Here is a 273,281-nt window from a genome sequence, read left to right as displayed (position 1 = left end):
ATTAAACCAATTGGAATTCAATTCATTGTAATCATAATTATTTATAAAAGAATCCAATTCGTTTATATAGAGCCAATTCAAAAACAATTTCCTAGCTAAGGAAACCAACAGATTGCACCGAAACCCGTCTTCAGTCCAATCTCCAAAAGATGTGATATTTGGGACTTTTGAGATAAAAGTAATCTTGAAATTAGCTTAAAAACCTCTTCAAATGTCAAAAAAAGCTTGTTTCATATGAAAAATAATAAACAATTTGTTTTCAAGACTTTTTCATTAAAAAAGATATTCCAGATGTATCGTCTTCAAACAAGTCCCTATATCTGTCTGAAATAGTACTTGTTAGGCAGTTGTGTCTTATATTAAGTGTAATGAGATATTTTGACTAGAAATGAGACAAATATACTTGGTAAGACTTTGATTTTTTCCAGTGCAGCAAGTTTCAGACCGGGTAAACACTTTACTTTTTCTTTTTTTTACTGCAACATCGAGTTTTTTTTACATTATCTCCATTTATGTGATGGATCCAACAACTTGTTTGATTTTAAATCACACTTTACGGCAAACTGGAGTCCAACAAGTGAATCTGGCCTGGCCCATACATCCATTCATCTAGCTGAATTGCAATATCAGTGTATTTTGGAGCAAAAATGCCAAAGCTCTGATCTTCTTCTGATCTTGATTTTCAAAGAGCAGAAGTTCAAATCTTAAATTTGGACTGTAGTATTACGGTCAGTCAGACTTCCAGTCAGGTTTTAGACAGCACCACAGCACTGAGACTGCTCTGACCAAAGTGTTTAATGACATATGTCTGAATACAGACGGTGGAAAAATGTCAGTCTTAGTTTTACTAGATCTCAGTGCTGCATTTGATACAATTGACCACAATATACTAAAAATTACTAAAATACTGGAGAACTGGGTGGGTCTTTCCGGAACTGTACTAAACTGGTTCAAAACGTACTTGGAGAACAGGAAGTACTTTGTGTCAATAGGTAACTTTATCTGAGCACACAAGAATCACATGTGGAGTTCCCCAAGGTTCCATCTTGGGACCTCTTCTGTTTAACATCTACATGCTCCCTCTGGCACAGATTATGAAAAAATAAACTACCATAGCTATGCAGATGACACGCAGGTATACATAACAATGTCACCAGGAGACCAAGTCCAGCTCTGAGGTCTTTACACTGGCTGCCTGTCCATCAGAGGATAGACTTTAAAGTTCTGATGCTGCTCTATAAACCTCCTGACCCAGTATGAACCTTCCAGACCCCTCAGGTCATCTGGATCCGGTCTTTTATCAGTTCCCAGAGTCAGAACCAGACATGGAGAAGCTGCATTCAGCTTCTATGCTCCACATGTCTGGAACAAACTCCCAGAAAGCCTCAGATCAGTTGAAATACTCAGTGTGTTTAAGTCCAGGTTGAAGACACACCTATTTTCAGCTGCGTTTGAATAAAGCTCCAAATCTGAAGCTTGAGTTTCAAAACTTAATCACATTTTAACTCCTGATTTTATTTGATTTTATCGATTGTTCTTATCTCTTTCTTTTTGTTTAAAATTTAAAGCGTGCTTTTTATTTCTACTGTTTTAATGTCTCTGTAAAGCACTTTGAATCACCTTGTTGTTGAATTGTGCTATACAGATAAACTTGCCTTACAAATAAACATAGATAATCTGATGAATTACCAACCATTAAGACGATGCTACAGAAAAATGCAGTCGGTGCTGTGAAACCTTACCATGTGCCGTAGAAGTGCCTGGACTGGCTGTGAGGTAAAGAAAGGCCAGCCCTAACAGTTGGGCCACCATGGTATCATGATGATCCCGAGTCCGGCAGCCTCTTCGCTCCAAATGAAAATATGGTGGTGATGAAAAGGTAAAAATCTGTTATCACCTTTTCTCCCTTAACGGGGCTGTGTCTGTCCGTTGCTCCGAGTTCAGTTGGAGGCACTGACTTCATTAGACTGAGAGCAGGAAAAGGACGGAGGGTCACTAAACTGATTTAGGTTCAATTATTCATGCGTCCTCTCGGGCTCTCTTTCCCTCTTTCTGTGAGGTTAGAATAACACAGTGATACTGAGCTCATCCATTATACAACACAGGCACACGGGTTAGCCTTGTGCACACACCTGCACGTTCGCTTAAACCAGCCACGGCTGCATTAGACCAGATGAAGATGACGTTCCTCCTTTAGAGTTGAACAAAAGCAGCAAACAAACATGTTATAGTTCCTAAAAGCTGGATGTTTTGAAGCCAAAGTGGGATTTTTCCTCATGAAACACAGCATTTGGTTGATGAACTGAGCCTTAGACCAAACTAAGAAGTTTGGAAAACGGTACAATTTAAAGGCTTCTGCAGATTTCAACAGTCATCTTTGCAGCCGGCGTCACAGAGAATGCAGTCAAACCAGATGTAGTTAAACTTGGATTATCTTGCTATTTTAAGGTACGCGATAAACAAGACTCAGAATAAGCATGTTTATTTTGACTTTCAACCGAGTTATCTCGGGGTCTTAATCCGATCGCGAGTAACTCGATTCGACCCAATTTCTTGTCAGATTAAGGTGTCTACATGCACTTAATAACTCAATCTTATTGTAATTTAGCCAATTATCTGATCCTTTCTGTGCCATGTGACCCCACTGTTTCGACAGGCAGTTAGCTCAGCAAAGGACTCATTTGTATATTCATAGTAAAATGAGACAATGTCTTTAAGACTCTGGCTCTTTGGTTAAGAATTGAAACAGACTTAGAAATCTGGCATCTCACAATGATTCTGTGTTTCCTCAAGATGTTGCTTTGACCTCAGAACTCTGTGTGCCACCACGAAGAGACGTAAAGCTGCAGTTTCACTTAAGTTCTGTGTTTTGAATATTCCACACAGGAGTGATGAGTTTGTATGTTTAAGTGGGAGAAAGAGGAGGAGGCACTGTTAAGTGGATCCATGAGAATGTAACGTGAGATGTTTTTCATGAATGAATGAATGCAGGACGGAGATCAGTTTTCCTCGTGTGGCAAAGACGAATACGACCAATCCCGAGCAGAACCTAATATTCGTGTTGGAAAAAAGTCGAGAACTTTGATATATGAAATCAAATATTTAGGGCTGGGCGAGTTAGCTCATTATTATCGCGTTAACTCTGTAATTATTTAACGCCAATAAATATTTTATCCCGAATTAACGCAGTTTTTTAGAATTTTTATTCATTTATTTTTATTTTCTGGGTGGGCTTTTGTGCCTTTAATGGGTAGGAAAGTTCAGAGAGACAGGAAGCAGGGGGCAGAGAGAGGAGAAACGACATGCAGCACAGGGCCGTATGATGCGGCACTCGAACCATGGCCGACTGCAGCGAGGACTATAGCCTCTTGTACATGGGGCGCCTACTCAACTACGCCACAAACCACCCGTTTTATTATTTATTTTATAAATGTAAAAGTCTGTTGCTCACAGGCTTTTATTTTGTAAAAGTCTCTCTGAATGTTTTAAACTATAACCACCAAAACTCAGATTATCTTTCTTATTCTTCATTTATAATAAAGTTGTAATAAAGATGAGGAATTAAAACAAAATGACCCGCAGAGAACCTGCATATTATTCTAAAATGATGATGACTGACCTGCAGAACGAGCAGGTCAAGATGAACCCTAACCCAACGTCTACATCCCATCAAAGCAGCGGGAGTCCGGTGCACAGCCCAAGACAGAGCCAGCTCTCCCAACCAGCGTATTCAGAGTCTTCTTGTCCCCGTCTGTATTTCACCTAAAGATACACTGGATATGCTGAACCTGTTTTATTTGACTTCTTCTTTTCTATACCCTGTGAAAGCAAAATGTTTATTGTTACTTAAACTCTGCATCCAACCCCTTCCACAGCTTAACTTGACAAACAGTCATAAATTGTGACTATATTGTCTCAAACCAGAGGTGGAAAGAGTGCTGAAAATTTGTACTCAAGTACAAGTGGAAGTACTAGTGTTAAAAAAATACTTAAGTCAAAGTACAAAGTACTCTAGTACTTCAGTAGTACAGTCTCGATGTCAGTCGCAGTCGAATTATTGGCGGAAGGGAACATTTCCGCTATCGCGAAAAAGGACCGGAAATGCCGGGTTAAGCTAACTAAAATTTAACGTTTTAACGCAAAATTAGCTTTTTAGGAAAGATTAATGTGTTCTATAAATGTTCTAAATATTCTATAAACATGTCAAAGACAGTGAAGATGCCTTGTTGATGTGAGAGGTCAGAGGAGAATGGGCAGACTGGTTCCAGATGTTAGGAAGCAGAGGTGGAAACCTTTGGTGAAATAATTGGTGAGTAATCTTTGAAAATGAGGAAGGAACACTGTTTGATTCTGAGAGCATTTGTGCGTTAGTGGTCACCTTTGCTTCCATCATCGAGCCGTAAGGCAGCACAAGTCAGATTAAAGTTTATCTGGAGCACATTTAATGCACAGAACAATTCAAAGTGCTTTACAGAAAATAAAAGCATTTCAGCAGGGAGTGGAAGAAGCATTAAAAATACGTAAAAGAATATAAAGAGAAACAAATAAAATAATTTAAATTAATTTAAAAACAAGCAACAGTCCAGATAAGTTCAAAGATATCGTGCAGATTTCATGCATAGACACATGAGAAAAGAAATGTTTTTAACCTGGATTTAAAAATGTCTCCATTTGGTGAAAGTTTAATCTCCACTGGCAGTTTGTTCCACTTGTTTGCAGCATAACAGCTAAATGCTGCTTCTCCATGTTTAGTCTGGACTCTGGACTGGACCAGCTGACCTGAGTCCTTGGATCTAAGAGCTCTGCTGGGTTTATATTCTCTGAACAGATCACAGATTGTAAACTATCAGCAGGCTTTTAAAATCTATTCTGTGATAAAGATTTTAAAGCTGCTGTGATGTGTTCAGATCTCTTAGTCCGGGTTAAAGCTCCAGCAGCAGCGTTCTGGATGAGCTGCAGATGTTTAATGCTCTTTTTGGGAAGTCCAGTTAAAAGAGAGTAAAAAGCTGCCTTGGTGACAGCTTTGATGTGGCTGCTGAAAGTCAGATCTGAGTCTATCAACACTCCGAGGTTACCAACTTGGTCAGTGATTATAAGGTCCCGAGTCTCAAGATATTTACCAACGCTGACCCTCTTCTCTTTGCTACCAAACAGAATGATCTCAGTCTTGTCTTCATTTAATTGTAGAAAATTCTCTCTCATCCAGGTGTTTACTTCCTCCAGACACTGACACAGTACGTCTGCTGGGCTGCAGTCGTCATGGTGACAGAGACACATAAAGTTGTGTATCGTCTGCATAACTGTGATAATTGATGTTAAAGTTCTGCAATATCTGACCCAAAGGGAGCATATACAAGTTAAACCGAAGAGGTCCAAGAATTGACCCCTGGGGGACTCCACAAGTCATGGCCACTCGCTCAGATTCATAGCGGCCAATTGTAACAAAATAACTCCGGCCTTCTAAGTAGGACCTGAACCAGTTAAGGACCGCTCCAGAAAGTCCAACCCAGTTTTCCAGCCTGTGGAACAGGATTCTGTGATCTACAGTATCAAACGCAGCGCTGAGGTCCAACAGAACCAGGACTGAAACATTACCAGAATCAGTATTCAACCAAGATCATCATTCGCTTTTTTCAAACTCACCCGCATCACAATCCAAGTGTAAATCACTATAAATATCTCTGCTCTGTAACGAATGATAATGCACACATGAGAATAACCCGTAAAGCCTCTTAGTTCAGACAATAATCTTATTTAAGAAAAAAAAACAATAAAACAACATTTTCAGCAAATAGTTTAATGCATAAATCCATAGGTTCCTTATACTAATGCCTCAAATGACTATAATGACGAGAGGTTTCAGTGGAAAATACTTAATTAGAGCTTATAGATATACTATATGTTTCACTCAGGCAGATTTCAACCATTTAGATACTTTTCAAGCATTATGTCTTCCTGCTTTTTCTGTTGCTTAAAATAGAGAAAGTAAACTTTTCCAGAGTCATTGTCGCCACTTTCCAAAGAAATCCTGTTTAATTTCAAACTGCAATAACGATCACACCCTTCAAACATCCTACACCCCCCCCATCAAGCTTCATCACAAGACGTCTACTCTCCATAGAAACAAGGTGTTTGCCTTCTGGTCCACTGGCGCTTCGCAGAGATGATGGTGCTCATTCATCAGTGGGCGGAGCTTGGCTGTTAGAAATAGGGCTGGGGGTGATGGGGGTGATGGGGGCGGCACTCGGTGATGATGATGCCTGGGGTTCAGCCACAGTTGGACCTGAAAAAGGTTCAGAATCAAGTAAATGAGCAGTTAATAATTTCAGATCTGCTGTTGGTTGAAGTAGAAGACTCTTGTGTATGAGCAACAGATGGCTGAAACATCGGGGCAACATGCAGAGCCCTTTCTTTGGTTTGTAGGAATATATTTTTAAGATGTGATTTCATCTTGCCTGGACCGATCGATCCGCCGGCACCTTCTGTTCCCCCCTCTGACCGGCCGACCCCCTCATCCTCTGCAAAGTTGATGTTTTCCCTGGACTGGCTGTGCGGCCTGAAAGCACCGAAAAGGGATGGATCGTATGGATGATTAGTTGGTGCTTAACTAGGGCTGGGCAACGATTAAAATATTTAATCTAATTAATCACATGATTTCCCTGATTAATCACGATTAATCTCATTTGTACGCAAAATCCAAAAGTAGTGTATAGCTTTTAGCATTTAGTTTTATTTTAAATGTGCTGCCATATGAATGAAAGTGCCATAACATTTGTTGTGCAAACACACTTTTAACATCAGCATCTTTCTGTAGTTTTTATGTAGAAGCCTCGCTCCACTGTCTGTTTCCTTGAATGACTTGCTGCTATCAGTTGTGTGTTTTGCCTTTAAGTGATATTTTAGACTGGAACTACTACGCTGAGAAGACAAATGCAGTAGTTTTTTCAATTTAATTTTGAAATACGTGCTTTTATGTTGAAACAAGTAAAACTGGAAGTAGCGCCGGTTAGCTCCGTGAGCTTCACACCTGTAACGGTGATGTTACCTGCAAGTTTATTTTTATTTTATTACTCCATGCTTCGTGGTGTTTGCTGTAACTGTGTGAATGTGATGCATTCAACAGACTTTTACAATAATAATACCTGCGTTAACACGCGATAAAATATTTATCGGCGTTAAATAATTAACAAGTTAACGCGATAATAACGAGTTAACTCGCCCAGCCCTATTTCAACCAGAAAGTTTTCCAATTCTTACACTGGTTCAGCTGCTTGTTAGAGCTAACACCCAATCAGCTGGTCATGTGGTCGGAAACCCAATGCATTCAGAAGCATAGACTGTCATGAACATGGGGTTTGGTGCCATGTCTTTAGTTTTGTGTTTTAGTTTCTCATGCTTTGGTGGTCTTCAGTTTTCTAGTCCATGTTTAGTTAAGTTTTGCCATTTGCTTTGCCCTCACTTCCCCTGCCAGGTCATTAGTTTCATTCACGTCACCTGCACTCATTTTCATCAGCTGCACTCATCAGTCCCCACAGTACTTAGGTTCCCTGTTTCCTTTCAGTCATTGTGAGATCCTTCCGCCATGCACCTTCACGCCACGTCTTGTCTTGGCTTTCTGAGTTAAGTATTTATCCATGCCATGCTTAGTTGTTTGTTTAGCTCATCGTCCTGTTAATGTTTTAATTTATTCCACAGTTTAGGTTTCTTTGTTATCCGGCTCAGCCGCGCCTTTTGTTTAACATTTTGTTTTTGTGAATAAATCCCTGTTTGCTTTCATCCTCAAAGTCTGCATCTGCGTCCACCCCCCCCCCCCCCCCCCCCTAACATAGACATTAATATGAGGATTTTCTCAATATCACAAATTAGGAAGAAGGATCGTGAGTATTTAGTAATTCAGATTAACCATCCTGGTTGAATGACGACAACATTCCTAACATCAAAACTGATTTTCAGGTCAAATAATTCTGTGTAATTCTCAAAAAACCTCCAGTCAGCAGTCCAAAGAGTGCCTTTGGGATGTGGTGGAGTGAAAGAAATGCTCGCAAATCTATTGCAACTATGTGATGCTGAAATAGACCTGAAGAGTCCTGAGGAATGTTTCCAGAACTTTTTACAAACATCTGACTTGAAGAAACAGCAAAGTTCTGAGAGTAAAACGGGGTCAGATACTCACGAGCCAAACAGCATGTCGTGCAGTCCTGGAGGAAGAAACGCAAACATTAGCACATCATTTTTCAGTCGGTTTATTCACTTCTGTGTGGGACTCACGAGGATTGTTGTTGCGGTTGCGGATTATGTAGACGAACAGCAGCAATGTGGAAATGACAGCAAAGAGCATCCCACCTACAGCTGCTCCGATCACAGCAGGGTAGGCGTTTTTACGTAGTTCCACTGCAAAAAAAAGAGCCATCATAGTTAGACGTAGGAGAAAACCCCTAAACCTCTGACAGAACACGGCTGCTCCACGCAGTAGGTGCCTGAAGTTGTTCTGAGCTCATGTCAGTGCCAGGCCGGCCCGGAGTGGCTAATCGGGAGGACCGGGACAATTCCCTGTGGGCCGGTGTGATGTTGGGGCCGGTGTTCAGGCATGCTAGTGGGTTGATTACGTGGTGCTACCACCGTCCCTGGGCCGCCTCCACTGGCAGCTCTCGTGTTTTTGTTTTTGTTTGTTTAGCCGCTTTCGGACAGAGCAGTTCTAAGAATGGTCCTCCTCAAATTCCGTTCTAATAGCTGCCCTTCCCCAGGGGAACTGTTTCAGTTTGCATTCCCACATGAGTCGGGACCTGATAGGGACTGATGCGACGCAACCGTCTGCGACAGCGACGAGTTACTTTAGCGCCACATTCAACAACAAATCAAAACCCGCAAAAAGTAAGGAGAGAAGGAAAAAAAACACCACCAAGAAGCTAACATGGAGAGCAGGGAGGCCACCGTGTTCATGGTCTGCATGATGGTGATATGGTGCGTTCAGACCGGACGCGGTGTGAATTTTTCGCGCAACTTCATTACATACAAAGTCAATGCAAAGATGCGAATAGATGCAAATTCGAGCCGGCGGCGCGAATGATGCAAATTCCGCAGAGCGAATGACAAGACGCGAATTCGCGCGAGTTCAGAAAATCCAACAGCGAAATATTCACGTCACGACAGCCTATCAGCGTTGAGATTCTGGACGACAGGGACGTCATGCGTCCCGGGATCTTTTTAATTGATTTATCTGCCACTCACCGGAGACAGATGGACAGGCGCTCCGCAGCTGAAATGGAGTCGTGTCTGGGTCAGTGACATCATCCGGAGGTGCACTCAGCTCGAATGAATTTCACCGCCTTCTCCAGGAGTTGCGTCTGGATGACGGCCGCTTCCAGCGGTATTTCAGGCTCACCAGGACCCAGTTTGATGACCTGCTCAGGAGGATCGGTGCCGTGATCTCTCGGCAGGACACCAACCACAGGCGCTCCGCAGCTGAAATGGAGCGCCTGTAGTCGGACGAATCTCGGACTGCCACAGCAGGTAGAAGGACGCGATGGTACTTATATCAGCTATGGTTGATGAGAGAATGAAATGGATAGCCCCCTTGAGCGAAAATTCGCTCGTTGTTTACTCGCGCGAGTAAATTCAACTACACCCGCGGCAAAACTCGCGCGAGTGACGCGAAAATTCGCTCGGTGTATGGTCTGAACGCACCGATATTAATCATGGACGATCACATCAGGCGTCTAGCATGGAGGCTGGAAGAGCTCACAGAGAGAGTCAGGAGACGGAGGATGGAGCGCAGGCCATACTTTTTCATTTCATGAAGGAAGAAAGGAGAGCAGAGCGCCGCAGACAAAGGAGACCACGTGTCAGTTTAACTTATTAAACACGCGCAGGTTGTGTCTGTGTCGTTTGAGGAAACATTTCACCCGTGACAACATGACAAGGGGCGGAGCTACCAACCACCAAACACCTCCGTCAGATGTGTTCTATAGAACCATGAAAAGACCCGACCTCGGAGAAGGAGCTAAAATCGTTCCAGGAACTGAGGGCCGTGGTCCCGAGTTCCTGTATGTCCGAATGAGGGAAAAAACGGCCCTGTGGATTAAAAGGTTAAAGGAACTGCCAAAGGTTCCAACAGTCCGAATGCGGCTTTTGTTTGTTTTGTTTGGTTGTTTTTTTTGCAGACGCACCCTGGCGTAACACGTCAGTTCACTCAGTCAGTGGTGTTTGAAAGATGGAAAGTAGAAAGAGTCAGGGTGGTGCGGAGAAAGCCAGAATTAAAAAGAGGAAAGCTCTGGAAACAGACGCAGCTAAATATGCAAATATTGTCAACTTTTCCACTAAAACAAGCGGTTTGTAATGTCAAATGAGGTTCATTAATTATCAAATCAATGAATTGCGTGACGTTATATCATTTAAATAATAGTATGATGCGACACCACATTACTGGGAAACTTTGTCTTGTAGCCCATCAGAGTCAGAAGATGCAGCACCGAGCACCAGCCATGAGCCCACAGGTCCAGAGTGGGCAGGTGGGATTGAGTGAATATTATTAGAATAAATATAATGAAAAGTATGGTGTAGACCTGCTCTATGAAAAGTGCCCTGAGATGCTCGATGGTTCTACATTAATGAAACTGACCTGAATTGATCAGAAGGCTTTGTAAAAAAAAAGGGGAGATTTGTGCTGAGAATTATGACCATTTTTAATATTTTAGAAAAATACTCTAAATCACAAGGCTTTACAGAACAGTTCGCTATTGTAGGCTTAACATGTAAGGTGATAATTACGTGATTTTAATAACAAGTCGTGATCTAAAGTGGGCCGGCCTGAGGCATGGAACTCCAGGGCTGGAAATGAGTCCCACTCCGGCCCTGATGCCAGGCTTTGCAGTTTGACACGTATTAAAGAAACGTGACCTGACCTGTTCCATTATCCTGAAATGGAAAAGTTCCAGAGAGTCGGTGTGTCTCTTAACTTATAAATCTATAAGTTAAGACCCCCCCCCCACCTACAAGCTACACCACTCCCCCAGAAAATGAACGAGCTCCATGAATGTATTCCAGTCCTGAACAAAAAGGTCAATGAAGATTTTTTTAAGACCTACACAAGGTCATTTAGAGAAGGACGAATAAAGGAAGAGTTTGTGTCATTGTGTGTGTTTTTCCATCCACACGAATAGCAAAGCAAACCAAAAATAAAAGGCATACACTGACTTATCCCACCGTCAGTTTGATTAGACATTTGTGTAAAAGAAGGTCTTCAGGAGAAGCTCTCTCATGTGACCACAGCTTCCTCGGCTCACTGACTGTACCTGGAGACTCGGCTGCAGAGGCGTGTCCCAATGTGCGGTGGTTAACGGACGTGATGCGGAACTGGTAGGTGATGGTGGGTGTCAGCCCCCGCACTGTGTGGCTCCTGGCATCTGGATCCTGGATCAGGGCACGGTACCAGTCTTGGGAACCAGATCTTTCCTCTGTTCTTTCCTTTGAAGCATTGCTGCCTCCCCGCCTTCCCGGTCGTTCCGACACCCATCGGTGCTCCAGAAGGAAGCCTGTCCAACCTCCATCCTCCTCGCTCTCCACCTGCCACTCCAGCTCCACCTCGTTACGATGTTGGCTGATGTACGCGACTCTGACCAGGGTTGCATTGGGCGGCATGGGGTGCTCTGATTCAGGGACAAAACAAGCAGATTTTCAGATAACTTTTCCTCCGGATCAGCTGAGAGAAATGTACTGACAGCTATGGATCAGATTGCATTGAATCTGACCTAAGTTGTGAATTTTATTCTCTTATCAGAAACATGCAAACTATGACATTCCCAGCAGTCTCCTATGTGTTTTTTTTTGTTTTTTTTAAAGCACCGTTAGCATTTTAAGACACTGACCTATAGTAAATAGGGCTGGGCGAGTTAACTCGTTATTATTGCGCTAATTATTTAATGCCAATAAATATTTTATCGCGCATTAAAGCAGGGCTCAGTAATATGGGGTTTGTTTACCATGCAATACACACCCCAAAGTTGTAGGGGGAGCTCCGTAGAAAATAGGCGACAGTCTAGCCAGACTGTCGTAAACCCACCAGAGGCAATTTACGGTTTATTTTTCAAGACACTGGCAGAGAGTTGGAGAACTAGAGATGCTTAACTCGAATCTTTTGGGCAATCTGGGCTGATTTAATCATTTCGAGGAGGGGATTTGAGTTATAGGGACCACTTGAATCACTTGAGTCACTTATTTAAAAAAAACAAACAAAAAACTTTCTGCCATTTAGTGGCTATGCGCCTCGCCTTTTTTTTTGTCCCATTTATCAATTCATTTTGATAAATCAAAGAGCAGCCTACGGCTACAAGTTCATTAATTTATTTTTGTCAAGTAATAATTCAATGCCATTTTATCTGAAAGCCAGACACAACAGCTAGTGTGTGCATTTACACAGCGACAAATGTGGTAGCATTAGGTGAGGCAATGCTGAGTTTAGACCTACAAGTAAACAACATGGAATGATCTTGCCCTCCCTATATCACTAAATGATTATTTTTCAACAACTGTACAAGATGCATGAAGCCACGCTAACCGAGCCTGTAGCTGCCTGTTTTTAATTTATTTTATTATTGTAAAAGTCTGTAGCTGTCTGCTGTGGAACCGGAAAAGAAAGAAATCGGCGGATCCACCAAACATGGAGAAGGGTACGGAACTTTTACTCGGCCATTTTCATTTTAAAGTTCTTCCAGACGGCGGAGTCGACAGAACCAAAGTCATCTGTAAACACTGCCAAGTTGAATTGTCTTCTCATCGTAGTAGTTCCAGTCTAAAATATCACTTAAAGGCAAAACACACAACTGATAGCAGCAAGTCATTCAAGGAAACAGACAGTGGAGCGAGGCTTCTACATAAAAACTACAGAAAGATGCTGATGTTAAAAGTGTGTTTGCACAACAAATGTTATGGCACTTTCATTCATATGGCAGCACATTTAAAATGAAACTAAATGCTAAAGGCTATACACTACTTTTGGATTCATTTTTGGATTTTCCGTACAAATGCGATTAATCGTGATTAATCAGGGAAATCATGCGATTAATTAGATTAAACATTTGAATCGTTGCCCAGCCCTAATAGTAATGAATGCTTGGTATAGTATTTCTTAATGATGCTAATCTTATTAGCTTCCGACATCAGTTACAGATTAAAAAAAAGAAGGCTTCTTACTCTTGACCACCAAAGTGACGTTGATCTCAGCTCCTCCCACTGCGTTGGAGGTGGAGCACCTGTACTCGCCGCTGTCTTGCGTCTCACGTGCGTCCCTCACAGTCAGGTTGGCCCAGGCGGATGTGCTCAGCAGCAGGTACTTGGAGGTGTCTCGGACGTCGGCCCCCTGATTGTTGAACCAGGTGATGTCGTTGGTGGGGAGGAAGTTGGCTCTCAGGTTGCAGGTGAGCTGCACATCACTCCCCTCGTACACGGACACGACTCTGCGCTGCGTCAGCAACACGGGGGCCTCTGTGCGTGGGAATGTACATGTTAATGTTAATTAACCAACCAATCACACGTCCCGTTTGCTGCGCTGCGCGGTGAGAATGAGCACTGACCCAGCGTGAGTCTGCAGGTCTTAGTTTGGACCAGAGGGTGCTTAGCGTAGCAGGTGTAGGGCTTCCCACTGCGGGCGGAGCCGTAGCGGAGGACCAGGATGTTGGAGTTTTCCTCTCCACCTTTACTCAGGCCTCCGGGGCCCTCCCACCACACCAAGGCTTTCGGGGCCCCTCCATCCCAGGAGCAGGACAGCATCAGATACTCTTTGTTGTTCGTCACGTATGCGAAACACGCCGGCTCTGCGGGGGGAACATCTGGGGGAAGAGGAGCGAATGTGAGAGGCTGGTGAAGCGGTGAAAACAGAAAATGTCCTTTTGTTTTCTGATCTGCGTTCTGATCTGTGGGCTCACGTGTGCGCACGCTGCACTCTGCCTGCTGTCTCAGGGCAGGATGGGAGCCCTGGCATGTGAACAAGCTGCTGTTGGGAAACAGGCCTCCAGCAGGCAGCAGCATCTCTGCGCCTGTGAGGGGATGAGTTGGTTCTCCTGCCAGAACCGGGTCTCCGGTGCTCCAGTGGAGCAAAGGGGAGGGGAACCCACCAGGCCAGGAGCAGAGCAGCCTCAGAGAGGTGTGATTCAGAGCCGGCTCCACAGAGCAGGAGGGGGAGCCATCAGGGGGGTCTGTGGGAATATGATATGAGGCAGTGATGGGCAAAGCATTGGGGAACGACCTACCTGGTCTTCCTACTGCAGGCGTTTCTTCAAATTCACCTTCATTTTGATGTGCAGTACACTTGTAAAGTATGAAGTATCCTACATTCAATTATCAGAGATGTCCATTATAGGTCAATTATAGCCAGGCACAACCTTTCTTTCCACCGTTATGCAGACGATTTACAAATTTATCTACCATTGAAGCCAAATAGTAACAGTGATCAATGTTCTTTGTTTAATTGTATCACTGATATTAGGCAGCGGTTGGCCCAAAATTTTCTTCATTTAAATCAGAGATACTCATTATTCGCTGTATGTTATTTGAAAAAAATGTATAGTTATTGTTACCATATTGTTATAAGCTACTATGCGAGTGCGAGCCACCAATTGCTTGAGGAGCCGCATGTGGCTCGCACTCGCATAATAGCTTATAACAATATGGTAACAATAACAATACATTTTTTTCAAATAATGTACAGTGAATACTGCACAGTATTAAGTATTTTTATTAAGTATTAATTAAGGCTTAATGGTGTTTCCCTAAAGGGGGCTTTGTTAAACCTGGCAACGCAGCCCGCTTAAACCACCTGCACGCTAGCTCCTTTAGCCAGCGCGAGATGCAGGCACAATGGATCGGTTTTTAATTAAAAAAGGGCAAAAACCAGCACAAAAACCATGCTCATCTTGAATGTTGTTGTAATCATAGTGAGACAAACTACAAATACAACATGAAGAAAGTCAAGGACATGCATGCCAGCTTCCGCTCATCCCAGTATTAAGGTAGATGTGGTCTTAATTGAAAATGTATTGGCTGTGTTGTTTCTTTTTTTGTGGGATGTTTTATCTGTAGAAATGCAAAAGGGGACTCTAGTATGTTGTGATAAAAGTGGCTCTTCCCTTGATTTTGCTCTGCCAATGTGGCTCTTGTGAAAACAATAGTGAGTATCACTGCTTTAAACGATGACAGAACTGAATGCATGGTGTTTGGGGATACTGTGACGGCTGGCTTTGACACCTTGTCTTCAAAGCTTAGTTTAACTGTCAGAAATCTGGGAGTGACCTTTGACCTTTGATCTGAGGTCGGACAAACAAATGAACAATGTCGTCAGGACTAGTTTTTTCCAGTTGCGTCTCCTGGCCAAAGTTAAAATGTTTTTAAGTCGTCATGACCTTGAGAAAGCCATCCATGCCCTAATAAGTTCAAGATCAGACTATTGCAATGCACTTCATGTCGGCGTCTCCCAGTCTTCTCTCAGCCGCCTTCAGCTGGTGCAGAACGCTGCTGCCCGTCTTTTAACCAACACCAACAGACGTGTGCACATCACTCCTGTTCTTAACTCCCTCCATTGGCTTCCTGTCCTTTATAGAACTGATTTTAAACTTTTAATGTTTGTTTTTAAAGCTCTTAATGGCCTCGCCCCATCATATTTATCTGAGCTTTTAACAGTCCTGGTAGAGCTCTGAGGTCAACAGCTCAGTTTCTGCTGGAAGTGCCCAGGTCAGAATACAAACCCTGGGGTGAGCGAGCCTTTTCCCAAAGCTGCCCCCAGGCTCTGGAATAAGCCCCCCGTCCAGCTGCGTCTTATTTCTGACCTGGGCCTCTTCAGATCTAGGCTAAAAACCTACTTATTTAGGATGGCTTTTAATACCCAGTAGTATGACGACACTTTTATCTTATTTGATTTTGTTGTATTTTATTGCTTTCACTGTTCTTTTATTGTTTTTATTTGTTTTTACTTATTCTTCTCTTTATTTATTACCTGCTGTAAAGCACTTTGGTACACCGAAAGGATTGTCTGTAAAGGCCTGTATAAATGAAGTACATTTACATTTACATATATGTAACACTACCTCATGGACAAAGTCTCATCAACACCAGCAAAAGAATCACGAATCAGTTCCTTCCTCCAGGGCCACATTTTTGCCACATTTTGCCCCATTTTTCCACGCATTCACATGTTTGCCTCTCCGTGAAAGTTTTGAGCAACGACGAACATGAACACAAACAGTCGCTTTAATTGGAAGCAATAAAAGAGGAACAAACACACACAGAATCAGAGAAGCTGAAGCTTGTTCAGGATTGGTTCCTGGAGTCATTGGGACTCCTGAAAGCGCCTTTGCTGCTCTTTAATTGTCCTAAACCAGAGCACTGATGGCTGATTTTGCTCATGGTGCATCTGGTGACAAACCGAAAAGCACAGGGACAGAGGAGCAGGAGAGCCTAAAAGTCAGAGGTCACACTCACAGTAAACAGTCAGGCTGATGGTCTTTCTGGAGCGGGTGTTCAGGTAGGAGTTCTGTGCCAGGCAGGCGTAGTCGCCAGCGTGCACTCGCAGGATCTTTGTGATGCTGAAGTGTGGCCCAGTGTACACCTGGGAGTTGTTGTAGAACCAGACGTACTGGCTGGCTGGACTGGACTGAGCTTGGCACGACAAAGAGACGGTCTCCGTCTCCAGAGCGGAGTATCCTCGCTCTGTCAAACTGTACGGAGTCACATCCACCTGAGGAGCATCTGGACCGACTGAGGAGAAAGGACACAATCCAGATGTGAAGGTCAGAAACATGCTCACATCAGCCAAAGGGTTTAAATCTGGGTGCATCCTGCTCTGTGCTGACGCATTCTCACATCATCCAGACAGTGTGTTACAGCAGATCACATATTCAATTTCATAGAGCTGACTGTTCCTTGGGAGGAATTAGTAGCTGAAGCATATAAAGGGAAAAGGTTAGATATGTGGAGTTGAGGGCAGAAGCAGAGCAGCGAGGATGGAAAGTTAGGATCTGTCCAGTGAAAGTAGGATGTAGAGGATTTGTTGCAAAGTCTGTTGTCTCATTGTTGAGGGAGCTGGGTGTAAGTGGACAGAGTGTGAGGAAAATAGTGAAGGAAGTATCAGATGAGGCAGTAAAGTCCAGTCAGTGGATTTGGATTAGAAGAAGCAATAGCAGCTGGGGGCCAGCAGGGGGAGCACTTAGGGTAAACATTTGGAAGAAGCAAGGAAGAAATTTCAGGATATTTAAGTGGAGAGTGTGGCCCATGTGAGCCTTTTGAAACCAGGTGGCCATTTTGGGTGAGTTGGCCTGTATGGCCTTTTTAGTGATTTTTTAGGGACTGTTTAGATGAGTTTGTCTGCTGAATCTGCTAGTGTGTCTTGTCCTGCCTCCACCTCTGGCACCGTCTATACTTTCATTACCCCCTACCCGAACCAGGGTTTGTATCCCCACCCCGATGTGACTGGTGTGCAGTTGGTGAGAGGCTGGGGGAGCTGGTGGTTATGTAAAGAAAAGATGGTTGTTGTGGTGTGAGGAGCAGTGCTGCCTGGCATTAGGGGGGTAACTCTGGGACCCCAGTGTTCACTCTCTAGCCTCCTGGAGGTGTCATGGGCCCAACTAGACGAAACACTGATGAAAGGAGGTTCCCACCTGATTACCCCAATGACATGTTGGTCAGCACTGCTCACTGATCTGACATGATCAGTGATGTGTTCAGGGTCCCTGCTATAGAAGTCCGATTACTGACAACTGTTCTGAGAACAAGCTGGGACCCAATAGGATTCCTGTATTAATTAGTAAAAGAAGGAATCGAAAACAGTCAACATGCTGGGTGAATCTATCTAATCTGTTAACGGTATCACGTACAACTCAGAATACAACAGAGACCAGTGTAAACTCCACAAAGCTAGCCTTACTTGATATTAGATCTCTGTCCAATAAGTCACTGTTAGTTAATGACTTCATAATTTCACACAATTTAGATTTTCTTTTTCTGACAGAAACATGGTTAACAGAGAGCACAAGTGCTACTGTTCTTAATGAAGCAGCCCCCCCAAACTTTAGTTTTATGGATAAATGCCGAAATGGGAGGAAAGGTGGGAGAGAAGCTGCCTTATTTAAAGATACATTCCAGTGTAAAGAGATCTCATTTGGTGAATTCACTTCTTTTGAATATCTTACTTTTATTTTAAAGGGTGTTCCTAAGGTGCCATTTATACTAATCTGTTTCTATATCGTTTCTATCGCGGATGCACTGTCCATTTACATTAAAATACTCGAATACGACTTCATAGGTGGAAGGATTCAAAGACGCCGGAGCCCACGTAAGCATTCGCATACGATGCTGATTTTAGCAGTTGTAAACGGTGAGAAACGGGGATCCGCAATGCTGAGCTCTCGCTACTGCGGACGTACTCCTCCCTGATTTGCTAGGCTGGTATCGTTGGTCATGTGACTTGAGTGCTGGGAAACTAAAAACAAACAGGCGTGCTTCACTTCAGTTACACACTTCCTTTCTATTCGTGTCATCGAGAAGAATATGGAAATTATGGACAACCACGATCAGCATGGGAGCCTGCTCCATGTCCTACTGCTGGTAGTACGCTGTGCACAACAATACGTGGCAAGGAGGCGCCAGATTCAACAAGCTTTTATGATGAGAACCCAGCCACTGCAGCAACGCAAGCCGTACATGGAGCGCCGCTTTTGGGTTAGACCGGGAAGAAGCAGCGCATGGTGGGACAATTTCGTAAACCAAGTTGTTGTCGCCGAAGAATAAATAATAAAGTATAATAAATAATAAAGCAAGGGCGATCATGTGATGTGATGGCTGATTAGTCATGTGACTAGCGAATCAGCCGATCCCCGTTTCAGCAACTTTGTGTGTAAATGTAAATAGTTTGTAAGACGCCGACACGAAGAAATGGTGAAATGAATTAATGTAAACAGAGCCTCAAATCCTGTTCTTAATCATTTACAGATCTCCAGGATACTGTGCAAGTTTTGTGGATGATTTTTCTGAATTATTGTCTGTTATTTCGACTGATTTTAACCATTTTATCTTGACCGGGGATTTTAACGTTCACATAGATAATATGACGGATGGTAATGCCAAAGAATTTTCTTCTGTGCTGGACATGTTTGTTTTGTGGCAACATGTAACAGAACCAACCCACCTTCGAGGTCACATTCTGGACCTGGTCATTTCTAAAGGTGTTGATATTTCTTCTGTTGTGGTTATTGATTTGGCCTTGTCTGACCATTTTTGGATTTTATTTGATTTACATATAACTCAGAATGTTCAAACAACCAGCTTCTCAGTTAAGAAGAGGTACATCAATGAGAACACAAGTGCTCAGTTTAGGGAGGCCACAGCTATGTTACCAACAATGAGCGCAGAGTCGGTTGAAGGACAGCTGGATCATTTTAACTTGAAAATGTTGAATGTAATGGAAGCTGTTGCACCGATAAGAATCAAGAGCACCTTGATCAAACAGAAAACCCCATGGAGAAACACCACTACGGTCAAAAACCTGAAAAGAGAATGCAGGAAAGCTGAACGTAAATGGAGGAAAACAAAGCTTCAGATTCACTATAAGCTGTACAAACAAAGCCTGCGTAGTTATAACAATGAGCTGTGCAAGGCCAGACAGCTGCATTTATCTGAAATGATTAATAAGAATGTCAACAATTCTCGAACTCTGTTTGCTATGGTTGAAAAACTCACAAATCCTCCTAAACAGTCAAACCCAGACCTCCTCTCCACTGAGAAATGCAACGAATTTGCCAACTTTTTTAGCCAAAAAATCAAAACGATTAGACACAACATTCACGCAACACAGACAAACAAGAAACCTAATCTGTGTCTAAAACCCAGGAATAACTCTGACGTTATGTCACAATTTAATATTGTTGATTTAAAAATCCTAGAGGAAGGGGCGGTCCGTGGCGTAGTGGGTTAAGCAGCCGCCCCATGTACAGAGGCTACAGTCCTCGCTGCGGCTGGCCCGGGTTTGAGTCCCGCACCGAGCGGCCCTTTGCTGCATGTCTTCCCCCTCTCTCTGCCCCCTGCTTCCTGTCTCTCTCTCCAACTGTCTATTGATTAAAGGCATAAAAAGCCCTAAAAAAAAATCCTAGAGGAAACAGTTCGGCATCTGAAATCAACAACTTGTTCTCTGGACATAATACCATCCGACTTTTTAAAAACTGTTTTTACCTCAGTAGAAAGTGATCTCCTACGAATAGTTAACAGCTCACTGGCATCAGGCATTTTTCCCAAATCACTAAAGACAGCTGCCATTAAGCCACTCCTAAAGAAGAGAACTCTAGATGCCTCTATGATGAACAACTACAGACCTGTCTCTAATCTCTCTTTTATATCCAAGATTATTGAGAAAGTTGTACAGTATTTAACCAGCTCAACAACTTTCTGAATGAAAGTGGAAGTCTTGATAACTTTCAATCAGGCTTCAGACGTCATCACAGCACTGAAACAGCTCTGGTCAAAGTGTTAAACGACATCAGGTTGAATACTGATTCTGGTAATGTTTCAGTCCTGGTTCTGTTGGACCTCAGCGCTGCGTTTGATACTGTAGATCACAGAATCCTGTTGCACAGGCTGGAAAACTGGGTTGGACTTTCTGGAGCGGTCCTTAACTGGTTCAGGTCCTACTTAGAAGGCCGGAGTTATTTTGTTACAATTGGCAGCTATGAATCTGAGCGAGTGGCCATGACTTGTGGAGTCCCCCAGGGGTCAATTCTTGGACCTCTTCTGTTTAACTTGTATATGCTCCCTTTGGGTCAGATATTGCAGAATTTTAACATCAATTATCACAGTTATGCAGACGATACACAACTTTATGTGTCTCTGTCACCATGGCGACTGCAGCCCAGCAGACGTACTGTGTCAGTGTCTGGAGGAAGTAAACACCTGGATGAGAGATAATTTTCTACAATTAAATGAAGACAAAACTGAGATCATTCTGTTTGGGAGCAAAGAGAAGAGGGTCAGCGTTGGTAAATATGTTGAGACTCGGGACCTTACAATCACTGACCAAGTTCGTAACCTCGGAGTGTTGATAGACTCAGATCTGACTTTCAGCAGCCACATCAAAGCTGTCACCAAGGCAGCTTTTTACCATCTCAGAAACATCAACAGAATTAAAGGTTTCCTCTCCCAAAAAGACCAGGAGAAACTCATCCATGCATTCATCTCCAGTAGACTCCATCACTGTAACGCTCTTTTAACTGGACTTCCCAAAAAGAGCATTAAACATCTGCAGCTCATCCAGAACGCTGCTGCTGGAGTTTTAACCCGGACTAAGAGATCTGAACACATCACAGCAGCTTTAAAATCTTTACTCTGGCTTCCAGTCAGTCACAGAATAGATTTTAAAAGCCTGCTGATGGTTTACATCTGTGATCTGTTCAGAGAATATAAAGCCAGCAGAGCTCTTAGATCCAAGGACTCAGGTCAGCTGGTCCAGTCCAGAGTCCAGACTAAACATGGAGAAGCAGCATTTAGCTGTTATGCTGCAAACAAGTGGAACAAACTGCCAGTGGAGATTAAACTTTCACCAAATGTAGACATTTTTAAATCCAGGTTAAAAACATTTCTTTTCTCATGTGTCTATGCATTAAATCTGCACGATATCTTTGAACTTATCTGGACTGTTGCTTGTTTTTAAATTCATTTAAATTATTTTATTTGTTTCTCTTTATATTCTTTTATGTATTTTTAATGCTTCTTACACTCCCTGCTGCAATGCTTTTATTTTATGTAAAGTACTTTGAATTGTTTTGCACATGAAACGTGCTATGCAAATAAATTTGATTTGATTTGATTTGACTGATCTATATTATAGGGAATTATTCACTGAGTCTGGTCCATTTTTTCTTTAGCACGTTTCTTGTGTTTACCTTAAATCACACGCAAATAACCTCCAACATGTTATTATCAAAGCTGTCTATTATCAAATCCTGTTTGAGCTTTCTGTGGTATCCAAACAGAAGCTTCCAGTTTGTGACTTTGTTTGTCTGTTGTTACACAAACAAACACAGCATAAAAAAAGTAATGCAGTTTGTTCTTCGGACCTTTGGAGCGCAGGGCCGTCCACAGAAACTGGAATTATAATAAAAAGACAAATCAATATAACTCCAATAATCTAACAAAGACATCCCAGCGTTACGTTGCTGTCAAATCATTAAACTCCTGGATCGACCACAGAAAAGCCCGGTGATATATGACTGCTTACAGATGACGTCCAGCCGCAGCTGCTCGGAGCTCTCGCTGTTGATGGCGTTCCCGGCCACACAGCGGTACCGGCCCGCATGCTTTCGGTCCACGCTGGTGATGGTGATGACGGTGCTGTTGCCCCGTGAAAGAGTTGTGACGGTGCCACTGCGAGCTTCATGCTGCCACACGTACTGGATGGGCTCAGTCCCATTTTCCACTCTGCAGTGCATCCGCAGGGTGGATCCTTCCACTGGAGACGCATCACTCAGCAGGAGGTCCGGCTTACTGACGGGAACTGCACCAGAGACACACATGCAGGGGTGTTTAATGCAGCTGGGGGTCTGCTGGATACAACATGGCTGACAGATACACGGGAGTTGTTAGGAGTTAGCTTCTGTAATATTCTCATCTGAAGATAAGGGAATCAGCCATTAGGATTTGTAGTTGAAATGAATATTTCATTTAACAGAGCCATGCTTCTGGCTGCTCCCTTATCTTTAGTGGACAGATGAGAGATATCTATAGGTTGGGGTTGAATAATCTAAAAAAGATCTTTATATTTATGCAGGTTTTTCTTGTTTTAGGTACAGAAGCCCAGAGCCCATAAACTTTTTTTCTGATGGTTTTCTCGAGATAACGAGTTAATTTACCGATGGTTTTCGAGGCCACTTTTTCTCCCCAGTCTGCCCCTTTTTATATGTGTTTTATGTGTTTGCAATTTGTTTGTCTTGTTGAGATAACTTTCATATCAGCCCGCCTCATTTAAAGACATGGCCGGCTCGACTGCAGCTCAACAGGCATTTACACCTCAGTGATCCTGCTGATGTAGTCGACTTCATCAGTGACCAGCTGAGGGGACCAGGTCGTCTCCATGGTTACCCAATGATGCACGAGAGGTGCCGTTATCGTTTTCTCGAGATAACGAGATAAATAACTCTTTATCTCGAGAAAACTAAATGCTTGTCACACCAGCGGGATTTGCTTTGTGCTTTTTCACAGCAGAATTGTTACACAAACGCTCCACATTCCATGTTTGATTCATAAGCTACTTTAATCAGTTTTCAATGAAAGGGGGTACTCCTTTGCCAGAAATACATATAAACACATGTAAACAGGGGCGGACTGGGGAGAGAAAGTGGCCTCGAAAACTATCTGTAAATTAATTCGTTATCTCGAGAAAACGATCAGAAAAAAGTTTATAACCACGTCCGCTCTGGGCTTCCATATTCATGTTTGTTTCACATTTTAAAATGCGTTGCATGTTTATCGCTGTATGATGATTCTTTCCAATGGAGGATACTATTGACCTTTCAGAATCACTTTTCAGCAGCTACATTTAAAGGATCTTCATCAAAGGCAATGTTCCCCGTACATGTAGAAAAATAAAATGTATGCTTCCTGCTTGGATTTGAACAACAGAGCGATGGTTCACCTGACTGCAGGTAAGCTCCACATCACCACCCTCACCCTTTAGGTGCATCTGGATCTGATGATTTATAGATTCTAAATGCATGAAATTCCCGAGTTATTTCCTTTATTGTATCTTTTGCTTGTTGGACTGCATGGTGAGAATGAGCACTGACCCAGAGTGAGTCTGCAGCTCTTCGTTTGGACCAGAAGTGGGTGTCTCGCGTAGCAGACGTAAGGCTTCCCAAAGTGGAAAGTGCCATAGCTGAGGCTCAGGATGCTGGTTTGTTCCTCCCCATCTTTAGTTTGGCCATTGGGGCCCTCCCACCACACCACAGCCTTCGGGGCCCCTCCATCCCAGGAGCAGGACAGCCTCAGATACTGTTTGTCCTCTGTCACATTAGCAAAACAGACCAGCTGTGCAGGGGGAACATCTGGTGTAGAAATAAAGCACGACAGGCTCAGAAAACAAAGTCTCCATCCTTTTCTTATTTTCACAGTTTGTTGTGGTGTATTCACTCACATGTGCGCGTGCTGCACTCTGCCTGCTGTCTCAGGGCAGGATGGGAGCCCTGGCATGTAAACAAGCTGCTGTTGGGAACCAGGCCTCCAGAGGGCAGCAAGATATTTGTGCTGGTGAGCAGATTTGTTTGCTGTCCTGTGTTGACCTGTTCTTGCCCTGCATGTATCATGTTGCCGGTCCAGTGGAGCGAAGGGGAGGGGAACCCACCAGGCCAGGAGCAGAGCAGCCTCAGAGAGGTGTGATTCAGAGCCGGCTCCACAGAGCAGGAGGGGGAGCCATCAGGGGGGTCTGCAGAGAGAAGGCATGGAGCAGCTGAAAAAGGGCCCGGAGGAAAAGTCCTGGGTGCATACTCACTGTTGCAGCCTACGCTGCTCATTTTGAATGCATGAATTACTAAAATCTGTTTTACTCAAAGGATAAAAAGCACTTAAAGGGATAGTTCGCCTCTTTTGACATGAAGCTGTATGACATCCCATATTAGCAATATCATTTATGAACATTTTCTTACCCCCTGCTGCGTCCTGTGAGCAGAGTTCCAGCCTCGTTTTGGTGTTGATGAAGGTAGTCCGGCTAGTTGGCTGGGGTTTAAAAAATAAAGCGTTTTGCTTCTCAAAACAATATCCGTTCAAAAGAGTAATACATTTGCATCACAAAATCGTTGTCCAGGAAAAAGTCACACCTCACATGGCTTGGCCCTATTTTCTCTCCCTTTGTATCACTGCCTGCTGTGTAGACCGTGCAGACCGAAGTGAAGACTGTGCAGTCCCCTGCTTCCGAGCAGTAAACACCGTAACAGGCGCGGCTGTCGGTCTGACTTTTTCCTGGAGAACGATTTTGTGATGCAAATGTATTACTCTTGAACGCATATTGTTTTGAGAAGCAAAACGCTTTATTTTTTAAACCCCAGACAACTAGCCGGACTACCTTCATCAACACCAAAACGAGGCTGGATCTTGGCTCACAGGACGCAGCAGGGGGTAAGAAAATGTTCATAAATGATTTTACTGATATTGGGATGTCATACAGCTTCATGTCAAAAGAGGCGAACTATCCCTTTAAACTTCAGTCAATGTGTAATGAGGATTGTTCTGGCTACAATAAGAAAAATAATAATAATAAAATGGTAAAACTCATCTGAATATCCTGGCAACTGATGGAGGACAGCACTCAACCTGAGGGCAGCTGCTGTGTAACAGCTGATCTAATTGTCCCGTAACACACGTTTGTGGACAAACTTTGTCTTCTGGACTTCTTGGACTCTGGTTTAATCTCTTTAGTTCTAGTTTAATTTTGAAATAGCTGAGCAATCTGCAGCAGATTTAGTGAATAAAATCTTAAAAAGTGTCTGTGACTTCACAACAAAAATCTGCAGAGATGGCATTGTGTGCCTGCTGATGGAACACGCTGCTGATGCTCTCCTGCATGGCTGTGATGAACTCTTCTCACTGTAATCTGTGTGTTACCGCAGTACGAATGTACGTTCATCAGCTTTGAACTCAGAGAAATTCAGAGAGAGATTTGAGTCCCACTCACAGTAAACAGTCAGGCTGATGGTCTTTCTGGAGCTGGTGTTCAGGTAGGAGTTCTGGGCCAGGCAGGCGTAGTCTCCAGTGTGCACGCGCAGGATCTTTGTGATGCTGAAGTGCGGCCCGGTGTGCACCTGGGAGTCGTTGTAGAACCAGACGTACCGGCTGGCTGGACTGGACTGAGCTTGGCACGACAAAGAGACGTTCTCTGTCTCCAGAGCGGAGTATCCTCGCTCTGTCAAACTGTACGGAGTCACATCCACCTGAGGAGCATCTGGACCGACTGAGGAGAAAGGACACAATCCAGATGTGTTACGCACACAGCAAACAACGCTCAGCATAGTGGGTTCCGAACCAGGATTCAGCGCAAACAGGAAACAGGAAAAGGAGGCAGAGAGTATTCTTATATGGTCCGAGCAGCTTCTTTTAGTTTCCTTTGAGCTCGACCGCCTCCTGATTGAAATGTCTGGTTCCTTAGTTTCTGAGTGACCAACAGCTGGGCCTCTCTGCAGGCATCCTCAGTGGTACCTGCAGTTATGTGTCTGTGATTCCCCCTCAGACGGCTGGATCTCATCTGTTAGGAAGCCAAGCTGGGAATATCACAGGAAATCTTCAAATGCTAACAGAAGAGAGAGGTTGGAGGAGGAAATCCATCCACTCTGCACTCCCGCTTTATCTGGTTCAGGCTTGAGCCCAAATTAAAGTCTCACTCCAGAATCCTGTCATTCATGAAACATGAAACATCTGTCAATATGACAATATAGTCTCAAAACTGTGAAGTATTAACATTTTATCGTGCATATTCGTGCCACTGTTTACCTTTTTATACCTAATCCCAACCATGTGACCCTAATTATTATTTAAAACTCTCTCAGTACCTCCAGCTGTGTCCTGTATCCTGCTCGGGGAGGACTGCAACCTTAAGTAGTTGGAGGGTGTTTGATGGTTTATGGTTTTAAATTTCATCAATTTAAAAAAAGCACTCTGTAATCTTTTAATGCTTACATGTGACGCGCAGCCACGAACGGTCGGAGCTCGCGCTGCTGCCCGCGTTGCTGGCAGCGCAGCGGTACCAGCCCGTGTGGTTGCGCTCGGTGTCGCTCACGTTGATGCTGCTGCTGCTGCCCTGTGCAAAGGTTGTGAAGTTTTCTCCGTGGAGCGCGTGCTGCCACACATAGTGGATGGGCTCGGTGCCATTTTCCACGCTGCAGCGCATCCACATGGTGGATCCTTCCGCTGGAGACGCATCACTCATCAGGAGGCTTGGCTTACTGACAGGGACTGCATTAAAGACAGAGTCACATACAGGGATGAGTTACGGGATTTTAACACCACCCACTGCGCATGTCATGATGATGTCATGTGTTTCTCATCATGAGCCTTCTCTGCATGGCAAGTTTAGCAAAATCTGTACTAAGAAAGCTGCTTCAGAACGATATAAATCCTTTTATTCTGGATTTATTCATGCTTTGCAGCACTTTGTATGTATGAACTAATATTTCTGCCTCATGGAGGCTGTTCTGCATTTGGCTCGGTTCTGTTCAGATGTTACTTCTGACAGCGGAAAGTTTACTGTGATCATCCATCACTGCTGCTTCTCAGAATGTACCAGACTCTTCATGTGGCCCCTCCACACTGGAAAAAATCAAAGTCTTACCAAGTATATTTGTCTCATTTCTAGTCAAAATATCTCATTACACTTAATATAAGACAAAACTGCCTAACAAGTACTATTTCAGCCAGATATAGGGACTTGTTTGAAGACAATACATCTTGAATATCTTGTTAAATGAAAAACTCTGGAAAACAAATTGTTTTGAGTCACATATCAACTGAAACAAGCTTTTTTTGACATTTGAAGAGGTTTTTAAGCTAATTTCAAGATCACTTTTATCTCAAAAGTCCTAAATATCACATCTTATTTCAAGAAGTCTTGACAAGCTGATTTTCACTAGTTCCATTTGCAGATTTTATTGCTTATTTCAAGCAAAAACGTCTTGTATTTGTTGTTTTTCTTACTTATTTTTGGAGGGGCATTTTTTCCAGTGCAGATGCTCTCCACTTTCCTGATGGATTTTAGTTTTGATCGTTTCTCAGAGAGCTCCTTTATCTTTATGTTTTGGGTTCACAGCAACAGCTTTAAATGTGAACACTTGCTTCAGTGATCTTCTTCTTTTTCTTTCGGCCTCTCCCTTTATCAGGGGATCTCGCATCGCTGATCTGGCACATGTTTTACTGGATGCCTTTCCTCACCATTTATCCGGGCTCAGGAGAAAAACTCTGGATATTTCTGTGCATGCTTTTTTGGGGGGCACGAGGAAGCTGGAGTACCCACTGATGAATAAGCTAAGCTAAACAAATATCCAAATACTTTCTGACCTAATCATATACGCTTCAATAACTCACATTAAAATGATATTCAGTAAAATGCTCTTTTATCCCCAAGATGGAAAATGGCGACGCCCAGCTTTGTATGTATTTTTGTCCTAATTCTTTAGTGTTTTAAATTGAAAAGGGCTGGGCGAGTTAACTCGTTATTATCGCGTTAACGCATTAATTACTTAACGGCGATAAATATTTTAGCGCGCATTATCGCAGGTTTTATTTATTTATGTATTTTTATATAAATTTTTGTGGGGCTTTTGTGCCTGTAATGGATAGGAAAGTTCAGAGAGACAGGAAGCAGGGGGCAGAGAGAGGGGGAACAACACGCAGTACAGGGCCGTCTGATGCGGGACTTGAACCGGGGCCAGCTGCAGCGAGGACTATAGCCTCTTGTACATGGGGCGCCTGCTCAACCCACTACGCCACAAACCACCTCTGTTTTATTATTTATTTTATTATTGTAAAAGTCTGTTGCTCACAGGCTTTTATTTTGTAAAAGTCTGTTGCTGTCTGCTGCGGAACCGGAAAAGAAAGTAATCGGCGGATCCACCAAACATGGAGAAGGGTACGGAACTTTTACTCGGCCATTTTCATTTTAAAGTTCTTCCAGACGGCGCAGTCGACAGAACCAAAGTCATCTGTAAACACTGCCAAGTTGAATTGTCTTCTCAGCGTAGTAGTTCCAGTCTAAAATATCACTTAAAGGCAAAACACACAACTGATAGCAGCAAGTCATTCAAGGAAACAGACAGTGGAGTGAGGCTTCTACATAAAAACTACAGAAAGATGCTGATGTTAAAAGTGTGTTTGCACAACAAATGTTATGGCACTTTCATTCATATGGCAGCACATTTAAAATAAAACTAAATGCTAAAAGCTATACACTACTTTTGGATTCATTTTTGGATTTTGCGTACAAATGCAATTAATCAGGGAAATCATGTGATTAATTAGATTAAAGGGATAGTTCGCCTCTTTTGACATGAAGCTGTTTGACATCCCATATTAGCAATATCATTTATGAACATTTTCTTACCCCCTGCTGCGTCCTGTGAGCAGAGTTCCAGCATTGTTTTGGTGTTGATGAAGGTAGTCCGGCTAGTTGGCTGGGGTTTAAAAAATAAAGCGTTTTGCTTCTCAAAACAATATCCGTTCAAAAGAGTAATACATTTGCATCACTAAATCGTTCTCCAGGAAAAAGTCAGACCTCACATCGCTTGGCGCTATTTTTGCCTCCCTTGATATCAATGATATTGCTAATATGGCATGTCATACAGCTTCATGTCAAAAGAGGCGAACTATCCCTTTAAACATTTTAATCGTTGCCCAGCCCTAAGTTGAAATATTTACATCCACAGATATTGAGTATGTTACGTGTTCATCCTGAAAAAGAAAGAATCGGTTATCACATGAGAGCTCGCTCTGAGCCTGCAGGTGAGCTGTATTCTGCGACCAAAATTAACACCTGTGGCGCGGTGAGAATGAGCACTGACCCAGCGTGAGTCTGCAGGTCTTAGTTTGGACCAGAGGGTGCTTAGCGTAGCAGGTGTAGGGCTTCCCACTGTGGGCGGAGCCGTAGCGGAGGACCAGGATGTTGGAGTTTTCCTCTCCACCTTTACTCAGGCCTCCGGGGCCCTCCCACCACACCAAGGCTTTCGGGGCCCCTCCATCCCAGGAGCAGGACAGCATCAGATGCTGTAAGTCACGGCTCACATTGGAATAACATTGTGGCTCTGCAGGGGGAACATCTGGTGAAAGAGGAGTAAAAATGTTAAAGATTCATAAAACAGTGCTTCATCTCAGGGTTTTGTGGTTTCTGTTCTCACGTGTGCGCACGCTGCACTCTGCCTGCTGTCTCAGGGCAGGATGGGAGCCCAGGCATGTGAACAAGCTGCTGTTGGGAGTCAGACTCTCGGAGGGCAGCGAGATGAGGGCCCTGCTGAGGGGATGTGTTAGTTCTCCTGCCAGAACCGGGTCTCCGGTCCAGTGGAGCGAAGGGGAGGGGAACCCACCAGGCCAGGAGCAGAGCAGCCTCAGAGAGGTGTGATTCAGAGCCGGCTCCACAGAGCAGGAGGGGGAGCCATCAGGGGGGTCTGCAGAGAGAAGGCATGGAGGCACAGACAGTAAAGTCATAGGAAAGTTATTAAACCTGAGAACCGTCAACACAGATGATTGGGCCGCAGCACTTCCTTTGTCTGCTATGTGCTTTGCTACATGAACATGAGCTTTCATATGTAGTTTTAAGTCTTACTTAAAGGGGCACTAGGTAGCATTTTCACCTAAAATTATAGCCTTCAGGAGTTTAACAAAGGTTAAACAAGTTAATAGTAAGCGAATGAAGCCTGTCTCGCTCCCAACAGGGGTCTGTATGCTGAAAATCCCATATGTAACTTCGGCAGGAGCGACCCGCTTCTGAAGTGTCGTGATGCGCGAGAAGAGTCGTTTGTGTTTACGGCACTTAGCTAGGTACTGTATGCTAGCTGTAGTTGTAGCTATGTGTTCGCTTGCGTTGAAGAGCCAACACCAAGCGTTTCCTATTCTGCCTTTCACAGACTGAATATGAAACGTTCGATGTTGGCACTTCCCATCTTTGTGAAATTTCTCCAAGCGTGATCTTGTTCATCTACCATAGTGACCTGCGTTTTAGATCGTAAAGAGACAGGTGATGACGGTGCTCTAATTCCCCCCTGAGTTCGAGACGTAGCCTAGCTTCAGAAATACACGGACTGACCTGATTAGAATAAGAATAGCGTTTTGATCCGAACAAGAATTGTTATCTACAAATGAAAATTGATTAATTTGTGATTCTAATCGGAATAGTGTAGAGCTAGTCTGCGTTTATTGCGGCATGTGTTGGTAGTGCCTGCGCGCATCTGTCTAAGATGTAACTTTTGTAAGTGTCTGCTAATACAAAGGAATCACTCCACGAATACACCATGATGAGGGAAGAATCCCATTCAAGATCAGCAACAGTCCATCCATACATCCATTATCTGCCGCTTGTCCGGGGATCGGGTCGCGGGGACAGCAGCCTGAGCAGAGAAACCCAGACATCCCTGTCCCCGGCCACTTCCTCCAGCAACAGGATTATAGCATATTATCTTGAGTTCTCTCTACAGAAAATCTCTGATTATAGTATCTTACGTGGGCAGTCTACACTTGTGAATCAGATGACCTAACTGCACTGACTAAATAACACAACGGCAGCATTCGCCACGATGTTTAGTTAGTGGATGTGTACAGGTGGGCATTTTTACGACAGTGTAGAATTTCAGTTTGACCAATAGAGATCGCTATACTGCCGCTAAACTACCTTGTATCCCTTTAAACAGAGGACTGTTGCACTGAGGGAGTATTTAACACTGGAACCTTACAGAAGTTTGAATTACAGTGTAATTTTACTGCATTGTGACACAAGGGCCGTTTCTCAATATGCGTCTGTACTTGCGTACCTGTGTACTTCTGAAACGTCATCACCGAAGGACCAAGTACTGTTCCGATTCAAAGTACGCATCCAGACAAGTACGCTCCTTCTCAACTTTGGTCTTCGATACTTTGGTCTTTAGTCTTGTCATGTCCCCAGGGGTCCGTTTCACAAAGCAGGTTCAACCAACTCTGAGTCTAATCCTGATCTCTGAGTTGATCTACTCTGAGATAGAAAACTCTGAGTTATCGGTTCCAGAAACGCTGATTTGAGTGAGTTTAACCAACTCTGAGTAGGTTCACCTTGAGTTTAGCGCGTGCACCACAACTTTAAAAAGCCTGCATCAATGGAGCCCTGATTCGACGAGTCACCATGGCAACGGGGAAGAGGAGGGGCTACGTTTTTCACCAACCTCGAATTGGAAATCTTAATGCGCTCATACGGCGAGTTTCAACACGTTTTTAGAAAGAAGTGCAACACCGCTCCAGCTGCAGAAGCGTAAGTTTAAATGTAGTCCTTTGCAATCACAATAATATTACAGGGAAACTGCTTGAATGGTAGCTCATTCATTTATTTCATTTAGGTGCAATCTCGCGGGGGAGAAGCGCTCTTGGCAGCAGTTTAAGGTGAGACCTTGGTATGGAGGTACCTCATTTTGATCATGTTTTATACTGTGAAATAAATATTAAGTGACTATTTGACTGTGCAGTTATTTTATCCCCAACATAATGCTGTTTTCACACACATAAACTATGTCTTCTCATCTATATCATGTTCTGTTAAATAATTAAGCCTATTTAAACTAACACAGACTTCTACTCAGCCAACAGAAAGAAGGCAGATGCCCGTAAAACGGGTGGTGCCCAGCACCACCACCTCTTATGGAAGGCCAGTGGCTGAGGGAGTTCATCCCCAAGAGACAAGTGTCTTTATAAAATATAATAGGCCTATATATATCTTTTTTAAGCCTAGTCATACACATATTTATTTGTCTTTTATGTCTTTTTTTTCTTTTGTCCCAACAAAAATCTGATGGTGCCGCTCAAAAAGATAATTGTCTGTAAATGCTAAAACATCTATCATCTAGCTGTCTGATAACCATCTCCGACGAATATTTAATTCTCTGCGCAGTAATGCTGCGCCTTCATCCACGGGATCGTTGTCAAAAGGACATGTTTGTGAAAAAAGTCGCCTCCTACTGTGCCTAAAGGACTTATAGAAGTAGAAGAACTCGCTCTGCTGACTGAATGAATGAGGAAATCAAATGGCGTGAGTGGCTGAAAGAGGGCGGAGACTTTATTCAGTGAACTCCAGGTTCACTGAATAAAACCTGGTCCCGACCAGGTTAGGTTCAGAGAGTCTGTTACTCCGGTAACTGACCGAGAGGTTAAGTTACCTCTCTTTGTGAAACAGGCTAGAGTTACCCCTCTTTCTCGGGGTTGAGTTATCTCCCTTTGTGAAACGGAAAACTCAGGGTTTCCCTCATTTCAGGGTTAATAAACTCAGAGTTTTCACTAAACCTGCTTCGTGAAACGGACCTCTGGTCTGTTATTTCTAGTCCGCCTTCCTCGTCTGTCCTTTTGGTAGTGTTTTGTTGTTTTCTAGTTTCATGTCCAGTTTAGTTTTTGATATTCCAGCTTTGCTGCGCTTTTGGTTTATTTTCCTTTGTCAAATAAACCCTTTAACTTTATTTTGCCTCCCGTCGTGTCTGCACCTGGGTCCTCCCCGAAACACATCATGACAATCACTTAAAGGCAAAACACACAACTGATAGCAGCAAGTCATTCAAGGAAACAGACAGTGGAGCGAGGCTTCTACATAAAAACTACAGAAAGATGCTGATGTTAAAAGTGTGTTTGCACAACAAATGTTATGGCACTTTCATTCATATGGCAGCACATTTAAAATAAAACTAAATGCTAAAAGCTATACACTACTTTTGAATTTATTTTTGGATTTTGCGTATAAATGCGATTAATCGTGATTAATCAGGGAAATCATGTGATTAATTAGATTAGATTAGATTAAAAATTTTAATCGTTGCCCAGCCCAAAATTTTACTGAATACAAGGGAGGCTAAAGGAGAAGATCCAGCATCAGAGGTCCCACTCACAGTAAACGGTCAGGCTGATGGTCTTTCTGGAGCGGGTGTTCAGGTAGGAGTTCTGTGCCAGGCAGGCGTAGTCTCCAGTGTGCACGCGCAGGATCTTTGTGATGCTGAAGTGCGGCCCGGTGTGCACCTGGGAGTCGTTGTAGAACCAGACGTACTGGCTGGCTGGACTGGACTGAGCTTGGCACGACAAAGAGACGTTCTCCGTCTCCAGAGCGGAGTATCCTCGCTCTGTCAAACTGTACGGAGTCACATCCACCTGAGGAGCATCTGGACCGACTGAGGAGAAAGGACACAATTCAGATGTGAAGGCCGCAGATCCGTACGTACAGAATCATCCATCATATAGTCTGTTATAACGAGCAGAAAAAGAATCCACCTCGCTGTTTTTTTAGCAGCTGCAGCGTGTTATTGATCTAAAGTTTCCTCTGGCTTGTACTGACTCACTCCTCATAGAAACCTGACTCTGCAGCTGCTCCATTGACCACCAGCTTGTTTCTAATCGACATTTTTTAATAAGTGTTTTTTGGAGGTTATTATTATTTTCTGCACATCAAATGTCAAAGACAACAAAAACTCCAATTTAATCAGAAATCATCAAAGTGTTGAAAGCTACTAAGTAATTATTGTCGGGTTGGACCTACTTCACCCTGTACGGGTTTATTTTACGTACAGTGTTTTCTTTTTCTTTCTTCTATCATAATTCAGTTTAGTTGCTTTATAGGCCAAGACTTTCATATATTTTTCAGAATAAGGCAGTCGGTTGGTAGTGTTTGAATGACAGCCACCCATGCAGATAACTTGAGGGGGCCCCGCGACTCAGCGGCTGAAATATCCCCCTATATAAGAGGTTCAGGAAATACCTCTTCTATGGAAGACCATCCTTTTTTTACTGTCACGTTTTTGTTGCTGTGACTGTTCTGCTTTTGCTGTCCACGGTTCTTATTTGTTGTTTACAGGGGAGGCGAGTGAGGGTCTGGGAGAATACTTGTCTGTAGTTGAGTAACAAAGAATTTAAGGTTATCACCCTGAACGTCACTGGCTTATCAACTCCTGTCAAGAGAAGTAAAGTGATATCAAAAATAAAAAGGGAAAAGGCACAAATAATATTCTGTCAAGAAACCCATCTAACAGATCCAGAGCACGAAAAGATAAAGAAAATGGGTTTTAGACATACTTTTTATTCATCCTTTAAAACAGGACGCAAGAGGGGCGAGGCAATCTTGATGCCAAATGGGGTCCATTTTGAACTCCAGTCGGAGATTAAAGACAGGGAGGGCAGGTTTATTATGGTAAGGGGCAAATTAGATTGCAAGGATGTGACCCTGTTGAATGTGTATGCGCCTCCAGGCAGCAACAAGATATTTTACAAGAAGATATTTGACTTAATAGCATTCCAATCTGCTGGAGTGTCGATCTGTGCGGGTGACTTTAACATAGTTTTGAATCCAAAGTTGGACACGACTAATCAAAGGAGGAAAATTACCCCCACTGAAAGATGGATTAAAAGTAGGATTCAGGATCTTGGTCTGATGGATGTCTGGAGGGATTTCCACCATCAAGATAGACAGTTTACCTTCTACTCAAACCGTCACAATGCATATTCAAGAATTGACTATCTATTTGTGCATAATTCAGAGAGGCACAGGCTAAAGGAATGTGAGATAAACCACAGAGATATATCAGATCACTCTAGTGTCCACTTGAAACTCCATCTAGATATTAGGCCTAAAATGACAACGTGGAGATTAAATGTGAGTATGTTAAATAGCCCCGAGAGTAAGCATGAACCTCGGCGCATAACCTACGTCCTTTCTAAACATTACTGATTGGTTAAGGGAACTCCAATGAATTTAAGTTGCTGAGTAAGGTCCCACCCTCCATGGAAACAGATTCCTATTGGGTTTTTCGGACGGAGTCAACAGTCGGCTTTCGCCCAGGCTAGAGAAAAACCTCCGGTTCTCAAAACAGAGATACTATGAGGCGGGCTCCAAAGCATCCAAGTTGCTGGCCTGGAGGCTGCGGAAACAGCAATCGGAAAATACAGTCTACAAGATTAGGGATCCGACCACTAAAACAGTTACACATAAACTGGAGGGTATACAAAAAGCATTTGAGAAATTTTATCAGACCCTGTATACCCAACCCACACCGTTTGATTCCGCTAAAGTGGAAGAGTTCCTGTACCAATTGGACCTGCCCTCCCTGGGGAAATTGCATTACAAAAAATTAATAAAAGAAATATCAGCTGAAGAAATTGATAGGGCGATTTCCTCCCTGAAGTCCTCTAAGTCCCCAGGGTCGGATGGATTTCAGGGAGAATGGTATAAATCGCTGAGGGAGCCGTTAATACCAATACTGCATAAAAGCTTCAATTATATCCTGAGGGAGGGAGTACTCCCCCCATCTTGGAGGGAGGCTATGATTTCGGTGATTCCAAAAGGGGGCAAGGACCCAATGGAATGTGGATCTTATAATAATAATAATAATAATAATAATAATAATGCATAAGTTTTATATAGCGCTTTTCCAAATGCTCAAAGACGCTTTACATACGGAACAAACAGAAAGCAGACAAAAACAATACATTATAAACAAAAAGACAAGAGAAAAACACTGTTACAGACTTTAGAAACATTTTATCAGGTGTTATAGGTGATTTTGAACAGGTGGGTTTTGAGCTGGCTTTTGAATGAGGGGAGTGTATAGATCTATTATTGTTTTAAACCAAGATTATAAATTGTATGCAGCCATCTTGACCAAAAGAATGGAGGAAGTGTTGCCTCTTCTGATTGATGAAGATCAAACTGGGTTTATTAAAGGTAGACAAACTCAGGATAATATAAGGTGTCAGGATTTCCTGTGTTTCCTGACTGGAGGTTGGTTTGGAGCTGGAACCAATTATCTACACACACCTGCAATCAATGGAGCCTCATCTACATCTACTCTCTTCACCCATAAAGCCCTGGTTCAGTCCTCCACTCGCCACCAGATCGTCTGCTTATCCTCAGTGGTATTGAGCCTTGACGCTGGTCTTTTCTATAGTATTGTCTTTGCATATTACTGAACCTCTATTTCCCTGTCAGCTCCTGGTCTCAGCTACTCACCAGCCTCCCTCACAGAAGATCAGTCCCTGTTTTCCCCTGGATTCCCCACCTTCTGGTTACTGCTCCCATCTCCATTATCCTGCGCCTCTGTTTCCACCTGTTACCCGTGTCTTGGCAATAAACCGTTTTATCACCACCACCTCTGATCCTTTTGGGTTTGTGTCTGAACTAGTGTGTCCAGTTAAAGACTGCCGTGACATAAGGAGGACCCTCCACACTATTGAACATATAAAAAATGAGAAAATTGGAGCTATTTTACTTAGTATGGAAGCTGGAAAAAGCATTTGATTTGGTGGGGTGGGAATTTCTCTATAGACTTAGACTTAGACTTTCTTTTATTGTCATTGCACAAAAATCACACGTGAGTTTTGACAATGAAATGTCGTTCCTCGACTTCCGGTCAACATTGCTAGATAAACTCTACAGATATAAAGCTATACAGACTGTACAATATAAAAACGGTATGGAAGTGTTATGTGCCAGCACGCGGAATAAGAATATAAAAATAAATAGAATGCACTTAGTGCAAAAGTGTTGCTAGGATATTGCACTCAACCTGAGGGAAATTGCACAGACGGAAGTGTGTAAAGTAAAGTGCGAGTAATTGTCCATGTCAATGAGGGGGGGGGGGGGGGGTGGTTGTTGTTATGTGGGGGAGATGGATGGGTGTGCGTTAAGCAGTCTTATGGCCAGGGGGAAGAAACTGTTCCTCAATCTTGTTGTCCTGCAGAAGATGCTTCGGAACCTTCTGCCGGACGCCAGCAGGGGGAATAGGTTGGGATGGGTGGGGTCTGTAAGGATCTGGTGGGCTCTGGACAAGCAGCGCCTGTCTGCTATGTCTCTGATAGGTGTGAGCTGAATCCCGATGATCTTCCCCCCTGTCCTCACCACCCTCTGCAGAGACTTCCAGTCTGAGGCCTTACAGCTCCCAGACCAGAGGGAGATGCAGCTGGTCAGCAGGCTCTCAATTGTTCCTCTGTAGAAGGTCTGGAGGATGGGAGGAGGGAAGGAAGCTCTTCTCATCCTACGCAGGAAGTGCAGGCGCTGTTGTCCCTTCCTCACCAGTGATGTGATGTGGGGTGGCCAGCTGAGGTTGTCTGTGATGTGCATCCCCAGAAACTTGGTACTGCTGACGACCTCCACAGCTGAGTTGTTGATGAGGAGTGGTGAGTGGCTGGGTCTGGATCTCCTGAAGTCAACGATGATCTCCTTGGTCTTGTTGACGTTCAGGATCAGGTTGTTCTTTCTCCACCAGTCCACCAGATGACGCTGTTGTCCCGGATGAGGCCCACTACTGTAGTGTCGTCCGCGTACTTCAGGATGCGATTGGATCTGAAGCGTGGAAGACAGTCGTGGGTCATCAGGATGAACAGCAGGGGGCTCAGCACGCAGCCCTGGGGGGTTCCAGTGATGACACTGGAGGTGTTGTTCCCCACTCTGACAGACTGGGTTCTGTCAGTGAGGAAGTCCAGCAGCCAGTTGCAAAGGGGTGTTTTCAGTCCAAAGGGGCCCAATTTGCATACCAGGTCCTGGGGGATTATCGTATTGAATGCTGAGCTGAAGTCCAGAAACAGCATCCGCACGTGGGTGTTCTTTTCCTCCAGGTGCTCCAGGCTCAGGTGAAGAGCAGTGGAGACTGCATCCTCAGTGCAGCGCTTGGGCTGATAAGCAAACTGGAACGGGTCGAGTGATGGGGGGAGTGTGGAAATGATGTGGTCCTTAACTAGCCTTTCGAAGCACTTCATGACAGAAGATGTGAGTGCAACGGGTCGGTAGTCGTTAAGGCACGTGACTGTGGACGTTTTCGGGACCGGGACGATGGTGGCGGACTTGAAGCACCGGGGGACGACGGCCTGGTTCAGGGACGTGTTAAAGATGTCTGTGAGCACGTGGGCCAGCTGGTCTGAGCATTCCTTCATCAGCCGACCTGGAATGTTGTCAGGGCTCGTTGAGGAAGTCGGTATCGTTCTGACAGGATGGGGGTGTGGGTTTATAATCCGTGACGGACTGGATGCCCTGCCACAGTTGTCTTGTGTTGCTGGAATCTTGGAAGAGACCTTGGATTTTCCGACTGTGGGCTCGCTTGGCATCTCTGATGGCACGGTTCAGATTGGCTCTCGCCGATCTGAGAGCCACCGCATCACCAGATTTGAACGAAGCATTGCGTTCTTTCAGCTTCGCTCGCACCACTTTGGTCATCCAGGGTTTCTGGTTGGCCCGTGTGACTATTGTTTTTGTTACTGTCTCTTTCTCCATACACCAGCTGATATAGTCGGATACAGATGCAGCATACTCCTCCACGTTGGTGAGCTGGTTGTCTGTTGCAGCCTCTTTGAATATGCTCCATTCAGTGCACTCAAAACAGTCCTGCAGTGCAGACATCGCTCCCTCAGGCCACACTCTCACCTTCTTCACTGCAGGTTTTTCTCTGGTGAGCCTGGGCTGGTATGCAGGAATTAGCATCACAGAGAGATGGTCTGAGGAGCCCAGGAGGGGGCGGGGTGCTGCTCTGTAGGCCTTCTTTATGTTGGTGTAAACAAGGTCCAAAGTGTTCTCCCCTCTGGTAGCAAAGTCGGGATATAAAGTCATGGACAAATTTGTTTTCGATGAGAAGTTCATTAAAGGCATCAGGGCACTATACACGTCCCCTATAGCCAGAGGTGGAATGTAACAAAGTATTTTTACTTCGTTACTGTACTTAAGTAGTTTTTTCTGGAATTTGTACTTACTTAAGTAAAAATAAAAATGCAGACTTTTACTTTTACTCTGTTACATTTTGGGACAACTATCTGTACTTTCTACTTCTTACATTTCTGGAACTGACGTCGTTACTCGTTACATTTAGTCAGTGCTTAATTTGTAAATCATAAGGTGCCGGAACGCAAAGTACATATGACAGCTCAGGGATGACGAGACGCGTACAGGTCCCGGAACGTATACAGAAAAGGTGCTGAAAACAACATGAAAATGTCCACTTGAAACGCTGTGGGACTTACAAGCCTCAATTTCAAATAATATCCATGGTATAAATGTTATGACGATAATTTATAATTATTTTAGGCTAGTACGCAAAACATAGGCAAATGCCCACATCACCACAGGTGGGACTTCAGTATACAGCCAGCAATTAATTTCTCAACATGTCTAACGTGTAAAAAAAAAAAATTATTATTCAAAGCTTGGCACGGCGGCCTATTAATAGACAGTATGTTTGCTCACCATATTTAGTTGTTTAAAACACCCCACATCACGAGCATGTCCGGATTGTCCTCTACCTCTTTTTTTTCTGCTTTTACTGCGTGTGTCTGTGGCAGTTCTGTGTCCTTTGGCCACCCAGGACCTCACGTACGGGACTGGACTGGATTTAGCCAGGGGGGTCCAACAAGATTTAAGAAGAGTAAAAATGACATGGTGGATGTGAGCAAAGAGCTACGGTTGGGAGTGCAAATCAAGTTCATTTGAGAACTAGCGACCGCAAATTGAATTTGCTCCGGGGCTAGTCTAGTCACTTGTGGTCGTTTTGCGAGGCTGCAAATCGAAACTTAATCAGGCCAATCAAATCGTGAGGAGCGGGGTCGGAGGCCGGGCTACCTAGTGACGACAGAGGTGCTACGTTTCAGTGTGTAGTTCCAGAGAGAGGTAAACAATGGCTGCGCCCAGCAAACAGTCTTTCGAGTTGGCTTTGGCAGCGGCTCTAGAAAATTTAGATATACAGTTTTCTTTGCACGACGAACAGATAACTGCACTTAAGTTTTTTTAAAAGGACGTTTTCGGAGTTTTGCCCACCGGGTACGGTAAAAGTTTAATTTACCAGCTTGCTCCGTTGGTCCGTCGCACTGACTACGTAATCCTTCTTCATCGCTCTGATTGGTTGTTGCGCCATCCTATTGCGTGGCGTTGAGTGCAGAGGCAACTTGACAGACAACCGTTTATCCCGCCCACACTGCTATCCAGCGTCACGGGTCTGGCTTGCTAGGCTAACGTTGCTTCACTCCTAGGTCAGAGACATTTTTTTAACTCTTTTCAGATGGTTTTCATGTTGGTTTGGTGAATGGTGTTCCTTTCCAATACAGATTTTGATAATTCAGCATGTGTCTTTTTTTAATCTTATTTACTTCTCTTACTCTTGCACCACGTAGACACCAACATAGACAGAGATAGTTTCTCTACTTCAACATGTTTGTTGTACATGCTGCTGGATGTGGTAACAGAATGTTGTTGATAAAAAAAAAATTAAGTCCTAGCACCTTTTATAAGTTGTTGTTTTCCTTTTACTGCTCTCAACAGAGCAGTGTTGGAGAATATGTTGGCAAGGAAATTACTTAATCCGTTAGTGGTAAACTAGTAAATGCGTTGTCATTCACAGAATTAGAAGTAGAACTATGCACTGTATTGCCAATCGCACACAATATCGACACCAATCTTTCAGTACACATACTGTTTATTGCTGTGAGCATTTAGAAGTGACATTGGCAGGTCTGCGGTTATGTAATTAAGAACTATAATGGCACAGCCATGACATGGAGAAAGACAGCCCATTGCTGCTCAATACCCAGTACTTTTACTTTTGTACTCAAAAGTACATTTAAAAGTTAGTACTTATTACTTTTACTTAAGTACATTTTTGGTGTACTACTTTTACTTTTACTTGAGTAAATATTTCGCAGGGTACTTCTACTTTTACTTAAGTACAAGACTTCAGTACTTCTTCCACCTCTGCCTATAGCTAGAATTAAGGTAAACGGAGGCCTGTCAGGAACTATTCACCTGCAACGTGGCTGTCGTCAGGGCTGCCCAGCCAGCCCAGTGCTCTTTAATCTTTTTATTGAACCTCTTGCTCAAGCCGTAAGACAGAATCCTGACCTGGAGGGCATCACAATAAAAGGAAGGGAATACAAAATTTGTCTTTATGCGGACGACGTTCTGGTCAGTCTAAAGAATCCAGAGTCAGGAATACCAAGATTAATGGACTTCCTGAGGAGGTATGGAACCCTGTCAGGCTTCTCCCTTAATGTCGATAAAACACAAGCCCTGACATTCAATTTCATGGCATCATTAGATCTTAAAAATAAGTACAAATTCAACTGGGACTCTTCCTCTATTAAATACGTGGGTGTGAAATTAACAAAGGACATATCACAGCAGGGCTGGACTGACAGTCAGGCATACCATTTTCCCGGTGGGCCGACGCCCCTCAAGGGCCGGTGATGTTGGTTTATTTCTTTTTCTTTTTTTTTGATTAATGTAAAAGAAAAAAAGAAAAAGTGACCGGCGGGCGGCCCACGATTTCATGTTGACGTAGACTATGAGTAGATTTACTTTATTTGAAGGTGTAAAAGTGGCATGCGCCTGTCATTAGCATTACAGTACTTAAACCATCATTAATGTAGGCAAGGCTATAACGTATCTAGTGCCATTCCATTTTGTAGGCTTATGTAAAGTTGACTGGTGTGCAGATATTGCAAATACCCAATGACATCAGTCATAGATATCAAGTGTGTCATTAATGTTTATGACACTCTCATGTAGACACCAATGTGTTCAGTGTTATTTTAGCTTGTGATAACTATATTTTTTGCAGGTGTTACAGGTTAAAGTTGCCCATGTAATATAAGTGAAACATTGCTTTGCTGAAATGGATTGGTAGGTAACCGGAGAAATACGAAATTAATATTCCTGCCTCGGTCATTTTCGGTCATTTTCAACCCTCCGCTACATCAAACACAGACTGAGGAGTTGCCTTTCTGCCAGCAAACTGGAAGTCTTTATGTTGATGGCCACTGTGAAAGATGTTCTTGTGTCCCTTGATACTGACACAGTGATTGACAGAGTGGCAGAGAAGAGCGATTTAATGAAAAAACTGCTTTTGTAAGGTGAGGTGATTTATTTAAATGAATACATTTGTGTTAGGATTTAATTGCATTTTTCACAAAAAGTGATGAGATTAGCCTACTTGTGTGATCGTATAAATATTCATGGTGGGCCGCCATGGCTAAAAAATGCCCGGGCCATTTTTTGGTCCCAGTCCAGCCCTGTATCACAGTTATTCTTGGAAAATTATACAAGTATTAATTCCCAGATAAAGGAGGAACTAGACAGATGGGCTTCCCTGTCCCTGGATCTAGTGTAGCCCAGGCTTCATAAGCTGTCAAAAAGCTGAAAGAAAAAAAGAGTAAAAGTCCATTTTTAAGTTTATGAATGTGTATGAAAGGGAGCTGGCATTTACAGTGTTAACTGCAGCGCACAGAGCAGAGGGAGACGTGCGTCATGACGTCAGGGCACAGCTTCGGCAAGTTGCGCACAGCACTTGGGAGATAGTTAGAGCGGGAGGAGAAGTTACACCATCCAGCTGCTTGAAGGACGCTCTGACCAAAAGATACCCAGAAGTGTGAAAAACCGAGTGAAAACGTCGGAATTCACCGCGAGCTGACTCCACTGAGTGCTCGGTTGAAGTTTCCTGCTCGGCGGTGAGTTAAATGTGCAGTTTGAGGACGAGAGTGTCGAGTGAACGTTGTTAGCGTCAGTGCTAATTCAGCCGCTGAATGCTAATTTGTTACCTCGTGCATTAGCCGCTAGTGCCGCAGCTCGTGTGAATTACATTGCAAACCGCTAACTGACGAGCTAATTGCTAAAACTGCAGGGTAATTCGGTTAAATGCTAAGCTATCGTGTGTGTGTGTGTGTGTGAATGTCGGGTAAACTTTTTTATTTTCTTTTATTTAAGCGCGCAGTTTGTTATTTTTCATATTGAGCATTATAATTGTCATATTGTTCTGTTGTTTGACAATACAATTTTTTCGAAAGCTAAATCTTGTGTGAGTAGTGTTGATGTTTACCCCTGGGCTCCATGAGCGGTATCTTAGTCTTCTGATAACCGGTCCAAATTGTGAAACTGAAACCTAAAAAATTATACCAGTAGCTTCATCAGGTAAAGAGGAGTTACACTTGGTAATAGGATTTTGACTATAAAGACAAATATTTTACCCAGATTACTTTACCTGTTCCAGTCTTTACCCATTAGATTCTCTATGGAAATCTGGTCTGGCCTGGCGAAACAACTCAACATTCAGAACGAAATTAGAATTTTAATGTGGCCAACCCACGATCCAGATTTCAAATCAGGTATGGGTGATGGAGGTTTCATTCAATGGGCGAGGAAAGGACTCTCCACATTATACCTACTAAGTAAAAACCAGGATTTCATAGACTTCTAAACCAGATGCGACCAGACAGATACGGCCTTGCTCGGCAGGATTTCTATTGGTACCTCCAACTTCGGCATTACTTTCATAAGAACATTAAAGGACTTATACAGGAAAATTTATCAAGTATTACAGAAATGTTTATCAACGCATATAATACAAAACTGTGCAGAAAGATCATTGGAGAACTATACAGATATATAGCTGAATTAAGAGGCCACTCAACAAACTATATTAAGGTGAAATGGGAAAAAGAACTGGGAACTGTAATCACTTCTGAAGACTGGACAAATATGATTGACACACAAATCACCACTACATATAAAGCTATAATGTGTAATATTTCACGGACAATGAATGTCTCCATGTCGCTCCGCCATTTTAAAACTACGGGATTTGTCGAAGGACATGTCATCAGCTTCGCCCTTTCCGTTTCCAATGTGGAAACGATCTCATAAGATATTTTCGTAACAGAGCACTTCGTTCCCAAACTGCAGGTTTACTTGAGGTTCCCAGAGTTTCTAAAAGTAGAATGGGGGGGCAGAGCCTTCAGTTATCAGGCCCCTCTCTCGTGGAATAAGCTGCCAGTAAATGTCCGGGAAGCAGACACCCATTCCACCAGGCTTAAAACTTTCCTTTTTGATAAAGCTTATAGTTAGGGATGGCTCAGGTGATCCTGAAACATCCCATAGTTAAGCTGCTATAGGCCCAGCCTGCTGGGGGGCCTCATCTGTCACACCTTTCCTCACTTTACTCTCTTTATGTATATGTGATATTATTGTGGTCATTAACTCGTGTTTCCCTGTTCCAACAGGTATACTTTGAATGGTGTTACAGTGGGTTTTTCCTTTCTTTTCTGTCCTCTCAGCCCCCAGCTGGTCGAGGCGGATGACCACCCTTCCTGAGTCTGGTTCTGCCAGAGGTTTCTTCCTGTTAAAGGAGAGTCGTTTCTCTCCACAGTCGCCTCAGGCACACTCAGGCCGGGAGATTGGACCGAAAAACAAAAAGTTTTCAGTGCAATCTGTTGGTTTCCTTAGCTAGGAAATTGTTTTTGAATTGGCTCTATATGAACAAATTGGATTATTTTATGAATAATTATGATTACAATGAATTGAATTCCAATTGGCTTGAATTGGACTTTATTATCTAAGTGCCTTGAGATGACATTTGTTGTATTTGGCGCTATATAAATAAAACTGAATTGAATTGAATTGAATTGAACCACTACGACCTCACACCTGTGGAGAGATTTTTCCTGGAAAAATTGTATCAGATTTTTCATAACACCTAAGCAAAAGTCTAAGCAGACAGGACTACAACCTACTTGCTGGAGAGGATGTGGACATGGTATGGCAGATCATACACATGTATTCTGGAGCTGTCCCACTCTTAAATTCTTTTGGGAAGGAGTTCAAAACATAATTAGAGAAGTCCTGCAGTATAATTTTGATTTTACCTGTTTATCATTTTACCTGGGTAAAGACAAAGAAAGACAAATACCTCCTGAAAATCTTTATGGCCGCAAGTAAAAAAGCCATAACAAGAAGATGGCTCAACACAGAACCTCCCACCGTTAACAGTGGAAAGTCATAATTAAAGACATCCAAACTATGGAACTATTGACTTTTAGCCTCAGGTTACAAAGGGGCAAAGGTGATGCCCTCTGGGAAAAATGGGACACCTACATCGCAGGAGGGGGTGATGACCTATCTTGATGCCTTGTGTACTCTGGTAATGAAAAGCAATGACCATGATGTTATAGTTTGTGGCGATCAACTCACAACCCCGCGGTTACCCTGATGTTTTGTTTTTGTGAATATGCGCATGTATGTTTATATGACTAGGTTTTGCAATCATTTGGATGTGTGCATGTCTATTTTTTGTTTTTCTTATTTTTGTTGTTTCTCTTTTGTTTTTGAGGTCGCATAGCTGATATTTGAATTGTTTTGCCACATCTAATTGTGACCATATCTTGTTTTGTTTCTTTTTGTTTTTTTTGTATTGATGTTGTAACCTGAAAAGATCGAAAAATAAAGTTTAAAAAAAAAGTGTTGAAAGCTACAAACACAGAACAGTTGCTTACAGGTGATATTCAGCCACAGTTCCTCGGAGCTCGCTCTGTTGACAGCGTTGCTGGCCACACAGCGGTACCAGCCCGTGTGCTCCCGGGTGAGGTCGGTCACATTGATGCTGCTGCTGTTCTGTGGGAAGTTTGTGATGCTTCCACTGTGGCTTTCATGCTGCCACACATAGTGGATGGGCTCAGTCCCATTTTCCACTCTGCAGTGCATCCACATGGTGGATCCTTCCTCTGGTGATGCATCACTCAGCAGGAGGTTCGGTTTACTGACGGGAACTGCATAACAGATAAAGCCACACATGCAGGTATATTTCAAGTCAACAAATAATCAATTTCCCTCTGACAGCTTCTACTATAGCCTGATCCCCCTTAAAGGGATAGTTCGCCTCTTTTGACATGAATCTGTATGACATCCCATATTAGCAATATCATTTATGAACATTTTCTTACTCCCTGCTGCGTATTCTCTATGATTCTTTCCCCCCCCCATGTCTTAAGAGTAACCTGGCCAAGTTTGAAGTCTGTAGCATTAAATCTGTAGGATGAGTTCGATCATATGCAAGGCGCGGAATCGGGCAAAAATGGCACGAAAACACACCTTCCATCCAAAATGGCCGCCTTCCTGTGGACGTGGGACCATGGCGGCATGAGACTTTTTGTGCGTGATGAATGAGTACCGAATTTCGTTGTCCACGCAAAACTAACCCCAATGGGGGAACCATTTTTTTAAGTATCGTAGGAGGTGCTACAGAGTCAATGAGGGACTCCAGATATTTTTCATGTCGTCGACTGGCAGGTGGTGCTTGCAAAATTTCCTGAGTTTTCGAGCACCTTTTGCAAAGACTAATAATAACTCCTTCAGGTACAATAGTGTCCTTGCAGTTTCACTGCTCGGTCCCTAAATATGTGTATGCAGGCAGGATGAAGGACTCAAAAGCAAATCCAAGCTGGACAGGCAGCTGTAGAAATAAAATACTTCAACAAAAGTTACTATTATAGAGAAGTTACTTCAGAAACTTCCCCCTAAAGAATGATAATGAACAGCATGGTTGGTGAACAGAGGCAACACAGACAAACAGAAACATGCACAGTAAGTCTTACCTTGAACCGTTAGGTGCACATAGTAGTAGTAGACTAGGGGTTCCTGCTCTGTGTCATAGAAGGCCTGGCAGGTGAACAAGCCGTGAGCAGCCAGGGGCAGATTCTCAATCCTCATAGCTGCACTGTCAGAGATGACTGTCGGCCGTCCCAGGGTCTCAGCCAGCTTCTGGATCCTCGGTCCTTTCCCCAAATCATACACCACAGCTTTTATAGCTTCAGTGCCAGGCTTGGTGAAGCTCCATATGTAGATGTCAGGTACGTCAGTGCCACATTCCAGGATCACAGCTTGGTCCACCACCCCATAAACACTGGCGTCACGGTACTCAACCTCCCCGGTGTGATTTATATGCAGGGCTGGAGGAGAGAGATAACACACTGACATCCCTGCAGATGTGTGCGTGAGAAGTAGGGCTGTAGCGATTAACTAATCTCACGATACGATTCGATACACGATATTCAGCTAATGATACGATTCGATTTGATACGATACACGATATTCAGCCGATACGATTTGATTCGATACGATACGATTCAATATGATACGATGCGATACGATTTGATACGATACACGATATTCAGCCAATGATACGATACGATGCGATTCGATATGATTCTATTTGATACGATACACGATATTCAGCCAACGATACGATTCGATTTGATACGATGAGATGCGGTGCGGTTCGATACACTTACATAATTTTCTGGGGTAAAAAAAGGGGACAGTATGATTTGACATGAATCGTCGCTGATTGGACCAGTGGTCCGACCTTTGAACCGGAAGGATGACACCGCCAGACAAACGGAAACAAACAAACATGTCACAAACGTGAGAGCTGTGCACTTTATACAATATTTTTATGAACTAATTTATCACTGTTTTTTATAATGTGACCCCCTGGCATTGTATTGTATTACCTTAATGTTCTGTGTTTTCACTGATTGTAACGTCTGACTTTTCAATACTCGCGGCTGAAAAATCGATACTTTATCGGAACACAAAATATCGATATATATCCCAGTATCGATAAAATTGCTCAGCCCTCATGAGAAGCAGATGTTGGAGTTGTGTTCAGCCGAAGGTTTGACGACACTGTAAAATGTTTTGTTGCTGCATTATTACATCCAATAAAGTACTTTGGCAGAAGTGGACAACGAAATAAGGGTTTTCTGAGGATTTCCTAAACAAATGCATCTAACTCTGCATCCAGTTCTTCATCTTTTACAGTTTTGCTTTTACAGCATTTTACACGTTACATAAGAGATACAACATGTTATTTTTCTATAGATAGATAGATAGATAGATAGATAGATAATGAATGAATTAATTAATTAATTGATGAATGAGCTTACCATGTGCAATAAAAGTGACCAGGCTGGCTATAAAATATAGAGAGGCCAGCCCTAGCAGTTTGGCCACCATGTTATCATGATGATCCTGACTCCAACAACCTCTTTACTCCAAAAGATGAGGTAGAGATCCAAAGCTACAGCTTCTCAGTCTGTTGTTTCCCTCCGGACGCTCAGGGCAGTGTTGGCTCGTCTCTCCGATCCACAAGAGCGTCGATGAATCCGGTGGAAGGCCGGAGCACGAAGGGACGGTGGGTCAGGAAACTGATTTAGGTGCAGCTCGTGTGTTTTATCCTTTTCTCTGTCCCTTTATCCCTCCTTCTTTTTCCTGCAGGGTTAGAGTGACACGGTGATACTGAGCTCATCTATTATCCAAGACATTTGCATGGGTGAATGGTTTAGCTTTCCACACACATGCACGTCACCTGACCCGTCCAGGGTTGTTGCAGGCTGACATTCACCGTGATGACCTGCACGTTCCTCCATCCAGGACTGTCACACTATGAATGAGCCTTTACAAATGTTCAACACTGCTGTAAATAAGTGTCAGTTAGGTTATTTTTAGGGCTGGGCGAGTAAACTCGTTATTATCGCGTTAACTCTGTAATTATTTAACACCGATAAATATTTTATCGTGCAGTAAAGCAGTTTTTATTTTTTTTTTATTTTTGGGGGGGGCTTTTGTGCCTTTAATGGATAGGAAAGTTCAGAGAGACAGGAAGCAGGGGGCAGAGAGAGGGGGAACGACACGCAGCACAGGGCCGTCTGATGCGGGACTCGAACAGGGGCCAGCTGCAGCGAGGACCATAGCCTCTTGAACATGGGGCGCCTGCTCAACCCACTACACCATGGACCACCCATGTTTTATTATTGTAAAAGTCTGTTGCTGTCTGCTGCTGAACCAGAAAAGAAAGTAATCGGCGGATCCACCAAACATGGAGAAGGGTACAGAACTTTTACTCGGCCATTTTCATTTTAAAGTTCTTCCAGACGGCGGAGTCGACATAACCAAAGTCATCTGTAAACACTGCCAAGTTGAATTGTCTTCTCAGCGTAGTAGTTCCAGTCTAAAATATCACTTAAAGGCAAAACACACAACTGATAGCAGCAAGTCATTCAAGGAAACAGACAGTGGAGCGAGGCTTCTACATAAAAACTGTAACGCCATGTCACAAGTTTTAGGTCATGTTTTGGTTTATAGTTCATGTCTTAGTTTAGTTTTTTTTCTCATGTTTTAGGTTCAGGTCTTGTTTAGTTTTCATGTCACGCCACCCTCTCCTTCCCTGCAATCAGCCTCACGTCCCTCACCTGTGTTTTCCCCATCAGCTGCACTCCATCCTTAATCACCATCCACAGTATTTAGTTTCCAGGTTTCTTTTCAGTTCTTGTGAGATCCTTCCCCGTCACCATCCATGCTACGCCACGCCACGCCACAGATAAGTTTCCATGCTTTTGTTTTGTTTCGTCATAGATATTTCCACAGTTTAGGTTTTTGTATCCGGCTCAGCCGCGCTTTCCTTTTGATACTTTGTTTTTGTTAAATAAATCTATTTTACTTTTGGGAAATCCGCATCCGTGTCCTCCTTAAAAACCCTCACCTGACAGAAGGATCTCACCACCATGGACGCGGCGGATTACTCAGCCTTATGGGAGCTGGTCGGGGACTTCTGGTGCCGCTCAGGACCGAACAGCACCACCTGGGAGAAACTAAACTCCTCTAATGACGTTTTGGATTTCTTTGTGCAAAAACGGGTCCTCCAGCACTTACCCACGGTGTCAGCTATCTGGGAGGAGGTCAGGACTGTACAGCGCACTGCCTCACTGGAAATTTTCGGCTTGGAGCCAGAAGAGGTAGCTGCGCTGTACAGCTCCTCCTCCTTACCTGCACCGCAGCCCCAGGACCCAGCCGTTCCAGAGCTGGCCCCGGCCCCAGCCGTTCCAGAGCTGGCCCGGCCCCAGCCGTTCCAGAGCTGGCCCCGGCCCCAGCCGTTCCAGAGCTGGCCCCCGGCCCCAGCCGTTCCAGAGCTGGCCCCCGGCCCCAGCCGTTCCAGAGCTGGCCCCCGGCCCCAGCCGTTCCAGAGCTGGCCCCCGGCCCCAGCCGTTCCAGAGCTGGCCCCGGCCCCAGCCGTTCCAGAGCTGGCCACAGAGGCTGCGGGGCCTGAGCTCTCCACAGAGGCCGCGGGGCCTGAGCTCTCCACAGAGGCCGCGGGGCCAGACCAAGAGGCCACAGGGCCAGACCAAGAGGCCACAGGGCCAGAGCAAGCCACAGCCACAGAGGCCACAGGGCCAGACCAAGAGGCCACAGGGCCAGACCAAGAGGCCACAGGGCCAGACCAAGAGGCCACAGGGCCAGACCAAGAGGCCACAGGGCCAGACCAAGAGGCCACAGCCACAGAGGCCGCGGGGCCAGACCAAGAGGCCGCGGGGCCAGACCAAGAGGCCACAGGGCCAGACCAAGAGGCCACAGGGCCAGACCAAGCCACAGCCACAGAGGCCGCGGGGCCCGACCAAGCCACAGCCACAGAGGCCACAGGGCCAGACCAAGAGGCCACAGGGCCAGACCAAGAGGCCACAGGGCCAGACCAAGAGGCCACAGGGCCAGACCAAGCCACAGCCACAGAGGCCGCGGGGCCCGACCAAGCCACAGCCACAGAGGCCACAGGGCCAGACCAAGAGGCCACAGGGCCAGACCAAGCCACAGCCACAGAGGCCATTTTCATTTTAAAGTTCTTCCAGACGGCGGAGTCGACATAACCAAAGTCATCTGTAAACACTGCCAAGTTGAATTGTCTTCTCAGCGTAGTAGTTCCAGTCTAAAATATCACTTAAAGGCAAAACACACAACTGATAGCAGCAAGTCATTCAAGGAAACAGACAGTGGAGCGAGGCTTCTACATAAAAACTGTAACGCCATGTCACGAGTTTTAGGTCATGTTTTGGTTTATAGTTCATGTCTTAGTTTAGTTTTTTTTCTCATGTTTTAGGTTCAGGTCTTGTTTAGTTTTCATGTCACGCCACCCTCTCCTTCCCTGCAATCAGCCTCACGTCCCTCACCTGTGTTTTCCCCATCAGCTGCACTCCATCCTTAATCACCATCCACAGTATTTAGTTTCCAGGTTTCTTTTCAGTTCTTGTGAGATCCTTCCCCGTCACCATCCATGCTACGCCACGCCACGCCACAGATAAGTTTCCATGCTTTTGTTTTGTTTCGTCATAGATATTTCCACAGTTTAGGTTTTTGTATCCGGCTCAGCCGCGCTTTCCTTTTGATACTTTGTTTTTGTTAAATAAATCTATTTTACTTTTGGGAAATCCGCATCCGTGTCCTCCTTAAAAACCCTCACCTGACAAAAACTGCAGAAAGATGCTGATGTTAAAAGTGTGTTTGCACAACAAATGTTATGGCACTTTCATTCATATGGCAGCACATTTAAAATAAAACTAAATGCTTAAAGCTATACACTACTTTTGCATTCATTTTTGGATTCTGCGTACAAATGCGATTAATCATGGTTAATCAGGGAAATAATGCGATTAATTCGATTAAAAATTGTAATCGTTGCCCAGCCCTAATTAAAAGCTAAAATGCAGGATAAGCTACAGAAACATCTTCCACCAACCACAAAGTCAAACCAAGTGACTGTAAACCCAGTAGGAACACCAAATGGGAACTGATCAAAATCAGGATAACAATTTTGAGCTTATTTCCATTTAACTTCAGAATGCTTCACAGTAAACAACATGTGAACCCAAACAAATCACTGCTGACTTCAACACTCCACCCTGTCCTGCCAGTACAGCCTTAAAGGGTCAGAACTGAGATGGAGGGTTCCCGTTGGTTATGGAACCAGCCACAGCATAGAGAAGTGTGTCAGGACCTTTCTAATCATGCCATCAGAGATAAATGAACAGTTTTACTGCCTGGTTAATATCAAGTTTTCACCCACAAGATATCTGAAACGACGAAAACTTTGACCATGTAGAACTTTAAAGGATTAAAAAGGTTTTCTATGTACTTAGATCTTCTTTTCTTTGTTTCAGCATCAGTTCAGGAACAAATAAGTCTTACACTATCTAACTCTATACGGGGAGCTTATTATAAAAGCATCACGTATATAGTTACAGTGAAATGAGACAATATTTCACTGACTCTGGTTGTTCTGGTGTGCGGTGAAATGAAAGGCTTCGTATTCCATTTTCAAAGGTCATGGCAGGCCTGAGGAGGCAGATCAGTTCTTCTGACGGAGTCGGGAACAGAATAGACTCAGAAATCTGGCACCTCGTGGTGATTATCTGGGTTTCCTCTGATGTAAAGCTGCAATTTCACTGCACCAGGTCTGGATCCTGCAAGTAAGCACCACCTCTGCTGGGCTAATTTTCAACACGAGCAAAGAGATTCTGTTTTAGGGGAAAGACTGTTGAACGTAACGTGAGACGTTCGTGGTGAATGAATGCAGGACGCAGATCAGTTTTCTTCACTTGGCAGGGAAGAACACAGCACATAAAAAGGAGATGCAAAGGTTCTTTGTGCAGGAAGATTTCAGTTTAACTTCCACATGAAAAAACTTCAAGTATTCGAGAATTAATATTGAAAGAATATTCATAATGAGTTTGATTTATCTTGGAGGAGTGTATTGTTTGGGCTCCCTGACTTTAACAAAACCAAAGAAAAGGCCAACATAACTTTTATTATCAACCTCATCATTTTAATGGCAAAATTTCATATCCATAAATGTAAATTCATGCGAAAAAAAAATTATTTTCTTGCCTTTCTCGGTGAGCTCAGGCAGTACATGACCTCCATTAAATTCTCAAACAACCAGAAAGCGATTAAGACTGTTGACATCTGTGAACACTTGAATATTTTAATGTGACCTCTTTTATCCCCTGGCGTATAATATAGAAATGTTTCATGTGTAATGTAAAAAAAAATTAAAATCAAAAAAAAAAAAGAGAGAGAAATACATGCAGAAACGTCCCGTTTCCTCGTTAATAGCTAAGCTTTAATATAACAAAGTAAATAACAATACCCTGTCTGTATCTTGCTTAGAATGAGGTCAGTCGTGGGGATATTCCTGTGCAACGTAGCCGCTGCTGAACCCGTAATGAAGTCCACTCGCAGCAGCACCGATCCCCTGATAGTGCTTCAGTACTCCCCCATGTTTTGGCTTTTAATTCTCACAGGACAACAGAAAGAAGCAGCTCTAACAGAGGCTTTGGCAGAGCTGGCTGCTGAAGCTGCAGCTAAACTTCAAGCTTTTGGGCTCAGTGACCTCACACAGGAGTTTGTGGAGGATTTATAGAGACGAGTTTGTGTTTGGGGAGTTTGGATTTCATCAGCATACAAAGGCAGCTTTACACACAAATGGTATCTGGGGTCATGTACTATAGTTGCAGATGTTTTAGAGCTAAAACCCTGTTACAAACCATTTGATATGCATTCAGAATTCAAGCATTAGACTGACCTAATAAAACCTTTCACAGTTCTTTATCTGTTGAACTCCATTAACTACATGTGACATTTTTCCACTTCAACAGCTTCTAATTTGTAAAAAGAAGAGTTTCAGTCTGGTTTGATTGCACATCCAGTCGGTTATATTGAGTAAATATTAGGGCTGGGCGAGTTAACTCATTATTATCGCGTTAAAGGGGAACTGCGGTATTTTCAACATTAGGCCTCTTTTCTGAGTCGTCTGCAATGTTTTAGAACCCCCCTCACCGCTTTTTTGATGTTTACTGCTGTCTCTGGTATTTGCCTAATTTTGATTCATCTCAACCTGCTTCAGAATGGCAAGTCATGGCATGTCTAGAAAGGTCCGTAAAAGCACCATAAACGTCCGTTTTCAAAATAATCAACTCACCGGAGTGGTTACTGGTGTGCACTGGTAATCCATATCAAATTTTGTGGCGAAAAGTTGCTTCTGTCGTGTTTTATTTGACATTTTGTCCTGGATGTTCGTTGATATTACTCCGCCACCGCTAAGAAAATAGTGCGAGCATGAACGAGCTGCCAAATAAAACACGACAGAAGCAACTTTTCGCCACGAAATTTGATATGGATTACCAGTGCACACCAGTAACCACTCCGGTGAGTTGATTATTTTGAAAACGGACGTTTATGGTGCTTTTACGGACCTTTCTAGACATGCCATGACTTGCCGTTCTGAAGCAGGTTGAGATGAATCAAAATTAGGCAAATACCGGAGACAGCAGTAAACATCAAAAAAGCGGTGGGGGGGTTCTAAAACATTGCAGACGACTCAGAAAAGAGGCTTAATGTTGAAAATACCGCAGTTCCCCTTTAACGTTTTAATTATTTAACGCCGATAAATATTTTATCGCCCGTTAACGCAGGTTTTATTATCGTAAAAGTCTGTTGAATGCATCACATTCACATAGTTACAGCAAACACCACGAAGCATGGAGTAATAAAATAAAGATAAACTAGCAGGTAACATCACCGTTACAGGTGCTCCTCGGTCTCTGTGTGAAGCTCACGGAGCTAACCGGCACTACTTCCTGTTTAACTTGTTTCAGCATAAAAGCACGTATTTCAAAATAAATTGAAAAAAAAATTCCTGCATTTACAGCCAAGTTGAATTGTCTTCTCAGCGTGGTAGTTCCAGTCTAAAATATCACTTAAAGGCAAAACACACAACTGAGAGCAGCAAGTCATTCAAGGAAACAGACAGTGGAGCGAGGCTTCTACATAAAAACTACAGAAATATGTTGATGTTAAAAGTGTGTTTGCACAACAAATGTTATGGCACTTTCATTCATATGGCAGCACATTTAAAATAAAACTAAATGCTAAAAGCTATACACCACTTTTGGATTCATTTTTGGATTTTGCGTACAAATGCGATTAATCGTGATTAATCAGGGAAATCATGTGATTAATGAGATTAAACATTTTAATCGTTTCCCAGCCCTAGTATATATTATTAAAAGCCTCCTCGATGGAAAGCTGCAGTTTGATTCTTTGTTTCTTCACAACGCGGCGTAACCTCAGAGTTTCAGGTAATGAGGTCCTCATCCTGCAAATATGCACAATCTCTTAGACTTACGTGTGTTTTCCAAGGTTCTTACCGTGAGGAGTTTCTTCACTGATTGCTCTTACAGCTCCTCTCATGCAGCAGCCATGTTCAGCTTGATAACTGGCTTCACAATAACTGGCAAAAGCTTTGCAGATTTAGGCCAATGAGCGGGTGCACGGTGGTCTAAATGTTGCTGTCTGTTTTATGTTGCAGACAATACCTTGCATATTAAAAGTGAGTGGGAATTAGAACTCAACACAATTATAGAAGATGAAGCTTGGGAAAATATACGTTTAGCAAGTCATAAAGGGATTGGGAGCCAAATGTGGAAAGAATTTGACTGGAAATTGAAATTGAGATTCTTCAGAACACCTCTCAAGGTGTCAAAGTTTTCAAGTAATACCCCCAACACTTGCTGGAGGAACTGTGGCATGGTTTAGGACCATGCCCACATATTCTGGGACTGTCCAGTGATACAAACTTTTTGGAAACAAATTAAAGAAGAATTGGACACTGTCTTCAAAGTTGACATACCTCTGGACCCTTTAATTTTCTTACTGGAGAAGATACCAGAGAACTTGCTCTCTAAGGACCAATGCTACATGTTACATATTCTTTTAATGATTGCGAAGAAAATGATTACAGTTAATTGGATGCAGCCATATACACCCACAAAAGCTCAATGGATACAAAAGATTGAGCAGATACATACCATGGAAAACATGACTGCTGTTTTACAGTTTAAAATACCACTATTCATAAGAAGATGGGCCCCAGTCATTCTGGGACTGAAATCAGGCTAAAACCTTAAATGTAATGTTGCTATTTTATATCATGAATGTACTTTGACCCTGTATAATCAAGTGATGCATAACATTTAATGACAAGGTAACCTTTTTGTTTGTTTGTTTTGTTTTGTTATCTCAGTTTTTGTAATTGGTTTTGTTTTTATTTGTCTTCTTATTTGTCTTCCTGTGTATTTTTTAATTGAATGTGTGTCTGTGTTTGTATTGCCTGCAAGTTTGATAAAGGCAATAAAGTTGAAAATTAAATAAAATGTTGCTGTCTTGTGGTTGATAACCAGGCTTTTAAAGACTTCTGCATGAAAGGTTAAACAGTCAAACGCGTTGTTCAAGTGATCGTTTTTATTGAAATGCTAAAAATTCCAGCGTTCGTCCAACAGCCACCGATAGCACCAACAAACACGTCGGTTTCATCAATCTCCAGCAGATATAAAGATTTTCAAACATAAACATGATACAAAAAAACAAAAACCCACAGAAGTATTACATTAAACCAAGAGGCAAAACCAAACTGTAACATCTGCTGACATCAAAGGTTCGTCACTGCGGATAAGGAGGATAATAGCTTTTTGTATTTTTTATTCTTATGGTACAAAATGATGCCACATAGGATAAATGAAGTCAACCACATCAAGAGGTAATCCCATCCTTTCAGTTTGATGAAATCAAACATAATACATCCAACCTGTACACAACTGCTGCTTGACAATCCAGGAGAGTTTTTCCAACCTTCCCTTGGGAAATGTTCAGATTTGAATCTTGTTGTGAGCTCCCAACAGAGGTTTGAATGTGTGACATTTTTGGAATCAGACATACTGCTCTTTGGGAAAAGTGTACGCCGCTCCTCCTGGAGGGGGAGGAGCCAGACCCGGTACAGAGGGGTATTTGAAGATGGGCGTGGCGTGTGAAGGCGTGGCGAAGGTGTTTTTGGACAGGTTGCTGGTGGAGCCAGTGCCCGCTGTGGTGGGCATCGACTGTGAGGAGTGGTAGGGGTGCTGAGGCAGAAACGTGAGAGGAGGGGAGTAGGGCTCTGGGTAGTCGTCCTTATTACAGGCCAGTCTGTAGCTCACATAATCTGCTGTGTTTGGAAGCTCCTCATAAAACCGTCCCGAATGCTGAGGGAGAAAAACTTCCATTAAAATGTTAAATAAAGCAGAAAAAAGACTCTGGGCATGAGTATGTTTTAGCTACGGAAGCCCAGAGCGGACATGGTACGTATAAACTTTTTTTTTATGGTTTTCTCGAGATAATGAGTTAATTTACCGATGGTTTTCGAGGCCACTTTTTCTCCCCAGTCCGCCCCTGTTTATATGTGTTTTATGTGTTCGCAATTTGTTTGTCTTGTAGAGTTAACTTTCATATCAGCCCGCGTCATTTGAGGAGACGGCTGGCTCGACTGCAGCTTAATAGGAGTTTACACCTCAGTGATCCTGCTGATATAGTCGACTTCATCAGTGACCAGCTGAGGGGGCCAGGCCGTCTCCATGGTTACCCAATGATGCACGAGAGGTGCCGTTATCGTTTTCTCGAGATAACGAGATAAATAACTCTTTATCTCGAGAAAACTAAATGCTCGTCACACCAGCGGGATTTGCTTTGTGCATTTTCACAAACGCTCCACATTCCATGTTTAATTCATAGGCTACTTTATTCAGTTTTCAATGAACGGGGGGTAAAAAGTGGCCTCGAAAACCATCGGTAAATTAACTCGTTATCTTGAGAAAACGATAAAAAAAAGTTTATATGTACCACGTCCTCTCTGGGCTTCCGTATTTACCTGCCACTTGCACTATGAAACATTGGGCCTCATGCAAGAACATTTTCGTATTTTTATTCTAAATATCTCTCCCTTTTTTCGTACGAAGGTTTCGTTCGAACACGCCACGTCAGATTCAACAAACGCTCTTAACTTCGGAAAAAGTGTGTAAACGACCTGCGTAAATGATGAATGCCACCCGTGCGTATTTAAGTGCACGAGGATAGTAGATTTGCATACTCCGCGCCCAAATTAATTAGCCTGACTATTTCATACTCACGATTCTAGTCAGAATGTGAGTCTGATACCGCTCAATAGAGTTTTGGGTATGGGGCGTGTTTCAACCGAACCAGGAGAAAAAATTCCTCTTCGCTCAATTGGATAGACCTACAACCAATCAGAGCAACGTAGTATGTGACGTAGATTAAGCAACACACACTTGTTGTAGGAAGGATGGCAAAAACATCTTTTCTATCGATAAAAGCCTTTATCGCTTTCCTCTGTTCGTCTTTCAAAATGAATGCAATGTGGAGATCCTGTAGAACAGACTCGATGGTAGAATCTACACACCCTAGCTCTCCAGCGGCAGCCATGTTTGTTTCAAATGAAGTCAAACCACAGCCATTATAACGAACAGCCTTGCCACTCTCTATTAAGCCCCATTGTACCGGCTTTTTGGCTGCAATTCCACCAGAATTCCACTGGGGGCGTCGGTGGAGACCAGAATGAATGGGGCCCAATGGAGCTAGATGCTACAAATGGTCAGTTTCACATAAGTCTCCTCAAGAGCGCTCAGATTTGAATGTAGTTTCTGAGAGCTCAACATGGGTTTCAAGTCAAAAATCTACTGAACGAGTACATATATCCCTTTGATTTCTTACAGGTTGGCTTCTTGTTGTCCACAACGCGCTAGCATTGTGCTAATGACAGCTGGTCGACCAGCTATGTATGACGTCATATACACTTCAAATCCTTTTTTTAAGCAAATGAGTGGCTCTAAAAATCTAAAACTCAGCCATGGGTATTTTCTAAACACCCTCTTTCGAAAACAACATTCGAATTACTAGAGAAAAAATTATATCTTGAGATAAGGGCACGATAGGGCGTATAGCTCCATAGGTCTCCATTCATTCTGGTCTCCAAAATTGAGCGCCCCACGTGGAAAGAGGGTGGAACTGCAACCAAAATCGCCTCGTTGGAAACCGGAAATGCACCGTGAGTGGCGTATCTGTCCTATTATAGAATCTGTGGTCAAACCAAGCGCTCTTTAGTGACGTAGTCGATAATGTCCCTGTTGATCATCTGTCCATCATCGTATAAAGCCCGCCCTGGCAATCTGATTGGGTCGACCGATTCTTGGTCGGGCATAATGATTTCCCAACTGAGCAGAGCCAGACCGAACTTCCCGACCAAAACTTTTATGGGCGGGGCTAAGTTCGGCTGGCACCCAGGCTACAAATTAATACCATATTAGGAGCTGTGCTTCCTCTCTCCTGTGCCAGGAAGTGCTGAGTGTTGAGTTATGAGAATGGCATCAAGGTGCATAAAGAACAACTTTAGGGGCTCTGAGATTGAAGTTCTGCTTTCAGAGATCCAGAAAGGAAAATCTGTTATTTTTAGCAGCGTCAGCAGTGGAATTACGGGACCTGCTAAAGCGAAGAAATGGGAAGCAATTAGGAGTGCTGTTAATTCTGTGTCACCCATAGTTCGTAGTGTCACCTGTAGTTCGTAATGTCAGCTGTAGTTCGTAATGTCAGCTGTAGTTCGTAATGTCAACTATAGTTCATAATGTCCCCTGTAGTTCGTAATGTCAACTATAGTTCGTAATGTCTGCTGTAGTTCATAATGTCAGCTATAGTTCGTAATGTCAGCTGTAGTTCGTAATGTCAGCTGTAGTTCGTAATGTCAACTATAGTTCGTAATGTCAGCTGTAGTTCGTAATGTCAGCTGTAGTTCGTAATGTCACCTGTAGTTCGTAATGTCAGCTGTAGGTCGTAATGTCAGCTGTAGTTCGTAATGTCAGCTGTAGTTCGTAATGTCAACTATAGTTCGTAATGTCACCTGTAGTTCGTAATGTCAACTATAGTTTGTAATGTCAGCTGTAGTTCATAATGTCAGCTGTAGTTCGTAATGTCAGCTATAGTTCGTAATGTCAGCTGTAGTTTGTAATGTCAGCTGTAGTTCGTAATGTCAGCTGTAGTTCGTAATGTCAACTATAGTTCGTAATGTCACCGAAATAGAAAAGAAATGGTTTGATGTGAAAATGGCTTTAAAAAAAAATGTCTCGCCATGGCCAGGCGCTTCAATTAGTGCACAATTTAAGTCAAACAGAATGATGTCAGCATCATTATGGGGTATAATGTATATATTTATTTATGTTTGCTTCAAAGTAATTAAATATACAAACTTGATTCGAATAACAGCGGACTATTTTACGTGACTCCTACGACAGGTCTGGATCACTCGTAAATTCTGTTCGTACCTGAAAGAAAACGTAAAATACGAAAAGATTGGTGAATGCGCCAATTCTCTTAAATCACTCGTACGCACGACTTAAGAACAAATCTGTGCGTACGAATGGTTGTTGCATGAGGCCCACTGGTTTTTCTAGGGATTCACCAGTAGTGAAATTGTGGAAGAACAAATAAATATGCATCATAAAAAGTCTTCAACACACAGTCTTTGAAGGAGCACTAAACGTTTAAACAGACATATTGGTGTTTCGACCTATGATGTCCTTAAATGCACCGCAGGCAGCGTTGCTGCTCGGATATTCTGAACGGGAGGAAGTGTAACCAGCTGTTTGAAGCAGAAGCAAACATCCACAATGTAGCTGTGGCATCTTTCAGTTTGAGGTTATTTTAGATGCACCAGATTCTTCTCTGAGTAGATTTTAGCTTTCCCGTGAGGAGAGTACCACGAGTGCTCTGACCGCTGTCCACCGCAGGCTCGTTGTCCTGCGCTAATTAAAAACAACCACACAAAAATCCCTTTGACGGGGGGGAATTTAGGTTGAAAACTAAACTGAAACCACAACATCATAAACTCACGACTTTGCAGAAGTAAATGCATTTTTTCTCTAATGATAAATTTACTCGTTACAACTCTTCAAACCCTTTCTCAGAATAACCACAGCTTGTTGTTTGCAATCAGATCAAATTAGAAGCAAGAAAATACTTTTGATTTTAGCCCAGAAGAAGAATCTGGACTTTTAGGAGAAACTGCTTCTGATTGGGCCGTTTAGAAGAAAGATGCAGCTGTATGATTGACTATTGTAGCTCCTGATAAAAGTGTGTTTGCTGACCCATACAGGCTCAAATAATCAAACAAAACTCAACTTTTTATCTAGAAAATGTGGGATTTCAATCTCAAACTCTCTGAGACTTCCTTAAACATTTATCACTCAGTCATTTTTCTCTTTATTTTCAAATAATATCAAATTACACCTCCTGATTTAGCACATGTAGCAACAACATTAAAGTATTATATAAAGCACGATCTATTAATGCTTGAAATTGTACTTTCTTTGCTTCAAAGCAGACAAATGCTGATCAAAATGAAGTAAAAAACACTAAACATGTTATCTGTAACATCTGCACAGCTATTACCTGGATGTCGTCACCTGGCCTCTTTCTGATTGGCTGAGACATTTTTCCGGATGGAGAGCCACTTCTGATCGAAGAGAAGAAAAAAAACAAATGAGCTAAAAGCTGTCAGGGAGGATAAACTAATACAGTAAACCAAGAGGGAACATTTACGTACGAGGGTTTGGCTTTTCTGCTTCTTATTTTGAGCACCAGCACTGTGACGGTAATGCCCATCAGTACCCCAGCAGCCAATAACAGGGCGATTACACTGATGACATCACCGGTTGCGATCTGTGGTAGCGCCTTTTCTGTAGACAACAAAAACTCAGAGTTGAACGGTTTCATTCCAATATATGCCAGGTCTTATTTCCAATGTATGTATGAAAAATGATCATTTTAGTGCATTTAATGGGGGATTTAAATAACCTCACCTATAACGCTGACCTCCACAGAGGCTGATCTGGTGCCGATGCTGTTGGTTGCATCACACACGTATGTTCCCTGCAGGTCATACGTCACTGGCCCTTTAAACATGAGGACACTGTCCCGGATCTCAGCGTTGCTGGGGATGGAGCCGTTGATCCTGCAAAAACAAAAAAAGCCCATGTTAAGAAACCAATGATCACTTTTAAGCTAATTTACATAATCAATGAGAGAAATGATCTTTAAGCACCCCTCATGAAAATGCATTTAAGTACACAGGCCACAAAATGTAGTAACAGCAAAAGTCAAAGTTAGACGGAGATGCAGAAGGAGGAGGCTGGATGAGCTCGTTGAGTTATGTAGGTTTCCTGCTCGTCCGAACGTTTCATTGAATGACACATTATGGGGCCCAAAATAAAATGCCACGGTTGGGACTGCAGGCACCCAAATATCTGCCCTCAAGCATCTCACCGTGTGTTCTCAAAGTAAGAAAGAGAGTATGGCTGTGTTCGAAACCGCATACTACATACTCATCGATCAGACAGTATGCAGACCGTTTACCCACAATGCATTTCGCTCCTGCCCGAGCCAAAATCAGCCGGCCTGAAGCTGATTTCACTTAAGCTCTAAACTCTGTAAACTTTAGCAACGAGAAAGTAGTCGTTTAGATCCGCAACGTGTTGAAAACCTGAAACACTGGCTATTTATAATTTTGTTCCGATGAATTCGGCGCTACTTCAGTTTTATCAATAAGTGTCGAAGTGGTAAGAAGGGCGGGGGAGTTGCCGCCATTTTTAAATCAGTCTTTCAGTGCAAAGAAATTTTACTTGGTGATTTTAGCTCTTTTGAATATCTCTTTTTTTTAGTAAAGTGGGATCCAAAAGTTATCTTCCTAATCATTTATAGACCACCAAGATACCCAGGAACTTTCTTTGATGAGTTTGCTGAACTGCTGTCAGTTATCTGCACTGACTATAACTTTTTTATCATAACTGGGGATTTTAACATTCACATGGACAATAACATGGACACTAATGCCAAAGAACTCTGCTCTCTACTTGACACTTTTGGCCTCCTTCAACATGTGAATGGACCCACACATACTCGAGGCCACACACTGGATCTGGTTATCTCTAAAGGTGTTGACATTTCTTCTGTTGATATCAAGGACTTGGCGCTCTCTGATCATTTCTGTGTGTTCTCTGACTTACAGTTAACTCCAAACCTTCAGTTAACCCGTGTGTCTGTTAGAAAAAGGTACATAAATGAGAATACCAGTGCTAAGTTTATGGAAGTTATAGCTATGTCATCAACTGCGAGTGCAGAGACAGTTGATGAACTCTTAGATAACTTTAACTTGAAAATCTCAAATGTCATGGATACTGTTGCACCTGTTAAAAATAAGATGATCCTGAGCAGAAAGCGAACACCATGGAGGAACACTATGATGGTAAAGGCCTTGAAAACAGAATGCAGGAAAGCAGAGCGTAAATGGAGAAAAACTAAACTTCAAATTCACCATGACCTCTACAAACAAAGTCTTTGTAATTTTAACCACGGGTTACTCCGGGCTAGACAGCAACACTTATCTGAAATGATTAATAAGAACATCAACAACACTCGTGCTCTGTTTGCTATGGTTAATAAGCTGACAACCCCCCCAAAACAGATAGTTTCAGAACTCTGTTCCACAGAAAAATGCAATGAATTTGCTTGTTTTTTCAATGAAAAAATCGAATCTATAAGGCTAAATATCAATATAAATGAGCAAAATAATAAAATGATGCAATCCTTAAAACCACCTAGGAATCAATCGACTATGATGTCAGAATTCAATACAGTTGACCAAAAAACCATAGAAGAAACAGTCCAGCATCTTAAACCATCGACATCCTGTCTTGACACAATGCCATCTGACTTCTTTAAAACTATTGTAAGCTCTGTCCAAACAGATTTGCAGCAAATAATAAACTGCTCACTTCAATCAGGCACGTTTCCTAAAAAGTAGCTGCCATCAAGCCACTCCTAAAAAAGAGAACATTGGATGCTTCCATTTTAACCAACTACAGACCCATCTCAAATCTTCCTTTTATAGCCAAGATTGTTGAGAAAGTGGTTTTTAATCAACTCAGTAACTTCTTGAACTCCAGTGGACTCCTTGACAAATTTCAGTCAGGCTTCCGACCTCACCACAGTACAGAAACGGCTCTTATTAAAGTGTTAAATGACATAAGGTTGAACACTGACTCAGGCAAGGTGTCAGTTCTGGTATTGTTGGATCTCAGTGCTGCATTTGACACTGTGGATCACAGTATACTGCTGAACAGGTTGGAAACCTGGGCAGGACTCAGCGGGACAGTCCTAGAATGGTTCAGGTCCTACTTGGAGGAGCAGAGTTATTTTGTGACTATTGGAAGTAATCAATCTGATTAAGTGGCTATGACATGTGGAGTTCCACAGGGGTCAGTTCTTAGACCTCTTCTGTTCACCCTATACATGCTGCCTCTGGGTCAAATTCTGAAGAACTCTAAAGTCAACTACCACAGCTATGCAGATGACACACAGATATCTACTCGCACTGTCTCCAGATGACTGCAGTCCTATAGAGTCATTGTGCGACTGCTTAAGCCTGATTCTTACTCGGCGCAACCGCGCAACTGTTCTGGCTCGAGAACCATTAATGACGTCATCGAAAGCGCCAGCCCCTTCACAGTTCCTTCAGCTCATAAGCGCAGTTTGCGCCGAGTATGCGTCACATTTGCAGTTCTCTCCAGACCGTTGTGTTGTCACTGTTGAGGGAACAAGCTGAAGAACCGGAGGAAGAAAAGCATACACAATGCCACCTGTGGTGTCACGTCAGCAGAGGCTGGCACATCTGATGGAATGAATTTACTCTGGGTGTAGAACTGTATATGTATCTCAGAGCTAAGCGCCTGCGGCAAAAACAGAAAAGAAGGTGGAATGTTCTTCCTTTGCAACAAGACAAACTTTGTCAAACGTTGTCCTTTGGGACAACGTTGTCCCAGTGTAACTTCATAGACGTGTCATACAGATGTTTGTAGAGGCGCACCCTCTCGGTCACCGCGGTCTCTGCAGTGTTCATGTTTCCTTTCTCTTGGTCAGCTGTTTCCGGTTGAGCTCGCGCGAAGTCAGAAAAAAAGTTGTGTGCGCGCCCTTGCGACGCGCGAGGATTTTTTAGCTTGCGACGGGGGGCGTGGCGGAATTTGGGTCACATGACCGTTTGCGCCATTTGCGACCAGCTAGTAAGAATGGGTCAAAGCGAGGTTGCGCCGAGTAAGAATCAAGCTTTAGAGCAAGTCAAAAAGGGGATGAACCAAAATTTCCTTCAGTTAAATCAAGAAAAAACTGAGGTCATTGTGTTTGGCAACAAAGAGAAGAGGTTTGCTTTCAGTAAACACCCCAGAAGCTTGGCAGGAAGCTAAACTAGAGCCAGCTTGGCTAGCACCTAGCATTATTAAACGTGTAGTTAGCATTATACTAAATACTAAATACGGCAGCGATCGATGCTTGCTGTCAGAACAGCGCTCGTGCACCTTCGTGCTTGTGCGCGTTCATGTACTCTAGAGGCGTGCCTTCGGGGGGAAAGTGAAGAAAAGGGTTGGGACTTTTTACCTGTGTATTTTCAAAATGCACCTTCGCTGGACTCAAAATCCAGGATCTCCTACCCTACCTTTAAAGGTTTCATGTCCTAAACAGATCAGGAGAAGCTGATTCATGCTTTTATCTCCAACAGACTTGACTACTGTAACGGTCTTCTGACTGGACTCCCCCAAAAGAGTCTCAAACAGCTGCAGCTCCTTCAGAACGCTGCAGCCCGAGTTTTAACCAGAACAAAGAGATCAGATCACATCACCCCAGTTCTCAAGTCTTTACATTGGCTCCCGGTCAGATACAGAATAGATTTTAAAGTTCTGCTACTCGTCTACAAATCACGGAATCGTTTAGGTCCAGAATACATGAATGACATGCTAGCTGAGTATAAACCCAGTAGAGCTCTGAGATCTGCTGACTCAGGTCAGATAGTGGAGCCCAGAGTTCAAACTAGACACGGTGAAGCAGCTTTTAGCAGAAATGACGATCGGCGACGTCACGTTACGTTGCATCTTGGGTAGTTTGAGTATGAGTAGTAACCTCATGATGCATACCCAACATTTCGGCGAATCGAGTATGCATCCGGGAACTTCTCGCTTACTCAAACTCGCATACTAACCCTAAAAGTTAGTAGGAGTAGTAGGAGAAGTATGCGGTTTCGAACACAGCCTATGTGTGTGTAAAACTCACAGCTTCCACTGATACAGAGAGACGGCTGGGTTGGCATCAGCTTGGCAGTTCAACTGGACGTTCTCTCGGTTTAGATACCAGTTCCCATCAAACCCATCCACTGTTACATCCGGCTCATCTGGCGTATAAAGGACAAAATAATGGTGTTTCCGCATCAAATCTCAGTGCTTTCATTTACCTGTGTTCTTGTAGTCTTCTTGGGTTTGACAGAAACTTACACTGAATATCGAGGGTGACGCTGTCCGTGTAGACCTCCTCATTGTAAGTGGTGACACAGGTGAGCGTCTCCTTGTGGGTTTCTTTACTGGGCACCAAAATGTAGTCGCTCTGAACGGTAACGGTCCCGTCGAAGTTTCTGTACTCTCGGGTAGTCACTTCTCCAGGTACCCTGGTCTCCCACCTGCTCACATCAATAAGGATCTTAGCGTTGACACGGAAACACATACGTCTTTGTGTATTAACTGAAGCTTATCTCAGATCTCTCTCTTACACACCTGATGGTGCCAGGTGGCTTTCCATTGGCAGAGATGCAGGTAGCCACCGGGGTTTTCAGTTTGGAGGAACGAGCCACAAGCGTCGGTGTGGAAAGAGTCATCTGAGTTGTTGGGCGGACTGAAGGAATACAAAAGCATACATTTGTTAATAATGTATAACATTTTACACATTTAAGTCAGTTCAGTTCGAATAAAATCTAACATTAAATCTGATGAGCCTGTCATTGGCTCAATCTCAATGTATTACATGTGTGCTAAAATTGTACATTTAAATATGCAAATGAGCCACAATTTGAATGTAGTTTGGGAGGCAGAGCCTTCAGTTATCAGTCCCCTCTCTGTGGAACCAGCTGCCAGTTTGGGAGGCAGAGCCTTCAGTTATCAGGCCCCTCTCTGTGGGACCAGCTGCCAGTTTGGGAGGCAGAGCCTTCAGTTATCAGTCCCCTCTCTGTGGAACCAGCTGCCAGTTTGGGAGGCAGAGCCTTCAGTTATCAGGCCCCTCTCTGTGGGACCAGCTGCCAGTTTGGGAGGCAGAGCCTTCAGTTATCAGGCCCCTCTCTTGTAGAACCAGTTGCCAGTTTGGGAGGCAGAGCCTTCAGTTATCAGGCCCCTCTCTTGTAGAACCAGCTGCCAGTTTGGGAGGCAGAGTCTTCAGTTATCAGGCCCCTCTCTGTGGAACCAGCTGCCAGTTTGGGAGGCAGAGCCTTCAGTTATCAGGCCCCTCTCTGTGGAACCAGCTGCCAGTTTGGGAGGCAGTGCCTTCAGTTATCAGGCCCCTCTCTGTGGAACTAGCTGCCAGCTTGGCTTCAGGAAGCAGACACCGTCTCTACCTTTAAGATCAGGCTTAAAACTTTCCTTTCTGATAAAGCTTATAGTTAGGGATGGCGACAGATTATCAGTTATCAGGCCCCTCTCTTGTAGAACCAGTTGCCAGTTTGGGAGGCAGAGCCTTCAGTTATCAGGCCCCTCTCTTGTAGAACCAGCTGCCAGTTTGGGAGGCAGAGCCTTCAGTTATCAGGCCCCTCTCTGTGGGACCAGCTGCCAGTTTGGGAGGCAGAGCCTTCAGTTATCAGGCCCCTCTCTTGTAGAACCAGTTGCCAGTTTGGGAGGCAGAGCCTTCAGTTATCAGGCCCCTCTCTTGTAGAACCAGCTGCCAGTTTGGGAGGCAGAGTCTTCAGTTATCAGTCCCCTCTCTGTGGAACCAGCTGCCAGTTTGGGAGGCAGAGCCTTCAGTTATCAGGCCCCTCTCTGTGGGACCAGCTGCCAGTTTGGGAGGCAGAGCCTTCAGTTATCAGGCCCCTCTCTTGTAGAACCAGTTGCCAGTTTGGGAGGCAGAGCCTTCAGTTATCAGGCCCCTCTCTTGTAGAACCAGCTGCCAGTTTGGGAGGCAGAGTCTTCAGTTATCAGGCCCCTCTCTGTGGAACCAGCTGCCAGTTTGGGAGGCAGAGCCTTCAGTTGTCAGCCCCCTCTCTTGTGGAACCAGCTGCCAGTTTGGGAGGCAGAGCCTTCAGTTATCAGGCCCCTCTCTGTGGAACCAGCTGCCAGTTTGGGAGGCAGAGCCTTCAGTTATCAGGCCCCTCTCTGTGGGACCAGCTGCCAGTTTGGGAGGCAGAGCCTTCAGTTATCAGGCCCCTCTCTTGTGGAACAAGCTGCCAGTTTGGGAGGCAGAGCCTTCAGTTATCAGGCCCCTCTATGTGGAACCAGCTGCCAGTTTGGGAGGCAGAGCCTTCAGTTATCAGGCCCCTCTCTGTGGAACCAGCTGCCAGTTTGGGAGGCAGTGCCTTCAGTTATCAGGCCCCTCTCTGTGGAACTAGCTGCCAGCTTGGCTTCAGGAAGCAGACACCGTCTCTACCTTTACGATCAGGCTTAAAACTTTCCTTTCTGATAAAGCTTATAGTTAGGGATGGCGACAGATTTTATTGGATTATGATAACAATGAATTGGGCCCTAATTGGGTTGGATTGGACTGTATAATTGAAGTGCCCTGAGATGACAATTTGTTGGGATTTGGCGCTTTATGAATAAACTAAATTAAAATGACGGGGAAACAGCTAGATTGACTTAGTCCAGCTAACACCACTGAAGCTCCCTAATCGACATTGAATATCTGCCACCAATAGCATCATAATTATTTCCAAGTTAGTTTCTTTTTAAAACCTCAGTTTCTACGGGCAATAACTAAATATTTAAGCTAAAAAAAACTATAGAGATTCTGAACATCATTCCTCTGTATGTTTCCATTTAATCTGTAGGCTGAGAGAAACCATCCACCGGTTACATGTCCCACCACTGCCTGTTCTTACCGTAGACCGTGAGGTTTACAGTGTTCTCTCGGTTCCCTGCAGGAAACGTGGTGTATTCACAGATGTAGGTGGCCTCATCAGAGATCCGGAGTGAGGAGAAGCTGATGGTTGTGTCTTCAAGAGTTGGAGTTCTTCGCCTCACTGCTGCATTCTTAAAGGAGACGCGGTCCCTGTAGGGCGGGGCCACGGACACGCCCAAAGACGGGTTGGCTATCGCCACGTTCTGCTTGGTGCCATTCACCAGTTTCTGCCATGTTACCTTAACGATGGACGAAATGGAAAATAAGGTGTGAGATTAAGGAAACACGATTAATTCAGACTGCAGCTCTTTAAAATTGGATGCAGTTGAAACATTATAAAGCACTTGGTTTTATTTGGTATGCTCCCTTTGGGTCAGATATTGCAGAATTTTAACATCAATTATCACAGTTATGCAGACGATACACAACTTTATGTGTCTCTGTCACCGGACGACTGCAGCCCAGCAGACGTACTGTGTCAGTGTCTGGAGGAAGTAAACACCTGGATGAGAGAGAATTTTCTACAATTAAATGAAGACAAAACTGAGATCATTCTGTTTGGTAGCAAAGAGAAGAGGGTCAGCGTTGGTAAATATCTTGAGACTCGGGACCTTATACTCACTGACCAAGTTCGTAACCTCGGAGTGTTGATAGACTCAGATCTGACTTTCAGCAGCCACATCAAAGCTGTCACCAAGGCAGCTTTTTACCACCTCAGAAACATCAACAGAATTAAAGGTTTCCTCTCCCAAAAAGACCAGGAGAAACTCATCCATGCATTCATCTCCAGTAGACTTGATTACGTAACGCTCTTTTAACTGGACTTCCCAAAAAGAGCATTAAACATCTGCAGCTCATCCAGAACGCTGCTGCTAGAGTTTTAACCTGGACTAAGAGATCTGAACACATCACAGCAGCTTTAACATCTTTACACTGGCTTCCAGTCAGTCACAGAATAGATTTTAAAAGCCTGCTGATGGTTTACAAATCCCAGAATGGTTTAGGCCCAAAATACATCTGTGATATGTTCAGAGAATATAAACCCAGCAGAGCTCTTAGATCCAAGGACTCAGGTCAGCTGGTCCAGTCCAGAGTCCAGACTAAACATGGAGAAGCAGCATTTAGCTGTTACGCTGCAAACAATTGGAACAAACTGCCAGTGGAGATTAAACTTTCACCAAATGTAGACATTTTTAAATCCAGGTTAAAAACATTTCTTTTCTCATGTGTCTATGCATGAAATATCTTTTAACTTATCTAGACTGTTGCCTGATTTTAAATTCATTTAAATGATTTTATTTGTTTCTCTTTATATTATTTGATGTATTTTTAATGCTTCTTGCACTCCCTGCTGCAATGCTTTTATTTTATGTAAAGCACTTTGAACTGTTTGTACATGAAATGTGCTATATAAATAAATTTGATTTGATAATTCCTCAGCAAAGCAAACAAAAGTTGTTTTTTTTTGGCTTTTAGTTTTACATGGAACTCATACCCAACATATGATACTCACGTACTAATGTAAAGCAGCTTAAAAAGATTAGCAGATTATTTTAATGCATTCTCTCACTATAATTCAACGGGAAACTCCCGCAGACCTGTTTGCTCAGCTGTATCTTCTTTAATAGCATTACACAACATATTGTCCTTAATCTCACTAATGAATAGGAAAACCTCTGTATGTTTTTTAGAGAGCACTTTGCTCTTCTATAAATGGTTCATCTGTTCTACTTAGAAGTGGCAGATTGTTTCCAGTGTGTTTTATATCTCAGATCTAACCATTTATAATTTCCAAAAAAAAACATTAAAGGTCAAAGAAAGTGGAAGTATTATAGACAGAAACCCAAAAATATGGCGCTCAGTACCACGTTACACTAGCATGAGCACGTAATGTGCACATGCATAACATGCCATTTTCATTTGCAGCATAACTTTAGGTGATTCTTTTCTCAATCTGCAGACATGTGTTGAACATCTATCTGATCCAGTGTGTTTAACAGCAAAACTCTGAAGTATGGAAATGTAATAATGCCATTCAGAAAAAGAAAGACCAGTCAGGGAAGTCTGTGTTATATATTGCAAAACTATTTGTAGTAGCGGACAGATTATTATTATTTAATATTATTCATTAATAATATTAATTAATATTAAAGAATATTGTGGTTACATCTCCAGACTCTTAAAACTGGATTAGCGTTGCAGCAGGACGTGATGTGACACCTCCTCACTGATGTGTGTTTGTAGCTGTGTAGCTGTATAGCCGTGTAGCTGTGTAACTGTGTAGCTTTGTAACTGTGTAGCCATGTAGCTGTGTAGCTTTGTAACTGTGTAGCTTTGTAACTGTGTAGCTTTGTAACTGTGTAGCTGTGTAGCTTTGTAACTGTGTAGCTGTGTAGCTTTGTAACTGTGTAGCTTTGTAACTGTGTAGTTGTGTAGCTTTGTAACCGTGTAGCTTTGTAACTGTGTAGCTGTGTAGCTTTGTAACCGTGTAGCTTTGTAACTGTGTAGCTTTGTAACTGTGTAGCCGTGTAGCTGTGTAGCTGTGTAGCTTTGTAGCTCTGTAGCTTTGTAACTGTTTAGCTGTGTAGCTTTGTAACTGTGTAGCTTTGTAACTGTGTAGCTGTGTAACTGTGTAGCTTTGTAACTGTGTAGCTGTGTAGCTTTGTAACTGTGTAGCTGTGTAGCTTTGTAACTGTATAGCTTTGTAACTGTGTAGCTGTTTAACTGTGTAGCTTTGTAACTGTGTAGCTGTGTAGCTGTGTAGCTTTGTAGCTTTGTAACTGTGTAGTCGTGTAACTGTGTAGCCGTGTAACTGTGTAGCTTTGTAACTGTGTAGCTTTGTAACTCTGTAGCCGTGTAACTGTGTAACTTTGTAACTGTGTAGCTTTGTAACTGTGTAGCTGTGTAGCTTTGTAACTGTGTAGCTTTGTAACTGTGTAGCTGTGTAGCCGTGTAACTGTTTAATTGTGTAGCTTTGTAACTGTGTAGCTTTGTAACTGTGTAGCCGTGTAGCTGTGTAGCTGTGTAGCTTTGTAGCTGTGTAGCTTTGTAACTGTTTAGCTGTGTAGATTTGTAACTGTGTAGCTTTGTAACTGTGTAGCTGTGTAACTGTGTAGCTTTGTAACTGTGTAGCCGTGTAGCTGTGTAGCTGTGTAGCTTTGTAGCTGTGTAGCTTTGTAACTGTTTAGCTGTGTAGCTTTGTAACTGTGTAGCTTTGTAACTGTGTAGCTGTGTAGCTTTGTAACTGTGTAGCTGTGTAGCTGTGTAGTTGTGTAGCTTTGTAGCTTTGTAACTGTGTGGTCGTGTAACTGTGTAGCTTTTTAACTGTGTAGCCGTGTAACTGTGTAGCTTTGTAACTGTGTAGCTTTGTAACTGTGTAACTGTGTAACTTTGTAACTGTGTAGCTTTGTAACTGTGTAGCCGTGTAGCTGTGTAGCTTTGTAACTGTGTAGCTTTGTAGCTGTGTAGCTGTGTAGCTTTGTAACTGTGTAGCTTTGTAACTGTGTAGCTGTGTAGCTGTGTAGCTGTGTAACTGTGTAGCCGTATAGCCGACACGCCGTGTAACTGCGTAGCTTTGTAACTGTGTAACTGTGTAACTGTGTAGCCGTGTAGCTTTGTAACTGTTTAGCTTTGTAACTGTGCAGCCGTGTAACTGTGCAGCTTTGTAACTGTGTAGCTTTGTAACTGTGTAGCCGTGTAGCTGTGTAGCTTTGTAACTGTGTAGTTTTGTAACTGTGTAGCTTTGTAACTGTGTAGCTGTGTAGCTTTGTAACTGTGTAGCTTTGTAACTGTGTAGCTGTGTAGCTTTGTAGCTGTGTAGCTGTGTAACTGTGTAACTGTGTAGCCGTATAGCCGACACGCCGTGTAGCTGTGTAGCTTTGTAACTGTGTAGCCGTGTAGCTGTGTATCTTTGTAACTGTGTAGCTTTGTAACTGTGTAGCCGTGTAGCTGTGTATCTTTGTAACTGTGTAGCCGTGTAGCTGTGTAGCTGTATAGCTTTGTAGCTTTGTAACTGTGTAGCTTTGTAGCTGTGTAGCTTTGTAACTGTGTAGCTTAGTAACTGTGTAACTGTGTAGCTTTGTAACTGTGTAGCTGTGTAGCTTTGTAACTGTGTAGCTTTGTAACTGTGTAGCCATGTAGCTTTGTAACTGTATAGCTTTGTAACTGTGTAGCTATGTAGCTTTGTAACTGTGTAGCTTTGTAACTGTGTAGCCGTGTAACTGTGTAGCTTTGTAACTGTGTAGCCGTGTAGCTTTGTAACTGTGTAGCTTTGTAACTTTGTAACTGTGTAGCTTTGTAACTGTGTAGCCGTGTAGCTGTGTAACTGTGTAGCTTTGTAACTGTGTAGCTTTGTAGCTTTGTAGCTGTGTAGCTGTGTAACTGTGTAGCTGTGTAGCCGACACGCGGTGTAGCTGTGTAGCTTTGTAACTGTGTAGCCGTGTAGCTGTGTATCTTTGTAACTGTGTAGCTTTGTAACTGTGTAGCCGTGTAACTGTGTAGCTTTGTAACTGTGTAGCCATGTAGCTGTGTAGCTGTGTAGCTTTGTAACTGTGTAGCTTTGTAACTGTGTAGCTGTGTAACTGTGTAGCTTTGTAACTGTGTAGCTTTGTAACTGTGTAGCTGTGTAGCTTTGTAACTGTGTAGCTTTGTAACTGTGTAGCTGTGTAACTGTGTAGCTTTGTAACTGTGTAGCTGTGTAGCTTTGTAACTGTGTAGCTTTGTAACTATGTAGTCGTGTAACTGTGTAGCTTTTTAACTGTGTAGCCGTGTAACTGTGTAGCTTTGTAACTGTGTAGCTTTGTAACTCTGTAGCCGTGTAACTGTGTAACTTTGTAACTGTGTAGCTTTGTAACTGTGTAGCCGTGTAGCTGTGTAGCTTTGTAACTGTGTAGCTTTGTAACTGTGTAGCTGTGTAGCTTTGTAACTGTGTAGCTTTGTAACTGTGTAGCTGTGTAGCTGTGTAACTGTGTAGCCGTATAGCCGACACGCCGTTTAACTGCGTAGCTTTGTAACTGTGTAACTGTGTAACTGTGTAGCCGTGTAGCTTTGTAACTGTTTAGCTTTGTAACTGTGCAGCCGTGTAACTGTGTAGCTTTGTAACTGTGTAGCCGTGTAGCTGTGTAGCTTTGTAACTGTGTAGTTTTGTAACTGTGTAGCTTTGTAACTGTGTAGCTGTGTAGCTTTGTAACTGTGTAGCTTTGTAACTGTGTAGCTGTGTAGCTTTGTAGCTGTGTAGCTGTGTAACTGTGTAACTGTGTAGCCGTGTAGCCGACACGCAGTGTAGCTGTGTAGCTTTGTAACTGTGTAGCCGTGTAGCTGTGTATCTTTGTAACTGTGTAGCTTTGTAACTGTGTAGCCGTGTAGCTGTGTATCTTTGTAACTGTGTAGCTGTGTAACTGTGTAGCTGTGTAGCCGACACGCGGTGTAGCTGTGTAGCTTTGTAACTGTGTAGCCGTGTAGCTGTGTATCTTTGTAACTGTGTAGCTTTGTAACTGTGTAGCCGTGTAACTGTGTAGCTTTGTAACTGTGTAGCCATGTATCTTTGTAACTGTGTAGCTTTGTAACTGTGTAGCCGTGTAGCTGTGTATCTTTGTAACTGTGTAGCCGTGTAGCTGTGTAGCTGTGTAGCTTTGTAGCTGTGTAGCTTTGTAACTGTGTAGCTTTGTAACTGTGTAGCTTTGTAACTGTGTAGCTTAGTAGCTGTGTAACTGTGTAGCTTTGTAACTGTGTAGCTGTGTAGCTTTGTAACTGTGTAGCTTTGTAACTGTGTAGCCATGTAGCTTTGTAACTGTATAGCTTTGTAACTGTGTAGCTATGTAGCTTTGTAACTGTATAGCTTTGTAACTGTGTAGCCGTGTAACTGTGTAGCTTTGTAACTGTGTAGCCGTGTAGCTTTGTAACTGTGTAGCTTTGTAACTGTGTAGCTGTGTAACTGTGTAGCTTTGTAACTGTGTAGCTTTGTAACTGTGTAGCTGTGTAGCTTTGTAACTGTGTAGCTTTGTAACTGTGTAGCTGTGTAACTGTGTAGCTTTGTAACTGTGTAGCTGTGTAGCTTTTTAACTGTGTAGCTTTGTAACTATGTAGTCGTGTAACTGTGTAGCTTTTTAACTGTGTAGCCGTGTAACTGTGTAGCTTTGTAACTGTGTAGCTTTGTAACTCTGTAGCTGTGTAACTGTGTAACTTTGTAACTGTGTAGCTTTGTAACTGTGTAGCCGTGTAGCTGTGTAGCTTTGTAACTGTGTAGCTTTGTAACTGTGTAGCTGTGTAGCTTTGTAACTGTGTAGCTTTGTAACTGTGTAGCTGTGTAGCTGTGTAACTGTGTAGCCGTATAGCCGACACGCCGTGTAACTGCGTAGCTTTGTAACTGTGTAACTGTGTAACTGTGTAACTGTGTAGCCGTGTAGCTTTGTAACTGTTTAGCTTTGTAACTGTGCAGCCGTGTAACTGTGTAGCTTTGTAACTGTGTAGCCGTGTAGCTGTGTAGCTTTGTAACTGTGTAGTTTTGTAACTGTGTAGCTTTGTAACTGTGTAGCTGTGTAGCTTTGTAACTGTGTAGCTTTGTAACTGTGTAGCTGTGTAGCTTTGTAGCTGTGTAGCTGTGTAACTGTGTAACTGTGTAGCCGTGTAGCCGACACGCAGTGTAGCTGTGTAGCTTTGTAACTGTGTAGCCGTGTAGCTGTGTATCTTTGTAACTGTGTAGCTTTGTAACTGTGTAGCCGTGTAGCTGTGTATCTTTGTAACTGTGTAGCTGTGTAACTGTGTAGCTGTGTAGCCGACACGCGGTGTAGCTGTGTAGCTTTGTAACTGTGTAGCCGTGTAGCTGTGTATCTTTGTAACTGTGTAGCCGTGTAACTGTGTAGCTTTGTAACTGTGTAGCCATGTATCTTTGTAACTGTGTAGCTTTGTAACTGTGTAGCCGTGTAGCTGTGTATCTTTGTAACTGTGTAGCCGTGTAGCTGTGTAGCTGTGTAGCTTTGTAGCTGTGTAGCTTTGTAACTGTGTAGCTTTGTAACTGTGTAGCTTTGTAACTGTGTAGCTTAGTAGCTGTGTAACTGTGTAGCTTTGTAACTGTGTAGCTGTGTAGCTTTGTAACTGTGTAGCTTTGTAACTGTGTAGCCATGTAGCTTTGTAACTGTATAGCTTTGTAACTGTGTAGCTATGTAGCTTTGTAACTGTGTAGCTTTGTAACTGTGTAGCCGTGTAACTGTGTAGCTTTGTAACTTTGTAACTGTGTAGCTTTGTAACTGTGTAGCTTTGTAACTGTGTAGCCGTGTAACTGTGTAGCTTTGTAACTGTGTAGCCGTGTAGCTTTGTAACTGTGTAGCCGTGTAGCTGTGTAGCTTTGTAACTGTGTAGCTTTGTAACTGTGTAGCTGTGTAGCTTTGTAACTGTGTAGCTTTGTAACTGTGTAGCTGTGTAGCTGTGTAACTCTGTAGCCGTATAGCCGACACGCCGTGTAACTGCGTAGCTTTGTAACTGTGTAACTGTGTAGCCGTGTAGCTTTGTAACTGTTTAGCTTTGTAACTGTGCAGCCGTGTAACTGTGTAGCTTTGTAACTGTGTAGCTTTGTAACTGTGTAGCCGTGTAGCTGTGTAGCTTTGTAACTGTGTAGTTTTGTAACTGTGTAGCTTTGTAACTGTGTAGCTGTGTAGCTTTGTAACTGTGTAGCTGTGTAACTGTGTAACTGTGTAGCCGTGTAGCCGACACGCCGTGTAGCTGTGTAGCTTTGTAACTGTGTAGCCGTGTAGCTGTGTATCTTTGTAACTGTGTAGCTTTGTAACTGTGTAGCCGTGTAGCTGTGTATCTTTGTAACTGTGTAGCCGTGTAGCTGTGTAGCTGTGTAGCTGTGTAGCTTTGTAACTGTGTAGCTTTGTAGCTGTGTAGCTTTGTAACTGTGTAGCTTAGTAACTGTGTAACTGTGTAGCTTTGTACCTGTGTAGCTGTGTAGCTTTGTAAGTGTGTAGCTTTGTAACTGTGTAGCTGTGTAGCTTTGTAACTGTACAGCTTTGTAACTGTGTAGCTATGTAGCTTTGTAACTGTGTAGCTTTGTAACTGTGTAGCCGTGTAACTGTGTAGCTTTGTAACTGTGTAGCCGTGTAGCTTTGTAACTGTGTAGCTTTGTAACTGTGTAGCTTTGTAACTGTGTAGCCGTGTAGCTGTGTAACTGTGTAGCTTTGTAACTGTGTAGCTGTGTAGCTTTGTAGCTGTGTAGCTGTGTAACGGTGTAGCTGTGTAGCCGACACGCGGTGTAGCTGTGTAGCTTTGTAACTGTGTAGCCGTGTAGCTGTGTATCTTTGTAACTGTGTAGCTTTGTAACTGTGTAGCCGTGTAACTGTGTAGCTTTGTAACTGTGTAGCCGTGTAGCTGTGTAGCTGTGTAGCTTTGTAACTGTGTAGCTTTGTAACTGTGTAGCTGTGTAACTGTGTAGCTTTGTAACTGTGTAGCTGTGTAGCTTTGTAACTCTGTAGCTTTGTAACTGTGTAGCTGTGTAACTGTGTAGCTTTGTAACTGTGTAGCTTTGTAACTGTGTAGCTTTGTAACTATGTAGTCGTGTAACTGTGTAGCTTTTTAACTGTGTAGCCGTGTAACTGTGTAGCTTTGTAACTCTGTAGCCGTGTAACTTTGTAGCTGTGTAGCTTTGTAACTGTGTAGCTGTGTAACTGTGTAGCTGTGTAGCTTTGTAACTGTGTAGCTGTGTAACTGTGTAGCTTTTTAACTGTGTAGCCGTGTAACTGTGTAGCTTTGTAACTCTGTAGCCGTGTAACTTTGTAGCTGTGTAGCTTTGTAACTGTGTAGCTGTGTAACTGTGTAGCTGTGTAGCTTTGTAACTGTGTAGCTGTGTAACTGTGTAGCTGTGTAGCTTTGTAACTGTGTAGCTTTGTAACTGTGTAGCCGTGTAGCTGTTATGATGTGATTCAGCCAATCCTGAAGAGTGAAGCAACAGGTTTTCTTATTCAAATTTAAAACTAAAGGAAGTTTTGGTTCGTTCAGGACTTCTAATCCCTATCACACTAAGGAAGGGTTTATAAATCTGACAAAAGTTATTTTCAATCATACCAGACCTTGCCACACCTTCTACTTCAGTGCAGCACCTGTCACCTAGCAGACACTACCAGGAAGTTCTATAACTCCACCTTCAGGCCTGCACAGCCCTTTCTTCCCTCCAAACAGAAAGGAAACCACGTGAGCTGAGAAACTCGCAGTATAATCTTAATTTCCTTTCTCCTTTCATGAATATTTCATGGTGTTGTTGCATGTTTCTTTCCCCTGAAGACAACGGGAACAGCAGGACAGTATTAATTATGTATTACTTATAAAGGTTGACAACTGAATTATTCATTTTCCACTGGCTAATGCTAACATTTCGCTGGTGTTTTATGGTGTCTTTCTATATCATGCTATTCCTTTTCATGTACAGATAAGAGATCCAGGATCCTGTGTTTAAACGTGCACACCAGCCTTAAATGCTCAGCAGTTTTTCCACCTTCATTAGAGGCAGTTTCAGCATTGCAGGTGTTAACCATCACATGTATTACTGGACTGTTGCAACTTGTTGCACTCTGCGTTTTGGCTGTGAATTGTTTTATTTGCTGTAGTGATCGACTGTATGTTTTGTATTTTAATCATGAATATACATGTAATCCATAGGCTGAGATAAAGGCAGGTGGTTACCTGGGAGATTTTGACAGGTGGGGAGCTGTTGATGAACCGACAACGAAGGTCCACCTTTGAGCCGACATAACCCGACTTCCCATCGTCCATTTCCACCGTCTGTCCACTTATTTCTGGAGGAGAGACAGAAAACATGAAGACACAAAAACACTTCCTCCTATGTGAGACACACAATCGCTCATAAATCCGGACATCAGATCAGCACGCTTTAAGTTCTTCACAGTCAGCCCTGCATGCTGAGCCTTTAAACTGAGCCGAGCCGTCAAAGGTGGGGCTCTTCAGCAGAGTTGACGGTAAACTAAGGTGGAAGGTCGAGGATTAGGGTGAGATATAAATAAGCAGGATTTGTTTAGTTACTGCTCCCATTGACTTACTGATCTCTTTTAAGAAATCCACAACAGAGCCAGACCCACTTACTGAGCATGTGCATGAGTCACGTGCGTTTATTTGTGTCTGTAAGAAACAGTTAAAGAGTCTTAGTCTTTAGTGGAGTTCATGAAGAATACAGTTACTGCTGTTCGTGATGTGGGATGGAGAGCAAAGAGAGACAATAGCTGCTTTCATTGCTCATTGTCATGCAACTGTACACACACGAGCTGTCCAGTTAGCCTCATTAGGACCTCAGTCCGAACCATAACCAGGATGTCAGAGATGATGGTCCCAGTAAAGACAAAGGGTCCCAACCAGGTCACAAACATTTTCAGATCAGGTTCCCTGTACATATTATGGGAAGCCATCACTCGTGCTTCCTCCTGTCCGCTATGTTTCCATCTTATTACTGGATAACTGACTGGTCCATCAGTGTTGTAGTTTGTTCTAGCAAGGGAACTTTACATAAATCAAATCAAGGCAGCTTTTTACCAACTCAGAAACATCAACAGAATTAAAGGTTTCCGCTCCCAAAAAGACCAGGAGAAACTTCCCAAAAAGAGCATTAAACATCTGCAGCTCCTCCAGAACGCTGCTGCTGGAGTTTTAACCCGGACTAAGAGATCTGAACACATCACAGCAGCTTTAAAATCTTTACTCTGGCTTCCAGTCAGTCACAGAATAGATTTTAAAAGCCTGGTGATGGTTTACAATCTGTGATCTGTTCAGAGAATATAAAGCCAGCAGAGCTCTTAGATCCAAGGACTCAGGTCAGCTGGTCCAGTCCAGAGTCCAGACTAAACATGGAGAAGCAGCATTTAGCTGTTATGCTGCAAACAAGTGGAACAAACTGCCAGTGGAGATTAAACTTTCACCAAATGGAGACATTTTTAAATCCAGGTTAAAAACATTTCTTTTCTCATGTGTCTATGCATGAAATCTGCACGATATCTTTGAACTTATCTGGACTGTTGCTTGTTTTTAAATTAATTTAAATTCTTTTTTATTTCTTTCTCTTTATGTTCTTTTATGTATTTTTAATGCTTCTTCCACTCCCTGCTGCAATGCTTTTATTTTATGTGAAGCACTTTGAATTGTTTTGTACATGAAATGTGCTACAAATAAATTTGATTTGTTTCTATGACAGGAGCAACCAGTGAGGGACACCTCAGCCTGACACCAAAACTAAAGATGTCCATCATTCTGGCCTTTAATGAAGCATGCTCTAACGTGTAAATGCTGTTCGTGCATCATAAAGTCAGGGCGTAATACTCTGAGACATTTAGTGTTTCATCACAGGGAATCTCAGGTGGTACAGAACTAGTAGATGAACAGGTGATGGAACAAAGACATCACCATCATTAGGCCTTTGGTTGCTACTCCAGCAGTGGAACAGCATGCGCTGCAGCATAGATAGATAGATAGATAGATAGATAGATAGATAGATATATAGATAGATAGATACTTTATTGATCCTGAAGGAAATTCAAGCATCCAGTAGCAGACATAATAAAGCAATAAAAATGTTTATACAATTATAAACACTTTAAAAACAATCTAAGAATTTAAAAAACAATACAAAAAATAAAAAAACAGTTTAAAAATATAAAGTGACCAGTGAAGTAAGATAGAAGGAAAACATGTAATATAATACATGTGATAGGACTCACCTGACTTACATTTAAACCAGTAGTTGAATACATGGGGGGTAATTTCAGGTCTATTAATGAGGGTCCAATTCCACTTGAAAGAGAGAACGTCTCTCAGTACATTAATTAATGTTAATTAATTAGCGTTAATGCACCCGGGCCAGGATGGGGTTCAGCATTTTGCTCAAAAACATGCAAACTTAATGAGCTTTGCTCCAGCAAATGGCCTGTTTATATATCTGAGCCACAGTTGCTTCATGTGCAAACACATCCGTTGTTCTTGGGTCAAAACACACATTATCTGAACAAATAAAACTCTTTTTTTTTAAATAAAACAAACCATGTCCCGGTTTAACGGATGATCCAAATCTAACCTGTCAAACATCAAGGCACCAATCACACACATTGCATTAGTTATTTATGTATATCTCTTAGTATTTGACTGTTTTTAGATTTTTATCCCACTTTTTAAGACGGTAAACATCACCTCCCTCTAGAGTAAAACTTCTTCCGGCCAGGAGAGCTCAAACACAGACTTTAACACCACACTTTCCAGTCACATCAGTGTATTTCAGCAGTTTTAGTTCCGTTCTTGTAGAATACCATAGATCAGGGGTTCTGTGGGCCTCTCCTAAGATAAACCTGGGAATAAGATGGCCTCCTTGATTCAGCTCAGTCCTTAGATGCTTATGGGATGCTAAGAATTGTACATTTGATCTCACAGGCACCCACCGGGACAACAAAGCCAATTATAGCTGTTTGACTTGTGTTCAGAACACAATAAACACACTTTTTATCTGTGACTTTGCTTTTATTTTGCATTTTAATTGTAATTTTTCATTTCTCTGTAGCCGTTTAGCAGTCTATCTGTGGTTGTTTTGCCTCTCCCTGTGGGCGTCTGTCTATTTTAAAAAAAGGGGGCTCCAAACAAATGTATCTATGAACCTTCACTAACCAAATATCACACATTAGGGCAATTCTACTCGATTCACTTAAATAATCAACAACTTTCCTTTACTGAGCCTCCCCTGAAACTGTTTGGAGCCACATTGTGGAGCACAGCTTCCACTTTAAAACCTATGCTACACTGTAAAGAATTTCCCTGTAAAATAACAGTAAAATACTGGCAGCAGGGACGCCAGTATTTTACTGTTATTTTACAGTGCAACTACTGTTATTTATTTTAACATTATAAAACCGTTTTTTTTTGGATTACAGTACATGACGGTAGGATAACTGTATTTTAGTAATTTTACAGCCCATCTACCGTAATTTATTTAACAGTATAGTAACGTATTTTGGATTTGGACATCAATTCATTACAAATACTGTTTTATGCTGTTAAATTACAGTTATCTACTGGTAATGTTAAATGACTGATTTAACTGTTAATTTACATGTGAGGGATGAATATTCAACAGTATTTTACAATTATTGTAAAATACAGTCGGATACTGTTGTAAATCCACCGTAAATATACAGCAATTCGTTACAGTGTACATATACGCCGACTTTATTTGCTGTTATTATTGTTTGCTGTATAATACCTGTAAAATATCATATTTCTGATTTCAGTCAAACTTCCCCTGATGTTAGTCTGTTGATTTAATCATTGATTCATGAGACGAGCATGAAAATTGTTCTGTGTCGGTGCTCACTTCGCTCTGCCATCACCAAAATGATTAAAACAGGAAAACACGACCACACACGATGAGCGACTGTCATTCTGTAAAGGCATTTAGTATTCATTAGATATTTTCTCTGTGCACGCAAGCAAGCACTAAACCATACAATCCCATAAAAGAAAATCCTTGTTGCATGATCATGCACAGTATGAGCCCAATGTGCTTTGTGATATCACCAAGTTTATCAGATATGCATTAAAACAAGAGTTCTCCGTGCCTTAGCTGCTGCTCGCTCTCGTAAATTCTGCGTGTCTGCGTTGGACGCCGCTCAGGGAAGAAGGCCGGCGGTGCAAGCAGTAGATTACAGCATTTAAAATATTGAAGTGCATCTGCTTTAGGGAATTTATGGTCCTAACACGAACAGCCAGAGCCGGACCTGCTGCTGAGGGGCAAGCCAAGGAACCCGTTAACAGATTCATATTAACCAACATTTTTCAAAAGCCATTACTTTCCATCTTGCATCAGTCCAGAGATGTAACTGGACCCTAACTAGGAGCACCATCACCCCACTAACATGTTCACAGCTGGATGAACAGCATGAGCATCCTTAAAAACCTGCAGGTTCATGATTCGGTCGTTTAATCTTCTACCACAGATTGCTTGTTAGTTGAGTACTTTTCCATGTTCCAGCATGCACTTACAGTACGGAGCATGCAAAACACGTTCATAGTCACTGCTGGCTGCCTGTTTGGATGCTTTGAATTAAAATAATTGATCATCTGCAGCCAGTGAGTGGTATGCATGGAGTGGAGAACCTGAGGAAGATGACCATGTCAGCTGGGTGGAAACATCAGTCTTAAAGAAATCTCTTGGTATGCTGAAGCATTCAGAGTTCCTTTCACTGAAACTAAGCGGCCGAGCCCAGCTCCTGAACAACAACCCCACACCATGATCCCCCCTCCACCAAACTTTACACTTTGGCACAATGCAGTCAGACAAGCACCGTTCCCGTGGCAACCGCCAAACCCAGACTCCTCCATCAGATCGCCGGATGGAGAAGCCTGATTGGTCCCTCCAGAGAACGCGTCTCCACTGCTCTGGAGTCCAGCGGCGGCGTGCTTTACACCGCTGCATCCGACGCTTTGCATTGCACTTGGTGATGTGTGGCTTGGATACAGTTGCCATGGAAACCCGTTCCATGAAGCTTCTCTACACGCTGTTCTTGCGCTAATCTTGAGCTAATCTGATACCAGCAAGTCATTCAAGGAAGCAGACAGTGGAGCGAGGCTTCTACATGAAGGTTGGAGGTCTGCAGCGACTGACTCATTTTACGTGGCCGACCGCTTCGTGGCTGAGTTCCACTTTGTTATAACACGGCTGACAGCTGACTGGAATATTTAGCAGCGACTGGACCTGTTGCACAGGTGGCATCCTATCAAGGTACCACGCTGGAATCCACTGAGCTGCTGAGAGCGACCCGTTTCTTCACAGATGTTTGTAGAAGCAGCAGGATTCATACACCTGTGGCCACGGAAGGAACACCTGAATTTAACTATCTGGATGTGTGAGTGAATACTTTTGGATATATAGTGTATACGTGTAGCGAGTGTGAGTCTTTGTGAGTTTGCAGTTACTGTAAACCCCGAAACTTTGGCTGTGGCTGCTTCAAAGACAACAAAAGTTTTTTGGATGTAACTCAGTTTCTATTTCTAATTTTAAACATGTTACTTTTACTGAAATTACTGCAGAATTGAAAAGATGGAAGATGTGTACAGCTTATCTTTACATTCACTGGGCAGAGTTTTTAAAATAAGAAAAGAGCTGCAGGTAAAATCCTGAATACTGTCAATTTCTGGGCAGGCGCACATCAGGATGCAGGGAAGCTACATCATAGTCTATGACATAGAGAACAAGGCTGAAACATATATGTTCTGCCTCTATCTGATGACAAAGTTTAGGTTTGGCTCCATGCAACTTGCATGCTGAGCATGCCCTGCTCGTGCACCACTATAAAAAATGTATTGGCTGAAATATCCGCCCAAACCAGTGTGTTTTTAAACCCTCACATCTATAAAGACAACACAGTCTCACTAAATTTAGTCACTTTATCTTACTTTATGTCTTCGCCGGCCTTTGAAAACCGTAACATTCCAGCGTCTGAAACTGGGGTAAAATTACCCTGTTTTCAAAGCTCCAAAAATGTTATATGCCTGCGTTTTCATGTTCGGAAACACAAATCAGGAGGAAGGAGAGGACGGACAGCGGGCTGTCGTGTTCAAGTCCCATTTGACTCAACGTTGTCTCTTTTTAACTTGGCCAGGACTGGGCTGAGCTTAGATTCACATCATCGGAACCCTTCTGTAGGAGCTATTTGTTATTTTGTAATATTTGGCTCACTTAGTTATCTTTTGGGGGTTTAGTTTGGGGAATACACCTTTTTTGGTTGTTTATGATATTTAGTATTGTTTGAGTTAATTTGGGTATTTAATTATGCTTTTATTTTGAAAGCGCTGGTAGAGTTTACTTAGATGGGCTGGCAGTCACAGGTGAGCAGGCACCTGGGAGGGCTAATGTTTTTTTACCAGGGCAAGAGGCCCATTGTTCTTTGTTCGTTTGCTTGGTTGGAGCAATTAACCTAAAGAAACCTCATTTTTTGCCTGGACAATGGACTCATTTACCTGTGTAAATTCACTCCCTAGGTGTCTCAGTGGCCGTTGATTTAATTTAGTTTATTATGATTGTGATATTTTTTAGTTTTGATTATTGACACAAGAGGACGAATAGCCATTACGCCTTCCTTTTAGTAAATAAGCACAACTTCTACAACTTTCATGAGACACTCCTACTTTTTGGATATGTGGACAAATGTGCCTCATAAGCCTTTTAATTGTGACTGTGCTGCTTCACTTCAGAAAACTGCCAGTAATGCACGTGATGAAAGATTCCCCCACATTGTATTTCTATCATTTAAGTGTCACTTTCATCAGCCTAAGCCATTTTGTTCATGTGGTAGCACTTCATACTTTAACATTCAGACCACACACTGATGCTAAGTCCATCCCAACTTAATCCACTTGAACAAAATGTTGCCAGCAGACCTAACCTACTTCACCGAAAACAAATCCAAAACTGCTTGAACACAACATGCAAAAACATCAGAAGCCAAGCAGCTGTTTCAGAACAGAGCAAAACATCTGTGGCTCTGCAACACGGTTCTGTAATCTTCGGATAAATACGGGGTTACGGCTAAACTGTGGACATGAATTTGATCCGTGCAAACGTCAGCAGGATGTGCGGACGCCTTGTTGTGCGTCTGATGACTGAAATGTGAAGATGAAACGAGATTGTCAATCTCCTCAAAGTGTGTCTGAGCTCGGAAATGCAGACATCTCGCTGAGAGTGCCTCTGCCACAGGCTCTGAGCTCTGCTGCTGAGCTGATTAAGAGCTTAAGGTGAGGCGAAAGCAAAGAGGGAAACTACCTCTATGGCACACACGTACGCACTCATTTGCCCCACATCTCTCCCGGTTTCCTCTTCTCCGCCGTGTCCACTCACATTCTTCTATTGTTTGCGGCATGGGAAATGACCTCAGCGGTCCACATGACAATAATCCATAAACAGCAGCGTGCAGCATGGGAACCCAGCTAAACAATAGCAACACTGTTTCCCAGCTGAATGGGCAAAGTTCAGCAAAGCTGGTCTTTTTGTTAACATCCTGAGCGGACATCCTCCGTTTTTTTTCCTCACTATGTGAAAACCTAATTTTAACATCTGTTTGTATGAATGAAACAGAGAGGTAGTGGCAGGTGTTGCTGAAAGATGGAAAATGGACCCTTATTTTTCAACAATGCCCTTTAATCGTTGCAGTGAACGGTTGCTGTTTTAATATTAACTCTGTTTAAGTTGGTCTCTGTTTGATCCAAGAAGCCTGAAAGAGATTAAAATTAGGGCTGGGCGAGTTAACTCGTCATTATCGCGTTAACTCGGTAATTATTTAACGGCAATAATTATTTTATCACGCATTAACGCAGGTTTTTTTTTGGGGGGGGCTTTTGTGCCTTTAATGGAAAGTTCAGAGAGACAGGAAGCAGAGAGAGGGGGGACAACACGCAGCAAAGAGCCGTCCGATGCGGGACTCAAACCAGCTGCAGCGAGGACTATAGCCTCTTGTACATGGGGCGCCTGCTCAACCCACTACGCCACGGACCACCCCTGTTTTATTATTTATTTTATTATTGTAAAAGTCTGTTGCTCACAGGCTTTTATTTTGTAAAAGTCTGTTGCTGTCTGCTGCAGAACCGGAAGAGAAAGTAATCGGCGGATCCACCAAACATGGAGAAGGGTACGGAACTTTTACTCGGCCATTTTCATTTTAAAGTTCTTCCAGACGGCGGAGTCGACAGAACCAAAGTCATCTGTAAACACTGCCAAGTTGAATTGTCTTCTCAGCGTAGTAGTTCCAGTCTAAAATATCACTTAAAGGCAAAACACACAACTGATAGCAGCAAGTCATTCAAGGAAACAGACAGTGGAGCGAGGCTTCTACATAAAAACTACAGAAAGATGCTGATGTTAAAAGTGTGTTTGCACAACAAATGTTATGGCACTTTCATTCATATGGCAGCACATTTAAAATAAAACTAAATGCTAAAAGCTATACACTACTTTTGAATTCATTTTGGGATTCTGCGCACAAATGAGATTAATCGTGATTAATCGGGGAAATCATGTGATTAATTAGATTAAACATTTTAATCGTTGCCCAGCCCTAATATTCATAGATGGAGGAAACCTTAATCTGGAAATATTCTTAACAGTATGAGCGAGTAAAGTAAATGTTTTACTAGTTTAAAGTAATTTAGTGACTGTGTATGAAATGAAATAAAGTATATTTACTTTGAGTCTAAGCTGTGTTTCAACTGATTCGATCCTCAGAGAGCAAACAGAGACCAGTGTTCTGACTCACTTTCCATGTAAATATCAGACTGAATCTGTGCTTCTGCTGTGACTGAGGATCACTCACATCAACCGGGAACACAGCTTTGCTCACTTGGCCGTCCAACAAAAGAGAACCTCGTGACGGATGAAAAAAAAAAAGAAAAACACAGAGAAAAATGAGAAGAGCACAGATAAACTGTTTAATCTGTGGGCCGTCAGATCTGCGATTGATCGGGGATTACATGTCCTGTTTGTGCCTCTGTGCAGGATGCGTTTGATGCAGGAAACCCTGAGACTAATTGAAGATTGATGCGTGCATAAAAACAGCATAAAAAGTATCTCAACTAAATCCCTCCCTGGATACCTGAAATTGACAGATTTGCTGTTGTTTTTCCACATAACGGCTCCTTTTGGTCCACAGGACAGACAAACTCAACTACAAACTGACTTTTGGACATCTGCTCTAGTAGAATTGTGTCAATGCTTCCTAATTAAAACCAAGCGAAACATTCATATTGCCCTAAATCAGTTGAAATCTCCACCTTTTCTGTGACGGGGATCTGTGTGTACGCACGCCTTAATGCGTGTGGGTGTTTGTATTTCTGTGTGGGTGTGTAATCTCTGGCGTGGAGAGTATGCTTGGCCTGCATTCAGCGGGCAGCTCACAGGATTATCGTGACAGCTGAATCTTTGGTTGAGACATGAAAACAGACTGCCAAAGGGCAGAGGAGATGGAGAGAAAACGGGCATTAAATGCCTGAAGATTCAGAGGCTTCGCATTTTCAGACTCTGGAGCAAGTGGTGCAAAAAAAAGAGACAAACGTTAAAGGGATAGTTCGCCTCTTTTGACATGAAGCTGTATGACATCCCATATTAGCAACATCATTTATGAACATTTTCTTACCCCCTGCTGCGTCCTGTGAGCCGAGTTCCAGCCTCGTTTTGGGGTTGATGAAAGTAGTCCGGCTAGTTGGTTAGTTCGTATCACTGCCTGCTGTGTAGACCGAGCAGACTGAAGTGCAGACCGAGCAGTCCCCTGCTTCCGAGCAGCAAACACCGTAACAGGCGCGGCTGTCGGCAGGACGCAGTGATACGAAGGGAGAGAAAATAGCGCCAAGCGATTGTGAGGTCTGACTTTTTCCTGGAGAACCATTTTGTGATGCAAATGTATTACTCTTTAGAACGCATATTGTTTTGAGAAGCAAAACGCTTTATTTTTTAAACCCCAGCCAACTAGCCGGACTACTTTCATCAACGCCAAAACGAGGCTGGAACTCTGCTCACAGGACGCAGCAGGGGGTACGTCAATGTTCATAAATGATATTGCTATTATGGGATGTCATACAGCTTCATGTCAAAAGAGGCGAACTATCTCTTTAAGCAGACAGGGTAGAAGGGCTGTGTCTGTGATGGATTATTGCTGTGGGGTGGCGTCTGTGTGTTCCAGCTGTGGGGAATGGATTATTATCTGTTGGTCTCATTCAGCCTTTTCTGAGGATTTCAAACTTTTATGCAAGGGGAGGAAAATTAGTTGGCCAACTGCATGTGACAGAACTCGTATCGGGCCTGGTGGAAGCCCACACCAGCCGGGAGAAGATGGATCCTCTGAGGCAGCAGTCAGTGGGCTGAGAGTTGCCAGCAGCCTCGTTCCTGCTCCCTGTGCTGCTGTTATCCACCGCTCTGTCCTTCAGCGTGACAATCACATGGCGAAGCCTCACAAATAATGCACACAACAAGGAAATTACTGATCAACTCGCACAGAGCGGCTTTATCATTGCACCAGTGAAAAAAAAGCAATCACAGCAGATGCCACAGCAGCTCGGCACATGCGCCACAAGCGCCTCAGCCATCACGCATTACCACCATCCGCCGCCCCCCACTATTACGGCCACAACTCGGATGTCAGCTGCTCGCTTGGCCTCAGCTTAGCGTGATTACACTGCTGCACCTGTTGCAGCGAGGCAAGAGTTAGTCCATTCATCCCAACTCAAATCTTAAAGATACTGTAATGCCATCTGTGGCAGCAGCCGCACTCCGGCAGGAGTGCAGCATCAGCTGAGTTTAGGTGAATCATATGTAAGTCTGGAAGGGGGAGGGATTATTTTTTTTACTATAGTTTGAGAGATTAAATCAAATCAAATCAAATTTATTTGTAGCACATTTCATGTACAAAACAATTCAAAGTGCTTCACATAAAATAAAAGCATTGAGCAGGGAGTGGAAGAAGCATTAAAAATACGTAAAGGAATATAAAGAGAAACAAATAAAATAATTAAAATAAATTAAAAAACATGCAACAGTGCAGATAAGTTCAAAGATATCGTGATTAAAGATGATTAAATCCTTTAAATGAGCAGATTCTGACTGCAAAACTGTCAAGAAACAGTTACTTATTCAAGCAAATGAACCAGTTCCAACCTTCATTAAACCAGCATCATTCCACAGATGGAAATTGGAGACACTTGTACCGTGCTTGAAGCTTCTGTACTAACCGATGACATCATGTGAGATCATTTGTCAGTCAGAGGCACCGAGCCAGTACTTTGACTTTAATTCTTGACCGACATGTTGAACTTAACAGGCTGCAGCGCTCTTCTTTAAGTAGGATCTCTCATAAGAATATTTATGGCGATAGCAATTTTATAGTAAATAGGTAAAAGCTCTAATTTGGCCAAAAAAATGTAGTATTTAAAAACTATGACATCATTTAATTTTTATCACTGAGACGTGAGGGTGTGATGCTGCTGCTGTGTGTGATGGAGGTGGAGTCAGTTTCATTTAGAAATGTGATTAAATGCTGTCTAACCTGCACTTCAATAAAAATAATAAAAATAATGAGGAGCAGGATTATAAGTCTAATAATGGTGCCAGAACGTAATGGTTCAAAATATAAAGAAAACTTAACAAAAACTGCAACAATTTTCTTTTCTTTCTTATTTTTGATGGACCAACTTTAGGTGGATTATTTTTCCAAATGAACAACGCAAAGCTACGCGTTGGTTGTTATTTGCCTTGTTTGTCACTCAGAAATACATCACAGCTCCAAAATGAGTTGACTTACCTGAAATAACACAAGTCGTAATGAAGAATATCAGAAGTCCACTCTGTTCCATGCCCAAACCACCGTGGCCAGCTTGTCGCTGTGATTGAATTGAATTCCCACCCCTGCCAGCAGGTTCAGCTTCAGCACCAGAGTCCGCGCATGTATGGCACAAAGAGAGCGCGCACCTCCGACTGGCACCAAAGCGGTCTGACCGAAATTCCCCCAACTTGTCTCTCCGCCTTTTGCCACTTTTTCTTTCTGTCTCTCTAATTCGCCTTCACTCAGACTGGTGCTGGAACTGCAGCAGTTGAGGCTTGGCGGGGGTAAAGCCGCTTAACGCGTGGGCAGATTATTTCCGAGATAGCCTACCCCCAGTCCTGACTGACAGATAGACTATCTGCCACTGTGCGGGAGCTGAGCTGGCCGGCTGGTATGCATAAGCGCGGACAAAAGTCGCAGTCAGGTTAGATGTGCGCTTACTGACCAGATACAAGTGGGCCGTGAAAGATTGAAGCTCCCAAATAGTGCTTCATTGATCAAAGCCCTGACGCAATCTCTTCTATTGGATGAATCAATCAATGATGGATCCTCATTTTTAAGAAGAAAATAAATCATCATTTGTGCTCCCCAGGCTAATTATTTTGCCACCTCTCCTGTTATTTACCGAAATTTGAAAAAGACACGAGTGAACCTTTAGTAACTTCATTGGTGTCTCAGTTAAAGCACTTTATGTGATTAAAGGCCAAGACAGATCAGTATAAAACTGTACAAATTAATGTGATTAACATTGAGTGGTCCAAAATCATGATATAAGGTTCCAAGGTTTCAAGTATCAGAACATAATGAGATCTGGTCATTGAAAGTACTTAAAGGGATAGTTCGCCTCTTTTGACATGTAGCTGTATGACATCCCATATTAGCAATATCATTTATGAACATTTTCTTACCCCCTGCTGCGTCCTGTGAGCCGAGTTCCAGCCTCGTTTTGGTGTTGATGAAGATAGTCCGGCTAGTTGGCTGGGGTTTAAAAAATAAAGTGTTTTGCTTCTCAAAACAATATGCGTTCAAAAGAGTAATACATTTGCATCACAAAATGGTTCTCCAGGAAAAAGTCAGACCTCACAATCGCTTGGCGCTATTTTCTCTCCCTTCGTATCACTGTGTGCTGTCGCCAGCCGCACCTGTTACGGTGTTTGCTGCTCGGTCTGCACTTCGGTCTGCACGGTCTACACAGCAGGCAGTGATACGAAGGGAGAGAAAATAGGGCCAAGCAATTGTGAGGTCTGACTTTTTCCTGGAGAACCATTTTGTGATGCAAATGTATTACTCTTTTGAACGCATATTGTTTTGAGAAGCAAAACGCTTTATTTTTTAAACCCCAGCCAACTAGCCGGACTACCTTCATCAACACCAAAACGAGGCTGGAACTCAGCTCACAGGGCGCAGCAGGGGGTAAGAAAATGTTCATAAATGATATTGCTAATATGGGATGTCATACAGCTTCATGTCAAAAGAGGCAAACTATCCCTTTAAAGTCAAGGAAATGGTAAGTAACAAAGAATGATATTACACCGTGTCATTATAGAGCAAAAACTCTGATTAACTGATCATCAGTCAGTGTGAGCAGCTCTATAAGCGGAACAGTCCTAGAATGGTTCAGGTCCTACTTGGAGGAGCGGAGTTATTTTGTGACTATTGGAAGTAATCAATCTGATCGAGTGGCTATGACATGTGGAGTTCCTCAGGGGTCAGTTCTTGGACCCCTTCTGTTCACTCTATACATGCTGCCTCTGGGTCAAATTCTGAAGAACTCTAAAGTCAACTACCACAGCTATGCAGATGACACACAGATATATCTCGCACTGTCTCCAGATGACTGCAGTCCTATAGAGTCATTGTGCGACTGCTTAGAGCAAGTCAAAAAGTGGATGAACTAAAATTTCCTTCAGTTAAATCAAGAAAAAACTGAGGTCATTGTGTTTGGCAACAAAGAGAAGAGGTTTGCTGTCAGTAAACATCTTGAGTCACTGTCTCTAGAAACTAAAGACCAAGTCCGGAACCTCGGCGTGCTGATAGACTCAGGCTATGTGCCCACGACAACGCTCTGAAGCATAAACGCAAATGTCCGTTTTTTTCCTCCACAATTTATCTGCGTTCTCACGAGCGCTTGGGGGTGGATATCTGTCTATCCATGGGAACAGGGAAAACGTATAAAACTCGCAGTTTGCCGATGTAGTATGCACGCCCCAGAGGTAGGTGGCAGTAGCAACAATACCTTTGGTATTGTTATGTGAGTTATATTGTTATTTATTAATAAATATGAGAAATGCCTGTTTTGTGGCTGTTGGAAGAAAATGGCGAAGTACGGCGGCAACAACAGTATGCCTTCAAACTTTGTTTGGACAGATGATGAGGTCCAGTTGCTCCTGAACACGACACTGAACTACAAAGCCAGGAAGGCAGTGGATAATGTGGATTAGGAGAGTGTCCAAAATAAATATAGTGAGATATGGGAGTCGTTCATGGAGAACTACCCACTTAACGTGTGCAAAAAACGCACTTCTGAGTTTTGAACTGTTCCTACGGCGACGAGAGGTTGGATCGTTTTCAAGATCTCCACTCTGGAGGGCGTTTGCGTTTTCTCCGTTTTGAACTCCTAAAAACGCCGTCGCCGTGTGCAAGATAGGCACATCTGTCGAAATGTTCTGCGTTTATCTGTCGTTACCGTTGTCGTGGGCACGTAGCCTTAGACCTGACCTTCAACAATCATATCAAATCAGTCACCAAATCAGCCTTTTATCAACTTAAGAACTTATCCAGAATTAAGGGTTTCAATTCAATTCAATTCAATTCAAAAATACTTTATTTATCCCAGAGGGAAATTAAATGACCCATGTCCCAAACAGATCAGGAGAAGCTGATTCATGCTTTCATCTCCAGCAGACTTGACTACTGTAACGGTCTTCTGACTGGACTCCCCCAAAAGAGTCTCAAACAGCTGCAGCTCCTTCAGAACGCTGCAGCCCGAGTTTTAACCAGAACAAAGAGATCAGATCACATCACCCCAGTTCTCAAGTCTTTACATTGGCTCCCGGTCAGATATAGAATAGATTTTAAAGTTCTGCTACTCGTCTACAAATCACGGAATGGTTTAGGTCCAGAATACCTGAATGACATGCTAGCAGAGTATAAACCCAGCAGAGCTCTGAGATCTACTGACTCAGGTCAGATAGTGGAGCCCAGAGTTCAAACTAGACACGGTGAAGCAGCTTTTAGCTGTTATGCTGCTCACAACTGGAACAAACTACCAGCAGAACTGAAATCAGCCCCAACTGTAAGCACTTTTAAATCCAGGTTAAAAACATTTCTCTTTCGGTGTGCTTATGGTTGAGTTTATATCTTTCTTTTTCCCCTCTTCTTTGATTGCTTTTAACTGTGTTTTTAATTTTTATTCTATTTTTTTTTCTCTTTAAATTGCTGCTTTATGCTGTTCTTTTAAATGCCTTGTCTTTATGTAAAGCACATTGAGTTGCCTGTGGTATGAAATGCGCTATATAAGTAAAGATGCCTTGCCTTGCCTATAAAAGCAGAAGTTCTGCAGCATTCAGGTGTGTGTTAACACGATGCCAAGGAGCAAAGACACCAGCAATGATCTTAGAGAAGCAGCTGTTGCTGACCATCAATCTGGGAAGGGTTATAAGGCCATTTCCAAACTATATGGAGTCAATCATTCTACAGAGAGAAAGATTATTCACAAGTGGAAAACATTTAGGACAGCTGTCAATCTGAAAAAAACCCAAAACATGCCCTCAGGTTTCTCCCTTAAAACCTACAAAAGCTCGCTTTCCAGTAACCAGCGAAGCAAGTGTGAAGGAATCTCTTGAAAAGCCACAAAAAAAAAGTGAATTAGATACTTTTTCACTGACTGGTTTGATGTGAATAAACTATCAGGGTGGCAGTGTAGGCTACGCTGCTGGTGATTCAGGAGAGGAAGTAGTTGTCCAAACTATAAACAAACTAAATAACAATAAAGAGAGCTCTTCTTCAGGACTTACTTTCATTTCTGGGAATATCAGTCCTTTTCTTCATCCACAGGCAGTTTAACAACCATCCACCCTTTGAAAATATCTCACATGTTGATCAGGTAGGTTTCCAATTTAACTGCTGAAGCCTTTCAGATGAGAAAACTGTTTCATTTGCCTCCAATGAACAAACCAATGACGGTTGGGAAAGGCTTCAGCCCCGCCTGCAACCCTGAACAGGATGAATATTTTCTGTCACTCTGTAATTCTTTTATTCTAAATGATTCTAAATCAGCCGTTCTGTCTCTCATAATGATGGATTGTTGATGATGCAGGCGGCATCCATTTTGTGATGCTCACAGAGTGGCTTTAGAAGTTCTGGCTGACTGCACATGACCTAAAGGAGGCACTTTGTGACTGTTTATCTGCATCCAGTTTGCTTTATGAAATTCCTTTCAGTGGCCTCTGGGTGGAGCTCCCGAGCCGTTAAAGGAGTCAGTCAGCAGGAAGGAGCCAGAAAGTTCTGGATGGGCTCAAATTCAGCAGACGAACACAATAGGATCCCTCACCAGGTCAAAGTAGAAGGGGAAGAGCAAGAAGTGAGAGTGACTTCTGTACTTCATGTGAGCAGGATGATTTAAACCGTGAACTCTGCTTGGTTTTGTCTTCTATTTATTTACACCGACATATTTTTATATGTTTCACATATGCAACGAGGGCACCAAAAAGTGTTTAATAAGTATGCTTTAATCTGGTGGTCAAAGTTTCATTCCTCTTCAGGAACATTTAGGTCCCAGATTATAGATAACTGATCGTTAACTGATCTGAACTGCAGGGACGACAGGTTTGAAGTCGGCTTTAATCTGGCGTGGTGCATCAGATCATAACATTCATGTTTAACTGCACACCGTCTATTGTTAAATAAAACCCCAAAACATTTGAAAATATCAAAAAACAGTATTTTAATGTAAATGTACTTTATTTATACAGCCCTTTACAGACAATCCTTACGATGAACCAAAGTGCTTTACAGCAGGTAATAAATAAAGAGAAGAATAAGTAAAAACAAATAAAAACAATAAGAGAACAGTGAAAGCAATAAAATACAACAAAATTGATTAAGATAAAAGTGTCATCACACTACTGGGTATTAAAAGCAATCCTAAATAAGTAGGTTTTTAGCCTAGATTTGAAGAGGCCCAGGTCAGAAATAAGACGCAGAAATAATCACAATAGAAGATAAAAAATGTTTCAAATTTGTGGCTGCAACATGTCTGACAAAGTTGTGACAAGGACATGATTTCAGTCACAGTCTGTAAGAGTTTGGGAGCTGTGGAGTCTCCCATGGGGGAGGAACGTCGTCCCGTTCTCGTCTTGTGGGCCAGTTCAGCGCCTGGACTCTTCCAATTCAAAGCCATGCTGTTTAATATGAGCCCTGCAGTTCAGTATCATCTTTCCTGAAAAAGATGTCATCTGGATGGCATCTAAAATCTGTCATTCAATCAGCACTTATGGAGCCTTTCCAGATGTGTAACATACCAGTTCCACAGACACTGATGCCCCCACATGCCATCAGAAATTAAGGCTTTTGGGCGAGAGTCCAGTCCTGCTGATAATGAGCCAGATGGTCCCTCTTCTCTTTAGTCTGGAGGACACGGCATACATGATTTCCCAAAAGTTTAACATTTTAATTGATGTGACCACAGAGCAGTTTTCCACTTAGTCCATTTTCTATGAGCTTTGCCCCAGAGAAGACGATGACGTTTCTCAATCGTGTTCAGATTTTTCAGCCTTTTCTTGTCATGATGGAGGTTTAATCTACATTTAAGGCAGGCACAACTAACTGTGTTTACAGACAATGATTTTGAAAGTGTTCCTGAGCCCATGCAGAGATTTCCATGATTTCTCATGGAAATCATTTATCCCCTCTTGTCCTGTCCAGCATCATGGCAGCAGAACTGTAATCTGAATACCGTTTTATGCCAAATGCATTTGCTTTGCCAAGGGAAGCTTTATGAATGTAAAGCTCCCCTCGTTTCCCAAATACAGCTTATTTATTTATTTATTTTTGTTACAATACTTTTAGGGCTGGGTAAACTCATTATAAACTCGTTATTATCGCATTAACTCGGTAATTATTTAACGCCGATAAATATTTTATCGCATATTAACGCAGTTTTTTTTTTGTTTGATGTTTTTTTCTGTTTGGAAAGTGGGTAGAGAGAGGGGGAACAACACGCAGCACAGGGCCGTCTGATGCGGTACTTGAACCGGGGCCAGCTGCAGCGAGGACTATAGCCTCTTGTACATGGGGCGCCTGCTCAACCCACTACGCCACAGACCGCCCCTGTTTTATTATTTATGTTATTATTGTAAAAGTCTTTTGCTCACAGGCTTTTATTTTGTAAAAGTCTGTTGCTGTCTGCTGCGGAACCGGAAAAGAAAGTAATCGGCGGATCCACCAAACATGGAGAAGGGTACGGAACTTTTACTCGGCCATTTTCATTTGAAAGTTCTTCCAGACGGCGCAGTCGACAGAACCAAAGTCATCTGTAAACACTGCCAAGTTGAATTGTCTTCTCACCGTAGTAGTTCCAGTCTAAAATATCACTTAAAGGCAAAACACACAACTGATAGCAGCAAGTCATTCAAGGAAACAGACAGTGGAGCGAGGCTTCTACATAAAAACTACAGAAAGATGCTGATGTTAAAAGTGTGTTTGCACAACAAATGTTATGGCCCTTTCATTCATATGGCAGCACATTTAAAATAAAACTAAATGCTAAAAGCTATGCACTACTTTTGAATAAATATTTGGATTTTGCGTACAAATGCGATTAATCGTGATTAATCAGGGAAATCATGTGATTAATTAGATTAAACATTTTAATCGTTGTCCAGCCCTAAATACTTTACATAGTGGTGAAGCTGACAGGGAAAGAGGGAGAACAAAGAAAAGGAAATGGGACAAAAGAGAAACAAATGATCGGACAGACAACCAGCTGCTGCACCGGCAGAAACCAAACAAAAGACAATCCAAGGCCTCTGTGGGGGAATCCAGGCGGAGAACCACCAGGAGCACCTGGAAGCAGACAAGCAGAGAGAAAAAAAAAAAAAAAAACACATGCAGCAACAACACCAGCAGCAAGCATATGGATATGGATGGCCCGAAACCACAGGATGACACAACAACTGCATGGCAAGCATCCGACTGGGCGAATGAATGTGTGTGTGCATGAACATGCAATACACATGGCACAGATTCCGCAAGAACCGGGATCAGTTATGAGTGTATAGGGCCACAGAAATAGGCAAAGAGAACCCCAGGACCCAGGCCACCAGCAGCCCGCACGGAGCACAGAACTTGGGAGGCAGGAACATCCACCCTGAAGACCACCGAGGAAGCCCAGGACAGAGCCCCCACGACCAGGCAGAGGCCTCCCAGGAACCAGTGGCGAACACTGGCCCCGCCACCCAGACACGAGTCGACATTACATTACATCACTTTATGGTCATTTTGCAGACGCTTTTATCTAAAGCGACTTACAATAAGTGTGTTCCACATCGGTAGGCAAAAGAACTTCAGGTCACAAGAAATCATAAGTGCATTTCCTTCCAAAACCAAACAGCTAAGAGCGTAACTAGTGCTGGAGTAAGTGCGGTAAGTTAGGTACCTAGACAAATGGGAAGACAATTTAGGAAACAAAGACCATTTAGGAAACAAATAAGTGCGTAAGGAGCTGGGACGAAACAGGGGATGTCCTCAGAGGGCGGATCTGGGTAGTGTTTCCTGAAGAGATGGGTTTGCAGCCTGCGGCCAAAGATGGGCAGCGACTCAGCTGTCCTGACATCAGGCGGGAGATCGTTCCACCATCGGGGCGCCAGAACAGAGAAAAGTCGAGTGCTGGACCCGGAGCTCGAGAGCCACCAAACCCCCAGGTGAGGCCCCTCTCAATAACCTGAATCAGGCCTGCAGTGCTGCCTGAGAGCCTGAAGGTCACGGACATTCAGTGTTGATCTTTGGCCCCCCATTGGATCTTCTGCAGATTCTTTGAATCTTTTGATTTTGAAATTCCTCCACCCTTTTACTGAGACTCTAACTCTTGTGTCTAAATTTTGAATGATTTTAATTTATTCCTTGACATTTGCGTTAAACTTTGGAGTTTATTGGAAAAAGGACAACCTAAATAAGGATAACCGAAATGATTCATCTTAGTCATTGTGTTATATCACCGATGAGGATGCTGTTATTTGCAAATTGAACAAAGCACATTATTCTGCAAAGCTCTTTGGGAATCATTTGAAAGACCAAATAGAAATCAGGGGGTAGAGATGAAGGGCAAATCCGGACAGGATCATTCAATAATAATAAATTAAAAAAAGTGTGGAGATGAAAGGGGGGGGGGTCATAACATCCTGCTGGTGAAAATGATGACCGAGTTTCACCTCGCCACACAGACAGCCTGCCCAGCCCACGTCCTCCATCAGACACTGCAGAAATGAAAGGCGAATCAGCACTCTCTGGTCCACCCACATCCCTCCCTCTGACTCCCCACTTCTCTGTGCTGCTCCTGCCTCGTCTCAGAAGTGTGACGCTCTGCAGTGCTGCACGCAGAGGCAGGTACCAGCAGCTACATCCCCCCCTCGACCACGGCAGAGCACGCAGGAAGGAGCTGCCGTTTCATTCAGTCCTGACAGGAGGTAAGACTCCTCGGACGATACTCAGCTGGAACCTTGTGAATATAAGGACCGAACCTCAGATCAGGAAGACAAGGAACCTTCCAGAACATGTAGCTGCAAGGGCATGATGGAGATTAGGATGTGTGAGGAGATAGCTAAACGTTTGTCAGGATAACTGTGATGTTTGGTTTTGGTTGAGTAAAGGGAGCTGATTCTGCTCTGAATAATGTCCAGTCATTGTTTTCGGCCACAGTGGGTTCAGGTTCAGGACACAGAGCATATATATATATATTGAGCACTTCTGCTGACTTGTTCACTGGAAAAAATGCCCCTCCCAAAAATAAGTAAGAAAAACAACAAATACAAGACTTTTTGCTTGAAATAAGCAACAAAATCTGCCAATGGAACTAGTGAAAATCGGCTTATCAAGATTTCTTGAAATAAGATGTGATATTTAGGACTTTTGAGATAAAAGTGATCTTGAAATTAGCTTAAAAACCTCTTCAAATGTAAAAAAAAAAAAAGCTTGTTTCATATGAAATTCGACTTAAAACAATTTGTTTTCAAGACTTTTTCATTTAACAAGATATTCCAGATGTATTGTCTTCAAACAAGTCCCTATATCTGGCTGAAATAGTACTTGTTAGGCATTTGTGTCTCATATTAAGTGTAATGAGATATTTTGACTAGAAATTAAACAAATATACTTTGTAAGACTTTGATTTTTTCCAGTGTTATTGCTGTTTTTTACTTCTTTTAGTATGTTATTTTCCAGAGATCACTGTGACTTGGACTCGAGTTGCTGTTTTGATGATGTCTTGTGACTTGACAAAAAATAAAAGACTTGAGACTCGACTCGGACTTGGAAGTTAAAGACACGGCACTTGACTTGACTTGAGACACGATGACTTGAATGACTTGAGTGTTCAGCATCTAGCATAACTTCAAACTTTATTCGTCATTTGAAGATCCATTCTGACCAGTAAGTGCTTGTCGAATTAACTAATATTATCCTGTTAGCCTAGTCGGTAGTTAGCTAACGTTAGCTTGATATGATACGGGGTGGACAGGTTGGACACATTGGCCAATGATGTTTACTGACAGTTACTTATATCTTTGTCTTTTCACTTTATTAAGATCAGATTCTGCAGGTAAAATTGCAATAATAAGGTGACTTGACTTGACCTATTACAGGATTTAACTTGACTTGCCCAAGAAAAAATTACTTGAGACTTGAAAGCTAAGACTTGAGACTTCCTTGAAACTTGCACATGTGTGACTTCTCTGTTCTTTTCCATCGGTCTGTAATATATCCAACAGAATGAGCTCACAGCCGGCGTACGTCAGTCTGAAGCGTTGCCGCTCCTGTGTTTACGTTCATCTTTCAGTTTGCACGTGTCTCCTGTTTCTGTTTCGCAGTTGGATGGGTGCTTCATCATGCTCAAGTCTCTGTTTGTTTGCGGAGTGCTGGGAGGTGAGAATACAGCACAGAGTCAAACTCAAAGTCAAACATTTCTTTGTGTATGCACTCTCAGAAATAGGGGTACGGTACGAGTCCTTTTTTGTTCCCTGAGGTACAATCTATACTAATGTACCCCCTAGGGTTAATTATTGGGCCTAAAGTTACCTATATGTACCTTTTTGAGGGTTCAAAAGGTACATATATGTACTCAAGTGGTAAAAGGTACATATATGTACCTTTTTTTCTACATGCTGGGGTACAATAGACAGTCTGTGTTAGGCTACTTCAGTATAAGGGTACAAAATTGCCACCAGAGGTACAAGATTGGTCTCTGTAAGGTACAAACCACAAGGGTACAAAACTATACCTTCAGAGGGTACTGCCCCAGTGACAAGCCATTGTACCCCTAAAGGTACACTTCTGTACTTTATTTTCTGAGAGTGTGTGGATGTGATCACGCCACACGTCTCCTGTGTCTCGCCACCAGTGCTGCTGATCCCAGCGCAGTGTCAGCTCATCTCTGTGTGCGTGGAAGAGGACAACGACCTGAGAGTGGACTGTGAGATCGAGCCCAAGGCCAATAAAATCAACAGCTACGAGTTCTCCTGGTCGTTCGGCACCAAAGAGACCCTCATTAACACCAACGTGTCTGGTTCAGCAGCGGAGATGCAGTTCAGGGACAAAAGTGAAGTGGTGGAGCTGGAGCCTCACGGCTACAGAATGACTCTCTCCGGCTTCACCGACACGCTTCCACACAACACCACCTACATGTGTAAAATATCCGGCAACGTCGAAAGTGTCACCATAGAGAAAGGTAGGTGGACGTAGTCAGGAACCCAAGGTAGTGGAATCTGAATAAATCCGTGGAAGAGAGGTTTTAAAGCGCTTGCATCCCTGCCTTTCTTCCTCTGCAGATCACCTTGTGCCGTGCTCCGCTGTGAGCATGTTTCTGAAGGGCTCCTGGACCTGGGTTGTTTGCCTGCTCTTCATCTTCTTCCGCACTCACTGCTAGTAAAATTAACAAAATATAAAAGGAAAGCTTCTGCAGCTGCACACACATCTAAGCACACTAAATTCTACGAAACCTCCACCAACTGTCCCTCCTTTTCATGCTTTCCTCCTCCCACAAAACCCTAAAATGTGTCGTAATGTTTTCGTTGATGAAGATTACCCAAATGTTTCGAGGTGTTTTGCTTCACAGATGCACACATTATGTAATAAATGCACTAAGTAAGTAAACTTTGGGAAAGATGCAGCTTGTGTTTTCCAATAAAGGGATACTGATATGCTGAGTATGTTGTGTTCATGGGGCCACGGGATGATTTAAAACTAATTAAAATCATTTTTACATCACCTGACCTCTTGGCTGATGTAAGAATCCACTTACTTTAGTCCTTATTAATCAGGTGTTTCTTGTTTTAGGGACTGGACTGCATGACATTAAAGGCGGGGTAGGGGATCTTTTTCTGGAACATTTTTTTACATATTGCTTGACATACGCCCCATTGCAACCAATTAATTAAAAGTTTTGATACAAATATGAAAAGTTTTAGTGGCCTCTAGAACGTACAATCTAGGAAAAACACTATCCAATCATACTGAACGGACCGTTAACGATGATTGGATTCTGATGCCGTCTATCAAACTGCAATCTGCTCCTCCCTCCCCCTGTGCGCATACCCTGCTCCGTGAACGAATTACGTGTCCAGAAGCTTGGCAGGAAGCTAAACTAGAGCCAGCTTGGCTAGCACCTAGCATTATTAAACGTATAGTTAGCATATACTAAATAATAAATACGGCAACGATCGATGCTTGCTGTCAGAACAGCGCTCGTGCACCTTCGTGCTCGTGCGCGTTCATGTACTCTAGAGGCATGGCTTCGGGGGGAAAGTGAAGAAAAGGGTTGGGACTTTTGACCTGTGTATTTTCAAAATGCAGCTTCGCTGGACTCAAAATCCAGGATCTCCTACCCTACCTTTAAGTTGTTTTGTTAGAAAAATAGGAAAGCATGGCACACCATGAAGCGAAGTGAGGTGCTGAGTATGGTGTTACTCCCACACATCTCCCCTCAGGCCTTCTTTAAGATCAATGCTTCAAGTCGGTTTGCTTTACAAAAACAAAAAGTTGGGTAGAAAAACCACAAGTTAATCAAGCAACTGTGAGTGGGACAGAACTGTGATGGATGTGGCACACAAATGGAGACGCAATTTTTACTTAAATTCCAGTTGTTTGACATGTTCAATTCAGCCCAGTAAACAAACGGAAGGAAAACTGAAGTCCAGTTCTGGGTGACCGAGAATAAGAGTCCCGATATCAGAACTGCATCGTCAGTTCGTGAACAGAGTTTAGAGACGAAAATGAGGCGGTGGAGGTGGATGTTTGCAGATAAAACCTCAACACAACACCATCCTCATATGTAAAATACCCCGGCAGGTTGAAGGTGTCGACAGATGGAGGTGGATCGTTGTGTGTCTGATGTTTACCTGCTTCTCTTCTTCAGCCTCAAACGTTTTTACAAAAAAAATAGCCACTTACAGCCTTCATAAGATCAAATATTTATTTTTAAGCAATATCATATATGTCATGTGTTGTATATCCTCACAAATACTACCCATACAGCAGTATTTGTCTCAATAATAACAAAAAATATATGTTTTTATGTGTAATTAATGAAAAAAAAGGTCTAAAACAGAACTAAATGGGGACAAAGATACCTTAATTATATAAAGATAACTTAATTAGTCCAGAAGATGCCGTTAATGCAGCTGTATGCAGGCTGTGGTATAAAACCTAAATAAGTGCGTATTACAGGCTGAGTCACCTGGCGCCTGTCTGAATTGACATTATTGATCCTCGGCGCCTTCCGTAGTTTTCGATAACACGGAGTAATGGCTGCCTCCACTGGTAGCGCTAAAGGAGCGGAGCTTTCTAAGGCTGAGTACCTAAAACGTTATTTATCCGCTGACGACGACTCAAAGAAATCAAAAGGGAAGATAAAAAAGAAGCGACGCAACGTCCCTGTGAGAGGGTGAGTGGACGAGAAAGTTTTAACCGAGCTCTGGAGGACACGTCGTGTCTGCGCTAGCCGTTAAGGTTTGCAGTCTCTGTCGCTGTTTCTCACTCTCTGACGTACTTTTCCGTGTTCAAGACTGAAAATAGTAGACGATGACATCGACTGGAGACAGATGGTCGAAGAGCAGTTGGAGATCGAAGAGGATGAAGAAGAGGCTCCCGTGGTGAGCACCTGGCTAACGTTAGCTAGCTTTCATGCTAACCTAAATCCATTCATTCAGTCACCTGAGCAGCCCGCTAACTTTGTTAGGTTCACATAAAAACATCGCTGTTTGCCTCCCTTATAACTTTACTTTTAATTATATTTTCACTCTGTAGGAGCCGCGGCTTTCTTAAATGGCCTGTCAAACTAGCATTGGATTGGATTGATTTGTGTAAATGTAAAATACCATCTGGTCTGGTATCCTTACCAAAAGATACTTTGATCCCTGTTGGATGTGAAATGGGACTGGGCTTACATCCCACAGATCCCATCAGATTTGGACGCCAGGTGAACACTTCTGAATAAGGTCCAGGGCTGTGGGGGAGCGCTGTTGCCATTTGGGGGTGTTATGGTCATCAGAAGTACCAGGATGCAGCCTTTCCCACAGAGCTGAGCAGTGTTACTCAGTCTCAGTGTCAGTAGTTTTTTTAAAAAAATTTATAGAACTGATTTTTTTTATTTGACATATACATACATACAAACACAAACTCAACAAACACAGAGGGGATGTATATTATATGCAGTTATACTTGCTTAAAGTTCTTTAAAAGTCCTTTCTCTCTTTTTTTTCTTTTCTTCCACTGACTAGATCTTTGTTAATTTCAGTCACTGTTTTGCACATTTACGTCATATTTCCGCTAATCCAATCCTCTTCTTCGCTCTATATGCCCTAACAAGCATTCTGCGTTAATATGAGTACTTTACAAGTGAGAACAACAACAACCATACAAAGTACGAGTCATTTACAGGTGAGAGCAACAACAATACAAAAAGAAAAAGAAAGAACCTACTCTCCTGTAATTAATAAAACAATAAGACAAACAAGAATATAGAGGTAACTAGAGTCCCAGAAATGCCTGTACTAATAATGACCATCTTTTATCAAACATGTCTGTTTTCAGCTGGACTCTTGCTGTGATTTTTTTTTTTTTTTTTTTTTTTTTTTCCATGATAAACACATTTTTTACCCTGTCTCTCCATTGCATTATGCTCGGAGGCTGTGGTTTCAACCAGGAAGCTGTTATAATCGTCTTTGCTATCAGCAGCAGGATTCTTAGCAAATATTTAGAGCTCTTATCTTTCATACTGTCAGGAATTATACCCAAATTGTAAAGTGCTGGTTCCAGATGGAGGTTAATGCCCATAATCTGTTTATTTTCCTTTTGAATATTCTTCCAAAAATCCTGTATTTTTGGGCAATCCCAGAATATATGAGTGGAGTCACCCACTGCTCCACACTCCCAACATAAATCCGTTGTATTGCTGTATTTAGTGTGAGTAGTTTTAATGTGGCTGATCTGTGATTCTGTTAATTTGCTAATCAATTAACTTGCTCTAATTATGGTATTTGGTCTGAACAGCTAAATCCTAAGTCTAATATTACCAGAAACAATTAGCTATACTGTTTCCAGGACTGTAACTTCCTCAGTATAAACAGTAAGTTCTGTATCACTTCACTCTGTTTTAAAAACTTTGTACTTCTATTCAGATTGCTGAGATCATCGATGACCGACCGGAGGAAGTGAAACAGCTGGAAGCCTTCAGGACCGGCAACAGGTGGAAAATAGTTGGAGGTAAGTACGGAAGAGCTGAAGAACATTTGTTCGTGTGTTAGAAGAGATTGTTATTTACTCCAAGTCTCGTGTCCTTTAGCGGATGAGAATGAGGACGGAGAGCATCCGGAGTCTCTGGTATCAAGCAAAGATCGCCACGATTCACCAGAACTGTCACCAAAGGAAAGGAGGCAGGATTCTCCGGATGCGTCTCCTCCGAGGAGAGGCCGCCACGACTCTCCGGATGCGTCTCCTCCGAGGAGAGGCCGCCACGACTCTCCGGATGCGTCTCCTCCGAGGCAACATTCAGGGAAGCCGAGGAAGGTGCAAAGTAAAGGTGAGCGTTTCTTTTCTTAAATAGAATCTGGTCTCTATCATCTTGAGGCATCACAGCAGAAAGTAGAAATATACCTCCGTGCGCCACCTTTTTTACTCATAGAGGTGTTAAAAATGCCTTAAAGGGATAGTTCGCCTCTTTTGACATGAAGCTGTATGACATCCCATATTAGCAACATCATTTATGAACATTTTCTTACCCCCTGCTGCGTCCTGTGAGCCGAGTTTCAGCCTCGTTTTGGCGTTGACGAAGGTAGTCCGGCTAGTTTGCTGGGGTTTAAAAAATAAAGCGTTTTGCTTCTCAAAACAATATGCGTTCAAAAGAGTAATACAGTTGCATCACAAAATGGTTCTCCAGGAAAAAGTCAGACCTCACAATCGCTTGGCCCTATTTTCTCTCCCTTCGTATCACTGCCTGCTGCCGACAGCCGCGCCTGTTACGGTGTTTGCTGCTCGGAAGCAGGGGACTGCTCAGTCTGCACTTCGGTCTGCACGGTCCACACAGCAGGCAGTGATACGAAGGGACAGAAAATAGGGCCATATTGTTTGAGAAGCAAAACGCTTTATTTTTTTAAACCCCAGCCAACTAGCCGGACTACTTTCATCAACGCCAAAACGAGGCTGGAACTTGACTCACAGGACGCAGCAGGGGGTAAGAAAATGTTCATAAATGATATTGCTAGTATGGGATGTCATACAGCTTCATGTCAAAAGAGGCGACCTATCCCTTTAATAACAAAATGAAAAATGTATTTATTTATTTGTCATTTTTACTTTTTCGCTTGTCTTGGTGAGAAGGCCTACTGGAAGTCTTGGGTTGAGTGATGATACTGTGTGTTGTGATTGAGGATTAGATCTGTTTCTCCTTTAGATTCGTCTCCCACCAGAAGAAAGACCAGCCCGTCACTGCCAAGCAAAAAACGTTCGCCTGACCTTCGTCGGTCGCCTAAAAAAGCTCAGAAAAGGCACGATTCAGATTCTGATCAGTCACCCCCACGAAAAAAGCCCCTGAAACGAGAAGATTCGGACCAATCTCCCCCGAGGAGGCGCTCTAAGACAAGAAGGGGCTCCGACTCTGACCAGTCTCCACCCAGGAGGCGGCCGGCGATCGGCGAGGACTCGGACGGAGACCTGTCACCGCCTCGCAGACCGGGCCACTCGCAGGTGGGAAAAAAAAACCTCATTTCATAGATTAATTTTAAACCTGATCTGTCGGCATTCTTAAAGCGTTTGTTGGCGTGCTTTTCAGGATCAGAGGATGCTTTCTGGTGGAAAAGCAGGTCTGGTTTCTGTCGATGTTTTAAGGAAGGAGCAAGAGGAAAACCGCCGCCGAGAAAAATACAATCAACCACTCGAAGGTTGGCTCAGTTTCACTGTTGACTGTAGAATGCTTTGTATGGAAACAGATTGGTTCTGTCCTGTCCTGTGAGGATGTTTTTAACTCTTTATCCGCTTTCTGACTAGTTGAATCCCGCAATGCCCAGACGGTGTTCCGAGACAAAAGCGGTAAAAGGAGGGATTTGGATTCAGAGAGAGAAGAGCAGAAGAAGAAAGCAGGAGAAAAAGCTGCAAAGGATGAGAAATACGCCCAGTGGGGAAAAGGGTGAATTTGCAAAGGCCGCACCGAGACATTTTGTGCACGTGAGAGGGGAAATGTGTCATTTATTCGGGTCAAAATGTGCTGTTTTAGGTTGGCTCAGACCCAAATGCAGCAGCAGAAACTGGAGGATGCGGTACACGAAGCCCAGAAGCCGCTGGCGCGTCACCATGACGACGAGGATCTCGATCGCATGTTGAGAGAGCAGGAAAGAGATGGGGATCCTATGGCTGCAATGCTTCGACGGAAAAAGGACCGCAACACCAAAAATCCAGGTTTTTAACATTCTTCTGCATGTTTTATTGTAGTTAAGCTTATTTTACCAGATTAAACAGAGACCATAGCAATAAAAACATCACTGTAACGCTCTTTTAACTGGACTTCCCAAAAAGAGCATTAAACATCTGCAGCTCATCCAGAACGCTGCTGCTGGAGTTTTAACCCGGACTAAGAGATCTGAACACATCACAGCAGCTTTAAAATCTTTACTCTGGCTTCCAGTCAGTCACAGAATAGATTTTAAAAGCCTGCTGATGGTTTACAATCTGTGATCTGTTCAGAGAATATAAAGCCAGCAGAGCTCTTAGATCCAAGGACTCAGGTCAGCTGGTCCAGTCCAGAGTCCAGACTAAACATGGAGAAGCAGCATTTAGCTGTTATGCTGCAAACAAGTGGAACAAACTGCCAGTGGAGATTAAACTTTCACCAAATGGAGACATTTTTAAATCCAGGTTAAAAACATTTCTTTTCTCATGTGTCTATTAGGGGTGCAACGGATAAAAAAACTCACAGTTTGGATCATAATCGGATCAGCAAAAAAAAAAAAAAAAGACAAGACAAATAAACATGTTTTGTCTTTTTGTTTATTAACACTTTTAAATTATTAAATTGAAATGTATAAAATCAACTTAAAGTGCACAATTAACATCTTCTTTTCAACATAATCAAAGAAAAACAACTTAAAGTGCAACATAAAAACACACCGATCGCTTGAGCCCTGTCGGATTGTGAAGGAAGCGGCTGCTTGAGCACAACCGCTCATCACCGCGGTGTTTCCACTGACTGATGTCGCTGCAAATGCGTGGCCATGCTCGATGTGTTTCCACTGTTGTGTGGCTTTCTTGTGCCACAGTGCCTACACACCGTCACGGTTTTATCCACCAACCTCTTTCCTTCTTCATTAAATTTGACAGGGAAGCCAAAATGCTCCCAAACAGGGGATTTAAATGACGTGGGGCGTTCAAGCTCTTCTGTTCCTCCGCTCGCCATGACCACGCTGTGTTGCAGGTTAGGGGTTTTCTTTATGTTAGCTAGCGCTATGTCAGCTACGTGTTATGTCTGTGTGGTAACCTAGGCGACAGGTTTGTGTGGCAGCGCGAGTATATGGAAACAGACAGAGGCAGCAGTTATCGTTACAGTAGTCACCGAAGTATTTTATTTTCCATGCCCACTGTTCTACATGTTGTACGCTGAGGACAATAAATCACAAACGAGCCACAGGACTGTTTGCTTATTGAAGAGGGAAGTGTTGCAGACTTTTACCCAGAGTGTGGAAAGTAGCTCTGTCCCTGGACCTAGCAGGAATGGTTACGGCTGTGTGAGGACTGAACATGCGCACAATTTTTTTTTTTCATAAATCAATCCGCGGATCATGTGTGTGCCGAACCGAAATAATTGATCCGAACGGATCACGGATCAATGATGATCCGTTGCACCACTAGTGTCTATGCATGAAATCTGAACGATATCTTTGAACTTATCTGGACTGTTGCTTGTTTTTAAATTCATTTAAATTATTTTATTTGTTTCTCTTTATATTATTTTATGTATTTGTAATGCTTCTTCCACTCCCTGCTGCAATGCTTTTATTTTATGTAAAGCACTTTGAATTGTTTTGTACATGAAATGCTATACAAATAAATTTGATTTGATTAAAAAGAGGGATTGGGACAGCATTGCAAGTTTCATTCTTTGTACATGAATTACAAATAATTGTAAAGAATATCTATATCTTTTTGCAGCGAAACCACGCTATCAAGGCCCTCCACCACCTCCAAACCGGTTCAACCTTCAGCCAGGCTATCGCTGGGATGGAGTGGACAGGTGAGAGTTTTGGATCATTCACAGAGAGAAAAACCCACTGGAAGCAGTAACAGCAGGGGGAACCCGGCCCTGCTTTTAGGCCATTCATCGTACTGTTTTCTGGAAGCCATCATGGTTCTTACAGCTGCAGCTTTAATGACACAGCAGGCGTGAAATCTATCAGATATCAGGAGTTTAATAGAAGTGTTTTATGTTTGTCTCACAGGTCGAATGGGTTTGAACAGAAACGCTACACCCGGATGGCTGATAAGAAGGCGGTCCAGGAGGCGGCGTATAAATGGAGCGTGGAGGACATGTAGAGGCACCGGAGCTGAATCGGGAGCCAGCGGCTCGTTGTTGATGCTCTTTGCTGTTGAAACAACTGTAAAATAATCTGATTAACTGTAAAATAGAGGTCACCAAACAGCATTTTAAGGTTCTTGTTGTAGCCGAGTCGGCGTGGAGCAGATGTGGGTTTCCCAATTTTAATAAATATTTCTTTTTCTAAAGTTTTGTGCCGAGAGTTTTATCTTCAGAGAGAAGTTTGGACGAGATGAGGGTTGATTGTACTCACTATAATGGAGGGATTCAGTCTGTTTGTTGTTTTGTGGGTAGCGCTGCTGTACTGGGACCAGGGTTAGAGGAAGACTTCTTCACTGTTGGTCTGATCGCTGAAGGAGACTCGATCATAACATCTGGCTCCACATCACTTCTCCTTTCATCGAAGCAGATTTTTTTTCCTTTCTGTCCATCCTGGCTCCCGTCACATGACTGCTCTTCTTCTATGGTGCTTTAGCAGTGTTTCCCTTCCCTTCCCTGTTTCCCTGAAGCATTCAACACTTCCACCACTACGTGTGGAATATGATGAATGAATGAAAGCTTTTTTTAATCCATCATGACCTCAGCAGAGTTACTTTGGTGAACATCTTATAGAAGAATATGAAGAAGTTGTGGGGTAAAATTCCTTCTCAAACAGTTTTAAATAGAATTTGTGTGAGAAATTCATGATGCGGCCAAGTTAGGTTCTGAAACTCTCCTGACTGGACTCCATGTAGAGCCCAAAAGAATAAAGAAAACTTAGTATTTTTATGTGTTAATGACCCCGTCAGGTGTGTGGTGGAAGCTTGCCTGAACATTTTTTAGGTTCAGTCAGAAATAAAAAGCAGATTATTAAAGGAGAACTGCGGTATTTTCAACATTAAGCCTCTTTTCTGAGTCGTCTGCAATGTTTTAGAACCCCCCTCACCGCTTTTTTGGTGTTTACTGCTGTCACCGGTATTTGCCTAATTTTGATTCATCTCAACCTGCTTCAGAATGGCAAGTCATATGCATGTCCTAAAAGGTCCGTAAAAGCACCATAAACGTCCGTTTTCAAAATCATCAACTCACCGGAGTGGTTACTGGTGTGCACTGGTAATCCATATCAAATTTCGTTGCGAAAAGTTGCTTCTGTCGTGTTTTATTTGGCAGCTCGTTCATGCTCAAACTATTTTCTTAGCGGTGGCGGAGTAATATCAACGAACATCCAGTACAAAATGTCAAATAAAACACGCACATTTAAAATAAAACTAAATGCTAAAGGCTATACACTACTTTTGAATTTTTGGATTTTGCGTACAAATATGATTAATCGTGATTAATCAGGGAAATGATGAAATGGTGATTAATTAGATTAAACATTTTAAAAGAGTTAAGAGAAAACTAAATTTTTTTTACTGTGGAATATCCCAAAGAAAGAATTTAAATCAGAAATTCTTTTGCACGTGGATGAATGTGAGAATATAATCTAAAACTATATCATTTGAACAAACTGGCCCGGTAGGAACCTTTGAGATCGTAGAACGAGTTTCCTCACGGAATGTGTTTATTGGTGCACTGCCGGTTTGTTTACCGTCTGAAGGATCAAATACTCTTCAGTATGGATGTTTAGTTTAGTTTTTGATTAACTATTGACCAATTTGGATAAATAGTTGTAAATCTCCCGCTGAAAGCCGCTCACTTCTGTAGCGGTTAAGATGGCGGACTGGTGTCCGATAGCGAAGGCTTACAACCCGCTGAAAGCTGGCAGCATCGACGGCACGGACTTGGAGCCCCATGACCGGGCGGTATGGAGGGCCATGTGTGCCCGTTACAAACCCAACAAAGGCGTTGTTGGAGATCCGCTGCTCACGCTGTTTGTGTCGCGTTTGAACCCGCAGACAACCGAGGACAAGCTGCACAAAGTGTTCTCCAAGTACGGAGACATCCAGCGGCTTCGGCTGGTGCGGGACATTATCACCGGGTTCTCCAAAGGCTACGCGTTCATCGAGTACAAGGAGGAGCGCTCCGTGACCCGTGCCCGCCGGGACGCCAACAAGCTGGTGGTGGACCAGCACGAAGTGTTCGTGGATTTTGAGCAGGAGAGGACCCTGAAAGGATGGGTGCCGCGGCGCCTGGGCGGCGGGCTCGGAGGGAAAAAGGAGTCCGGGCAGCTGCGCTTCGGCGGCCGGGACCGGCCTTTCCGGAAACCCATCAATCTCGGGGCCGGACCGGCGCAGGAATGGGGGGGTGAGGCGGGCAGAAGCTGGGACAGAGGGGGGGCCAGGGGTATGGAGGACCGGCACCGAAACAGAGAGGCGGATTGGGGCGGCCGGGAGAGGAGAGATTACCGGGACAGAGAGAGGGATGACCGCAGGTACCGGGACAGAAGATGAGGCCTGTGTTTACAAAGCGCCGCCTAAAGGAAGACTGTGTCAGCCATTCTGCATGTGCCAGCTTCAGGTGGTTCAGTGCAAAGTGGACTAAATGTGAGCAGTCACCTCAATGATTCAGGCTGGACTCAGCAGCATGGAGACAGCGGGCACGAGTCCATGTTCTTCAGACTGAAAAGTTCCTTTTATTGTTTAGAAATGTCCTTGTTTTACTTTTAAGGAAACCTTTTTGATCTTTAAACTTCATGGCCCAGCCAAATAAAGTCTTCTCATGTTTAACAGAAGTTTCAGTCGCCATGTTTAAGTTTAGTAAATCTCTCCTCTCTTGGGGTGTACACAGCAGAACACCCGCGTAATATTACCACTTGTCATTTATAATTACAAACCTCTGAGGATATATGTTGACATAATTGATGGCAGAACTTCTTCTTGGACAAAAACCCTTACAATTCTAGCTTTGGTTGACTTGTATAATTGCACATTTCCGCAGGAATTAGGCAAAGTTGTGGGTGGGAAACTATGGCTTTGTCTCAACTTTTTTGTATCAAGTAAGAATTTAGTGGGGCCATGTGTGCCCGTTACTGCGTGCTGCCGACAGCCGCGCCTGATACGGTGTTTTCTGCTCGGAAGCAGGGGACTGCTCGGTCTGCGCTTCGGTCTGCACAGCAGGCAGTGATACCAAGGGAGAGAAAATAGGGCCAAGTGATTGTGAGGTCTGACTTTTTCCTGGAGAACCATTTTGTGATGCAAATGTATTACTCTTTTGAACGCATATTGTTTTGAGAAGCAAAACGCTTTATTTTTGAAACCCCAGCCAACTAGCCGGACTACCTTCATCAACGCCAAAACGAGGCTGGAACTCGGCTCACAGGACACAGCAGGAGGTAAGAAAATGTTGATAAATGATATTGCTAATATGGGATGTCATACAGCTTCATGTCAAAAGAGGCGAACTATCCCTTTAAAGTCACTCTGAACTGAGGGGTAAGCCAGCTAATGAGGCCGATGCAAGCACACAGAACTGGCCCGTGTTGTACAATGTGAGATTGATTTCTGTTTGACAGGATTCCAGCTTATCGACATGAAATGGAAAACATCAGTACAAACAAATGATCTGATGTTCTTGGTAAATGGGACGTTTATTGCCACAGATTTTAAGCTGAGAGGGTGTGACTTTGTGGTTAAAAGCTTTCCGCTGGACGGGCAGATTTGCGCTCGGAGGTTATGTTTGGCCATCCGGAGGGAGCCCCCCTCAGCCTGCCAGTGTTCACGGGGGGCCAGCCCTTGTACGCGTCTCTCTGGACCGTGTTGAACTCAAACCTGTGAAACAGAACACACACATATGAACTGCTCTCTGCAGGAAGCTGCAGGACACTGTGGACAACTCTCACCTGAAGGCGGGGTTGATGCCGATGTTGTCGGGCTGTGGGAGGGCAGGTGTTCGCCTCGGGCGGCGGGAGGACGGAGGAGGGAAATCCTTCTGATACTGAGACTTAATTTCTCTTGTGTCTTGCTCATCCTCTTCTGCTTGTCTATCCCTGCTGCTGTTTCCTTTTCCTGTTTGTCTTGAGGATGTGGGATAAGGATGGAGAGGCTCCTGCTGCCAGCTCCAGGTGGGACGAGCTCCTGAAAGGTAATAACAGCCTTTATTAGGCTTTCATTCAATGTAACAGTAATTAAATACACCATTAAATGATCAATCTTTGAGGTAAAACTAGGGCTGGGAGAGTTAACTCGTTAATTATTTAACGCCGATAAATATTTTATCACGCATTAACGCAATTCTTTTATTTTTTTAATTTTAATTTATTTTATTTTGTAAAAGTCTGCTGCTCACAGGCTTTTATTTTGTAAAAGTCTGTTGCTGTCTGCTGCGAAACCGGAAAAGAAAGTAATCGGCGGATCCACCAAACATGGAGAAGGGTACGGAACTTTTACTCGGCCATTTTCATTTTAAAGTTCTTCCAGACGGCGGAGTCGACAGAACCAAAGTCATCTGTAAACACTGCCAAGTTGAATTGTCTTCTCAGCGTAGTAGTTCCAGTCTAAAATCTCACTTAAAGGCAAAACACACAACTGATAGCAGCAAGTCATTCAAGGAAACAGACAGTGGAGCGAGGCTTCTACATAAAAACTACAGAAAGATGCTGATGTTAAAAGTGTGTTTGCACAACAAATGTTATGGCACTTTCATTCATATGGCAGCACATTTCAAATAAAACTAAATGCTAAAAGCTATACACTACTTTTGAGTTTATTTTTGGATTTTGCGTACAAATGCGATTAATTGTGATTAATCAGAGAAATCATGTGATTAATTAGATTAAACATTTTAATCGTTGCCCAGCCCTAGGTAAAAAAATCAAATTTAAACAGATGTTTAAACTTTTCCACCTCTTGAAGTCATTTACTTTCTTCGTCAAAACCTTGTGCTTAATGCTGTTTTCCCATATTAACCTGTTAAACTATGTTCCATCCATCCATCATCTTCCGCTTCTCCGGGGATCGGGTCGCGGCTGCAGCAGCCTAAGCAGAGAGACCCAGACGTCCCTGTCCCCGGCCACTTCCTCCAGCTCTTCTGGGGGGACCCCGAGGCGTTCCCAGGCCAGCCGAGAAACATAGTCTCTCCAACGTGTCCTGGGTCTTCCCCGGGGCCTCCTCCCAGTGGGACGGGCCCGGAACACCTCACCGGGGAGGCGTCCAGGAGGCATTCTCACCAGATGCCCGACCCACCTCATCTGACTCCTCTCGATGCGGAGGAGCAGCGGTTTTACTCCGAGCCCCTCCCGGATGACCGAGCTTCTCACCCTATCTCTAAGGGAGAGCCCAGACACCCTGCGGAGGAAACTCATTTCGGCCGCTTGTATTCGCGATCTCGTTCTTTCGGTCACTACCCACAGCTCGTGACCATAGGTGAGGGTAGGAACATAGACTGACCGGTAAATCGAGAGCTTCGCCTTCTGGCTCAGCTGATTTTTCACTACGACGGGCTTCTGCAGACACCACACCGATCCGCCTGTCAATCTTCTGCTCCATTCGTCCCTCACTCGTGAACAAGACCCCGAGATACTTGAACTCCTCCACTTGGGGAAGGATCTCATTCCAGACCCGGAGAGGGCATTCCACTATAACTATGTTATTCTGCGTAATTTTATTTAATAGTTGGCATAAAGAGAATCGTCCTCTCGCTGTATCATTTAAGAATCTCCTTAAACATTTAGTTTAGCTCACAGACCCTTAATACCACACGTTTACAGCATTAAAAACCATTGAAATGCTCTTTTATAGCTAACAATGGACTAGTCCTTTGTTATTTCTTCATCAGTTGAAAATCTTAAAGGTCTGGAGTTCATTCTGAATGTGGCCTTTCCATCAGGAAGCTGTAGCACGAGGTCCAGGAAGCTCTTGATACGGATGAATCGGGCCAAACTTTGGCTGCATAAACAAAGCAAATCAACCAGTGACATAAGTTTTAAGTACGGGCCGGATCAAGGCATGCAAGGTCTCCAGCGGTTCTGGGAAGTTTAGAAGTTAGATTAAGGGAATATATCGTCTGTTTCTAAGATGTTTGCACTGCCCAAATGAACCATGACTCCGAACGTAACCTGAAACCTCTACATGTTAAAGATCAGTTATCCCTAAAACCTTCAACAAGCTTGAAAATAAATCCCCAGAAATTAAAGCTGACAGTCTGCACTTTGAACCCAAACTCACCTCTAACTGTTACTTAAAGATGGCGTGAATATTAGAGGTGTTAAAGAGGCTAAAATCTGTAAAAGGTTTGACTAAAGAAGTAACTTTATTCACCCCAAACTCGTATCTCCACACAAACACGACTCAGAGCTCATCTTGGAGCAGATTTAACAGAAAAACGAGACCTTTGCCTCTGTCTCCTTGTGGGGAAGGTCTGAAGCAGAAAGCCTCTTGGGATGTGGTCTCCATCCTTGCAGGTGTGTCCGGGTAGAGGAGAAATCCTAAGGAAGTGAGAGGGAGGCGTCTTTTAAAATTGCCTGATTATAATAACACGGTGCTAATTAATTAAAGGGATAGTTCGCCTCTTTTGACATGAAGCTGTATGACATCCCATATTAGCAACATCATTTATGAACATTTTCTTACCCCCTGCTGCAACTTGTGAGCCGAGTTCCAGCCTCGTTTTGGCGTTGACGAAAGTAGTTGGCTGGGGTTTAAATAATAAAGCGTTTTGCTTCTCAGAACAATATGCGTTCAAAAGAGTAAAACATTTGCATCACAAAATCGTTCTCCAGGAAAAAGTCAGACCTCACAATCGCTTGGCCCTATTTTCTCTCCCTTCGTATCACTGCCTGCTGCCGCCTGCTGACAGCCGCGCCTGTTACGGTATTTGCTGCTCGGTCTGCACTTCGGTCTGCACAGCAGGCAGTGATACGAAGGGAGAGAAAATAGGGCCAAGCGATTGTGAGGTCTGACTCTTTCCTGGAGAACCATTTTGTGATGCAAATGTATTACTCTTTTTAACACATATTTTGAGAAGCAACACGCTTTATTTTTTAAACACCAGCCAACTAGCCGGACTACCTTCATCAACGCCAAAACTCGGCTGGAACTCGGCTCACAGGACGCAGCAGGGGGTAAGTCAAATTTAATAAATGATATTGTTAGTGTAACAAAGGGTTAATTTGGCTTGTGTATAATTCCATGAAATGATTGTTTTTAACCTGACATTCATAAGAATAGTCAGGTGGAACTTTTGTTTTCTTTTTCTGTTTCTGTACATTCTTTCATGGGGGAGCAACATTCGCGACAAAAGACACGGTCCCGCCTAAACTCTTCCTCTTTTTTTCTGATGTTCGGTGAGGAAAGGTGGAGGAAAATAAAGACCTTCGAAAGAGCAGCGGTGTGGTCTCCATTCGTTCTAACCTTAACACAACGCAGAGGTTTCACACCGGTTACACTAGTATGGGATGTCATACAGCTTCAAAGAGGCAAACTATCCCTTTAAGTACACCCTCTTTCAGTTCCAAGGATTTACGTATCAGAAATCAGAACAGCCTGACTGGATCATAAAACTCAGTAAATACAACCTCAGACAGACCCCACGATGCATTATAATGTGTCAACAGGACAGCAGAAGTCAAATCTGAAGCTAAGAATGACTGATCTCAGCACAGGATCAGCTGGGTCCAAAGGAGAGGCCGAGTTTTACCTGCCACTGTTGGTGGCTCCCCCCTGTAGGGTCGACTCCGCAGGAAGAAATCGTGGTGGCGGCGGGGTTGCTGCAGGTGGGCGTTTTCAAAGAACATCCTGTCTGTTGTCTCCCGGATCAGCAGATGCTCTGAATCGCTTGTATCTGGTCAAACACATACCATATATGTTTATATGTGATATGATTGGAGCAAAAAGGTAGTAAAAGTTGCCCTAAACCTGGAAAATATCACGATATCTTGTATCTGAAATCACAGCCAGTAAACAGTGTGGTGAGGACAGTTTTTACTGTACTGCTTACCTTATGTGGAGATGTCTGCATGTTTCTGCCCTGAGTGTCGGCTCATACACAGAGATACTTAAAGCCTGTTTATTGCTGTAGTCATGGTGTCCCATTCTTCTCCGGTGAGCGGCAGACAGAGTCGTAACCAACTTGAACAATGAAGCAGCAGGACCACCGAGAGAAAGCTGAAACTCTGCAGTGGCAGCCTGCTTTGAAGGGGAAAGTGAACCAGTATGGATGTTTTTCTTTTTTTTTTTTGTTGTTTTTTTACGAGTTTAAATGCCGTTTTGTCAAAATCATTTTTTTGTATTTTTACAGTATCAATATCTCAGATTATGGAGCACCTACTAAAACCAAACTTTCCAATTATACACTTAGCAGTATTCTGAAAATATTTACAGAAGGATTTGTTGATAAATCATTCCTGGCCTGATTTATGTGACATTATAATCAAAAGATATGGCAAAAATCGATGTTTTTTAAGGCAATGGACAGTATATTTTGATTTCCTAGGAAATGAAAGCAGATATCCTGAAATCCCTCTGTAATTTTACTTTTCATTTTGTGTGTAAACAAAATGAAAAAAGGATTTTTCACCTGGCTTAATCATATGTTTAGATCAATCTTCCAGAAATATATGCAAATTTGCGCATATTTAATGAGATAATGCCTAATTTGCTTAATTAAACATACAAATTTCTAAAACTAGTAATACAATTTTTTTTCATACTTGTATAAGTAGTCAACTGAGGAATTTTCATGGTGATATCATTTATTTTAAAATATTACCCTGTTCACCTGTTGTGTCTCGCCTGGATGATCTTTGGGAGGAAGCTCTGATTCTGTTGGTGCCGAAAGAAAAGAATTACACACCTGAACAAGTTAAAAGTGTTGGGGTGAGTCTGACACTTGCACTGATGACTCAAATGAAATGCACAGTAGCAAGTGTGGTGATGAAAAGGGAATCTGAGTACAGAGAGGAAAACCTGACAGAGATTCAGTGCAGAGATTGAGCGGTTGCCCCGGAGCGTTGGGCTGCCGCTCAGCAACGCTCTGAATCTCTGAGCGCCTCTGGCAGAGGTCCCAGCAATATTTCCAGCACATTAGAGGGCCTGTTTTAGCATGCAGCCTTTCAGCAGAGTGCCGAACACTTGGCAAAAACACACAAGTCAGTTTTTGTAATGCATTTCAACGTGTTCAGTAGTGAGAATGTTGTTTTGAATTTGCAATAATTTCACAATGACTGTGCGAAAATGACGCTCGCCATCTTTCAGTTCTAAGGTTATAAGTGACGGGAAAACATGTTGAAAAAAACATTGTGATATACACCAGCAACTTAAACCAAGTCATTACAAGGACGAAAGTCAGGGAGCTAAAGTCTCAAAAGCTCAATAAAATGGGTTGAAACTGACATGGTCTGCCATACTTTTTATTTGTGTTTTTTTATGTTCACTTTTACCCTAAGAATCAATAATCAGAGGGTCTGCTCTACCAGAAACATCGCAAAAAAAAATTGTGGCCATTTTAGTGTATGTACCCTTCATTTTTCGATAAATGTTGGAAAATTACAATTTTCCACAAATCCTCAGTGAGTTGGGTAAGCTGCCAATAAATAGAATAGAATAGAAAAATACTTTATTTATCCCCCAATGGGGGAAATTCAAATTCGTCAAGTAGCTCAACATTTTTTTTAATATTTACAATGATTGAATTAACAACAATAAAACGACAATAATAATTCTACTACTAACTAAATAATAATAAATGACTAAATGGCAAAAAAAATAAATAAAAAAATTAATCAATCAATTTGAGAAGAACTCAGCAGTCACTGTTATAAAGCCTCATGGCTTATAAATGCATTCCAGATGCACAGAACACATGTGGAGACAACATCCAATGAAATTATATCTCTTAAAATACATTTCTACATGATTTTGGCTCAATTTAATGAAGAAATCAGGCGTTTTTTTTTTCACTTTTTTCCAATATTTTCATCTTTACTTTATTGGCAATCAGTTATTCCCCCAAATTATGACATCAGTCAAGATGCCATTCTGTTCACCAAACAGTATACTCATTCTACAGAATAAATTAGAAAAATCCAACCAAAATCATTGGATCTGTGATGATTTCACAACAGCCCCTGATCCAGCAGCTGGTAGCAGCAGTGAGTGAGAAACTAAGTGAACCCCTGATCCAGCAACTGGTAGCAGCAGTGGGTGAGAAACTAAATGAACCCCTGATCCAGCAGCTGGTAGCAGCAGTGAGTGAGAAACTAAGTGAACCCCTGATCCAGCAGCTGGTAGCAGCAGTGGGTGAGAAACTAAGTGAACCCCTGATCCAGCAGCTGGTAGCAGCAGTGGGTGAGAAACTAAGTAAACCCGTGATCCAGCAGTGGGTGAGAAACTAAGTGAACCCCTGATCCAGCAGCTGGTAGCAGCAGTGAGTGAGAAACTAAATGAACCCCTGATCCAGCAGCTGGTAGCAGCAGTGAGTGAGAAACTAAGTGAACCCCTGATCCAGCAGCTGGTAGCAACAGTGTATGATAAACTAAGTGAACCCCTGATCCAGCAGCTGGTAGCAGCAGTGAGTGAGAAACTAAGTGAACCCCTGATCCAGCAGCTGGTAGCAGCAGTGGGTGAGAAACTAAATGAACCCCTGATCCAGCAGCTGGTAGCAGCAGTGAGTGAGAAACTAAGTGAACCCCTGATCCAGCAGCTGGTAGCAGCAGTGGGTGAGAAACTAAGTGAACCCCTGATCCAGCAGCTGGTAGCAGCAGTGTATGATAAAAAATCTCTGTGCACCAGTTTTGGGAGTTTACGTTGCTCCCTGTGCTGTTTCACTGCAGTTTCGTACAGCTGCCTGTACAAATGCACCTCCTCACTGAGCCTGGTCTCACATCGGTCCATCCGGTTCGTTGTGCTCGGCGCCGCCAAGTTACAAATATCGACTGGTGCACGACAACGCGCTGCGCCGTCTTTTCAAGGGAAGCGCCAGGCCTGAAACGTCATTTTGACGTCACGGTGCGACACCGCCGTGACAGACGCGGCAACCATGCTACTGCCTTAAGTGAACCCCTGATCCAGCAGCTGGTAGCAGCAGTGGGTGAGAAACTAAGTGAACCCCTGATCCAGCAGCTGGTAGCAGCAGTGTATGATAAACTAAGTGAACCCCTGATCCAGCAGCTGGTAGCAGCAGTGGGTGAGAAACTAAGTGAACCCCTGATCCAGCAGCTGGTAGCAGCAGTGAGTGAGAAACTAAGTGAACCCCTGATCCAGCAGCTGGTAGCAGCAGTGAGCGAGAAACTAAGTAAACCCGTGATCCAGCAGTGAGTGAGAAACTAAGTGAACCCCTGATCCAGCAGCTGGTAGCAGCAGTGAGTGAGAAACTAAGTAAACCCGTGATCCAGCAGTGAGTGAGAAACTAAGTGAACCCCTGATCCAGCATCTGGTAGCAGCAGTGAGTGAGAAACTAAATGAACCCCTGATCCAGCAGCTGGTAGCAGCAGTGAGTGAGAAACTAAGTGAACCCCTGATCCAGCAGCTGGTAGCAGCAGTGAGTGAGAAACTAAGTGAACCCCTGATCCAGCAGCTGGTAGCAGCAGTGGGTGAGAAACTAAGTGAACCCGTGATCCAGCAGCTGGTAGCAGCAGGAAGTTGAAGTAATGGTTTCCTGTGGGACGTTATCAGTCTCTCTCATGGTTGAGGAGGAATCTTGGCCCACTCTTTGGTATCCAGAGGAGTTCATGGTGGACTCAATAGCCCCTTTCACACTGCCGAATAACCCGCGTTTAATTCGCTAATTTAGCGTGTCCGCTGTTGTGTTCACACTGCCGACCCGGGCTGCCGCGTCAACTCGACTCGCCTTTCGACCCGTGTCGGACCCTAGTCTTTTTGCCGAGCCGAGTTTGATGTGAACACAATCGACGCGGGTCGGACGTGGGCGTGACGTGAGGAGTTTAAAAGACAGAATGGACAGCTGATTCAGAACAACAGCGACAGGTGAGGACAAGTTTCACTCTGTTTTAGCCTACATCAAGTTGGAGACATTTTTTAATATGGCCAACTGGGGAGACAAGGAGGTCCGCGAGCTCCTCAGCCTCCGAGCAGAGGACGTTATTTTCCGCCACATTTCGGGGACGGTGAAAGATGGACCTCTTCTGGAAGGGCTGGCCAGAAAGATGGGAGAGCGTGGTTTCCCACGCAGCAAGACGCACCGTAAAGTAACATCTCCATGAACTGCATTGCAAAAATGAGTTCTCAAGGTGTCCCGCCATCGTTTGTTTGAAAAATTTGATGCAGACAGGTGTATTTCACCCTACCTCCGACGCATGGCTTGTGCCTACGTCATTGTACACGCCCAGCATTTTATGTGTTTCGTGTGACGCTCTGCCACTTGGCAACGCCCCCTGAACTCGGCTTCAGGCGACACGGGTCACCCTGACACGCCAAGCGTTCACATTGCTCGACGCGGGTCGAAGGTGCAATTGAACCCGCTAAGATAGCGGGTCGCAGTGTGAAAGGGGCTAATGATTGCGAGGTGCCCAGGTCCTGTGGCTGCAGAACCATCCCAGATCATCAGCCCTCCACCACCGTGCTTGACAGCTGGTGTGAGGTGTTTGTGCTGACATGCTGTGTTTGGTTTCCTCCAAACGTGCTGCTGTGCATTATGAGCAAACATCTCCACTTTGGTCTGCTCTGTCCAAAGGACATTGTTCCAGAAGTCTTGTGGTTTGTTCAGATGCAGCTTTGCAAACCTAAGCTGTGCTGCCATGTTCTTTTTAGAGAGAATAAGCTTTCTCCTGCAGCCCTTCCACACAAGCCATACTTGTTCAGCCTGTTTCTAACTGTGCTGTCATGACCTTTAACCTTTAACATGCTAACTGAGGCCTGTAGAGTCTGAGATGTAGCTCTTTGGGTTTCTGACCTTGGGGTGACCTTTAACCTTTAACATGCTAACTGAGGCCTGCAGAGTCTGAGATGTAGCTCTTTGGGTTTCTGACCTTGGGGTGACCTTTAACCTTTAACATGCTAACTGAGGCCTGTAGAGTCTGAGATGTAGCTCTTTGGTTCATGACAATCATGACAAGGTATAAAATGTTGGGATTTGTTGTATATTAGAGATTGTATTTACATGATACAAAGCCCAGTGAGGACCAAGTGTTGTTTTATTATTTTTTTTTTTTACAATGTCCCGATGTGTAAAACCATAGAATTCAAAGACACTAACTTTTACTCATGATTGTTTGAGCTACAGGGCTTTTTTTCACTTCATCTTTGACATAGATGATCTTTTTAGTGCAAATCTTTCCCCCAATATCTAAATGAAATGCTCACTTCATGATCATTTGAAGACATGTCTACATTTTTCCTCGACTAGAACTGTCCGACTCGTGTTCCTCAGAGAACTTTCACTTCAGCTGAGATTTAAAGGGACTTTTAGAAGTGAAATTTTGAAATCAGCAGATTTTGATTGAACATGACATCAACTTCATGGGCTCAGCTTTCGGTATGTTTCAAACTCATCTTAACATGGATTTCATATCTTTTTTACTAACAATCTGCTGTACTCACAATTCTCTACAGTGACAAAGCAAAATCATCTTTTGTTGAGTTATGAGGACTAAAATCTAACTAAATTACATCCACATACAGTAAGTATTCAGACACTCTGTTTCCCCGCTCACAACTGAGGTCTGGTGTGTCCTCCTTTAATCAGTCGCCCTTCAGACACTTATAACACCAAGCTGGACCTGTGCCCAAAGTGAATTCACAAGACATAATCAAGGAAGGCTAACAACAGAACATTTGTGACCCACATTTGATGGTCTGTATCACTGTGTCAAGGCACAGATCAACAATGCAAGGACATGTCTGCTGCATTTAAAGCACCCAAAAGCACAGTGGCTTCCATCACTTTTAATATGGAAGAGGTTTGGAACCCCAAACAGACTTAGCTGTAGCTCTGCTAGCATGACAAGATATTTAGTAATGAAAGGCTTTCAGGGTCAGATAGTAGCCTAAATCAAAATGGTCTCAATGTAGCTGATCCACAGTAGCTTTGTGGTGATGGGAACATTTTACTATCAGTTCAGCCCTCCTTCAATCATGTCTTAATGGTCAGGGTGACCAGCCTGAGAATTTCCCTGCCAGCCAGCTGGGAATTCTGTCAACAGGTAAACAACCATCAGAACAATTAGAAGTCATATCCGTCTGATTTGATAAAACAAAGACTGTTGAACCAGGCATCACCTTACCGATACTTTCCCTACAGTCAAACACGGTGGTAGTACCATCATTCTGTGGGATTGCTTTTCAGCGATAGGAGCTGGGAACCTGTGCAGGAGGTTTGGAGAAATCGGTGCAGGAAAAAAAAAAAGAGCAATACTGAGTGAAAACCTTTTCCAGAGCATTCAGGACAGAGATGTAGATTTCAAGAAAGAAATGACCTGAAGAGAGTCTTTGTGTTTCCTGAGCTTTATTGGCTTCACTGGCTGCACCTGTGCAGTTGTGAATAAGACAAAAAATACCTTAACTTTTCTCATCTTTTTTTTTTCTCTCCTCATGAAACCGTTAATTTTCAAAAACTCATGTGTTCAGTTTTGGCCCAACGAGCTTGGTGGAGAAAGCAGATTCGAATGTAAAAAAAATGACTCCGGACATTTCAGATAAATCTTTATTTGACTTTAAAGGGGAAGTTCGTTTTTTTTTTTTTTTTTTTAAACCTGGAACTTATTTCTGGCATAAAATACGTTCATCTACTTACCAATAACAGTTTGGTGAACATCCTTCGGAAGATATTTAGATCACTGGAGATCGGCGTACCGTAAATCCTCTAATATAGGCCGGGGCCTTTATTCACTCACGTGCATCTTGGTCCCGGCCATTATTGGAAGGAGGCCAGAATTAGAGACAGGCCTCTATTTCTATTTGAGCAAAACAGACTACCAGTGGAATGAATAAAAACGAGATTTTGTGTCTATTTGAACCTATAAAATAGACAAATACCGGCAATTCAGGCTAAATTCCAGTGTAGTACCGGTAATATGGTAACAGAAACGTAGCAAACATACCGGTACCAGTAGACTGCGGTCAAGTGAGCCGCCACTCGTTCATCCGCGGCTCACTTGACCGCAGTTACCAGTAGTGCATTGTCACTTAACCATGGTGATAATTAGGCTACCGGTATTTCATCTCCTCTTCATCTCTCCCCATAATCTCCTCATCACTCGCGCCAGTCTCTACAACAAGTTCATTATTGTACAGTTCTTCTTCGTCCTCCTCATGTTCTGCTGCCTGTCTGTTCTCTTCCTCGCGCAGACGGGCAGCAGCGCAGGGCTGTAAAAAACGATATCGGTAGTTTGGCCGTTATTGCAAGTCACAGTGGACAGGCTCACTCACGATCGTGATCGCATTCGAATGCGATAGTTATAGAAGTGAATGCTAATTTCAACATACCATATATCTTTACTTAATTTTGCTTTAACTTTGTTGTTACCGGTAATCTGACTGTAAAGCGCATTGAGCTGCAAGTCTTGTATGTTACGATCACAAGTACCGGTATAATGTTGAGGCTGCCCAGAGAAATCGTTGGTTCTAATTATAGACCCGGCCTGTATAAGAGTCTGGCCAGTATTTACCTCCTCCGACAGCGAGACCGGCCAATATTAGAATCCCGGCCAGTAATGGAATACAGGCCAATATTAGAGGATTTACGGTATATCCATATAACGGGAGAGAACAGTGCAGAGACAATACAGCCTCTAAATAAGGCATTATCTGTCTTTATTTCACCAACACTTTAAGATGAATGAATGAATGAATGAACGGGTACTATTGCACTGTTAGCTCAGAGCTGCCGTGTTGTTGTTATTGGGGGTTATCGGGGCTTTCTACGCACGCATCTACTGGGATGACATCAACAACGCGCGCCGCTGCAGCACAGCTCATTCACTCCATCATACTTAAAGGACAAGACCGTTTTTTTGACATTGGGCCTTTGATTTCACATTATAACATGATGTTCTACTCACCCCTGCTTGTTGTTGGTAATTTGGAGCTGTTCCGAAGATATTCGAGAGGCGTCTGGCTGCTCTCTTGAGATATTCGGCCATGAAACGGTTTCCTATGGGCAACGTTATACAGGCACAAACTACGCTGTTTATAATTTATTAATTACTGTACACTAGCACTGATAACGTGGAGGTGCGTCGCTTACTTAAAAAAATCTGGGTTACTGGAATTTTGAATTTTAGCCGAATGAATAAATAGGCAGCAGGTCTGTGGGCTGTCTGTGGTAGTAGCACGATGATGACGTCAGTAACACCCACTTTACGACAAAAAATCAAAATTACAGTAACCCGGATTTTTTTAAGTAAGCGACACACCTCAACGTTATCAGTGCTAGTGTAGAGTAATTAATAAATTATAAAAAGCATAGTTTGTGCCTGTATAACGTTGCCCATAGGAAACCGTTTCATGGCCGAATATCTCAAGAGAGCAGCCAGACGCCTCTCGAATATCTTCGGAACAGCTCCAAATTACCAACAACAAGCAGGGGTGAGTAGAACATCATGTTATAATGTGAAATCAAGGGCCCAATGTCAAAAAAACGGTCTTGTCCTTTAAAGTCCTCGTCCACATCGTCAAAATCTGATAAATATTCTGCCATGTTGCACAAAACTAGCAGCAGCAAACTCCGTGTGAAGTTAGCCGAGTGTCAGAGCATGGAGTGAATGAGCTGTGCTGCAGCGGCGCTCGTTTATGACGTCATCCCAGTAGACTCGCGGATCTCGAGTAATCTAAATATCTTCCGAAGGACGCCGACTTTCACCAAACTGTCATCGGTGAGTAGATGAGCGTATTTTATGACAGAAATAAGGCCCAGGTTTAAAAAAAAAAAAACGAACTTCCCCTTTAAGTGGAAAAAACACCGGAAACTTTTCGTCGGATATACGTTCATTAAATATAGATACATATATATGTGTATATATATATATATATGTATATATATATATCTATATATAGATATATAGATATATATATCTATATATAGATATATAGATATATTTTTATATAGTAAGAAAGCAAACTGATTAGGCTACTAATTTCAGCACGCGCCAGCAGGAGTCTCCCGTTCCCATAGTAACAAGCCTTCAGTTGGACAAAGTTGGCTTCACGGTTAGCTTCGCCGACAGTTTTCATGCGTCCAAATTGAAGCTCCGCTGTCTCCTTCTGCCACTCTGGGTCTTTTTCTGGTTCAACTGAGCGTCTCTGAAGGGTTAAAGGGACGTTACGTCCAAATGTGTTAGATTTTTATTTTTTTTAAAGTAAAAGAAGCAGCGCGAAGCTCGTGTTGAATGGTAGCCAAACCCTTTCTGTCAGAGACTGCTATGTATTAGTGTCCGGAAGTTCTGAGAGTGGAGGGGGGAGAGAAGCGAGAAAGGCATGAAAAAAAGGGACTTGGAAACTTCAGACCAAGCTTCTTCGAGCCAATTGAAACACCACCGTGTATGGAAGCTTCCAATCGAGGGAATAGATATCACATCTCGCTGGATTTCTCTGTTAATTAGCTGTGCGCGTGAAGCTATCGATGGGTCTTCCGACGCTGGAGTTCAGTGATTCTTTCCTGGACAGTCCGGAGTTCAGAGATCGGCTGCAGAGCCACGAGATAGAGCTGGAGCGCACCAACAGGTTTATAAAAGACCTCATCAAAGATGGAAACATGCTCATATCTGCCCTCAAAAGTAAGTAGGCACCGACTGCTTGTTTGTTTTCGGGGTAAAAAAAAGTGTGCGCTGCGGTGAGCAGACGCGCGTCTGCCTCCTGGTGATAAAGGGAAGCCAAGGCCATCAGTTCAGTCTGAGCCAGAAAAGTGTCCTTCTTTCAGCTCTCTGTTGACTTATCTGAGTTCATTTGCTTGGTTGTAATGAACAGCAGGACAATGAGGGTAGTTACAGTGTTATATGTGCACACCATCTCTGCTCCTGATGGTTGTTATTAAGAGGTTACACTGTTTATTCTGATCTTACAGGCTGAGTGAATGGATTACCTTTGAAGGATCTTATTGTTCACACCCACAAGATTTTATCAGGACTGCTCAGTCATCAGAGATCTTCAGAGATGAGTGCCCGGGTGTAACTCTGTACATTTAGCTCAGTAATGCTCTCTGACACAGCCTTACATTCTGCTTGAGCTCCCCTGAAAGTCCTGGAAGCAAACAGCTCCACTTTGTGCTCCACTTCATACATTTTAAAGCCTTACTTATCAGACACATTGCATTGTGTAGCATCGCTGTTGGTTAAGCTGCTCAGATATATTCACAGGTTATCCATTATGATAGTATGTGTGGTTCTAAAATGGGCCTCTCGGCATAATTAAAGTATATTTTTGTCCTTTTTGATTTGAAATCCAGCACTAACAAAGTGTTATTACACCGTTTTATTGATTCTTTGAGCTAAATGAAGGATCCGGATGCTTCTCTCGGTGTTGTCTGAGATCCTGGGATGCAGTTATCCATCTTCAGTCATGTAACGGTTAAAGGCCGACAGAGAACGGTTGGATAACCGGTAGCAGCAAATAGCACAGCTAACTGCTGCCCTGGGACCCCCAAAACTCCAAAGGCCCTCCGGTGGGCTTCCAGGCCTTTGTGTGTCAGCTGGTTTGGGCTAATTCAAGTGAAACTCCAGAGCTGCAGCCATTATAAGGGATCATTTACACATTTCCATGCTGGTTTCTCTGTTTCTCTGATCAGAAATCAGTGTCTTCCTTTGATTTATCAACAGGAATTAGTTTTTATTGAAGCCACTCTTCAAAGCTCTGACATGAGCTGCGTTTCCAACACCTCGAACCTTTACTCACGTCACACTGTTGTAAAAGAGCAGCGAGAAGCTTCACACCAGCCATTAGCTTTGATCCCTCTGTGATTTTTCACATAATTGAGTTTTCTATGTGTAAGATAAGACTTTGCTTCATGTTGATGCGCCAGGAACAAACCAGCTTCACTTCTTATCTCTTTGTTTTTAGTCCATTTAGAGTCAAAACAAGAAACGGATGATAAATCGTTGAGTCGCAGGATGCATGAAGGCATCAACAATCTGTAGTTTTATCACTAATTCAGGGGAGTCCTTCCTTCGGCCTCATGCAGCTACAGTTGTCACCAGCATCACATGTCATGCCATCTCCCGTCTTATCCGTTTGGTAGTGAAGCAAAACTCACTGGGTCGATCATTTGGTATAACATTTATTCTTATTAGGGCTGGGCAAGTTAACTCGTTAATTATTTAACGCCGATAGATATTTTATCGTGCATTAACACAGGTTCTTTTTTTTTTTTTTTTTGGGGGGGGGGGGGGGGGGGGGGGGGGCTTTTGTGCCTTTAGTTCAGTGATGCTCACTATTTTTTTCACAAGAGCCACATTGGCAGAGCAAAATCAAGGGAAGAGCCACTTTTACTACAACATACTAAAGTCCCCTTTTGCATTTCTACATATAAAACATCCCACAAAAAAAGAAACAACACAGCCAATACATTTTCAATTAAGACCACATTTACCTTAATACTGGGATGAGTGGAAGCTGGCGTGCATGTCCTTGACTTTCTTCATGTTGTATTTGTAGTTTGTTGTTGTAATCATAGTGAGACATTCAGGATGAGCATGGTTTTTGTTTGTTTTTTTCCCTTTTTTAATTAAAAACCGATCCATTGTGCCTGCATCTCGCGCTGGCTAAAGGAGCTAGCGTGCAGGTGGTTTAAGCGGGCTGCGTTGCCAGGTTTAACAAAGCCCCCTTTAGGAAACACCATTAAGCCTTAATTAATACTTAATAACAATGCTTAATACTACCAAAACACAAACCTAATAAAAATAGTTAATACTGTGCAGTATTCACTGTGTGTTATTTGAAAAAAAATATTGCTATCGTTACCATATTGTTATAAGCTACTATGCGAGTGTGAGCCACCAATTAAAGCTTGAGGAGCCGCGCAATGAGTATCTCTCGTTTAATGTATAGGAAAGTTCAGAGAGACAGGAAGCAGGGGGCAGAGAGAGGGGGAACAACACGCAGCACAGGGCCGTCTGATGCGGTACTTGAACCGGGGCCAGCTGCAGCGAGGACTATAGCCTCTTGTACATGGGGCGCCTGCTCAACCCACTACGCCACAAACCACCCCTGTTTTATTATTTATTTTATTATTGTAAAAGTCTGTTGCTCACAGGCTTTTATTTTGTAAAAGTCTGTTGTTGTCTGCTGCGGAACCGGAAAAGAAAGTACTTGGCGGATCCACCAAACATGGAGAAGGGTACGGAACTTTTACTCGGCCATTTTCATTTTAAAGTTCTTCCAGACGGCGCAGTCGACAGAACCAAAGTCATCTGCAAACACTGCCAAGTTGAATTGTCTTCTCAGCGTAGTAGTTCCATTCTAAAATATCACTTAAAGGCAAAACACACGACTGATAGCAGCAAGTCATTCAAGGAAACAGACAGTGGAGCGAGGCTTCTACATAAAAACTACAGAAAGATGCTGATGTTAAAAGTGTGTTTGCACAACAAATGTTATGGCACGTCTGGGTCTCTTTGCTTAAGCTGCTGCCCCGCGACCCGATTCCCGGACCAGCGGAAGATAATGGATGGATGGATGTTATGGCACTTTCATTCATATGGCAGCACATTTAAAATAGAACTAAATACTAAAAGCTATACACTACTTTTGCATTCATTTTTGGATTTTGCGTACAAATGTGATTAATCAGGGAAATCATGTGATTAATTAGATTAAACATTTTAATCGTTGCCCAGCCTTAATTCTTATCAATCTGCTCTGGTTTTAATCACAGTAGGTGCAGAAGTTTATCCGTGTGCCTCAGATATGTCCGTTACTGTTTAAAAGTCGTGTCTCAGCCTTTGGGTCGGCAATCACCGAGTCACTTTGTGTGAAATCGAGGAAGAATGTGCCACAGTTGGCCGACCTCTGTTTCCCTGAATGCATGAAAAGTTTTTGAAGGAGATTAGGAAAAAGAGAAAGAGTGGCAAGTGTCATCGGATCTGGATTTACCAGCAGCACATTCCTTTGTAACAAGAGGAGCCGCATAGCTCACTTTACCGTCAGGGAGTTTAATGCCGTGGCTGATCTGTGTGCACTGCATGCTCGTTCTTATTAAAAGCTACCGCAACATGTCTGAGGTGTGCTTTGATTCCAATGAAGACCGGGAATACAAACCTCAGAAAGAGGGAGACAATAGGAGGCGCAGAGGGCTGCAGCCATGGCAGGAGCTGGCATGTGGTCCACAGATTTTAAAGGGATAGTTCGCCTCTTTTGACATGAAGCTGTATGACATCCCGTACTAGCAACATCATTTATGAACATTTTCTTACCCCCTGCTGCGTCCTGTGAGCCGAGTTCCAGCATTGTTTTGGCGTTGATGAAGGTAGTCCGGCTAGTTGGCTGGGGTTTAAAAAATAAGCGTTTTGCTTCTCAAAACAATATGCGTTCAACAGAGTAATACATTTGCATCACAAAATCGTTCTCCAGGAAAAAGTCAGACCTCACATCACTTGGCGATATTGCCTCTCCCTTTGTATCACTGCGTGCTGTGTAGACCGTGCAGATTTTTAGCATGTTTAGTTGTAGCTAGCTAGTTCAAGCTAAGACCCAAGAGTAGAGATAGATTTCTTTTGTTGGTTAAAAACTATAATCCAGATTTTTATCATTTTAAAGCTGCTTGTTTTAAAACACTTTAGAACATGAGAACCTAAAATAATTTAAAAAAAGCAGAATAGTTTTGCAAAGAGCTTCCTGTCAAAAGAGGCGAACTATCCCTTTAAAGGAAGCCGATGGGCCGACCTGCCGCTTGATGTCACCTGCTGCTGTAATTATGTTTACCTTCTCTGTGACCTCACTGGGGCGAAGTCAAGAACCCCCCCGGTATGGTGTTACCACAGTTAACCCTACTACCCTGGAAGCAGTAAAAGCTAATTTCTATTATCATCGTACGATAAAGTTGATGTTTACAGCTCCTTCGTGTTTAATACTTTGAACCTGACTGCTGTGCCTTTTCTGCTGCTCTCCAGGAAGTAATCTGGAACAAACTGCTTCTAAATGACACTTTCATTGCGTCTTCACTGCCCCAAACGACAGTGTTATGATGGAACTTACGTCTCACAGTGGCTGCCGGGCCTCTTCGTGCACCTCAGAGAGTGTTTAAACACTAACACGCGCTCTGCAGGGTGTGGCGGTCCACTTACATCAGGTCTTGGCATTGGATTAAAAGCCAGAGTCTTGTAGGAAGAGGAATTAATAGTTTAAAACGGGAGGGGAAGGGCGGTGTTGGACCTTCTTTGTGTAACTGAGCGTGTTTTCCGCAGGTCTTTCTCTTGCAGTGCAGCGCTTCTCTCAGTCTCTGCAGGAGTTCCAGCTGGAGTGCATTGGAGATGCAGAGACCGATGATGAGATCAATATAGGTGAGACTGAATGTGTCCCAGACCATCTGAATAATGGTAAAATGCGACCAGAATTGACCCGTTTTAAGTGTCTCATTTCTTTTGCAGCTCAGTCTCTGAAGGAGTTCTCTCAGCTCTTAAGTACCATGGAAGAGGAGAGGAAACGACTGGTAAGAACGTGTCCAGAAAAGTGAAATACAGGGTTTTTATGTGTTAAACAAGGGAGGTATTCTCCTTTGAAGGCTTGTTGGACTGAGTGGGTGTGAGCTTTACGAGCATTTAAACGTTTCCTTGCCAACAACTCTGAACAGTTTTCTGTTTGTGTTCTTGCTCCATCTCTGCTTGGAAAGCATTGGTCATGACTTTGTTGTGAACAGACATACAGAGCTGTGGGGACCGAGGAGGAGTTTCACACCAATGATTTAGGCTCTGATCAAACTGAAATGTCCGAACGTTTGGAGCAAACAACTTAGATGTGAAAGAACGTGTGTAGAAATGGATTTTCCTTCCATTGAATCACACCACACTGTGAACACGTATGACATTTTTGTACTTCTTGTTTTGCTCTTGGGGATGATAACGAGCGCACGTGATCAATATTTTAACATCAATGAGAGGTTACTCGTACGTAAACGCTTACAGAGAATTCAAACTTTTCCTCAGCTGTACAGAACCAAGTTTACCGCTTTGGTTGTAATGTTGCGATGATTTCGAGGCGTAAGGACGACGAATGCCGACTTCAAAAAACAAGACCTGATTTATTAATCAAAAACAAGGTTAAAGCAAAACTAGAATTATGAAAACAAAACATGACTAAGACAAAACAAAGAACATGACTTGACTTGACTTAACTTAACTTAGCTTGGCGTGGCGTGAAAGGTAAATGTGCATGGTGCAAGTATCTCACAATGACTGAGAGCAAATAGGGAACCTAAGTACTGTGGCGACTGATGAGTGAAACTAATGACCTGAACACGGTGACTGAGGAAAGAGAAACTGTGGGGAAAACATGGCAAAACATAAAACTAAACATGAGCTAGAAAACTAAAGACTAAACTCCAAAGCATGAGAAACTAAAAACATGATGAAACACAAGTTCATGACATTGGTTCACTCATCGTAGGCTTTTTGGCTGCAACGACCTGCTGTTCTGTGGGAAAACAGCCCGAGAACTCAAAGTAATCATTCGGTCTGCGTTCACCCTGGAGGCCACAAATGCTTCCTAACTGCAGCAAATCTAAGTTTGCTGCACCAACGTAAAGTGTGACTTTTGTTGGCATTCCTCAGTTATTTTAATTGTAATGCCTGTAAAGGATTTCAGTTTGACAGTTCCATCCACAGAAACATCCACATGTTCAGTGCAAACTGTGTCAGCAGCATCGTGTGGACCACAGCAAACTGGGAAACCTCCATCAGCTGGAGGCTTTTGTGTGGGAGCGACTGGACTCTGGCTCGCTGTGTTAAAGCAGAGCTCTGTGCGTTTGCAGTGAATGTGCATAGCATGCCATCTTATGTGTAGTCCCTTGTACGAGTGTGTGTTTGCCTTTGTGGTTGTGTGCATGGTCTGGTTGCAGAGGAACCATGTGGAACCTATTCTGACTATTCCCCCATGAGACTGAGCGCGGCCCCGACTGCCTGGGAAAGTCTATAAAAGGGTTCTGTGTGCGTTGGTCTGCCGTCTCCCCCTCTCCTTCTGCCTGTGTGTGTTTTCATTGTGTGCTTTTCCACTCGCTGCCACACAACTGCTCCCCTGCTGATGGATCTGAACGCCTAATAATGCCATCACTATTAACTCTGAAATACCTGCCGCTCCGACCTGAAGGGACTGGTATTGAGATTTTGACAGTGCCCCTCTAGTCGAAGTGTCCAGTTTCATCCTGCTTATTGTAACGTGCTGAAAAAACAAAGAGAGCAAACCTTTCTGTAGGCAATGGTGCAGCACGAAACTGAAGTGAAAGTGAGGATGTGATGCAGAGTCTGGGGCTTATATCAGCCTGGCAGAACAAAGTAAGACTGGAGAGCTCATAAGTAAAGAGGTCTGAGACCAGAGGTCCGTTTCACAAAGCAGGTTTAGTGAAAACTCTGAGTTTATTAACCCTGAAATGAGGGAAACTCTGAGTTTTCCTTTTCACAAAGGGAGGTAACTCAAACCTGAGAAAGAGGGGTAACTCTAGCCTGTTTCACAAAGAGAGGTAACTTAACCTCACGGTCAGTTACCGTAGTAACAGACTCTCTGAACCTAACCTGGTCGGGACCAGGTTTTATTCACTGAACCTGGAGTTCACTGAATAAAGTCTCCGCCCTCTTTCAGCCACTCACGCCATTTGATTTCCTCATTCATTCAGTCAGCAGAGCGAGTTCTTCTACTTCTATAAGTCCATTAGGCACAGTAGGAGGCGACTTTTTTCACGAACATGTCCTTTTGACAACGATCCCGTGGATGAAGGCGCAGCATTACTGCGCAGATAATTAAATATTCATTGGGAGATGGCTATCAGACCCCGCATAGATGATAGATGTTTTAGCATTTACAGACAATTATCTTTTTGAGCGGCATCAGAATTTTGTTGCGGCAGAAAAAAAAAGACATAAAAGACAAATAAATATTTGTATGAATAGGCTTTATAAAGATACATATAGGCCTATTATATTTTATAAAGACACTTGTCTCTTGGGGATGAACTCCCTCAGCCACTGGCCTTCCATAAGAGGTGGTGGTGCTGGGCACCACCCGTTTTACGGGCATCTGCCTTCTTTCTGTTGGCTGAGTAGAAGTCTGTGTTAGTTTAAATAGGCTTAAGTATTTAACAGAACATGATATAGATGAGAAGACATAGTTTATGTGTGTGAAAACAGCATTATGTTGAGAATAAAATAACTGCACAGTCAAATAGTCACTTAATATTTATTTTACAGTGTAAAACATGATCAAAATGAGCCTCCATGCCGAGGTCTCACCTGTTTGAACAATGTTTTTATATTTCATCTTAAACTGCTGCCAAGTGTGCTTCTCCCCGCGAGATTGCACCTAAATGAAATAATTGAATGGGCTACCATTCAAGCAGTTTCCCTGTAATATTATTGTGATTGCAAAGGACTACATTTAAACTTACGCTTCTGCTGCTGCAGCAGTGTTGCACTTCTTTCTAAAAACGTGTTGAAACTCGCCGTATGAGCGCATTAAGATTTCCAATTCGAGGTTGGTGAAAAACGTAGCCCCTCCTCTTCCCCGTTGCTATGGTGACTCGTCGAATCGGGGCTCCATTGATGCTGGCTTTTTAAAGTTGTGGCGCACGCGCTAAACTCAAGGTGAACTTACTCAGAGTTGATTAACCTTACTCAAATCAGCGTTTCTGGAACCGAAAACTCAGGGTTTTCTATCTCAGAGTAGATCAACTCAGAGATCAGGAATAGACTCAGAGTTGGTTGAACCTGCTTTGTGAAACGGACCCCTGATATAAACAGCAGAGCTCTGATAGGCACTTCTTAGCATGTGTTACTTGCTTGTCTGAAGGCCCTTTCTCAACCACAAGTTTCCCATGTTTACTGTAAAGCAGCAATATTCTTTCCCAACTGTAACATGATTCCTCTGCCAAGGCTGAGCCGAGGCGGTTCCGTTTGTTTTGGTTTGTCCGTCTGTTCGACAGCAAGATTACACAAAGTCTATCCGTCTTAAATGAAGACAAAACTGAGATCATTCTGTTTGGGAGCAAAGAGAAGAGGGGCAGCGTTGGTAAATATCTTGAGACTCGGGACCTTACAATCACTGACCAAGTTGGTAACCTCGGAGTGTTGATAGACTCAGATCTGACTTTCAGCAGCCACATCAAAGCTGTCACCAAGGCAGCTTTTTACCACCTCAGAAACATCAACAGAATTAAAGGTTTCTTCTCCCAAACAGACCAGGAGAAACTCATCCATGCATTCATCTCCAGCAGACTCCATCACTGTAACGCTCTTTTAACTGGACTTCCCAAAAAGAGCATTAAACATCTGCAGCTCATCCAGAACGCTGCTGCTAGAGTTTTAACCTGGACTAAGAGATCTGAACACATCACAGCAGCTTTAAAATCTTTACTCTGGCTTCCAGTCAGTCACAGAATAGATTTTAAAAGCCTGCTGATGGTTTACATCTGTGATATGTTCAGAGAATATAAAGCCAGCAGAGCTCTGAGATCCAAGGACTCAGGTCAGCTAGTCCAGTCCAGAGTCCAGACTAAACCTGGAGAAGCAGCATTTAGCTGTTATGCTGCAAACAAGTGGAACAAACTGCCAGTGGAGATTAAACTTTCACCAAATGGAGACATTTTTAAATCCAGGTTAAAAACATTTCTGTTCGCATGTGTCTATGCATGAAATCTGCACGCTATCTTTTAACTTATCTGGACTGTTTTTAAATTAATTTAAATTATTTTATTTGTTTCTCTTTATATTCTTTTATGTATTTTTAATGCTTCTTCCTCTCCCTGCTGCAATGCTTTTATTTTATGTGAAGCACTTTGGATTGTTTTGTACATGAAATGTGCTATACAAATAAATTTGATTTGATTTGATTAGACATTCAGGGACGTCGGTGGAGGACCGTGATGAAATGGGCTTAAACTTGAGCCAGTTTCAAATATTTAGCAGAGAATAAAGCATCTGATGTTTGAAGTAGCTGGTGCTTAAAATAGACTGCTTGTATTTACTTTTGTGACACTCTGAGCTAACTGCTGTGCTTCCGTTGTCCTCCCCCAGATCCAGAATGCCGATGACGTTTTGATCTCCCCGCTCGAGAGGTTTCGAAAGCAACAAATCGGAGCTGTGAAGGTACCTCTGCAAACGCTCGCAGTAACAGGGAACTTTAACGGGGTTATCCAACACCTCGGGTGCTGCTCTGGTCAGGTCCAAGTCGAGCTCGTGATCAGAAAACCTCTCAGATAAACGATGGATCGCAGTCCAGCGTCAGTAACGGGGTCGTGGGAACGGACGCTGAGAGGGAAGAGGGGGCACACGTCACAGACGGGGAGATAGTTGAACTCAGAGGGAGTGTAAACACAAAGGGAGCGTGATGTCTTGTTTCAAGTTTCCTTTATCCATTTATTTCTCCTCTCACTGAAACATGGCTACAGATGACGGTGTCAGGTGGTTCGGAGGGTTAAAAACACGAACCAGCTCGGCCTCAGCTGGTCTCTGGGAGCGATGGAAGTGACTAAAGAATGTCACATGAGTGTGTCAGCAGCACACCCCTACGGTGATGCTGCTGGGGGGGAGAAGCAGTTGGACGTGTGGAGTTGAACGTTGCAGCTGCTTTGGAAGAGTTTTCCTAAATATTTCGACATTATCCCTTCATGCAGATTATTAATGACCTCGCAGCACTTTGTTGTCCGAAATCCCTCTGATCCTCCAGCAACTTCCCGGCAGATTTGTGGCATTTTTGAAGCAGATATTTTATCTGCTGCTGCGTGGACTCTCAGTGAACCCCTGGCTGTTTTTCTCTTCAGTTGGTCCAGTGCTAAATAAACACATCCCCATTACCAGCTGTACTTAATGCAGTTCATATCCTAAATATGGCAGCTTTTCATACTAACTCCAGTCAGTGTTTCTGAGCTGGCAGCGTGCTGGGGGGCACTCTATCTAAAAGCATTCTGCCAAACACGGAGTGATACAGTCAGCTTTCACATCAGTCAGAGCTGCTTCTCATTTTTCATTGCTCTGACTCTGACAAAGGTAAGAGTTAACAGAGGTTTTATAAAAAAATGAATTCCAGCACTCGCTGCTGTAGAACAGGGGGCACAATTCTTAACCCCTCAACGCTTTACTGCCTTGAAATGGGTCTGTGTTGAGTTTTTCCTCCCATTAAACCGGACGACTTTCCACCAGTGAGCGCTGGAATTTAAAGCATGTTATCTGCGAACAGAAGCACCACTGATGTCACTGAGTATTTGAGCTAAATAGGCTCATTCCCACTGTAGGAACCTTTTCAGGAACGGGGCCGTTTTTTCCCCACATTCGCACATACAGGAACTCGGGACCACGGCCCTCAGTTCGTGGAACCATTTCAGCTCCTTCTCCGAGGCTGGGTCTGTTCTGGTTTCCATAGGAACACATCTGACGGAGGTGTTTGGTGGTTGGTAGCTCCGCCCCTTGTCAGATTTCCTCTTCTTCATGTTCCTGATCTGCTCAACGCAAACAACTCAACTCAATTTTATTTATAAAGCCCTTTAAAACAGCCGTGGCTGAAACAAAGTACTGTACATGAATAACAACATGAAATATAAGGCATGAAACATAAGAACAATGTAAAAACAACAATAACTATTAAAACAATAAAACAATAACAGAAACAGAGTCTCATGCTGGGTTAAAAGCCAGGGAATAAAAAAGGGTTTTAAGATGGGTTTTAAAAATGGACATTATTAAATGGTCTGGTGTGCAATGGGAGGTCGTTCCACAGTTTAGGTCCAGCAGAAGAAAAGGCTCCATCTCCTCTGAGCCTCCGTTTAGCCCTCGGTATCTCCAGGAGCAGCTGATCAGCTGACCTGAGGCACCGGGCAGGAGCATAAGGATGGAGCAGCTCAGGAGTCCATTTCAAGATTTAAAAACAATTAAAAGAATCTTAAAATGGACTCTAAAATGCACTGGACTTACTGGAGACGTGCGAGGGAGGACCGGCTGACTCCAGTAGAAACAGCAGAATAACGGCTGAAATGTTTCCTCATACGACACAGATACAACCGGCGGGTGTTTAATAAGTTAAACCTCCACGTGGTCTCCTTTGTCTGCGGCGCTCTGCTCTCCTTCCTTCATGAAATGAAAAAGTATGGCCTGCGCTCCATCCTTCGTCTCCTGACTCTCTCTGTGAGCTCTTCCAGCCTCGATGTTAGACGCCCGATGTGATCGTCCATGATTAATTTCACCATCCAAGGGCGTAATTTTGGGTAGGGACGCTAGGGTCACGTCCCTACCAATATTCAGCCCCCTACTCAGGGTCTCCGCGGATCCTTAAAAAGTATTGAAAAGTCTTAAATAAAAAATACTTTTTTTAAGGTCTTAAAATGTCTTAAATTTCGCCGATTTTCGAAGAAATTAAATTTCATCTGGGCGAAATGAAAGAAAGATATGTCTGGAGAGACGATTTTCTATCGCTCTGTGCACAATATGGCGACCGCTGACGTTTTGTGTGTGCGCCAGTACTTCCGGTGAAAACTTCCGGTGATTTGACAGCTAGGGCGTCAGGTTAGGGCCAGTGGCCGTAAACAAAGGTTAACTTATAGCCGAGAAGAAAGATGATAATATAACGTAGCTAAAAATACTAGCTTTCTTCTGTAGCCTAATGCTTACCGATTTAGCAAGCCTAGCAGCCTGGTTGCTAATGCTAGCCGCAGTAACGTTACCAAACATACCCGACGTCAAGGAGTTGGCTGAGCAGGGGCAAGATTATGGAGGTGCAGAGTTAACTTCATAATGGGTGAGTGCAGGTTTCATTCACTTGTTTTCATTCTTTCACAGGATTGATTCACTTCATTGGTTTATCCGATTGCTGGCCGCCGAGCCATTATGTGTCTGGGTTTGTGTAGGTTGCTGATCATGGTTGTTAGCAGTCGATAGGTTGTATGATGTGTGGGTGAGTGTGTATTTTTTCTATGGGTAGGCTACGTGCCATTGACTGTATGAGCGGTCTGTGCTGGTTTTTATTTATTTGATTAGATTGGAGATACTTTATTTATCCCGAAGGAAATTTGATTTTGTTGTGTGGTTTATGCTGCAAAGTCACTGCCCATATATGGACAGCTGACTATTGCGTAAACCAGTCTGTGCTTCACGTGAGTTGTCCAAAGTTCTGGTTCAAGTTAACTTGGGTAGTGAAATCGTTTTGCTGGTTGTAAAAGCATAGTAGACATAACTCAAAAATTAGGTTCAATTATGGATTTATTTTGCTCAGAGCCTCAGGCAAACAGACAGACAAATGGCAGCGAAAACACACTCCTTCGCAGATGTGTGACAATTGGGCACGATTGTCCTGTAGTGTGTGGTGTTCCCTTGTGTGTTAAAATCATATGCGATCATGTTGACACACTGATTCAGTATCACTGAAGCACACATTTCACACTGGACTTTTTTTCAACACCGAACAACCTAGAGTGTAGTTTTTATATAAATTTTTGCCGTGGTAATGGTCTTAATTTTTATTCTTAGAGGTCTTAAAAAGGTCTTAAAAGTCATTAAATTTGTTGATTAAAAAATGTGCAGATACCCTGCATTATATGAGTTACATTGCATAACACTTAGCTGACTTTTTTTATCCAAAGCGACTTATAAGAACACATTATTGGTTACAGTCTCTGGAGAATTGTTGGGTTAGTTAATTTGCTCAAGGTCACTCCAGGTGTAAACAGAGGTAGCCTAATCGTGGGATTTGAGCTTGCAACTCTGTGATTTAAAGTCCAAAAGTTCAACTCCCTAAAAATTAGGATGGCTCGTTAACATATACCATCTGCATGCCATTAACTTATGATTGGTAATGCAAAAAAAAAAAAAAAATGCACTTTTATGTCCCCACCAATGTCAAAATCAAAGTTACTCCCTTGTCACCATCATGCAGACCATGAACACGGTGGCCTCCCCGCTCTCCATGTTAGCTTCTTGGTGGTGTTTTTTTCTTCTCGCCTTACTTTTCGTAGGTTTTGTTTTGTTTTGTTGTTGAGTGTGGCGCTAAAGTAACTCGTCACTGTCGCAGACGGCTGCGCCGCATCAGCCCCCATCAAGGTCCTGACTCATGTGCGAATGCAAACTGAAACAGTTCCCCTGGGGAAGGGCAGCTATTAGAACGGAATTCCAGGTCTTAGAACGGCGTTCTTAGAACTGCTCTGTCCCAATGCGGCTCATGTGTATGTTGTGCCCACATTATTAAAAACCTCTTTTTCTTTTCTCATCCGGCCACATCTGATCTTTCTTTTGTTTTTGTTTTTTAAACTTTGTTTATTAAGCTTTTTTAACAATAGAACACAGACACACAGGAACACTCAGAACAGAATCCCATCCCCATGAAGTAAAAAAAATAATAATTCAAAATTTAAAATACATTTTTTTTTAAATACATGGATAAATCACAATAAAAAAATGATAAATAGATGAGTAAATCTAAGACAATGTATGTCAAGCATGTTGTAAAAGAAGACATGAATATAAAAAGGAGAGAATGTTACAGAAAAAAAAAAAACAAGCAAGCAAAAAACAGAGAGATACAGAACATACAGAATAGTATTTAAGCGGGTTGTCATCTAAATACAGTGAAATCAGTTGTTTTCCTAGTTAACTTGATTCCTGCAGCTCTGATTTCTCTTCCACATATCTCAGAAAAGGTTGCCAAATCTTATTGAATTTACCAGCTGAACATCCAAGTGTGTGTTTTATTTTTTCCAATTTCATGTGATATAAAGTACTTCTGATCCAAAGTGTGTGGGATGGAGGGATGGCATCCTTCCATTTTAGAAGGATTAGGCGACGGGTGAGCAAGGTACAGAAAGCCAGAAAGTCACGCTGGGAATTCAAACCGTAAACAACGGACGGTTTTCCAAAAAGAGCTGTGATTGGGCAGGGGGCTATAGACACCTCCAGAACCTCAGAAAGTGTTTTAAAAACCGAAGTCCAACAGGTCGACAGTTTGGAACAGCTCCAAAACGTATGTAAATATGAGGACGGGGTCATTTTATAACGGTTGCACGCTGGATCTATATCTGGGAATATCCGATCTTTCTTTATTGGAAATATATTTAAAAGATAAATGTGGCGAGTAGAAAATAACACGACAGGAATGTTGTTGCACCGTCTGTATCTTTATTAAATTCCTTTAAAAACGTTCCGATATATTTTCTGAGTGAGCAAACCTGTGTGTAAGCTGCCATTCTTCTGGCTGAGTCGAACAGCAGCGAGGTCACAAGCCTCGTGGTTGGTGTTAAAGAGGGAAAATGTCCTCCCAGTTTAAGTGTGACATTCTCTCCTTTATTGCTGATGTCCTCTCTGCTTCCTCAGGAGGGGAAGAAGCAGTTTGACAAGGAGACAGAAAGATATTACTCGGTGCTGGAAAAGCACCTCAGCCTGTCCTCCAGGAAGAAGGAATCCCAGTTGCTGGAGGTGAGCTCTCAGACTCTCCCAAAGCCACCAGCTGTCCCTCCCACCTGCATGATGTCACACTGACTCTTGCATATGTGTGTTGTGGCTGTTTCTCTTGCAGGCTGACTCACAGATGAGCAAGGACAGGCAGGTTTTCTACGATGCCTCTCTGCAGTACGTCTTCAAGATTCAAGAAGTGCAGGAGAGGAAGAAGTTTGAGTTTGTGGAGCCTGTGAGTTCATAACTGTGGTGTTTATAGTTTCACTGCAGGACGAGTAGAAGTGATGAGACGCACTGAGGTAAACAGCAAGCTGGAGCTGCAGCCGAGCCGCGAACACGTGTGTGCATGAAAAAAAGGGAAAAAACACACGTCACACACTGTTTGGTTGGTGATAAAAAATGTTTGATGGCAGATATCAGTAAAAGCTGCTTCCTGTTGCTGTTGCTGCACTTCCTGTGAGGAGATTTCTTCTGGCTGACAGAGAGGGAAACTCTTTGTTGTAAAGTAAACAAGGGCAGCAAAGCAAACAACAGGGAGAGTCTGGCCTTTTTTTTGTTTTCCTGCAGAGGCTATTCTGATTGATAGAGCAGATGACTGACAATCATTCTTTGGTAATCCTGCTCTCCCCAGCCCGGAGCTAACATGTCTCCCTGTGCTCCTCAGTTATTAGCCTTCCTGCAGGGGTTGTTTACCTTCTACCACGAGGGCTATGAGCTGGCCAGCGAGTTTGAACCCTACAAGCAGCAGCTTCAGTTCAACTTGCAAAATGTAAGTGTTTATTGACCCCAAACCTGTATAAAAAACTCATCTGCAGCTGATAATGTCTGATTCCGTCTCACCTTCTTCATTATAAGACAGAAAACTGAAAAGAAAGTTCAGATGCACACGATCCGATCTGTTGTGAAGTGGAAACAGATTCTTTTCTGCTTGTTTTTAGCATCAGCTGATCCAGTTACTCCTCATCATTAAGTTCCATTTACACGACACCGAGTCTGTGATCACACCTTTTGTTTTGTTTACAGTAACCATTTTTTTAAAATCAACATGATATTCCATTAGCATTGTTCCAAAAAAAGTTAAGCTGTAGTGACACAACTGATTTATCTGTTTTCAGAGACTTTCAGTATCATCAAGCATGTGTGCAGGCATCTTTCTCACGTCTTTTCTCCCTCACATGTCTGATCTGAAGGCTCGTAACAACTTTGAAAGTACCCGAGCTGAGGTTGAGCGACTGATGAAGAGGATCCGGTCTGCCGAAGAGGACTTCAAAGCTCCCAGTAACTTCACCATGGAGGGATATCTGTATATACAAGAGAAACGTGAGATTCTGCACATTAAAACCTGTGTCTTATGTCCTTTATTCATACACTATGCAACTTTAAACACACTCACACAAGTGAACCTGCATGAAAATGTGTGTGTCATGTATTATAAAGGTCCTCTGGGAAGTGTGTGGACCAGATACTACTGTACTTATGAGAGGAGCTCCAAGATGTTCACCATGGGCAACACTGAGACGAGACCAGCCAGCAGACAGGTGAGCTTCCAGAGCTTATGAGCACAGGGGTTATTACAGCGTTACACAAGTATTATTACAGCGGTACACAGGTGTTATTACAGCGTTACACAAGTGTTATTACAGCGGTACACAGGTGTTATTACAGCGGTACACAAGTGTTATTACAGCGGTACACAGGTGTTATTACAGCGGTACACAAGTGTTATTACAGCGGTACACAGGTGTTATTACAGCGGTACACAAGTGTTATTACAGCGGTACACAAGTGTTATTACAGCGGTAAACAGGTGTTATTACAGCGGTACACAGGTGTTATTACAGCGTTACACAAGTGTTATTACAGCGTTACACAAGTGTTATTACAGCGTTACACAGGTGTTATTACAGCGGTACACAAGTGTTATTACAGCGGTACACAGGTGTTATTACAGCGGTACACAAGTGTTATTACAGCGGTACACAGGTGTTATTACAGCGGTACACAAGTGTTATTACAGCGGTACACAGGTGTTATTACAGCGGTACACAAGTGTTATTACAGCGGTACACAGGTGTTATTACAGCGGTACACAAGTGTTATTACAGCGTTACACAAGTGTTATTACAGCGTTACACAGGTGTTATTACAGCGGTACACAGGTGTTATTACAGCGGTACACAAGTGTTATTACAGCGTTACACAAGTGTTATTACAGCGGTACACAAGTGTTATTACAGCGTTACACAAGTGTTATTACAGCGGTACACAAGTGTTATTACAGCGGTACACAAGTGTTATTACAGCGTTACACAAGTGTTATTACAGCGTTACACAAGTGTTATTACAGCGGTACACAGGTGTTATTACAGCGGTACACAAGTGTTATTACAGCGGTACACAGGTGTTATTACAGCGGTACGCAAGTGTTATTACAGCGGTACACAAGTGTTATTACAGCGGTACACAGGTGTTATTACAGCGGTACGCAAGTGTTATTACAGCAGTACAAAAGTGTTATTACAGCGGTACACAAGTGTTATTACAGCGTTACACAAGTGTTATTACAGCGGTGCGCAGGTGTTATTACAGCGGTACACAAGTGTTATTACAGCAGTACAAAAGTGTTATTACAGCGGTACACAAGTGTTATTACAGCGTTACACAAGTGTTATTACAGCGGTGCGCAGGTGTTATTACAGCGGTACACAAGTGTTATTACAGCGTTACACAGGTGTTATTACAGCGTTACACAGGTGTTATTACAGCGGTACGCAAGTGTTATTACAGCGGTACACAGGTGTTATTACAGCGTTACACAGGTGTTATTACAGCGGTACACAGGTGTTATTACAGGGGTACACAGGTGTTATTACAGCGGTACACAAGTGTTATTACAGCGGTACACAAGTGTTATTACAGCGGTGCGCAGGTGTTATTACAGCGGTGCGCAGGTGTTATTACAGGGTAATAGCACCATTCCTTTGTTATTACATAAAAATCTAAGACTTTGTTGGAGTCATTACCAAACTCTGATGCACAGCTCATGTGTGTGCTGTTAACAGAACGGTGTAGTGAACGGCACCCCAGAGATGTTCCGGCTGCGCTCGTGTGTCCGAAGGAAGACGGATTCAATTGACAAGCGCTTCTGCTTCGACATCGAGGTGGTGGAGAGGTGAGAGGGAGATGTAACTGAGAGGATGATTGATGCATTTATCCTCTGATTAGATAAATCTAGCTGTGGCTGCCTGATAGACCTCAGATTAAATGATCTCTCCTCCTGCAGGCATGGCGTCATCACACTGCAAGCGCTCTCAGAGGCCAACAGACGGCTGTGGATGGAAGCCATGGATGGAAAAGAACCCGTAAGAACCCATTCACTGTTATATAGACATGACTGTATCACTGGAGAACATTGAAGGTCGGGGTAGTTAGAAAGCAGGCGGCAGCCCAAACATTATATAAAGTAAATAAAAAAGTCACTTTAACATATTTCAGTGGCACATACTTAACATTTTGTTCCTTCTTTATTCAGATTTACACTCTTCCCTCTCTGCTCAGTAAAAAAGAGGAGAGTAAGTATGAAGTTCAATTCAGAAGAGTCTGTTTATTTTGTATGTTTATATCATAAAATGTCTTTCAGGGTCTCACGTGATCAGAACAATCTTCATTCTTTCTCTTACAGCATTTCTCAACGAGGCGGGCTTTAACTTTGTCAAGAAGTGTGTTGATCTGATTGAAACCAGAGGTATTTCTCTCCCTTTGCATGTTTAAATGAGGAGGGTTGTGTGCATCAGTACTCATCGACTGTACTGATGATGTGCAGGACTCACCACCCTGGGGCTGTATAGAACAGGAGGTGTGAACTCTAAAGTGCAGCGGTTGATGACGAGCGTTTTCGGTAAGTTGCTGATTTATTTATCCCATCGCAGTGAATACCAGGTGTGTTTTAAAGTCCATTTCTGCATGTAAATCATGAACTATCTGAACCACACTGCAGCATCTACAGCTTCCTCTGACATACAGCTGGATGCAGACACCTGGGACAACAAGACCATCACCAGCGGTCTGAAGGATTATTTCCGGTAACATTAGCAAGCAACATGGCAGCATTTATCAAATAAAGGTGCTGAGGATTTGTGAGTTCTTATTATCTCGTGCCCATGCAGGTGTCTGGCAGAGCCGGTACTGACCTACAGGCTGCACAAAGAGTTCATCAGAGCTGCAAGTAAGATCTTTCACGTACAAAACCAGAGTAAAAGTAGACGCATTTCAGCGATGTCTGGGTAAAACCTGGTGTAAAGAGAAGCGCACAGTGGCTGTGTACGAAACCGCATACTACATACTACATACTTGCATTCGGCATACTCATCGATCAGACAGTATGCAGAGCGTTTACCCACAATGCATTTCGCTCCTGCCTGAGCCGAAATCAGCTACCTGAAGCTGATTTCGCTTAAGCTCTAAACTCTGTAAACTTTAGCAACATTTGAAACATTTTCAGGCGAGAAAGTAGTCGTTTAGATCCCCAACGTGTTGAAAATCTGACAAAATACCGGCTATTTACAATTTTGTTCCCACGAATTCGGCGCTACTAAAGCTAGCCGTAGTGAACAGCGCACTTCCGGTTATTTTCACAAAATAAAATACCCGTTGCCTTTTATCATAGGGAAAGCCATTACGATACAGTTGGTGCTTTTGTTTTGAAAACAGGAAGTGAACCTACCCTCGTTGTAGCTAGCTTGAAACTGCCATTTTGACAGGAAATGACAATCGGCGACGTCACGTCACGTTGCATCTTGGGTAGTTTGAGTATGAGTAGTAACCTCATGATGCATACCCAACATTTTGGAGAATCTAGTATGCATCCAGGAACTTCTCGCTTACTCAAACTCGCTTACTAACTCAAAAAGTTAGTATGAGTAGTAGGAGAAGTATGCGGTTTCGAACACAGCCAGCATCCCTCTCTCAGAGCTCTCCTCCTGTTCCACAGAATATGACGACCACAAGTACAGAGTCAGAGCGATCCATGCCCTTGTACACAAACTACCAGAGAAGAACAAAGTGATGTTGGACCTCTTAACTAACCACCTCCTGAAGTATGTAGGGATGGCTTTCATGGTGCATTCACTGTTCATCGTACACAGCATCCTCGCTCTTAAAAAGCTTCCTAAATGTGTGCTCGTGTCTGTAGGGTTTCCTCTCACAGTCAACAGAACTTGATGACTGTGTCCAACCTGGGAATGATCTTCGGTCCCACGCTGATGAGGTCACAGGAAGAGACGGTGGCCGCCATGATGAACATCAAGTTTCAGAACATCGTAGTGGAGATCATCATTGAAAACCACCACAAGGTGAGCTGACCGGCACACTAGCTCACCGACAGGTGGATCAGGAATAACCGAACTCACACTGTGTTCCTGTCAGATCTTTGGCGAGGCTCCGGACCTGTCGGTGCCGCTGCCTCCGGCTCCGTCCTCCCGCTCCACCCCCCGGAGGAGCAAGGCCATCTGTCTGTCGTCCGGAAAGAGAAAGACCCGTCTCTACCCTCCTGCTCTCTGCCTGGCGGACAACGACAGTGAGTTTCCTGCTGAGCTTTCTGCCATCGCTCATCAGAAGCACCTCAGTTTCTGAGCTGAAATACATTCTTTGTGTGCTTCCTGCTACTTCCACATCACTACAGAAATGTTTTGCTCCATAAAGTTTGCTGTTTCTGATCAGCTCAAAGTATCAAAGCAGGAGCTCTCAAGCTCTTCGGCTCCAGACTAATTTTGTTCACTGGGAGCGCTGTAGCCCCCCCAACTGAAAATTTAAGGGGCTCACACCGTAAATCAATATACTAACCAAATATTCACATTTCTACCTCATTTTCACTGCATTACTCAAATTACAATGTGCCGTTTCAAATTCAGTGTCACATTTTATTTAAGATGCAACAAAGAAGGTAAACCAACAGCATTAAGGCTGATTTATGGTCGCTCTCCGTTGCTTGCGTGTGTCGGCCAACATTTCTATCTATCCGTCGAGGCGACGGAGACTCGCTGAGACCGCAAGGGTTGTGATTGGTCGACTAACAACATCATTTCCGGAATCACTTTTCCGGTTTAGCTCCTTCCTCTCAGAACAACAACACCACCACCAGTAAGAGTTTACTGTGTGCTGGTCAACATTTGGTCAAAATTATCAATTATCATTTTCAACATCAACAAGCTCCAACTCCAACAACAGTCTTTCTCTCTCGGTCGCCATCGTTCACTGTGAGGAGTGGAACGGAGCCAATCAATCAACCACTTTCACCATAGACGTCGCGAGACATTGGGTCGTTTAACGTGGCGACGCCTACTGATCGGGAGGTGAACTGCCTTGCGTATCCGACAGCCCGACGGAGAACTTCCAAAGGACGGAGAAGCATACTGAGGCCTTTAAACTAAACTTAGTTGTTAAAGTCTGTAAAACCAAAGAAAAATCTGCTGCTTCTGAACACAAAACAATCCTTTAAATGTGCGTCATTAACCAACAAGTTGATATTTAAAGTGTAGAATATAAAAGTGTTTACTGAGGATGCAGATCTGCTGCAGAACGTCTCAGATCACAGATTGTTGGATATTTATTTGTTCCACGCAGCCAAAGTGTCTGTTGAGGGAGAATCAATCAGGCTTTGATCAGCAGATGTGTCTGAGTAGCATCTCCAACATCTGCCGTGTTCAGTTCCCTTCACATCTGGGTGTGAGGTAGACGGGGTGGAGAATCGCCCTGCCCGTGGTGTCGGGGGTGGGGCTGGCATTTGTTTACCTTAAAGATGCACTCTGCTGCATGATGGAGTCGCGGTGTTGTTCGGATTGGCTCCACTCATTGGACCCGTCTTCAGTAAAGTCAAGTTTTAACCCTGTTTGCGTGTCCATTAAGTGTTGTTTAAACATTAAGCCGTCATCCCCTTGGCTGTTCCCTGCAGGCTTGGAACAACAGATTCACCAGCTGTCGCCTCGTATGTAACAAAGCTGAGCAACCGGCTGGTTAGTCTGAGAGGTGGGACGAGTTAGAGCTGGAGGGTTTATGTTTTACAGCATGAGGACTTCTGAGCAGGACTGTAACTTGTATCTGAATACTTCAGTGATATAGGAACTGTGACTTAAGTAAACTCCTCCCATCCTTGTTTATCGGTGAACAAACATTCCAGGAAGCGAAAACAGGAAGCGTCTCCGTAGATTCTGAAGGTCACAGACAGAGGGAAACTTTTACTTTGACTCATCTAAAAAAATTCCCTAAACGTGTTTTTTTTTTACTTGTTTTGATGTGCAGAAACCAAACCTGCAGAAAAAGTGAAGTTTTCATGTTCGATCCTGGAACTAAAACCCATCTTTGGACAGGAGTTTGAGATTCTTCTGAGATTCTTTGAGCTGGGTTTAGATCCAGCTCAAAGTACCACTGAGGCTGGTAAAGATCAGGAGACCATTAAAGATAGTCCAGTGTATTCTGAGGGTAAACATGAGGCTAACATGAGACTAACATGAGGGTAAATATGAGGCTAACATGAGGGTAACATGAGGGTAACATGAGGGTAACATGAGGGTAAATATGAGGGTAACATGAGGGTAACATGAGGCTAACATGAGGGTAAACATGAGGCTAACATGAGGGTAAATATGAGGGTAACATGAGGGTAACATGAGGGTAAATATGAGGGTAAATATGAGGCTAACATGAGGGTAACATGAGGGTAACATGGAGGTAAATATGAGGGTAACATGAGGCTAACATGAGGGTAAACATGAGGCTAACATGAGACTAACATGAGGGTAAATATGAGGCTAACATGAGGGTAACATGAGGGTAACATGAGGGTAAACATGAGGCTAACATGAGGGTAACATGAGGGTAAACATGAGGCTAACATGAGGGTAACATGAGGGTAACATGAGGGTAACATGAGGCTAACATGAGGGTAACATGAGGCTAACATGAGGGTAACATGAGGGTAACATGAGGGTAACATGAGGCTAACATGAGGGTAACATGAGGCTAACATGAGGGTAACATGAGGGTAACATGAGGCTAACATGAGGGTAACATGAGGGTAACATGAGGGTAACATGAGGCTAACATGAGGGTAACATGAGGGTAACATGAGGGTAACGTCTGTATGAATAAAGTTGTTATTATTCTCTTTTCTGAAGCTCATTAATCGCTCGCCTGCTGTAACTAAGGCCTCTGATGCGCGGCACATTTACTCTTTGCGTTCTCAGGCGACACCTTCAGCAGCAGCCCCGACACGACTCCGATGGGCAGCCAGGAGTCTCTGTCCTCTCACTCCTCTGAGAAGAACGGGTTGCCTCAGACGTCTCCTCCGTGCTCCCCTGCTGCTGAGCCCGGCTCGCCACCCGCCACGCAGTCGCCTCCTCCCGCCGCTTCCTCCAACGGGAAAGATCAGAGAGAGCCATCAGACGGCCCCCCCTCCCCTCGCCTCACGCCTTCCTCTTCCTGGATCTCCTCTCCGCTGGCTCAGGCTGAGCAGACTTCCTCCATGTCCTCCTCCACGTCCTCTCTGCTCTCCGCGGTGGAGAAGTCTTTCAACAGGAACTCAGCCGCCTCCTTCTCTTCTGCCAAAGAGTCCAGATCTCCCTCCAGAGCGTCTGCCTCCACCCAGCACTCTGCGGCGGACCCTCCCTCCCCCCCCAGGGAGCGTGGGCCTTCTCAGAGAGCCGCCTCGGTCTCCTCACTGAAGACCTCTCATTCAGCGGATCAGAAGAACGCGCCCGGCGCCGCCGTCCCAGAACCCAGAGCGACGGACTCCGCTGCTCCTCAGAAGCAACGCGCCGCCTACCGAACGGCCTCCTCCTCCTCTTCCTCCTCCTCCTCGTTGTTTCCCTACCAGCTCTCCACATCGTCCTCTCTGACCTCCCTGCACATCTCTGAGGGTTCGTGCACGTCTTCTCTCTGCAATGTAGAAGCGGTCCGTGGCGTTCTGCTTTTGGCGTTCCTCTGACTGCTTTGTGTTGCATTGCAGATTATAAAAGCTGCCACGGCTCAGTGCAGAGTCTCGCGTCTCTGGACCCACAAGAGGCGACGCACGCCCGGAAAACGCCACGCATCCGCTCCTACCTGACCTCCAAAAACTCTGCAGCGACACCCAGCAACGGCTACCAGAGGCCGGGCTCACTGTGAGTGTGTCTGCATGGAGCCCAGATTCTTCTTCTCTGATTAACCGACTGCTTTGCTTCTTGTTTTCTTGGCTCGAGGCTAACATGAGGCTAACATGAGGCTAACATGAGGCTAACATGAAGCTAACATGAGGCTAACATGAGGCTAACATGAGGCTAACATGAGGCTAACATGAAGCTAACATGAGGCTAACATGAGGCTAACATGAGGGTAACATGAGGCTAACATGAAGCTAACATGAGGCTAATATGAGGGTAACATGTGGGTAAACATGAGGGTAACATGAGGGTAAACATGAGGCTAACATAAGGGTAAACATGAGGGTAACATGAGGCTAACATAAGGGTAAACATGAGGGTAAACATGAGGCTAACATAAGGGTAAACATGAGGGTAAACATGAGGCTAACATGAGGGTAAACATGAGGGTGACATGAGGGTAACATGAGGCTAACATGAGGGTAAACATGAGGCTAACATGAGGCTAACATAAGGGTAAACATGAGGGTAACATGAGGGTAAACATGAAGCTAACATGAGGGTAAACATGAGGCTAACATGAGGCTAACATGAGGCTAACATGAAGCTAACATGAGGCTAACATGAGGCTAACATGAAGCTAACATGAGACTAACATGAGGCTAACATGAAGCTAACATGAGGGTAACATGAGGCTAACATGAAGCTAACATGAGGCTAACATGAGGCTAACATGAGGGTAACATGAGGGTAAACATGAGGGTAACATGAGGGTAAACATGAGGCTAACATAAGGGTAAACATGAGGGTAACATGAGGCTAACATGAGGGTAAACATGAGGCTAACATAAGGGTAAACATGAGGGTAAACATGAGGCTAACATAAGGGTAAACATGAGGGTAAACATGAGGCTAACATAAGGGTAAACATGAGGGTAACATGAGGGTAAACATGAGGCTAACATGAGGGTAAAAATGAGGCTAACATAAGGGTAAACATAAGGGTAACATGAGGGTAAACATGAGGCTAACATAAGGGTAAACATGAGGGTAACATGAGGGTAACATGAGGCTAACATGAGGCTAACATGAAGGTAAACATGAGGGTAACATGAGGCTAACATAATGGTAACATGAGGCTAACATAAGGGTAAACATGAGGGTAAACATGAGGCTAACATGAGGGTAACATGAGGCTAACATGAGGCTAGCATGAGGCTAACATGAAGGTAAACATGAGGGTAACATGAGGCTAACATAATGGTAACATGAGGCTAACATAAGGGTAAACATGAGGGTAAACATGAGGCTAACATGAGGGTAAACATTAGGGTAAACATGAGGCTAACATGAGGCTAACATGAGGCTAAACATGAGGGTAAACATGAGGCTAACATGAGGGTAAACATGAGGCTAACATTAGGGTAAACATGAGGCTAACATGAGGGTAAACATGAGGGTAACATGAGGGTAAACATGAGGCTAACATGAGGCTAAACATGAGGCTAACATGAGGGTAAACATGAGGCTAACATGAGGGTAACATGAGGGTAACATGAAGGTAAACATGAGGGTAACATGAGGGTAACATGAGGCTAACATGAGGGTAAACATGAAGGTAAACATGAGGGTAACATGAGGGTAAACATGAGGCTAACATGAGGGTAACATGAGGGTAAACATGAGGCTAACATGAGGCTAACATGAGGCTAACATGAGGGTAACATAAGGGTAAACATGAGGGTAACATGAAGGGTAACATGAGGGTAAACATGAGGCTAACATGAGGGTAACATGAGGCTAACATGAGGGTAAACATGAGGCTAACATGAGGGTAAACATGAGGCTAACATAAGGGTAAACATGAGGGTAACATGAGGGTAAACATGAGGGTAACATGAGGGTAACATGAGGGTAACTTGAGGCTAACATGAGGGTAACATGAGGCTAGCATGAGGGTAAACATGAGGCTAACATGAGGCTAACATGAGGGTAACATGAGGGTAACATAAGGGTAAACATGAGGGTAAACATTAGGGTAACATGAGGGTAACATGAGGGTAACATGAGGCTAACATGAGGGTAAACATGAGGCTAACATGAGGGTAAACATGAGGCTAACATAAGGGTAAACATGAGGCTAACATGAGGCTAACATAAGGGTAAACATGAGGGTAAACATTAGGGTAACATGAGGGTAACATGAGGGTAACATGAGGCTAACATGAGGGTAACATGAGGGTAACATAAGGGCAAACATGAGGGTAACATGAGGGTAAACATGAGGCTAACATAAGGGTAAACATGAGGCTAACATGAGGGTAACATGAGGCTAACATGAGGGTAAACATGAGGCTAACATGAGGGTAAACATGAGGCTAACATAAGGGTAAACATGAGGGTAAACATGAGGGTAACATGAGGGTAACATGAGGGTAAACATGAGGGTAACATGAGGCTAACATGATGGTAACATGAGGCTAACATAAGGGTAAACATGAGGGTAAACATGAGGGTAACATGAGGGTAACATGAGGGTAAACATGAGGGTAAACATGAGGGTAAACATGAGGGTAACATGAGGGTAAACATGAGGCTAACATGAGGGTAACATGAGGCTAACATAAGGGTAAACATGAGGGTAACATGAGGCTAACATGATGGTAACATGAGGCTAACATAAGGGTAAACATGAGGGTAACATGAGGGTAACATGAGGGTAACATGAGGGTAAACATGAGGGTAAACATGAGGGTAAACATGAGGCTAACATGAGGCTAACATGAGGCTAACATGAGGGTAAACATGAGGCTAACATGAGGGTAAACATGAGGGTAAACATGAGGGTAAACATGAGGGTAACATGAGGGTAAACATGAGGGTAACATGAGGGTAAACATGAGGGTAACATGAGGCTAACATAAGGGTAAACATGAGGGTAACATGAGGGTAAACATGAGGGTAACATGAGGGTAAACATGAGGCTAACATGAGGGTAAACATGAGGGTAACATGAGGGTAAACATGAGGGTAACATGAGGGTAACATGAGGGTAAACATGAGGGTAACATGAGGGTAACATGAGGGTAACTTGAGGCTAACATGAGGGTAACATGAGGCTAGCATGAGGGTAAACATGAGGCTAACATGAGGCTAACATGAGGGTAACATGAGGGTAACATAAGGGTAAACATGAGGGTAAACATTAGGGTAACATGAGGGTAACATGAGGGTAACATGAGGCTAACATGAGGGTAAACATGAGGCTAACATGAGGGTAAACATGAGGCTAACATAAGGGTAAACATGAGGCTAACATGAGGCTAACATAAGGGTAAACATGAGGGTAAACATTAGGGTAACATGAGGGTAACATGAGGGTAACATGAGGCTAACATGAGGGTAACATGAGGGTAACATAAGGGCAAACATGAGGGTAACATGAGGGTAAACATGAGGCTAACATAAGGGTAAACATGAGGCTAACATGAGGGTAACATGAGGCTAACATGAGGGTAAACATGAGGCTAACATGAGGGTAAACATGAGGCTAACATAAGGGTAAACATGAGGGTAAACATGAGGGTAACATGAGGGTAACATGAGGGTAAACATGAGGGTAACATGAGGCTAACATGATGGTAACATGAGGCTAACATAAGGGTAAACATGAGGGTAAACATGAGGGTAACATGAGGGTAACATGAGGGTAAACATGAGGGTAAACATGAGGGTAAACATGAGGGTAACATGAGGGTAAACATGAGGCTAACATGAGGGTAACATGAGGCTAACATAAGGGTAAACATGAGGGTAACATGAGGCTAACATGATGGTAACATGAGGCTAACATAAGGGTAAACATGAGGGTAACATGAGGGTAACATGAGGGTAACATGAGGGTAAACATGAGGGTAAACATGAGGGTAAACATGAGGCTAACATGAGGCTAACATGAGGCTAACATGAGGGTAAACATGAGGCTAACATGAGGGTAAACATGAGGGTAAACATGAGGGTAAACATGAGGGTAACATGAGGGTAAACATGAGGGTAACATGAGGGTAAACATGAGGGTAACATGAGGCTAACATAAGGGTAAACATGAGGGTAACATGAGGGTAAACATGAGGGTAACATGAGGGTAAACATGAGGCTAACATGAGGGTAAACATGAGGGTAACATGAGGGTAAACATGAGGGTAACATGAGGGTAACATAAGGGTAAACATGAGGGTAACATGAGGCTAACATGATGGTAACATGAGGCTAACATAAGGGTAAACATGAGGGTAACATGAGGGTAACATGAGGGTAACATGAGGGTAAACATGAGGGTAAACATGAGGGTAAACATGAGGCTAACATGAGGCTAACATGAGGCTAACATAAGGGTAAACATGAGGGTAACATGAGGGTAACATGAGGGTAACATGAGGGTAAACATGAGGGTAAACATGAGGGTAACATGAGGCTAACATAAGGGTAAACATGAGGGTAAACATGAGGGTAACATGAGGGTAAACATGAGGGTAACATGAGGGTAAACATGAGGGTAACATGAGGCTAACATAAGGGTAAACATGAGGGTAACATGAGGGTAAACATGAGGGTAACATGAGGGTAAACATGAGGCTAACATGAGGGTAAACATGAGGGTAACATGAGGGTAAACATGAGGGTAACATGAGGGTAAACATGAGGCTAACATGAGGCTAACATAAGGGTAAACATGAGGCTAACATAAGGGTAAACATGAGGGTAAACATGAGGCTAACATGAGGCTAACATAAGGGTAAACATGAGGGTAAACATGAGGGTAACATGAGGGTAAACATGAGGCTAACATGAGGCTAACATGAGTAGGTTCAACATGCTTCGTCATATTCTCTGGATCAGCCAAACAATGTGTGTGTGTGAATCTGCACCTGCTTTCCCAGGCTAATTGTGTTGTCTCCCCATTCCTGGATCTTTTTAGGTCATCGTGGAAAACTATTTCATTCACAATGTCTAAGAACAAAGCCAATTTTAACATGAGGCTAACTTGAGGCTTTGCTTCTTGTTTTCTTGGCTCGAGGCTTCCACCTTCATTAATGCTGAGTGGAAAAGGGAAACGATCCCAGAAAAAGGTGTTTTATCTGCTGTGTGTGTTTCAGGTTGTCAGTCGGGCAGCCACAGCGTGAGAGTTCTGTGTTCTCCTCAGCGTTAGACATTTGCCCCTCTGGAAGGTAAGCCGTCACCTGGAAGATGAAAGATGGTAAAGGATTAAAAACCTTCTTTAACTCAGTGACTGTTTCTCCTGATTCTTCCCAGAGAGGCCAAAGCTCTTTACTCCTGTGAAGCAGAGCACAGCCATGAACTGAGCTTTCCACAGGGGGCGCTGTTCTCCAACGGTAAGATTTCATCCCCTGTCTCACAAAAGCAACAGAATCAAATCAAATGTATGTGTATAGCACATTTCATGTACAAAGCAATTCAAAGTGCTTCACATAAGTTTAATGAATTAAATTAATTTAAAAACAAGCTACAGTCCAGATAAGTTCAAAGATATCGAGCAGATTTCATGCATAGATACATGAGAAAAGAAATGTTTTTAACCTGGATTTAAAAATGTCTACATTTGGTGAAAGTTTAATCTCCACTGGCAGTTTGTTCCACTTGTTTGCAGCATAACAGCTAAATGCTGCTTCTCCATGTTTAGTCTGGACTCTGGACTGGACCAGCTGACCTGAGTCCTTGGATCTAAGAGCTCTGCTGGGTTTATATTCTCTGAACAGATCACAGATTGTAAACCATCAGCAGGCTTTTAAAGTCTATTCTGTGACGGACTGGAAGCCAGAGTAAAGATTTTAAAGCTGCTGTGATGTGTTCAGATCTCTTAGTCCGGGTTAAAACTCCAGCAGCAGCGTTCTGGATGAGCTGCAGATGTTTAATGCTCTTTTTGGGAAGTCCAGTTAAAAGACCGTTACAGTAATGGAGTCTACTGGAGATGAATGCATGGATGAGTTTCTCCTGGGACAGAAAACCTTTAAGAGAAGGTGGATGAGAGCAGCTTTAGGATCCCTGCATGCCTCTAAACTGATTTAACTTTCATTTAAACGCTCACCGGGACCAAAACAATCTGTTCTGTTTCAGTTTAACAGGTTACAGGGAAACACACATAAAACAGAAGATAATCCGACTCAGTTTAAGGTGAACCTGTTTGGTTTGGTTGCTTTGGTTTGATGAAACCTTCATGCATTTAATCCGAAGCCACGGGAGGAATCTCCTGGTCTTTTATGGGACTGAATGGAGCTGCCTGGTGTCTGCAGCTCCGGGTGTTGACTCTGTTTGTGTTCGCAGTGCATCCGTCTGTGGAGCCCGGCTGGCTGCAGGCGACTTACAACGGCTCCACCGGCCTGATTCCCGAGAACTACATCACATACGTGTGACGGACCCCATGGAGTCGCTCAGCAACGTATTTATCTCAGAACTGTGACGTCTATCACTGACTACTCTGGTGGAATATGGCACGTCTGTGTGCTGTAGATATTTATGTGTTCGTAAGGTTCCTTTAACATAGTAAATGTTGATATTTGACCGTCTGACTTTGCTTCAGATCACTTATCGGCTCGGTTTTTTTGTTCTTTTAAGATAATATGTGTGCAGTAAACATGTCAGTAGGTACATGGGAGCAGTATTTTTCTATTAACCTGAATAATTTATGTTTAATGTGTAGAAAGTAAGTGAGTGTTCACACTTTTCTCTTGTACTCTCTCTGAATAAAATGTTAAAAAAACACAGTTTCCTGTAAGAAAAATGTGTAAATATGAAGCACCAGTCATTCAAAAGCACTTTAGTCTTTACAGAGTCCACTAAAGGACTCATGGCTGTGAGCGTGCATCTTAAAGGGATAGTTCGCCTCTTTTGACTTGAAGCTGTATGACATCTTATATTAGCAACATCATTTATGAACATTTTCTTACCCCCTGCTGCGTCCTGTGAGCCGAGTTCCAGCCTCGTTTTGGTGTTGATGAAGGTAGACCGGCTAGTTGGCTGGGGTTTAAAAAATAAAGCGTTTTGCTTCTCAAAACAACATGCGTTCAAAAGAGTAATACATTTGCATCACAAAATCGTTCTCCGGGAAAAAGTCAGACCTCACAATCGCTTGGCCCTATTTTCTAGTGCCAAGCGATTGTGAGGTCTGACTTTTTCCTGGAGAAATGTTCATAAATGATATATATAATATATATATAATAATATGGGATGTCATACAGCTTCATGTCAAAAGAGACAAACTATCCCTTTAACCCCCTGTTACAGCTCGGAGGAGCTCCCATGAGCCCGGACAGGATGGAGCTGGTGTGGAAACTGGACGGATGCTTGAATCCTGGATGAGCTGCAACCTCAGCATCTTCCCTGGTTCGTGTGCAACAGAGCAGAGCGGGCTGGAAGTTACAGGCTGAGTCGTGCTTCTGACAGAAGTAAACTTCACAATAATTGGGTCTTATTGGTCCCGTAATCTTCTCTTTTAAAGCTTTTTTTATTCTTTATCCACATGCATACAGTCTTATTTTACCACAGCAGCGTTTCATCAAAGCGTCTCTACATCCGGTGGCTGAGCCGGCACCTAACACTCTGAACACTGCAGTTTCTAAGGCAGCGCTATGATGGAGATGCGCTGATCTCTCCCAGCCTCCTCAGCAGCCCGTCGAGCGTCTCCGTGTTCTGCGATTTCTCCTCCAGCAGCTCGTACCGCAGGCTGGATATGTCCTGCTTTATCTCCTTCAGCTCTCCTGGATCAAAGCAGACGTGATGATAAAGACAAAAGAAACCGAAAAGGTTGAGAACATTTCCCAAAGAAAGAAGACTCAGTCCGAGTCGAAACAAAAACACCACAGAGGTAAGAAGAAGAACTTCAGAGTTTCAGGTGCTTTTACCTTCAGTGATCTCGTCGCTTTCTTTGTCCGCTTGGGCTTTGATGATGTAACGCTTGATCAGTCGCTTCATGACCTTCTGCAGCCAGCGTTCAGCAGGTACAAGGCGAGAAGAATGCACGCGGTCAGTGACAGTTTGGTGCCAGAAGTGACTAAAACCAGCAGCTGGAAGGAAACTCACACATACCTCATATCTTGTTGGACTGGTAGAACCTCCATATCCGGAATTTTTGTCACCCCCGAGCTGAAGGATGAAACTGAAATTAGCCAAACTGAAAAGAATCGAGCCTAATCTGAGGCTGAATCCCTCTCAGGTGTGAGGTTCAGCCTGTGATGCAGCAGTGAATCCACCCGGGGGTGCTCAGGATCTCCGGATCTTCCATGAGGTAGTGTTACATATATGTAAATGTAAATGTAAATGTACTTTATTTATACAGGCCTTTACAGACGATCCTTTTGGTGTACCAAAGTGCTTTACAGCAGGTAATAAATAAAGAGAAAAATAAGTAAAAACAAATAAAAGAACAGTGAAAGCAATTAAATACAACAAAATCGATAAAGATAAAATAAGATTAAAGTGCCATCATGCTACTGGGTATTAAAGCAATCCTAAATAAGTAGGTTTTTAGCCTAGATGTGAAGAGGCCCAGGTCAGAAATAAGAAGCAGCTGGACGGGGAGCTTATTCCAGAGCCTGGGGGCAGCTTTGGGAAAAGGCTCGGTCACCCCAGGGTTTGTATTCTGACCTGGGCACTTCCAGCAGAAACTGATCTGTTGACCTCAGAGCTCTACATCTGTGATCAAAGCGAGCTACCTGGTTGAGCTGCGTCTCAAATATCTTTTCCCCGCGTCCCTCCACGAAGCGCAGGACCTGGGACTTGATGGCCGTGGCCAGTCCCAGAATAGTTTTCGGACTGGGGACGAGGTTGAAGGGCACGGGGAGCGTCCTTCCCTCCTCAAAGTAGGAGATCCAGAGTTTTGCCCGAGCAAACTTCCACTCAACGTCGGCGTCGTCCTACAAGACAGAAGGAGGCAAACGGAGGGAAATGGGGCTGAGCAACGATTAAAATGTTTAATCTAATTAATCACATGATTTCCCTGATTAATCACGATTAATCGCATTTGTACGCAAAATCCAAAAATGAATCCAAAAGTGGTGTATAGCTTTTAGCATTTAGTTTTATTTTAAATGTGCTGCCATATGAATGAAAGTGCCATAACATTTGTTGTGCAAACACACTTTTAACATCTTTCCTATCCATTAAAGGCACAAAAGCCCCCCCATGGCGCAGAAGACGCTGGATGTCACAGAATGAACTAATCTGAGTGGAATGAACTAACAGTTCCTCTTTAATACCAGTGAAAACCAGCACAAAATGCACAAAAACCACGAGTTCAGCATTTAGAAAGACTCTTGGTGAAATATGAAGGATGAATGGGAGACGACATCATTGTACTTGCACCTGATCAGGCTATAAGTTTGCATCTGATGAGTCAGTAGGGACGCACCTCAATCTCCTGGAAGGAGCTGTTGATCATGGCGATGAGCATGTTGAGCAGCACTATCACCATGGTAACGTTGTAAACCCCGTACAGCACGTAGCCGATGTTCTCGATGAACTTGTGTCCGTTGTTGATGACGACAGACTTGACCTCGGACAGCCCGAATATGGCCCAGAACAGCGTCTTGAAGCTCTCCTCCAGGCTGAAGGGACGTGCAGAGAGGGAAACATTCAGCCACTGAAACACAGAATATTTTTAGACTCGGTTGAATCTTACAGTGTTCGGGCCTCTTTTCTCATGACTCTTTTTCAGCCTGTTATCTGCTCTAACCAGAGCACTGACCATAACTCTTCAGGGTGCTGTCTGAATGCATGTTTAATGAGTTTTTTAGATGCATCAATGCCAAATGTAGATCGAGATATGTATGATCCCAACATTAAAGGGATAGTTCGCTTCTTTTGACATGAAGCTGTATGACATCCCATATTAGCAACATCATTTATGAACATCTTCTTACCCCCTGCTGGGTCCTGTGAGCCGAGTTCCAGCCTCGTTTTGGCGTTGACGAAAGTAGTCCGGCTAGTTGGCTGGGGTTTAAAAAATAAAGTGTTTTGCTTCTCAAAACAATATGCGTTCAACAGAGTAATATATTTGCATCACAAAAGCGTTCTCCAGGAAAAAGTCAGACCTCACAATCGCTTGGCCCTCTTTTCTCTCACATGTCAAGTCACACATGTGCAAGTCCCAAGCAATTTTTTCTAGGACAAGTCAAGTCAAAGTTAGGTCACCTTATTATTGCAATTTTACCTGCAGAATCTGATCTTAATAAAGTGAAAAGACAAGATATAAGTAACTGTCAGTAAACATCATTGGCCAATGTGTCCAACCTGTCCACCCCGTAGCATATCAAGCTAACGTTAGCTAACTACCAACTAGGCTAACAGGATAATATTAGCTAATTTTACAAGCACTTACTGGTCAGAATGGATCTTCAAATGACGAACAAAGTTTGAATTTACGCTAGATGCTTAACATTCAAGTCATCGTGTCTCAAGTCAAGTCAAGTGCAGAGTCTTTAACTTCCAAGTCCGAGTCGAGTCTCGAGTCTTTTATTTTTTGGTCAAGTCACAAGTCATCAAAACAGCGACTCAAGTCGACTCGAGTCCAAGTCACAGTGACTCGAGTCCCCATCTCTGACTGCCAAATATGGGATGTCAAACAGCTTCATGTCAAAAGAGGCGAACTATCCCTTTAAGCTTTTCACATGTCGGTGCTGTGCTGAGACCCCTTCTCTTTTTGGTGACCCAGGTCTTTAATCGCTGCCTTCTGAACTGGAGAAAACTCTGTAAGTCTGTGACCTAACTTCCACTCTCAGGGTGAAATTCCTGCGGGAGGAAACGAGCGAGTCTCACGTGGTGAAGGCGTCGTTCTGCTTCGCCCCGAGGTAATAAGAGTACAGGTTGAACATGCCGATCATAAACGCCAGAAAGACCAGGAGGAAGATGACCATGAACTTAAAGATGTCTTTGACGGTCCTGCCTAAAGAGATCTGGAGCGGACCGAAGCTCTCATTGGCCGGGAGGATGTAGGCGATCCGAGAGAAGCTCAGCACCACTGCGACGGCGTAAAGGCCCTCCGATACGAGCTGGGGGTCAGAGGGCATCCAGTAGATACGAGCTGCAAAACAAGACGGGGATCAGTCAGTAAGCACGGGGATACCCACTTTGATTCATGTTCATTCTCATATGCAGAGCTTGTAATTGTGCTTTTAGGGCAGATTGAAGAATTAGCATCTAATTCAGATCAACACATTTTATCAGAGAATATCGGCATCAACGCTACTGGAGTTTAGCTCATTGTGCTTATTGAAATAGACTGTTTGTTGGGTAGAGCCCAGAGTTCAAACTGGACCCGGTGAAGCAGCTTTTAGCTGTTATGCTGCTCACAACTGGAACAAACTACCAGCAGAACTGAAATCAGCCCCAACTGTAAGCACTTTTAAATCCAGGTTAAAAACATTTCTCTTTCCGTGTGCTTATGGTTGAGTTTATATTTTTCCTTTTTCTTTTAATTCTCTTTAATTTGCTGGTTTTTATGCTGCTTTATGCTGTTCTTTTAAATGCCTTGTCTTTATGTAAAGCACATTGAGTTGCCTGTGGTATGAAATGTGCTATATAAATAAAGATGCCTTGCCTAGTAATGTTGGGTTGCATTGGACATTAATGTACTTTAACCTGTTTCTTACTCAACTTCCAAATAAAAATGGGACCATTTGGCAGCTGCTGCTCGTTGTCTGGACATCAGAAAAAGTTCAAAGCCAATAAATATCAGATACTCAGCTTCCTTTGAGCTTTCTTTGTGCAGCTCTGGTTAAAAATGTTCTTTTATTGTTCAGAAAGAAGAAAGAAACAGCCTGTTTTTCGACCATAATAAAAGTACAGATGATCATTTGTTTAGAACTTTGAGCAGAATTACTTTAATAATTCCAGCTTTGGTCCCTTAACTCATCACAAAGACAGCTCTATTCCTCTTTATGGACGGGGTGTCCAAACATTAGCATTCCGTTAAACAGAGTAAGCTAACAATGGTGCTTATGGGGGGACTCTGCGTGCCTGTGCAGGCCTGTGAGCGTGCTCACCCTCGGTGAAGTAATGGATCTCCGGAGGAAGCCTGCCCAGCGTTTTACAGTGTTGGTACACGTAGGCCTGGGCCATGTCGGCGTGTCTCTTGGCGGAGAAGCGGCAGCTGAAGGAGGCCAGAAAGATGGCCAGCATCCCAAAGTCCAGGAAGTTCCAGGGCTCCACCAGGTACTCCCCCGGTCCCTGGCTCCAGATCTCCTTCACCTCAGCCCAGATCATACCTGCACCAGCACCAGCCAAAGATGACGACATCTTTTATTTTCTCAATGTGAGGATTTCTGTTGGGATTCACTTCCTCCCCGTCGTCTACGCACCCATAACCCAGCAGACGATGAGGATCTCCATCCAGGTGAAAGGTGTGGTGGTCTTGCGGTAGAGGAGCAGCGGGTCAGACTGGAGTTGGGGGCCTCCGGCGTGCTGATGATGGGTCATGTTAGGCAGCAGGGCGGCTCCCCCGAAGCGATCCGCAGCGTTCATGATGAGGAGACCCAGGAAAATGGTGAAGGACGACGCGTGTGCCACGAACTTCATGAAGGGGCTGCGCATCACTTTTCCCACCTGAGAAATCAATGCAGGATCAGCTCAATCTGTTCAATAAGTCTGATGAATATCTAGTTTTAAATCCAAATGCTGCATACTCTGCTGCACGGAGCAACCCAGTATGCCATGGCCAGTCCAGGCAGTCCCATAGCCACGGCCAGCACCACCAGCAGCTTAACGGCAGTGGTTTGTTGCCTCAGGCCGGGCAGGTTCTCGTACCAGATACTCAGCAGCTGCTGCTGACAGTTGGGATGAGCCACAAACTGCAGGGCACAAAAATGAGCTCAGAGAGGGTTACATGCACGTCGAATACATTAAACACAGAGACGAATAACTCGTAAATCATTTAAGCCCAATAATGAGTCATAAAAAAGGTCAGTAACACGATTAGAAGAGAAAAGAGTGACAGAGAGAGAGGTCGAATCTATCAGGAGTGAAGATGGAAGGAAAGAAACCACAAATAAATCAGTATTTATATTAGGGCTGGGCGAGTTAACTTGTTATTATCGCGTTAACGCGTTGATTATTTAACGCCGATAAATATTTTATCGCGCATTAACGCAGGTTCCATTTATTTATTTATTTTTTAATTTAAAGGCTTTTGTGCCTTTAATGGATAGGAAAGTTCAGAGAGACAGGAAGCAGGGGGCAGAGAAAGGGGGAACAACGTGCAGCACAGGGCATCGAACTGGGGACAGAATCAGAATCAGCTTTATTGACCAGGTTTGAGTAAACAAACAAAGAATTTGACTCCGGTTAAACTTCACTCAACAATAAACACTCAACAACAACATAAAAGAATAAAATTAGAAATAGAAATAAGCTGCAGCGAGGACTATATGTACATGGAGCGTCTGCTCAATCCACTACGCCACGGACCACCCTGTTTTATTATTTATTTTATTATTGTAAAAGTCTGTTATTCCCAGGCTTTTATTCTGTAAAAGTCTGTTGCTCACAGGCTTTTATTCTGTAAAAGTCTGTTGCTCACAGGCTTTTATTTTGTAAAAGTCTGTTGCTGTCTGCTGCGGAACCGGAAAAGAAAGTAATCGGCGGATCCACCAAACATGGAGAAGTGTACGGAACGTTTACTCGGCCATTTTCATTTTAAAGTTCTTCCAGACGGCGGAGTCGACAGAACCAAAGTCATCTGTAAACTCTGCCAAGTTGAATTGTCTTCTCAGCTTAGTAGTTCCAGTCTAAAATATCACTTAAAGGCAAAACACACAACTGATAGCAGCAAGTCATTCAAGGAAACAGACAGTGGAGCGAGGCTTCTACATAAAAACTACAGAAAGATGCTGATGTTAAAAGTGTGTTTGCACAACAAATGTTATGGCACTTTCATTCATATGGCAGCACATTTAAAATAAAACTAAATGCTAAAAGCTATACACTACTTTTTAATTCATTTTTGGATTCTGCGTACAAATGCGATTAATCGTGATTAATCAGGGAAATCATGCGATTAATTAGATTAAACCTTTTAATCGTTGCCCAGCCCTAATTTAAACAAGATCTCTGGTCCAAAACATCCACTGAGGCAAAGTGCAAACTTGTTCTGGCGTCTGATTCTTTTGGGGAAATCTCGTGTCCTCCTGCCTAAAGACGAGAGGAACCATCACACAGTTGAAAGTGAGCATCGGTTCAAATGGACAAACCAATGGAAGCGGAGCTAAAAGTCATCAGGAAACACTCAACACTCAAGGATGTCCCGAAAATAAAGAAAACGAGCTCGAGGCCCGTTGATTCTAACTGAATTTATTGAGTCTGCATGAGCCTGTCTCACAGACTCCATACGAGCCTCAATCCTTCGTTCCCTTTAGGGCAACTTTTAATAACTGGAGATGAGAAAAGCATGACCTGCCTGGCTGGAAATCAGTATAAATGTGTGACTGTGATCATTTTAGTGACTCATCTTCCTTCTGTGCAACCGTCTGTTTGAGAGCACGCTGACCTTTTTGAGTTCGTATCTGATGGCTAATTTGAGCCGCGCCAGTGAGGGGCGACCCGGCACCTCGTAGCTGTCTTCCCCGGCCGTTTCCCCGTTCAGGATGGCCTCCACCTCCTCCGTGCTGCGGCACAGGTCCAGCAGGCCCACCACGTAGTCTTTGCACTGGCCGGACAGGCGGCTGTAGTCGTTCTGTGAGGGAGACGGAATCAGTGAAACGTTTGAGGATGCAACCTTCTGCTCACAGCTAAACTTTAATCAGCAGTGATGCTGTTCGTGGGTTTATGACAGAGATGGGGACTCAAGTCACTGTGACTTGGACTCAAGTCGACTCGAGTTGCTGTTTTGATGACTTGTGACTTGACCAAAAAATAAAATACTTGAGACTCCAAAAATGCCCCTCCAAAAATAAGTAAGAAAAACAACAAATACAAGACTTTTTGCTTGAAATAAGCAACAAAATCTGCCAATGGAACTAGCGAAAATCGGCATGTCCAAATTTCTTGAAATAAGATGTGATATTTAGGACTTTTGAGTTGAAAGTAATCTTGAAATTAGCTTAAAAACCTCTTCAAATGTCAAAAAAAGCTTGTTTCATATGAAATCCGACTTAAAACAATTTGTTTTCAAGACTTTTTCATTTAACAAGATATTCCAGATGTATTGTCTTCAAACAAGTCCCTAAAGCTGGCTGAAATAGCACTTGTTAGGCATTTGTGTCTTATATTAAGTGTAATGAGATAATTTGACTAGAAATGAGACCAATATACTTGGTAAGACTTTGATTTTTTTTTCCCAGTGTTATTGCTGTTTTTTTTTACTTCTTTTGGTATATTCTTTTCCAGAGATGGGTACTCAAGTCACTGTGACTTGGACTCGAGTTGCCGTTTTGATGACTTGTGACTTGACAAAAAATAAAAGACTTGAGACTCGACTCGGACTTGGAAGTTAAAGACTCTGCACTTGACGTGAGACACGATGACTTGAATGACTTGAGTGTTAAGCATCTAGCATAACCTCGAACTTTGTTCGTCATTTGAAGAACCATTCTGACCAGTAAGTGCTCGTCAAATTAGCTTATATTATCCTGTTAGCCTAGTTGGTAGTTAGCTAACGTTAGCTTGATATGATACGGGGTGGACAGGTTGGACACATTGGCCGATGATGTTTACTGACAGTTACTTGTATCTTGTCTTTTCACTTTATTAAGATCAGAATCTGCAGGTAAAATTGTAATAATAAGGTGACTTGACTTGATTTGACCAAGAAAAAATTACTTGGGACTTACTTGAGACTTGAAAGCTAAGACTTGAGACTTACTTGAGACTTGAAAGCTAAGACTTGAGACTTACTTGAGACTTGCACATGTGTGACTTGGTCCCATCTCTGGTTTATGATTTGTCTACACAGAAAGGAAAACGGTCTCCATGACGTCACATTTGAGTGAGGATGTCTGTTCTTTCAGAGGCATTTAAATGACTTCTACAACAGTGTAAACACTGACAGTCTTTGCTTCCTCTCTTAGGGCTCATAAAATGTTTGGTGTGTTTTACTGGAAGCCATATTTACGTTTTGTGTGCCTGACAATGAGCTGATTTTCAGGGCATGTGTACAGTAGCATTAGCAGGGAGTGTAAAGTGATCGTCTTGCCCTCGGTTTGTCTTGTTATGGACCTTAAATTCTTTCTCAGTGTCAGCCAGCATGGCCAGTTCGTTGCTGAGCTCCAGGGCTGCCAGCACCGGATCCTCGTTGGACAGGGAGAGGTACGCGGGGCTGGCGAGTCCTCGGTAAGCGTTGATCCTGGAGCGCGAGTGGCTGAACGAGTCATACTGCTGCTGGTAGTTGCAGGAGTCGCAGCCGCAGAAGTAGTCGTGAGGATGGTCGATGCGGGCCCCTTTACTCAGGAGGGTGTGGACTATTTCATATTCCTGGCAGTGAGCTGCGAGTATCACTGGAGTCACGTCATGAGAAAACCTTCGGAACACAAGAACACAGCGTGGTTAAAAGCCATTACGCAGAAAAGCTGCGTAACATTTAGCTGCAGGTTAGCAAAGAGAGAAAGGTGTTAGGAGACACTTTGTGCTGAGGCTGCTGCTGACTGGTGAGAGTGACCAGTTCTCTTACTGGTCCATCACCCAAGGTGAGCATCAGAACTGGTGACCGAGCAGAGGAAGAAGGAAGCCTGGTCTGATGAATCATGTGGTCTCTTACTGCACCTCGCTTACTGCACTTACTGCACCTTGCTGCTCACAGCGTCTGTGCAGGTGAACACGCTGTGATGAAAGATGGCTGCCATGTCAGTGTTGTGTAGGAGGAAGAGTTACAGTAATGTTCTCAACTAAAAACAGCAAACTTGTGCCGTCCGTCCCCTCAGAATCCTGTTTGTTCATGCGACACCTAACCGTGTTTACACTGACTCTACGGGTGTGAGATACCTCGTCCCATCCTCATCGTAAGCGTAGAAGTCATCCAACATGTCTGCCTGCGCGGGGCTGGCTGTCAGACGGTGAGCGTCTCTGAAGGACGGGTGACTGAGCAGGGCCTCCGTGATGCGGACGTAACCTTTACCTGCAACACAAACAGAGCTGTTTCAAACTGAAGCTGCAGCCCATCTTAGGCTTCATGAAGCTTAATGAAAAACATCAGAACTTGTGTCGAAGCCAGTGAGCTACCTTTAGAATATTCTACTAATCAGTGTCTGTAAGTATTCAAATTTATGTGGTGGTCAGATTCTTTACTCATTCAGTTGTTTCTCATGGTGTAATCTGATTTGTTTAATTTCTTTTTGGGTATCAGAGGGTCAGATAGCAAAGTAAAACTCTTATATATCTGATCTGGAGACACTGACTCAGTTCGGCGACTTTATGGCCAAAAAAAAACGCTGCAGCCCGCCTGGTGACCAGAACAAAGAGGCGAATCCATCACCCCAGTCTCGTGCACCCTTCATTGGCTCCCTGTCGGCTTTCGGATGAAATTTAAGGTTTTATTGATTGTTTTTAAGTGTTTAAACTTACTTAAGTGAGCTGCTGCAGCCCTACACTCCACTCAGAGCACTGAGGTCAGCCGACCAGCTCCTGTTGGCTGTTCCCAAAGCTAAAGACCAGAGGTGATGGAGGTGATGGAGCACCCAGACTGTGGAGCAGCCTCCCGTTGTCTGTCAGCTCTTCTCAGTCTTTAGGCCAGTTCAGATCCAGACTGAAAACATCTCTTTTCCCTGGCCTTCCACTCGCTGAAATGGAGTTTACCTTGGCTTGCAACTTTTATTGTTATTTTATTGCTAATTTTATTTTTTATCTGTGATGAAGTTATTCTCATTGCTATTTTATTGATGACTCTCTGTGATGCATCTGCTATTGTGAATCACTTTGGTCAGCTGAGGTTGTTTTAATGTGCTATATAAATACATTTTGAATTGAAAAAAAAATGGAGGATTTCTCTACGTTTTGGGCGTGTTCACAGGAAACTTTGTAATATTGAATCGTGACTAATTTGTCCCCTTTTGTTAAACTCTCCAGGGCTGTGTTCGAAACGGTATACTACATACTTGCAAACTCATTGATCAGACAGTATGCAGAGCGTTTACCCACAATGCATCTCGCTCCTGCCCGAGCCGAATTCAGCCGGCCTGAAGCTGATTTCACTTAAGCTCTAAACTCTGTAAACTTTAGCAACATTTGAAACATTTTCAGGCGAGAAAGTAGTCGTTTAGATCCCCAACGTGTTGAAAATCTGACAAAATACCGGCTATTTACAATTTTGTTCCCACGAATTCGGCGCTACTAAAGCTAGCCGCAGTGAGCAACGCACTTCCGGTTATTTTCACAAAATAAAATACCCGTTGCCTTTTATCATAGGGAAAGCCATTACGATACAGTTGGTGCTTTTGTTTTGAAAACAGGAAGTGAACCTACCCTCATTGTAGCTAGCTTGAAACTGCCGTTTTGACAGGAAATGACGATCGGTGACGTCACATTATGTTGCATCTTGGGTAATTTGAGTATGAGTAGTGACCTCATGATGCATACCCAACATTTCGGCGAATCTAGAATGCATCCGGGAAAAAAGTCAGTATGAGTAGTGGGAGTAGTAGGAGAAGTATGCGGTTTCGAACACAGCCCTGGTCTTCTTTTAGGACTCGTGTGACGACCTGAGATACGATGGAAGCCTGCAGCTTCCCGTCACATCACCTTCACATGTGTTTTTATATGCAAACGTGTCTTACTGATGGCTAGAAGGAGGGCATCGCCCACCCTGGCCAAATCCGCTCTTCCCATGAGCAGCTCCGTCACCTCCAGGTGCTCGCTGCCCACTGCCAGCTGTAGTGCATTCTGGCCCATGTAGTCCACGGCGTTGACGTTAAGGCTGGGCATGTGGAGCAGCATGCGGCGCACCTCCGGTATGTTGCCGTATTCAGCCGCCTCCAGGAAACGCTGCTCCACGTCCGACAGGCTGAACGAGGGAGCAGAGAACATGTAGGCAGGGCCGCGCGGAGCCTGGCGGCGTTTAACGGCGCTGAGACGACCCGCCAGCTGTCTGTCAGAGCTGCTGTGGCTGCCAGAGAGTCGGGGAACATAAACACTTTTATTTCACATTCTACGACCGTAATTCTGCTTATCGTCTGTTAACACCGGAACAAACAGTATGAACCCACACAGCAGCCCCACAAAAAGCTGAACTATTTAATCAAATTTGAGATAAACTGAAATTAGGAAACATCTATTCGCACTTTTTAAAAGTCTAATGAAAGTATCAGAGCTGGCAACAAGAAACTGGTTCATTATGAGCAGAAATGGCAAAGACATGAAGTGAGAACTGCTTCAGCGTTGTTTACAAAAAGATAAAAAGGAAAAAGACTACTAAACTTTAAAGAGATATAAATGTGAGTTATCAGCGTAGAAAAAGGCCATCAGTCCTGAAACCTGGAGTTTGGAGGAGATTTAAGGTGCAGCTTGGTTTCACCCTGCTCCAAAATGTCTGATTCACGTCATGAGTCGTGCTTCCAGTGAAACTCTGTAGAAGCCTGAACATTCAACAGCTCAAATGACTTCACTTCCTGAAGGACTTAATTCCTGCTTTGAAAATTAATTAAACTTTCAGATTTACAGAAAAACTTGGGTTTGTGAAACATTCACGGTTCAGAATGAGATGCAGCTCAAATACCAAAGTACTTTCACATCCCAGCATGTCTGCAGTGGTTTTATTCAGCAGGTTAATCTCAGGATTGAGTCACTTCTTTGAATTAATTAATCTGCTGGTGTGCTGCAGCAGGGAAGCATCTGAAAAAGCTGCTATGATGTTTCTGAGCTGAAAGCTTTGCTGAATGAAAGGAAAGTGCTTAAACACGTCGTTATTATCAAGCAGTTCTACAAACTGTGGTCTTAAGTGCAGCCCCATCAGTCATCGGTGTGTTTTTCAGCATTTAAAACTAGGGCTGGGCAACGATTAAAATGTTTAATCTAATTAATCACATGATTTCCCTGATTAATCACGATTAATCGCATTTGTACGCAAAATCCAAAATGAATCCAAAAGTAGTGTATAGCTTTTAGCTTTTTATTTTAAATGTGCTGCGATATGAATGAAAGTGCCATAACATTTGTTGTGCAAACACACTTTTAACATCAGCATCTTTCTGTAGTTTTTATGTAGAAGCCTCGCTCCACTGTCTGTTTCCTTGAATGACTTGCTGCTATCAGTTGTGTGTTTTGCCTTTAAGTGATATTTTAGACTGGAACTACTACGGTGAGACGACAATTCAACTTGGCAGTGTTTACAGATGACTTTGGTTCTGTCGACTGCGCCGTCTGGAAGAACTTTCAAATGAAAACGGCCGAGTAAAAGTTCCGTACCCTTCTCCATGTTTGGTGGATCCGCCGATTACTTTTCTGGTTCTGCAGCAGACAGCAACAGACTTTTACAAAATAAAAGCCTGTGAGCAACTTTTACAATAATAAAATAAATAATAAAACAGGGGTGGTCCCCTGTGTAATAAATTAATTTATTTTGAAATATGTGCCTTTATGTTGAAACAATTAAAACAGGAAGTAGCGCCGGTTAGCTCCGTGAGCTTCACACAGAGACCGAGGAGCACCTGTAGCGGTGATGTTACCTGCTAGTTTATCTTTATTTTATCACTCTATGCTTCGTGGTGTTTGCCTGCCTGCTGTGTAGACCGTGCAGACCGAAGTGCAGACCGAGCAGTCCCCTGCTTCCGAGCAGCAAACACCATCACAAGCGCGGCTGTCGGCAGGCGGCAGCGATATGAAGGGAGAGAAAATAGGGCCAAGCGATTGTGAGGTCTGACTTTTTCCTGGAGAACGATTTTGTGATGCAAATGTATTACTCTTTTGAACGCATATTGTTTTGAGAAGCAAAACGCTTTATTTTTTAAACCCCAGCCAGCTAGCCGGACTACCTTCATCAACACCAAAACGAGGCTGGAACTCGGCTCACAGGACGCAGCAGGGGGTAAGAACATGTTCATAAATTATATTGCTAGTATGGGATGTCATACAGCTTCATGTCAAAAGAGGCGAACTATCCCTTTAACAGAACGCAGAGGTTTCATACCGGTTACATATGAAAGAGCTCAAAGGAAAGCAAAGTTGTGGATCAGCACACCTGCTCCTCTGAGTAAGGATGCAGATTAAAGACTCACCCAAGACATCTCCCCGGACAGCCGTACTCCTCCACAAAGTCGTCATACAGCAGCAGGTTGTCGCGGCTCCTGGTCCGGGGGTTATCTGTGCCACCGACAGGCCGACCGCCGGGATCCACCAGCGGTCTGTGGTTCATCCTGAAGGGGGTCGGAGCGTCTGCTGCTGCTTCATGTGAATGAGCAATCAAGTGTCCGCGTCCCTCCTTCGCTCCGTTGCCCTCCCCCTCTGTTTACACTGCGTCCTTGAGAAAGAATGCATCCTTCTGGGTCCCACTATACTTTTATTTACATGACACGTTGAACTCCACAGATGTGGAGGGGCGGCTGCTGATCTGTGGAGCTGAAACTACAGATTGTTTTCTCTCTTTCCCTCCAAGCAGCAGCTGCAGCATCGGAGGTTTTTCAAACTAAAGAGAAAGAAAAGCAGAACAGTTTGAAAGTAAAATGCTGTTTCAGACAGAGTTTAATGGTGAGATTTCCATGCCTGCAGGAGTGACTGATGGCTGACGAACTGCAGATGAGATTCCTCTTGGTTTAAATTCCCACTAGACTTTACTTCCTGTGTGCTCCCACTTTCCACTGATCCCTGTCCAGTGTGGGAAAACAGACACATTCATATGTTCAAGCCCGGTTTTTTAGTGGCTTTATCTGCAGGTAAAGATGGATTTTAAGCCAAATTCCACCCAAAAACACAACATTACGTAACACAAGCGCATAAACAGCGAAAGATCTGATAACGCAGTCTCTGATGTGCAATAGTGGCAGAGAAAACTGCCTTTTAAGGTCCTGATTCCTGAAGATTAGTCACTTTGGACATTTCGTGCTCAACAGCGTCGCAGTTCACACGGAAGACGGCTGCGAGAAAGGGAGCTAAACGCTGACGAATGTCACCAGAAGGAGATTTTGTTAGGACTTCCTCCCCAGAGCAGAACAGAGTCCAGATGTAAACACTGTCAGCCCAAACATACACACTCTTACCGGAGGGCATGGAGTGCACAAGCACCTGGACACTTCTTCTGTTTGCGTGTGCGCACGTGTGTTTGTTGACACTGGCAACACGCGCACATACCAGACCACACAAATAGCTGAAAGCTGCTCGCCTTATCAGGTGAATTAGTGCCATTTCATCGCAAAACCGAACACAAACAGAAGCAGAAATATACACGTGAAATCACCCGGCTGGATGTGAAGATGCTGGAATAACCGGAGCTCCACTTCTACAAGAAAACCCCCTGAACATCAGCCATGAGTCACAGAAACCGAGAAGGAAATGAACAAATAACCAGAATCCATGCTTTTTTTCCCCCCCCAAATGTTTGGGCATGTTTACATGGCTAAACTATTTTTTTAGAGCTGGTTCAGGTTGATTGCTTCCACTGTTCATTGATGAGACGGAGAGAAGGAAAAGCTTAACCTAAACTTTAAAAAAGAGTTACATTGTGGCCAGTTTTGCATCAGATAGTGATTCCAGCCCAGATGTTCTGCTGTAAGAACAAGTGGTGACAAAGTGATCCACCGTATAATGCAGAAGGGAATCTACACCACAGCTTTTTAAGTCTTAACCCGTTCAATATGGTAAATAAATGTGCTCTTACTGAGCTCAGACTGAGTCCCGCAAAGCAAACTAACCCCCCGCAGACCTGCAGATCCCAGATGCTTTGTTATCAACAATGCTGAAGGATTTCCATCACGGTCTTTGTCGGAAATTAAAGGTTTCACTTCAGCTTTTCTGAAATGAGACACGACAAGACTAACCTTTGGGGCTTTATCATATCCAAGTTACCCCGACCCTACCTAATCTGCCCCTCACATTGTGTGATGACAGCCACACTCTTAGCTGCTGTTAGCTTAGCTCACCATCAGTGTTTGCTCCTCTAACTGAGAGCGCTCCGTCTCCTGCAGGTAAGACACTGACTATTCAACCAGAGCCTCATTAAAAGTTAAATAACAAATAAAGAACACAATCGCTTGGCCCTATTTTCTCTCCCTTCGTATCACTGCCTGCTGTGTGGACCGTGCAGACCGAAGCGCAGACCGAGCAGTCCCCTGCTTCCGAGCAGCAAACACCGTAACAGGTGCGCTTTAAACTCAGGCCTCACAGCAGGAACGGAGGGATGAGTGGTGGCTTTGAGTATTATTCGACCATTTAATCTGACGTCCACAGACTCTGTAATCTGGAGGGTTCGGAGCACCGTTGTTAAAGTTGCTTCGACATGTGAACTTTCTGGAGATTAACCAGGAGGAAGCCTGGGTTTCTCTTTTATCTGTAACTCTGTCGTTAAATTGGTGAATGGATGCTGTTGGATCTGTATTAAAGGATAATTTAATGAAACTTGGGTTTGATTTTTGAAGATTTTTCCTGCCTTTGTGCACTTCTTCTTGTATTTATCGATGTTTTTATCATGCAGCTCGTGGCTCACACACATTCATGTGCAGTTTACTGTTTATTGGTTGCCGTATGTTCGCAGATGCACAGCGCCACCTACTGGGATGGCTCGGTTTAGGTGTTTCCACTCAAGCATGTATTGGACTCGCTGCTCTTATTAAACCTCGGTGCAGATTTAAGAGTAACACAAACTCTCTGAGTCACGGACACTTTTATGAAAATATGCAGCTCACACTGAACAGCTGGGTCTGATGACCTCCCAGATGAACTCAGGATTTATTACCTCCAACTACAGAAAGTCTCGGCTTCAAAGGGATCATTTCCACAAGGAAGAAATGTGTTATCGCAGCCTCGGTCAGCGAGGAACTGAGGCTGTGAGGCACGCTTGAGTTTAGTGTGTTAAACTTTCGTTTGTTTTATCCTCACTCAGCTTTGAATGGTTTACTCTTTTATACCATCACAGAAACCCCCAAAAATTGATTTTATTGATGTCAAGTATTATTTTAATAGTTTTATTACAGTTTTATTTTAAATGTGCTGCCATATGAATGAAAATGCCATAACATTTGTTGTGCAAACACACTCTTTGGCTTGGATGGATAAAAGGGGAACAACAGGCAGTGTTTACATCAGGAAACAGACACGAATCTTCCTGCTCATCAGTCCTAACCTGAACCTGAAATCATGTTGGGCCTAAACATTTGACTCTTGTTTCTCCTTTATTAACCAGGTAATAAACGGAAGTTTAAAAGATATAAAAAAGGTTTAGTGCTTTCTGTTTGCTGGACAGAAGTCGGTAACGGATGAATTTGCTGTTTTTCAGCCCGGACTGCCTGTAAAGTGTGAACGTCACAGAGACCTTTGGTTTACAGAAGCCAACCCATCCCTCCAGCCTTTTATGAGAGGAGGTGAAGCAGCTTGTTGGCACGAAGGGATTCTAACTATGATGAATCTGATGTTTGGAAATTAAAGACATGCTATGCAACTTTTTCATGGTCATAAAATTGCTTGGCAATCATCAGTTTGCTTGGCTGACCCGTTCCGATGAAAACGGTGACATTTCCATCTCCATCTGGTGGCCCTAGCCTGAAAGAGCGCTTGCAACTTTGCCTGTGGCGCCGTGTGCTTTGTTTAGCTCTGGAAGTCTCGCGACACACGAGAGCAGAGAACTACTGCTTCACGGCAGGTCGTAAAGGGCTCTGAGCCGAGCCAGGTAGCCTGAGAGACACACCCCCTCTCCATTAGCTGTGGACAGCTAAATTGAATGCGGTTACGGCTAAAATCGTTACATTTTCCAAGTCAAAACTTGTGAAAACGATGTTTGGTTAGCAGCCATTGAGCTAACCACCGTTTTCATCAGTGGATGTAGCTGCTAGTATATAGACAAATGTTGAGCAGTTGCTGTGTGCAGGTTAGCAGTGATGTCGGTGTAGAACTTGCCGTTTTCATTACAATAATTTTGAATGCGGCTTGCTGGAGTTGAAGGTATTTGAGTTGTAACTGTAAAGGTGAACATACTGTTATGTATTGTTCCTGCCTCACGAACTATATCTAAAATAACAATTCTCTGTTTCTGAAGCGGCTGGCTATAGCACTAGGACTAGACATGTCCGTTTGTGTTTCTTTCAGTGGATGTTGCTATAAGGACTTTTGTAGAACTACATTTGTACAAATACACAGTCTTCCTGCGCCAAGTAGTAGGTCTTGGTGTAATGAAATTAGGCTATGTTACGATCGCTTCCAGAATGATCTTTTTAGGACTGTTATTATTACTATTTGGGTGTGTGTGTGTGACTGTGTTCACTTTCTCATGCGGACCCAGGAGAAATAAACCGTAAATTGCCTCTGGTGGGTTTACGACAGTCTGGCTAGACTGTCGCCTATTTTCTACGGAGTTCCCCCTACAGCTTTGGGGTGTGTATTGCATGGTAAACAAACCCTGTATTACTGAGCCCTGCTTTAAGGCGTAATAATATATAATTAGGGCTGGGCAACGATTAAAATGTTTAATCTAATTAATCACATGATTTCCCTGATTAATCACGATTAATCGCATTTGTACACAAAATCCAAAAATGAATCCAAAAGTAGTGTATACCTTTTAGCATTTAGTTTTATTTTAAATGTGCTGCCATATGAAAGTGCCATAACATTTGTTGTGCAAACACACTTTTAACATCAGCATCTTTCTGTAGTTTTTATGTAGAAGCCTCGCTCCACTGTCTGTTTCCTTGAATGACTTGCTGCTATCAGTTGTGTGTTTTGCCTTTAAGTGATATTTTAGACTGGAACTACTACGGTGAGAAGACAATTCAACTTGGCTGTAAATGCAGGAGTTTTTTTAAATTTATTTTGAAATATGTGCTTTTAAGTTGAAACAAGTAAAACAGGAAGTAGCGCCGGTTAGCTTCGTGAGCTTCACACAGAGACCGAGGAGCACCTGTAGCGGTGATGTTACCTGCTAGTTTATCTTTATTTTATTACTCCATGCTTCGTGGTGTTTGGTGTAACTGTGTGAATGTGATGCATTCAACAGACTTTTACAATAATAAAACCTGCGTTAATCCGCGATAAAATATTTATCGGCGTTTGTAGGAGCTATTTGTAAAGTTAGTTTTTGTTTTTTGGTTCTAGTTGTAAATTTAATTTACTAATTATGAGTAACTTTATTTGATTAATTTCAGTGCTTTATTTAGATTAGATTTTTTTGCTAATATTCTTTGTTAGTTATTTGTTTAGAATATTTTGCTAATTGGGTCACACTGGGCACCTGGAGTACCAGGATGCACCTGGGTGGGCCATTGGGTTTTTTACCAGGGAAAAGGAGAGAGCAGCAGGTTTTCTTTGTTCTTTTGTTCGTTGTATTGTTTGGAAATAAATAATCAGAAAACGCAAGAATTCATTTTTGGACATTCATCTTCTTTTGCCTGCGTTAAACCATATCCCCATGGTGCATCAGTGTTCTTTTGATTTTGTTTGATTTAAGTTTAATTTGTTTTTTATGGACAAATGGCCACTACAGCTTTAAATAATTAACCAGTTAACGCGATAATAACGAGTTAACTCGCCCAGCCCTAGTTTCTAAACTAAAATGCAGACAGAAGCAACAGTGACAAACAGAATTAGAAATTACAGGAATACCTGCTTTGGACGGTCGTTAAATCTATGCAACGACAGCACAAAAGCTCCTCTGATTGGTCTAAATGAGGTGAAACGGTTAAACTCTGAGCATTTTATTTTGCAGGTGCACAACGCTGCTGCTTGTTATCAGTTGTTAGTTGCGATCCGTCTGATTTTCATGGTGACAGATTTGATGGTGTGAGGGACTCCGTTGTGCCTCCAGGTGTCCCACAGGATGCACGTCCTCTGGTTCTTCTCCCCGTCCTCAGGGGAGCAGTTGAGGTTGGCCAGGCCGCACTGGTTGAACCACCACCCCGTGTGGTTGTGCTGAATGCTGCAGCTCTCCACCGAGCTGTTGGCCATGGCGCAGAAAGGGTTGCAGCCGTCGTTGTCCACGTCTGAGGCGCTAAAGGGAGCCGTGTCCTGGTTCTGTTCCTGGTCGTAGCCACGGAACGCATCACCTGCACCAGAGCGGGATTTCAAGTTTGCAACGTTAGATAAAAAGAAAAAGTTCGGCCCCTGAGGATGAACTTTGTGAAGTGTTGAATTTCTGAGCCATACCGGCGCTGCCTGCATATCTGCCCAGGTGTATCCTGAAGGACTGCATGTCGTTGTCGAGGCGGAAGTCATCGTACGATGCGTAAGAGGTGACGTCATCTTTGGAGACCAGAGCGACGTGGAGCTGAAAGCGAGTTTCTTTCTGGTTTACGATGTGAAACACCTTCTTCAGGCCCAACCAATGTTCTCCTACACACACACAAACACACAAAAGAGAAGGATTCTGTCCAGATCAGACACACGAGTGAGAAATGTTTTAAAGAAACAAAAACTTTCCTGTCACATTAAGTACAGAGCTGTGAAGCAGCATGTTAAATCAAATCAAATGAAATTAAAAACGTCTTTTTTTAAAAAATTATTATTATTATTTAATTTTTTTCTTCTTCCAGTTATTTATTTATTAATTTTTTTTTAATAATTAGTATTGCTATTATTATCATTGCTTTTTTTCTTGTATGTACCTTTTTGTTCTGTTGCTCACCGTTTGTAAATTAACAAAATGTGCAATAAACATGTTTAAAATAAATAAATAAATCAAATCGAATTTATTTGTAGCACATTTCATGTGCAAAACAATTCAAAGTGCTTCACGTAAAATAAAAGCATTGCAGCAAGGAGTGTAAGAAGCATTAAAAATACATAAAAGAATATAAAGAGAAACAAATAAAATAATTTAAATGAATTTAAAAACAAGCAACAGTCCAGATAAGTTCAAAGATATCGTGCAGATTTCATGCATAGACACATGAGAAAAGAAATGTTTTTAACCTGGATTTAAAAATGTCTCCATTTGGTGAGAGTTTAATCTCCACTGGCAGTTTGTTCCACTTGTTTGCAGCATAACAGCTAAATGCTGCTTCTCCATGTTTAGTCTGGACTCTGGACTGGACCAGCTGACCTGAGTCCTTGGATCTAAGAGCTCTGCTGGGTTTATATTCTCTGAACAGATCACAGATTATAAACCATCAGCAGGCTTTTAAAATCTATTTTGTGACTGACTGGAAGCCAGAGTAAAGATTTTAAAGCTGCTGTGATGTGTTCAGATCTCTTAGTCCGGGTTAAAACTCCAGCAGCAGCGTTCTGGATGAGCTGCAGATGTTTAATGCTCTTTTTGGGAAGTCCAGTTAAAAGAGCGTTACAGTGATGGAGTCTGCTGGAGATTAATGCATGGATGAGTTTCTCCTGGGACAGAAAACCTTTAATTCTGTTGATGTTTCTGAGATGGTGAAAAGCTCAATCTCACTTCACATAAAAACTTGGACAGGAGGAAACAGCCAGTCTGGTTCTGTTCAAAGTTGACACGAGTCAGACTCACAAAGTCACTGCAGCCAACCACAACATGTGTCTAACACGCTTCCTCTGTTTTCTGATGGCTTTTTAATAGGGCTGGGCAATGATTAAAGTTTTTAATCTAATTAATCACATGATTTCCCTGATTAATCACGATTAATCGCATTTGTACGCAAAATCCAAAAATGAATTCAAAAGTAGTGTATAGCTTTTAGCATTTAGTTTTATTTGAAATGTGCTGCCATATGAATGAAAGTGCCATAACATTTGTTGTGCAAACACACTTTTAACATCAGCATCTTTCTGTAGTTTTTATGTAGAAGCCTCGCTCCACTGTCTGTTTCCTTGAATGACTTGCTGCTATCAGTTGTGTGTTTTGCCTTTAAGTGATATTTTAGACTGGAACTACTACGCTGAGAAGACAATTCAACTTGGCTGTAAATGCAGAAGTTTTTTAAAAAAAAATTTATTTTGAAATATGTGCTTTTATGTTGAAACCAGTAAAACAGGAAGTAGCGCCGGTTAGCTCCGTGAGCTTCACACAGAGACCTAGGAGCACCTGTAACGGTGATGTTACCTGCTAGTTTATTTTAATTTTATTAACTTTATGGTCACTTTATATTTTTAAATTGTTTTTTAAATTCTTAGATTATTTTTAAAGTTTTCATAATTGTATAAACATTTTTATTGCTTTATTATGTCTGCTAGTGGATGCTTGAATTTCCTTCGGGATCAATAAAGTATCTATCTATTACTCCATGCTTCGTGGTGTTTGCTGTAACTGTGTGAATGTGATGCATTCAACAGACTTTTACAATAATAAAACCTGCGTTAATGCGCAATAAAATATTTATCTGTGTTAAATAATTAACAAGTTATCGCGATAATAATGAGTTAACTCGCCCAGCCCTACTTTTTAAATACAGTAAAGGTTCTTCTGTGTCGTGCTGTACAACCTGCAAGGTGTCCAAAGCCATCAGCATAGTCAGCCCAGGGCCGTTTGAAGTCGGTCAACCCATCGGTCCTCCTCTGCATCACCGTCCATCCACCTCCCATGTAGTCCATCTCACAGAACACCTGCAGCACACGTTGGTTTGAGCGACGAGCGCCCAGCCAGCGGCAGACTGTGGAGGACTCAATGAATCACGTACCTCAAACGAAGAGTCTGTATTCTCTGGATGAACAATGTAAATACCGCTGGGGATCTTCGGAACCACTGACAGGAGACTGTCTTTGATGTCACTGCAGTCTCGTCCTGATCAAACCAAACATTCAATTCAATTCAATTCAAGGAACTGTTTGCTAAAACAATTTCACATGTGATTCTGATGTGCTAAAATATTTAGTTTGAGCCTCTGAGCTTTCATTTGGAGCATTTTTATTCAAAACATTCATTTTCCAAGTAACAAAGCTGTCAGGATGGGGAATTATTTTGTATTTTGCTTTGAAATTATGGACAAAACGATGCAGCAGTTTTAAATATTAAAGGGATAGTTCGCCTCTTTTGACATGAAGCTGTATGACATCCCATATTAGTAATATCATTTATGAACATTTTCTTATCCCCTGCTGCGTCCTGTGAGCCGAGTTCCAGCCGAGTTTTGGTGTTCAGCCCCAACTGTAATCACTTTTAAATCCAGGTTAAAAACATTTCGGTGTGCTTATGGTTGAGTTTATATTTTTCTTTTTCCCCTCTTATTTGATTGCTTTTAACTGTGTTTTAATTTTTATTCTATTTTTTTTTTCTTTAAATTGCTTGTTTTTATGCTGCTTTATGCTGTTCTTTTAAATGCATTGTCTTTATGTAAAGCACATTGAGTTGCCTGTTGTATGAAATGCGCTGTATAAATAAAGATGCCTTGCCTTGACGAAAGTAGTCCGGCTAGTTGGCTGGGGTTTAAAAAATAAAGCGTTTTGCTTCTCAAAACAACATGCGTTCAAAAGAGTAATACATTTCCATCACAAAATCGTTCTCCAGGAAAAAGTCAGACCTCACAATCGCTTGGCCCTATTTTCTCTCCCTTCATATCGCTGCCGCCTGCCGACAGCCGCGCCTGTTACGGTGTTTGCTGCTCTGAAGCAGGGGACTGCTCGGTCTGCACTTCGGTCTGCACAGTCTACACAGCATGTCGGCAGGCGGCAGGCGGCAGTGATACGAAGGGAGAGAAAATAGGGCCAAGCGATTGTGAAGTCTGACTTTTCCTGGAGAACGATTTTGTGATGCAAATGTATTACTCTTTTGAACGCATATTGTTTTGAGAAGCAAAACGCTTTATTTTTTTAAACCCCAGCCAACTAGCCGGACTACCTTCGTCAACGCCAAAACGAGGCTGGAACTCGGCTCCCAGGACGCAGCAGGGGGTAAGAAAATTTTCATAAATGATGTTGCTAATATGGGATGTCATACAGCTTCATGTCAAAAGAGGCGAACTATCCCTTTAAGTCCACAGCTAAAAACACTGTGAGGAGTTTTCAGTCTGAATGTGATGAGTCACCGTGGGACTGCACAGGTTTCATGGAGTACATCTCAGCGTTGCTTCTCTGGACCTCGGAGCTGAGTGTCTGCACCTTGGTCATCAGCTCTGCGACCTGGAAAGGTGACGTCACTGTGAGCACATCCAGCCAATCAGAGACTCTCTAACAGAAAGCAGAACGCTCTTCTTCTACCTGAGCGCTGAGGACATCCAGAGCTGTCTGCTGCTCCTCCATCACATCCCTCATCAGCTTACGGGTGCTACGCCCAAAGGCCAACAGAGACTGCTGTAGCTGGCCTGTGCTCACACACACACACACACACACACACACACACACACACACATCCTTGTTAACCTCCCACTGCAGGACCGAAGAGAGTTTAGTGAGTTGTGGGGTCCACCCTTTCTAATGTTCCTAGAACTATGAAAATAATCAGGCAAGTCCCAAAAGAAATCTTGATATTAAAAAATCACTTTCAATAAACACAATTTGAAACTCTATTTTACATGTTTGTTTTTCAATCACATGTGGGTAACCGTTTCTGACCTTCGTGCTTTGCAGGGTCCACCTTTACACACATGAGATTTTTTAGAAAGTTATGGGGCTCGCTTTTAACATTTTACACTTGTTAGGTCTGCCGTTATAAATATTTCCTTTAAATTAGGATCTATCAAGTTCAACCCCAAACCCCTAATCTAACCTAAACATGCATTTGTCTGGACTTGATAATTTAATTTGAGAAAACCTAAAAATTTTGTTACGTGTTATTGATACTTTCATCTGGCTAAATAAACTAGATATACACACACACACACACACAGACACACACACTGATCAGCAAACTGTGGGGATGGAGCTAAGATTGCTGAAATACAAAGAAAACCACAGGGCTTCACCACAGATGGAGTGTTTCTCATCCCGGAGCAGCTTGACGGTGATGTCACATGGGATGGAGCAGGTGTCCCGATCTTTGACCTCACCAAAGTGTTTCTGGCCCCTGACAGGTGCATCAGAGAAGTCCTCGGTGACCGTTTCTGATTGGTTCAAACTGTTTCCCTTGATCTGGTAATAATCAGAAATAAAATGATTACTTTGGGCTCCGAAATTCAGCACACAAACACACTGCTGAGGGGCTGTTGAGCAGCAAAGAAAGCGCTGTGATCTCTGCCACTGGAGAAGATGTAAAAGAATTAAACTCACAGCCTGGGAAGATGTAAAAGAATTAAACTCACAGCCTGAGAAGATGTAAAAGAATTAAACTCACAGCCTGGGAAGATGTAAAAGAATTAAACTCACAGCCTGGGAAGATGTAAAAGAATTAAACTCACAGCCTGAGAAGATGTAAAAGAATTAAACTCACAGCCTGAGAAGATGTAAAAGAATTAAACTCACAGCCTGGGAAGATGTAAAAGAATTAAACTCACAGCCTGGGAAGATGTAAAAGAATTAAACTCACAGCCTGGTATCAGCAAAGTTTCAGACCAAATGTCCTGGTGACTGAGTGAAGCTGGAGCAGCCCTGTAAGTTCTGCTCATGCTTGTTGTTTTGTGTCCTTTAAATACTTTAGCAACACTTCAGAGGACTAAAGTGTCTTTCTTTTCAAGATCAAACAGCTCAACTCTGATGTATAAACCCAGCAGAGCTTCCTGCTCATCCTCATCACACTCATATCACACATGAAGCTCTACCAGCTGTGTGACGCTTCGTCCTGTGCAGCCACAGAAAAATGCAGCCCCCTGCGAGGCTAATCAAACTCCAAAACTTTATCACTTCCTGCCCCAATTCCTGACAAGTTTGGTTAAATAAAAAGCAAATCATACATACTGTGGAGGAAAGCAGGTGAGGCAAGAGCAAAAGGAAGACAGTCGTTGTCCACATCATCTCAGTCTGACTGCGATCACTTCCTCAGGAGCGAGGGGGGCTGGACTGTGTCCACCGGCAGATACTCCTTCATTTATGCTTATTCTTCCCTGAAGTCTGCTCATCGACCGGTTCTGCTCTGGATCTGCATCTTCACCCCTCACTCTCTCCTCAGACTCTCTTAACAAGAACAAAAATGGGAGGAACTGACGGCTGTCACTCCCTCTTCCCGTGATAGCGTCCCATAAGAGGAGGCTGAAAACCCGAATATGTTTCTGATAAAGGAGCTGAATGTGCACATTCTAGGTTTGTGGTAAAGAGTCGTTACCTCCCCCCTTAGTGTGTGCATTACCAGGCATTGTTGTTTTACAGGTTATATCCTGCCACCAGCATGAGGAACAGATGTGTGTGTGTGTGTGTGTGGGGGGGGGGGGCTTGTTTTACTGAGCACTTTTGTCTCTGAATGTGTCCTTTCAGATGCAGGTTGGGTACAGCAAAGGCTGATCCTCTGATCCCCTCGCTCACATTTCCTTGCAAACTACCAACAGCCTCCCCTGAGGGACAGACCAATAACTTTGAGTTAACTGGGCATTTAAGCAGCTAAGAAAGTGAAAAGCAATATAGAGCTGCAGCACATTCCAGTCAGAGTCCAGCTGGAGCCGGCCTGCCTGCCTGTCGCTTTCTTGGAAAACGTTGCCGTGGGTGCCAAGGAAAAGATTTGCTGCTGTTCCCAACCTGTGTAAGTTTACAGCCACGGTCAGCAGGAGGAATGTGAAAATCCTGGTGCCACAGCCTCAGGGCCCCCACATCTGTGCTACGTTACATGCTCCAGCCGACGAATCTTTGCCTGTCGATGACAGCAGAGACGATGAGAACGCTCAGGCAGATGCACAGTGTGTGTTTAATCAAGTCAGTAATCAAAGTTTGAAAACTGGTGGCTGGAAAGATTAAAGCTGCGCTGCCTTGGAGTTTTGCTCAATATGCAGAAAGTTTATTGTGGAATCTTACAGAAGCCCAGAGTGGACGTGGTACATTTAAACTTTTTTTTGATGGTTTTCTCGAGATAACGACTTAATTTACCGATGGTTTTCGAGGCCACTTTTTCTCCCCAGTCCGCTACTGTTTATTTGTGTTTATATGTATTTCTGCCAAAGGTTTTTACCCATTTTTACCCCCTTTCATTGAAAACTGAATAAAGTAGCCTATGAATCAAACATGGAATGTGGAGCGTTTATGAAAAAGCACAAAGCAAATCCCACTGGTGTGACAAGCATTTCGTTTCCTCGAGATAACGAGTTATTTATCTCGTTATCTCGAGAAAACGATAACGGCACCTCTCGTGCATCATTCGGTAACCATGGAGACGGCCTGGTCCCCTCAGCTGGTCACTGACGAAGTCGCCTATATCAGCAAAGAGAAAGTGTTATCAGTCACCTTGAGACTCTCTCTCTAAAACCTAACAATCAGGTTAGAAATCTCTGGGTAATATTGGACTCAGACCTGAACTTTAACAGCCACATTAAATCAGTAACATCAGCAGCTTTTTACCATCTAAAAAACATTGCCAGAATCAACGGAATAGTGTCTAAACCAGACTTAGAAAGACTGATCCATGCGTTTGTCTCCAGCAGGTTAGACTGCTGTAACGGCCTGCTCACTGGGCTCTCTAAACGGCCTGTAAGACAGCTGCAGTACATCCAGAACGCTGCTGCTCGAGTCCTGACTAGAACCAGGAAATACGACCATATTAGTCCAGTGCTCAGGTCTCTGCACTGGCTTCCTGTCGCTCAGAGAATAGACTTTAAAACAGCTCTGCTCGTGTACAAGTCTCTTCACGGTCAAGCGCCAAAGTACATCTCTGACATGTTAGAGCCATATGAACCAACTCGGGCTCTGAGAACCTCAGGCTGCTTGTGCTTTTTTTTTTTTGTTTTGTTCTTTTCTCAGCTTGTCTGCTTCCAGGTGCTCCTGGTGGTTCTCCGCCTGGATTCACCCACAGAGGCCGTGGATTGTCTTCTGTTTGATTTCTGCAGGTGCAGCAGCTGGTTGTCTGTCCGATCAATTCTTTCTATTTCGTCCCGTTTCCTTTTCTTTGCTCTCCCTCTTTCCCTGTCAGGTTCGGCACTATTACATAAAAGTTTTAATCTAATTAATCACATGATTGGCAGTGTTTACAGATGACTTTGTTTCTGTCGACTCCGCCGTCTGGAAGAACTTTAAGATGAAAATGGCCGAGTAAAAGTTCCGTACCCTTCTCCATGTTTGGTGGATCCGCCGATTACTTTCTTTTCCGGTTCCGCAGCAGACGGCAACAGACTTTTACAATAATACATTTTTTTTTTAAATGTAAAAAAAACAGCGTTAATGCGCGATAAAATATTTATTGGCGTAAAATAATTAACGAGTTAACGCGATAATAACGAGTTAACTCGCCCAGCCCTAGTTTTAAGTTTTCCTTTAAACAACATGTCCAAAATGTTGTGCTAATAATGATGGAGCAGTTTGCACCTCCTGAATCAGACTCTGTGAAAGGATTTGTCATTACAATTACAATTAATTGAATTCCAATTGGCTTGAATTGGACTTTATTATCTAAGTGCCTTGAGATGACATTTGTTGTATTTGGCGCTATATAAATAAAAATGAATTGAAAAATTAATTGAATTGAATTTGTCCAAAGAAGTGAGACCAGCTCCTCAGTTTAGCTGATTTGTTCGCATGAGTGTGAACAGGCGATGAAAGAGGTGACCTCATTTACAGGGAGTGTTTAAAATGAGGTTCAGCTGTATCTCCTCTGAATAGGTGTCTGCTCAGCTTTGGATTGTATCTCAGTTGGTACACGGTGTTGAGGCGGCTGAGCAGTAGCTTTGCCCCAAATGAGCTGCAGCTAACAAACAGAATTAGAGTTTAGTTGAGCACTCCCTCCGAATGAAACGTCCTTGTTTAATCCAGCAGAAACAGTCGGTTTTTCTGCTCCTTCTGCTTTATATTCTGTAAACCACGACGAAAGAAATTAAACTCAAAATGCAAAGAGAAGATTCAGCTCTGAAGGACTGCCAGAAACAACTCCATCAACACTTTAACGCTGCCACCTACTGCCCAAAAGGAGCATTACACAACACGTCATGGTCCAACCAGATTCAAGCTTTTAATGTGTTTAATATGAATGAATGAATGAATGAATGAATAAAAACTGCAGATGGGTAGATACATTAATGTTGGGGTGGTTGGTGGCGTGGTGGGTTGAGCGGGCGCCCCATGTACAGAGGCTATAGTCCTCGCTGCAGCTGGCCCCGGTTCAATTCAATTCAGTTCAATTCATTTTTATTTATATAGCGCCAAATACAACAAATGTCATCTCAAGGCACTTAGATAATAAAGTCCAATTCAAGCCAATTGGAATTCAATTAATTGTAATCATAATTATTTATAAAATAATCCAATTCATTCATATAGAGCCAATTCAAAAACACTTTCCTAGCTAAGGAAACCAAGGGTTCGAGTTCCGCATCGGAAGGCCCTTTGCTGCATGTCTTTCCCCCTCTCTCTGCCTCCTGCTTCCTGTCTCTCTTGAACTGTCCTGTCAATTAAAGGCATAAAAGCCCCCCCCAAAAAACTTATTTATAGACAACCTGTCATGAATAAATGAATAAAAACTGCAGACAGGTAGAAATATTAATGTTACACAGAGTAAAATGTTATAAATTAGCTCGACAGTTATAGTTAAAAGTTGAATAACAGGGAAGTTTTGGCATTAAATCAACAACTCGAAGGCCAGAAGCTCATTATTCCCTCATCTTGTGTTTTGATGATGGTCAGATAAACTGTCACTGTTGAAAACATCAACCTTACCATCAGGATACTGATCATTTCAAGTTGTATTTCCTCTCATTTTTTTTTACCTTCTCCCTTCGTTTGTCAGCCATTTGCAGCCATAACAGCAGTTATGTTGTCCACCTGCCTGAGAACCATCAGCGAGCAACACGAGTTGTCATAAACCGCTTCTAATTCAGAGGAGAGTTTGTGGAATATGTTTGGAAGTCTCACACGGATGGAGGCTGGAGCTGAGTCAGAAGAAGAAGAAGCATGAAGGCCTGAGCATGGCTTAAAGGAAAGAGGAGGCAACTGAGAACTGAAGTGGAAGATGCCCCAAAGACTTAGTTCTAGGTAAATATCGTAGCTCCACTCTTCAGAGCAGTGAACAGGTCGACTGAAAGGCGTCTGCTGACCTTTTCTTCAACCTCAGCTTGTGAAACTCCCACATGGACACAGATAGGGAGTTCCGGCACCTTATCGGTCGCTCCCTGATAAGTTCCTGTGGCACATTGTGCTGCTATCCTCTTTGTGTTGGGCCAAGACCAGCGAGGAGGGAAACGTCCATGAGAGAAAGTAGTGTTTGATGTTAAAAAACATCCAGTTTTCCCATTTCGTGTGGCTTCTCCCCACGTGAAACAGATCCATCCCTGACCAGGTTCAGGTCCATATTCTGAGTGGGTCACAGAGTTCGGAGAAGGTTTTTCATTCCCAGCCCGTGCCGTCACCATGTGACTAAGGACACTCGGGTGATGCTCAGCGCCTGGTTTCCTCCTCACACCGCTGGGACTCCGGCCAAATAGGTCAATCTTTCTTTAATCAGATCAGAAGATTTTGCTTTTCATCATCAGACGTCGGTTTGGCTCTAACGGGCTGTCATGTGCTTCTGACTGAGGAAAGGGTATAAGTGGCCTGGCACTGACAGTTCCTTCTGTTCCTCACCTGCCTGACCGAGGCCTCGTGGCAGATCTGGGACATCTGCTGCTGACCAAACATCGTCTGTGTTCAGAGGCCACTGGGCTTTCCTGCACTTTAGATGCTGAAGAATCGTTTTCCTCAGATCTGCTGGTGGAGTTAGGAAGAATGCACACTTGTGAATGTTATCACTTAAAGGGATAGTTCTCCTCTTTTGACATGAAGCTGTATGACATCCCATATTAGCAACATCATTTCTGAACATTTTCTTACCCCCTGCTGCGTCCTGTGAGCCGAGTTCCAGCCTCGTTTTGGTGTTGACGAAAGTAGTCCGGCTAGTTGGCTGGGGTTTAAAAAATAAAGTGTTTTGCTTCTCAAAACGATATGTAAATGTACTTTATTTTTACAGACGATCCATACGGTGTACCAAAGTGCTTTACAGCAGGTAATAAATAAAGAGAAGAATAAGTAAAAACAAATAAAAACAATAAAAGAACAGTGAAAACAATAAAATACAACAAAATCGATTAAGATAAATTAAGATAAAAGTGTCATCATACTACTGGGTATTAAAAGCAATCCTAAATAAGTAGGTTTTTAGCCTAGATGTGAAGAGGCCCAGGTCAGAAATAAGAAGCAGCTGGACGGGGGGCTTATTCCAGAGCCTGGGGGCAGCTTTGGGAAAAGGCTCGGTCACCCCAGGGTTTGTATTCTGACCTGGGCACTTCCAGCAGAAACTGATCTGTTGACCTCAGAGCTCTACCAGGACTGTTAAAAGCTCAGATAAATATGCGTTCAAAAGAGTAATACATTTGCATCACAAAATAGTTCTCCAGGAAAAAGTCAGACCTCACAATCTCTTGGCACTATTTTCTCTCCCTTCGTATCACTGCGTGCTGCCGCCTGCCGACAGCTGTGCCTGTAATGGTGTTTGCTGCTCGGAAGCAGGGGACTGCTCGGTCTACACAGCAGGCAGTGATACGAAGGGAGAGAAAATAGATTGTGAGGTCTGACCTTTTTCCTGGAGAACGGTTTTGTGATTCAAATGTATTACTCTTTTGAACTCATATTGTTTTGAGAAGCAAAACGCTTTATTTTTTAAACCCCAGCCAACTAGCCGGACTACCTTCATCAACACCAAAACGAGGCTGGAACTCTGCTCACAGGACGCAGCAGGGGGTAAGAAAATGTTCATAAATTATGTTGATAGTATGGGATGTCATACAGCTTCATGTCAAAAGAGGCGAACTATCCCGTTAAGGACCGAATACCTACGCTGAAAAAAAACACTTGAAAAGAGCTGAAAACGTCTCCGCTCCGTATTTGGTGTCTTTGGAAACGTTTGCATGTCTGCTGGAGGTTCAAAACAAAAATAACTTCATTTTAACGTGGCTACTGTGAAATAAAATGGGCTTTTCTTTAAAAACAAAAGAAAATAAATTCTGAAAATATCCAGATTTATAGACAACCTGTCATGAATAAATGAATAAAAACTGCAGACAGGTAGAAATATTAATGTAACACAGAGTAAAATGTTATAAATTAGCAGGACAATTATAGTTTAAAGTTGAATAAAAGGGAAGTTTTGGCATTAAATCAACAACTCAAAGGTAAGAAGCTCATTACTCCCTCATCTGGTGTTTTGATGATGGTCAGATAAACTGTCACTGACCTCTTGTGCCCCATGGATGAGGAAAACCTCAACCTTACCATCTGGATACTGATCATTTCAAGTTGTGTTTCCTCTAACTTTTTTACCTTTTCCTTTCGTTTGAAAACCTACGCTGGAAAAAAAAAAAACACTTGAAAGGGTCTGAAAACGTCCCAACTCCGTATTTGGTGTCTTTGGAAACGTTTTCATGTCTGCTGGAGGTTCAAAAACAAAATAAACTTAATATTAACGTGGCTACTGTGATATAAAATCGAAATAAAGATAAATAAATTCTGAAAATATCCAGACTCATAGACAACCTGTTGATGCGACTCATCTGTAACACTGTTCCTGAGTCCTAGAATAAAACAGTTATTGCAGATAACTTGAGTCCCAGTGAAACAGTTTTCTGCACGCGACTGAGCTCCGGCTCTCTGTGCGCGTGTCTTCCACCAGAGGGCAGGACGCTGCGGCTTGAGTCCGCCCGGGACAAACAGGCTCCGGCTGGGTTGGCCTCAGGGGCGGATGTTTTCCCAGCGCAACTTCCCAATTTCCCCTACCCAACCCCCCCCCCCCAAAAAAAAACTAAACAAAAAAAAAAAAAACACACGAGACCCAGGCCCAGAGTCAGGGAAAACAATGAATCCAGAACCAATGATCAGGCACATTTGTCCCTTCTGCTGCCGTCCTCTGCGGCCCTCTGTCTCTCACCTCCAGCAGAAGGGGAATTAAAACCTAACCAAACTCTGTCTGACTGTAAACTGACTTATTTTCAGCCAGTGTCGGGTTTCATCTAGCTCCTCAGTGCAGCGAAGAAGCTGATAAACATCCGGATTTTGTGCATTTTGGATGTGATAGTTGACTTATCTGAGTCCTGAGCGTGAAATATTTGCCCTGCAACTGAGGCAGCTTTAAAGCCTACAACCCCGCCCCTCAGCACTATCACATGAATCTGGACGGAACGCTGGATGTGAAAAAAAAAAAAAAAAAAAAAGTTTAGGAGTCTCGGTGAAATCGCTCTTCTCCAACCGGTTTCTCATGTGCGCGTCTTTTCCACCTTCAGAGGCTTTGAGTTTGGACTTCTGCATCGGGAAACGGCGTCTTTTCCCCGGCTCCGACTTCTTTTCTCCCTGCAGGACTACAGGAGGGGAAACGGTCTGGCTGCTTGAAGGTATGTGGGAGGCATGTTGCGTGCGCGGCGGCTCAGATTGACTTTTCTCTGCGATCCCCGTTTGAAATGGCGCTCTTTCGACCTCTTTAGCCGCAGCTCGGCGTGTTGTTTCCACAGCTGATCGACTGGTGAGATGTTAGAGCCTCAAACAGGCGGACAACGACACAAAAGTTGAAATGGGGTGGGGGGTTGGGGTGGGGGTGGAGGGGCTGAAAGTGTAAACAAATGTGATCAGAAGTGCGGCGCGCAGACGTGTCCGCGGCGGACAGACGTGTCCGGCGCGCCGCGGGGGCTCTCCTTTAAACTGCTTCTTTCCATGATTCCACTTTTCGACAGATTTGTTTCGACACCAAACTTTCGGGCGACATGGACGCGCACCGCGGCGCGCCTCCGGCGGGGCAGCAGATCGTGCACGTCCGCGGGGACTCGCAGACGGAGCTGGAGGCCCTCTTCAGCGCTGTGATGAACCCCAACAAGGCGGCCAGGCAGCCGTCGTCCCTGCCCATGAGGATGAGGAAGCTGCCGGACTCCTTCTTCAGGCAGCCGGACCCCCGGGGCCACTCCAGACAAGTAGGGCCGCGCTCACCGTACATGTGTCCTTTACACGCATGACAACCCACAGCTGCACATTTAGACAGACCAGAATAATTCACACTTGAACTTTTTTATTGAGTCTCAGCCATAAGTTTTTATAACACGTTAGAATTATTGTGACATAAAAGGGCCCAAAACATCTGTCCATCTGTGGCCCCCAAAGCCGTGACATTTCAGATGATTATTTTCTGGTTTCTGTCACAGAAACTAAGATTTGAACAGGATACTTTCATATTTAAAGGATTTGACAAAAAAATCCTCCTTTCTTTCACTTTCAATCAGAACGTGTGATGGTTTCTCTTTTATTTCTCAGTTAATTTGCTGCTCTTGAACTTAAACACATCCAGAGACGTGATGAGCAGCATCCTGGCTGAAAATGTAAAAGAAAGCCGTGTTGATTCTGTTAATGGGAGAGTGTTTGCCCACCTACAGTCAATGGCGGTTCTACACGGGTGCCTGGGGTGGCCCGCGCCCCCGTAGACATGTCCCTGGCCACCCCGTGCTTACCAAATAAAAAAAACATGAATTTATTATGATTTTACACCCCAGCGCCAAAAGCGGAACTAATGCAACGCAACGTTCTACACGGGTAAATTAAAGCGGGGCACCCAAGCACTGTAGTCTGTCACGTTTTTGGCTCGTGGTGAATGGCAGCGCAGCAAGTAGCCTACTATTGGGGAGAGGAGCGACGATTTCTCCTGTTGCAAGAGTCGGTAAGGTAAGCAAAACGATTTCATCTCAAGTGACTTGATGTTCTTGCACTTAACCGTGTTACTGTTGTTCTTCACACTGATAACGAAATCAAGTTTGTAGATGTCTGGTCTCGATATGTTTAGAAACTTAATCATATTTTAGCAAACACATCAAAGCAGAAGCTAATATCCAAATGTCAGTAGCCTATCCTTGCTATGTCTGCACAATCTGCCCGTGTTAAGTAGGGAAGGATGGTTAGGCAACGAAATGTAATGCATGCCCCAATGGGTTTTTCTTCTAATGTTTATCATGAAACGAGGACGGGATATGGCGTCCTTTTTTGCCCCAGTAAACAAAAGAGTGAGAGAAACAAATCAAGGTGTTGAGAGAGCTGAGGAGCAGGAAAGGGAGAGCCAGAGGAGTCGGTGGAGGTCGGAGTGAGAGCATGTGATGAAATTGATGGCTCTGACACAGAGAGGGAAATTCCAGGGGTGAGAAGCATGAAGAAGAGGGTGAGGAGCATGAGGAAGAGGGTGAGGAGCATGAAGAAGAGGGTGAGGAGCATGAGGAAGAGGGTGAGGAGCATGAGGAAGAGGGTGAGAAGCATGAAGAAGAGGGTGAGGAGCATGAGGAAGAGGGTGAGGAGCATGAGGAAGAGGGTGAGGAGCATGAGGAAGAGGGTGAGGAGCATGAGGAAGAGGGTGAGGAGCATGAAGAAGAGGGTGAGGAGCATGAGGAAGAGGGTGAGGAGCATGAGGAAAGGTTTGTGATTAAGAAGGTTCTTACTATTTGTATAGCAGTGCAATTACAATTTCATTGTAGGTATTCTACTGCAAATTATTTTTTGTGTCAATATGGCTCTAACGTTTCTTTTTTTTTAAGTAAATACTTGGCCTACATTTTGAAGTATATGCAGATATGCATGCATAAGTAAAGACATGTTGTAGTTGTGCCTTTATGTGTACTGTACATCTTCCTACAGATATCAGTAAGTCCAAGAACGATGTACCAGTACAGCCCAAATTGAATATGTTCCCCACCACGTTGATGGGGGACAGAAGGCGGAGCTTCAGGCCAAACTGGTATACTCTTCATCCATGGCTTGAGTATTCTGTCATGATGGACTGTACATACTGCTATGCATGTAGACATTTTAGCACACCAAATGCCCCAGACACTGTTTTTGTTTCATCACCTGGTTTTAGAAACTGGAAAAAAGCAGCTATGAGAGATGCAGGGTTTTCAGTACATGCAAAATCTGATCGACACAAGTGTGCAATGATAGCTTGGCGGGATTATCAGAGAGCTATTAAAACGGATGCAACACTAGCAAATCTCCTTGACAAAGAACACACAAAACAAGTACAAGAAAATCGGGCATACATTAAAACAGTTGGGGAAGTGCTGTTACTTACAGCTACACAAAACATAGCACAAAGAGGACATGTTGAATCTGACGCCTCCAATAACAAAGGAAACTTCAGGGAAATTCTTAGCACAGTTGCTAACCACGACCCACTTGTTAAGAGAAGATTGAATTCCATCCATAATGCGAAGTACACTAGCAAGATCATCCAGATTGAGGTTTTGGGTTATTTGGCAGAAATGGTTAGGTCTGAAATCATTGAAGAAGTGAAGAACAGTGAAGTTTTTAGTATTATGGCTGATGAAAGAAAGGTTATTTCCAAAAAAGAGCAGATTTCTTTCACACTCAGGTACTATTATAATGGGGCCATTAAAGGTGGGGTAGGGGTTCTTTTTCTGGAGCATTTTTTTGACATATTGCTTGAAATACTCTTCACCCCCATTGCAACCAATTAATTAAAAGTTTTGACACAAATATGAAAAGTTTTAGTGGCCTCTAGAATGTACAATCTAGGAAAAACACTATCCAATCATACTGAACGGACCGTTAACGATGATTGGATTCTGATGCCGTCTATCAAACTGCAATCTGCTCCTCCTTCCCCCTGTGCGCGTACCCTTCTTCGTGAACGAATTACGCGCCCAGAAGCTTGGCAGGAAGCTAAACTAGAGCCAGCTTGGCTAGCACCTAGCATTATTAAACGTATAGTTATCATATACTAAATACTAAATACTAAATACGGCAACGGTCGATGCTTGCTGTCAGAACAGCGCTCGTGCACCTTTGTGCTCGTGCGCGTTCATGTACTCTAGAGGCGTGCCTTCAGTGGGAATCTGAAGAAAAGAGTTGGGACTTTTGACCTGTGTATTTTCAAAATGCAGCTTCGCTGGACTCAAAATCCAGGATCTCCTACCCTACCTTTAAGGAGAGTTTTCTCCATTTTGAATCTGCAGAGAGGTTAGATGCAGCAGGGCTCACTGGACAAATGGTGCACTTGCTAGAACGTTATGGCCTGAACTACAAAAATAACCTCATAGGCCAAGCGTACGATGGCGCTGCTGTTATGAGCGGTAAGCATTCAGGGGTTCAGGCAAGGATCAGAGAACAGGCTAAATTTGCCTTCTACATCCATTGCAGTGCACATTGTCTGAATTTAGTGCTAGTTGATGTAGTCAAAAGTGTCCCAGAAACTGTCCCAGGAGTTTTTTTCTTTGTTACAGAGTCTTTATATTTTTTACCTCTGCCTCATATGTACATCCAAAATGGCTGTCTCTCCAAGGAGAATTGTTTGGCAGAACAAGAGAGCTGCAACGTTTAAGCGACACACGTTGGGTATGCCGATTTCTAGCCCTACGTACTATTCTGGACACCCTACCTGCCCTTAAACGACTACTGCAAGAAATTGCTCTTGAACGCCATGGTGATAAAACTGTTGAGGTCAGAGGTCTTCTGGCTCAAATTGACCTGGAATTTGTTGTGCATCTGGTTACTCTACGTAACTTGTTTGGGGAGACAAAGCTACTGTCTGACATGTTACAGTCACAAACTGTTGACCTGTGAAGAGCTGTTGACTTACTAAATGCTTTAGTCCAGACATTGAAAGACCATAGGCAGGAGTCATTCTTTGATAAGTTGTGGGATGAAGCATTGAATGTTTGTGAGCAGTGTGATTCTGCAACGACGTCAGTGTGGAAACGTCAGAGAAGTCCGAGCTCTAGACTCAGTGGCTACTGCACACTAAGCACTGTTGGTCAGAGGGAGGTAGAACGTGACAAAGATATGTTTCGCACGACATTTTTCTATCCTGTAATTGACAGCATGCTCAATGAGTTGGACAGGCGTTTCTCCAATACCAACTGTGAGCTCATGAGAAGCTTACAGTCTCTCAGCCCCCAGAGTGATTCCTTTTTAAAGGAGAGCAATGTTTTTTCATTTGGCCGTTTGTACAATGCAGACATTGATGATTTAGGGCATGAGCTCCATCAATTCAAGAGAGTTTTGGACAGAAAGGTACAGAGTGGTGAAGTTAAAAGGCCATGCAGTACAGTTGAGCTGGTTTGTTTTATGGAGCCATACAGGGAGGTTTTCTTTGAGCTCTTCAGACTGTGCAAGATTGCTGTAACCCTTCCTGTAAGCTCAGCCTCTTGCGAACGCAGTGTCTCCACACTGAAACTGATAAAAACCTTCCTGCGGTCCACCACTACTGATGAGAGACTCAGTGATCTTGGTGTCCTGAGCATAAAGTCCAGAAGGGCCAAGGCTCTGGATCTTGATTTATTTGTGGACCATTTTGCCAGACAGCACAACCGCCGTATCCTGTTGCTGTAGTGTAGTGTATCATTATTTGTATTTATCTATATTTTGTTTATTGAATTGTCACCCTGGATTTGTACCCTATACTGAATTTTTTCATTTTTTATGGCCCTACCTCTCATGCACCTGCACTCACTGTTGTACAAAATAAATGTTTCTATGTTTTTAAAGTAAAATAAAGTTCATTTGTTGCAAATAAAGATCATTTGTTGGGATTTTATTATGTGCCTCTCTGGTTAAACACTGGCCCCTCCTTGGCCCCACTAGCAAAAATGGTCTAGAACCGCCACTGCCTACAGTTAAACCTGCTGTGAAGTCTGCAGTTATCAACCCTCTTATTTATTATTTATTATTTACGGTGCCAAGTTGTGGGAAAATCTTAAATCTGATCCCAAAGAGGACCTTTTCTAAAATTCTTATGATTTACTCAGATAATATTTCAGTGACTCTTTTTAGTTAGATTGTTTAATTTGAAGGGATTTCAGTCTTAAAGGGATAGTTCGCTTCTTTTGACATGAAGCTGTATGACATCCCATATTAGCAACATCATTTATGAACATTTTCTTACCCCCTGCTGCGTCCTGTGAGCCGAGTTCCAGCCACGTTTTGGCGTTGACGAAGGTAGTCAGGCTAGTTGGCTTGGCCCTATTTTCTCTCCCTTCGTATCACTGCGTGCTGCCGCCTGCCGACAGCCGCGCCTTTTACGGTGTATGCTGCTCGGAAGCAGGGGACTGCTCGGTCTGCACTTCGGTCTGCACGGTCTGCACAGCAGGCAGTGATACGAAGGGAGAGATAATAGGGCCAAGCGATTGTGAGGTCTGACTTTTTCCTGGAGAACGATTTTGTGATGCAAATGTATTACTCTTTTGAACGCATTTTGTTTTGAGAAGCAAAACGCTTTATTTTTTAAACCCCAGCCAACTAGCCGGACTACCTTTGTCAACACCAAAACGAGGCTGGAACTCTGCTCACAGGACGCAGCAGGGGGTAAGAAAATGTTCATAAATGATGTTGCTAATATGGGATGTCATACAGCTTCATGTCAAAAGAGGCGAACTATCCCTTTAAGTGGAAGCAGTGATTGAGGTAATTTCTGATTAAAAAATGTGTTGCTTATGTCACTCATATCTTGGTGAAAGTAAAGCTTGTGCTTGTAAGAATGATCTGTTTCGGTTACAGCTCCTCCTCCACATTTCTGTAGCTTTTGTATCCGTCCAAACCGCTCCGTCCTGCCAGTTTGTGTCTGATACTGTGAGTTACTTGACGGCGGAGTTGCTAACCCTGCTCTTTTCTCGTCAGGCCAGTTCGGATGGAGGCGTGTGCGGCTCCCTGGCTCCTCATCACGTCCGCGCTCATTCCTCTCCTGCCTCCCTTCCTGTCAACTCCCTCACCACACAAGCGGCAGATGTAGCAGCGACACCGATCCTATCTGACGACGTGCCACTCCCCCACGGTTGGGAAATGGCCAAAACACCTACTGGCCAGCGGTACTTCCTTAAGTAAGGTCACCCTTCACTTTATCAGCGTTGCATCTGTTGCTCTGCAGGTTTCTTTGAAGCTCAAGGTGTCAAACTGATTGTTGAAAGGTTCGGTTTATACTCGCATTATTTCTGCAATTCGCAAATCTTCACTTTTAGGAAATCGGAAGCACTTTTTTATCCTTTTTCTTAGCTTGATTAATTACTTCGAAGGCCATTAAAAATCCTTTCATGGATGATTAAACTAATCATTCCAGCACCGACTCTATTCAAAATACACCAGTGCAGATAGTGTACATCTGAGGGTAATAAGATAATTATCTGGTCCTTATCAGGCCTTAAAACACGATGCCAAGGAGGAAAGACACCAGCAATGATCTTAGAGAAGCAGCTGTTGCTGCCCATCAACCTGGGAATGGTTATAAGGCCATTTCCAAACTGTCTGCAGTCCATTGTTCTTCAGAGAGAAAGATTATTCACAGGTGGGAAACATTCAGGACAGCTGTCAATCTTCCCAGGAGTGGACGTCCCAGCAAGGTCACCCCAAGGTCAGAAACCCAAAGAGCTACATCTCAGACTCTGCGGGCCTCAGTTAGCATGTTAAAGGTTAAAGGTCACCCCAAGGTCAGAAACCCAAGAGCTACATCTCAGACTCTGCAGGCCTCAGTTAGCATGTTCAATGTTAAAGGGCATGACAGCACAGTTAGAAACAGACTGAACAAGTATGGCTTGTGTGGAAGGGCTGCAGGAGAAAGCCTCGTCTCTCTAAAAAGAACATGGCAGCACAGCTTAGGTTTGCAAAGCTGCATCTGAACAAACCACAAGACTTCTGGAACAATGTCCTTTGGACAGACTAGACCAAAGTGGAGATGTTTGCTCATAATGCACAGCAGCACGTTTGGAGGAAACCAAACACAGCATATCAGCACAAACACCTCACACCAGCTGCCAAGCACGGTGGTGGAGGGCTGATGATCTGGGCTTGTTCTGCAGCCACAGGACCTGGGCACCTTGCAGTCATTGAGTCCACCATGAACTCCTCTGGATACCAAAGTGTTCTAGAGTCAGATGTGAGGCCGTCTGTCCGACAGCTAAAGCTGGGCTGAAACTGGCTCATCAAAAGGACAATGATCCCAAACACAGCAGCAGATCTACAGCAGAATGTGTGAAGAAGAGAAGAATCAAGGTGTTGCAGTGGTGCAGTCAAAGCAGAGGTAGGTAGAGCAGCCAAAAATTGTACTCAAGTAAAAGTACCGTTACTTAAGAATAATATGACTCAAGTAAAAGTAAAAAGTAGTCATCCAAATAATCACTTGAGTAAGAGTAAAAAAGTGCTCGGTGAAAAAACTACTCAAGTACTGAGTAACTGTTGAGTAACGTCTGATTTATTTGTTAACACAAGCATTCAATCAGACAGACAAAAATACTAAATAATCATCTTTAGGCAAATTAGTGTTCATCCTATTGATAAAATAAATTAAAATTAATTAATTAATTACAAAATAGCTTCAATAAAAATAATCCAGGTAAATTCAAGAATTTCAATAAAAAATAAAAGAGACTTAGGAAATGTTTAAAACATATGTAACCCATATGTAACCTAAAAAACAAACATTCACCTATCCATGGGGAAAAAATGAATTTAGGAAACATACCGCTACATGTTTCCTCAAGTTAGATGTTGAGTTTCTGCTGAAATGTGCGTTTGTTTTGGTTGACACAGAAGACACATAATGTAGCTGCTGTTTCTCACTCTTTGTAAGGTAAACATGCTTTCAGTATGAGGCCTCGTCTGTGTCTTCATTTCCCACCGTTGATTCTGACATTTTTCATCTGTTTCTTTGTTTGTTTGCTACGACTGTAAACTGTAAAGCTAACCCGTCCCGCCGCTGAGATCGAGTATGGTCACGTGACGAGACTGCACGGCTGCGTCTGATTGGTGGAACACAGTCAGGTGGTAGAGCCTTTGGCGGAAGTCTCTCTCTCTGTCAGAATAAAACATTAAAATGAGGCGTACGCGGGGGGATAAAAATAATGAGGCGTAGAATACCAAAGAGGTAAGAAGAAAAGTAACCAGCTCATTGTAGCCTAATGTAGCGGAGTAAGAGGACAGTTTCTGCTGCACAAATCTACTCAAGTAAAAGTAAAAAGTATAGTGATTTCAAACTACTCCTAGAAGTATAATGTTTCAAAAACTTATTCAAGTAAATGTAACTCATTACTACCCACCTCTGAGTCAAAGGCTGTGTTCGAAACCGCACATTACATATTTCCATACTGCATACTCATCGATCAGACAGTATGTAGAGCGTTTACCCACAATGCATTTCGCTCCTGCCCGAGCCGAAATCAGCCGGCCTGAAGCTGATTTCGCTTAAGTTCTAAACTCTGTAAACTTTAGCAACATTTGAAACATTTTCAGGCGAGAAAGTAGTCGTTTAGATCCCCAACGTGTTGAAAACCTGACAAAATACCGGCTATTTACAAGTTTGTTCCCACGAATTCGGCGCTACTAAAGCTAGCCGTTAGTGAGCAACGCACTTCCGGTTATTTTCACAAAATAAAATACCCGTTGCCTTTTATCATAGGGAAAGCCATTACCATACAATTAGTGCTTTTGTTTTGAAAACAGGAAGTGAACCTACCCTCGTTGTAGCTAGCTTGAAACTGCCGTTTTGACAGGAAATGACGATCGGTGACGTCACATTACGTTGCATCTTGGGTAGTTTGAGTATGAGTAGTAACCTCATGATGCATACCCAACATTTCGGCGAATCTAGTATGCATCCGGGAACTTCTCGCTTACTCAAACTCGCATACTAACTCAAAAAGTTAGTAGGAGTAGTAGGAGTAGTAGGAGAAGTATGCGGTTTCGAACACAGCCAAAGTCCAGACCTCAGAAAACAATGATTTCAGTTTATTGCTGCTAAACATGGATCTACAAGCTATTCAGTCATGGGGTGTACTTAGTTTTTCACTCAGTGTTGTCTGGGGTTGTATTTGCCTAAATTTAAGATCAGATAAGGACCCGATATTTAATTTTTTTTATTGTTATTCATGTCCTGATTTAGTAAAACCTTCGAAGTGAAAGAGGGTGTACTTTCTTTTCTCACTCGATTGTATTTTCAGGATTAAAACTAATCAAACGGGAAGTGTTCCAACTAGTTCTGCCAGCAGTTTGGTTTCACCTCCCTGAGAGCAGGTTTCCGTCCGACTCTCACTGTGGTTCACTTCAGCTCAGGCAGTGGCTTTTAGTCTGTGTCTGTGTAGATGTGAGAGTGCACCTGGTAGTACAGGTAAAGCAGGTCCGGGCCCAAAGTGCTCCTTACCCTTCAGGTTACAGCGGTGCAGCGAATGCAGATGCGTTTAGACTTGTCGTGTGTTTTCAGTCACCTGGATAAGACGACTACATGGCACGACCCCCGTCTGTCGCAGCTTCAGTCCGCTGCAGCGCAGCATCCCATCTCCAGCGCTCCGGTCCACGCCCACTCCCTCAGCAACCCTGCACCCAGCACGCAACCACAAAGCATCCATCCGGAAACAGGTATCACGCTGCCGTTTCTCCCTTTTCTTCTTAGAGATCAGATCTGCTTTTCGTGGTTCAGCTCCATCCTCAGTGGAGCAGGTTTCCTTGCTGGGTTTTTGGTTTCTTTGGGATTCCTTTTCGGTATCTTACCTCCATGCAGTGGACTCTGGTTTCTGGTGTGTAATGATGCAACACATGGTAGTTATATCAGAGTAACTCCACACTTTTTCAGGTCCATCTTTAAGCAACAGTCCATATAACATGCACAGCATTCAGGGTAAGTGATGGGGACAAAGCTGCTTTATGAGGCCTACATGATACAAACCGAGCGTACTCTAAATGTGCACGTGTTTTGTGCACAGATTCATTCTTTTTGTAGTGTGTTTCTGTCAACTCAGACCTCTGAAGCTTCACTTTTAATACGTGTGGCTTCAGTTTTCTGCACAACATCGATTATTCCGGATATTAAAGCAGTAATCTGTAACTTATGGATTTACCTTTTTAGTTAATGAATTCTAGACGCAGCTTGACGCTGTCGTTAGGGGAAATCTCCCAAACATCGTGTGTTCAGCTCTGATAAACCCAGCAGCTGGTCAGCATCCCTTCTCCGCTGTGCTGCTGACTCATCAGAAAACCGCTGGTCCCGATGTTGTAACTGCTGCAAATAACTCACCGATGTTTTGATTAAATGGGAATGAAAGCAAGCCTTCAGGAGCAGCGTTCAGGAGCAGCGTTCAGGGGCAGCGTTCAGGAGCAGCGTTCAGGAGCAGCGTTCAGGAGCAGCGTTCAGGAGATGCGTTCAGGAGCAGCGTTCAGGGGCAGCGTTCAGGAGCAGCGTTCAGGAGCAGCGTTCAGGAGCAGCGTTCAGGAGCAGCGTTCAGGAGATGCGTTCAGGAGCAGCGTTCAGGGGCAGCGTTCAGGAGATGCGTTCAGAAGCAGCGTTCAGGGGCAGTGTTCAGGGGCAGTGTTCAGGGGCAGCGTTCAGGAGCAGCGTTCAGGAGCAGCGTTCAGGAGCAGCGTTCAGGAGCAGCGTTCAGGAGATGCGTTCAGGAGCAGCGTTCAGGAGCAGCGTTCAGGAGATGCGTTCAGAAGCAGCGTTCAGGGGCAGTGTTCAGGGGCAGTGTTCAGGGGCAGCGTTCAGGAGCAGCGTTCAGGAGCAGCGTTCAGGAGCAGCGTTCAGGAGCAGCGTTCAGGAGCAGCGTTCAGGAGATGCGTTCAGGGGCAGCGTTCAGGGGCAGCGTTCAGGAGATGCGTTCAGAAGCAGCGTTCAGGGGCAGTGTTCAGGGGCAGTGTTCAGGGGCAGCGTTCAGGAGCAGCGTTCAGGAGCAGCGTTCAGGGGCAGCGTTCAGGAGATGCGTTCAGGGGCAGCATTCAGGAGCAGCGTTCAGGAGCAGCGTTCAGGAGCAGCGTTCAGGGGCAGCGTTCAGGGGCAGCGTTCAGGGGCAGCGTTCAGGAGATGCATTCAGGAGCAGCGTTCAGGAGCAGCGTTCAGGAGCAGCGTTCAGGGGCAGCGTTCAGGAGCAGCGTTCAGGAGCAGCGTTCAGGGGCAGCGTTCAGGAGATGCATTCAGGAGCAGCGTTCAGGAGCAGCGTTCAGGGGCAGCGTTCAGGAGCAGCGTTCAGGGGCAGCATTCAGGAGCAGCGTTCAGGAGCAGCGTTCAGGAGCAGCGTTCAGGGGCAGCGTTCAGGAGCAGCGTTCAGGAGCAGCGTTCAGGAGCAGCGTTCAGGAGCAGCGTTCAGGAGCAGCGTTCAGGGGCAGCGTTCAGGAGATGCATTCAGGAGCAGCGTTCAGGGGCAGTGTTCAGGAGATGCGTTCAGAAGCAGCGTTCAGGAGCAGCGTTCAGGAGCAGCGTTCAGGGGCAGCATTCAGGAGCAGCGTTCAGGGGCAGCGTTCAGGGGCAGCGTTCAGGTTCAGGGGCACTGTTCAGGTTCAGGAGTAGCGTTCAGGAGCAGCGTTCAGGAGATGCATTCAGGAGCAGCGTTCAGGAGCAGCGTTCAGGAGCAGCGTTCAGGGGCAGCGTTCAGGGGCAGCGTTCAGGGGCAGCGTTCAGGAGCAGCGTTCAGGGGCAGCGTTCAGGTTCAGGGGCAGCGTTCAGGAGCAGCGTTCAGGTTCAGGGGCAGCGTTCAGGAGCAGCGTTCAGGGGCAGCATTCAGGGGCAGCGTTCAGGGGCAGCGTTCAGGGGCAGCGTTCAGGAGCAGCGTTCAGGAGCAGCGTTCAGGGGCAACAGGGAAGAAAAGCTCTGATTTAACTTATCCTTGTCATCTTCCTGGTGCTCAGCCCATGTTGCTGGAACAAATAGGCCAACATGTAAGAACACTCCCCAAAAATCCTTGTTGCACGATCCAAATCTTCAGCACAATCTGCTTCTTTCACCGGCTCAGCAGTTATTCTGAGAAGGTGAAGGAGATTGTGAAAAATGCTGAGGCGCAGTGAGCGAAAGGGAGAAGAAATCTCCTCAACTTACTCGTCAGAAACTGAGGAGCCTGAGCTGGCTTTGCACCGGCTCAGTCTGGGTGGAAGTGAAGAATTAGGGAGTAATTAGCATTAAAATAGCCAAATATGTCCCACAATCCTTTGTAGAGAAGAAGAAAGACTTTTTAAATTGTATTCTGTGGGTTGTTTACGCCGTTCTCAGGAGGTGTTTCTTGTTCTGTCATCATTTGGCTGAACAGACCCTTTAAGTAAAGGCTTCTGAAACAGGGCACTGAAACAAGTTTACCTCTTTATCCGTTTATTCATAAAATCTCTTCACAATGGAGGATGCTCAAACATTCGAGGGCGCGGGCCGGGTTCTGCTATCTTCTCTCAACGCTCTCACTGTGTACTTTCACTGCTGTTCAGGTCCACTGCCTGAAGGCTGGGAGCAGGCTGTGACCGCAGATGGAGAGGTGTACTACATCGATCACATAAATAAGACCACCACATGGTTCGACCCGTGTCTAGGTAGCACTCTATCCAACTTGTGTCTCCTGAATTGACAATTCTTGTTTGTCAATGAGAAACATTTTGTTCCAGCATCACAAGTTGCTGTTTGGCAACAAAAAAATAAGAAAGATCGCAAAAGCTTTAAGACGTTTTCCTGTGTTGTTTTGCCTCTGGAACGTATTCCTCATAGAGATTTCTTGTTTTCCAGCCCAGAAGATGAACCCCGGCATCCCCGGCTTGGCATTGCAGCAGAGGCAGGAAAAGGAAAGGCTCAGATGCAAGCAAGGCCTCCCTCCCCAAATCACCCCCCAGGTCAGAAGTCCACCGTTTTGTCTGGCCTTTCCTGTGCTGTACTTTCTGTTGATTAAAAGTGTTTTGAATGAAGTTTAAAGTGCAGGCGTGTGTCCGTGTGGCAGGAAGCAGGAGGCAGGAACCAGATGCCTGGTGGGATGGACCACGACAGGAGTGCGCAGATGCTGGTACAGTCGGTGGATGTCAGGATCAGAGCCCCGAACCCAGAGCCGACACTTAACGGGTGAGTTAGGACCGAGTCGTGGTTAGTGGCAAACATTGGGGGAACAAATAGTTCCTGGAACTGGTAGAAATAATGAAAAGAACTAGGGCTGGGCAACGATTAAAATGTTTAATCTAATTAATCACATGATTTCCCTGATTAATCGTGATTAATCGCATTTGTATGCAGAATCCAAAAATGAACTCAAAAGTAGTGTATCGCTTTTAGCATTTAGTTTTATATTAAATGTGCTGCTATATGAATGAAAGTGCCATAACATTTGTTGTGCAAACACACCTTTAACATCAGCATCTTTCTGTAGTTTTTATGTAGAAGCCTCGCTCCACTGTCTGTTTCCTTGAATGACTTGCTGCTATCAGTTGTGTGTTTTGCCTTTAAGTGATATTTTAGACTGGAACTACTACGCTGAGAAGACAATTCAACTTGGCAGTGTTTACAGATGACTTTGGTTCTGTCGACTCCGCCGTCTGGAAGAACTTTAAAATGAAAATGGCCGAGTAAAAGTTCCGTACCCTTCTCCATGTTTGGTGGATCTGCCGATTACTTTCTTTTCCGGTTCAGGAGCAGACAGCAACAGACTTTTACAAAATAAAAGCCTGTGAGCAACAGACTTTTACAATAATAACATAAATAATAGGGCTGGGAATCGATCCGAATTCCCTAGATCGATTCGATTTCGATTCACAAGGTCACGATCCGATTCGATCCACGATTCGATCCGATTCGATTCGATATCGATCTATTTACAGACATAATGGAAATAAATACTGTCCAATAGACAAAACAGCCCCATGTGTTGGTGATTGTATCTGTGTATGTGTAAGAGGGACACAGAGAGAGAGAGAAGAGTCAAGTATCAAGTATTTATTTTAGTAAAAAATACAAGTATTATTTTGAAATGTAAGTAACATAACCATGGCAGAATTAACAATGACCAGAACTAAATAACAATGACCAAATAAAACATAAATAAATTCAAATGAACTGGCCCTCATATTGGAAAACTTCAAGCACCCCCTGCCCACAGTCTTTTAACCAGAGACTTGTGAAATGACATACAGGAGGTTGCTCATGTAACAGATGGCTTAATTGAAAAAAGAAGTCAACATCACACCGAAGGACAGACAGATCGTCACTGGACCACATAAACTAACCCCCAAGCATCCACACTTTATCTGCATCCCTTCTGGGCTTCTACCTGGACTGACTCTCTAATCCAAAATGTTTCCAAACATCTGCCTTCAATCCAGGTGGTGTTTTTAGTGATGCTGCTGATTCAGCCATTTTGCCGCCTTAAGTTTCGATTTCGTTTTGCCGGCACTCGCTTTCTATACTGCGCCTCCGCGTACAAAAAAAAAAAAAAAAAAAAAAAAAAAAAAAATTGTGCCAGTCGCCTGGAGAAGATCGATCCACACATTTTTGGATCGATATCGTGTTTTTTGAGCGTGAATCGATATTGGATCGTGGATCGATTTTTTTGAACACAGCCCTAATAAATAATAAAACAGGGGTGGTCTGTGGCGTAGTGGGTTGAGCAGGCGCCCCATGTACAAGAGGCTATAGTCCTCGCTGTGCTGCGTGTCGTTCCCCCTCTCTCTGCCCCCTGCTTTCTGTCTCTCTGAACTTCCCTATCCATAGGAAACAAAAGCCCCCCAAATTATTATTTAAAAATTAAAAAAAAAAATAATAGAATAAATAAAACATGCGTTAATGAGCGATAAAATATTTATTGGCGTTAAATAATTAACGAGTTAACGCGATAATAACGAGTTAACTCGCCCAGCCCTAAAAAGAACATTAGAAAGTCAGCCCTTCAGAATGAATATGATCTAAAGTTAAATTAAGGGACCCAGTTAAACAAGTTAGGCTAAATGTTCCACTTTGTCATTAATTTGGTGGGAAATAGATCAAATATTTCATGTCTGAATGGTAAAAGTATGCAGACCTGAGCTGTTACCAGTCCATGAAATGATTACATGATCATTTTAAAAGAATATTGGAATGATCGTGTTTTTGTCTGAGGACAAAGAATCCATCAAAATCTGAGCGAATGTTTGTGGAACTGCAGAACTGTTCGGTGGAAACTGTTAGAGAAACGCCAAACAAGGAGGATCGGTAATGTGCGTAGCTGTCGGAGCCGAGTCCTCCATCAGAGGAAAACCACTCTGCTGCCATCTGCAGTTTGTTCTGCAGAACAGAACAGGCTGTGAGAGGATCAAAAAAGAAGTTTTGGATGTAAAGAGGAAGCTTTCTGCTTACTGTTTTCCAGTTTAAGAACCTGTGGTGCATGATCCCAGCAGGATCCCAGTTTGGGCTGATTTGTGCTGTATTCAGGTTCGGATAACCTGCTGAATCATACCAATAAACCCTGAATAATATATCAGAGCAGCTGTTTGTGAAGTGACAGTGGAATCAGAAAAGCAAGCTCTTTGCTGAAGGAACCTGTTCCTGAAGAACACTGTAGATGTTTTTAAAGGAGGAAGAGAACCAACATCCTGGAGCTGAACCTGTTGTCTCCAGAGGCTGAAGTCCCTCAGAGCTGATAAACACGTAGCTGCAGATATTACAGAACAACAAGGACTCTGCACACGTGTCTTATTGGATCCCCTTCCTCCCTTAATAAAGTTTCCTTTTTGTTTATGGACAAACAGAGAAAAAACAGATGTTCATTGATCGAATTTACATAGGAAAACATTTGGGGATTACAAACTGATTATATATGTACGAGGGCTGGGTGAGTTGACTTGTTAGTTATTTAAGGCCGATAAATATTTTATCGCGCATTAACGCAGGTTATGTTTTTTTTTTTTTTATTTATTTATTGTTTTTTTTGGGCTTATGTGCCTTTGATTGATAGGAAAGTTCAGAGACAGGAAGCAGGGTGCAGAGAGGGGGGGGACGAAATGCAGCACAGCGAGGACTATAGCCTCTGTACATGGGGCGCCTGCTCAACCCACTACGCCACGGACCACCCCTGTTTTATTATTTATTTTATTATTGTAAAAGTCTGTTGCTCACAGGCTTTTATTTTGTAAAAGTCTGTTGCTGTCTGCTGCGGAACCGGAAAAGAAAGTAATCGGCGGATCCACCAAACATGGAGAAGGGTACGGAACTTTTACTCGGCCATTTTCATTTTAAAGTTCTTCCAGACGGCGGAGTCGACAGAACCAAAGTCATCTGTAAACACTGCCAAGTTGAATTGTCTTCTCACCGTAGTTCCAGTCTAAAATATCACTTAAAGGCAAAACACACAACTGTTAATCGTGACTAATCAGGGAAATCATGTGATTAATTAGATTAAACATTTTAATCGTTGCCCAGCCCTAATATGTACATATAAAGCTGATTAAAGCCACATTGTATGCGCTGTTTTTCTAATAGTAATTAGTAGGTGAATGATATTAAACTTGATGTATAGCAACGCATGAAGGAACATGTATAACATCCATCTGAGAACATGCCTGCGTTTTAAACCACTGAGCCGTGTTGGTGTGTTTTCTGGCGCAGGGCTCACTCTCGCAATGAGAGCACCGACAGCGGGCTGAGCGTCAGCAGCCTCCCGCGCACGTCGGACCACATGCTGAGCTCCGTGGATCACATGGACACCGGTAACGTGCCCCAGCAGGGTTTGATTAAGCGGGGTTTTTTATTCATGGTGCATTCGTGTAATTACATGCAGCTGTTTGCAGCCATTATTTGGTCAGTTCTTCTTGCTCATGTTGAAACAAAAGTCTGAAAACCAAGTTTGTTCTGCCACTCTGACTGTTCAGGTGACTCCAGCGAGCCCCCCTCAATGAGCCTCCAGGAGTCGATGCCTGTGCTCCCGATGTCCGAGGGCGAGGAGCTGATGCCCTGCATCCCCGAGGGTCTGAGTTCAGACCTCCTGATGGACATGGAGACCGTTCTCTCCGGCTCGAACATGGACAGAGACAGCTTGCTCACCTGGCTATAGACGCCGCTGCCTCATCAAACACGCTTCCACATCAAGTTTTCGTAACGTGACTGAGAACTCTGGAGAATTCACAAGTGGTACAGATCATTACAGAGAGAAAGGATGGATGGTGATGGATGCTTAGCAGTACCCACACCCTGAGGAATGAAAAAAAAAAAGGCTCACAGATGGTGGTAAGCTGCTGGTTTTCTATTTTTGGGTCTGGTTTCACAGAGATGAAAGGCGGAGCGTCATATTTCGGTGACAGTCTTTGAACTCGGATAAATCCCTTTTCTCCGGTTAAGCTCATTTTTAAAGCAGCATTACTACGGTTTTTCATGCCTCACACACACGGTCCCCCCGTAGCAGCGGCAACATGTGGCGCTGCTACGGAAGAAGTGTTTCTGGGCTCAAACAGCCAAAAGATGAACGCCCTCCCTGCTTAATGCCACACAGAAACCTGAGAAAACTTCAGAACCGGTCGGTTCAAAGCTTGCATGTCAGAAAGTGTTTTTTAAAGCAGAATCTCTCAGCTGGAGCCAACACATCAAAGTCGGTGAAGCTATTTCACATCTACAGATTTTTCTCCACACAAAGGAGTCCAGAGGATCGGTGTAAAGCAGGATCTCCCAGTGCTGCTGACTCCGGCGGCGTTTTGTTGTCAGTGTTCGCCCACGTTAGCTCGTCTCTGCTCAGTTACGGTGCAGCAGCCTCGCTGTGAAATCACCGCTTTGGATCCGGTTAATGATGCAGTTTGGGTTGCATTTTGTTCCAGGGAATATGAACCTCAGAGAAGCAGTGTTTGTTGCAGGTTTGTTACGTTTGACTGCATAGTGTTGGATAGTTTTTTTTTTTTTTTTTTTTCTAATTCTCTTTATTATGATGCTGACCCCATTCTTCTGGAAACGCCACCTGATGGTCGTAACTTAAAGTCATTTAATCAGCCGGCACCTTCTCTCACTTTTCCCAATATTGGCTTGAAACATTCCCAATGATTCCCTTTTTAACCTTCACATATTCGCCCAGCAGCATCATGGCTTCCTTCCTGCACACTGAGAGCAGCGACAGTCTCAGATTTAGTAGAATGTTACTCACACCTCTCACTTCTTCAGTGAATTTACACATTAAGATGAAGCTTTTGTGTGACATCCATTTTCTGTGGGCAGTGCATTCATCCAATGTGCTTTATTTTGTAGTTTTGCACTATGATGACATGATAATGAAGCCTCAGCATGTGTCGATACACGATTAAATCCTCGAAGTTCACTGGAACAAAGTGTTTCACACACAAAACCATCCAAACTTCAGTTCTCTTACATATGTTTCAGCAGCCATTAGCCTAAACCTTTTTAGAAGTTCATGTGTTGATGCATCATCTATCTAAAAAAAGTCTTCCAGATTTTTATCACATTTATGGAATAAAAGGTTGAATCTATTTGTAAGAAGAGGGTAAAAAAAAATTGGACAAATCTCCTCTAATGTTCCTGAATTTGACTTTTTTTCAGGGCAGTAAGTCGGTCCACAGCCAGAAGAAGTACAAAAGAAAGTTTCAGTGGGTCTTTTTTTAAAGTCGTGGGTGGAATTAGGTTCCGAGAACACGAAGAAACGGGGAAAATAAAGCCGTCTTTATCGGTAGAAACGAGAAAAATCTGAAGACTGAACGCTGTGTTCTGGACTTATTTTAACTGAAAACACTAATGGGGCAAACGTCATTACGGGACCTGTTGTTGTCTCTGTTAAACAATCTAACAGTATATATACCATCTGTTTGTTTCTGCAGTGTGTTTGTTATTGATCTGAATTCAAAGCTGTTAATTATTGATCAGAGCATTTCTCCTAATGATCTTCTTGTTATATATGCAGTACTATATAGAGATAAAGACTTCATTCACCATAAGTTCAGATAAAGAGCCAAGTCTCCTCTTTGTAATCCTTTCTAAGTTAAAGTGCCAAACGGTTTACAATGTGACTTACTGCTCATACAACATAGTGAAACGCACTACCTAGCCTATTATTTATCTTAGCATGCATGACACTTGCTATGTATGTTACATATATTGTTTATTATCCTATTTACAGAGAGTTTTGAAACAGTCAGGCTTGTTTTTTTTTTTTTTACCTGTTTATGCATGATTTATATCAATTTTCCTTGTAATCATTTTAAGGAGTTTCTGTTTAATAAACATTTAAATACAGAGAGATGTGTTGTTTTCTCTGTTTTTGGCCCACAGTTGAACTGTAAAACCACAGCGGGTTGTGTTCTCATTCATAGCATCATTCATCCGGTACTATTTGGCAAATTTCAAGCTGGCTACCACGTGTCATTTAGCAAAGAGTGGCTTCGGTCTGGCCATTTCCATGTCTCCTGGTGTCCTTTCCTTGAGTTTTTAGAAAAGCTGCTTTCTTCGTAGGGACCTTGAACGGCTCCCAAAGCATCTACAAACAGTTCTCTCAAGCTTGTGTCTCTGCCTCCAATCTGACAAATGCTGTCAAACATGAGCTCATAGAGACGGGTGTGTGCCATCTTAATTACGTCCAGTAGATTTAGTTTATTACTGGTGGGCTCAAGTCAAAGACCGCTGGTACAAGCAGCCTGCACCAGCGTTCAACTGACGGTGTCACAGCAAAGAGTCTGAAAACCTCCACCATATTTGACACTCTTATTTCTAACATGTGCTTTTAGCCACAGGCTTGTTTCTGATTTTTATCTCTGAAGTCACAGATCAGGCTTTACAAGCTAAACGCTTATCATCAAATCAAATTTATTTGTAGCACATTTCATGTACAGAACAGTTCAAAGTGCTTCACATTAAATAAAAGTATTGCAGCAGGGAGTGGAAGTGTAAATACATAAAAGAATATAAAGAGAAACCAATAAAATAATTTAAATGAATTTAAAAACAGTCCAGATAAGTTCAAAGATATCGTGCAGATTTCATGCATAGACACATGAGAAAATAAATGTTTTTAATCTGGATTTAAAAATGTCTCCATTTGGTGAAAGTTTAATCTCCACTGGCAGTTTGTTGCACTTGTTTGCAGCATAACAGCTAAATGCTGCTTCTCCATGTTTAGTCTGGACTCTGGACTGGACCAGCTGACCTGAGTCCTTGGATCTCCCCAAACTTTATATTCTCTGAACATATCACAGATGTATTTTGGGCCTAAATCATTCTGGGATTTGTAAACCGTCAGCAGGCTTTTAAAATCTATTCTGTGACTGACTTATGCCAACCGAACTGATAATTAACCCCCGAGAACAGGATTCTAAAGATTAGACGTCGCCTCATCAGAATATCCTCAAACTGGGCGTTGCTTTAACTTTAGCACTGACAAAAGAAAGTTATTCAGATGAGAGAAATTCTTCCATTTAATTGCAAGGTACACTTAAATGTATTTAAATTTTTTCTTTGGGATTCAGAAGTAAAACGGTTGGCACCTCTACAATAAAAGCCTAAATGAAAGTAATCAGAAAAGTTCATTTCAGGTTCATCTTTTTAAGAATGAATCCACTGTTGGCTTCAACAAAAACCTGCCAGCAGCTGCAGCTGTGCACAAACACATATATAAAAAAGTATTAAATGTTTTTTTTTTGCAGAATTTCCCTTCTTGCTGTGACTGGAACTAAATCTAACCGGGTGGTTGTCATAATGAACTCAAGTCATTACTGAAAGGAAATTCTTAGTGCTGTGCTGGAAAAGACCCGCCCTTGAAATGACACGTTGAATATTTTTTTGAAGAATTATAGGTACTTTACATGAAGAAATGTATGGCGTCAGCCAGGTATGCTGACTCATCAGAGGGGGCGTGGCCCCTTGGGGAAACCTGTTCATGCCGTGTCCTCACAGCGGCTCAGTCTGCATCTTTCCTGACTTCAACTAGACCGCTGTGTAAGTACCTTCTTTTTTATTTTACATCAGTGATTCACACAGGCTTAAATTACTTTTGAACTTTTCACTGGCTGACGTCCACAACAGTTTCCTTATAGGAGTGATTGTCTCGGCTCTAGTTCCTCATCTTAAAACTCTTATATTTATTGGATTATCACCGCATAAAGGAGACTTTGGAGATTCATACACATGTTAGTAATCGATAATCGTTTCTTTTTTTTAAACTTTAAACGAACATAAGGTTCTGTTTCATATGTCGGTTTGCAGCCTCTTAAACGTGTGTTTTATGTTTCTAATGATTTGATAACTGAAGTTGCATCTTTCTGTGCACAGATGCACGTCTTTATAAAATTATGTATTGATAATTAATGTCTTAGTTTTAGGTTAAACAAGAATATTGTAACTCTAACAATAGCTGATGGGACTTTTGGCCTGTGGAAACAAGGCTAACCACAAAGACTTTTAGGGTCTTTCTAAGCAATTCATTGGTATTTTTTTCTGTTCCATTTTCATTGAAACGATACCCGGAAACAGGCGGAGGAGGTGACGTGTGACGTCTGACGTAACGTGTGACGAGTAGCTTCGGTACTTTCCGATAGGATTGCGAATCGGTGAGTGAGAGACCCACTGGGTCGTGTCAGCGTTGTTGTATTAATCGTGTGATGTTTTTGCGTCATTGAGAACATGCATTTTTATTTTCCTTTATGCTGCTGTTCAGATTGATGAACACGAGTGTAGCAAAGTTCAACCGGAAGCTAGCGTTAGCAGGTGTTAGCATTAGCTAGCTAATGTCAACTGAGCATCAAATTGGGGCGTGTATATATTTATATTAGATTAGATTCCCTTTATACATGTAATTCAATTAGTCACTGTTATGTTTGACGGAAGAAAACAGTCTTAATCTACACCAGTTCTCCCCAAACTGTAAGCATTAAACTGTACAATGTTAGCTAGTCGTTTGTTAGAGTAGAAAACAACGAAAGCTAACAGTTGAGATGTCTGATAACACAGGTGCGAGTTCAGGAAAGTACCATCAGGGAATTTAAAGTTTTTATGTGTTATATTTAAAGTTGAAGCCGCCTCATGGCTCAAAAGAGTTAATAAAGTTAGAAAATAAAGATGAATAGATTGGAGAATAAGCTAAACCAGGAATTGGAGGATATTTCACTTTGAATCACTTGGTTATTATTTGTGATAATAATAATAAAATTCTGCTTTATAAATAACTTTGCCTTGTCTGTATGTGGATATGGGGTTATTAATGTCTTGTGTTTTCTTAATGTCCACAGGCTCCGCCATCGTAACACTTTAGTGGGACTTTGGTTATCCCAAAAGGAGTAAAAAAAATTTTTATTGGGTTTTTACAGTTCAATTATGGAGGCTTAAACACCCACGAAAGGGATGTCCAACATGGGGGGAGGGGTTTGAGAGCATGTACACCCTGGTCTCTGTGTGCGTGTGAGGCGTTTATGTTTGTACAAAAACTCATTAATCATATGTTCAGATTTAGGTTAGAAATGTCTTTACTAAACGTAGAAGACAGTGAAGTGTGTGCTGATCCTGGTTGATCTGATCCTGGAGATCTGATCTACCCATAATGGGTGATCTGATCCTGGAGATCTGATCCTGGTGATCTGATCTACCCATAATGGGTGATCTGATCCTGGAGATTTGATCCTGGTGATCTGATCCTGGGTGATCACACCAAAGTGTCTCAGAGTCATTTAAAAAAGCTCGGGCCTTTCTTTAGGTTATGTTCTGTTCGACCCACTCAGACTCAGAGGGGGAGAAGCTGAACTTTCTGTCGGTAAATGTTCCGTCAGCTGAAAGGTGAAGTTCCTATAAGATGAGCTGATGTCTGATGGGCCTTGGGAGGTGTACAACACATATTAGTGATCGCTGGACTTTTTGATTTCTCTACGCGGGAATTTCTCGCTCTCTTGATTTGAGTCGCAGCTGCTTCCTCTTTAGTCCACATGTCCGTCTATGTACTTTCCATTTCGCTGTAAAAGGGGCTTTTGAATGTGTTTGTGTGAGAGAACGAGACCTTGGGTTTTCTCAAACCCCTCCCCCTTTAAAGGGCATCTCTTTTTTCCTCTAATCTACTCCAACCCACAAATGGAAACCCTCGTTCAACTTAAAAACAACCAGTTTTTGATGGGCCTGTGTCGCAATGGGCCACCTCCTGACCTGCAGTATGACAACTCCTCAGGTATAATTTTTTTATTCTTTCACTTCAACAGATGTGTTGGATTCACTGTCATTTTATTTCCAATTTGTTTTCTAATCTCTCGCTGTTGTTTGCATCCACTAGAGCTCTTCCGCATCTCCACCTTTGCTCGATTCCCAGCTTCGGTCGTCACAGAGCGCAGTCTGGCGAGGGCCGGCTGGTTCTACACCGGCGTGGGCGACCGGGTGCAGTGCTTCAGGTGTAACGTGACAGCCGAGGGCTGGCAGGCCGGGGACTGTCCCACGGAGAAGCACAGGCAGCTCTCTCCAGCCTGCTCCTTCATCCAGAGCCTCCCATCGACCACAAACCTGCTCTCCTCCTCCCACTCCGCCTTCTCCCCGCTCCGCATCGCCCCAGCTTTACCGGTAAGATCGAAGGACGTTCCTCATGCACTCTGAGACACGCCAAAGTTAAAATGTTTTTAAGTCGTAGTAGACAGTATGACAGTAGACACTCCTAGTACACTTGTAAAGTATGAAGTATCTTACATTCAATTATCAGAGATATCAATTATAGGTCAATCATAGCCAGGCACAACCTTTCTTTCCACTGTTATGCAGACGATTTACACATTTATCTACCATTGAAGCCAAATAGTAACTGCTCAATGTTCTTTGTTTAATTGTATTGCTGATATTAAGCAGTGGTTGGTTAATTTAAATGATGACAGAACTGAATGCATTGTGTTTGGGGGCGCTGTGACGGCTGGCTTTGGCACCTCGTCTTCAAAGCTTAGTTCAACCGTCAGAAATCTGGGAGTGACCTTTGACCTTTGATCTGAGGTTGGACAAACAAATTAATAATGTCGTCAGGACTAGTTTTTTCCAGTTGCGTCTCCTGGCCAAAGTTCAAATGTTTATAAGTCGTCATGACCTTGAGAAAGCCATCCATGCCCTTATAAGTTCAAGGTCAGACTATTGCAATGCACTTCATGTCGGCGTCTCCCAGTCTTCTCTCAGTCGCCTTCAGCTGGTGCAGAACGCTGCTGCCCGTCTTTTAACCAACACCAACAGACGTGTGCACATCACTCCTGCTCTTAACTCCCTCCATTGGCTTCCTGTCCTTTTATAGAACCGATTTTAAACTTTTAATGTTTGTTTTTAAAGCTCTTAACGGCCTCGCCCCATCGTATTTATCTGAGCTTTTAACAGTCCTGGTAGAGCTCTGAGGTCAACAGCTCAGTTTCTGCTGGAAGTGCCCAGGTCAGAATACAAACCCTGGGGTGACCGAGCCTTTTCCCAAAGCTGCCCCCAGGCTCTGGAATAAGCTCCCCGTCCAGCTGCGTCTTATTTCTGACCTGGGCCTCTTCAGATCTAGGTTAAAAACCTACTTATTTAGGATTGCTTTTAATACCCAGTAGTATGATGATGCTTTTATCTTATTTTATCTTATTCGATTTTGTTGTATTTTATTGCTTTCACTGTTCTTTTATTGTTTTTATTTGTTTTTACTTATTCTTCTCTTTATTTATTACCTGCTGTAAAGCACTTTGGTACACCGTAAGGATTGTCTGTAAAGGGCTGTATAAATAAAGTACATTTATATTTACATATATGAAACTCTACCTCATGGACAAAGTCTCATCAACACCAGCAGTAGAATCACAAATCAGTTCCCTCCTCCAGGGCCACATTTTTGCCACATTTTTGTCACATTTTTCCACATTTTGCTACATTTCGCCACATTTTTGCCACATTTCGCCACAGTTTGCCACATTTTTCCACGCATTCACATGTTTGCCTCTCCGTGAAAGTTTTGAGCAGCGACAAACATGAACACAAACAGTCGCTTTAATTGGAAGCAATAAAAAAGGAAACAAACACACAGTAGTTTGTACTCGGCAGCTTCCTAACATGTGGCTCGTTCTCCGTTAGCTTTCCGGTCCAGCTGCTCCGATAAGTCAGGGCGAAGAGGCCGCCGGCTACTTAAATATGGCGTTCTCTGCTCTGCCGCCCTCGAGCCCACTGACCTCTCGTGGTGTGGAGGACATGTCCCACCAGAGACCGACGTGCCACAACCCCAGCATGCGCAGGGAGCAGGAGCGCCTGGACTCCTACCACTCGTGGACTCTGTCCATCATCACCCCAGCAGAGCTCGCCAAGGCGGGCTTCTACTCCCTGGGGCAAGGAGACCGAGTGGCCTGCTTCAGCTGTGGAGGACAGGTGCGTATCTGTCATTCTACCTGCTCCTGGGAGGCAAAACGCTCCTTTGTTTAGATTTTCCATGCATGAGTAGCTCCATTCAAAAGATATTTAAGTTACCGCTAAGTGTGTTGAGCTGAAATTAGACAGAAGTTTGCGTGTTTTTTTTTTTGCAGCTGAGTAACTGGGAGCCTGGGGACAGAGCTGTGTCTGAGCACCAGAGGCACTATCCGAACTGTCGCTTCGTCCGGGGGGACAGAGCCGACAACGTGCCGCTGGCGGGCGCCGCATCTTCAGCGGCGACTTCCCAGCTGTCGTCGGGAGCCCCCGCCCTCACCAGCGTGTCCAACCCCTCCATGCAGCAGAGTGACGAGAGGCTGCTCACCTTCGTCAACTGGCCCTCACGTATCCCTGTGAGGCCGGAGCAGCTGGCTAAAGCTGGCTTCTACTACGTAGGTGTGTTCAGCGTCAACGGGACACGTTTCCCCCCTTTTTTTATTTTGTATTTATCAGGGAGATACATAGAAAGTCATTTCAGCACTGTTACACACATACAGATCTATACAAAAACATGTATCTGGATAACCGTGCTAACATACCCTCCAAGCTGTTGCTCTCCCTTTCATTTTACGGTGTATAAAATAGTAACAATTGAACAAAGAGTCACATTCACTCATTTTTCCATCAAGATTAGTAAACTGGTACTTCAAGCCATGTAATAGAGACTCTTAAAACAGTTCAGGTCTCAGTGATCTTATAAATCTGATCCGTTTTAAACACAGACTCTTAAATATCTCTCCATGATGTAGATTATGTGAACAGTCCCTCGCCAGTCTTCCAGTGTCGGTGTGTTGGGTTGTAGCCATTTCCTCGTTATAGCTTTCTTCGCTCCAATCAATAATATCTGCCTTAGATATTTGTCTGCTTTTGATTGCAAATGTAATACTGTGGTACAAAAATACATTGAGCTGACGTCAAATAGTACAGTCATTTGAAACATATGTTCCAGACAATCAAGGATGTCGTGCCAGAACGATGAGAGTTTTGGACAATCCCAAAATAGATGATAATGATTGGCCTCATCTGCACCACAAACTCTCACCAGGTGTGTGAAGTTGTGGTTTTCCATTGTAATTTACAAATGTTTTCCCATTCATCCCCAGATATGACCAAATCCCCCTCCCTTTCCCATTTGCATTTAATATGCAGGCTGTTCGAATTCGGGGAGTCTTGAAGACCTTTTGTATAATCTAGATATTAATTTCTTTCCACTTCCAGATTTATAAATTGAAACAAAAATCTTCAGGATATCACTACTCTGGTCCTCTGTCAAAATTGTATTTAATCGATAACTTACTTTGGAGGTATCTAAAAAAAATCCCGCCTCTCTAAATCATATTCGGGGCACGTTTTCAATGGTTGAATTGTACAAAGTTTAAATATATTTTCAAACTAAAAAGCTAATAAAAGCAGATGTTTCTTGTTATAAATCAGCGATGCTGATCTTAAATGGCTCTGAAATTGGGTATAAACCTGCAGCCTGAAACGGTTTCAGTGCCAGTAAAGGTGGGAGGGGACGGTTCCTGTTTCAGAACAGACTGTTTTCAGTATCACAAAGCTCTGGAAATTCCTTTTTTTATTCCCATGGACGCCTGATTAGAAATGTAATCGTATCATATGAAAAGTAAACCAGTGTGTGAGATGTCGGCGACGGAGGAAATGAAAGATGACAGTAAAGCAGTGATACTCACTATTGTTTTCACAAGAGCCACATTGGCAGAGCAAAATCAAGGGAAGAGCCACTTTTACGACAACATACTAAGTCCCCTTTTGCAAATATGCATTTATACATATAAAACATCCCACAAAAAAAAGAAACAACACAGCCAATACATTTTCAATTAAGACCACATCTACATTAATACTGGGATGAGCGGCAGCTGGCGTGCATGTCCTCGACTTTCTTCATGTTGTATTTGTAGTTTGTTGTTGTAATCTAATGGCGCTTTTCCACTAGCTCGGCACGGCTCGCCACGGTTGTGTTTCCATTACAAACGAGTATACTTCATGCTTCCTCGACGTGGGCGGGGTCGTCGCAACACGGCTGCGCGTGTTGCTGCTCACCCTGTGGCTTTTTGTCGCACAGAAGGCAAGAGAAGAGAGCCAGAGAAGACTCCTGGCCGCCAGACAAAACAGTATTGAAAAGTACCAGAGAGTTTTGTTACGAGCTTCAAAAAGACGACGTTTTTCCCCAATTCTGTTGTTTTTGTGTTATTATTTCTACCTGGAATGGTTTGGGTCCGTGGAAGAAAGATCCAGAAGGGCAGCATGGACTACATCACTGAATCCTTGGCAAACTGAGTTATCGTACAGTTTGTGATGTATGTGATGGAGATGTGCCTTTCTGAATAAAAAGAGAATTAAAAAAAAAAAAAAAAAAAGACGACGTTTGGAGGTAAGCTAACGGTTGCTAACGCTAGCTTTTATTATCCGCGTTATGACGCTTCCAGTGACGACACTCATCGCCCAATCAATGCAAGGCAGTCAGCTGACGTCACGTTTTAGTAACGCCTCGGCCCGCTTGGAACCAGGGCTGAGGTGGTACGGAAAATCGTTCCGGTTGCAGGTACGGCGTGCCGAAGCGAGCTAGTGGAAAAGCGCTAATAGTGAGACATTCAAGATGAGCATGGTTTTTGTGCTGGTTTTGCCCTTTTTTCAATTAAAAACCGATCCATTGTGCCTGCATCTCATGGTACACCCGACATTTGCCTGCTCGTCCCCTCTCTGGGGTCTTCATGCTGATTTTTGTTTGGTTTTTGCCCTTTTTTAGTTAAAAACCGATCCATTGTGCCTGCATCTCGTGCTGGCTAAAGGAGCTAGCGTGCAGGTGGTTTAAGCGGGCTGCGTTGCCAGGTTTAACAGTTCCCCCTTTAGGAAACACCATTAAGCGTTAATTAATACTTAATAAAAATACTTAATACTACAAAAATGCAAACTTAATAAAACTACTTAATACTGTGCAGTATTCGCTGTGTGTTATTTGAAAAAAATGTATTGTTATTGTTACCATATAGTTATAAGCTACTATGCGAGTGCGAGCCGCCAATTAGAGCTTGAGGAGCCGCGCAATGAGTAACTCTGCTGTAAAGTGTTGTCTTCATCCCTGAGAAACTCCCCCAAAGCACACGTCACACTCACAGCTCTGTTTACCCCCCCCCCCCCCCCAGGGAGAAATGATGATGTCAAGTGCTTCTGCTGCGATGGAGGCCTCCGCTGCTGGGAGTCTGGAGACGATCCGTGGGTCGAACACGCTAAATGGTTTCCCCGGTAAGCGCCACCTGTTCGGCCTCAGAATCTCAGAATCCAAAGCAGCACGCACGCGTTTTCTGATCGTTTCTTCTTGCTAACTGCAGATGTGAATACCTGCTTCAGGAGAAGGGACAGGAGTTCGTTCACCAGATCCAGGCCCGGTTTCCTCGGCTGTTTGAGCAGGTTAGCGGACAGAAGCGCCTCAGATTTGAGTTCAAAGGTTTGACTGAGAACGAGCTGTTTTAAACCGTGTTCGTCTGTTCTCTCTCAAAGCTTTTGACCAACGGAGACAGCAGCTCCAGAGAGTTTGTGGATCCACCTGGTGAGTTGAAAAGCACATGAAAATGTGGATTTAATCCTGTGTAACAGTTTAAAGGGATAGTTCGCCTCTTTTGACATAAAGCTGTATGACATCCCATATCAGCAACATCATTTATGAACATTTTCTTACCCCCTGCTGCGTCCTGTGAGCCGAGTTCCAGCCTCGTTTTGGTGTTCAGCCACAACTGTAAGCACTTTTAAATCCAGGTTAAAAACATTTCTCTTTCAGTGTGCTTATGGTTGAGTTTATATTTTTCTTTTCCCCCCTCTTCTTTGATTGCTTTTAACTGTGTTTTAATTTATTTATTTTTTAAATATTTTTTGGGGGCTTTTTTATGCCTTTAATGTTAGGACATATGGAGAGAGACAGGAAGCAGGGGGCAGAGAGAGGGGGGAGACATGCAGCAAAGGGCCGCTCGGTGCGGGCCAGCTGCAGCGAGGACTATGGCCTCTGTACATGGGGCGGCTGCTTAACCCACTACGCCACCGACCGCCCCAACTGTGTTTTAATTTTAATTTAATTTTTTTTCTCTTTAAATTGCTTGTTTTTATGCTGCTTTATGCTGTTCTTTTAAATGCCTTGTCTTTATGTAAAGCACATTAAGTTGCCTGTGGTATGAAATGCGCTGTATAAATAAAGATGCCTTGCCTTGATGAAGGTAGTCCGGCTAGTTGGCTGGGGTTTAAAAAAGAAAGCGTTTTGCTTCTCAAAACAATATGCGTTCAAAAGAGTAATACATTTGCATCACAAAATCGTTCTTCAGGAAAAAGTCAGACCTCACAATCGCTTGGCCCTATTTTCTCTCCCTTCGTATCACTGCCTGCTGCCGACAGAATTTGCTGCTCGGAAGCAGGGGACTCCTCAGTCTGCACTTCGGTCTGCACGGTCTACACAGCACATAAAGGAAAGGAAAGGGAAAGACAAAGAAAGGAAACAAAAGGAAAAGAGAAGGAAACAAAGGAAAAAAAACGAAAGGAAAGGAAACAAAAGGAAAGGAAAGAAAAGGTCTGACTTGTCCTGGGGAATGATTTTGTGATGCAAATGTTTTACTCTTTTGAACGCATATTGTTTTGAGAAGCAAAACGCTTTATTTTTTAAACCCCAGCCAACTAGCCGGATTACCTTCATCAACGCCAAAACTCGGCTGGAACTCGGCTCACAGGACGCAGCAGGGGGTAAGAAAATGTTCATAAATGATGTTGCTAATATGGGATGTCATACAGCTTCATGTCAAAAGAGGCGAACTGTCCCTTTAAAGCAGCGCTCCTCAGAGTGACCGAGGTCTTTCTTTCAGTGGTCCATCTGGGTCCAGGAGAAGAGCGGTCTGAGGACGCCATCATGATGAACACCCCTGTGATCAAGTCCGCCTTGGAGATGGGCTTCGAGCGCAGCCTGGTCAAGCAAACGGTCCAGAGCAAGATCCTGACCAGTGGAGAGAATTACAGAACCGTCCAGGAGCTGGTTTCAGACCTGCTGAGCGCCGAAGACCAGAAACGGGAGGAGGAGCGAGAAATGCTGGCCGAGGCCATGGCATCAGGTGCGAGAAGAAGATCCCATTAAATACCGTGAGATGTGGCCTCGGCTCTCTGAGTCACTGAATGAGACCGTTTCTGTGTTCGGTTTCAGATGGTTTCACCTTTGTGAAGAGACACCAGGCGGCGCTGATCCAGCGTCTGAAGAGCGTGGAGCCGGTGATGGAGCATCTAAGAGAACAGAATGTTTTGTGTACGTTCTTTGGTTTGTCTACACGTTATTGTGTCATGATTGGTTGAAATAATGAAAAATGGGATGATGGAGATGTGACTGACGGGGAACATTCTGTGGATTTAATCGTTCCGTGTTAACTTGCAGCGGCTGAGGAGTATAGTGGCCTCCTGGCTCAAACATCCGCCCAGCAGCAGACCGCCAGATTGATAGAGCTCGTCCTCACGAAGGGGAACGCCGCCGCAGAGGTCTTCCGCAACTGGATCCAGAAAAACGACGTCCACCTGCTCAGAGATCTCATGGGTATGCTGTTTCCCACCCCGCCTCACGCGGTCACTACGACTCTCAAAGAGCTCTCAGTGTGTGCTGTTTGTTTGGGGATTCCTCTGAAAATGCTGTGTTTGTCCACTAGGGGGCTCTCTGCATATAGATAGATAGATGCTTTATTGATCCCGAAGGAAATTCAAACATCCAGTAGCAAGACATAATAAAGCAATAAAAATGTTTATACAATTATAAACACTTTAAAAACAATCTAAGAATTTAAAAAACTGTTTAAAAATATAAAGTGACCAGTGAAATTCAGAAGTGCCATCACTTGTACTGTTGTACTGCCTGATGGCCAGAGGAAAATGTCGTGTTTGTCCACTAGGGGGCTCTCTGCATACTTAGACCCACTTACACCATCAAACTGTTGCTTTGCTGAAGAAAGTCTGAGCTGACTACATGTCGTCTTTCTCACTTTCAGCTCAATCAAACGAAGCTTCGTCACCAAGCCAAGATCTCTCGGGTAAGAGGACACGAGCAACACTTTGTTTACCTGAATTAGACATAATGTAGGGGAGCTAATGACTCTAAAACTTCCCCTTTCCTTCAGACCTCCCGATGGAGGAGCAGCTGCGGCGCCTGCAGGAGGAGCGCACCTGCAAGGTGTGTATGGACAAAGAGGTCAACATCGTCTTCATCCCGTGCGGACACCTGGTGGTGTGCAAAGAGTGTGCGCCGTCGCTCCGGAAGTGCCCGATCTGCAGAGGCCTGGTCAAAGGCACCGTTCGGACCTTCCTCTCGTAGTTTTCTGCTGTTATTTATGGAAGTTTGTTCGCCTTCTTAAATCGAGGCACAAGTTCATCCAGGTGGTATTAACACAATAAATCATTGCAGTAAATGTGTGTATTTCTATCACAAATGATGCGTATGAATAATAAAAAACTAATAAGTGCAATAATCATACATGTGAACGTGCTCGTATATTGATGCTGTTGCTCACTCTGCTTAAACCTCCCGTTAAACATGCAACAGTTTCTGCAGCTAAAAACTCTGAATGATCACATGGACCCATAGAGGACTAACAACCCATAAAGTCATAAAATCAGCCCACCTGTCCAGTTTCTACTCAATAAGGGAAGTTCAGATCACATTTAATCAAATTAAACAGCATAGTTGCTGTAGAAAGTCCCAAATAATAGAGCATTTTGGTGATTTTAACTGCTTTAAAGCCTCCTTAACAAACTCACAATGCAGACCGACAGCTTTGTGAAGTCGTGTCATGGATGGAGGAATAAAGGTGGAACTTTGTGCTCCACATGGGACGCTTTGGCATGTTTTAGTGGTGGGCCCTTCAGTAAAGAACGTGAACGCATTTGAGGTTTTTCATTTTGTGAAAATAAATAAAACTTTCAGCTAAAAAAAACAAAACCTTTTTAACCAACTGAATATTCTGACCTCAAAGATTAAGATTTTATTTTGTTTCTGCCAGATAAACTTAGAATAATGAATCAAAAGAATCACAGCTTTTTCAGTTGAACGTTCTTTCACCTGCAGTGAGATTAAACGTGCACCTGAGCAATTTTCTCTCCTGGCTCAATGCTTGTGGAAATTTGCAGCTTTTCTTCAGTCAGTCATACATTCCACCTTTTCCATGCAGATTAGCCGTTAACGATCACTTCCATCCACGGTCTAACACGGCTTCTTTAGCCCACTGCAACCCCGTTTCTGTTTAGGCGTCTCTGGGTGGAAAGTTCCAGTTCCTTACAATCTGATCAAAAATGTTTCTTCTCTTCACGGCATTTTGCTTTGAGTCTCCTCAGTTGAGCCATTTATTCTACAACCCTCCCAGTTTTGGCTTCGCCACTTACAGAGTTCGACCATCAGTTCTGGTTGGAGCCATGTTTACTCTCAGCTCATTAAACACCATCACAGCCACTTAAGAATGCAATTCCATAATTCTGTCCTCTATTCCATCCAAAAAAATAGCAAAATATTAATTTTTTTTTTAAAGGTTCACTTTTCAAAGCGTTGTGCTGAACATTCACCAAATACGCCGACTCCCTTATTTTTGCTTGAGGTTTTTAAACCAATAAAAATAATTAAGGCTACCAAAATGTGCTGAATTAGTCTGTTAAGGGTTCTATTCCTTAAAATCAAATCCCAAAGACGAGTTTCAGTTAGTGGAAAAAGAACAAACGTGACAATAACTCAAACAACAGAATCAGTTTGTACAAATATTTATTCTTCCACGAGTCTCTGCAGCCGGTTTAGATGATGCCAATCTGCAAAAGAAAGGAGATGAATTACACGACATGAAGTCACCTGCAGCGTAAACACATCTACAGCTGCACCATCAGGCATCAGTGGTTCCTTTGAATGCATCACACACATTCAGAGCAATTTTAAGTTTACATCACGTGCACTGAACTGAAAAACAACATCCAGTATGGCCCACTGAACCGAAGCTCACCTTGTTTGCAACATCCAACGCGTCGTAATCTGGTGCGAGACGAACGTACGCCTTCTTCTCACCGTCTGGCCTGAGTGGCACGGACAAAGAAAGGAAGCCGGTGAGCAGGAGGTTCACAGGTTTACAGATTACACCTTTAATTTTTCTTAACATTCAGTCCAGACTCTCCAGCGTAGAAAAACTGATCAATCATCTTTTTACTCCATAAAGTGCTGTGACAATCGGCCTACCTGATGAGTGTGTTAACTTTGGCCACGTCGATGTCGTACAGCTTCTTGACAGCGTGTTTGATCTGGTGTTTGTTTGCCTTGACGTCCACGATAAACACGAGCGTGTTGTTATCTTCAATCTTCTTCATTGCGGACTCTGTCGTCAGGGGGAACTTGATGATGGCGTAGTGATCCAACCTTTAGAAACGAATAGATCGTGATCAATTTCAACAAAATCAGCCCAAAAAGTTCAATCGTTTGGTTTCAGACAAAGGCGGTAAGGGGTGCATCAGTAGGTTATGAAGCTGGAATCATGTGTTTTCATACTTTGATCGCTTATTACCATCATGTGCACCAGGTTCGAGCCTCTGTAAACTACAGACATGATGCGGTGATAACTCACTTGTTCCTGCGAGGAGCACTCTTGCGAGGATACTTGGGCTGCCTGCGGAGACGAAGGGTCTTGGGGCGGCGGAAGGTGGGAGAAGTCCTGATTTTCTTCTTCCTCTGGCTGTGTACACCCTTGAGCACAGCCTTTTTGGCCTTCAGGGCCTTTGACTTGGCCTCAGTCTTGGCAGGGACAGCTATGACACAAAAATACCTCTTATTAAGACTGTCTGCCAATAACAGATGTCACCCATAATAAGCCAGAAGAGTGCAAAGAGGACCACTAAGTAAACCCAAAAACTGATCTTACACTGAAATATGAAGACAATCAGACTTTATGCTCATGTCAAGAGCTGGTATCTATCTCCAACTTTATGATAAGGCCTTGAACCTACCTACCTGCTTTTAACTCAAACACTCCAACTGCAGATTAAATATACATATGATTAAGGAGTGAACATTACTTGTTGCAGTCATTATGTGCAGTCTTCCAAAAGGAATTTACTCTCCAGCGACACACACATCTGCCAGCTAATAACCAATGTTTCAGGCAGCAGTTGCTAAAATGCTCACAGGCAGCTGATCTATACACCATACTTAGTAATCACTAAAACAACTTCTACAACTAACAATGCCTTTTTTTCCCGCACCAAACCATGTAGGTAGGAATAATAACAGAGAAAGATGCGATTACACCACGTTTCGTCAGCAACATCAGCGCTCACACATTAGCTTAGCTAGCATCGCATTACACCCATGCCGGAGACAGCCCTCGTTATCCACATATATAAACAACTACGGGCAGTCCCCCGACATCTTTCACAGCAATGTCGATTAAACCTTCTACATCAAGTCTGTGTCCACTTTTAGACGCGTTTATCTCTTTAGAATGGACAATATATTCATTCAAAATGACTAGATTGACGAACCTTCCTTCTTCACCTTCGGTGCCATGTTGAGAAAGGAAGCCTTAACGGGGTTTCTTGCAGTATAATGCATGGGCGAGATCTCAAAACCGTATCGCGATAGCTGACACACTACAACCACTGCGCATGGGCATTGTGCATACGGGTTACTGATTTATTATGGGTGCCAATGACGAAGGCATTAGACACACATTTTAATGTTGCCAGACTCCTATTTTATTTTATATTTATCTTAAATTAAAGTAAATTAAAAACGCGAATATACTGGATTTCTCTTTGGGGATTTCTTATTTGTTCCGTAACCATTTCCTCCTTACCTTTCAGTCTCACGAGTCTTGTCGCTATTCCTTTGCATCTTAGATATTTCCTCCCGATCTTGGCCATCCATCCTAGTTTCCACGTGGAGAACTTCTTCTTCTTTACTCTTTCGATTTTGTCTTCATGTCAGAGATTATTACATTTCAAAGTTGCATTCTTTATACTGCAGAGCATGAATTGCGTTTGCTAACTCAGTGATTATTTGTCAAGGAAAAAGTCAAGCTGGACTTCATTCTTTAGAGTTTTTTGTACACCAATCATCACTGATACGATTGGTGTGCTGAATGAAAATAGCTGAAAACATCACATGAAAACTAAGAAGAGGAATTTCAAATTCAGCATCTCAGTGACACTGACTGTAAACTGTAAGAATTACAGCTGAAACATCTTCAAGATCCAAAAATACGTCTCTTATGATCACTTTTCAAAGTTTTAAAGCTTTAAAAAGAGTGAATATTAGTGTTCAGAGTCACCAGAATGCAGGTTTGACACCTTCCACTTGAAGACTGCAGTGATCCAGCTTCAGAGTGAACTTCCTGCAGCTACAGCCAGGGGGCAACCCTTGCACATCTCACGTGGATTGCATGGCAATCAAATAGGTGGACGGTAGGAAATAAAGTCTCATAATCTGTAGCCACATCCGACACCTTTCAGAGGACGTAAACGGAAAAAAAACGTAAAAGGAAAATGTGGCTGACCAGTTTCAAAGGGGAGCAGAGACTGAAAGACAATAAAGATCTGATTCCAAGGCTTTTCTTAAAGGGAAATAATTCATGTCACCGTAACATGTGTTAAACATCTTTTACAAAAGGTGATTGCACACTTTGCAGTGATCCAGCTTCTGAGTGGGCTTTCTGCAGCCACAACGGAGAGCTCAAAGCAATCAGAAATATGATATAAAGTGCTAGAGAAACCACATCAAAACACGTGCCCCGTGTGAGGCTCGAACTCACGACCTTCAGATTATGAGACTGACGCGCTGCCTACTGCGCCAACGAGGCCTGAAAATCATGTATATGCATGCACTGTCACCATAGGCTCACTTTCACACACCCATTCATTGGTCCTGCAGACTTTGCTAAAGGTATGTGATGCCCACTTGCCCAGCTCACATGAGCCCCTTTCACACTGAGGAAGAACCCGCGTTTAATTCGCGAATTTAGTGTGTCCGCTGTTCCTTTCACACTGACGATCCGGGCTGGCGTGTCAACTCGACTCGCCATTCGACCCGCGTAGGACCCTAGTCTTTTTGCCGAGCCCAGTTTGATGTGAAAGCAATTGACGCGGGATGGACGTGGGCGTGGCGTGAGGAGTTTAAAAGACAGGATGGACAGCTGATTCAAAACAACAGCGACAGGTGAGGACAAGTTTCACTTCAAGTTTTACTCTGTTTTACTTCAAGTTCGAGACATTTTTTAATATGGCCAACTGGGGAGACAAGGAGGTCCGCGAGCTCCTCAGCCTCCGAGCAGAGGACGTTATTTACCGCCACATGTCGGGGATGGTGAAAGATGGACCTCTGCTGGAAGGGCTGGCGAGAAAGATGGGAGGGCGCGGTTTCCCACGCAGCAAGACGCAGGTGACCAACAAACTGAAAGCCATGAGGAAAAAGTTCCATGCGATTAATGACCACAACGGCAGGAGTGGCAGAGGGCGATTTCCTCAACCTGGAAAATTATAGTGCTCTTGTATTCTCCGCATATGTTCTTCGGCGGCATCCCACGTTGTGACCATCCACACCCCGTAAAATAACATCTCCATGAACTGCATATACAATTGCAAAAACAAGTCCTCATGGTGTCCCACCATCGTTGGTTTGAAAAATTTGATGCAGACAGGTGTATTTAACCCTACCTCCGACGAATGGCTTGTGCCTACGTCATTGTACACGTCCAGCATTTTATGTGTTTCGTGTGACGCTCTGCCACTAGGCAACGCCCCCTGAACTCGGCTTCAGGCGACACGGGTCACCTAATACGCCAAGCTTTCACATTGCTCGACGTGGGACGAAGTGGGAATTTGGACCCGCTAAGGTAGCGGATCTCAGTGTGAAAGGGGCTATGGATTGCATGGCAATCAAATAAGTGGATGGTAGGAAATAAGATCTTCTAATCTGTAGCCCCCTGTGACACCTATGGGGGGAAAGAACGGCAAAACCGAAGAAAAATGTGTCTGACTTGGCAAGTTTAAGTAGATAATAAAGGAAGCAGAAACTGAAAGGCGACACATATCTGATTGCAAGAAATCTCTAAAAGAGCGATGGTTCGAATCACCATAACTTGGGTTTGACACCAGGCGACAAAGGCGACAAAGATCTGATTGCAAGGCATCTCTAAAAGAGAGATGGTTCGAAGCCCCATAACTTGTGTTTGACACCTTCCACACTTTGGAGTGACTGAGCTTTCTGCAGCCCCAACAGAGAGCAATCTGAGCCACTTGCGCCCAGCAAGTTTCCAGCTGTAACTGAGGTGAAGTGCTATAAACAACACATCAAAACACCTGCCCCGTGTGAGGGTCGAACTCACGACCTTCAGATTATGAGACTGACGCGCTGCCTACTGCGCCAACGAGGCCTGAAAATCATGACTATGCATTTATTGTCAGCCTAGGCTCACTTTCACACACCCATTCATTGGTCCTGCAGACTTTGCTAAAGGTATGTGATGCCCACTCTCCCAGCTCACATGGATTGCATGGCAATCAAATAAGTGGATGGTAGGAAATAAGATCTTCTAATCTGTAGCCCCCTGTGACACCTATGGGGGGCGAGAACGGCAAAAGCGAAGAAAAATGTGTCTGACTTGGCAAGTTTAAGTAGATAATAAAGGAAGCAGAAACTGAAAGGCGACAAATATCTGATTGCAAGAAATCTCTAAAAGAGCGATGGTTCGAATCCCCATAACTTGTGTTTGACACCAGGCGACAAAGGTGACAAATATCTGATTGCAAGGCATCTCTAAAAGAGAGATGGTTCGAAGGCCCATAACTTGTGTTTGACACCTTCCACACTTTGGAGTGACTGAGCTTCCGAGTGGGCTTTCTGCAGCTCCAACAGAGAGCAATCGGTGCCACTTGTGCCCAGCAAGTTTCCAGCTGTAACTGAGGTGAAGTGCTATAAACACCAGATCAAAACACCTGCCCCGTGTGCGGGTCGAACTCACGACCTTCAGATTATGAGACTGACGCGCTGCCTACTGCGCCAAGGAGGCCTGAAATTCATGAACATGCATGTATTGTCAGTATAGGCTCACTTTCACACACCCATTCATTGGTCCTGCAAACTTTGCTAAAGGTATGTGATGCCCACTCTCCCAGCTCACATGGATTGCATGGCAATCAAATAAGTGGATGGTAGGAAATAAGATCTTCTAATCTGTAGCCCCCTGTGACACCTATGGGGGGCGAGAACGATGGTTGTTGTGGTGTGAGGAGCAGATCTATATAGGGAGTATAGGGAATTACTTACTGAGTCTGGTCCTTTATTTATTTTTATTTTTTTTCGTTAGCACAAGTTTCTTGTGTTTACCTTGAATAGGGATGGCTCAGGTGATCCTGAAACATCCCATAGTTAAGCTGCTATAGGCCTAGACTGCTGGGGGGCCTCATCTGTCACACCTTTCCTCACTTTACTCTCTTTATGTATATGTGATATTATTGTGGTCATTAACTCGTGTTTCCCTGTTCCAACAGATATCCTTTGAATGGTGTTACAGTGCCGCCGCGCCCCCCCCCCCTTTCTGTCTTCTCAAACCCCAGCTGGTGGAGGCGGATGGCCACCCTTCCTGAGTCTGGTTCTGCCAGAGGTTTCTTCCTGTTAAAAGGGAGTCGTTTCTCTCCACAGTCGCCTCAGGCACGCTCAGGCCGGGAGATTGGACCGAAAAACAAAAAGTTTTCAGTGTAATCTGTTGGTTTTCTTAGCTAGGAAATTGTTTTTGAATTGGCTCTATATGAACAAATTGGATTATTTTATGAATTATGATTATTATTAATTAATTGAATTCCAATTGGCTTGAATTGGACTTACTATCTAAGTGCCTTGAGATGACATTTGTTGTATTTGGCGCTATATAAATAAAAATGAATTGAATTGAATTGAACGGCAAAACCGAAGAAAAATGTGTTTGACTTGGCAAGTTTAAGTAGATAATAAAGGAAGCAGAAACTGAAAGGCGACAAATATCTGATTGCAAGAAATCTCTAAAAGAGCGATGGTTCGAATCCCCATAACTTGGGTTTGACACCAGGCGACAAAGGCGACAAATATCTGATTGCAAGGCATCTCTAAAAGAGAGATGGTTCGAAGGCCCATAACTTGTGTTTGACACCTTCCACACTTTGGAGTGACTGAGCTTCCGAGTGGGCTTTCTGCAGCTCCAACAGAGAGCAATCGGAGCCACCTGTGCCCAGCAAGTTTCCAGCTGTAACTGAGGTGAGGTGCTATAAACAGCACATCAAAACACCTGCCCCGTGTGAGGGTCGAACTCACGACCTTCAGATTATGAGACTGACGCGCTGCCTACTGCGCCAAGGAGGCCTGAAATTCGTGAATATGCATGTATTGTCTGCATACTTTCACACACCCATTCATTGGTCCTGTAGACTTTGCTAAAAGTATGTGATGACATGGCTTGTTGAGCACGTAGCTAATTGTTCAAAAGACCTGTTGTCTGGACAACAGGTTAAACAATCAACTCACAAGTTTTTTTTATCTGGCTTTCATTCTCATTTTGAAGGTTTGGGGAAAGTTGCAAAAGAGGTAGTTTCACGTGGGATTAACTTGAATGAATTGTCCCATGTCAGTCTATGTCATGAGAAGGAGAGTCTGCAAAGGTGCTTTTGTCACACAGCATATTCTATTATGTTAGCGTGATGAACTTCCAAATCCTTTGTCATGGGTCTTGGCCAGGGTGCCACTTGCTTATATACTCACTTTCACACACCCATTCATTGGTCCTGCAGACTTTGCTAAAGGTATGTGATGCCCACTTGCCCAGCTCACATGAGCCCCTTTCACACTGAGGAAGAACCCGCGTTTAATTCGCGAATTTAGCGTGTCCGCTGTTCCTTTCACACTGACGATCCGGGCTGGCGTGTCAACTCGACTCGCCATTCGACCCGCGTAGGACCCTAGTCTTTTTGCCGAGCCCAGTTTGATGTGAAAGCAATTGACGCGGGATGGACGTGGGCGTGGCGTGAGGAGTTTAAAAGACAGGATGGAAAGCTGATTCAAAACAACAGCGACAGGTGAGGACAAGTTTCACTTCAAGTTTTACTCTGTTTTACTTCAAGTTCGAGACATTTTTGAAGATGGCCAACTGAGGAGACAAGGAGGTCCGCGAGCTCCTCAGCCTCCGAGCAGAGGACGTTATTTACCGCCACATGTCGGGGATGGTGATAGATGGACCTCTGCTGGAAGAGCTGGCGAGAAAGATGGGAGGGCGCGGTTTCCCATGCAGCAAGACGCAGGTGACCAACAAACTGAAAGCCATGAGGAAAAAGTTCCATGCGATTAATGACCACAACGGCAGGAGTGGCAGAGGGCGATTTCCTCAACTTGGAAAATTATAGTGCTCTTGTATTCTCCGCATATGTTCTTCGGCGGCATCCCACGTTGTGACCATCCAAACCCCGTAAAATAACATCTCCATGAACTGCATATACAATTGCAAAAACAAGTCCTCATGGTGTCCCACCATCGTTGGTTTGAAAAATTTGATGCAGACAGGTGTATTTAACCCTACCTCCGACGAATGGCTTGTGCCTACGTCATTGTACACGTCCAGCATTTTATGTGTTTCGTGTGACGCTCTGCCACTAGGCAACGCCCCCTGAACTCGGCTTCAGGCGACACGGGTCACCTAATATGCCAAGCTTTCACATTGCTCAACGCGGGACGAAGTGGGAATTTGGACCCGCTAAGGTAGCGGATCTCAGTGTGAAAGGGGCTATGGATTGCATGGCAATCAAATAAGTGGATGGTAGGAAATAAGATCTTCTAATCTGTAGCCCCCTGTGACACCTATGGGGGGCGAGAATGGCAAAACCGAAGAAAAATGTGTCTGACTTGGCAAGTTTAAGTAGATAATAAAGGAAGCAGAAACTGAAAGGCGACAAATATCTGATTGCAAGAAATCTCTAAAAGAGCGATGGTTCGAATCACCATAACTTGGGTTTGACACCAGGCGACAAAGGCGACAAAGATCTGATTGCAAGGCATCTCTAAAAGAGAGATGGTTCGAAGCCCCATAACTTGTGTTTGACACCTTCCACACTTTGGAGTGACTGAGCTTCCGAGTGGGCTTTCTGCAGCTCCAACAGAGAGCAATCGGTGCCACTTGCGCCCAGCAAGTTTCCAGCTGTAACTGAGGTGAAGTGCTATAAACACCAGATCAAAACACCTGCACCGTGTGAAGGTCGAACTCACGACCTTCAGATTATGAGACTGACGCTCTGCCTACTGCGCCAAGGAGGCCTGCAAATCATTAAAATGCATGTATTTTCAGCATAGGCTCACTTTCCCCCACCCATTCATTGGTCCTGCAAACTTTGCTAAAAGTATGTGGCTCGTTGAGCACGTAGCTACTTGTTCAAAAGACCTGTTGTCTGGACTAGAGGTTAAACAATCAACTCACAAGTTTCTATATCTGGCTTTCATTCTCATTTTGAAATTTTATGGAAAGTTACAAAAGAGGTAGTTTCACGTGGGATTAACTTGACTGAATTGTCCCATGTCAGTCTATGTCAAGAGAAGGAGAGTCTGCAAAGGTGCTTTTGTCACACAGCGTATTCTATTATGTTAGCGTGATGAACTTCCTATCCTTTGCCATGGGTCTTGGCCAGAGTGCCACTTGCTTTTCTAAAAGAGACATGGTTGGAATCCCCATAACTTGTGTTTGACACCTTGCACACTTTGGAGTGACTGAGCTTCCGAGTGGGCTTTCTGCTGATCCAACAGAGAGCAATCGGTGCCACTTGTGCCCAGCAAGTTTCCAGCTGTAACTGAGGTAAAGTGCTATAAACAGCACCAGAGCCGGACGGTAACGGAGTACATTTACTTGAGTACAGTACTTAAGTAGAATTTTGAGGGATCTGTACTTTACTCGAGTATCATTTTTGGGGAGTACTCATGACTTTACTCAAGTACATTTGAGAGGCAAATATTGTAGTCTTTACTCCGCTACATTTCTATCCATAACCGTGAGTAAAAAAAAACAAAAAAAAACAACCTCAATTTGTCGTTTCCCTCTCAAATGTGATTGGATTGTGCAGGCATCACTGATTGGGACAGCCTATCAGCAATCACCTTCAGCTTCCTGCCAGTCAACTCCATGGTCAGATTAGATGAGAGAAACCATGGACAAAACAATGGAAGAAGACGCAGCAGGTCCATCCCGGGAATGTGCCAACCCGTGGCCCCACCTCGCCAGACTATTTCAATTTTCTGAACAAGTTAATGATTGTTTTCGCTTCAAGTGTTTGTTCTGTTTACCAAAAGAGAACTTTATCACCGCCTACAAAAATTCATCCTCCAACTTGCGGAAGCATGTCAAGGTACGTACATTGAAATAAACTTCCTTACATTTCTAAGCTAGATTCTAGCTACAGAAAAGTGCACTAAATGATTGGCTATCTACGATAATGCAGCTTTTTACATTCTCGGTTACGTTTGAGTAGTCGAAGCCACATGCACCCGCCAATTTGCCACCTGTAGCTAGCCATTCAGATTGCTAACTTTGGCCTGACAATAGTGAGCATAAGCCGAGACAAGCTAATCGTGTAACACCTGCTGCAAGACAGAAGCCCATAACATCAGTTACGGTATTTTTGCTTTGTTCCGCTGCACTTTAGAACGCTGGAATTAAGTTACAGCGGAGTTAAGGCCATGGTTACGGCACTCTACCTTTGTTTTACCGTATACCAATGTTAAGATAGGGTTCGAGCTCTTTACTGCGCTGGAGTCAGAGCCGGCCAGTGTTGCCATAGTTACTTTGAAACAGTAATCCGACTACTGACTACTGATTACTTCTTTAAAAAGTAACTTAGTTAAGTTACTGACTACTTGCTTTCAAAAGTAACTAAGTTAGATTACTTTTAGTTACTTTCAGCAGAGGCTGATCCCCCGCCCCTATTACATGAAAATGACTACCAGTTCTGCCAATACTCACTTTATTGACATGCATTTTAACCGGAACATCAAAAATGACACTGGCATTTGCAAACTTTTTCTTGAAATAGGCTTACACGTTTTTTAAATAAAAAAAAAATAAGACAGTCTTTCTTGACTTTACTTAAAATATAAAAAAAACCTCTTACGTAAAAAAGTAATACATAATACCTATATTGAACATCCCTTGAACCTGTAGTTGTCTAACATTAGAGCAGCAAGAAGTGGTTTTATGAAACAAAAATCAAAATACTCTTTCTTCACTTCATTTAACTGAAATACTCATTACAAATTAAATGTTTTTTTGACTTCATTAAATCTAACTTAAATACTTCTTATAAAAAATAAAGCAGCGTTTCTTGACTCAATTTAACATAAACACTTCTTTAAAAAAAAATACAATAGACGTTCTTGACTCCATGCATTTAACTCTGATTGCATCTATCTATGAATTACGGTAACACTTAAGTTATATTGAACATGTAGTTGTCCCGCATTAGAGCACTGAGCAGCAAAGAGTGGTTTAACAAAACATCAGTCATTCACTCGCAGCGATGCAGACAAACTGACGGTCATAACACGTTACCTGCTGATAATTATTGGCCCAAGCCAGTATGACAGTCTAGTTTTTGACCGAAAAATGTCACGTTTATCCACTCGTTGACCAATAAAAGTTTAAACAAACCTGATTGATCGTCAGACCCATCGCTTTGCAGAAATGTTTGTGTGCTAGTCGCCTACAACTGCAGCTGTTACTGGATTACCCAAAGCTACACCTGACGAAGTATACATAGATAAACACCCGTACACTCATTCAGATGTCATAGAAGATGTAATACAGTACAAAGACGTTAACAGGTCATCTTTGAGTCATCAATTGCGACCAGGTAAGATAAACAGCTAGCTAGCCCTCTCCATAGCACTGCCTGAAACGTAGGCTATATGTTATAAAGTTAGCACGAATAGCTAAACCTATCAACTATCGTCTGTGACAGGCACTGATGAAAACTGTGGTTTAGATTGGTGTACTTATTTAAAATGATTAGGGAAAGTGAGTAAAATGTAACACATGATATCGCTGGTGTTTAACATTTTAGTGGGACAGATCAGTTTTACTGGGTAGGTAGATGTAAAATAACGAGTGACTTCAGGCGAACCCCGCTCCCGTCGCGGACACTGATATAACTCATAAGAAAACGAAATTATCCCAAATTATTTCAATACAAATGTATGGTTGTAATAATCGTGAATATATGTTGAAAAAAGCCAAATATATGTTCCCCTGAAATGCAGAAATAGTAACGCACGATGTTTTAGATAAGTAACTTCAATCGGACTACTAGTTTTGAAATAGTAGTTGCGTTAGACTACTCGTTACTGAAAAAAGTAGTCCGACTACAGTAACGCGTTACTAATTAACGCGTTACCGGCATCACTGGAGCCGGCCCAAGGCATATGCCAACTACGCGGTCGCTTAGGGCCCCCACGCCACCAGGGGGCCCCAGAGAGCACCGAGACGTTGTGATAAAAAAGTTAATATATACATGAAATTAAAATAACATTGAATAATTTAAACGAAATTGTATTACACCAGAAAAAAATTTATTTTGACAAAATACTAATACTAGGTTAATTTATGGCTCCTGTTAGCTGCTGCCACCGTTGGGCAAAATTATTTAAGTATTGTATTTATTATTTAAGTATTTAATTTTGATTACAACTTTATTTTTCTGTAAGATAATGTGAATGTCATTTGATTCTGTTTTGGATTTGGATTTTTCGCACAACATTGCACATCTGAAAGAAATTAAACTATTTAACGTGTTTACTATAAATGCAGTCTCCAGCCTGCTGATGTTACTTTCAAATAGTTAAATTAATGAGCCATACTTATACATCACTCTTTATGTAGAAGTTAATTAAACCATATTTATGAGTTTGCTATCCCTTTAAAGTGCTTATGAAACGAATTTTAATTGTTGGAATTTCACAGTTTTTGCTGCTGATTCTAAAGGTTCCAAGCCTTGCGATTAAAATGAGATATTGTCTGGATAATAATTTATCCGGGAAGTCATGTTAAAACGGGCTCAAAAGGAGCCACATTTTGTCTTTTTGTGCGAATTCTTTTTTTAATGCGTGACGTCATAGGGTTGACACAGAAGTTCTGGTAGTCTAACTGTAATGGCGGCATCTATGGCTAAGACATCAAAGCACGGTGGAAAATATTGTGTTGCTGGAGGAACAAATGGTGTTAGTTGCAAAAATAGCAGCTTCACTGAAGGCATCTCTCTGCACATGTTTCCCAAACCAAAAACTACTGGAACTGAGGCTGACAAGGAGAAGGCAAAGACGAGAGCACGGTGGATACAGTTTGTACGGAGGCATCGTCGTGATTTTGAAGTGTCCTCAACATCCGTGTTGTGCTCCGTACATTTCCATCACAACGGTTTCACTAAAAATGTGGAGATCGCGGGAATGGTTGGGAATAGGAGACGTCTTTTAGCTGAAGCTGTTCCAACTATTGACATCGCTGGACCTGGTGTGCCGACGGAGACTGTCCCTGCTCGAACTACTGCTCGGGCGCGAAGACAGGTGAGTCTGAAATTTCCAGATCGGACATTACTGGACTTGTTTTTTTTATATATAATAATGTTCGCTTACTGTTCGCTTCTGAGAGGCAAGTGTCGACCACTGCTATTGGCTGAGAGCACGGTGGATCGTGTCACTGCGTGCTGCCTGCCGATAGCTGCACCTGAATTGCTGCTCGGAAGCAGGGGACTGCTCGCTTTGCTCTTCGGTCTGCACACATATCCAGCTAGAATTGCTGTCTGGTCTCTCCGGTGATTGCGCCGGCTACGACATCCGAGGCTCCGTGGATCAGTCCTACCGATGGCTGCTGTCAGTCGTGCCGAGGCCGGGTGCCCATCTCCCTGCCGCCGACCCGTGAGGATCCGCAGACGGGGCCGCGCATTGGAGGATCTCCGACCCGTTAATCCACGCCATTGTTTATTAAGCTTACATTAAAACCATGTTATTATCACATACGTTTTTTTTAAGTGGCTGGATTTCAAAGTGCCCCTTCGTTAGGTTTCAACGTGTCAAAGACAGCGCAGCAGAATGCCATATCTGCCAAACCGGCATGTTCAAATCTTTTCCAGTTTACCACAGCAAACATACACTATTGTGTCATTTGATTGATAACATCTTAATAATAATCAGCGTGTAGTAGGAGCGATGGCTGTTTTGTGCCGCCGATCCTGTGCCGAAAATGGTAACTTTCTTTCATTTCCATTACCCATACGGGAGGTGCAGAGAGCCTCTACAATATAGATATTAAATCGATTTGTGTGGCTTAAATTCAACGAAAGTTTTTCCACATAATGTTAGAGGTGTGTTCTTTCGACCTGCTGATGTTTGTATCAGAATTTTGTTTCCTTTATGAGATATAAGTCCATCAAATGTATGTTATTTTCGCAGCCAGCCATACTAGCAAATAAGGGAGTCAACCCTATGACGTCACGGTCACTTGGCCAATTTCGCACCAAAGGCCACATAATTCACACTTTTAAATGGCTGTTTCAACAAGTTATGGCCGGAAAATTTAGTTCAAGTTGGATTGATGGTTTTAGAAAAAAACAAAAATTTCATTTGAATGATAGATGAACATTCGTTTCAGTTCATCTTTAAGGTTAAAAACAAGAATGACACCTGTATAATGTAAGATGATTACAAATAATGCTAATGATTGTGGGTCCGTTACACACATAACAGTGTAGCATATGGAATAATGAGGCATCTGGAGCTGAGGTGATGGTAGGGGGGCCCCAAATGAAATTCTGCTTAAGGCCCCATAAAGGCTTGGGCCGGCCCTGGCTGGAGTTATGGTGTTATGGTGGCTAGCTGCCTGCCAATCTGAACTCACTGACAGAAAACAACACGAGTGGGTTGCTATGCTGCATGTATAACACGGTCAGGTTCAGAGGTGTGTCAACTCAGAACTCTGTTATATTGCCTTCTTTGCTGGTTTAGGTTCATTGATTTGCTTGATGAAAAAACACATACATACAATTGTTAGCTGAATTTTCTGATATTTTTCTGAAATTACAAATTTATGTAAGCTGAGCATTTGTTTTAATGTTCTTGAGTATACTGTGTGTTTAACAGTCTGGTTCAAATGTGGATGCAAAAATCCATTAAAACTCTAGCAGAGGTTTGTCAGTGTTGCCATTGTGCTATTGCCTTGCAAGTGAGAAATGTTAAATAAAGCAACATGGGAAAAAGATGAAAATGACTTGATTTGACTTTCAATTCCTTTTACATTCTCCAAGGTATTAACATTAACATTTTTCATAACTCCATGTAGGACGTTTCTATACATAAATGTAAGCACTGTGGCAGTAGTAATGCAATATTTAGAAAATGTACTCTTGTACTCTAGATACTCAAGTACTTTTAAAAACAAGTACTTCAGTACTTTTACTTAAGTTGACATCTGACTGTAGTACTTTTACTTGAGTAAAACTTATCAAGGGGTATCTGTACTTTTACTCAAGTAAGGAAGCTGTGTACTCTGTCCACCTCTGAACACCAGATCAAAACACGTGCCCCGTGTGAGGGTCAAACTCACGACCTTCAGATTATGAGACTGACGCGCTGCCTACTGCGCCAACGAGGCCTGAAAATCATAAAAATGCATGTATTGTCACCATAGGCTCACTTTCACACACCCATTCATTGGTCCTGCAGACTTTGCTAAAGGTATGTGATGCCCACTTTCCCAGCTCACATGGATTGCATGGCAATCAAATAAGTGGATGGTAGGAAATAAGATCTTCTAATCTGTAGCCCCCTGTGACACCTATGGGGGGCGAGAACGGCAAAAGCGAAGAAAAATGTGTCTGACTTGACAAGTTTAAGTAGATAATAAAGACTGACGCGCTGCCTACTGCGCCAACAAGGCCTGAAAAACATGAACATGCAGGTATGTTTAGCTTAGACTCATTTTCGGATCCCAGCCGGGGCCTTTCTGTGTTGTTTGCCTGTTTTCCTTATACATTTTTGGGTTCACCTCTCTGGGTGTTCCAGCTTCCTCTCGGATTTAGTGCATTCCTCCTTCTCTACAAAAAATATTCTTGTCCAAAAGCTGGAATAATCCATTGTGTTAATTTGAATATACAGCACCGAAGCAGTTATTGATTTTGTTCTCACACTGGATATCTATACAATACTAATTTAACTTTACTTAACCAAAATAAGAATTACATCATTGTGAAAAAAAAAAAAAGAAAAAAATACAAGTTAATAAAAGCAAACTCAGCAAGCTGCAGCTGAAAAAGAATTTCCCCTTGGAGATGAATAAATTGTGTCTGAAACGTTTGATCCAGCGTACTTCATCCAACCGGCCACCGTACTACAAACCCACGTGGTTAACCAAAACATCATGGCGGCTGGTTTCAAGTAAGATCGTTCAAACTGCACAGTTTTATCGAGCTTTTCGCCCGATTGACTTTCATTTACACAAGTACCTTAACAGGCGCACAATATTTTAGCTCTGATTGTTGTCAGATCGTTTCTGACAAAAATACAGAACGTGGCTTGTTTAGTGAATCACGCAGCTCTGCCAGTTCGTGTCACATCTCCGATGTTGTCATTTAGAATTAATATGTATCATTCACCTTCAAATATCCGCTAAACAGTCAGTAAGCAGCAGATTGGGTCACTGTGCTGTGTTGCGCTTGTTCACGCGTGTTTGCGGCTAATCTGGCGCTTTTCTGTTTTCTCCAGGACTGCGGAGCCTCTGGAGTATCACAGGAGCTTTTTGGTTTGTGAAATAAACAAAAACCCTTTCTCCATCGAGGCGCTGTGTCATCGAGTTTTTTCTGACGGGCAAATTGATTTTAATACCCGTTCGTCATTAATAACAGTGTCATTTAACCTGAAAACTGCTCCTCTTTTTTTCCAGAAAGAAAACTGTCGACCTGATGGACGGGAGCTGTTCGAGTTCAGAACCACAACACTGAACATCGGTGAGGCGAGAAGAAGCTGGCTCAGATGCAGTGTTTCAACATTTGCTAGGGTGCAGTTTTTCAGTCTAGTTTTTCCTTTTGCTCCCTGTTCAGGGTCCATATCCACGGCAGATGGCTCAGCCCTGGTGAAGATGGGAAACACCACCATCATCTGTGGCATCAAAGCGGTACAGATCCACATTCATTCAAAACATCACATTACTGAATCTGATCAGGGTTTTTTTTATTACAGAAACCCCCAAATCTAACATATAAATTAGAAAAGGAAGTTATCTAGGAATCCTAGATAACTTGACGAATCCTCTCTCACCGCCTCCATCATTTTTGTGGTTTGGTAATCTTTAGTTAAATTAATTAATCCATTTTTAATGCCCGTTACTTAGCAACCATTCACAGGGTGGCCGCAGGTCCTTAAAAAGTCGTAAATCAATTTTCCTGAAAATAAGACCTTAAAAAGTAATAAATTGTCTTAAATTCAGATTGCATGGGTCTTAAATATTTGTGAATTTTTCTTTTTGCTCTAAAGGAACAGTATTTTTAAAAAAATATATATTTACTTGATTTTATAAGCATTTGTTCTTGGGACTTAAATGTTCTGAAAATATTGTAATAAATTTAATTTAGGACAGTGATGACACTTTTGTGATCTTTTCGCATGACACACATTTAGCCGATGTTCTTAAACTCATTTGTCATTTTACCATACTGTCAGTGTGTTTACTTGGTATTTCCATCGTACGTTTGGTCTAAGATTTAATTTAGAAGTGGTATTAAAAGGTCTTAAAAAGTCTACCTGTATATACCCTGCATACAGCCTCCTGTCTCTGACAATTAGTTTCTCTTTAAAATATGCTAACTATGACTTTTTCATCTCCAGGAGTTGGCAAACCCCACAGTGGAGGCACCCGGTAAAGGTTACATTGGTATGTACACAGAGACAATCTAAAGTGTTGATTTAAGCACTCATCTCTCCGTGGTTATGCACTTTCATATGACTAACGCTGTACATCATACACGTATAAGCTTAAAACTGATAAATGGAAACATCTTCTTAGTTGCACTCCTTACATGGTCTGCTTTTACATTGTTAATGTAGGGATTAAACTAACTAGTTGCTCCACTCTCTCTGCCCTTGTTAGTGCCCAATGTGGATCTGCCCCCTCTGTGTTCCTCTCGGTTTCGGCCGGGCCCGCCGGGAGAACAGGCCCAGGCTGCCAGTCAGTTCATCGCTGATGTCATTGAAAGGTGTGACAGATTTTCATGCCCCCCTTTTTTTTGTGTGTGGGGGGGGGTTAATCAGGTGTGAATACTGTTTACATACTTGCCCACTGCTTCCTCTTAAGTCTTTTAACGTGTGTTTTACAGCTCTGAAATGATCAAAGCTGAGGAATTGTGCATCGACAGAGGAAAGGTAAAGCCAGAACTGTGCACACAGACTGCCGCTGATTGTGGCTGGTGTAAATGTGGGGTCATCCACACTAATTCTGCTGATTCTTGCTGCAGCTCTGCTGGGTTCTGTACTGTGACATCATGTGTCTGGACTATGATGGGAACATCTTGGATGCATGCGTCATCGCCCTGTTGGCTGCCCTGAAGAATAGTACGTGCTGTTAAAGTAGATGTAATGGACTTCACTGTTTACTGGAAGTAGAATAATAATAAAAAAAAAAAAAAAAAAAAAAAAAAAGTCCTTTAACTATTTATGTCTATTAACATGCAGTGATTTTTATCAGCAATCTGTACCTGCTTTGCAGTTTTACATGCACTTTAGTCTTTAGCACGAATGACGTTTTTTGCACTCTTCACAGCACAACTCCCTGAGGTCACCATCAACAAAGAGACATCCACACCAGAAGTGAATTTAGAAAAGAGACGCAGGCTGCATATTCACAGACATCCAGTCGGTGCCTCTTTTTGTGTCTTCGATGAGTAAGTTTGTCTTTGTTGTTTGAATACATTCCCAATCCCGTGTCTACACTGTGCATCTGTACTAGTCCTCGCCCGTTTCCCTGTGCAGCTCCATACTGATCGTAGACCCCACTGCTGAAGAGGAGAGTCTGTCCACTGCGCACCTCACTGTGGTGACGGATGAGGAGGATCGACTGTGCTCATTACACAAACCAGGTCAGAAACGGCGTGTAGTGGTCCTCTTTTGGAAACTTCTTAGGAATTCTCAATTGTTAAAAAATCCTGGGGTAGGGGAATATGTGCTATTCATTGCATGCAAGTTTCTAAGATTGATTTGAATATCAAAATCTCACACTGCTTTTGAAGGTAGCAGTGTGAACAGGCACCTTTAAGCACGTCGTTCCACAAGGGATGGTTGCCTAAGCATAAATAATGCATGAAGCTATTGTAGCTTTGACTTGTGTGGCAGAATAACTACAAAAAGGAGGCGTGAATCCCGCAGTTTTTACAGGCTTTTGGAGCAAGTCTTATAAATCATGGTGGCGTTAATAGAATAAAAAGCAACGCGAACCTTCTCTCTATGTGGCTCAGGTGGGACGTCGCTGTCAGCAGAGAAGCTGCAGGAGTGTATCAACCGGGCAACAGCGCGACAGAGAGAGATCCAGAAACTCACTGACAAAGTTATACACAGTGTAAAGACGGTGCAATGAAGACACTCAGACAATGCCTTTTATCTAAAAGCTGTATTTTCCACTGTCAATATATATTCTTTTAATAACAATAAAACTGCTGACAAAGACTGCTTAAAAAAATTATTTCTCAGTGTCCAGAAATGCTTCACACACACGCTCAGCTGATGTCTCATAAGAATACGCTCATGGCTCCTGAACTAATTAAAAGGAACTGCCTTTTAAAAATGTTCTGTACAAAAGCCGGCACACCGTCTTGCATGTTGATCTTGAGTCCTCGAGTGAGCCCTGTGCCGGGACTGCGAACAGAAGAAAGACTTCCAACAGGCTGAGAGGTAGAGAGCTGCCCCCAGGCACTACTCCAAGATCAGATTTGCATTTTCACATGTCGTGGTTATATGGAGGATTTGGTGTCAGACAGCTCAGCCAAATTTCGTGCTTAAAGGGCAGTTTCTACCGGGGTTCAACCAAGCAGAGGCAGGAGGATCAGGCAGCCTCGTGCGGAATCCTCTGAGAATGTGCATTCGTGATCCTCTCAGTCCACAGGGCCTCCACAGAGAAAAGTTCCTGAAGTGGAAATGTGTTATTGTGGAAGCCCACTACCTATGAGAACCGTCTTCTGGCTCATCTCGAAAAAAATATCACTCGGGTTCTTTTTAAGTTTAGGGCTTCCTGTTGTAAATAAAACCCATCCTCTACAGTGGACACAGTTCAATTTTTCCAAAACCTCTGAGAACCATTACATACAAATTTGTCAGCTAGAAAAAGACAAACAACAAACAAGTCTTTTTTTTTTTTTTTGTCTGCCGTCTCCACAGTGAGGCAGACAAAGAGCACAGTATGGATCATTCATGTCCTTATGAAGATGGGGAAGGGTTTTAGTGTGATTTTAGTCTGTCATGACTTAGGGAGGGGCTGCGGGGTGCTTCTCTTCCTTTTACTTCTTGGCTGGCTGGCGGTATGTTGCCGTGCTGCTCCCCCCTGAGGAGGTGCTGCTCCCATAGCCATTTGCTGCTGCTGCTGCTGCATTTGGTGCTGCAAGAATTGCAACTGTTCAATAAAAAAAAAAGAAGGAAACATGGAAAAAAAACACACTAAAAAACAAGGAATAAAATCAGGAGATTTTCAATATGAAAAGCTACGAGCTGCATAGTTACAACAGAGACTTTGAGTTAATCTAACGTATATGTAAGCATCTCCCGGTCATGGTTAAATGTTAACGTCCGCACAGAAAACGGGAATCGCATCATCTTCAGAATGCTTCGTGTCACAGTGGCATGGGTTAGTGCAGCTGAACCAAAGCATGGTACGTACAACGTAAAAGAGGAGGGTGTGAAGAAGTACAGAGCAGAGGTTAATGGGTTGCAGAGGGGAGGGTGAGGAAGTGTTGGGAAGTGAGGCAGGATACAGTCAAGCAGCACCAGTGTCATATGGAGACACAAATTATTGGCTGTGATCCCAGCAAAAAACAAACATGCAGCTTAGCGACCGTGCTTTCTGCTCAGAGAGCAACTTCAACTGAGGGAAAGATAAATAAATAACACCTTCAAAATCCTAATTCATGCTCACAGTGAACAGCTTGTCATCTCCGTCATGATGCAACCCTGCAACAGCGTTTCAGATAACTGGTGCTAAGTTCTGTGGAACAACATGCCTGCCGCCCTGTTCGACACGCTGTTAGTTGCTGCGATTGAAAGTGCCACAAGCTCTGGTGTGCACATTGCCGGAGTACGGGGACCACTCTAGTGTCGATCAAACAGCGTGTGAAACCAACCAAACACACAACACAAAGTGGACTGGATCTTTCACCAAAAAAGAAAGAAAAGAAAAAAGTGGTGAAGAAGGATTTGGATGAAAATCTGAATTTTGAGAGATGCCGCTTATCATTTTTACTGTATAGAAAGTGGAATCAAACATTTCTTTTGGGCTATAACACTATGACATGCAGCTCAGATTTGTTTTGGAGAATATTTTTTTAACAACCAATTGCCACGTTTGATGAAAAGAGTAAACTCGTATGTGATGGCAGATTAAGAAATTCTACTCTGCTTTATTACTTGGAAACATTTCGAAATCGATTTGCCCAATTCTCTAACAGTTTAGAGTAAAACACAACAAACACCTGCCTGTTAAACAAAGTCATGGAGAGTTGGCTGGTGACTCATCTGAGCGTTTGGCTGCTACAAACTTTATTAAGTGTATATGGATGTTAATGGTGCTGTATTACTTGGATCTGTGGCTGGTGCTGCTGCTGAAGCCTTGGGGAAGGCAGCGGGGGCCCAGACCCGTCCAGCCCACAGCCCAACTGGGACAGCACTAAGGGGAGGGGGGGGGGGGGAGGAGGAGGGAGAGGGGGAGCCCCAGAGGGAAGGGTGTGATGGCAAGAGGGAGAAAAGCAAAACAAGGTATGGAGTAAAGTATGAGGACAGAATATGCACAAGAGGGCAAGAGAATTAAGGGGGTAAGATGTGTTTTCAGTGAGATCATAACCACACGAGTGGAGGGGCAGTGGCAAAGGGAAAATACCGTGGGGGGTGGATTATGGGAAAAAGCATGAATGAAGTGAGGATAAAAGGTGTAAGTCAACAGGGCAGGTTGAGATAAGGAAAAGGAATATAGCACAGGAGGAAAGGGAATAAAGGTGGGGGCAAAGAAAGAAAAAAAGTAGCAGAGAAGAAGGGGAAGTTGAGTCTCTCCTGTCAGTTGTTACACGCTCAAATGAGAGGAACAATGGCTAACTTCAGCAAAATGAACAAATGATTATGTGTGATTACACTCAGTATTCACGAACAGTAATTACAATAATGACAACATTAGTATGATTATCACTGTTATTGGTGCTCGTCAGTGGGATGGTGTCACTTGTGTGGAAAACGGGGGTTAATGGAGTGAATGGAGAAAAATGTGAGGTGCATTTCTGTAGCTGTGCGGCTCATACCTGCCGCCTGCGGAGACATGAAGCTTCCGACCCCCAGGTTGATGACAGCAGTTTGCTGGTTTCCTAAACTCTGATCTGACCCCTGGTCACTCTTAAGAAAAAGTCAAAAGATGACGTAAGAAGAGACGTTTACACACAACTGCCACTGATAAAGAACACCTGTGGACCCCACAGACTTGAGTAGTAATGCTACGCCAATTTCTGGAACAGAGGTTGCATGCGATTGAGACAGCAAAGTCGCCTTTAAGTAGAGAGAAAAAGTGAGACGGTAGTCATGACTTAAGACCCAGAGAGGAAAATGTAAGTCATTTAAACAACTGGCTGTTAAAAGATGGTACTTCAAAGTGCTTGCAGCTTGTAAACTCTGACCTGTTCTGAACATTTTGCACAGCCTGATCTTGGCTGATTGGCCCATATTATAATCATTAAATGACTATGGAGCTTCTGACTATGCAGTCTATACTGTTTCCATGTGGATGCAAAGGTCTCACCGTCTCCCCTTGTTGTTGAGGGCTGGACGTTGCCGACTGACTCTGCTGAGGCGAGAACTGGGGCAGTTGCTGCTGCTGCAGAGAGTTAAAGATGAGAGGACCAGTGGGGATCTGGAGATGAACAACATGGACGCACCAACAAACAAAAAGGTGGAGGAGTAAAACACGGGGAGATGAGGATGAAGGGAGGGTAGGATATAGGAGGACGAAAGGCAGAGGGGAAAGACATGATGTATGTGTAGTTGAAAGGGGAGGAAGAAGGAAACGGGAGAGTTAACAAGGCACTCAACAAAGACCTTTCCCACTATCAGCTAATCAGAAGTACAAAGGAATCTAAAGGGGAATGGCACAAGCTCTGTCTGCTTTCATTATTCCCATTTAGTTGTTCTTCCACTATTCGATCTGCAAATGATCTCTTAAGAGACTCTCAGCAGTTCAAGAGGCAGAGCGTTGTAATAATGTCAGAATGAGTGGTCACGTTCCAGTGAGGAATAACATACAAAAGATGCATGCCACTGTGGGGCTAGACCACTTTCATCTGTGATGCTCACCACACTGCCTAAGCAAAAAGGTTGAAGAGAAGGAAGCATGAGGAAATCTAAGCTGTGCCACAGATTCTCATGTCACTGTTCAGGGTGAGTTAGCACAGGTAAGGATCAGGACAACTAAACAAAAAGACAAACACCAGATGCATACTCTATACAGTCATACAGACGCGTACCTGTAGCAGGTTCAGAGGTCTCAACCCAGCACTGTTGTTCAACCCAAAATGACTCCCTGGAACACAAACAAGAGTCACATCAAGCAGAGTCTAAAAGGAGGGAAATGTCCTCACCTCCTGACAAGAACTTAACTCAAAACTTTTTCATTCAACTTGTTTTAAACAGGCTTGTTTTATTGGACTGATACTCGTAAGGAGTGTAAGGAGGGCAAAAAACCCCAGAATGCAACTATGAGCAAAACCCATAAACCAAATTTGTATTCACTACAGAATGTAGCAAAACACATGAAATGTTAAAAGTGAGACATTTTACAGAAGGGAACATATGTTGCTCTAAACCCTGTATATACCTTTACATTGATGGCGCCTTTCCAAATGCGTAGCTCGCTAATTCCAAAGGCACTAACGCACCCCCATACCATCAGAGACGCAGGCTTTTGAACTGAGTGCTGATAACTTGCCAGACAATCCCTTTCTTCTTTAGTGTGGAGGATGCAGAACCGTTTGGCACTTTTCCTCAGACCATTTTCAAATGGTGAACAAAATAACGGTTTGGTAACTGGCGTTGTAAGAATTTTGTTCAAACCAAAATGCTTGATTATCTTTGTGAAAGTCTCAGATAGCCTTTCTGAGAGCAGCGTTTATTTGGTGTGATTTTAAACATGATTCCGGCCACATGCTCTGAGTGAAAAAATGACTGATCTCTAAATGTTAAGAAGAAAATAAGTGGACTGAGTTCTGAGGCAGCCAGTGAACAGTGCGCAATACATCAACTCATTCAACTAAATTGTACAAGGGGGACACATCTTTCTGGTCAACCACAAATTGTTGATGCCGTTTTGCAGAACTGAGTCATAGTGTTTCACTCACCACAGAGATGCTGGACTTCACATTCTTGAAGCTGAAATTTGCTATGTGTTCATAGAGATGTCCATAGGGTGGATACAGATTAACACAGGTAGTTACTTAAAGGGTAGTTTTAATGCTAAGTACACTCCCTCACTTCCCTGTAGCACGTTTGTCTGAGTGTCATATTGAAAGTGACTGCTAAAATACAGCCATTAAGAGAGGGCTATGGCAATGACATCTCTTACCGGCCTGGGCTGCAGACTGCATGGTCGACATCAACCCTCCAGGTGGCAAGATTCCACTCAGGTTAAGCCCTGGACCCAGCATGGGGTTGGAGCTGCTCATCAGAGTCTGAGGACTGCTACAGAAACAGTACAAGACCAATGTGAAAAGACAGTGACTGGCAAGTGACGGTGTGGCATTAGAGTATCTATTTTCTTACCAAACAGAGCTGACCACGTTGATGAAATTGAGCCCAGCTGGATTGGTCATGACCTGCGACGAGGTGGTTCCCGTGGTGATGGACGTGCCCATGGTGGGCAGGGGAATGGTCATGACAGGAAGGGGCTGGCTTAGAGCTAATTGCTGCTGGGCAAAAGGTGTGAGGAGGGCAGGCTGCGACTGGCTCTGAACCATGGTAGGGTCTGAAGGGGTGGGGGTCACCGTGAGGGGAGCAGAGAGGGAGTCGGTGGGATGCGGGGTCGAGCACGGCGTGTTGGTTGGTGTTGGGGTCGATGGCTTTGGGGTTCCTGATCCTAAAGTGGGGAAAGTGGGTCAAAAACAAAAATTCATCTTTGCAGGACAGTTACTTCAATGATTAATTGCTAATGCAAGATCACATGTGCTTATAGATAGATAGATTTATTAAAGACTCGTAGTCCAGATCACAGAGAAAAACAATCAATTATAAAAGTACATAAAAAGAACATTCATAAAAAAAATAAAAAAAATAATAAAAACACTCCTAATCTTTTAGGAAGCAAACATCCCAATGTTTCCAATATACAGAAGTATATCTTACTGCACTATATTTAATGTTAGTCAACAGTAGGATAATTCTATTATTAGACTCATTTAGACGGCAAATAAATGTATACATAAGCTTCCTTAAAACAGCCATCAAAGCCATCAGACACAAACAGTTCACTGGCACTGCTCCATCTGGGCTTTATCATTATAAGCCACCTTCAATCTCTGAAGGCTATTTTATAATTGCACTATAAATGTGCCGTATATAGTGAGGTACAATATGATCCAAACTAGAACATTAGCTTGAGCATATAACATTCGAACCTGACGGTAAATGTCCACATCATCTGATAGACGGTCTGTCAGCACATGACCGAGATAATTTATACCTCATTTGAGATATTCAATAAGATCCCAGACAGCTTAAAATGAGGGAAAACCCTATATTTGTCTTCTTTAGTGCGACATATCAGAATGACACTTTTTGATGGGTTGAATTTAACATCATGCAGTTCACCGTATACCGAACACACATTAAGCAACTTCTGAAGACCAGCTGAACTTGGACTAAAACCCACTAAGTCATCAGCATACATCAAGTGGTTTAGAACTGTGTCTCCAACCATACATCCAGTTTTACACAGATTTAACTGCTCAGAAAGGCCATTTAGATAAAAATTGAACAATACAGGGGAGAGGATACCTCCTTGTCTGACCCCATTACTGACCCGGAAGGGTGCAGACACACAGTTGTCCCACTTGACCTGCCTGGTTTGATTGGCATACCAAAAAGACAGACATCTCACTATATATTTAGGCACACCAGCATGACTCAATTTCAAAAATAATTTCCTGTGGTTTACCCGGTCAAAGGCCTTTGTGGCATCTAAGAAACACAGAAAGATTGTAGAGTTCTAGCTATTATAGCTGCTCAATATTTTCCTCATAGAGTCTGATGTGTCAAAAATAAATTCACCAGGAAAACTTGGGAGCTGTTAGAGAAGCTGATGCAAGACATTGCAGCAGAGCTTATTGTCGGCCCAACGGTTAGTCAGACTTGGCTGTACTCACTCTGTGTTGGGGAGAGGGCGGCAGGCGACAGCAGGCCCACCTGGCCCAGCTCCGTGGAGTGTTTTCTGTTCAGAGACTGGCTTCTGGCTGGAGGTGGTGGCGTAGGACACTTGAGTAGACCACTTATGGTTTGTGAACTATATGGATTACCTGAAAACAAGTTGAAATAAGAAGTGTTTTTACAGGGCTGTACAGTAGTTTTGGAGCACATTTGTCTCAACATTTAATAACCACTTAAATCTAACTTAAGAAATTTCCAGTGTGGCTTGAGATGGTGTCTTCGCAATTCGTGTTGCACACCATTAAAAATCACATAATATCAAGACTGTGATTCCTGTGCTTGATCCATGGGTTTTGAAATGTCAATCTCTTAACCTTAACCCGACCTGAATAAAAAGAAGCCAAGATGCGAGCAAATCCACTTTTCAAGATCAGGACTTGATGTTTTTGGTGCAATGAGGATTGTTTGCCCCATCTTTCTGCTATCCTCCATTAACTAGAGTGTGTGAAATCCAAGATATTTGCTAGGATGAAGAGAAATGAGATCTTTCTGTATCTGTTTTCTACAACACTGAGGACTCAGGTGGGACCGCCACATCATTGCACTTCTTTGTCAGACGTACCTGAGGAGCTACTGCCCGGTCCTGAAGGCAGTTTTATGGGAGGTGGTCTATGCTTCACCCCTTTTCCTAACACAGACGTTTGGACCAGTGGAGACATACCATCGCCCTGGAGATGACACGAAAGCAGAGAGCACTATAGATATGACAGAGTCCAATCGTGGCAGATGAATCAATAGGGTTGAGCGACTACCTCGACTTTTTCCTACACAAAAGAACAACAAGGTACTTACTTCATCTTTGCTGGGGGACGGAGGCCCCTGTCCCACGTTGCCTGAGTTATGAGACATCTTGACCTGACATTTCACATCTCTTTCATACACTCCTTTGTACTGAGTAAGAAACCTATGAAACAGACAAAAGAATAAACATGATGATCCCCAAGATCATCCTGCAAAAAAACAGGGCATTCGACTGAACAAGAAGCCAAAAACAGGACTCACCTTTCTGCATCTATCTTTGACCCTATGAGGAAACTGTAAACGAGAGAAGGGATTGGAATGAGTGCATTCAGTGCGGCCTTTCAAACCCTGACATGAATACTGAATGAGCGTCCTTACGGAGGATGTATGAGCTTTAGATCAGTGTTGTCCTCCTCTGCTTTTGGTTCTTTAGCACAGTAGATCTTCCCGTACACCAGGGGGTCTCCCATTGACTGGAAGATGGACACCTTGGTCTTTTGAGCTTGCCCCCCAACTTCACACTCAAATGTGTAGTCATCGACAACTTCCTGTTACAAAGAGAACCGGTATTAACAGGCCAGCAAGCAAACAAGTCTCAGACGACCCCCCCCACTTATACTAACTTATGTGTTCAACACTTTCTGCCACTTGTAACTTTCTCTGCGAGAGATCATAGTACACACAGCTGTTGTGCATAAGTTACCTGAATTATTTTTGTCACATGATACTGCAATTATGAAATCGGGATTTGATTGGAGCAGAGAAACAAGCGTAAACAAGCGCTCTCATTCATATATTTCTCTTTCTTTGGTCAGACTGCTAAACAGGTCAGAAAATCAGCCCATACTTACTACTTCCATCCGCGGTTGCTTGAAACATTTCATTACTGCTCTGCTCTAATAAAACCCGGATTTATAACGACAGTGTCATGTGACAAAATCACCATTCAAGTAACTTAAAGACAACATCTGTACGGTGAATATGTGCAGTGTGAGTGCATTTTTTTTTTTTTCAATCTAGTTTCAGCTTTGTCGACCTGTGGTCGTAATGATCATATAAAAGAGGTTTCAATAATATGTTTGACTTCCAACTATAATAAAATGTTTGAAAACAGGATAGCAGACATGGATAAGAGAAAAGAAGAGGGGTGGATATAGTTTAAGATGGTTTCATGTGAAGTTGTAGTGCTAAGCATCCATATAGTGTCACCATTCATCTCAGTGACTTGTCAGAAATATGTGTGTGTGTGTGTGTGTGGGGGGGGGGGGTTCCAGCTGACAGAGATTGTCAGTGGGCCTGAGACAGCCCACTGACAATCCAGTGGGGTCTTTCGTTTCAAGAATAGTAGAAACGGGTGTGAAATTAGACGTGTCCCACTTCTACTGGAGTCTGTAGTTTGCTTAGATGTCATCCTCTCTGTGTTTTCATTTTTGTTTTGCTTGCACTCAAACAAAGAGACTCTATGGTCATTTTGCACAATGTCTTTTTATTTAGTTTTCTAACGGTTCATTAGAAACACGCCAAACAACTGTCACTGATCCGTACGCTCAGGGACTATAAATGCTCCTGCCAAACTTACCTCAGCTGGCCAGATCACAGTGGTGGGCTGAGAGTCTTTCAACTGCAAGGATTTCTCAACGACAGCATACTTTTCCACCTAAGGAAGAAACCCCCCCCCCCCAAAAAGGTCAGATAGGGTCTACACTTCAACTACTAAACACGAAATTCAGCGGTTGCTTGTTAAGCTGTGTTTGGGTGACACTTACATCAATCTCCTTCGGTACAGTGAGTTGGCAGTTGTTTTGCTTCCACATGTCTACGCACTGCAAATGTTGAGAGGCCAAAAGAAAGCAGCCGAGAAAAAAAAAGAAAAAAAAAAAGAAAAAAAAAGGCATTCAATAACACAACAACAGCAACGACATTTCAACTCTCAGGGGGTGAAAAGATAACGACGGGTAAAGAGAAAGTGTTTGTGGTACGCACACAGTGAACAGATATCAAAGCCAAAATATAGTGTTTGTCTTAAAATAAACGACTGATGAGATTTCCACTCTCTACAGACGTGAAGCAACACTGCCCCCAAACTGGATCGGTTGTATCCAAAATAAAACTCCCCGACAAGATCGATACATGAAGTAGGGGTGGGAAGATATGCTTTGCTCACAATTCAATTGTATCACGATTCTAAGGTGCCGATTCGATTTATATCACGATTCTTGATAATTGCGATTCTACAAGTATTGTGATTCGATATAATCAGTAATTACAATTTTCTTCCTCCTTAAAAAACAAACAAGTTGAGTCATACACTTCTAGAATGAATGTCGTTCCCGTAAACAATGCATATCAGTCTGTGTCAGTCAGTCCAGCAGCTGACATTTATTTCAACTGGGACAAAAAGAGGTACTTAACATGTACAGCATTTTTTAAAGTTTACAGTTACAAAATTAATTGAAATGGCCACACAGCACAAATGTGGGCTAGTTTTAACATAACTTAATGTAATGAATTGATGAAGTTTTTCTGGACAAGGATATGACATAATATAATCGATTCAGGGGAGAAAAAAAATCAATTTTTAAAATCATCCCATAAAAAAAAAAAAAAAAATCACGATACGTACATGAATCGATTTTTTCGCCCAACCCTAACATGAATACATTCATACTACAGCAAGATAACCAGCACAAAACACCCCTCAGCTGTGCAAAACCTACTCGAAGCCCAACAACCACGACTGACTTGACTCTCCGCAGTAATAACACGTGGATTTCATTTGAAACAACACATGTATCTTTACTGATCTTTTTTCTGAAGAGGATTCTAGCCAAGAGGAGTAAACGTTGCTTTACTTACGTTTCCAACCTTTGAGATCTTCAGGTCTATGACAGGAGCAGGTTTCCTCTCCTTCCTCCTCTGTAGGTAGTCATATAGTCGTAACTGTGGTGGAATGGGCAGATGAGACAGCTCCTGCTGCCTATTGAGCGCAGCTCGAGAGTGCCTCTTGAAACACCTATGATGCAAACAAGCATGTTTGTAATCGACGGTTTGCTTCATCCTTCTACTGTTTTTTTTCCCCTTTTCATAGCAAAAGAGCAGCAATTTTACTGTTTTTGCACGTCCGAGAAGAAAAACCAAACAAAACTATTTTCCCCCTCCAAAGTAGAACTGAGTTCAAATGGAACAGATGCCAACATCGATGAGTGCACGGGAGCATTCGGTACCGTTTCATGGAGTGAGTGTTCATTTTCTGTTTGTTGTAGAGCAGGCGGTTGGCTGTGCAGGTAACAGAAATGGAGGGGTCCAGGCACAGAGGTTCAGCTGTGGCCAAAATCAACTGGCTCTCCAGTTGTAATTTGTCATCCTTAAGCAAGGAAGCAAGGAGAGAAAACATCTACCAATTAGCTGATAAAAAAAAACAAAAACGATACAGACATGCATGACAGGATAGGCATCTTGAAAAAAATACAACAAAAAAAGCTGGTGTTTTAGGGGGACAAACCTGTGTCCATTTGTGATGGTCACTGGTCATGGCGTGGACATCGCAGATTAGAGTCTACGAAGCAAAAACATATATAAACAGGGTAAAAAAAAAAAAAGGGGGACTTCTTTGTTAATGCTCAGATGTAGGTTAATACTTTATCACTCATTTCATATCATATTCTTTAACTTCATTAATATTACCTGCATGGTTGGCCGCAGTAGGACATGCCTGCTCTGGTAGGTGGGAATCTTGGTATTACCAGCTTGCCTGTAGTCTCGCACCTCTACCAACACACAGCCACAGTGGAAGATGTTCACCTGCGACACAACGCGCGTATCAGATGTCAGCCAACAGGCGGTTACAAATGAGGGAGATTACTGAGCAAGCAAAAGCATTTTAGGACATCAAGAGCTGCAACCCTGCACGACACCACTCTCCATACATGTGTTATTTATTAATATAAATGTGAAACTGCTGTGTATGTGTCACAAATACCTCACTACGCGTACACACCTGTGATTTTTCCAACAGATCCACCAGAATGGGAGGTAACTCCTCTGTATCCAGGTACTCCAGCAGCTCTCTTTCTTCATATGGCAGACGGATGGTTTCAGAGTCTTGGCAGCAACACAAACATGAATTTTACAGATGAGACCACCGTGTTACACAGATTGGAAAGAAAAAGAAATAAATAAATAAAAAAAAACAAAAAAACACAAAAAAATTGTTGAATTACTCCTACCGGATCCATTTTTGCCCCTGAGCATTAGAGAGTAGCCTTCATTCCCAGGGTACAGATTGACCACCAGACATGACACAGACTCCTGAGACACCAGCTTCTCGAGTAGATTCACATTTCTCCTCAAATTCTTTGGAAAGAGACAGCAAACAAAGGAATGAAATCCTTCACATTAAAAACAGAAATATTAGGTCATGTTGGCTTGGTAATGTTTCTTTATACATATATTTTTTGTACAATGTACAAAAGCCTGAACCCACAACTTAGTGTATTGTAATGTAACAACATTTAATCTGTTTTTAACATCATTTGAGCAGACTGCAACCATCTTGAATTATTGCTAGATTTATTTTCCATTCCCCTGTCTGAGAATACCTAGACGAAACTAACAGAAATGTTATATTTCTATCAAAATTTCCAGGTCATTTTATAGCACGTCTTCTTCTGCTTTTGCATTAATGGCACACATTGTTTTCTCTGAGGTATTTAACCCCTAGTATTTATCTCACTGCTTTTAAATGTGCATGCTTTAGTTGCAAAGCTGATAAACAAGTGGCATAAGGTGAACTGAAGGAAACGGTTCAACTGAAATTATTTTTGTTGCAGTACATTGCTGACTAAAAATGTTGTGATTGCGACAGACCTAATTAACACCGTCCACTGTCCCAAATTATGTACTTTCTGTGCTCCATACCCACACATCGGAATGAATATGGATTTAATGCATGCGTGCAAGCTCCTTATTATCCACTTGTAGTTGCAAAACACAAACCTTTAACTCTGGCTCTTTCTCACATTCCTCGATGTACAGCTCATAGAGCTTCTGATACAAACTCTTCCTCCCACCAGATGAAATTCTTCTTTTGGCTGGTCGTTGACGAGCACTTTCAACGATGTACTGAGCAACAGGTGCATAATACAGCGTATTAATGAATGACTGGGTAGAGACTGGCTAACAGGCAATGAATGCTTCATGTATTCCGTGCTCACAGACAAAAGTTGCACGCTATTAATGTCTTATTCTGCACACATAGAGGCGAGTTGGCCTGAAATAAAAGCATTTTACCTCGGCTCGATCCAATGCATATTCCAAAACTTGTTGCTTTGAGGAGGAAAAATGAAACGGATGAGGCACATATGGAAATAAAGAACAGAACATGAGCAATGTTTCTGGATTGATCTCCTCTAGCTGATATGAACTAAAACTGTGGAAGCCAACTCAATAAGTGGGGATAAATGATTTGATAAAAGATTTAACCTACCATTGTGGTCCACCGCCAGCTGCAAGGCGAGTGACAGTATACGATGCTGTCCTTTCTGCCCCACACTGTCACCTTCCTAGAGTGACCATTCACACCCTGCACAGGAAAACAGCAGATGTAGTGCAAGCAGTAGCGATACAAAACAAAGTTAAATGTTAGATCAATTAAGTCAGATGCCCTCTGTCTGTCTGGCAGACTGCTTAGACTGTGCTGTTGCCAAACAGTGTGGCTGGCAGTCAATCAGATGCCATACACATGCAGCTATGAAGACTGAGGAGCGAAATTGTTTCTTCCAAGTTGTTTAATCCCTTAATTATAATTGGAATCTAAGGGGAAACTAAATATAAGCAAAAACTACCTCAGAGTCTATACAAACAGGATATATAGGATCAGTAAAACTCTAAGGACTATGAGCCAAGTCCAGAGAGAGGCAGAATAGCAACAAGCTCGTTGATGCCTGACCGATGAGGCTAACATAGCTAACGTTAGCGTGCTAGCCTGTTCCGAGTGGGAAAGCTGCAAGTTACTAGCTACGCTAACGGTCTTCCGTCGTCTGAGACACAACCCGATGCAGCGATGTCAGTCTCAACAAACAGGATCGACTTGCCTTCGAGATTGCATAGCGGTCGACAGTAGCTCCAATGCAAGAAAACAAAATGAAATTGAAATATCAGTGTCTTCATTGAAAAAAAGTCGGAGCAGCAGCCATTTTCTTCCAGTGTGACAACAACAGCTAAACTTCCGGTTTGAGCAGATGTGGGCGGAGCCACACTTAGCGCTGGCCAGAGCGCTGGCGCCCACACAACTCATGTATGATACTATACACCTGATCAATGAAAAATAACTTTGCTCAGCTTGGTAAGCCACTGTTGTAAGTGCTCCTGAGTAGAGGCTGATCCACATCTTAAAACAAATCGATAAAGAACAGACTACACGAAACTATAGGTCAGCGAAGTTGTATGCTCATAAAAACTTGCAAGTGATAACATTTTAAAGAATCACCCATTTCCGGATGCTCATCCAAGTCATAAAATATACCTGTGTTTTCTTGTTTAACAAAAGGATCATGAATGTTTCCTAAAAACGAAATCATAAATATTAGCAATAGTTAGTATTGATAAAAATATAGAATTAGACTATAAATAACAGTCGCATTTTTCCACTTGTACTTACATTTTTGCTCCTATGTACATAATGTTTTTATAACTGTTTTGCTAATACAGATTTCACATTTTGGTTTATCATGTTAGATGAATGTACTTTCATCTTTTAAAAGTAGTTGCTTTTCTTTCCTTATTTTTGGAGAATGAGCATCCTTGTTTTCACACTCAGATGTTGCACTGCATGCTTTCCAACTCTGCCCCCTCAAAAAGTCAGTTTTTGTCTGCAGATACATTCTGCTTCACTTCAATTCTGTTCTTGCTCTCAGATTCAGTGTTATGCATGCAGATGTCCTTTTTGCAAGGAGCTTTTGAATACAGACAACCAGAGCTGTGAAAAGAAAAGAAAACACTCTAAACCCCTTTCTTACTCGGCTTCTCAATCATTCAGTTATTGGTTTTTTGTGTCCCTAAAGCATTACCACTCTCAGACTAGGCCCGAACAAATCTGTGTAGCATCTGCTGTTGTATGTGTTATGCAGCCTCTCCATATCTAATTTCTGTTGATTCTGTGATTTCTTTCTCCCCCACTGTGATGACTACAAGGCTGACTAATCAAGATAAAGCTTCAAAGTGACTTTGTCTCAGCAAATTAAATCAAAAAGTACAGGATGCACAACTAAACAGAGCTGATCTTTATATTCTTAAATCACCTAATTTGCACATGTTTTGCAAGTTTTTATAACTGCTTGATCCTGTTGATCCAAACTGTGAGTTAAGATGGATCCGATGACACAGTGTTTTAGGAGAATTTAGGGTCAATGATGCAAGATCTGGGTGAAGTATCAAGTTAAGCATCAAAGAACTTTTCACCACAAGCCACATAAGCATTCATTCAACACTTTTTTTGTACCCTACACGTTGAGCTCATTTCTCTGGCGCAGACACACTCACACCGATTAACATATTGGGGTATTTGTTGGGCCTGGTACTTCACCTAAAGACACTTCCTCTGAAACAGCTGACTTGGCTGAAGTTACATTTGACATAACTTCACCCTGAAGAATTTACAATCGACACATAATGGTAGATTGAAATTCCACAAATGCTCAGTAGGGGGCAAAGCAGGATAGCAGATTCAATAGGCTGAATAGAGGTTAGCAGGGTTTGTATTTGAAATGTGGATCGCCCTCAACTCTTAAATGTCTAATGAAAGTGCTTATAATTTGAAAGAGCAGAAAATGATGTATTACTGTTTAGTAAAAAAAAAAGAGAAAAGTTTTTTACTTTTTTACTGCATCCAACTGAAAAAATACATTTTTCAGAACAATTGGATGCTATTGCATCATGCTCTTAAAGTGCTTAGATTTTACAGAAAAGTTACACAATTGTTTTATAACCATTACTGTTTTCAGACTCAGAACAAAGATCTCTTGTCCTGAGAAGGTTTGCCTTGGATGACATTTATGCTTCTGCAGTGCTTATCTAGTTATCTGGACATCAGTGTCTCACCACCGTACATAAACATGTTGTGAGAGCGATCGTCTGGGTAGGGCTCAGGTAGGAAAAGTCCCGTGTTGAACTATCATACATCTCGCTGCAATACTGTAGTTCATTGGAATTTAACAGGAATTATCATGTAATACTGAACTGCTGGATAGTTGGACATTGTACTGAATAAACTAACAAAAGACAAAAGGCATTAAATTATATAGTTCAGACTGTCAAAGATATAATTATATTCATATAAATACAAAATAAGCTATCTATCTCTCACAGAGTTGCCTTTTTATCTTGAGAAAGTTTCTGTAATTGATTAGTTATCTTAGACAATCAGGTGGTCACTTTGCTGAGGTGTGTTGAATGAATAAAAAAAAAGTCACTGTTTAATCCAATGTTAATTTGCTATCCAACTCTCACACACTAAAATAGAAACTGGGTAATCCTGCTGCTCTTTGCCCAGGCTGCCAACATGAGAGGCTGAGTGGTGGTCCTTTTTATATGAATACCTGCCAGCATTAGCCTCGGACATAAACTGAGGTGTTAAGGGTTGATGAGAAGCCAACTTTCGGGGTAGAAACAACCCAACCGACTTTTAGATTTCCTGGCATATGCTGGACTTTTTTAGTCAAAGGAGCTTTTGAATTCAAAAAGTGTTGCTGCGTGATAGCCCACTCACCACATAAAATCCTTACACAATAGTCACATGCTGTTTTGTTTATAGAAAGAACAAAAGAGCATTATCTAAATGTACTGATATTGAATGTCATTATTTAGTAATGTTTTTTTCAATTCAAGATGAGATCCAAGTTAAATTGAAAAAGGAGAATAAAGCAAACTAAGGACAGAGGGAGAACATTTTATGAATACCAGCAGATTATGAAATCTAGAGCAGAGTTGTGTGTCCTCATGGCACAAAGAAACATGTGTCCTCCAAGAATGGCAGCAACACAAACATCTGCTGTTGTTTGCCTTCACTCTGCTCTCCATTTTCCTCTGATTCTCTCACCTTGGTAGGCGTGCGACCTGAAAACTGTGGGAGAGAAGCCTGTTCTTTTTTTCTTTAGAGGGAGGAGATGAGCACCGCAGCTGTGCGGGAGTTTACGATATCAACCTTGGCCAAAAAAAAAAGTTTTTCAAAAGCAGATTCTCAGATAAAATAATTCCCTGGGGGATGACACGTTTTAAGTATATGATACAAAACATGAATAATGCAAAATGTATAATGAGTTAGCACATGCTCTGAAAAATGTCCTGTTATTGAGATTCCTTGGATATGATACTATCTTTAGATTCAGTTTCCACCACTAACTCTCTGAGTAACTTTTATGTATTACCTTTGAACTGTGAAATTCCCTTCTTGTCATATCTTATCCTGACCTTGGATGGAACGATTGAGCGATCAAATCCTGTTGTAGAAAGCATGAGCTACATACTTCATGAATTTGGAAAATTTTGCAGCTCTAATATCTAGTTCTCGCTCCATTATAGAGTCTATTTGTGGACTTTAGGGGATTACTGCTGTCTATCTGGGCCCTGCAGGCTGTGAGCTTGTGACTCAGCTTTTGTTACAAACAATGAGCCATTTGGTCATGTTATAGGATTACACAGCTGACGGAAAAATCTCAGAACTGCAGAGAGTTGGCAGGTAGCAACAGTGAGCCAAATGATTAATTAATCTCTTTATATGGTGCAAATATAGTCTATATATTCCATTTATGCCGATACGAACCCACAGCGGCACAGTTTTAATTTCAAGTCTAGCCTGATTTCTTTTTAGTCAAATATTTACTTCAGTGTTTTAATTAGTGCATTCAAACTGAGATGTTGATAAATTCAGATAAAGTAGCACATGGGTGGGTTGTAATTATGTGCCAAATGGTGAATAAAAGGGAGGAAAGGAGCAGGTTTTAAAAAAAGGCTGTCTTCAATTATTTAACTTATTCTCAGTTCAAAGACCTCTGTTCCAGTGGCATTCTGTAAACACGTGCAAAAATCATCTCAGTTTAAAAAAAAAAAAAAAGTTTTCCCCAGTAACGGCAGGCTCTCACACTGTGAGGTCTACACTGACCTCATCCATCACAGACGGAAGTCAGACCAGAGCCGGAGAGGCATAGATGGAGAGAAAGAAAAAATATTTTTGTAATTTGTTCAAATTCAGTGTTAAAGTACACCTTTTAGTCCCTCTGAAATCACAGTTAGAATCCATCTTGTCACATATATGTACTTACTGCTAAATACGTTTTACTACAATTGTGATAATTAAAGACCATGGGGCTTTGTTCAAAGTTTTCAGCAAAATTTGCCAAATTATGTGAGGTCATCTACTTCTTTGCTCCAGATCTGTTGTCTTTGCTGTTTTTTTTCCAGGAGACAGTCCAGTTATCTTTGCAGCTTTGACAGTAATTCATAGTTGACATTAGGAAATTCTTTGACACTACAATAACACAAGCAGACAGACAATCATTCATACAAAAAAAGAAAAAATATACAGCCCCAATTTCCAAAAGTAAAAAAATAGAATTGCAAATCACTTGAAGTCAAGACTTAATTTTGAATAATGTTATTGTTTTAATATGATGCATCTCAAAATAGATGGGATAGACAACAAAGAATAAAAAAGTTAATTCATAGAGAGCCGTGTCACTGTAGAAACAAAAGCATGTTAAAATTCCCATGTAAAGAAAATAAACACACAAGTGTGAGCTTACAGACATGTTTTACTAATAAATGTGGTTTTGGAGAAATGCAAGAATTCTGTGTTTTCTATCGTGTACCATGTAAGTTATAACAAATTTGAAATTTAAGTTTAAATTTACTGTAAACTGTGAGTTACAATAATGCAGAAACACGTGTTTGTTCAACTAGCTAAGGAAAGTTCTTCTATTGGTGATATTTAATATTTATTTGGTTTAACTCTCATTATTAATTTGAAACAAGTCATTAACAGTTTTCTTATACTGATAATGTGTAATGATTTTTTGTTTGAACTCAAAGTTTTAAGTTGAGACAGCAAGTGATAAAAAGTTAAATCAACTTTGACAACTTCAAAAATAAAGTTGAGTCAACTACAACAATGTAGTACAATCAACTTTGACAACTTTAATTTCCGAGTTGAAACAAAGGTAAACCTTAAGTTGAGTTAAATTGCGTTTTCATTTGCATGTTTAACTGACTTGAAATGTTTTGCAGTGTACTTCTCTCAAACCAAAACCAGTTAAGACAGATTAAAGTAAAGTGGAAACTCGTAATGTAATGATAATAGTAATGATGAAGTAATATTAATCTTGGATGCTGTATCCTTCTGTTTGAGTAGGGGAGCGATGCTTAACAGGATAAAGGTGGTATAAATGGCAGATGGATAGAAACACAATTGAAAGTGGGAATAGTTTTTGGTTCAGAATTGAGTTAACTGACATTTCAACTCTCATAACTTTGTTTGTTCCTCCAGATATTAAAGCTGCAGTCTGCAGGATTTGTTGTTGTCATACGTAAAGTCCTACTTTTTGGCATTTTAAGAGTTTACATGATCTATCAGAACGCTTGAAGTTGAAAACGGTGACCTCCGTAGTCGCAAAATGCAAGAAATGCTTATTTTTTAACCGAAAAATAAAAAGTTATTCAACTTCCTGTCCCGCCCCATCAAAACACATGAGAACTCGTGCACGTCTGATGCGCTTACACGACTCCTCATTCATCAACTCACCTGTCATTTGCGATCATGGAAGACACAGTAAGTAAACAAGCCCGTAATGAAGTTCAATAGTCTAGATAAATAAGTGTGGGGACGAGCCTACCTTGTATCGCGCGTGCACAATCGGTGATTGACAGGCAGCAGAGCCCAGCTCGTAACCTGATTGGTTACCTTTTACCGGTCCGGTCTGCAATTTTGTAAACAAACCTGCTGGCTTTGGAGGGACCTAGCGGGACATATAGGGGACCTAGAGAACTCATTTTTTTTTGTATTGGGGTATTTAATGTACTACTTTCAGAATCCCCGGACAGTTCCAGGCATTATGCTTGAAAAAGAGTTGCAGACTGCAGCTTTAAGGCAAAAAAAGCGGGCTTGTTTACAGCCTGCTGGTTATAGGGCCTTATGTTTCTTGCCCAATTAGACATTATTGTAGCAATGATGTTAATTCCCAGAGCTATAGGGAAATTACAACCCTAGAAAAGAAAAGATTAAGTTATTTGGCACTGTCCCATATTACATTAAAGTTAGTGCCTGGTTGTCTGTGTGTATGTGGCACCAGAAGGTTTTTGGAGATGGGCGGCTTTTTGGAAAGAGCAGCAGCTGTGGGTTTCTCCTCTAAGGTACTAAAAATTAATAAGAATAATTATTTTGAGTTACAGCTCATACAATGATTAAAAAAGGAGGCTGTTTAAGTTTAGTTATTTATATTAAGGCAGACTGTTTGCCTGCATTTAAACAATGTGACCTTTTATGACTCTCTGCATGCTCTGTGGTTGATGGCAGCTTCAGAGTCCAAAGTCTCTGTGCCAAGATTGGAGAAGTAGCACAAGAGCTGCTGGATAAGTGAGAGTGAACGTCAGTATTGGAGGTCATCCCAAAACAGCAAGAGGAACCAAGGAATATGTGAGGAGGGGTGCGGTATGAGTGTTAGAGGTTGAGAGAGGAACAGATTGAGAAACGGATGATGTCCAAACAAACAAAAACTGTTTGGTTTTAGTTGGGTTAGCTTGTTGTGGTTATTAGTCTTGGATGTATTTCCTCTTTGGAGGTACAACAAACAGATGCCTTGAATGATTTACTATAATGAGGTCCTCATCGAGGAAAGGAGAGTGTATTTCACTTTGAGTTTTCTTTTTTTTTAAATCCAAATGATAAACAATAATCTCACCACACCATTTGTCATTCAGAGGGATTTTATTTTCATCATAGTTTATAGACTTCCTAAGCTGTGATTGAAGAGACACTTCAGTGAGTTAGAAACACTGTATGACTATAAACACTCCACAATAGGGTATCCTGTAAGAATAAGAGGGAGTAAGTGACAAAGGCATTGTGATAATATTTGGCTGAAAAATGTTAAAAAGTCGACATTGACACAACTTCAATGTTCACCTGTGCTATACAGTAATGATCTAATAAACACTTTGAAACAGCCCGCAAGGACATTACCAGGGTGTGACCAGATCCAATTTCACTCCTCTCCTGTCACAGATCTAAGACTTTACGGGGTTTTGTCAGGGATGTACATACGTGTTTTTGTCATGTTTCTATTTTCTTTTTGTAGCTGACTCATTCTTTCTCCCTAGCTGCAAAGCTCACAGGGACAAAAAGGACAGACAACACAAACACACATATGGCGTTCCTGGTTCTTCTCTCAGATAAGCAGCTGGGTGGTTGTTTCGGCTGGAGCAGGGATTATCTGGGAACCTACAGGGCCAAAGTTACCATGCATGCATAGACAGCCATCTATGGTGGAAAGACATGTACAGTGCCTTGCGAAAGTATTTGGCCCCCTTGAACTTTTCAACCTTTTGCCACATTTCAGGCTTCAAACATAAACTTTTTTGTGAAGAATCAACAACAAGTGGGACACAATCGTGAAGTGGAATGAAATTTATTGGATGTCAAACTTTTTTAACTGCACGCCCCACTTTTCAGTTTTTTATTTGTTAAAAAAGTTTGACACATCCAATAAATTTCATTCCACTTCACGATTGTGTCCCACTTGTTGTTGATTCTTCACAAAAAATGAAATGTGGCAAAAGATTGAAAAGTTCAAGGGGGTCGAATACAAACTCGCAAGGCACTGTATATTGTAACACAGACAAACATGAAAATAAGGTTAGACGTCATGTAGAGCGGTGATTGACGTTCTGAAAAATGTCACAGAAAAAAGACCAAGGAAACACAGGCAAGAGCAACAGGTGGGTGGTCTAAAAATAACTTAAAGTTAAACAGTTAAAGTGCAGAAGGGGATATATGCAGTGTACTGATGCACACTGATGTTTAACTGGACCTCTTTAGATTTAAATGTAGCACAATGAAATTAGATTAGTTTTGTTTTAGGTGTAGTTGCATGTTTAATAAACCAGTATATGTGTAGATACATCACACAAATATGTTTATTAAACATGTATATGTGTAGATATATGCGTAAACATATCTTAACCAGCTCATCATGCACTGATGCTTGGTCAAGAGTCCATTTACAAAGTAGTTCTATTGTTATTACACTTTCATTTTAGCTTCTTTTTACACTTTTTTTTGTCATGTGCTTGTTTTAAGGTTAAGCCAACACAGAGTCTGCAATAAACCTAAGAAATGATAATAGTACATGTCATTATTATTAGATAAATAATAAAATTTAGGTAGAATCAGTTCACAGCTTGAAATGAACCACTATCAGGAGGCCAGCAATAGCGATGACACCACCAAAGTACATTTGCCTGAAGTCTCATGGTGCTGATTTCAGTTATTGAAAGAATACCTTGTGTGTTTAAAGAATACCTTGTGTGTTGAAAGCTGACATCCTGGGGCCTTGAACAAGCATCCAAATGTGATGAGCTGAGAGTGAGGTTAGCCTGAGATATGGGCCCCATCCGGCCCCTTCACCTATTCTGTCAGGATTTTAACTCTGTGTAAATCACTGAGTGTCACTCAATGAAGGGATGGTGTGGAAATGCAGCAGCAGGTAGCCTTAATTCTTCCATGATGGAAAAAAAAGGAACTGCTAATCTGTGCACACCATCTGTGACTCATGGCGCTGTCCAAATACTTTGGAAATTTGAATCCTCCCAGTTCTACTGTAACTTGACGCACTTTTTAAAAACAATACGCGAAAGTAGTTTCAGGGAAAATGCACATCTTTAAAAGCTTACTCCAATCTGTTTTTGCTATAATTGTTGCATTTGCAAGCCATAAATTATGTTGGGTTAACCAGCAAAGAGATAGGGGAGACAAACAACCATGCACAATCACTTTCACTCCTTGAGTCAATTCAAAGTCCCCAATCAACCAAACATGCACGTTGCTGCAGTGTTGGAGGAAATGGACGCACAGGGAGAGAACTCATGTATGCACAGGGACATTGTGCAAACCCCACACAGAAAGGCCCTGCCCATAATTCGAACCAGGGTCTTTCTTGCTGTGATGCAGTCGTTGCACAAAAGTCCTGAAGTCCTGAAATCTCCAACAAATGACTTCCATGATCAGGAGAGTGATCATGGAAGTGTGTCTATACACAAACAGAGTGTGGCTGGTGATCTGCACTGATGAACTCTCATGGTAGTAGGCTCTATAATACACTTTTGTCTGGGCCAGTTTACAACAGCTAAGTGGCAAATGCTCCAGGGAATGCTAAAAAGGAGTGCGATGTGTCCTTGCCAGACTGAAATTGATGCCTTGTCTCGTAAAGCTCTTCCAAACACAAACAAGGAAAGCAGAAAGGCCCGTGAAAAAAGAACGAGACAAACAACAAAACAGTTTAAACTACTGAATTACACTGGTGTTGACATAACAATAACCCTTTTTTGACTTTGTTACTTCTTCATTATTACTATTATTTCTGAGAATCTGAATAAAGACAAACATTTTTGTGTAATCTTACTAAGAGGTAAGATGTGGACACAATGTGATTACAAAGCTAAAAAAGTAGAGATCTAATGTTTACTTTGAACACCCAGAATAAGTACGCCTTGGAAATTAAGTAAATGGAAATGGTGACACATGGTTAACCTCCTTTTAATGTTTGCCTACATGAAAAAAAAACAAATTCTTTCTGGCATTAGTCTGATGACTCATTAGCAGTAGATGATGTTGAAGGCTGACGGGATATAAAGAGTATAAAAAAAATCAAAGGAGAAAAGCAGGGAATTCCTCTCAACAAATGTGTTAACTCTGTGTTATTTTCACTTTGTTAAAAACATCTTTCTGATCAGACGTCGACACCTAATAGGTACAAAAACTGGAAATGGATTATAGTATGAAAATACTAAACTGCTTGACAGTGTGACGATTCAACTCAATCTGATACAGCAGTAAAACATGAAGCAACTGTGAGCTATTTCATTTCCTTTTGATTTCCTTCCATTTAATCTGCCCCCCAGGCGACTTTAATAGTATGCAAGACAAAGACACACAATGAAAGCTGCAAGTCGAGGCAGACTGCATATTTACTCACCTTAGGGGAGAAAAATCAGTCAAGTTGGCAACAGTGTTATTTCAGTCATGGATGACAGAACCTTCAGATCCTAAAACGTGATTGAAACAGGTCTTGAAGGGTTTGTGATAAAGGGAAACTTTATGCACTTTAAACAGGTGTGCAAATCTTTGTCTTTTAAGGTGCATGTCTGGAAATGCCAGACTCAGCAAGTTTTACATGAATTATTAGTGTGAGCTAATATTTGATATGCAGCAGTGCCTTACATGACTGTAGATATAAAGCACTGCCCTGGAATTTTTTTCTTTGCTTGTCGTTTGCCTCTGATTGAATCTCTGTGTGGCCAAATCAACCGTTGTATCAACATGCTGCAGCACTTCCCCACACTGAAAAGGAAACAGAGCCAAGCCAAGAATATGAGACTGCCGGTGTGAGTTCAACCAAAAGCAAGAGAATGTTAGAGAGGATGAGAGAAAGCCAGGAATAATTTCAGACAGGAATGGCCTTGTGGGACAACACAGCATGAGGTCTTGGCCAAGGAAAACACAGAGCTGGCCAGTGAGTGAACACATGTCCTCTGTTTTCCAAGGTAGTGACAAGTTTACTCCATTACACTTCTGGCCAATTTCCTACCCCAATTGTCTTAGAAAATCAACTGGACATTTTAGTCCATATGTAGAAGAAGTGCCTCAAATTCAACAATGGAAAGTGTTGTCATCGTGTCAGTGAAATGGTATTGAGCACCAGAGAATTAGCTTCTATGAGTAGAGAAGTTGAATCATCATTTATACCCTTTTTTAAAAAAAAGAATTTGCCTCTATTAATGTGACCGTTCATTGGTCATAAGAAGCTTTACAGCTAAAAAGGAAGCCTATTACACAACATGTCTGCCCAAGTATATCATGGCACAGATCAGTGGGATGTGTTTTCCTAAAAGTGTTTTTTCTAATAACAGACCTACTGGAAGAAATGTTAAGAAGCTAGCTAAATCACATATAAATGGCTTCGTACAGTTGGAACAACTGACTTGCTGTCCTAAGCTGCTTTTTAGATTTATTTGAGTAAATATTTGTGTCTTATGGCAACTTAGGTTCCTTGATAAGAGTTAAAACGTTTTTTTTTTTGCTGATTGAATTCATATGAGATGCATTTGCTTCGATCGTACCATCATTTCAGCTTATGGGGATTTTTCCATGAACACTATTTGATTGGAGGTCCAATAAATCTGTGATTATCATATAATATATCATTTCAAAAGTTTTATGACTGTGATCCCTGGTTGGACCAAAATATAATGAGCTTTTACTTTGTTTATGCTCCACCGAGTTTTATATAACCTGGCTAGGTAGTTTGTGCTTAATATCAAACATACAGACCAACAAATGCCAATAACCTCATGCCTCCACTTTGGCCCTCGCCCTGGTGGAGGATAAAAACTTTCCCATTATGAAAGATGTGTCACACTTAGTTGACAACAAATGACATTCTTAGCTCATTTTAAGCATATTTAACTTTTCTCATTACTTTCGAAATCTTGATTTTTTTTTATTATTAGTCAGTATTAAACAACACAAAACCTGAATAAGACAGTATACAGTTCAAATAAATGACAATAAAGACCATCAGAAAATCACTGAGAGTCATTTTTATGGCTTTTCAGGTTGTTTTGAGTGGCAAACAATATCATGTGAAAGTCTGGGTTTTTGACCGATGTTTTGAAAATGCATTATTGTCGAAGACTTGAAAAACAACATGTTCATCGAAGAGTAAAAACACATATAGCAACACTATACTACCAATAAAAGCTGAAATGCTTCAGTTCAAGTACCCTAAAATTTTATTGGGCTTCAGGCAACCCTGTCCTAAGAAACTCCATCTATCACAGCTGCTTGGCGCAGCCCTTTTGAGCCGGTTTTGTGCTTTAGGTTATTTGAGGAAAAGTCCAGGTGGAGGGGGAAGGTTTTTGTGTTTTCTTCCCCTCCGTGATATGTGGGGCAGGTCTTATTAGGAGACTAATCTCCAGCAGCCTCAAGCCACTGGAAGACCATCAATTTCTCTCACCCAAACTTCACAACTCTCTGCTCTGTGAAATCCCTGCTTTGACCTTTCTCTCATCGTAAGTTGTTCCTTTCATGTCTTGCCCAGGAATACTGTTGACTTGTTGATTTATGCCAATTTGATAAGATCGAGAATCTGAAGGTGGCTTGGATATCTCGGAAGTGAATCACATTTACGGTGACGCTTACACATTATTATGGCATTCAGTATCAGAAGTTTATTCGGAGAGAGAAAATTGCTTTTAACTCTTAAAGATTGAGAAAAAAGTCAAAATTTTGTAGTTTTGTAGTGTAAAACTAATACCATAATACTATTAATCCGTGCTGGACAGCATCATAAAACAAATGCCTTGGGAGCTGATAAAAGTACAGCCAGTTGTCGAATCACATTGTCAAAAGCAAAGCAAGCCAGGTCCTATAAGTTACCAACACTTTTTATTTTTATAGCTTGATATTTCAAAATGTGTGTCTCCAATAATCCTTTGATGTCATTGGGTGTGGTGTTCTTCTACATGAGTGATGAAAGCAGTAGCCAAGTTTCCAGTGTGGAATTTGAATATGTTTGGCATTTGGTCAAAGTTACTTTCCAACTTCTTTAATATTAGTGATGAAAACTGCCCGAGAGAAAGTGTTAAAGTGATAGAATGACACTCTTGCACGCATGACTTTGCCCCCATGGTCTGTCCAAACGTGCATATTCACTTGGATGTAAAATATGTATGCATTACAGTGCATGTCAAACACACTGTCAAAGTCCATGACTGTCTGCTACTTTGTATGGGAAAAGTGTCAAATACAAATTGAGAGATTGAACTGATCTAAACAGTGGGTTGCCTTTAATTGCTTGTGGGAATTAAATACTGAAACTGGGAAATCTTCTGTTGAGTTATGACTGAATGTCAAGTGTAAATGCGCTGGTTATGATAAACCACTGACATCAGTCAGATGAAATGTCCACATACAGACAGAATTACCTCAACACATGCTTTAGTTACCGTCTCTCTGATGATGAGATTAAAGATAAAGCTCATTTCAGACGGGAGCATTTGCGGAATTAAGTCATTGCTTCAAAACATTTATTAAATTAAACAAGAATAGGCAAAATACCTGTAAGATGTATTATAATGAATGAAGCCACAACTGCTGAAAATGGTTTTATATTTGATTCATCATTATATTTTCTGGTACTGTATTAGTGATAGTGATTCATGGTTTCCTCCACTAGAAAGGAGATATGCTGGTGCTGGTAAGCTTTTATAACACGTTCAGTAACATAATGACAAGCTGTCAGTTCAGGTGATAATATTTTCACCAGCCTCTACTTTTCTCTGCACACATGTACAGTACAGTTAAACGGGCATTGGAGTGTCTTCCGAAATGTGTGATTAGCATTTCATTGTTGATAAGACATGCGAATTTGAAAAATTTGAATGGATAAAGCTATTTTGCTGCATGTGAATGACTGAATGACTATTTGGAATAGACAGGAATGAGAGACGGTTCCCTTTTTTTTTCCATTTTTAAAAGCCTGTGAGTAGAAATATCCAGAGGATTTAGCAGTTAGAAAATATCGGTTGCCCTGGCCCTAACGGTAGCCCGGTCGACTTCTCAGGGAAATTCACGTTTAAAGTGCTCTCTTTCTGGCATAGCCTAATGTGTTAGGTCCAATGGCACAAGGGCCACATGGAGGTTAAGAAGAAAAAAATAAGCAAACATGAAAAAAAACAAAAGACTTTGTAATCAAAAATTAAAAGCAGGACATTCTGGTGCTGTTTTTTTTTTGCATGAATCTAATTTACTGTTACTCCACTGAGAACACTAAGAACCACTGGGGGTCTTATTTATTACTGTCAGCATGGATAATGGCTTCAGGGCCTTCATTTTTAGAAAGCCATAACGCTGGGTTGGGCAAATCATAAAGCTGATACACAAAATATTGCTCAGGCAGGGAGGAATATTTTGCAAAAGTAATAATTGCCATATGAATAATTCTTGTGTGAAGCACCAAAAAAAAAAATAAAAAAAAATAGATAAATAAAAAGACAAGTAGGCATAAAATCATAATTTGCTTGAAAACAGACGATACTGCTTATTATCTCCAGAGCTCTGGCTTTTAAATATAAATTGAAACATCATGACATTCCAGCGAGCTAAAGTCAGGGCCTTCCACATCACCATACTCAGCACCTCAGTGAGTATGACGATGTGGTAACCTCAGTTGTTTTTCATCTGTTTCTTGTTGGTTGATAGTTTGCATATAAAAATTGGCAGGATTTAAAATAAAATCAGTGAGACGACCCATGTTGAGCCTGATGTTTTGTGGCGTGTAAAAACGAATAAGTGTGAGTGCCTAGAACACTGCTGACGGAGCCATTCAAGTTGTAAGATACAGCGTTCATTTGAATAGAACATTTTTCCATGCACATTCATACACACTTACAGTAACATGAACTTGGAAGGGGAAAGACCCAGGTGCTCAGAGATGGTAGAAATCCTCAGGTTCCCAACAGTGTCTTTCACGTCTTCTACACTCTTGCATTTAAACTCCTTAACCCCTGACTTAGCATTCCAAGTTCTCTGTAGCTTTCTGTTGCCAAACATAAATATTTTCCAAGTTTGTGTTTGAGAAGGAACGAGCTCAGACATGAAATCCAACCTGCAGGTGTCTTGTGTTTAGGACAATGACAAAAAGCAATTCTCTCCATTTTATAGTTGCGCTGGGATAACTTTGGATGGCCAATGTGACATTTGAATCTTTCTTTTACATCCTTTTAGCTTAGGTCTTCTGGAACTGTGTCAAAGTTTTTTAAAACAGGTGTCATACGGTATTTGCATCTTGGAGACATTCACGGGCAAAAGCTGAAATTGTTTTCCAACAGCAACAGCAACAAAAAAAACCTGAAGAAAACAGTAAAAGCTTTGAGTGCCTTTAAAAGCAAATGTTAAGTAAAAGCAACTGAAATGGGTATTTGTGTCTGCCACATCTTGTTGTTTTTGTGGCACAGCACTCACAACATCAAACATTTAAAACATGATATAGTAATGAGAAAGCTCTGTTTGCATGGTAAATAAACCTCGATCCCCCTCTTATTTATTTTACCCG

General features: G+C 42.9%; 15 protein-coding genes and 7 non-coding genes across 28 annotated transcripts; 7 read left to right on the top strand and 15 right to left on the bottom strand.

Annotated features, from left to right (window-relative positions):
* Positions 1-5,822: 5,822 nt before the first annotated feature.
* LOC142401918 (V-set and immunoglobulin domain-containing protein 10-like 2) lies at positions 5,823-26,649 on the bottom strand. The gene is made up of 14 exons (XM_075487371.1): positions 26,562-26,649; positions 25,691-25,966; positions 24,158-24,445; positions 23,811-24,068; positions 22,247-22,522; positions 16,468-16,743; positions 13,920-14,189; positions 13,569-13,823; positions 13,189-13,479; positions 11,292-11,645; positions 8,269-8,391; positions 8,174-8,198; positions 6,456-6,556; positions 5,823-6,283 (listed from the first exon to the last, which is right to left on the bottom strand). Exons 1-14 carry the CDS (start codon positions 26,647-26,649, stop codon positions 6,174-6,176), a joined length of 2,991 nt encoding a protein of 996 aa, XP_075343486.1. The 3' UTR covers positions 5,823-6,173.
* Positions 26,650-26,677: 28 nt separating this feature from the next.
* LOC142401917 (V-set and immunoglobulin domain-containing protein 10-like 2) lies at positions 26,678-47,206 on the bottom strand. Its single transcript, XM_075487370.1, has 6 exons — positions 47,092-47,206; positions 45,994-46,266; positions 33,606-33,881; positions 29,895-30,161; positions 29,562-29,816; positions 26,678-26,964 (listed from the first exon to the last, which is right to left on the bottom strand). The coding sequence occupies exons 1-6, from the start codon at positions 47,204-47,206 to the stop codon at positions 26,678-26,680; spliced, it is 1,473 nt and encodes a 490-aa protein (XP_075343485.1).
* Positions 47,207-56,654: 9,448 nt separating this feature from the next.
* nectin1a (nectin cell adhesion molecule 1a) lies at positions 56,655-90,680 on the bottom strand. Its single transcript, XM_075487143.1, has 10 exons — positions 90,481-90,680; positions 78,839-78,951; positions 69,147-69,405; positions 66,844-66,961; positions 66,568-66,749; positions 66,350-66,467; positions 62,056-62,207; positions 61,800-61,932; positions 61,646-61,709; positions 56,655-57,396 (listed from the first exon to the last, which is right to left on the bottom strand). The coding sequence occupies exons 1-10, from the start codon at positions 90,530-90,532 to the stop codon at positions 57,088-57,090; spliced, it is 1,500 nt and encodes a 499-aa protein (XP_075343258.1). The 5' UTR covers positions 90,533-90,680; the 3' UTR covers positions 56,655-57,087.
* Positions 90,681-99,056: 8,376 nt separating this feature from the next.
* Positions 99,057-101,920, top strand: LOC142401677 (uncharacterized). Its single transcript, XM_075487142.1, has 4 exons — positions 99,057-99,185; positions 100,584-100,638; positions 101,114-101,440; positions 101,541-101,920. Exons 2-4 carry the CDS (start codon positions 100,602-100,604, stop codon positions 101,636-101,638), a joined length of 462 nt encoding a protein of 153 aa, XP_075343257.1. The 5' UTR covers positions 99,057-99,185; positions 100,584-100,601; the 3' UTR covers positions 101,639-101,920.
* Positions 101,921-103,487: 1,567 nt separating this feature from the next.
* On the top strand, positions 103,488-109,977 carry bud13 (BUD13 homolog). The gene is made up of 10 exons (XM_075487141.1): positions 103,488-103,654; positions 103,775-103,862; positions 105,390-105,474; positions 105,554-105,790; positions 106,661-106,953; positions 107,039-107,147; positions 107,254-107,392; positions 107,480-107,661; positions 109,408-109,489; positions 109,695-109,977. The coding sequence occupies exons 1-10, from the start codon at positions 103,515-103,517 to the stop codon at positions 109,786-109,788; spliced, it is 1,449 nt and encodes a 482-aa protein (XP_075343256.1). The 5' UTR covers positions 103,488-103,514; the 3' UTR covers positions 109,789-109,977.
* A 1,355-nt stretch (positions 109,978-111,332) lies between these two features.
* snrnp35 (small nuclear ribonucleoprotein 35 (U11/U12)) lies at positions 111,333-112,442 on the top strand. Its single transcript, XM_075487659.1, has one exon. It carries the CDS (start codon positions 111,484-111,486, stop codon positions 112,159-112,161), a length of 678 nt encoding a protein of 225 aa, XP_075343774.1. The 5' UTR covers positions 111,333-111,483; the 3' UTR covers positions 112,162-112,442.
* A 543-nt stretch (positions 112,443-112,985) lies between these two features.
* On the bottom strand, positions 112,986-117,833 carry LOC142402147 (uncharacterized). The gene is made up of 5 exons (XM_075487660.1): positions 117,644-117,833; positions 117,344-117,487; positions 116,037-116,132; positions 113,550-113,784; positions 112,986-113,478 (listed from the first exon to the last, which is right to left on the bottom strand). The coding sequence occupies exons 2-5, from the start codon at positions 117,438-117,440 to the stop codon at positions 113,340-113,342; spliced, it is 567 nt and encodes a 188-aa protein (XP_075343775.1). The 5' UTR covers positions 117,441-117,487; positions 117,644-117,833; the 3' UTR covers positions 112,986-113,339.
* An 8,968-nt stretch (positions 117,834-126,801) lies between these two features.
* arhgap42a (Rho GTPase activating protein 42a) lies at positions 126,802-158,108 on the top strand. The gene is made up of 24 exons (XM_075487658.1): positions 126,802-127,373; positions 131,994-132,089; positions 132,177-132,238; positions 136,806-136,877; positions 142,083-142,184; positions 142,285-142,395; positions 142,828-142,932; positions 143,354-143,483; positions 143,601-143,701; positions 145,226-145,335; positions 145,447-145,525; positions 145,696-145,735; positions 145,846-145,908; positions 145,987-146,061; positions 146,161-146,245; positions 146,330-146,388; positions 147,154-147,259; positions 147,355-147,514; positions 147,588-147,738; positions 150,404-151,075; positions 151,165-151,318; positions 156,454-156,525; positions 156,611-156,690; positions 157,640-158,108. The coding sequence occupies exons 1-24, from the start codon at positions 127,220-127,222 to the stop codon at positions 157,726-157,728; spliced, it is 2,928 nt and encodes a 975-aa protein (XP_075343773.1). The 5' UTR covers positions 126,802-127,219; the 3' UTR covers positions 157,729-158,108.
* Positions 158,109-158,682: 574 nt separating this feature from the next.
* Positions 158,683-173,347, bottom strand: trpc6a (transient receptor potential cation channel, subfamily C, member 6a). The gene is made up of 14 exons (XM_075487657.1): positions 172,504-173,347; positions 170,068-170,396; positions 168,281-168,413; positions 167,519-167,819; positions 165,852-166,037; positions 163,993-164,157; positions 163,669-163,912; positions 163,354-163,575; positions 162,128-162,392; positions 160,722-160,917; positions 160,027-160,227; positions 159,401-159,457; positions 159,217-159,292; positions 158,683-159,072 (listed from the first exon to the last, which is right to left on the bottom strand). The coding sequence occupies exons 1-14, from the start codon at positions 172,638-172,640 to the stop codon at positions 158,942-158,944; spliced, it is 2,643 nt and encodes an 880-aa protein (XP_075343772.1). The 5' UTR covers positions 172,641-173,347; the 3' UTR covers positions 158,683-158,941.
* A 4,770-nt stretch (positions 173,348-178,117) lies between these two features.
* Positions 178,118-185,680, bottom strand: angptl5 (angiopoietin-like 5). Its single transcript, XM_075487140.1, has 8 exons — positions 184,157-185,680; positions 183,229-183,394; positions 182,525-182,628; positions 182,353-182,446; positions 181,009-181,112; positions 180,814-180,934; positions 178,571-178,756; positions 178,118-178,470 (listed from the first exon to the last, which is right to left on the bottom strand). The coding sequence occupies exons 1-8, from the start codon at positions 184,211-184,213 to the stop codon at positions 178,157-178,159; spliced, it is 1,146 nt and encodes a 381-aa protein (XP_075343255.1). The 5' UTR covers positions 184,214-185,680; the 3' UTR covers positions 178,118-178,156.
* A 5,796-nt stretch (positions 185,681-191,476) lies between these two features.
* Positions 191,477-211,290, top strand: LOC142402141 (transcriptional coactivator YAP1-like). 2 transcript variants are annotated; one of them, XM_075487654.1, is made up of 9 exons: positions 191,477-191,742; positions 192,079-192,312; positions 198,008-198,207; positions 201,576-201,730; positions 204,554-204,655; positions 204,846-204,949; positions 205,054-205,172; positions 208,680-208,780; positions 208,943-211,290. In XM_075487654.1, exons 2-9 carry the CDS (start codon positions 192,109-192,111, stop codon positions 209,122-209,124), a joined length of 1,167 nt encoding a protein of 388 aa, XP_075343769.1. In that variant the 5' UTR covers positions 191,477-191,742; positions 192,079-192,108; the 3' UTR covers positions 209,125-211,290. The 2 variants fall into 2 exon arrangements, with proteins under 2 accessions (XP_075343769.1, XP_075343770.1); XM_075487655.1 differs by lacking the exon at positions 204,554-204,655 and having other exon boundaries at positions 191,484-191,742.
* A 1,636-nt stretch (positions 211,291-212,926) lies between these two features.
* birc2 (baculoviral IAP repeat containing 2) lies at positions 212,927-223,927 on the top strand. Its single transcript, XM_075487653.1, has 14 exons — positions 212,927-212,993; positions 213,528-213,604; positions 214,283-215,205; positions 215,308-215,588; positions 217,098-217,385; positions 217,541-217,820; positions 220,592-220,691; positions 220,778-220,856; positions 220,947-220,995; positions 222,290-222,532; positions 222,622-222,720; positions 222,847-223,002; positions 223,448-223,489; positions 223,577-223,927. The coding sequence occupies exons 3-14, from the start codon at positions 215,016-215,018 to the stop codon at positions 223,768-223,770; spliced, it is 2,001 nt and encodes a 666-aa protein (XP_075343768.1). The 5' UTR covers positions 212,927-212,993; positions 213,528-213,604; positions 214,283-215,015; the 3' UTR covers positions 223,771-223,927.
* Positions 223,928-225,187: 1,260 nt separating this feature from the next.
* On the bottom strand, positions 225,188-227,037 carry rpl23a (ribosomal protein L23a). Its single transcript, XM_075487656.1, has 5 exons — positions 226,962-227,037; positions 226,049-226,229; positions 225,667-225,843; positions 225,437-225,506; positions 225,188-225,248 (listed from the first exon to the last, which is right to left on the bottom strand). Exons 1-5 carry the CDS (start codon positions 227,029-227,031, stop codon positions 225,234-225,236), a joined length of 513 nt encoding a protein of 170 aa, XP_075343771.1. The 5' UTR covers positions 227,032-227,037; the 3' UTR covers positions 225,188-225,233.
* LOC142402353 (small nucleolar RNA SNORD42) lies at positions 225,322-225,389 on the bottom strand. Its single transcript, XR_012773355.1, has one exon. It is a non-coding gene; the product is annotated as a small nucleolar RNA SNORD42 (small nucleolar RNA).
* Positions 225,929-226,001, bottom strand: LOC142402354 (small nucleolar RNA Z17). The gene has a single exon (XR_012773356.1). It is a non-coding gene; the product is annotated as a small nucleolar RNA Z17 (small nucleolar RNA).
* A 1,167-nt stretch (positions 227,038-228,204) lies between the features above and the next one.
* trnam-cau (transfer RNA methionine (anticodon CAU)) lies at positions 228,205-228,277 on the bottom strand. Its single transcript has one exon. It is a non-coding gene; the product is annotated as a tRNA-Met (tRNA).
* Positions 228,278-229,776: 1,499 nt separating this feature from the next.
* trnam-cau (transfer RNA methionine (anticodon CAU)) lies at positions 229,777-229,849 on the bottom strand. Its single transcript has one exon. It is a non-coding gene; the product is annotated as a tRNA-Met (tRNA).
* A 563-nt stretch (positions 229,850-230,412) lies between these two features.
* On the bottom strand, positions 230,413-230,485 carry trnam-cau (transfer RNA methionine (anticodon CAU)). Its single transcript has one exon. It is a non-coding gene; the product is annotated as a tRNA-Met (tRNA).
* A 1,252-nt stretch (positions 230,486-231,737) lies between these two features.
* On the bottom strand, positions 231,738-231,810 carry trnam-cau (transfer RNA methionine (anticodon CAU)). The gene has a single exon. It is a non-coding gene; the product is annotated as a tRNA-Met (tRNA).
* Positions 231,811-240,042: 8,232 nt separating this feature from the next.
* On the bottom strand, positions 240,043-240,115 carry trnam-cau (transfer RNA methionine (anticodon CAU)). Its single transcript has one exon. It is a non-coding gene; the product is annotated as a tRNA-Met (tRNA).
* Positions 240,116-240,851: 736 nt separating this feature from the next.
* On the top strand, positions 240,852-244,173 carry exosc8 (exosome component 8). Of its 2 annotated transcripts, XM_075487652.1 has the most exons (11): positions 240,852-240,897; positions 241,225-241,261; positions 241,403-241,466; positions 241,560-241,633; positions 242,344-242,389; positions 242,606-242,711; positions 242,832-242,877; positions 242,970-243,066; positions 243,275-243,395; positions 243,484-243,590; positions 243,966-244,173. In XM_075487652.1, the coding sequence occupies exons 1-11, from the start codon at positions 240,881-240,883 to the stop codon at positions 244,082-244,084; spliced, it is 834 nt and encodes a 277-aa protein (XP_075343767.1). In that variant the 5' UTR covers positions 240,852-240,880; the 3' UTR covers positions 244,085-244,173. The 2 variants fall into 2 exon arrangements, with proteins under 2 accessions (XP_075343767.1, XP_075343766.1); XM_075487651.1 differs by having other exon boundaries at positions 241,225-241,466.
* On the bottom strand, positions 244,107-258,111 carry supt20 (SPT20 homolog, SAGA complex component). Of its 5 annotated transcripts, none has more exons than XM_075487646.1 (24): positions 257,997-258,111; positions 257,390-257,485; positions 257,194-257,229; positions 256,900-257,025; positions 256,131-256,257; positions 255,902-256,005; positions 255,589-255,705; positions 255,407-255,460; positions 255,129-255,268; positions 254,761-254,917; positions 253,671-253,727; positions 253,484-253,561; positions 252,283-252,452; positions 252,166-252,198; positions 251,956-252,067; positions 251,726-251,831; positions 251,103-251,252; positions 249,505-249,817; positions 249,308-249,423; positions 248,214-248,269; positions 247,493-247,603; positions 247,002-247,092; positions 246,291-246,379; positions 244,107-245,113 (listed from the first exon to the last, which is right to left on the bottom strand). In XM_075487646.1, exons 2-24 carry the CDS (start codon positions 257,390-257,392, stop codon positions 244,961-244,963), a joined length of 2,499 nt encoding a protein of 832 aa, XP_075343761.1. In that variant the 5' UTR covers positions 257,393-257,485; positions 257,997-258,111; the 3' UTR covers positions 244,107-244,960. The 5 variants fall into 5 exon arrangements, with proteins under 5 accessions (XP_075343761.1, XP_075343763.1, XP_075343762.1 ...); XM_075487648.1 differs by having other exon boundaries at positions 244,107-245,098; XM_075487647.1 differs by having other exon boundaries at positions 249,308-249,420.
* Positions 258,112-273,281: the final 15,170 nt, after the last annotated feature.

Source organism: Odontesthes bonariensis, chromosome 16 (assembly GCF_027942865.1).
Source record: "Odontesthes bonariensis isolate fOdoBon6 chromosome 16, fOdoBon6.hap1, whole genome shotgun sequence".
Taxonomy (NCBI): Eukaryota; Metazoa; Chordata; class Actinopteri; order Atheriniformes; family Atherinopsidae; genus Odontesthes; species Odontesthes bonariensis.
This window is presented reverse-complemented; position numbering and strand designations above follow the sequence as displayed.

What these genes read in the sequence shown, in the direction of transcription:
- birc2 (XM_075487653.1), top strand. Translation starts at nt 215,016, where the DNA reads ATGTGTTTGTGTGAGAGAACGAGACCTTGGGTTTTCTCAAACCCCTCC. An exon ending in GCTTCAGCTGTGGAGGACAG is followed by an intron (nt 217,386 to 217,540) that starts GTGCGTATCTGT and finishes TTTTTTTTGCAG; the next exon opens with CTGAGTAACTGGGAGCCTGG. An exon ending in TTCCTCGGCTGTTTGAGCAG is followed by an intron (nt 220,857 to 220,946) that starts GTTAGCGGACAG and finishes TCTCTCTCAAAG; the next exon opens with CTTTTGACCAACGGAGACAG.
- LOC142402147 (XM_075487660.1), bottom strand. Translation starts at nt 117,440, where the DNA reads ATGTTCTTTGAAAACGCCCACCTGCAGCAACCCCGCCGCCACCACGAT. An exon ending in GGAGCCACCAACAGTGGCAG is followed by an intron (nt 116,133 to 117,343) that starts GTAAAACTCGGC and finishes TCACTTCCTTAG; the next exon opens with GATTTCTCCTCTACCCGGAC. An exon ending in GGCATCAACCCCGCCTTCAG is followed by an intron (nt 113,479 to 113,549) that starts GTGAGAGTTGTC and finishes TCTGTTTCACAG; the next exon opens with GTTTGAGTTCAACACGGTCC.
- snrnp35 (XM_075487659.1), top strand. Translation starts at nt 111,484, where the DNA reads ATGGCGGACTGGTGTCCGATAGCGAAGGCTTACAACCCGCTGAAAGCT.
- supt20 (XM_075487646.1), bottom strand. An exon ending in CGTCCCCCAGCAAAGATGAA is followed by an intron (nt 251,832 to 251,955) that starts GTAAGTACCTTG and finishes TGTCATCTCCAG; the next exon opens with GGCGATGGTATGTCTCCACT. An exon ending in ACCGGGCAGTAGCTCCTCAG is followed by an intron (nt 251,253 to 251,725) that starts GTACGTCTGACA and finishes ACTTGTTTTCAG; the next exon opens with GTAATCCATATAGTTCACAA.
- angptl5 (XM_075487140.1), bottom strand. Translation starts at nt 184,213, where the DNA reads ATGATGTGGACAACGACTGTCTTCCTTTTGCTCTTGCCTCACCTGCTT. An exon ending in CTCACCTGCTTTCCTCCACA is followed by an intron (nt 183,395 to 184,156) that starts GTATGTATGATT and finishes GATTATTACCAG; the next exon opens with ATCAAGGGAAACAGTTTGAA. An exon ending in TGGCTTTGGACACCTTGCAG is followed by an intron (nt 178,757 to 180,813) that starts GTTGTACAGCAC and finishes GTGTGTGTGTAG; the next exon opens with GAGAACATTGGTTGGGCCTG.
- LOC142401918 (XM_075487371.1), bottom strand. Translation starts at nt 26,649, where the DNA reads ATGAAATTTAAAACCATAAACCATCAAACACCCTCCAACTACTTAAGG. An exon ending in GACCTGCAGACTCACGCTGG is followed by an intron (nt 13,480 to 13,568) that starts GTCAGTGCTCAT and finishes TCCCACGCACAG; the next exon opens with AGGCCCCCGTGTTGCTGACG. An exon ending in CTCTGCAGCCGAGTCTCCAG is followed by an intron (nt 8,392 to 11,291) that starts GTACAGTCAGTG and finishes TTTTTTTTGCAG; the next exon opens with TGGAACTACGTAAAAACGCC.
- LOC142401917 (XM_075487370.1), bottom strand. Translation starts at nt 47,206, where the DNA reads ATGAGGATTGAGAATCTGCCCCTGGCTGCTCACGGCTTGTTCACCTGC. An exon ending in ACTGTGGCTGAATATCACCT is followed by an intron (nt 33,882 to 45,993) that starts GTAAGCAACTGT and finishes CTTTCTCCTCAG; the next exon opens with TCGGTCCAGATGCTCCTCAG. An exon ending in AGAGTGCAGCGTGCGCACAC is followed by an intron (nt 29,817 to 29,894) that starts GTGAGAACAGAA and finishes CTCTTTCACCAG; the next exon opens with ATGTTCCCCCTGCAGAGCCA.
- rpl23a (XM_075487656.1), bottom strand. Translation starts at nt 227,031, where the DNA reads ATGCATTATACTGCAAGAAACCCCGTTAAGGCTTCCTTTCTCAACATG. An exon ending in AGTGCTCCTCGCAGGAACAA is followed by an intron (nt 225,844 to 226,048) that starts GTGAGTTATCAC and finishes TCGTTTCTAAAG; the next exon opens with GTTGGATCACTACGCCATCA. An exon ending in AAAGTTAACACACTCATCAG is followed by an intron (nt 225,507 to 225,666) that starts GTAGGCCGATTG and finishes CGTGCCACTCAG; the next exon opens with GCCAGACGGTGAGAAGAAGG.
- nectin1a (XM_075487143.1), bottom strand. Translation starts at nt 90,532, where the DNA reads ATGGAACAGAGTGGACTTCTGATATTCTTCATTACGACTTGTGTTATT. An exon ending in CGTCACCCTCGATATTCAGT is followed by an intron (nt 66,468 to 66,567) that starts GTAAGTTTCTGT and finishes TTTATACGCCAG; the next exon opens with ATGAGCCGGATGTAACAGTG. An exon ending in TGTGGAGGTCAGCGTTATAG is followed by an intron (nt 61,933 to 62,055) that starts GTGAGGTTATTT and finishes TGTTGTCTACAG; the next exon opens with AAAAGGCGCTACCACAGATC.
- trpc6a (XM_075487657.1), bottom strand. Translation starts at nt 172,640, where the DNA reads ATGAACCACAGACCGCTGGTGGATCCCGGCGGTCGGCCTGTCGGTGGC. An exon ending in CAGAACGACGCCTTCACCAC is followed by an intron (nt 160,918 to 162,127) that starts GTGAGACTCGCT and finishes ACGTCCCTTCAG; the next exon opens with CCTGGAGGAGAGCTTCAAGA. An exon ending in GCTCCTTCCAGGAGATTGAG is followed by an intron (nt 160,228 to 160,721) that starts GTGCGTCCCTAC and finishes TCTGTCTTGTAG; the next exon opens with GACGACGCCGACGTTGAGTG.
- arhgap42a (XM_075487658.1), top strand. Translation starts at nt 127,220, where the DNA reads ATGGGTCTTCCGACGCTGGAGTTCAGTGATTCTTTCCTGGACAGTCCG. An exon ending in GACATTTGCCCCTCTGGAAG is followed by an intron (nt 156,526 to 156,610) that starts GTAAGCCGTCAC and finishes GATTCTTCCCAG; the next exon opens with AGAGGCCAAAGCTCTTTACT. An exon ending in GGGGGCGCTGTTCTCCAACG is followed by an intron (nt 156,691 to 157,639) that starts GTAAGATTTCAT and finishes TTGTGTTCGCAG; the next exon opens with TGCATCCGTCTGTGGAGCCC.
- LOC142402141 (XM_075487654.1), top strand. Translation starts at nt 192,109, where the DNA reads ATGGACGCGCACCGCGGCGCGCCTCCGGCGGGGCAGCAGATCGTGCAC. An exon ending in GGCCAGCGGTACTTCCTTAA is followed by an intron (nt 198,208 to 201,575) that starts GTAAGGTCACCC and finishes GTGTGTTTTCAG; the next exon opens with TCACCTGGATAAGACGACTA. An exon ending in AAGCATCCATCCGGAAACAG is followed by an intron (nt 201,731 to 204,553) that starts GTATCACGCTGC and finishes ACTGCTGTTCAG; the next exon opens with GTCCACTGCCTGAAGGCTGG.
- LOC142401677 (XM_075487142.1), top strand. Translation starts at nt 100,602, where the DNA reads ATGCTCAAGTCTCTGTTTGTTTGCGGAGTGCTGGGAG. An exon ending in TGTTTGCGGAGTGCTGGGAG is followed by an intron (nt 100,639 to 101,113) that starts GTGAGAATACAG and finishes TCTCGCCACCAG; the next exon opens with TGCTGCTGATCCCAGCGCAG. An exon ending in AAGTGTCACCATAGAGAAAG is followed by an intron (nt 101,441 to 101,540) that starts GTAGGTGGACGT and finishes CTTCCTCTGCAG; the next exon opens with ATCACCTTGTGCCGTGCTCC.
- bud13 (XM_075487141.1), top strand. Translation starts at nt 103,515, where the DNA reads ATGGCTGCCTCCACTGGTAGCGCTAAAGGAGCGGAGCTTTCTAAGGCT. An exon ending in GAGGAAGGTGCAAAGTAAAG is followed by an intron (nt 105,791 to 106,660) that starts GTGAGCGTTTCT and finishes TTTCTCCTTTAG; the next exon opens with ATTCGTCTCCCACCAGAAGA. An exon ending in GCAGACCGGGCCACTCGCAG is followed by an intron (nt 106,954 to 107,038) that starts GTGGGAAAAAAA and finishes CGTGCTTTTCAG; the next exon opens with GATCAGAGGATGCTTTCTGG.
- exosc8 (XM_075487651.1), top strand. An exon ending in ACCCGGTAAAGGTTACATTG is followed by an intron (nt 242,390 to 242,605) that starts GTATGTACACAG and finishes TGCCCTTGTTAG; the next exon opens with TGCCCAATGTGGATCTGCCC. An exon ending in ATCGCTGATGTCATTGAAAG is followed by an intron (nt 242,712 to 242,831) that starts GTGTGACAGATT and finishes TGTGTTTTACAG; the next exon opens with CTCTGAAATGATCAAAGCTG.